At 39.3% G+C, this 288358-nt stretch overlaps 2 protein-coding genes and 1 long non-coding RNA gene across 4 annotated transcripts; 1 reads left to right on the top strand and 2 right to left on the bottom strand.

Annotated features, from left to right (window-relative positions):
* Nucleotides 1-16241: 16241 nt before the first annotated feature.
* Nucleotides 16242-17491, bottom strand: LOC109414962 (uncharacterized). 2 transcript variants are annotated; one of them, XR_003892234.2, is made up of 4 exons: nucleotides 17115-17491; nucleotides 16951-17045; nucleotides 16812-16891; nucleotides 16242-16734 (listed from the first exon to the last, which is right to left on the bottom strand). It is a non-coding gene; the product is annotated as an uncharacterized LOC109414962 (long non-coding RNA). The 2 variants fall into 2 exon arrangements; XR_009998226.1 differs by having other exon boundaries at nucleotides 16242-16891.
* Nucleotides 17492-41278: 23787 nt separating this feature from the next.
* LOC109420653 (myotubularin-related protein 2) lies at nucleotides 41279-66672 on the top strand. The gene is made up of 5 exons (XM_019695021.3): nucleotides 41279-41720; nucleotides 41784-42809; nucleotides 42953-43123; nucleotides 43188-43395; nucleotides 66256-66672. Exons 1-5 carry the CDS (start codon nucleotides 41616-41618, stop codon nucleotides 66576-66578), a joined length of 1833 nt encoding a protein of 610 aa, XP_019550566.2. The 5' UTR covers nucleotides 41279-41615; the 3' UTR covers nucleotides 66579-66672.
* Nucleotides 66673-87259: 20587 nt separating this feature from the next.
* On the bottom strand, nucleotides 87260-211357 carry LOC115255108 (beta-1,3-glucosyltransferase). The gene is made up of 9 exons (XM_029852949.2): nucleotides 211339-211357; nucleotides 201359-201678; nucleotides 118857-118963; nucleotides 118421-118657; nucleotides 110172-110492; nucleotides 106133-106301; nucleotides 105746-105908; nucleotides 95601-95955; nucleotides 87260-88015 (listed from the first exon to the last, which is right to left on the bottom strand). The coding sequence occupies exons 2-9, from the start codon at nucleotides 201528-201530 to the stop codon at nucleotides 87440-87442; spliced, it is 2100 nt and encodes a 699-aa protein (XP_029708809.1). The 5' UTR covers nucleotides 201531-201678; nucleotides 211339-211357; the 3' UTR covers nucleotides 87260-87439.
* Nucleotides 211358-288358: the final 77001 nt, after the last annotated feature.

Below are 288358 nucleotides of genomic sequence, written 5' to 3'. Positions count from 1 at the left end.
AATAATAATCACAAGAACTGCGTTCCTTGGGGCTCTTTAGACCAGCCAGAAAGTCGAAACATTAGGACGCTGAGAGATACATCAAAACAACAACTGTTTGGAAGAAGAATTTTTAATACATTTTTGTTTTCCAAAAACGACCAGACGGGTCGAATGTTTTACCCAAAACGCAGCAAACGTAACATATATACAGCAAAACACAAAATCACAAATTTTATTCACACACACACAAACATACACTACTGCAGCAGTCGAAAGATGAACAATGTTTTCACCACTAAACTACAATCCTTGGTTTTCATACATTTACACAAGTAAAGAAGTAACATAATCGAGACATTTTTTAGTTAACGGCATTTGCAATGACACCATATATCTGTGGGATGTTGAAAAGTTTTAATTCGCTCATCGATATTTGTACTGCGGTATCACACTTTGTTAGTAGCGGTATTTGTAGTACATTCGCACTTAGAATTGCTGTTATATCTGCAATCAACCAAGTAACGATTGTGTGGACTCAGATTCTGGCAGCACAGTGATTTTTTCAAGTTGACAAACGTATGTTCTTTATTTAAAAAATAATATGACAGTTTGATTCTGATTGATTGATTCTTACAATAAGAGATTGATTTCTACTTAGCATATCGAACTATTGAACCTTATATATTTTTCTGATTTAATTTACCCGTTTTCAACTGTGTGTTTTGTTCGAGTTGCAATCTATGAGAATGCAGCTCATAAATGTAATGTGAAACTGCCCTAAAATTTAGACAATAATCAACCAAAACACTCCAAGGACCTAGAGGCTAGGTCACATAAGACTTCTAATTTTGACCAATCGGAATTTTCCAAAAAGACGTAACTAGCGTCTCTAAATGCACGTTTGACATGTAATGTCTAAAAGTAGGGATTGGGTGATAAATTTTTATTTTGAAAAATCTTTCTTTTCCAGTTAATTTTTGATATATGTATCATATTCAACAATGCTGCCAGACGAGTACATCAGCTACAATTTATGTATGTTCTATTACAGCAAATAAGTTTTAAAATCAGTTTATTAGTGTTTTACAGTACTGTAATGTTCTTAAAATAAGTGATTCCAACTTTTCATCATCCTACGACTTGAAGTGATTCGCAGACGTCTTTGGTTTAAAATTAATATAATAACTATACTTAGGCATTGGAAGCGTACGTATGTGGCAAACTGTGAAGCGACAAAAACACACTCGAAAAAGAACTCAATCAAAAGACAAAACAATTCAGAGCATGTGCGGCAAAGTCAAGAATATGCGATCCAAAAGGTTACAACTACTATTCATCGTCAGAGCAACGTTTCACCATCATCATCGTCTCATCATCAAAACACATTACCCGCATTAGCACTATCTCTTAAGGTTCAAAATTTACACATTCACTCATAAAAAAGAGGGAAAATAGGAGAAAAAACTAGGAGAACATTTGAAAAAACTCTTCAGGAACACTACAACATATAAAACATACAACTATTTAATGGCAGTAGTTTAATTGACGAGAAAAATTCGTGAGAGCAACACAGCAACACTATTGATTTTTATGTGAATTGTTTTCCTTGTTTTCCGTTTTCTATTATTCTGTGTAAATCAAAAGCAACAAATGAGACAACCAGAAACTACAGAGCACTTTATTGATTATTGAATATGAACGCTGATAAAAAAAACAAGCAAATGCATACACACATACACTCACACACACGTCTTTAAACAGTTCATAGGAAACACATCTAAAGCAGTTTTTTATTTTAGAAGAAAGGATGAAACACTATTTTGTTGTAAAAGATGTTATAGTAAATGTATATAAGGTGAAAACAGTTTACAAAAGCAGAAGTAGGTAACAAATCACACAAGATACGAAAAAAGAGAAAATGGTGTGAAGTAAAAGTGTGTATGGAAAACGCTAATAAAATAACTGCTGTAGGAACCACATTAGCATTTAGAATACATTAGAGGTGACAAAAAAGAACGTTTAGGTATGTGTCTGAGATATAGCATTGTAAAACGAAACAAAAAAGAACGCAAAAAAAACGACGTGAACAAATCTGGACTTAAAATTTCCACAAAAAAAAACAACATTCATTCACAAACATCTACACCTATCCTTACACGCATGGAAAACATGAATTACGCGTGAGAGAGCGAAATGTTTACGAATGGTGCAGTTTCGGACGGCAAAGGTAAACATGGCATGAGTTTTAAAAGCAAAATTACAATGGAGTTTGGTTCTTGATTTTTAGAAGCGCGCGCCGATTGCGGAAGACAAATTTTGAAATACCACACACACCACACAGTTAGGAGAAGAAATCTGATAAAAAAAAACATAAAACAAACGAAGTGATAACAAAAACATAAGAGCAAGAAACAGGAGAGAAGGTGAATGCTGTATATACAAAAATAAAAGAAAAAGAAGAAATTTTATTTACAATTTTTTCAGCAACGTGAGAAAACACTCAATTGTGAAGCAAATCGTAATAAGAGGAGAAAATCTTTATGACGAAAGAAAACAAATCATGTGCAGCTAAGCTGCATTTTATACGAATTTTCTATTGAAGGTTATTTTTAATTTACATTAAATTGAGAGAGAGGATCAGAAGAAAGAGCGCGAGGGCCCGTCGGCGGCGCACGGACTAAACCAGAAAAGGAATATTTTAGCGGAACCAGTAAATTGGAAATTTGTAGACTCTACCAGATTTTTCGGTATAAAACAGAACGGCGCGAGGCAAGCAGAAGATTGAAAAATAACATTTCGTGGCAAATAAAGCAGATAAGTGAATAAAAATCGATTTGATACTGTAACGGTATTAGGAACAGGAAATTCGGAATTCGGAGTTCGAAGGAAAACAAAATCAAGTGTTAGGTCGAATAAGAAAACAGACAAAAACAAGAAAATATTGTAGCGGTATATATCGATAAGCGAGCAAGTTTAGGCAGAACATATAAAATTACGCAGAAGGTAACAAGTAAGGGCAAAAATAACGGAAAATTCGAAACTAAATACAAACATTATTACGTTCGACGGACTGTAATAATTTATGATAACATTTATTTATTACATTTGTAAGAAGAAAGCAACCTATAAAGATTTTCCTTATTTTTTAATATTTTGTTTTATTTTTATATTTTAGTCTAACGATAACACCCGCATTATTTTAGGTTTAGCTGACAAAAAGTTAATATAATTTATTAAGGATGGAAAAGAACTACAAATTACGAACCACAATGTCCTCCACAAAGCAAAACAATAGTGAAAGCGAGTGCGTTAACAAGATGCAGAAAATAGTCGATTCCTATTTCCTTTATTTTTTCCCGTAAATGAAAAAAATCGCACCAACATCCGTACTTACGAGGAGAAACAAAACAAAACCGATCCCAGTTAGTTCCAGTGCACTGGTGCAAATCGGCACTAGTTGTAAGTCATGCCATTTTTGTAAAAAGAAAATCTTACCAAGTATAAGTGAAAGAAAAAGGAAAATCGCGCAACCCTTCACACCGTACAAATTAAAATTTAAATGAACGAAAGCGAAAACAGACAAGCTGTGAAGGTTTTTGAACAAAATCTCGAAAACAAATGTTGGCCGATTTCGCCGGTCCACATGGAATCGCTTTGAAAACAGAGAAGCACGAAGCGCTGTTTGATCTAGGGACCATTACTTTCTGCATCCGCGAAGCAAAGTCTCTCCCCATCCGTGGGGAAAGGATATTAAAACACAAATTACGAAAAATACTAAGACATCAAGCGATAATAAGCGTGTATTGTGAGAGAAAGATGCGTGTGCGAAAAACAATAAGAGAAAATCCCATCATGCTGCGCAAAGAGAAAACTTATCACACTCAATCCATACTCATGCACACACACAACAATAAAAACAAATCCATAAAATAGATGAAACCCACAAGGTTTAATATGATTTCCGTATATACATTTTTACATTAACAGAAGAGAACTAATACAAACAAGCATAATAGTTTACGCTTCCTTTATCCCTTTTTTACACACACACAACCACACACTCAGTCAATGAATGTGGGTGCAAACAAAAAGTAAAAGAAAAATGTGCAGAAATGTAACAGTAAAAACAAAAACAAAATGAAACTAATCGAAAAATCGCAGCATCCTCGGTCATGTAAGAGAGTTTATTTTCGCCATTTGGAGTGAATGTTTTCGTTTTGCTGACAATTTTTTTTAGGTTAACTCACATACAAACGAACACAAATCACACACACTTACATACGCTGGATATGGGGCAACGCAACACAACACACACACACAGTTTAGTAGTATACAGTTCCCCCATCAGCGAGTGAAAACAAAATCATACTAAGAAAATGAGAAAACCGACATTTCGACGACAAAGGACCCCTTTCTCTTAGTTTTTAGCTTTTGTTTATTGTAAAACAAAAATACAGCCAGTATAATGTATCCTTAATGTTTCAAACTATAAATTATATTATCAAAATTAATAAATGTTTTGAATATAAAGTAGTTTCAAAAAAAAAGTGTTACTGAGTCATTTTTGAAAGAAACCTCATTGATCAAAATGACGCCGAGTTGTTGAGCTGAAATATTGACCATTTTTTCATATCTCCAACGTCATTGAAAGAGTGAGGCCGCGCGCCTCCCGGCTACTAGTGAAGTACTAGATTTGTACTAATGAGCTGAATTTTTGTATGATGAGACGGTAAGTTCTTCGTTTCTGCAATGATATAATGCAAAAAGCGTGGGTATTATGATTCCATGCCTAATAGGACAGATCGGTGAAGTACTAGATATTTCTCCATTTCTTGCAACATAAACAACATAGTTATCCAAAGTTTTGCTCAAACATCATCAAATTAGGCAAGGAATCATAATACCCAAGCTTTTTGCACCATTCCATTGCAGAAACGGAGAATGACCTTGTCACCATACTAAAATTCAGATTTACTACAAATCTAGTACTACACCGAACGTGCCCCATTGACCTTCTCACCGAACCAGCCAAGGGCTGAAAGTCTCTCAAATAAAGATAAATCAATCAATCAATGACCTTCTCACCGTACACAAATTCAGCTCATTACTACAAATCTAGTACTACACCGAACTTGCCCCATTGACTTGATTTTTTATACACGGATAGTACCAACCGTGTTAAACTGTGTACAAATTTTCATGCGAATAGGACGCAATCAGGAAGTACTTGATTTGTAGTAATGTAGCTGAATGTTTGTATGTTGAGAAGGTGTGCAATATAATGGTACACTCTTCAACTATGTTTGCAGTACAAAACAAAAGACGATTGTTTTGACCATCGCTCAATGCAAGGAGGCAATCAATACTAGACGAACATTTGAAAAGGGCCTATCTGCTTTGCGTAAACAAACATGTTTTTGTCTCTGTAGGGTCTATCAGCATCCACCCACGCACATCAACACCCTTATCAGAAAGAGTGATCTTCAAGCTGTCTCTTAAGGGTGTTGATGTGCGTGGGTGGATGCAGATGGGCTCTGGAGAAACAGAAACATGTTTAGCATTAGCATTAGCATTAAGGCCGGACGGGGGACGGTGGTTGAATCTCCCGGAATCTTCGGAAGCCGATATGGGTCGAGGAGTACGACAGCGATGATGATCTGTTCGACAACCAAAAGATCTTTGGTGTTCAAATCTTCACCAATCCGTTGGAAATCCAGAAACATTTCGAACATCAAATCCAGGAGATGATGAAGAGCTTGGAGGAACTGGATGAAACTGCAAAACCGTTTGATCGTGACCTCAAGCAGGATTTCCTCAAGCCCGGCTTCGAGAACGAGATCAAAAAGGAGCTCCAAAAGGAGAAACGTCTCGATACGGATTTGGATGGAGAAATCTATCTGGATCAGTTGCACACCCTGTTGCAACGCATTTCGCCGGAACTGAAGGAGCTCTTGCCTAAGAAGAAGCAACCTGAGGCCCACTCCATGCAGCAACCCAAACTCACGGGACCGACGGCTCGATTGCCGCCGCTCTGCTTGGAGTGGATCAGGCCTGCCGCAAGCACCTGTTCTCCAAGAATGGTTACGTTTTGCCGAAGAACCTCTGGTGACTTCAAGCGCAGACAAACCGTAATGAGCTAACTACAATACTGGTAGATCATCGGTTCAGTTTCCATTTCTCTTACAATACTTACTTCCCTACCTTGGACGAAGAAGCAAGGGCTTCAACCGGCCTTCTTCGATCGTTGTCGTTTAGTGAGCCAAATATGTGTGCAGTAGAAGTAGACGAATTACACTCGACTAGCGAGTGGAATCATCCTCGTAGATCTAATCATCATAGCAACCATTGCTACTACTCTATCCAAGCCTACTATATTGATGATGATAATGATGTATCAGAGCAACAGGCGGAAACAGTCTGGCGCAGCAATACCGAATGTCCGAATGTCGTCGCTTTAGTTTTGAAATTGTATAATTTACTTTTAACAGTAGTAGTTATGATTAGTTTAAGTAGCGTTCAATTTTTGATTTTATGGTACAACAGCAACCAGCAGCTCGCTGAGAGAACGGTGGTCGCACGGCAGCAGCAGCAGCAGCAGGTTGAACAAACCAGTATTATGAACCATGGGTGGCAACTGGGACTGGGACGGTTATGAAAACTAGTTCATCGTCGTCTGTTCAACCGTTGTTACGCTGCTGCACTATGCGCCACGTCAGCCGAAAAGGGGAGACGTTTGTGTTTGTGATATTCTTTTACGTTAGATAGTTATCGATACTACGACTTATCGAATAAGTTTGCAATAGGAGGCAATCAGTGAAGTACTAGATTGAAAGTAGTGAGCTGGATTTTTGTATAGTGAGATGTTCAATTCTCCATTTTTGCAATGAATAGGAGGCAATCAGTGAAGTACTAGATTGAAAGTAGTGAGCTGGATTTTTGTATGGTGAGATGATCAATTCTCCATTTCTGCAATGAAATGGTGCAAACAGCGTGGGTTATATGATTTCTTGTCTAATTTGATGCTGTTTGAGCAAAACCTTGGGTAACTGTATTGTTGAAGTTGCAAGAAATAAATAATACAACAACACAGTTATCCAAACTTTTGCTCAATCAGCATCAAATTAGGCAAGAAATCATATAACCCACGCTGTTTGCACCATTTCATTGCAGAAATGGAGAATCGATCATCTCACCATACAAAAATCCAGCTCACTACTTTCAATCTAGTACTTCACTGATTGCCTCCTATTGATGCAAACAGCGTGGGTTATATGATTTCTTGGCTAATTTGATGCTGTTTGAGCAAAAGTTTGGATAACTTTGTTGTTGTATTATTTATTTCATGCAACTTCAACAACACAGTTACCAAACTTTTGCTCAAACAGCATTAAATTAGTCAAGAAATCATAATACCCACGCTGTTTGAACCATTTCATTGCAGAAATGGAGAATTGAACATCTCACCATACAAAAATCCAGCTCACTACTTTCAATCTAGTACTTCACTGATTGCCTCCTATTGTTAGTCTTAGTTACTTCAACAGCTGATTGTTGTGGTTGGACCCTCTCTCATAAGACGGGGGTCGGTCGTCTACATGAAGCATAAGACTAAATTTTCGGAAGCAACCGCGATAACACATACGACGCACTTACACATACAATTACACAGGAAAAAAGTAAACAAAAAACACCTACTCAAGAGGTGAGTGCGTTTCTGTGCGCGTTTTAGGTAGATATTTTTCCGGGACTGAAACAAGAAAGAGTAAATTATATATTTTTTATCATGTAAGAATTTTTATTAAAGCGGTAAAAACGGATTTTTTCGAATGCAGCAGGAAGAAGAGAGGCATTAAAAAGGGAAAACACAAGATATTCGGAAAACAGTAGTGTGGAGAGCTCTATACGCGCATCCATCAAAAGTATATTGTCAAACTTAGAGTAAGGTGGGGCAAAAGTTCGACCTTAGTTGGAAATTCAACTTTTTTCAAGAAATCGAAGCAGATAAAAATAAATGAATACCGTGTGGTGATTCTACCATCCATGAGCTTAAAATTTGCTGAACAAAGTTACGCCAAATGTCTTTTCCATTCTAAGTTACAACACTTTTTGTATGTGTGTGTCTAATTCGAACTCTTGCCCCACCACTGGGGCAAAAGTTCGAATCTAGTGTTTGTGGAATTTCGCTAACCGTAGCACACTATTTCGACACTTTGGTAATCTGAATACCTAAAACCAATTAATATTTGATGTTGGAACTGAAATACACTATAAAGTTCGATCTGGATTTTACCCAAATCAGGGTTAAATTTACTACACCAAAAATTAGTAATTTTCCGTCAAATTCAGATGAAACAACATTTTTTTTCAACTTTGATCGAATTTTCTCACTAATTCCATCATTTTTAGAGATAATATGTACATTTTGCAGAATTTTAGGTTTTTACCTAAAGTTGCTACATGACTCGAACTCTTGCCCCACAATTCGAACTTTTGCCCCACTATGTGTAAAATATGATTTCCAAATCTTTTTTGCAAAAAATTATACATGCTAAAGCATCTTCAAAATATACCTAGTTACGCCCCAAAATAAAATATCGAATTCGATTTCATTACAATTCTGTAGGATTCGACCAATCAGTCCGAACCCATTCGCTTATGAGTGAATACGATGAACTCGATATGTTCAAATGAGTGTCATACTGCGACTATAAAAGAGAGACAATAAACCAGCTGGGTTGTGTTTATACTCGGTACATGACAAGTGAAAACAAAGTTGTTATTATTTATTTACCGCTAGAAGAATATTCCCTATAACTAAAAGTGGCGTACGAGGGTGAATCAGTGTAAAAGTTGAAAGTGCCTATTCGAAGTGAAGTGGAAAGCGTGCAGCCAAATTTTTGCCAGTTTTTGTGCGGTGTTGTGGATTACACATTTTACCGTGCAGTGGCAGGCAAATAGTATAACAGCGAGCTGCGTTCTGTGCTTGCGGCGATAGGCTTTTTGTTATCAGCTCGGCTGCTGTTGTGGTACGTCGGTAATCGACCATCTCGTTCCTTTCGGTTGGCAGTGTTTTGTCAACACGACGGAATTATTTTTTTCAATCAAAGGTGTTTTTCGGTTTTGCTTGGCAGTTGCAGGGGCGTTTTCTTGCATTTTTGCGCAGGCAGAGAAAATTGAATTTTAAGAAGAAAAGAAACGTCTTGTTTTAACGAACTGAAATAGTAATTAATTATCGGGAGGGGCTAGTTTTTGCCTCCTTTGGAGATTTTAGAGAAGCTGGTGTCCATTGTGTTGTTGTTGGTGCTGCTGCTGTTATTGGTGCTGCTGCTGCTGTTATTGGTGCTGCTGCTGCTGTTATTGGTGCTGCGAGCTACCTTATCGTGGATTGAGAAGGAATTTTGGAGTTTATGCACCCGGTCCGAGACAGGTTTTGGTAAAACTATTCAACACTTTTGTGAGGTACGTTCCCTTTTTATTTTATTTTTTTAAGTAGTTTTGACCACGGTTTTATTATTTACATTGGACAAACAATGTTGTTGTTGAATCAGACAGACGGGAAAAATTTCAATGAGTCTGAGGCACAGTGCTTGAAAATCTCATCGATTAAACGAATAAACGAGCCTTGCTTTGTAAAACCAATAGTGGAGCAGGTGCAAATTCGTATGGAGGTTGATTGTGGCTCTGCAGTCAGCGTGATCGATGAGCGTGATTTTCAAGATTATTTTAGAAATTTTCCTCTGCACAGGTATGATAACAAATTGGTAGTGGTAGATGGAGCGAATTTGGAGGTCTTTGGATTTATCAAGGTCTCAGTTGAACTGAACGGTATTTTTGGACAGCAATTAGAACTGGTTGTTCTGAGAAACGCCAAGCGCTCGCGTAGAATAGTCCCGCTTTTTGGGCGAAAATGGTTGGACATGTTCTTTCCAGCATGGCGAGATTCTTTTTCATGCGCACGGGTTAATCAAATTTCCGAAAATAAATTAGAAAATACTTTGGACGTTTTGAAAAACAAGTTTGGTCACATTTTTAAGAAAACCTTTTTGGATCCGATCATTGGGTTTGAAGGAGATTTGATCTTAAAGGAAGACAGACCGATTTTTAAAAAAGCATATCAAGTTCCTTTGAGACTAAGACAAAAAGTTATTGATCACCTTGATGCTCTTGAGAAAGACGGAGTAATTACACCCGTTGAGGCGAGTGAGTGGGCCTCGCCAGTAGTCGTTGTGGTAAAAAAGAATCAGGATATTCGTCTTGTAATTGATTGTAAGGTCTCTATTAATAAACTTATCATTGCAAACACTTACCCTTTGCCAAATGCTCAAGACCTTTTTGCATCTTTGGCAGGCGCTAAGATTTTTTGTTCTTTAGATCTTGCGGGAGCTTACACTCAGCTGCAATTATCCAAACGATCAAAGAAATTCATGGTGATCAATACACTTAAAGGTCTTTATCAGTACAATCGGTTACCTCAAGGAGCGTCGTCCAGCGCATCCATCTTTCAAAAGGTAATGGACCAAATTTTGGATGGTTTGCCTTTGGTAGTATGTTTTCAAGATGATGTGCTCATAGCCGGAGTAGACTTCGAAGATTGCAAAAAGAATCTCTATTTAGTTTTAGAACGGCTTTCTAAGGCTAATATAAAGGTTAATCTAAGCAAGTGTAATTTTTTTGTAAATTCTCTGCCATACCTTGGACACGTCATTTCTGACAAAGGTTTAATGCCTTGCCCGGAAAAAGTGGAAACTATTCGAGCAGCGAATCCGCCGCGAAATGTTACCGAATTGAAGGCGTTTTTGGGACTTTTGAATTTTTACGGAAAATTCATTCCAAATCTGTCGTCCCGCCTCGTTTGTCTTCACAATCTGCTAAAGAAAGACGTCAAATTTCTGTGGTCCCGTGAATGCCAGAAAACCTTTGACGATTGTAAAGGATACCTATTGAACTCTAATCTGTTGGAACTTTTTGACCCAAAAAAGCCAGTGGTGGTAGTTTCTGACGCTTCCAGTTACGGGCTCGGTGGAGTAATTGCTCATGAAATTAATGGCGCTGAAAAACCAATTTCTTTTACGTCATTTTCACTAAACGATGCTCAAAGAAAATATCCAATATTGCATTTGGAAGCTTTGGCGGTTGTTAGTACTATAAAAAAATTCCATAAGTTTCTTTATGGACAAAAATTCACAGTTTACACCGACCATAAGCCACTTATTGGTATTTTTGGGAAAGAAGGACGAAATTCTATGTTTGTAACTCGGCTTCAGCGTTATGTAATGGAACTCTCAATATACGACTTCGACATCATTTATAGACCTTCCTGTAGGATGGGTAATGCTGACTTTTGTTCTCGTTTTCCTTTACCCATCGAGGTTCCACAGCCGTTACAACGGGAATACATAAAAAATTTAAATTTTTCTGCGGATTTTCCCGCTGATTTCCAACAGATAGCCCTTGAAACTGAGAAGGACAGTCTTCTTCAACGGATCCAAAGATTTGTCATACATGGTTGGCCTGATAAAACTGACCCAAAACTCAAAGACGTTCATACCCACTATCAAGACCTAGAAATAGTTGACGGGTGCATTCTGTTTCAAGATAGGGTAGTTATTCCATTTGCAATGCAAAATATGATACTCAAAATGTTACATAAAAACCACACAGGAATAACGAAAATGAAGCAGCTGGCGCGTAGGAGTGTGTACTGGTTTGGTTTAAACAAAGACATTGAGAATTTCGTCAAATCTTGTCAGATTTGCAATGAGATGAAAATTATACAAAAACCAAAACAATCGGACTCATGGATTCCAACATCCCGGCCTTTTAGTCGTTTACATGCTGATTTCTTTTACTTCCAACAGAAAGTGTTCCTAATCATAGTTGACAGTCATACCAAATGGTTGGAGTTAGACTTCATGCCAAATGGAACTGACAGTAAAAAAGTGATAAGGAAATTCACAGCTTTGTTTGCTAGATTTGGTTTGCCGGATGTTGTTGTCACAGATGGAGGTCCTCCTTTCAACTCATTTCCTTTCATTAACTTCCTTGAAAATCAAGGTATTAAGGTGCTCAAAAGTCCTCCTTACAATCCACAGAGCAACGGCCAGGCGGAAAGAATGGTACGACTTGTCAAAGATGTATTCAAGAAATATTTACTTGACCAAGAAATAAAATCTTTGGATACAGAGGATAAAGTCTATAACTTCCTGTTTAACTATAGAAACATTTGCCTGAACAATGACCAATTTCCTTCGGAACGAGTTTTGAGTTTCAAACCAAAAACCGATTTAGACCTTATTAATCCTAAATCTCATTACAAAAGGCAATTGGCTAAAGAAGAGATGGATAAATGCCTTCCACACTCTTTGAAGGTTACAGAGCATGATCCTTTTACCAAACTAGTTGCAGGGGATCCTATTTACTACAAAAACCACAATCCCACGGATGTCCGTCGTTGGTTAAAAGTAAAGTACATAAAGAGGCTGTCTACGAATATTTTCCAGGTCTCTTTAGGTGGTCGTTTGTTTTCAGCTCACCGTCAACAACTGCGTTTAGCTGAAAGAGCTTCAACTCGAAAAGCGGCTACGATTTTATTTGACAAGAAACCTGAAGAGCATATTGGTGACTCCGAAAAGGAACGCGCAATAACTACACAGCAAGCACAATCCGACGAAGAAGATTTTTACGGTTTTGCATCGGAGTGTAACATCTTCAATGCGCCCGTCCAATCTTCCGACACCGCAGCACCGACTCCAACAGCTCCGAGTTCATCAAATACCAACACATTCGTTATTTTGGATTCAAAGAATTCTAGGAAGCGAAAGAATTTGGATGCACCAGTGTGGCGTTCGAAAAGATGTAGACAAAGTAAAAAGCATACGGATTTTATTTACTATTAATTAAAAATAATTAAAGGGGGGAGAATTGTAGGATTCGACCAATCAGTCCGAACCCATTCGCTTATGAGTGAATACGATGAACTCGATATGTTCAAATGAGTGTCATACTGCGACTATAAAAGAGAGACAATAAACCAGCTGGGTTGTGTTTATACTCGGTACATGACAAGTGAAAACAAAGTTGTTATTATTTATTTACCGCTAGAAGAATATTCCCTATAACTAAAAAATTCCATTCCATGCGTTGGAAGGACCATCGCATATTACAATTTTTTGATCAAAAACCAACATTTTGTCATAACTTTTCGACATATTCATCAATTTTCATAATTTTTGGAGTGAAAGACTCTTTTTCAAAAAGGCTTCGAACAACCTTGACACCCGAAAGAAATAATTTAAATTGAGCTCAAAAACTTCAAAAGAAACTCTTGCCCCACTCGAACTTTTGCCCCACTTTACTCTATGGCTTTCCCTACAAAAACTTGAAGAACCGTCTTACAAAACAAATATATAAACCATTAGAATGCTAAATATCAGCATTTCTCTCTTTGTGAAAAATCGTCCGCCATTACTCTGTTGCTAGTAAGATGCAAATCTCAAATTCTACTTCATATTATTGACCAGAAATTTGATCGTTCATTTGTTCACTTGTGGTGCACAATCGACTAAAGTTTCAGCTACGTCAGTGCAGTGGAAGTTGATATTTGCTTCTTCAAAATCGCGAGGCAAATTGTTAGAAAGAGAGGGAAGATAGGAAAAATTACACGTCGTCCCGTGCGGCCTTAAGCGAGTCGCACAAATTCGTAGGTGGTACAGTCCTAGACCGCTGTTATGAGGGTTGCCTCCTTCCCGTCCGAACCAAAGCACAAAGATTTGGGACTAATCTCTGACTCTTAGACAAGACTGACGCAATCCTCCAATGGTCGAGCACTGTCCTGGCCACGTCCTTGCGACTGCTGAGGAATGGGAAAGGATGGTTAGTTTTGGACACCTATGAAAAATGTAGACAACTCTACGATCTCTCAGGCCCAGGTGTCACGGGAATTTGGGTGTTGTTAGTGGAAGGGTAAACTCCAAAGGATACGCTTGGTTAACGTTCAGGCACACCATTGTTAGACTGCTTTGAATCAGTTGCCTGCCCAATTCATCCTGGTTTCCTCGTCATCTTGTTGGTAATAGGAAGCAATCAGTGAAGTACTAGATTGAAAGTAGTGAGCTGGATTTTTGTATGGTGAGATGAGCAGTTCTCCGTTTCTGCAATGAAATGGTGCAAACAGCGTGGGTTATATGATTTCTTGCCTAATTTGATGCTGGTTGAGCAAAAGTTTGGGTAACTGTGTTGTTGAAGTTGTAAGAAATAAATAATACAAGAACACAGTTAACCAAACTTTTGCTCAAACAGCATCAAATTAGACAAGAAATCATATAACCCACGCTGTTTGCACCATTTCATTGCAGAAACGGAGAATTGATCATCTCACCATACAAAAATCCAGCTCACTACTTTCAATCTAGTACTTCACTGATTGCCTCCTATTGGTTGAATTACTAGATTCTTCGGTTGATAATCTGAAATATAAAACAATATTAACATCGTACGTCAAATAAGCTACATATTAGTGATACGCTCGCCACAGTTACATATTTTTAAAATATTATTTATATCGTACGATACATTTACCCGAATCCTGCTGAAATAAAATGTTAATTAGCAGTACATTGAAACACAAATATTACAAAACACAAGGAAAAGAGCATCAAACTTTGATCTTTGAATATTTAAAAATACGGTAAATATCAAGATCAAAATTTGATTTGGTAGATTTTACACTGCAACGCACCATTCTAAGGTGATCTACACACCAAATTTTTCGAAACGCTTCCAGCACAAAAAAAATCAGCAAAATAAATTACTGAATTTCAGCAAATTTTTTGCTGAACTTCAGCACAACGTTGCTGATCAACTGTCAAAATTGCTGGATGGTTCAGCAAGTTGAAAAATAATTGCTGATATTCAGTAAATTCATATTGCTGAATGAAATCAGCACAAAAAAAATCAGCAAAATTTGCTGAATACCAGCAAACAAAATTTGGAGTGTACCCACGTTACGGGGTAGGAGAAACAGAAACATGTTTGTTTACAAAAAGCAGATAGGCCCTTTTCAAATGTTCGTCTAGAATATACAAATAAACAGCTGTGATATTAACAAAAGAGAGGGAAACCAAAGAGAGCCTCTCTTCTGTTTGGTCTGAATGTGTTGGTAAAGTTGCAAGAAATGGAAAAAACAACAACACAATTACCCAAACTTTTGCTCAAATAGCATCAAATTAGTCAAGAAATCATAATACCAACGCTATTTGCACCATTTCATTGAACACGAAACTGGGCTTATGGGTGGAAAAAATGGGGCACGTTCGGTGTAGTACTAGATTTGTAGTAATGAGATGAATTTTAGTATGGTGAGAAGGTCAATGGGGCACGTTCGGTGCAGTACTAGATTTGTAGTAATGAGCTGAATTTTAGTGTGGTGAGAAGGTCAATTCTCCGTTTCTGCAATGAAATAGTGGTTTCTGCTTTTAGTAGTGTTGCGTGTACGTACACGCTGCATTACACGAACACCACTTGAGTTACTGGTTGAAAATAGTAAACAAAGATCAGCTGTTCCCAGCAAAATCAAATGGGCATATTTTCAACCAGTAGATTTGCATTAGTGTTCGTGAATCCGCGCTGCGAAACCACTATGGTGCAAAAAGCGTGGGTATTATGATTCCTTGTCTAATTTGATGCTGTTTGAGCAAAACTTTGGATAACTATGTTGTTTATGTTGGGGGGCATCCATTTAGTACGTCACGCTAAAAATGGGAATTTTAATCCCCCCCTCCCCCCTTCGTACGGGTTTTTCCTATATTTAATACATTGCTTGTCACACTTTTCAAACCCCCCCTCCCCCCTCTAAGCGTGACGTACTTTATGGATGCCCCCTTGCAAGAAATGGAGAAAACAACAACACTGTTGCCCAAAGTTTTGCTCAAACAGCATCAAATTAGGCAAGGTGTAACTCGGTGGCTCAGGGATAGGGATCTTAGGGTCGTTTATCGTGACTTGGCTCTCACATCTCTCATAGAGGACGAACATACCAGCAGGACCAGTACTACAGACTACACTTACTCACCAGTGTTTCACAAATAGAAAATTACATACAGAAAGTACGAAAAGCATACAACATGAATACAAAGTTGGTGAATTCCCGAAAGACGAGGCTTGATGGCTCCTTTCGAGCCCGACAAAGCAGAAAAATAGCAAAGAGTGGTGGAAACATATTAACCCAGGGCTATGCTCTCAAAATAAGCTACCACTGTGGCTCCTATCTACAATCTTACATTTTATTCAAACGACGTCACTTTTAGGGGGTTTATACTTGCGGTTTTGTTATCGTTCGGGAACGTCTGGCGGTCTTTCACTGTCGTTGGTAGACCACGGAGGTGGCAAAGAGGACGGCCACAGATGTTGATGAGGTAGCCGGGAGATGCTCTTCAGCAGCAAACGCTGAACAATCTCGCCGAAACCGGCCATTGGGGACTAAGATGGCGGCTTCTGTTGTTGAACCCACAGCAGAATACGGTGGTTGACGATGGTGGCCAGCGGCGTGACGAACACTTCGTATCCTCGACCCGCAGAAGAGGGGGGGGGGGGGGGGGGGGGTTTCTGGCGGAGCCCACTGGTGTTTCGCGCTTCTAGCGATATGAAGGCGATTCTGGCTGGTTTTGCCGGTGTTTGTCGCCGCTATTGCCATCGGGGCGGTATTGTCTGCTGGGAAAAAGCTCGAAAGCAAAGAAAAAGGCCCATTCCTTGGACCTAACCACAAATTAGACCCCTGTGACGTCACATTTCTTACAACCTGACACTTTTCACTAAATTACAATATTTGTTACCTTTTTCTTGTTGTTTTTACGTTTTTGTTGTTGTCTACTAGCTGATCTTCAACTGTTTTGCGTGTAATCTAACAATGGATCTAACAGTTTAACATTTAGTTTTAGGATAAGTTTCTAACACATACTACAATTTACATACTTTTTGCATGATTTTAACCGTTACTAACACATTTTTAACCATACTAACAATAACACAGATAGTAGGTCGAACTAACAAACGTTTATAACTTTATCCTATTATAAAGAGAAAAAAAAAACACTAAATTAAAACATTTACACCACATGAGGTTTCTGCAATATAACCTCTACATTTAGGGAAATACACTACACACGCGCGCACTACTATTTCTTTCAGAAATCACCAGAAAAGAGAGCTGCATTGTGGATTGCCAGCGTATTTATAGGAAATCAAAGATTGACATACTAATGCAAATCTATGATTTCCGTGTCTTAAAAATCGGAATCTTCCTGTACTCTGCTACTTATGCGCCACCTGTGAGTTGGAGCCTTACAAACGAACCGGTTCAAACTGCTTGAATATGAGCTGTCACTCGAGCATGACAGATGGCCGTGAGAGTGGAGAGGCACTTTCTCATGCATCAAGTCCCTACATGAGTGCCGCTCACTCCATTTGTTTTAGTGGCAAATTTGGGATAAGGGCGTGTTAGGTTCGGGAAAAGGATATTATCGTCGCACCACCAAATCGAAGTCGTCGCTAGAAGCACATGCGAAGTTGCAGCTGCGAAGTAAATTTGAATCTATTTTTTCTGTTGCGCATCATTAAGCTAATTAAGAGCAACAATATGCACTAATCCAAATTGAGTTGCGACATTTCTAAGTAGGTTAAAAATCAATTTTCGCACCTTCGGTCACTTCGTATTTCGACCAAAAGCATAATATTTTGGTCTTGCGGTGGAGCCGACAAGTTAAATTTGTTACAAAGGAATCATAATACCGACGCTTTTTGCACCATTTCATTGTAGAAACGGAGAATTGACCTTCTCACCATACTAAAATTCAGCTCATCACTTCAAATCTAGTACTTCACCGATCTGTCCTATTCTCCGTTTCTGCAATGAAATGATGCAAAAAGCGTGGGTATTATGATTCCTTGCCTAATTTGATGTTGTTTGAGCAAAACTTTGAGCAACAGTTTTGTTGTTTTCTCCATTTCTTGCAACATAAGCAACATAGTTATCCAAACTTTTGCTCAAACAGCATCAAATTAGGCAAGGAATCATAATACCGACGCTTTTTGCACCATTTCATTGCAGAAACGGAGAATTGACCTTCTCACCATACTAAAATTCAGCTCATTACTACAAATCTAGTACTACACCGAACGTGCCCCATTAGAAGAACAAGAAATGGAGAAAACAACAATACTGTTGCCCAAAGTTTTGCTCAAACAGCATCAAATTAGGCAAGGAATCATAATGGGGCACGTTCGGCGTAGTACTAGATTTGTAGTAATGAGCTAAATTTTTGTATGGTGAGAAGGTCAATTCTCCGTTTCTGCAATGAAATGGTGCAAATAGCGTGGGTATTATGATTCCTTGGCTAATTTGATGCTGTTTGAGCAAAACTTTGGATAACAGTGTTGTTGTTTTCTCCATATCTTGCAACATAAACAACATAGTTATCCAAAGTTTTGCTCAAACAGCATCAAATAGGACAGATCGGTGAAGTACTAGATTTGTAATAATGAGGTGAATTTTAGTATGGTGAGAAGGTCAATCCTCCGTTTCTGCAATGAAATGGTGCAAAAAGCGTGGGTATTATGATTCCTTACTTAATTTGATGCTGTTTGAGCAAAACTTAGGGCAGCAGTGTTGTTGTTTTCTCCATTTCTTACAACATAAACAACATAGTTATCCAAAGTTTTGATCAAACAGCATCAAATTAGGCAAGGAATCATAATACCCACGCTTTTTGCACCATTTCAATGCAGAAACGGAGAAGTGACCTTCTCACCATACTAAAATTCAGCTCACTACTACAAATCTAGTACTTCACCGATCTGTCCTATTTGATGCTGTTTGAGCAAAACTTTGGGTAACAGTGTTGTTGTTTTCTCCATTTCTTGCAACATAAACAACATAGTTATCCAAAGTTTTGCTCAAACAGCATCAAATTAGGCAAGGAATCATAATACCCACGCTTTTTGCACCATGTCATTGCAGAAACGGAGGATTGACCTTCTCACCATACTAAAATTCAGCTCATTACTACAAATCTAGTACTACACCGAACGTGCCCCATTAGGCAACGAATCATAATACCCACGCTTTTTGCATCGTTTCATTGCAGAAACGGAGAATAGGACAGATCGGTGAAGTACTAGATTTGTAGTAATGAGCTGAATTTTGTATGGTGAGAAGGTCAATTCTCCGTTTCTGCAATGAAATGGTGCAAACAGCGTGGGTATTATGATTCGTTGCCTAATTTGATGATGTTTGAGCAAAACTTTAGGCAACAGTGCTGTTGTTTTCTGCATTTCTTGCAACATAAATGTTACAACCTGGAGTTCTGGGTGGCCGAGACACATGATAGTGTAATGATAACTCCAGGTGTAAACATAAAACATTAAAAAACGTAACTTTATTGAACATTAAAATTGCATGCCAGTTGATAGCCGCTTCTCACAGCGTTCGGACGTGCTTTGATTTCCTCTAGTGCTACGTATCGGTGAATATGAGTGGTTTTCGTAAAAACACTCTGGTGGTAGATTTCAGTGTTCTGCCTTCACGTCCAGAAGTTGGGAAGGTCCACCAGTTTCTGGAACACGAGATTAAACTATCTCTATCTGATGTAAAGAGTGTCCAGTTCCACAACACCCGAAAATGTGTGTTTGTCGAAATGGTGGACTGTGTCACAGCGCAGCACTATGCAAAAGCGCATAACATCAAGAGGTTTTTTTCATGCAAAGGCAAGCTATTCAAAATCCCTGTGTTCGTGGATAGCGAGGCGGTAAGTGTCCGAGTACACGATCTTCCGCCGTCCGTGCCACACACAACTGTAGCCAATTTTATGATGCAGTTCGGAGATGTGCTTTCAGTGCAAAGCGAACGTTGGAGGCATTACTTCCCTGGGTTACCGAACGGAGTTCGGGTGTTGCAGATGAAGGTCAAACACCCCATCCCGTCATTTATCTCGATCGCCAACGAGGTCTGCTTCGTGGAGCATCCCAATCAAATCCGCACCTGCAGACGATGCGGCCGAGCGACACATCCAAAGCAGAATTGTGTGGAGGCAATCAATCCCGAAACTATCACCACAACACCATCTGTAGCAACAATACTACCAAGCGAACAAATGTTCAGTGATGCTGATTTCCCCCCGATAAGCATCGATTTAACTCAATCGGACGAGGTCATCGAAACATCGGCAAATAGCAAGCGCACACTGCCCGAACAAGAAGCACCGAAAACTGTACCTACGGTCGCTGTGGATCAAGCAGAGCGGCACAATACGACTGGAGAGGACGACAACAACGACGACGACGACAATGACGACGACGATGAGGAGAATGATGGTTCATCATCTCCATGCGAGGCCAGCGATGGTACCTATAAACGACGGCTGTCAACGAACCGCGGCAAAGATAAAAAGAAGATTTGTTGTACCCTGGCATCACAGAGTGTCTGTGATACCGTTTCGTTTAATATTTCAAGTTTGAAAGACAGTAATTGGCCCCGTAAAGCCTAAGCGCGCATGGGCCTACCAAATAAATAAACTAATTAAAAAAATTAAATTAAAAAAATTACATGACTAAGACGCGACACGTATACGAGATGACGACTACAATACTTCTAATCCTAATTAACTACTTTGTGCATCAACCGAAAGGCAGACTCATCGCCTTCGGTGAGCGAGCAGTATAGAGAGAGAATGCTGAGCTGATCAGTGGTTCCCAACATCTCCCCCTTTTAATTGGTTGATGGAGTTAACCATAGCGACGGTCTTCTGGTGTATGAAGAACGATGATGGTTGGATGATCGTGATGATTGCGTGGTCGATGATCAAGGCAACGGGAACGATGGCACGGAATAACATCAAACGTCTACCGATCCGGCTCTGGTTGACCATCCATTCGAAAACATCGCTGTGCAGAATTGACCGTCTACTTGGCGAATCCATTCGGTGTCCATTTCGATCTAACAGGTGCTGCATATACTTCTGCCGATTCAATTTATGAGCACCGATCCTTCCAGTGTCAGTCTGTCGCAAATTATTGATTTTAATCAACGGCTTGCATGAAACGACACCGGGTGATTTGGAGACCCCTGTCGAATGCCTGTGCTGTTGACTGTTTTCGGTTTTAATTTCACTTATGCCGACGGGTGGTGTAGGTACGGCGATCGAGTGAACAATGGTTCTTTGTGCTTCGTTTTGCTGCTGCTGTTGGAAGCTCGTATGGACGGGAACGTTCGGTTGGTTGATTGAGTGTTGTGGTTGGCGCACGGTACTTAAGTACAGCGAAAATATATGGAACTGCAGGTTGATTGCTTCCATATTACTTTCATACTGTAGCTGCAGCAGCTTTTGCATACTCTCAAAGTAGGGGAACAGAGCCCAAAATGCCAAGATGGGGTAAAATGGCCCAACTCATAAAATCATTCCTGAATGGGACTTGATCATTAGTATTGGTGAATGGTGTCAAGATACGTTTGCATCGAACATTCTTCTAGAAGCTAGGCCACGAAACCCACGAAAAATCTTGATTTCCCAATGAAAACTGGCAACTTCCGGTTTTTCGTGCTTGCAATTAAGGTTTTCTGGTGATTTTATTACCAGCCAAGTGTTTCCAACGAGATTGAGGCACGTATGGAGACGCATGGTTGTTGATGTCCACGCTTTTCATGTTAGGGGTCATTCAAATATTACGATCATCGTTTTGTGGGGAGGGGTGTAACACTCCATTTATTGAGTATACGAAAAAGCGGGACAGAGGGGGGGAAAAGGAGTCGGAAATGCCCGAAAACTGATGGACGTAATTTTTGAATGTTTTTATGAAGTGGCATTTTACCCCATGGCAGATGGTCTTTTTGCACCACTTCCGTTTTACGAACCATTTTTTAAAATCGCTAAAAATTGATGAAAATGCAATAGTTTAGTGAATGTTTTTGCTGAAGTATCGAGCAAATATTGTCTAGTTGCTGTTACCACTTTGAAAGCCTAACAAATGAGACTAATTATCATTGAAAACGATGAAAGTTTGAAAAATGGCATTTTACCCCACTTGACCCTACCTGTCGCTGGCTTCTCGCATCTGCTGGATGTACTGCTCCGACTGCTTCTGACCGAGTGGGAACTGAACGGTCGAAGGTGGCAGTGGTGTTTGTTGTACCACTGGCTGCGCATAACCAAATATACTATATTAACAATATAGGTCACTTCGTGTTTTCACATACAACGACATGGAGACGCCGTTTACGAATGATTACAGCACCACCTGTTGTCAGAAAAAGTCAATAATTGTATTTTGATCAATTTTTGTTTACCGTGCAAGGTGACATTTCTCGAAAAAAAGATGTTAGGGGTGTCAAAGTTTTTTGTTCCCAAATAATCGATTATTAAATAATCAATTTACAATATACACAAACAAAATAATATTTCATTAGATGACATCTACGAATACATCTATAGAAGAATTTGACGCCATCATTTTAACGCCACCGAAATCGGTTCACTTCAAAATTCAAAACTTTCACCCTCAAATTTAACTTATATTTTGCCCTGATGATTGCTATTTTCTCTTGACAAAGGCTTTTAATATCATCTTTCTTAATGTCCACGCTGACAAACATACATCGGATTGGATAGCTTACAAAAAATCCGGAAGATCACCAACCAAGTGCACGTCAAATTTCGTCAAGGGTGCACAAGCTAATGGACCGATGCACGAACTTAATAATTTCAACGTGTGAGCGTTCCGTGCTTACAAAAAATGAGCTCTGGGACCGGACATGAGAATAGAACTCGCCAAATTTATTTTCGATTAATTTCGTTGTTCTTCTTAAGTGAACTGTGAGTTTATTCGAATGCTGATTGTTTTATTCCGGACTAATCGGACTTTGTTGTTGGATGTGTGAACATTGTGCTGGCAAAGATAGAACATTTACACGATCGTCGCGAAATCCTTGCAAAGCTCATTATTTTTAAATATACAGGCATGGGCTACTGGGTGAACTTCAGTTAAGGTCCCATTAGACGTGACAAATATTTGGCCAAACAAGGCCAACAAATGACCAACACAACTTGAATCATAGCAACCTTGGATAAATGTCGGACTTCAATTTAGTAAAAATATTCTGGCAAATTCGCCTGCTGCAGAGTGTTAATCCTCCATAAATTTAGTCAGGCATTCCTTTAGATGTTCCTTCTGAATTCCTTCTGATTTTCTAACGGAACTTCCTTCTAAGTTTTCTCTTTTCCTTTGCTAATCGGAAAAATCCGCATTTCAGGCCAAACATGTCTAAAGGTCCAATCTGCTGAAGAGAGGCTCTCTTTGGTTTCCCTCTCTTTCGGTAATATCTCAGCTGTTTATTTGTATTTTGATTATCTCCTTGCATTGAACGATGGCCAAAACAATCGTCTTTTGATTTGTACTGCAAAAATAGTTGAAAAATGTACCATTACATTGCAATAATTGAAAGAGAAAGTGAACAAAGAGAGCCTCTCAAATGCAGATAGGACCTATTGAAATGTTTGGCCTGATTTATCCGTTGCTAACCGTCGTTAACCCCGTCTAACTGCACCTGCGGCTCAGATAGCAGCGGTTAGCGACGGTTAGGAACGGATATATGCGGATTTTCCGATTAGAAAAGGATATGTCATTCCCCTTGGTTTCCTCCTAGAGTTTTTTTTTCTTCTAAGATTCATTCTGGAGCTTTTTGTGAAGTTCCTCCAGGAGTGCCTTCTGAGATTGATTTAAAGTTTTTTTCTTAAATTTCTCCAGAGGTTCCTTCGAAGGACCCCCAGGAGTACCTACTGAAATCACTCCAGCAATTTCTTCTGATGTTTCTTCAAGAATTAATTCTAAGAATCCTCAAGAATTTTCTTCTAGGATTCGTCAAAAAGTTCCTTATAGGATTTCCTTATAGGAGTTTCTTGGAGTCTTTCTTGGATTCCTGCAGAAGCTCCCTCAACGATTCCCTCAGGAGTTTTTTTACGAATACCTCCCGGAGTTCCTCCTGGAATTCCTCCAAAATTTTCCAAGAACGACCAGGAGTTGTTTCAAGGATTTATCCAAAAGTTCATTAAAAAATTCCTCCTTCTGGGAATTTCAACCGGGATTTCTACCAGTATTCTCCCAAACGTTCCTACCGGAATTCACTCCGTCCTTTAAGGATTTCCACAGTCTTCTGGGATTTTTCATGGAATTTCTTTTGAAATTCCGGAGAAATTTCGAAGTGACTTTTTATAACTCCAACGCGATTTTATATGAACAATTTAATTAACATTTTTCGAGGGATCTTTCCAGGATTCCTTTAGAAGTTCCCTCTTTGAAGTATCAGAAATCCCCCAGGAATTATTTTCGTGATTCCTTACGAAATTTCTATAATTTTGGAATGTCTTTAGAAGTACTTTTTTTTTCGGGATTCACAGAAGAAATAAGTGAATACTAGATTTGTAGTAATGAGTTGGTTTGTTGTATGGTGAGATGCTGAACTCTCCTTTTCTGCATTGAAACGGTGCAAACTCATAGGTATTATGATTCTTAGCTTAGTTTAATGCTGCTTGAGCAAAACTTTGGGGAACTATTTTATTGAAGTTGCAATAAATGAGAATACAACAACACAGTTACACAAAGTTTTGCTCAAACAGCATCAATTCACACAAGTAGTCATAAAACCCTTGCTTTTTGTTACCATTATTGCAGTTACCATTTTATTGCAGTAACGGAGAATCTACTTTCTCATTATAGCTGATTACTACAAATCTAGTATTTCACTGATTGCGTTTTATTCATGGAGATATGTAAGCCCCGATAAAAAAATGTTGGAGGATGGAGGAGGAACGCTTCCTAAAATAATTCCAGAATAATTTCTAGGAGAATTTCCCCCAAGAGCTTCTGGAAGAATTTTGGAGAAAAAAAATCCAGGGTGCAATTCTTAAAGGAAATTCTTGTGTGATTTCTGGATTCGGAAAGTTCGATTTGGGTCGTCTGTGTATTAGTCTGTTATGAACGTTTATCGGTTCAAATTTACTTCTCATCTGTATTTTCACATGTCGTGCGAGTCGCGATTTCGATTTGGTGCTGCGACGATAATATACGCCAGAAATTGTTCAAGAAGATAGAATTAAATTTGTTCTAGGTTGAGTAGTTGAAAAAAAAATCGATTAATGTTTAATCGATTATTTCAGAAGAAATGGGCATCCCCACCATGCAATGACAGTTCGACAGAATAAACGTCATTCGGATAGCGCATGCATTTAGTGTGTAGTAGTACCTCTTCTGACGCTTGGTGGCGCCACATTCACTAAAAAGGTGTCGCCAAAAAATCGTAAGAATGACCTATATTGTTAATATAGTATATTTGGCATAACACAATGGCGAACTGCCCGAATAAAAAATACAGTAGAAAAACCGAATGTTGTATTGTAACAGTACTATTTAGAACCATATTGTTACAATAAACAACACTGTAAAAATAAAAAATACAAAAACAATAAGATGTAATGTAGACACCCATACAGTGAATTGTAAATAAGATTTTTACAATATACTATACGGGTTGTTAAGTATCGTAACAATATAAAAAAAATGTTTTCTCCATATATATTTTTTTACAAAACCATACATTTTATTGTAAATGAATTGTTCGAAATACTGAAACGTGAGCTTTAATATACCATACAATGTATGGTACATGTATGGTTTCAAACAATAAAATGTACCGTAAATATATTGTTTTTAATTGTAATTTCACTACTGGTTATAAATTTAATCATGGTTTTGGAATGGTTGTCTTTTGTTATGTTGTATTGTTTTACATTAGATAAACCATATAATGTTATATTATCTCGTCATGTTCCTTTGATAATGGCAGTTCTAGCCAAACCAACCTAAACTCGTCTAAGTCTGAGTAGCCTCTGATTACATTAACAGTTGACGCTTAGGCTCCCATGTCCCACCAGCCAGATAACTGGGTTTTGCAAACTAAGCATTATTTGTGGCAACACTTTGAGCGGCATGATGGAACTATGCCTAGCGCGCTAAGTGTTATTAGACCACTAATGTTGTTGCATGAAGTGGGTGATGAGGTACATAAGTATCATTACAGCGTGCTTAACCGTTATTGCAATATTGAGGCTCCAGTTTGACTGAACTATGAAATATGTACATTTGTACATAATGCACGGAAAAAGATTGTTTCGGAATAGTGAATGGTTCAAACGTAAGAAAAACAGTATAATATATTGTTACATAAAGATCGGATGTAAATGTATAGTAGCTACCAATGTGCAAAGCTGTTAGCGAACCATTCCATTACAATACACTATATTGTAGCTGGTACACTGTATGGTACAGGAATGGTTTTCACCAAATACCCTATGGTTAGTTTTTATCCGGGTGATGATGAATGGCCCATTGAATCCAGCTGGCGGTTGATGCGAGTAATTGGGCTGATGGAAGTACTGGTGCTGCTGATGAGGATGATGTTCCACGGGTTGATATGATGTTGAAGATGGGAATGATGGATTGTCATTGTTCCGGTGTGTTGATTCCAGAACTGGCGAATGCAGCCGCTGATCCACTTGATGCTGGTGTAGATCGTATCCAGTTATTGACGCTGGATGTTGGCGCTGGACCTGATATTCCATTTTGTCGTCCATCTTCTCCTCCGCGGAAAAACGCGTCGCGATTCCGTATTTGCACGCACGGTCACGGATTTCTCGTCGCCACTGTTACAACCTGGAGTTCTGGGTGGCCGAGACACATGATAGTGTAATGATAACTCCAGGTGTAAACATAAAACATTAAAAAAACGTAACTTTATTGAACATTAAAATTACATGACTAAGACGCGACACGTATACGAGATGACGACTACAATACTTCTAATCCTGAGCGAGCAGTATAGAGAGAGAATGCTGAGCTGATCAGTGGTTCCCAACCTTGTTCCCAACAATAAACAACATAGTTATCCAAAGTTTTGCTCAAACAGCATCAAATTAGGCAAGGAATCATAATACCCACGCTGTTTGTACCATTTCATTGCAGAAACGGAGAATAGGACAGATCGGTGAAGTACTAGATTTGTAGTAATGAGCTGAATTTTAGTATGGTGAGAAGGTCAATTCTCCGTTTCTGTAATGAAATGGCGCAAAAAGCGTGGGTATTATGATTCTTTGCCAAATTTGATGCTGTTTGAGCAAAACTTTGAACAACAGTGTTGTTGTTTTCTCCATTTCTTGCAACATAAACAACATAGTTATCCAAAGTTTTGCTCAAACAGCATCAAATTAGGCAAGGAATCATAATGCCCACGCTTTTTGCACCATTTTATTGCAGAAACGGAGAATAGGAGGCAATCAGTGAAGTACTAGATTGAAAGTAGTGAGCTGGATTTTTGTATGGTGAGATGATCAATTATCCGTTTCTGCAATGAAATGGTGCAAACAGCGTGGGTTATATGATTTCTTGTCTAATTTGATGCTGTTTGAGCAAAAGTTTGGTTAACTGTGTTCTTGTATTATTTATTTCTTACAACTTCAACAACACAGTTACCCAAACTTTTGCTCAACCAGCATCAAATTAGGCAAGAAATCATATAACCCACGCTGTTTGCACCATTTCATTGCAGAAACGGAGAACTGCTCATCTCACCATACAAAAATCCAGCTCACTACTTTCAATCTAGTACTTCACTGATTGCTTCCCATTGACCTTCTCACCATACTAAAATTCAGCTCATTACTACAAATCTAGTACTACACCGAACGTGCCCCATTGACCATCTCACCATTCAAAAATTCAGTTCATTACTACAAATCTAGTACTACACCGAACGTGCCCCATTTTAGTATGGTGAGAAGGTTATTTCTCCGTTTCTGCAATGAAATGGTGCAAAAAGCTTTGTATTATGATTCCTTGTCTAATTTGATGCTGTTTGAGCAAACCATTTCATTGAACACGAAACTGAGGTTATGGGTGGAAAAAATGGCGATCTAGCATACCTTAGAAGAATAGAGTTAATAAACTATAGAGGACGAATGTCGCTGGCGTTGCCACCGCTACATCTCTTGCTGGAGAAGATAGGGAGGGATATATGTAAGTGTCAAAGCGAAAAAGTATGCAGTTTGACAGATAGATACCCGACATGTTTCGGAACGATAACAAAGGGAATAGCAACGACATTCGTCCTCTATAGTATATTAACTCAAGCATAATTTTTCAAATCGACGTATCTAACTTTTTCACTGATCTGAGTAAATTCATGGTCAATGTTGACGACCATTTCACTAAAATAGTTTTTTTTATAAAAAGACTTCATAAGTTTTTTCGTGCTCAACATCACCAGGGATATAGCACGCACTAGGTAAGAAACAAAACCTACTCATTCCATATCATTTTCACAATGAATTTTGACAAAAATACACATACACCAGGTTGGTTAGAGATACGTCATGCCAGATACGTCGCTTTTGTATGGTGTCAGTTTGGTGTATCTGTTACTTTTGATTTTGGCTAGATACGTCGTTTGGTTTTCTCATATATCAAAACGGTGTATCTATCAGTAAAATTGTAAACATCAAAAAAATAGATACGTCGTTTCGAAAAATATGCTTAGTTAAACAAATTAAGCAATAAATCATCAAACAGTGATGTGGATTCTTCAATTTGCTTTATGAATGCATGCAGCAGTAAACCCGGATTTGTTTACATTCTCGAGTTACGTCGGATTGAAAAGTTATGCTTGAACTCTATTCCTACACGCTAACCTGAAACTACCCATCGACTGGGTCGATTCGACCCGGATTTTCATGTTGTTAGCAGTTGTCATAATTCGGGTAACCCGAAAACCCAGATTCGTTGAATTTGGGTAAAGATCTGGGTAATCGGCACTTTGTCACTTTTCAGTTTGAAAATATGGCAGCGGTCAGGAGAACGCTGAAAACTATGAATGTTTTCGCGAAAAATATGCCGATAAATGACGGGAAAACAGTGGAATTATTCCGGGGAACTGTTTTCCAGCATCAGGTAAGTGAACAGCACATGGAAATTAAGAGCTTTTTATTTAAAATCTAAATTGAAAATAAATTAACAAAATCAAGGCCCCGGAGGAGCTGGGTATCGTTTACCCAGATTTTGCCACCAACATCGGTAACCCAGATTTGAGTAAAGGTGCCTTTACTCAGTTTAGAGTAACTGCAGTTTTGCCAGGCCTCTGACACGGCCTATATCAATGCATTGGAATCATGGTAGACAGGATGTCCTGGGCGCTAATAAATAGCGCCCACTGTCAAATGCGAAAACATCAACATTTTTTTGTTTAACGTTTATTTTGGGTTGTTGATCAGTTTTTGGAATCATTTTTTTCACCTGTTATGATCACAAAACACGTCAAACTCGCTTTAATATTATTATCGTCGCACCACCAAATCGAAGTCGTCGCTAGAAGCACATGCGAAGTTGCAGCTGCGAAGTAAATTTGAATCTATTTTTTCTGTTGCGCATCATTAAGCTAATTAAGAGCAACAATATGCACTAATCCAAATTGAGTTGCGACATTTCTAAGTAGGTTAAAAATCAATTTTCGCACCTTCGGTCACTTCGTATTTCGACCAAAAGCATAATAATGTATGGTAAGAGGAGCATGCGATTAGTTGAATAAAGCAACCCAACAAACACGCATTGTGAATGTGATTTCGTGTATGGCTCACAACATCAAACAAAAACTGCGTTTGTTGATTACACGCTCGTTTTAATTTGCACGAATATGAGTATAAGGCATTTAGATGTTGGCTACGATATATTTCATTCATGCCAGGGGCCTGAGTTTTGCTCAGTCTGGGTCGCTTTGACACCAATCTGGGTAACTGAGGATTAGCGTGTAGATGCTGTCATCTATACCGTGATTAGCGATGTTGTAACAGGTACGTCAAGCGTACGTTACTATGTAAATATAAATTACTTTAAATATTAGATAGTTGTAGATAAAGCATTCCAAGTTTCGTAGAATTAAAGATTGATGAACTAGAAATCCTTATTATTTTGAATTCCAACCGTTCATCCCAGTTTGCACGTCACTGTAAAGAAAGAAGGCTTGAGAAAGGAAACGATAAAACTGCGCCTGGGAGTTATGCAATTGAAAGGCAGCATTACGCGATTTAATTCGCGAGGTCAAGAAGGGAAATTTTCGGATTAACGGATCGAAAACCGAAGGTCATATTCACTTCGTGTCCTTGGATTTGATGGGAAAGTGGGAAGGCAAGATCTGATGAAGCCTGCATGAGCGAGATGCATTTCAATCAGGGGAGCATTAATAGATGATTTCATCTTATTCGTTCGGCTGAAGCATTTCCGGCTAAACCTAACTTTCGAGGTTTCTTATCTGAGGACATTAGAGTCACTCGTTCATTTGCCTGGAGACTCGAAAACGTTTCGGAAGTGTGGCTCTGCCAATAACCGCGGTGATCGAGGTAGTGAAGTTGAGAAGTCTGAAATCTTTCGAAGTGCTAATTTCCCGTGTCTTATTTCAGTGAGCTGTAGTCAGAATAATATAGGCAGTTTCGCTAATCAAGTTACGTTTCGTGTGAACAAAGCTAGATCAGAAAGGTAATGTGTTATAGTAGAAAACATGTGCGTGCCATGTGCGTTGTCTAACGATTCCTTTGTCGTGCAGCCGTGCGACGGCTTTCTGTGTCCAATTTAGGAACCACCGTAGCCACAACTCTCCGTCGAGTGCTTCCGTTGGCAAATTTCCTGGCCAACCGTCAACCCACGGTCAGAAGGGGCCGCGCCGTCACCATCGCGCCCGAGCGGAATATTCATCAAAAGAACCGCTGTTAGTCGAAGTACAGGATCCCACGAGACTCCGATCCGCCCTGCTAGGTGGCTAGGCCCTAGTAGCGAGCAGCGAAGAGACACCAACCGCCAATCGTCTCCCCAACAACCACGCCGTCCGTCTATCAACCGGCCGGGCATGCGGTAACTGATCCCGCCAAAGTCGATCGCAAACGAACAACAGATCTGTAAGTAGAGCTCTATTTTTCCCCCAGTCCGTGTGCACATGTGACGACGACGAGAAATTTCGTCAATGGACCCATAGCGTTTTTTATATGGTGTTCCCGAAATTTTAGCTTGCCGGCTATATTTTGCAAGCGCTATTGTTCTGCGAGCTAGGTGCAGACAATGGAATTTGGAATCGTGAGTAAGAAAGACACGCACATGTAGGATAGGTATAGCAAATTGAATTCGATGATGAACTGAAATTGTGAACTAGAATATATGTTTTTTTGAATTCTAAATTAAAATCGTTTTATATCCCTATCCGCTTATTTGATTCACGGTGAGAGTAGCATGGTGAAAGATTTCATGTCGCGCGCTTAAAATTCAAATTTTGTCGCCTGCAGAGGTGGGTTGTAGTGAGTAGGTTGAACCGGTTCCATGACGGTGTCGACATCTGGTGTATACTGGCGGTGACTTCCAGTGATGATAACCGAAAGTCTCCTCGGAAAGCTTCAGAACCGTTTCGTTTAGGGTGATTTTGGATATTATGCTCCTTTTGAATTGAAATGCGAATCCGTAAGTCTGGTGTGGGTGAATTTGGGGACTGCTGGACCGTTTCCTATCCTTTTCAAGGAACGACTTGAACTAACCGTAGGTTGGGTCTCATGCCGGGCAATCATACCTTGGCGATTGGTCCTCATTAGAGGTGGCGCTTAAGCCATTCGCTTAACAAAACGGAAACAGCTCAACAGTCCATTGGTTTATTAGGGAGATATTTAGGAGTAGACCGCCAGTCGTTCCCAAACGACATTTTGGCGTGCTACATTTTGGCGCCCAACTAAAAGTACGAATCCTGATATGTTATTGAATTTGAGTGATTGGTGAAGTAATTATGGTAATTTTATGGTTGTGAATTCGGAATGTGATTTAACTCATGCTTAAAGTTAGTTGGAATTTTGTTTATTCGGATATTCAGATCATTGAGCAATTTTGTGAGATTTTCAATAAGTGCGTTTTTTTTTCTCTTTCTTTTGAGTACATAATTACATTTTCTATAAATATATTTTTTTTTTCTAATTTTGTTCCATTATTTCATTGAATTTCTGTTTTTGCTTTTTTGTATATAAATATAGTTAGATAATTAGTTTAAATTACGATATACTGGAATTGAGAGAACTTAGTTAAACATGGGTGCGAAGTTTCCTCATGCTGATCATCTGTTGGATGACGAAATAGATTACGAACTAAAGCTGCGAAATTATGTGGAAGATTTGGGAAAAGATTTGAAGGTGAAACAAAGATTGCTTAGAAGGGTTTTCTTGAAAGATGCTAAGGAAAATCGAGAATATCGATCTCCGTATTCTATTGACCAAGAATTTGAGTTGATTGCTTCACGGGTGAACAGTATAAGGTGTAAACTGTCTAAAAATCCCGATATAAAACTCGTTTCGCGTTTAAAACACTACTATTGGCGTGTGCAGTGGTGCAACGCGGACAATCAAGAGGCCATGCAGATGAAGGAGTTGTTATTTGGAAACATCTCTAATCTACTTGCAGAGCAAAATGCCCTCGAACCGTTACAGAATGCAAGTCCTGACGATGAGTCATTAGAAGATACTGATACGGAATTTTCTGAAACAGAGAAATCTGGAGCAGTAGGTGGAAATATTGTGTTAGTGACACCCTTGGGTGAGCCTCAGCTGACTAATACAAGTAATTTCCGTCCTTTGATTGAACCAGAGATACCTCAGAATGCAAAAATAACAGGGACTACTAAAAAACGAAATCAAGAACACAGTTTAGCTTCGGGTGTTAGCGATGTTAACAGGGAAAATGAAACAGAACAAATGAAAGCGAGAATAGCCGAGTTAGAAGCTCAACTACAATCCTTTGCTGCACTGTTAACAGCGTCAAGAATCCAAAGTAACCCATTGGAACAGTTACAGAATCAGAGACAGGATTTTAGACAACCAAGTGATGTCTACCTTGGCAGGACAAGAATCAACGAGAGAGAGGATAGTGGTAGTGAAAGAGACAGTCAAGGAGGAAATAGACAGTCAATAAGGGATGATAGAGGCCAATATGATAGGAAAATGGAAAAATGGAACCTTCACTTCAGTGGGGATTCTAGGTCAACATCGTTAGAAGATTTTATCTACAAGGTTAGAGTCTTAGCGAGCATGAATAGGATTCCTGATAATCACTTACTTAGTAACATCCACTTGCTACTAAGAGGTGAAGCATCCAATTGGTTTTTCACGTATTATCAGCCAACGTGGACTTGGACTATCTTTGAAGCAAGAATTCGATTCAGATTTGGCAACCCTAATCAGGACCAAGGGAATCGACAGCGAATTTACGATCGGAAACAACAGAAAGGTGAAACTTTTATTGCCTTTGTAACAGAGATAGAACGCCTCAATAAGTTGTTGACCAAACCATTATCGAGCCATCGTAAATTTGAAATCGTGTGGGAGAATATGCGACCCCACTACAGGTCGAAATTGGCATGTTTTTCCATAAACAATTTGGATCAATTAATCCAGGTTAACTACCGGATTGATGCAAACGATCCTTCTTTACATCCGGTGGGACCGAAATACACGGTACACAACATTGAGGAACACGAGTGTAGCGATTCTGACGAGGAGGAAGTTAATGCGATAGGACGTAGACCAGTTAGAAATCAGCACCAAGAAATGAATCAGAACAGGGGTTCCCAAAGCTCTAGCGGAACAGGACAGTTAGGGTCATCTTCTAGAACGCCAATGTGCTGGAACTGTCGCCAGCAAGGTCATTTGTGGCGTGAATGCCGAGAAGTAAAGACAACGTTCTGTTATGTGTGTGGAAATCCCGGTAAAATTTCATCAACATGCGACAAACATCCGCGACGGGCAACAACAAATCAGGGTCCCGAAACGTCTCCGAGTTCGGGAAACTAAGGGAGGAATGCGGTAATGGGAACACTAGCATTCCAACCAAACAATCCGTTCCCTCTCCTAATTCGATTCCGTACATCGATCCATTAGAAAGTCTTCTAGAGATCAGAATTCAAACTAGTCGTTGTCCACACATCAAGGTCAAGATCTTCGATGAAGAGATTGAATCTTTGTTAGATTCTGGGGCTAGCATTAGCGTAACTAATTCAAAACAATTCATTGAAAATCATGGGTTAAAAATTTTAGCTTCACCGGTTAGAATTTGCACGGCTGACAAAACACCGTACTCATGCATTGGCTATGCAAATGTTCCAATTACTTTCAAGGGTGTAACTAGAATAGTTGCCGTAGTAATAGTACCCGAGATTACAAGGAAACTCATTTTAGGTGTAAATTTTTGGGAAGCCTTTAAAATTAAGCCCATGATGGACGGAAATAACGGTTTAGAAGAGGTAGCGGAGATTGACATAGAAGAAGACGCATTTCCATCCGATTCATATCATTTTTACGTGCACCCAATTGACACATTACCAGTAATGGGAAATGTTACACCGGATGAATCATTAGACATACCAAGATTAGACTTGCCAGAGGCGTCCATTACTACCCCAGAGACGATAGAAACAGAACATAACTTGACCTCGGAAGAACGCCAGGAATTAGAAAACATAGTTAGGGTATTTCCATGTACTACAGACAACTGTCTAGGACGTACAAAATTATTAGAGCATGAAATTGTCTTGCGAGAAGACGCGAAACCAAGACGTCAACCAGTCTACAAATGTTCGCCATCAATTCAAGCCGAGATGGACCGAGAAATAGAACGATACAAGAAATTAGATGCTATAGAGGAGTGCTCTAGCGAATGGGCCAACCCTCTGGTCCCAGTTCGTAAAGCGAACGGGAAACTCAGAGTGTGTTTAGATTCGCGGAGGATAAACGCTTTGACCAAGAAAGATTCTTACCCCATGCGGGACATGAGGGGAATTTTCCACAGGTTAGGTAGCGCAAAATATTTCTCGGTCATAGACCTTAAAGACGCGTATTTCCAGATTCCTCTTAAAGAGGAATCGCGTGACTTTACGGCGTTCAGAACCTCGAAAGGTCTGTATCGGTTCAAAGTGTGTCCGTTCGGTTTGACGAATGCTCCGTTCAGCATGTGTCGATTAATGGACAAAGTAATAGGATTTGATTTGGAGCCCTATGTTTTTGTCTATCTAGACGACATAGTCGTGGCAACTAAAACACTTTCGGAACATTTGAAACTGTTGAAACTGGTTGCGGAACGGTTGCGAGACGCGAACTTGACAATTTCGCTTGACAAATCCCGATTTTGTCGTAAGCAAGTGAGCTATCTTGGCTATCTTCTTAATGAAAAAGGAGTCGCCATTGACAGCACTAGAATTGAGCCGATTCTGAACTACAGTAGACCCAAGAGCGTAAAAGACATAAGACGCCTCTTAGGTTTAGCGGGGTTCTACCAAAAGTTCATTAGGAACTACAGTAAGATAGTAGCGCCAATATCCGACCTTCTCAAGAAAAACCCTAAAAAGTTCGTGTGGACTGAAGCTGCAGAGGCAGCATTTCAAGATTTAAAATCTGCGCTAGTATCAGCTCCAATACTAATGAACCCAGACTTCTCCCACTCATTCACGATAGAATCTGATGCTTCAGACAATGCCGTTGGGGCAGCATTGGTTCAAACAATTGAAGGGAATACTAGAGTTGTTGCGTACTTTAGTAAAAAACTAAGCAGCACCCAGAAAAGGTACGCAAGCGTCGAGAAAGAGTGCTTAGGCGTGTTATTGGCCATAGAACATTTCCGCCATTTTGTTGAGGGGACGAGGTTTAAAGTTGTAACTGATGCTAGAAGCTTGCTTTGGCTTTTTACAATTGGGATAGAATCAGGCAATTCGAAGCTACTGAGATGGGCATTGAAACTCCAATCCTACGATATCGAGTTGGAGTATAGAAAAGGAAAGCTAAATGTTACCGCAGATTGCTTATCGCGATCGCTGGAAGCAATTACTACAACCTCGCTCGATCCGGACTACGACGATCTCATAAAACAAATTGTAAAAGACCCACAGGGCTATCCAGATTTTCGAGTGATCGACAATCGCATTTACAAATTTGTTAAGAACCAAGGGAAGGTAGAGGACTCACGTTTCCTGTGGAAACAATATCTACCGTTATCCGAACGCGAATCAATCCTAAAAGCGATCCACAACAAAGCGCACCTAGGTTTTGAGAAAACATTATCTGCTGTCAGGGAGAGATATTTTTGGCCTCGAATGAGCTCACAAATTAAAAAGTTTTGCCGAGATTGCATGACTTGTCAGACTAGTAAAGCTACGAACGTAAATACAACAACTCCTTTGAATTCCCAGAAGAAAATTGCAGAATATCCTTGGCAGTTTATAACCATGGATTATGTTGGACCGCTGCCAGTATCAGGAAAGGGTAGAAGTACTTGTCTTCTAGTTGTGACTGATATTTTTAGCAAATTTGTAATAGTTCAACCCTTTAGACAAGCGACAGCTGAGTCTTTGGTTCCATTCGTTGACAACATGCTATTTCAGTTGTTTGGGGTACCAGAGGTCATACTGACCGATAATGGAACCCAATTTACATCCAAATCCTTCCAGGATTTGCTCGAAGAATACCACGTTACGCACTGGCGAACACCAAACTACCACCCTCAAGTAAACGATGCAGAGAGGGTAAACCGCGTACTGACAACAGCCATTCGAGCTTCCATAAAGAAAGACCACAAGGATTGGGCCAATAACATCCAAATGATTGCCAATGCCATAAGAAATTCAGTGCATGAGGCAACACGTTACTCGCCTTATTTTGTCATGTTCGGTAGAAACATGGTGTCAGACGGCAGGGAATATCGGCACTTGAGGGATAACACAGAAGGAAATGTGAGCCTATCCAACACGGAACGGGACAAACTATATGCAGAAATTAGGGAAAACTTGAAAAAGGCATTCGAAAAGCATTCCCGTTATTACAACCTCAGGGCAAATGCAAATTGCCCTACCTTTAAACTAGGTGAGAAATTGCTCAAGAAGAATACGGAGTTGTCGGATAAGGGGAAGGGCTATTGTGCAAAACTGGCCCCTAAATACATTCCCGCAATAGTTAAGAGAAAGGTTGGAGAACACTGCTACGAATTAGAGGACGAAGTAGGCAAGCGTCTGGGCATTTATAACTGCCGCTACTTGAAGAAGCTCGCCTCATCGTCGACATAACTTTACTGGTGTTTGAGCTATGCAACCTCTTAGAGGCAACCATGCATCTTAGAATGCTCCAAAATACATTTTTGGCATCAATTCTCACTCCTTGATAGGGCTGAGATGGTGGGATCAAGCTATGGTACCTTTTCTTAAAAGGACACGATACACTACCATTAGTGCACTAAAATCCACACTGTGGCATAGTAAACCATCTTCTCGTATATCGAGTCGAGTTTCTTGGATGTAAAGCTATGTATACTCACAGAGTGGACCAAGCAGTTAAAACCTGCACGAAAACACAACCGGCCATTCTTGAAGTGCTCCTCTATGAGTTGAGCCGTCCCACAAAAACTTTTTAACTACTGGTGACGAACTTCAAGAATGTGCATGGACAAGTAGAAGACTACTCTGAAGAATAAGAGTAAGAGTAGTTGAAGAAAGCAGTAGATTCTCCAACATAAAGCTATGAACCATTTGCGACAACGACAAGATCACGAAAACCCTGACGAGGAAACGAATTTACCGGATTGGACAATACTTGACGAAGGTGAAGGTGGCCCTGCCTAACCTGATACGGTCCTAATGTTAGTGATTAGTTACCCTACACTTATATTAGGTTAGTTCTTATGACTAGTATTAGTAATTTAACTGAATTTCATACCCGCTTTTGTAAATACGTTAACTTTGAGTTGAATTCCTTGGAAAATGTTGTAAATATATCCGTAATCCTTTCGTCTGTCCTTCTTCCGTTGTAAATACGTTTTTCTGTATATAGTAGTTGGTAGTCTTCTTCATCTTGAATTCTTCACCGTCAGGTCGTTTTCATTCATGGTGCGTAGAACGAATTCATTCTGGCATCGTAATTACTCATGTTGTTTATAATCAGCGCAAACTTCCTTCAAATCAGATCCATTCAGTTCATAGCATTTGTTTTCTTTTCCTTTGCACAATAGCCCGGTCCTTGTTAATATTCCTTCCGCATCAAAAATCTAACGTAGAAAGCAGCAGTCACATCAACAGGTTTCTCCTTTTTCATCCCACGTCGCAGCTCCTAAAATAACAAACACAAAGCAATTAATTCACTAAAATAAGGAAGTATTTCAAATACTCCCCCCGTAAAATACAAATCACTGAAGTTTTCGTGAATATTTTCACGATTTCTGATTATTTTCCCGGCAGTTCGCTGCATTCACGCACGTTCTTTTTTTCACTTTGTTTTGGTTTGCTCAGTTTGACAGCTCGACCCGAACCGGTTCTCGCGCGGTGCGTTTAGTACTTGTACCGGTGTGAAGGTAATGTGAAGCTACTGTGAAGCTTATTCGTATGGGGTATGTGGTGGGTTTAGTAGTTCTTTTCAAATTTCACTTTATCAGATTTGAATCTGGTGTAGAAGTTTGATTAAGATTTGTTTCTTACGTTTTACAAAGAAGTGGACGATTTGCCTGGAGGAAAGCTTCGGGGTGGGCCAGTTTTTTGTAAAATAGTCTTTTGCGGTAAATTCAGTGAATGGATCGGTGCTCAACGCAATGATTGGGGTAGATCCGGAATCTGAATGAGCCTGTTTTTGGTTTAGTGGGGAAATAATTAGTTTTCATTCAGTTTTCAAGAAACTGAGTTGAAGACATATTCAGGTGTGTTGTAAGGAATATTTTTGGTAGGGGTACATGGTACAAAGCGAACCGTTCGGTACCTTTGGGTACAGCTGTATTTTTTTTTCATTTATTTCTGTTCATGGTTGTAAATATCCGATGTTTTAGTTTATAAATGTGGTATGTTTCGTGATTGATGTAAGTAGTAGTAGCATTTGCTGGAGACCGGAGTCGAAAGACGCTGATGGTCGGTAGTAGGCACGTTCATTGTCGTTCGTGTGCTATAGATAGAGGAGGAGTCAGCTCTAGTAGTTGATGATGATAACGTATGACCCCAAATGCAAACATACTTTCAAAAATTAAGATACCTACCTAGCCCTTGTAGCTAGTTAATTAAATTTTCCCTACGAAAATTTAGTTAAATCAATTTAACTAAATTTTCGTACTTAAGCATGGAGTGATGTAACAGGTACGTCAAGCGTACGTTACTATGTAAATATAAATTACTTTAAATATTAGATAGTTGTAGATAAAGCATTCCAAGTTTCGTAGAATTAAAGATTGATGAACTAGAAATCCTTATTATTTTGAATTCCAACCGTTCATCCCAGTTTGCACGTCACTGTAAAGAAAGAAGGCTTGAGAAAGGAAACGATAAAACTGCGCCTGGGAGTTATGCAATTGAAAGGCAGCATTACGCGATTTAATTCGCGAGGTCAAGAAGGGAAATTTTCGGATTAACGGATCGAAAACCGAAGGTCATATTCACTTCGTGTCCTTGGATTTGATGGGAAAGTGGGAAGGCAAGATCTGATGAAGCCTGCATGAGCGAGATGCATTTCAATCAGGGGAGCATTAATAGATGATTTCATCTTATTCGTTCGGCTGAAGCATTTCCGGCTAAACCTAACTTTCGAGGTTTCTTATCTGAGGACATTAGAGTCACTCGTTCATTTGCCTGGAGACTCGAAAACGTTTCGGAAGTGTGGCTCTGCCAATAACCGCGGTGATCGAGGTAGTGAAGTTGAGAAGTCTGAAATCTTTCGAAGTGCTAATTTCCCGTGTCTTATTTCAGTGAGCTGTAGTCAGAATAATATAGGCAGTTTCGCTAATCAAGTTACGTTTCGTGTGAACAAAGCTAGATCAGAAAGGTAATGTGTTATAGTAGAAAACATGTGCGTGCCATGTGCGTTGTCTAACGATTCCTTTGTCGTGCAGCCGTGCGACGGCTTTCTGTGTCCAATTTAGGAACCACCGTAGCCACAACTCTCCGTCGAGTGCTTCCGTTGGCAAATTTCCTGGCCAACCGTCAACCCACGGTCAGAAGGGGCCGCGCCGTCACCATCGCGCCCGAGCGGAATATTCATCAAAAGAACCGCTGTTAGTCGAAGTACAGGATCCCACGAGACTCCGATCCGCCCTGCTAGGTGGCTAGGCCCTAGTAGCGAGCAGCGAAGAGACACCAACCGCCAATCGTCTCCCCAACAACCACGCCGTCCGTCTATCAACCGGCCGGGCATGCGGTAACTGATCCCGCCAAAGTCGATCGCAAACGAACAACAGATCTGTAAGTAGAGCTCTATTTTTCCCCCAGTCCGTGTGCACATGTGACGACGACGAGAAATTTCGTCAATGGACCCATAGCGTTTTTTATATGGTGTTCCCGAAATTTTAGCTTGCCGGCTATATTTTGCAAGCGCTATTGTTCTGCGAGCTAGGTGCAGACAATGGAATTTGGAATCGTGAGTAAGAAAGACACGCACATGTAGGATAGGTATAGCAAATTGAATTCGATGATGAACTGAAATTGTGAACTAGAATATATGTTTTTTTGAATTCTAAATTAAAATCGTTTTATATCCCTATCCGCTTATTTGATTCACGGTGAGAGTAGCATGGTGAAAGATTTCATGTCGCGCGCTTAAAATTCAAATTTTGTCGCCTGCAGAGGTGGGTTGTAGTGAGTAGGTTGAACCGGTTCCATGACGGTGTCGACATCTGGTGTATACTGGCGGTGACTTCCAGTGATGATAACCGAAAGTCTCCTCGGAAAGCTTCAGAACCGTTTCGTTTAGGGTGATTTTGGATATTATGCTCCTTTTGAATTGAAATGCGAATCCGTAAGTCTGGTGTGGGTGAATTTGGGGACTGCTGGACCGTTTCCTATCCTTTTCAAGGAACGACTTGAACTAACCGTAGGTTGGGTCTCATGCCGGGCAATCATACCTTGGCGATTGGTCCTCATTAGAGGTGGCGCTTAAGCCATTCGCTTAACAAAACGGAAACAGCTCAACAGTCCATTGGTTTATTAGGGAGATATTTAGGAGTAGACCGCCAGTCGTTCCCAAACGACATTTTGGCGTGCTACAATGTGCATGAGACGTCTGTTTGTCTGTGCTCGCTATTTACATTGTTCTAGTACTTCCTACTGCTACACGTCCTGTCACGCAACATAATTCACTTGTTGCAATGTTGTATCGCTTCTGTTTTGATTCATTTTTGATGATGACTGTCAAAAACCATCATCGAAAAAATTTCTCCGATGTCTGCCGTGTCTGTGTTGAAAGCAAGAGCAGAACTTTTGTTTATCGGTAAAATACCATTGAAATAATTGTAATAAATTAGGTTTTCTTGTTCTGCTGTGACTGTAAATGTGACGATAAAGTTTGTGCGTTAGAATTTACGTGCGGCAGTTCTTCAACTTGGACCAAAGCAGTTTCCGAACGAGGGTCGAGTTACGTCAATACACGTAAACATCCAAACAGTAGTGCCTTGCGTGGGGGCGTAGTCTTTCTCGGGCCAGCATCTAGGGCATTGTGTATCACGGGATCGAGCAGCAGCAAATTGTTATGGACCATCATCACCACAATTCGGAATTTCACCGGAGCTCTAATTCATTGGATTCCGACTCGAAATCAAGCTCGTTGAACTCGAAGCACGGGATGGATACGATTGTGAGTACTCACCGAGTGGTAAATTTATTGACATCTATTTGAACGCTTTCGGTTTGCTTTCAGGTTGCGAACGAGTCCTCGTTCACGTATCTCTCCGGAGAGAACACGCAGGACATCAAGAACGATGTGTCGTACATTTGTCCATACAGTGGTCCGGTGGTGGGAACATTGAATATAACCAACTACAGGCTGCATTTCCGGTCGCAGCCTTCGAGTGATAAGGATCCGGTGGTGATTGTGGACTGTCCGTTGGGTGCCGTGAGCCGAATTGAAAAAGTGGGCGGAGCTAGTTCCCGAGGGGAAAATTCCTATGGGATAGACATTTTCTGCAAGGACATGCGAAATTTGCGCTTCGCCCACAAGCAGGAAAACCATTCGAGGCGGACCGTTTTCGAGAAGCTTCAGTTGTATGCTTTTCCTTTGGCAAACAACCAACTGCTGTTTGCCTTCAATTACAAAGAACGGTTTCCTGAAGACGGATGGAACGTGTACGAGCCGGTAGCCGAACTGCGGCGGATGGGTGTGAATAGTGCCAACAATGACACCTGGAGAATCACAAGAATCAACGACAAGTACGAAATCTGTGACAGTTATCCCTCGGTTTGGGCGGTTCCGAAAACGGCCAAAGATGATCTGGTCCGCCAGGTGGCAAACTTTCGGTCTCGTAATCGGCTTCCCGTTCTTTGTTGGATCCATCCGAAGTCGCTGGCAACGATAACCCGTTGCTCTCAACCACTGGTCGGAGTCAGTGGCAAGCGAAACGACGCCGATGAAACCTACATCAATTACATTATGGAAGCAAATGCCCAGTCGGACAAGCTTTCGATCTTCGATGCCCGACCGAACGCAAATGCCATTGCGAACAAAGCCAAGGGCGGTGGCTACGAGTCGGAGGATGCCTACAAAAATGTCGAGCTTACCTTCCTTGACATCCACAATATCCACGTAATGCGAGAAAGTTTACGGAAGCTGAAGGAAATCTGTTTCCCGGCCAGCGACGATCAAAAGTGGCTCTCGGCGGTGGAGAGCACACTTTGGTTGAAGCACATCAAGTGCATTTTAGCCGGGGCCGTTCGGATCGTTGATAGGGTAAGTATAGGGTGAAATATGTTATTGAGTTTCATTCTACCGAAACAAAAACAAAGCTTTAGTTAGCTTTAAGCAAAGTGTAGCATTACAGATCACTGTGTGTTTATTTTATTAACAAATCTCATTCTCTGTTCGAATTCCAGATTGAGAATATGCGCATGTCGGTCGTAGTTCACTGCTCGGACGGATGGGACCGTACATCTCAGCTCACAGCCCTTGCAATGCTGTTGCTGGATCCCTATTATCGTACCTTGAAAGGTTTCGAGGTGCTGATCGAAAAGGAATGGCTTAGCTTCGGTCACAAATTCGAACAGGTAGGCACCTAATTTAGATCAAAAAGGAACCTTAGTTTCAAAAGCGATTGAATTTCTCTTCCAGCGCATTGGTCACGGTGATAATCATCATTCGGATGCGGATCGATCTCCGGTGTTCCTGCAATTCATCGACTGCGTATGGCAAATTACGAAACAGTTCCCGCATGCTTTGGAGTTCAATGAGTACTTCCTGATCACAGTACTGGACCATCTGTATTCCTGTCGCTTCGGAACGTTCCTCTACAATACAGAGCGGGAACGTGTTCAAAATGGTAAGTAACGTACCTTGATGAGTGTTTATATATACGGTTACACTGGGAAATGTGTCAAACTTTTGAATAATTTATTGTTTCTTTAATTTACACGAGAAAGCAAGCTTTTTCTGAGCCATTATGATTTTATTTTAAATTTTTAGAACTTTATTTTTATACTTATTCATTTCAAAGCGATTTTTTTAAATCACTTTTTGACAGCTGGGCAACTGCTTGGCTGTTCCACTCAGTACAAATTCCGACGCGGGGTATTTTCATAAATCGCCCCCATAAAAAATTCAAATCAAGGTTGCGACCATTCATTTGCAAAGATTTACATTCATTTGCTATTATCTCAGTTCAGAAGCATGCTATCGAAAAACTATGTATGGATGAATTTAACCTTGTAGTTTTATCTGAAAGTTTGCCGAATAACATTGGGGTCGCAAACGTATACCAAAGTCGTGAGCGAGCTGTGAAGGCAACTCTCCACGCGGTGAATGTAAATTTCATTCACGCTGTGGAAAGTTACCTTCACAGCTCGCTCACGACTTTGGTATACGTTTGCGACCCCAATGTTATTCGGCAAACTTTCAGATAAAACTACAAGGTTAAATTCATCCATACATTGTTTTTCGATAGCATGCTTCTGAACTGAGATAATAGCAAATGAATGTAAATTTTCGCAAATGAATGGTTGCAACCTTGATTCAAATTGATTTTTAAACAGGTTTCAGTCAATCATAGGTTCAAAATAGTTTTAATCATAAACATTTGAATTTGGATTTCGGGCCAGTTTGGCGTGCCGATTCAGAATATGAAATTATAAGTGATGTACTATGCGGCCTTCAACCGAATACCGAATATTTCAAGTTTTATTATTCGGCAAAACGAATATTCGGCCGATTTTCTTGTTAAAAATCTCATGAAATCATTATACCTAGAAGACAGCTTCGTTGTAAACAAAATACAATTTAAAAGCCAGCATCTTCAGAAATGTTCCTACATCAAAAAAAAAATGTAACTTTTCACAAATAAAATGCTCCGAAAATCCACTTAACAATTTGTTGAATTCTTGATTTAGCGTGTTGTTGTTATGTTTATTCATTATTTCAAGCATTTTTTTTTCAAATCGACTCATCTAACTTTTTCACTGATCTGAGTAAATTCATGGTCAATGTTGACGACCATTTCACTAAAATAGTTTTTATATAAAAAGACTTTTCATAAGTTTTTTCGTGCTTTACATCATCAGGGATATAGCATGCACTAGGTAAGAAACAAAACCTACTCATTCCATATCATTTTCACAATGAATTTTGACAAAAATACACATACACCGGGTTGGTTAGAGATACGTCATGCCGGATACGTCGCTTTTGTATGGTGCCAGTTGTTGGAAGTAGCCTCGCTATGGCCTGCGACGGAGCTAGCCTCGCTATGGCCTACGTGGCCATGGTGGACTAGCTCCAACACCAGTTTGGTGTATCTGTTACTTTGGATTTTGGCTAGATACGTCGTTTGGTTTTCTCATATATCAAAACGGTGTATCTATCAGCAAAGTTGTAAACATCAAAATAGTTAGATACGTCGTTTCGAAGAATATGCTTAGTTAAACAAATTAAGCAATAAATCATCAAACATTGATGTGGATTCTTTAATTTGTTTTATGGATCATACATGCAGCTGAAAACCCGGATTTGTTTACATTTGCGAGTTACGTTGGATTGAAAAGTTATGCTTGATTTGACCTATTCGGTATGTTCGGCCAAATAAATTTAATATTCGGCTGAACGAGTATTCGGTAAAATCGAAAAAAAAACTGATATATGGCCCGAATATTCGGTACATCACTAGGAATTATCTCAACATCGTTAAAAAAGCGAATAGGACACAATCGATGAAGTACCTACTAGATTGGTAGTAATGACTCTAGCGTGCGCAGCTTTTTCTTTTTTCTCGCTCACTCTGGTAAACAAACACGCGAAAGAAACAGATAATAGAGGGGGCATTTTGCCCCCTCTTTTATCTCGCTGTTTCGTGCGTTCAACAAAATGAACGAGCGAGAAAAAAGAAAGGGCTGCGCACGCTAGAGAGTAATGAGCTGAATTTTTGTATGGTGAGAAGCTCAATTCTTCGTTCTCCGTAAATATGGCTACAATGCAGATTGTGTACATAACTCAAAGATAGTGTGCAAGGACTAACGCATTTATCTCGAAATTATGTTTTTCCAAAAAGTTCGATGCGGTGACAGACTATGATTGCGGTAACAGTTCTCAACCGATTTCAATATTTTTTTTTTAAATGTTCGCTATTCATGTGTCGTATTCTTAAACGATCAATATTTAAAAAATAATAATAGAGCTTTTTTGGAAAAAATCGTCCGCGTTTGAAAACTAATGAAATTTTTCATATTCTAATCGTTCAAGGACACCACAAGGTCCTATCGTAACGTTTTTTTGGGTTTGTGCTTTCAATTGAGCTGTTGGACTGTATTCACAGACACAGCAAACCTCTTGAAAGAAAACACGTTTTACAGAAAATATTTTAACTTTGGTAATTAGTACATTTTTTTCATGTTCACAAGCTGATTTTTTCACATTGAATATTGTACTATGTATTACATTAAACGAGAATTTGAAAAAAAAATGGTTACATCAGGTATCAGGTATCAGTAGGTCGGCTCAAGAGGCGCGTTCTCCTCCATTTGGGAAATTTGTGCCATCGCCATGAATAGGAGCCTATTTCATCATTTACCTGAGGGAGAGCGAAGGGAGGAATAAGGGATGGGATAGGGAAAGGGAAGGTAACCCGAGCAGGGAATGAGAACTAATTGAAAACAAATTGAGTTATTTAGATATCACGAATTTTGATAACAAAGTCAGTTTTCATTTTGTGTGACTTAAGTGTTAACATAACAAAAATGATAACAAAATAATATACTGGAATATCTAGTTGAAAACAGAATGAGTTCTCATTGATAACAAATTAATATCTCATTTTGTTATCCACATTTTACGACTTGATATCATACGCAATTTTCAGGGAGTTATCAAATCTATAGGGTAATAACTAAAAATTAATAACAAATTTAGTATTCATTTTGATATTTTATAAGGCATTAATTTACATGAAGTAAGTAAAAATTTAAATGGGATTTTGTTTTAAATTCAGAAGGATCTCGTGATTGAAAACTTGTTTTGTTTGATACGATATCATTAGAATATGACCCCTATTAATGGCGTAGTATTATCGATTATAACATTAACATATCAGTAACATAACAGTAATTTCTAGCTTGCAGCCTACACAAAGAAAAATTGTATGGAAATCATGTATAATATCCTCATAGATGCAGCATAACTATATAGGTAACATGATTCAACTAAAAGATTATGGATGATGTACATTGAAGTGACAAAGAAAAGTAAATTGGAAGTCAAAGGACAACTGCACGTAATATTTTTGTATAATTATATTTCAACTTTTCCTTCTGATTATATGCACTGCAGTAAAACAAATGTGGGAGATGTTCACGACATCCCAGAGCCACAGGCATCGGGACTCAAATTGAATGACATCGAGCAACGAATTGAGTCGTATTTGGCTTTCCCTCGTTACCCGGGGAAAAATGACGACATTGAAAAAAATAAGGCATCCGATTGGAAAAATATTTTACTACATTAATTCTATCGGGTTTGGCATAATGTCATTGGGCATAGCCTTTTGGCATAATGGCAAAATCTGGCATAATAGTCGTTTGGCATAACAATAAGTGAAATGGCATTCATCATGTTCAAGTATGATAAATATCTGTGGTATTTTCAAAACTGTATCAAACATCACGGCACAGACAAACAGACGTCTCACTCTACTCACTTCCAAATCATTTCCCTTTTTAACGGATTATTCAAATATTCCGTAGTTCGCAAATCGCTCACTCAGGGCGCTCGCATCGCTTTTGATCCTGTTTGATGTTTGCTCACTACCGCCATCTACTCAGTGGGTTTGTGCACCTACCACAGCATAATTATTAGCATTGTTTGCGTGACGATGATTTTTATCGCAGTTTGTTCCAAGTGATACGTCTGTTTGTCTGTGATCACGGGATTCATCATTTTGATGCGGAGCTACAATGAATCCTTTTTATGCGAGAAAACTTTATAAAGGTAAAATATGTGACCTTCAACAGTAGAATGACCGTGAATTACTTCGGTTGGTCATATCCAACTTCATTTGTCTTTGATTCAGAATTATGCCAAATGAGCATTATGCCAATTGGTTATAAAGCCAAACGACTGTTATGCCAAACGACCTAAAGTGTGAGAAAATTTTGAGTACTCGTTAATTCCTTACGAAAGTGCGAATGGTGCAGTTTTAAAATATAGAACTGAATAAATAATCACCCTGTAGTTCAAATTTCAAAATATTTGGCAATGTTTTGATTGAAATAACTGATATAGGGGAACTTTTGTATTCTGGGCAGTTTTGTTCTCTTCGTTATGGAAGGCTTTTTGAAACCTGTTGAATTCAACGTTGGTCTCAAATCTTTCTCAACCAAGCTGAGCTATACGACCAAGTTTCAGACAATTTGGCCAATGAAAAATTCCTCATAACGAAGAGAACAACCCCGCCGATAATAACCAGTCACCCTAAAAAGAATTATTAAAGTTCAAGCCAATTTAAATCAATAGCATGACCATGGCCATTACCCAATCACCAAATTATAATTTTTTTGTCAATATGTAGGTACAATACTTGTGTCAATGTGTAAGTACAATAGGTAAATTTAACAAATATTTTGTGAATATAATTAATGTTAATAAAACATATTAAACCTATTTTGGATTTTTGAAATCAAATCTTGTTATCATTGAGTTTTTGAAATGATAACAAAATGATATCTCAATTTGATATTAAATAAAAACAATTCGGAACGAAAACTTGTTTTGATTTCATTTTGTTATCAAGAACAAAATGAGTTATCAATTTGTTATGGGTTTGTTCTCATTCCCTGCTCGGGAAGGGAATAGGGTCGACATAATTTATTTATTTATTTATTTATTTATTATATTTCATCAACAGGCCATATCAGGACCCAATGATGCTTAACTTAAAATATAATGATGAAAATAGCAATCAAAATATAACAGACATTTGAAACAACATAACAATTACTGAACATTATGAATAATCACACATTTCGCTTAAAATCTAACAATCCAATTAACATAAACATTACATTTAAGGTCCAACACTTCATTGTTATCATTCAAATACAAATACAATTAGCTTCAACAATTTTCTAATAACAAATTTATACCATTGAATACATCTTAACGGTTGGGATTCCATGCATGTGATCTGCGACAGTATTCTCTAAACTTTACACCGACGGGCCATGTTGATGCATGCAAAGCTAATTCTTTCCATTTCTCTTTCAACACGATTTTATAAGAAATGTAATCAAAATTTCTCACAATTTCTCATTTTGACACTAATCTCACAATGTTATTGCATTCGTCTATCGGGGCTCCAAGGCATCGAGATACCATTCGTTTCACAACGTTTTCTGGAACAGTCGGGTCGATGTTTGACAAATATAGCGAAAATTCCAATGGCACATTACTGTTTTTATCTTGTTGAGGTTGTGAGCAGGAGTTCAATGAACAGCATTCAGCATCCTGATTCGTTCCATCCAAAACACTACTTGTACTAGTGGATGTAGAGAATGGTTCCATTGATGATTCCGAAGGTGACGTTAGAGATGAAAGTGAGTCGAAAATTGCTACAACTTTGGACTTCAGTTCAGATAACGTCTGGTTCATCTCGGTTGGTTGTGGCGTTCGTATCGGCGAAGATTTTGTTTTCCACTCATGGACCGCAGGTAGGCATTCCTCGCATAGCCAAAATACGCAGTTGGATAAGGACAGCAACTGATTACCGTTCAAACCGGCACAAATCGAATGAAAAGAATTGCCACACGGTCCTCTACATTTCGCATGTATTGTTTCTATCTCGAGTGAACACTTTTTACACAACATGGTTTAAGCGACGGTAGTACAGAGTTTTTGCCTTAATTGAGATAGTAAATATCGCGCTACACTATTTTGCTGTATGTGCAACTGAATAGAGGCCTTAGTATCCTGTGCTTCAACGTATAACAACGTTTTTATTGGCAATTAGCAATTATTTAGAGGCAAAATATCAGGAGCCTTATCGTGTTCTCGAGCAAGGCCACGTAGCCATGAGCAATTAATAGGAGATCTACAACTCGCATAAGCGTACCACAACGTGTTCAAACAGCGCCCTGAAAATGACACTGTAAAAAACGCATAAAGCGTAAAGTAAGCCTATAGCTACACGGTGTCAAAATTTTGATTATTATCAAACTTTCATGTACCTCGGATTTTTCTTCATAGAATGTTAGAATTTCGGCTATAATGTTTAAATGCAAAATTTGGAAATATTCTATCGGGGAAAATTTGTGTTAGCTGAGTTTTTGGCTGTTTCCCATACTAAAAATCGGTGTCAGGCCATTCGGCCGAAGGTCATTAGGCCGAAGGCCATTCGGCCGAAGGTCATTAGGCCGAATGGTCATCAGGCCGAATGGTCATTGGGTCTTCTTCTTGCCGTTACGTCCCCACTGAGACAAAGCCTGCTTCTCAGCTTATTAACTGAGAGCTTCCTCTGCAAATGACCATTTTGCATGTGTGTATCGTGTGACAGGCACGAAGATACTTTATTGATGCTGAATCTACTGATATTTTACCCATGAATTTTTCCTTCTTTTAAATATAGGCTGTTCTTTCTAGTATCATTGCTGAAATAGTTTTTGGCGCTGAAACTGCTGATGTTCAATTCATAAATTTTTCCTTCTTTAAAACATAGGCTATTCTTTCTAGTTCCATTGTTAAACTAGTTTTTGTCAAAAATTGTTGGAAAAGGTAAAAACAACGGCTAACTTTCAATTCGTCCTGATGACCATTCGGCCTAATGACCATTCGGCCTAATGACCATTCGGCCTAATGACCATTCGGCTTAATGGCCTTCGGCCTAATGACCTTCGGCCTAATGACCCAGCATCCTAAAAATCAATAATTACTATTTTAGCCCAAAAAACGTCCTATACAAAATGTATGGAAAAACTTTCGCCGATGAAATATTTTCTAGTTTTCCAATTATGAATATATAGCCCAAACACGGAGACAAATTTCGTTCGTTTGAAACAAAAATATTCATGTTAATTCGGTAAGCTGATAAAATATTTAAAACTAAAATATTATTTTTAAAACTAACTCAATTACCTATTGATTTCTGAAATACCCATTGAAGAGCACCCCCCCCCCCGTTCCGCCGTCGAGAACATAAACAAAATTTTCAAGTTCTAGCTGCAGCACTAAACAAGATTTTCTCCTGCAAAAAAGTCAAGTTTCACCAAAAGTTTCCACGAAATCCCATTGATTTCGGGAGCGTATGTTATCTACATGATGTTGGCATTGAAAGTGCCAAGCGGCTGATGGGTTTTCCTAGAGAAGGAAATGACTGTAAATTTAATTGGAAAACAAATATTTCCGTAGGGCCGACCTGCCGCAAAAAAAAACAAATAATTTAACATTTGTTTCTAACATAACCTGTCAGAAGATGCATTTTTGTTTCAAAAATGGATTGAATTTGCTTCAAATGTGACGTTCGATTTGCTTCAAACAGTTTTATTTTTGTTGCCAGAACAAATTGACAATTTATTTGAGTTTACCTGAAATATTTTTGATTGCACCATGTTTTTTTCTGCGTGAATACTAATCATTTTCGAAGAAAAATCCGAGGTACATGAATGTTCGATAATAATCGAAATTTTGACACCGTGAGCTACTTGCCACAACGGGCTCAGGCCGTTAGGTCAGTTTCACTTAATCAAGTGTTTACCGAGTACTCGGAAACGCAGTTACGTGAAAACTGGGTAGTTACATATCAAATGATTCAAAGTTCCACAGTCGGATTCTCAGCTAAGATATACAAATGAAGCAGCCAAAATCATAAGTAGGAAAACCACATTGAGTTATCTCAATTGCGTTTCTGCTACGAGATTCCTCAAAAGTGATGGCAAGACTCCCGCATGGGGGCATCCACAAACACTCAATTTCCTAATCGCTGCTTGACGTAATGCCGAGAAGAGATGTTGGTTTTTGAGCATTTGGTAAATCCAATTGGAAATCATTAAAAGATAAATAGGACAATCCATGCGACTTCCAATATGGAATCGTAAGATACGTGTTCAAAAGTATCTTGGAAATCCGAGAAAACACCCAAACAAAATTGTTTTTGAATGAATGCTTTTCCGATATAGTAAACAACATTGTGGAAACAAATCACAGTGGACTTTCCATTTTGGTAACCATGTTGGTTCCCATGGAGAGGCATGTTTGCTAGAAAAACATCACGGGTGTGATGCTCGACAAAGCGTTCTAATCATTTCAGAAGAAAGAGGTCAAATTGATAGGTTTGATCTTCATACGAAGACATTATCCACTTACGGAATAAACTTGACATTATAATCCCACCAAGATTTGGGAATAGCAAGGCTGCAGTTTTATCAAAACATTGTGGGATTCGATGCATGACACGCAAGATTGTCATTTCAATTTTACTGAAAGTAGCAAACATCGGGTCAAACGCAAAATGCGGAACCATATAGGTGTTAATTAAAACATTTACATCTACATAGAAAACCCTACGAAATTAGGGTTCTTGGACCAAAGCTGTTCTTTTATGCTGACGATTGATCTGAGCTGTCATAACCGTAGCCACTACCCAAACTAGGCACGATCAAACTCTTACAATCACAACACAAGAAAAAAGAGCAGCGATAAAAACCAATTCGGTATCGATTGAAGAACGCCAGAGACGAACATACACAGAGGACACTGTGAGGAACGCATAATGCGAAGAGCCATATAGGTTATAATTAAAGCTAATAAACAACATACTAAATAATCCCACCCTTATTGAGCCTCGCAGTTGAGGCTTAAGAAGGATAGCAGATTATCTCGGAGAAACACAAGGTCAACTGCACCATTGCTCCGGTTAGCGCAGTAAGGGCAAAATACTGTGGAGGGCACCCTATTACTCCACAGGCTCCGTTTGTAGTTAGGTTTTTATTAGACCCCCTAACCATAAGCATAAAGCATAAAGCCGCATAACACCATGAATTAGGGGTCACCTGTTTAGTGGACTCTTACCACTGGATCAGGCGATCCGTAGTGTTATTCTTAGCCAATAGGAAGCAATCAGTGAAGTACTAGATTGAAAGTAGTGAGCTGGATTTTTGTATGGTGAGATAATCAATACTCCGTTTCTGCAATGAAATGGTGCAAACAGCGTGGGTTATATGATTTCTTGCCTAATTTGATGCTGTTTGAGCAAAACTTTGGGTAACTGTGTTGTTGAAGTTGTAAGAAATAAATAATACAACAACACAGTTAACCAAACTTTTGCTCAAACAGCATCAAATTAGGCAAGGAATCATATAACCCACGCTGTTTGTACCATTTCATTGCAGAAACGGAGAATTGATCATCTCACCATACAAAAATCCAGCTCACTACTTTCAATCTAGTACTTCACTGATTGCTTCCTATTGAGACAACCAACCGCTACTGACACTACACAGCTATCTAGGCTGATCGGGAAAAGAAGTTAACATTGATGGTCAACTTCCAAACGAGCCCGAACAGCCTTTTTTAAATGTTCGCTATTCATGTGTCGTATTCTTGACGATCAATATTAAAAAAAAAATCATATTAGAGCTTTTTTGGAAAAAATCGTCCGCGTTTGAAAACTAATGAAATTTTCTATATTATAATCGTTCAAGGACACCACAAGGTCCTATCGTAACGTTTTTTTTTTGGTTTGCGCTTTCAATTGAGCTGTTGGACTGTATTCACAGTCACAGCAAACCTCTTAAAAAAAAAACAAGTTTTACTGAAAATATTTTAACTTTGGTAATTAGTACATTTTTTCCATGTTCACAAGCTGATTTTTTCACATTGACTATTGTACTATGTATTACGTAAAACGAGAATTTGAAAAAAAATATGGTTACATACTTTTACACAAGTTTTAATATTTCCTTATTTTCACGCACCTCAATATATATAACCCCTTGAGTGACGTTACAAGTGAGAAGTTTACTGTGAATATTCACATTCCTAACGAAGCCATTTTCTTCACGACGAAACGAGAAAATGTGCAAAACTACGTGGTAAAATATCTCAGCTTACTGCTCAATATCAACGACTCAAACAGCAAGTGATCAAAAGGGTAGCATTCTTTCTCAACTCATTAACTTATTAATTCACTAGCTGTCCCGGCAAACTTTGTCTTGCCAATCTTGTGGTGGTTTGACAGCTTTTGAGCTAATTTAAGCACCGCCCTCTAGATTGGTTTGATTTCGATCATGTTGATTTCCTTTCCAGCTCATAAAAAACAGTAATTTATCATTTTTGTAACTTTTTATACATATAAACACAGCCACCATGAATACGAATCGAACCGTGTAAGAATCATGCTGATCGGTTCACCCGTTCGTGAGTTTTGTTGCCTCAAAGGTACATCAAACTCATTTATATATATATATATATAGATAGACTACATTACGCACACTTGCGTTCACTCCCGAACAGAGTCTTACAACAAAATGATAGCAAATCGAAAACTCGATTTGTATTCAGCAGCAAATTGATATCACATTTTAATATCTGTTTGTCTTGCCTGAATTTGATTTCAAATTTAGATTTCGTTTTGCTGGCACTTATTATAAAAAAAGTTTATAAGTTATTTCAAAACTTCTAGGCAACCTTGTATAACAACTCTACGAATATACCATTAGTGTAATCATCTAATAGCATTCAGGCTTTCATATCAATCGAAAAAAACACTATATTTAACGTTTTTTGCATTTTTTCTTACTGATTGAAAAAAAACAGTTATCAATTTGCTATCACTGATAGCAGGAATTGTTTCCAATTTGCTGTTCCGGGAACATTTTTCTGCTCTCATTTTTGATGTTGTAACCGTTAAAACGACCAAAACGAACAACTCACTCACTTATTATCAACTCACTACATTACTCACTTATGTACCCACAGTGTGGGTCCCACACATTTACTCACTCAAGTCACTTCAAGTCACTCGCTAACTCACTATACCCTTCTCTTACTCACTAACACTCGTTTACTTACTAACAGGTTCATGCACTCACTAACTCACTCATATATTCACCCATACACTCTCATAACGGACTCACTAGCTCTCTACCTCACTCACACATTCGCTCTTTAACAGGCCTACTACTCACTTATTTACTAACATACTAGCTTCCTGGCTCACTCACTCATTACCCCTCTAGTACCCAACCCCGCCTTTAGACGGGGTATAGTTTGAGCATTTTTGTATTTTTTTCTTTCCTGGGAAATTAAAACTTTTGTATTTTTGACTGATATTTAGGACTGGCCACCGTGGGTGCCCAATACTGAAAATAAGTAAGTAAGATATATTGTGGTAGATCAAAATAAAAAAAAATGGGTATGAGAGGATCAAGTTCGATTTGCAAAACGATTTTCAGAAACTGTTCAACAATCAACCAATGCGATTAGCACACGATATTCAGCATGGCCATGTTGAGCTCACTGACAGAGGAAGCTCTCAGTTAATAACTGTAGAAGTGCTCATAGGACACTAAGCTGAGAAGCAGACTTTGTTCCAGTTGGAACGTTACGTCTCCAAAAAGAAAAAGTGTACTCATCGTAGTCGTCTATTTCACACTACATACATGATACAAGGAGAACAAATGCACGATGATAGTCAGGAGGCCAGCTCTGTTCACTTTCTGCTCTATCCTATTGCTGGCACTGAACAAGAACCGTAAGGTTTTGTTTACACAGGAAACTCCGTACCTGGAATTTGTTTAATGAGTCAGTTCAATTTTTGTCCAGTGCACAATTATTTATTCCAGCGAGGCACGGTGGGTCATATTTCAAAGTAAAGTGGTCATTCGATTGTTTTACGTGTTACCACCGTCGTTTCACTGTTTCACTGCTTGGTGTCTAAGGGGCCGTCCATATACCACGTGGACAGCTTGGAGGGGGGAGGGGGTTAGCGAAAAGTCCACGCTTGTCCACGGAGAGGGGGGTGGGGGGTCCTCAAATGTCCACGTGGACAACATTGACATATAAATTAGGAAACAAGAATCAACAAACGAAACAAATTATGTCACATTATTGATGAGATTCTCTTCAACAGTTCTTTCATACATTTTATTTTATTATACAAAAAAAAATATGGTACTGATTCACAGACTAATTTATTTTAAATTATCAGACTTTCTAGTTACTTCGTTTTCTTCTTCTGCGAGGAATATACTGGAGATTTAAAATGGAGTGTAGGCCATGCAAATGTTGGTGTTTCAGTCAGAAAATTTTCTTTGAAGTTCTGCATGAATTTTTCTAAGTTTCATATCAATTTTTTAAGCTACTTCAAAGTTTCAAAATACATGTAGGGATTTGCTGGCTTATCTCAAAAACTTTTTTTTGTAGGTTCCTTTAAAATTTAAGATGTTTCTTATGGATATTGAAGTCTAAGCCTCATCAATACAATTTAGTTGATGTAAATTTTGGTTTTTGTAAGAATCTAAGATATATAATCTTATCTCAACAAAAATCTAAGATTTAAAATTACCTTATCTCAACAAAACAATCAGACAATCATAGATTGAATAAATATTCTAAAAAATACCGTCTTCAACCAGAGGCTGTACAGACTAAACATTGAACAATCACTAATATTAGGCGATAGACAATACACGAAAAACACCCACTGAAGAATTTCCGTTTGATGAAAATTTTTCACCAACTGGAGCAAGAATCGAATCCACACTCTCACAAATATTAAGCTGAATTAAAAACAATGTTGAAAACTTGTAGGCACTTATTTTGTGCTACTTGTTTGTAGTCTATGTAAAGCTATAGAATATTTGTATTTTATGAAGTTTTCAATCATATTTAAGACATGATATACGAAAAAAAAAATTTAAAAAAAAACTTTTCAAAATCACTTATCTATTTTTTTAGAAATGTGAAAAAAAAACTTTTTTTCTTATGTCCACGTGGACAATGGGGGAGGGGGGTAGGGGTCAATGAAAAATCCACGCTTGTCCACGGGGAGGGGGGAGGGGGTCAAAAACCATGAATTTTTTGTCCACGTGGTATATGGACGGCCCCTAATCTGATGCCTCTGTTCGCTCTATCAGTAGTGTTTTCGATTTCTCTGCAAAGCACTAATCAGATACAATCATCGTTCAAATCGGTTGCAGTCTTTCGTCCAATCCTGTTCAGCGGAAAGGACATAAGAGTTGATATACAGTCAATAAGAGGAAGGTGGTTAAAATGCCCCACGGTCCTTTTGTTTTGTAGAACCTACTGACTGTACCACGTAAACGGGGAATAACAGTTTCGAAAGTTGTTGAACTCTACTTAACATATGAAAGACTACAAGCACTGGTCTGAAGGGTTGCTGAACCATTACGTAAGACGATTTTTACGACACCTCTTCCCCGCCCCTTGCATTGGCGTATCTAGGATTTTTTCCTAGGGGGTGCCTAGAGGGTGCCAGATTCAGTGGCTCCAGGTTGTTTTGTTTTTTTTTGTAAAGGAAAAATACCGATCCACCCTCAATTTCTTAGTAATTAGTAATATAATGATTTAACACTTTCTCCGTCACGTGAGGTTTGAAAACTTGATAACTTGATTGCGTATAATACATGGAGTTTGCATTTTGAGTTTGAACTTAACAATCATCGCGACAACCACTTTGTTTTGTGAATTGAAAACAATCAGGTTCGTAAGAATACATTTTCAGAGCAATTATTAGAAGTGTAAATCTCGGAAACTGTAAAATATCCACAAATTTGCGTGTAACTTGTATTCATCGTACCATACTCTTTGTTTTAGCATAATAACAACCCTTAGTAAAATAGTTTTCAAGAACATCTGTGAGAGTTATAAATACATAAAATTGCAAAATCATAATTCATATTTGCATTTTTGGTTTGACCACAACATTTATGGCGACAGCGTTGTTGTTTCATTAGTTGCAACACTACCACGTGGACATGAACATACTCTAACAGAGAAATTGTGAGTATGATTCTTAAAACTACAAAATTTGGATTCGATTATTCTGACTCTGAGTACCGTTCTGAAGCTTCACGAACATATCATCAATCCAGTTCAAACCTGGAATTTGGTGCGATCGAACTTCGATTCTTCTCTTCGGGATTCTGATGCTCGCACCAAATTACGATTTCGACTGGATTGATAATAAAACTGGTGAACAGAATGGTGCATAAAGCTGAAATTTTGACTTACGTAAAACCAACATTGTATTAAACAGTCAGCTCCGTACATTCAGATAATCGGGTTTATGATTTGTGTTCTCGGCAAAACATCCTTTTGGTAATTCCTCAGGGGAACATTTCCGGCAATTTATTTGGTAATTGTTTTGCAATTTATTTCAATTGAGACTTCTTTTGGAAATCTCTCTGTAATTTCTTTGAATTTGGCAAATTTCTTCGTATCCCCTTCAGCAATTTCTTTAATAATTTATTTGGTAATGTGTTTGGAATTTGGTACTAAGCACATTTCACGCATCCTTTGGAAATTACTTTGGCAATACCGTTAGGAGTTTATTTGTTTTTTTTTTATTTATTGAAAATGTTTTCTCGGGAGTTTCTCGCCAATTTTTAGTAGTGTTTCAAGCATTGTTTTGTTAATGTCAGCAATTCTATTGATATTTGCTTTTTAAAATTCTCCAATTACTCTTCAGGCAATTTCTTAGGGAATTCTTTTTGTAAAGCTTTTGGTAATTAATTCAACAGTGACTATGGAAACTTCCTCACATTTTTTTAAATGTCTTCGGTAAGCCATTCTACTTTTTTTGAGATTTTCGTCGATCGAAAACTCCTTCAGAAATTCTTTCATAAATTGCTTCTATAATTTTTCTTTAGCCAACTTCTTCAGTAAGTATGTAAGGAATTTCTGCAGCAGATGATTTCGGAATATCTTCGGCTATTCCAGTGTTACTTGGATTGAAAAATTTATTTGAGATTTTCATCAGCAATTCCTTTGGAAATTTTGGAAACTTCGATTATAACTTTGAGAACTTCTTCGGTAATTCCTTTGGAATTCGATATGCCGAATTTTCTTCAGAAATTCTTTTAATGCTGTCGGAAAATTCTTTAAGAATTTCTTAGAATTTTTTTTTGTGAATGTGGAAATTTTTATAGAATATATTTCGGCAATTTATTTTGAGATTGGGTTTAGCCAATTTCTTTAAAAAGCCTTAATATTTTCTTCCGGAATTCCTCTGGTAATTTTTCCGGCAATCGTTTTGGGAATTTGTCAGGATGGTTTTCGTGAATTTCGGGGTTTCTTTGAGCAAGTCCAGTTGAGAATTTCGGAACTTCCAGTTCAGCAATTTTCAGAAGCAATATATATAATCACAATTAAATCATACAGTAATCACGGTAAAATTGCCTGAAAAAATTGCAAAACAACTGAAAAAGAAATTGCTGAAATTTTCAGAGGAATACCCATTGAAGTTATAGAGAAACAATCCAAAGAAATTGCTGATTAAAAACTACCACAGAAATTAAAAAAAAAAAAACAACCTTGCCGAAGGAATCCTCTAAGAAATTGCCATACTGTGGTCTAGCGAATACGAAGTCGTGTGTTCGAATCCCATCAGAAAGCGTTTTTTTTTTTACAAATTCATCTCTCAATTTGTCAATTAGCAACATTCGGTGCCTTCTAATCAATTAGTTTTTACCGTTTATTCCTAAGAGATTTGTCTAGTAATACCGCCTAGGATTTCTCTGAAAATTCCAACTATTCTCAAAATTCGTTAAGGAATTCCTACAGAGATTTCTATTGGGATTCCATCAGCTGTAATTCTTTGAAGAATGCCAAGATGAGTTCCAGAAGTAATACCATGATTAGTTTCTAGAGTAATCCATGATTTAAAACTCAAGAGGAATGCTTGGATGAGTATTTAGAAAAATCCCTAAAAAAATCAATATCATTTCTGGAAATATCCTAAAGTCAAGAGGAGTTCCTAGAGGAATGAGAAATATTTGGAGAAATCCCAGGAAAAAAAAACCCTTTAGGATTTCCAGGAGGAAACACCGAAGATACTTCTGCAAGGCTCCTAGGAAGATTTCCTTGAATATTCCCAGCAAGTTTTTGAAGGAATCCCTGGTGAAATTCATAGAAGAATCCCGAGAAAAATTCCGGGATGTTTTATAGTAAGTATTTCTGGAGGAGTCCTAGGAGGAATTGCTGGAAGAATTACAGCAGAAATAGCTTGAGAAATCCATCCACTCCTGGAGAAAGGTCTGGAAAAATCCATGAGAAAATTATGAGAGAATCTTCGGATAAAATATCTTGGATAAACATTCCTGGAGGAGAGCTTCTGAAGAAATCATAGAAAAATCTCAGGAGATATTCTCAGAATGTATCATTGTAGAAATCTCCACAGAAATCCTATGAGGAACTGCTGAAGTAAATTAAACAGGAATTTCTAGAGAAACCCCATTAGGAATGCCTGGGGGAATCTTAAGGAAAAAGCCTTCGAAAACCCTCCTTTAAGAACCGGTAGAGGTATTCTGGAAGAATAGATAAGAAAGGCCCTGAAGGAATTGCAGGAGGAATTTCTGAAGGATTCGCAGGAAGATATTCCGGACGAATTCCAGCCATTATGGTAGGATAAATTCATATATGAATCACTACAAGAATTTCTGGATATATCATAGTAAGAACTTCTGGAGGAATTGCGGGAAGAACCGTAGGAGGAGTTGTTTGAGGTATTCTTGGAGGAAGGCCCAAAAGGAGTTTCTGAGAGAATTTCATGAGGAATTTCTGGAGAAATCTTTGGATAAAATCTCTAGAGGAATTCCTGGATGAGTCCTTGGAGGAAACTCTGGTAGAACAACCAGAATAATCTCTGCAAGAATTCCAGAAAGATTACCTAGTAAGATTCCAGCACAAAAGCCAGGAGAAAGCTCTAGAAGAATTTCTGAAGTACCACAGTTGAAATTCATGGAAGAAGGTCAATAGAAGTTTTTGGAGAAATCCGCTGTGGAATTTCTAGAGGATAAATCCTTGAAAAAATCTCTGGAAGAATCATCGAAGGGATTTTTAGATAAATCCGGAAGAATTTCCAGAAGAACATCCCTAGTAGAATTCCTGAAGGTACCAGAGTGAGATTTTTTGAAGGAGTTCTAAGAGAAATTGCTGGAAGAATCTCAGCAGGAGTTGCTTGAGGAATCCTAGCCACAATTCCCGGAGGAAGGCCAATATAACCTCCAGGAGGAATTCCATTAAAAAAAATCTTTAAGAACCACTGAATAAAATCTCCAAAGGAATTCCTATAAGAATCACCGAAGCAATTGCTCAATCTCTGCAGAAATTTCTTGTATGTACATTGTACAACCCCATTAGATGCAGAATCCTAAGGGAAGTCTATTGAAGAATCCATTAAGGAGGCATAGAGAAATCACTGTATAAATTGATAGAGGTATTTCTGGAGGAATCCATAGAGAAGTCTGTTCATTGTTCTTACCAATATCCATAACGCCAAAACCTACAACAAGTGTATCAGTAATTTTAGGTTTGCTTATGTTTTGTTTAAATGTGCCATTAACCTTCATCCAGCCAACGTTTATTTTCCACCTGCGGAAAAGCACAAACATGGTCATAACTTTTTTGTTTTTCGATGGATTTTGATGAAATTTTCACAACTTCCCGAAAAACACCGGGGACATGGGTGCCTGGTCCACATGGATCCGGAGTTATTCCGGATTGTCTTGGGGTACCAAAATTGGTCACATACTTTGCGCAAAGTATATCTCAAGATCCCGATGAGGTAGATGTATAGTGTCTTCGGCGAATTTGTTCAACAGGTTAAGAACTAACTGGCTAACTTGGTTCGCGATTCGACCGCTAGGCGGCGCCAGTGTCAAAAATGTTCAAATCCTCATATCTCAGAAACCTGATATGATAGAATGATGCTGTCTTCGGCAAAATTCTGCAGCAAGCTAAGAACTATCTGATAGTAAAGTCTTTGGTTTGGGATTTATCCAGATGGCGCATTGTGTCTGAAAAATTCAAACATGTATATCTCGATACCCTAATGAGGTACAAGCATGCCGTTTTCAGCAAAGTTGTTCAGCAGGCTAAGAACTATCTGGCAATGGCGACTTTGGTTCGAGAATCGTCCGCTAGGTGGCACCAGGGTCAAAAATCTTCAAACTTCTATATCTCAGAATCCTGATAAGATAGAATGATGCCGTATTCAACAAAGTTCTTCAGCAAGCTAAAAACTGTCTGATAGTTGAGTATTAGATTCGTGATTTATTCGCTAGGTGGGCCTTGTGTATAAAATTTAAACACGTGTATCTCGTTACTGTTATAAGCTAAAAGCATAGCGTTTTCTATAAAATTGTTCGGCAGGTTGAGATCTATCCGGCAATGGCGACGCTAGATGCCACCAGCAATCAAAACATTCAAACAATTTTATCTTAAAAAACGGAAACGTGCACCAAATTGTTCCGAAAGTTAATAGGAAGTAAGACGTATCTGGTTGTTCAGCAAGCTAAGAGCCATTTGGCAGGATAGTAGACGGTCGAGTACGGTGGTACAAGAGGCAATAGTTTAACACCGTCTTTGACCCCTGCAGACAAGTTTTGTCGCACTACAATATTGCTTCTTTTGCTTCGTTTTTTTCTTCCGGGAATTTCTACAGGAACTCTTCCAGGAATTCCTCCGGATATTTCCCCAGGATTTTATCTGGGACTCCTATCAGGAACTCCTTCAGGAGTTCCTTCGGCAATTTCTGCAGGAATTCTTCTGGGAATTTTTCCAGGAATTCCTCAGGACTTTTTTCCAAAATTTTCTCCGGAAATTTCACTGCGAATTTCTCCAGGAATTCGTCGATGAGAGCCTCCGGGATTTTTTCCAGGAATTCCTCCGGGATGTTCTATAGGAATTCTTCCTAGAATTTCTCTAGGAATTTCTCTGGTAATTTTTCCAGGAGTTTCTCCAGGGATATATCCGGGAGTTTTCTAAGGAAAACTGTCGTTTTTTTTTTTTCAAGAAAAACCTCTGGGAATTTCTCCAGGAATCTCTTCAGAAAGTATTCCGTGATTTTTTTTTTCACAAAACCCTCGAGAATTTTTCCCGAAATTCCTCTAGGACTTCCTTTACGAATACCTCCGGGAATTCATCCTGTAATTCCTCCGGGAATTGCTCCAGGTATTCCTCCGAGAATGTCTCCGGAAATTTCTCCAGGAAATCCTCCAGGAATGGTGTTGGGAATTTTTTCGTGAAATCTTCCAGAAAATCCTCCGGGAATTCTTTCAGGAATTCCTCCGGGGACTCTTCTGAAATACCACCGGGAATTTTTAAAGGAAATCTTCGGGATTTTCTCAGGAAATCCTCTGAGAATTTCATCAAGTATTCCTCTGAGAATCCCTCTAGGATTTCCTCCAGGAATTCCTCAGGAAATTTCTCTAGGTATTCCTCCGGTAATTTCTCCAGCAATTCCTCTGGAAAATTCTTCAGGGAATCCTCCTTCCTGGGGGATTCCCCGAAGGAAACTTTTGGAAGAATCTCTGAAGGATTCCCCTGAGGGAGTTCATGGAGGAATCCCCGGGATAATTCCTGGAGAAATACCCGAAAGAATTCCTGGAAATAATCCCGGAAAAAATCCTGGAGAAATTGTTGAAGGAATCAGTGGTGGAATTGCTGATGGGAGTCTTAGAAGAATTCCCGAAGAAATTTCCTTGGAGGAGTCGTAAAATAATCCTAGTGGAATTCCAGGAAAAAAATTGAAAGGATTTCCTGAAGAAATTCCTAGTGGAATTTCTGTTGAAATCCCAGGGAGAATTTGCTGGAGATATTTTCAGAGGGTTTTCTGAAAAAAAAGAATCACGGAAGACTTCCTGAAGGAAAACTTCCTAGAAAAAATCTGAGTGGATTTAAAAAAAAACCGGAAGTTTTCCTGAAGCAATTCCCGGAGGAATTTCTGGGTGAATTCCCGGAGAAATTCCTGGAAGAATTTCTGGAGGATTTCCCGGACAATTTCTTGAAGAAATTTCCGAAGCAATTCCTAGCGGATTTCGTGAAGAAATTCCCGAAGGAATTCCCGGAGATATTTCTGGAGGAACTCCTAGAAAAATTCTCGGAGAAATCCATCCTGGAGAAATTCTTGAAAGAATTCCTGAGGAAAATCCTGGAGCAATTCATGAAGTAATTCCCGGGGGAACTCATGGAGGTATTCCTGAGAAAATTCTCTGAGGAATCCGGAGGAATTCTAGGAGAACTCCTGGAGAAATTCCCAGAAGAATTCCTGGGGATATTACCGAAGGAATTCCTGAAGAAATCTCCGCAGGAGTTCCTGATGTTGGTCCTAGAGGAAATCCTGGAAAAAATCCGTAAGAATTCCCGGAGACATTTCCAAAGGGATTCATAGAGAAATTCCCGGATAAATTCCTGGAAAAATTCCCGGAAGAGTTCCAGGAGAAATTCTCGGAGACATTACCGGAAGAAAAAAACGGAGTTATATTGTGGTGTGACAAAATTTGTCTGCAGGGGGGTCAAAGACGGTGTAGCGAATAACCTAGCGCATAAATCACGAATCAAAGACTCAGACAGTTTTTAGCTTACTGAAGAACTTTGTTGAAGACGGCATCATTCTATCTTATCGGGATTCTGAGATATAGATGTTTGAAGATTTTTTACCCTGGCACCACCTAGCGGATGATTCTCAAACCAAAGACTTTACTATCAGATAGGTCTGAGTTTGCTGAAGAATTTTGCCGAAGACAGCATCATTCTATCTTATTAGGTTTCTGAGATATGAGGATTTGAACATTTTTGACACTGGCGCCGCCTAGCGGTCGAATCGCGAACCAAAGTCGCCGTTGCCAGATAGTTCTTAGTCTGCTGAACAACTTTGCTGAAAACGGCATGCTTGTACCTCATTAGGGTGTCGAGATATACATGTTTGAATTTTTCAGACACAATGCGCCACCTAGCGAATAAATCCCGAACCAAAGAATTTACTATCAGATAGTTCTTAGCTTGCTGCAGAGTTTTGCCGAAGACAGCATCATTCTATCTTATCAGGTTTCTGAGATATGATGATTTGAACATATTTGACACTGGCGCCGCCTAGCGGCCGAATCGCGAACCAAAGTCGACGTTGCCAGTTAGTTCTTAACCTGCTGAACAAATTCGCCGAAGACACTACACTTCTACCTCATCGGGATCTTGAGATATACGTTGCCAATTTTGGTACCCCAAGACAATCCGGAATAACTCCGGAACCATGTGGACCAGGCACCCATGACCCCGGCATCATAAACTAGAAGAGTTTTTCGGGAAGTTGTGAAAATTTCATCAAAATCCATCTAAAAACAAAAAAGTTATGACCATTTTTGTGCTTTTCCGAAGGTGGAAAATGTACGTTGGCTGGATGAAGGTTAATAAATACTGGAATTATTGGGTAAAGTTTAAAATTTTAGGTGCCTGTCAAGGACAAATTCTAGGGGGTGCCAAATTTGTTGTTGGGGGTGCCAGGCACCCCTGGAACCCCCCCTAGCTACGCCAATGGCCCCTTGTAAGCTTTTTCGTATGAAAATTAAAAAAAACCGGAGTAACGAGTTGCAAAAAGTTATTTTTGTTGGATAAATACGAAGAGTGTTAAAAAAAATCGAGTTTTACAATGAGTTACATACACAATTTTATGTAATGTTCTTTTAGAACTCAAATGAGCTGCATTATGAACATTATGAAACGTTTTTCCATACTTATTTCAATTGCATAATGAACCAGTTCAGAAAAAAATGATACCGTAATTAGTCTTATAAAAATGAAATTATGATACTGAATTGCAAAAATGTTTTTTTTTGCAACTCAACACTATAGTTTTTAGTTATTAGTATAAATTCTATGTTTATACTAGCCGTTTCAGTAATAAAACGGCCTACTTTTCCGTGCTTTACTAAACAATTGCATTATGGTTCATAATGCAACTCATTTCAGTTGCATTATGAATCATAATGCGATTGTTTGCTCAACAACCAAAGTTCACACGGTAAGAACTGGCAAAATTGTGACGGTTATAGCACGGCTTGCTTGATCCAAATTTCGTGTTTCGTATGATGGAACACGTGGTCGTCCCCATTGAATCAACGCGAGCACGATAGTACTTATGGGAATAAACATATTCTAGTGATTTTTTTTTCATTGCAAAAAATGTTGTATGCAACTCGTTGCAAAACTCGATTTTCACAGCACTCGTCATATTTATCCAACTCGGCAAGCCTCGTTGGATAAATATACGACTCGTGCTGTAAAAATCATCATTTTGTAACTCGTTGCATAAATAACTATTTCTTAACGCAAAGTTGTTGACAAATGCATAATAGGTATTTGGCATTCAGAGTTGAAAATATTTTTGTTACGTAGCGTCACATTTGATTGCCTATAGCATACATTATTTATTTTTTCGGATTTGTATGCAGGGCCATAGCTTCTAATTAAACGGGTCTGTGTCATTTGGCATAATGGACACTTCACATAAAAATAACGGTGTATTTTGATTGTTCCAAATTACCTTTATGCCAAATGGCTTCAGATCAAATGTCCGTCTACCTTATAGAACCCATAATATTGTACACATGTCGCATTTCGCCCCAAACTCTTCTATTTCGTCCATTCTAAATCACCAATTTCTCCCTATTTGTCATCTACCCCCTCTCCGCAGATCTGAAAAATCGCACCGTCTCGCTGTGGTCGTTTATAAATTCATCCCACGAACAGTATCGTAATCCGCTGTACGGTGGGCGCAATATGGCCATCCAGACGGTGCTGAAGCCGGTCGTCAGCATGCGACACATTCGCCTCTGGAAGGGACTGTACTGCCGGTGGAACCCGAGCATGCGGCAACAGGATCCCATCTATCAGCGGACGCGGGAACTGCTCGCCCTGCAGGACCAGCTGCTCAAGCAGGTGGAGGAATGCCGACTGGAAAAGACCCAGCAGCAGCGGACACACCAATCGGTACGATTGACTTCACCATTGCATTAGACGACGATGGGATGCTATTCGACTGAATGGTGAGTGAACAAAAAGAAAAACGATAATAATAAGAACATGTAGGTTCGAGTGAATCATCAAATCATTTCCAAAACTGGTAGTTTCCGAGAAATATATTTATCTCAATCTAGTACAGAATAGAATTCATCTTAAAATCGGGAGCCCTTCCGTTATCCATGTGATTCGAATCGAAGCAAGGAGTTTTCTCCACAGAGAACAGACGTCCAAGTTCATTTTTAAAACTGTTTAAAGAATTTAACAATCATTTGAAATGGTATATAAGCAGGGATGGGAACACTCACTTGCAAAGAGTTACACTCACTTGCTGTTTTCTCAGCTCAGAAGCATGCAATCAAGAAACAATGTATGGACGACTTTTGTCTTGTGGTTTTGTCTAAGAGTTTGCCGAATAGAGTAGGGGTCGCACACGCATCCCAAAGTCGTGACAGAGCTATGAAAGCGACTCTTCACGAGGTGAGTGTAAATTACACTCACCTCGTGGAGAGTTGCCTTCACAGCTCCCTCATGACTTTGGGAAGCGTGTGCGACCCCTACTCTATTCGGCAAACTTTTAGCCAAAACCACAAGGCCAAAGTCGTCCATACATCGTTTCTTGATTGCACGCTTCTGAGCTTAGAAAATAGCAAGTGAGTGTAACTCTTTGCAAGTGAGTGTTCCCATCCTTGTATATAAGTAGCGGCGCTGCTATAGCAAAGTTCCCACACTGTGTTGTCAATGGTCAATATGAATCTTATCTTGATGTTTGTGTTTAACCATTGAATGATGCAATATGCTGTAAGGCAGCGCTAGTTTTTTTAATACCAAAAAGAATAATCCTTACCACAGCTTTCAAGAGAAAATTTGCTCTAGCTTGGATGTCTGTTCTCTGTGTTAGAACAAATTTCTTTATGGCTCGCATTGCATCGTGCATTATTATAATTATCTCCGGGTCTGTGCAGCTCTAGTTTGTGCACATGACCTAATAAAGTTGCGAATGAGTTTGATCATCATAAGATTTGAATTAGCGATAGGTACGGAAGTCGTTCCACCCACGTATGGGGCTGTCCATTAATTACGTAAGGGAATTTTAGCGATTTTTCGATACCCCCTCCCCCCCTTGTAAGATTTTTTGTATGAAAACCCAAACATTTTTGTATGGCGCGTAAGATTTATCAAACCCCCCCTCCCTCCATAAACCCTTACGTAATTAATGGACAGCCCCTATGTATGTCTGCTGTATACATAGGTTATAGTACCAGTGCAAGGAGAAGAAAATCCCTTATTAAAATTAGTTACCTCAGACGTTCGCATTTTGGGGTTCCATGTGCATGCGCCAAAAACGCGAGCAGTCTGTGGAAGCAGTTATCAGCAACAATGTTATTAGTACTATTATGTCTATCATAACCCATTCTATAACCCTGCGAAGATGTAGCCTCCCTATAGCAGTAGAATGTACCTATCATCATCAAAGGTAATGATGATACCGCGTAAAAGGATGCAAGAGGAAGCTTTGGCTAGTAAGAAAATGAGCACGCTATGCTCCGTTCCATGTATCCATTGAGGTTAGTTTTTTTGCGCTGAAACGTTTTTGCAAGTAATAAAGAATATGAGATATTTTGAAACGAAATATTCGGAGTTTGTTGTTTGATCCGAAAACTTGTGCCATGAAGAGTGACGGGCTTTGTGGTCTAATGGCTATATATCAATCAATTACAGATGGCAATCTGCGCACCAACATCAATCTTTGTCAAACAGCCATTTTCGAATCACTCTTAATGGTAATATATGTACATGAGACCTTCTAAACCGCCCTGAGACATCCTGGAACCCCCTGAGGCACTCTGGAACCCCCTGAAACTCCCCTGAGATCTTCTTGTACTCCCTGAAGCCCGTGTCGTGAACGTGACTCGTGGGCCGACCTACTGATAACCCCTGAAACCCCTTCTTGAAATTCCCCTGAAATCTCCAGGTACAACCCCCCCCCCCCTCACCCTATAAACCTCCAGGTGCTTCTCTGAAACCTCCTGGGACTCACTGTAACGCTCCCGATACCCCTGGAGCACGTCAGATCTCCTAAAACAGCTCTGAGACTCCCTGAAACTTCCGTGAGACCATCTGAAGCTCTGTAAAATCTCCATGGGCCCCCTAAAACGCCGCTGATACCTCCTGGGACTTCCTGAAACATCCCCTGAGACCCTCTGGAACCCCATGAGACCTTTTGAAGTGCCTCATCCTAGGGCTAATTTTGAAAAATCTCTGAACTCAATTGGGCCACATTTTAAATCGAAATTGCGATATCTCTGCTGGTTTAAAAAAAAATGCCCCATTTTAGTATTTTTTGGGGTTGGATACTAAAATACTTCGTTTTTTTTTTAATTAGCTCGAAAACTAGTAGAGATATCGCAATTTCGATTCTAGAATTATCAATTAAGTCTAGAAAAATTATGTTTGAAAATTAAATTTGATATTCCTCTTAAACCCTTTACGCCACCCCTAAATATCAACCGAAATCGCGTATTTTTACGCAGCCTTTTTATTTCGACCAGTAGATCACTTTCCACTTGGGAAATCATATTCCTTGAGACTCCCTGATACTCATCTGAGACCTAGTCTGAGACCTCCTGGTCCCCATTGAATACCGCTGGGATCCCCCTGAAACATGCCTAAGATCTCCTGAAACGCCCCAGAGCAGTGCATGAAAAGTGAAACGTTTTTTTCCCAAACGAAGTAAAATTTGTTCCTCTCTGACCGGCGCTAAGCTCTAAGCGGTAGCTATAAGCCTTTATTGGGCCATCTTTCAAATGTAGTACTGAGAGTAGGAAACGATGGTTCAGCAGCGTGATGGTTCTCTGAATCTTACTCTTCGCCAATGTATACGGCAATGAATATTCTTCGTTTTTAACCCGTTATTAAAGTGCAAATGACATTAAACCGATCATAATAGTCACATACATCATTCTCTTACCAATAACATGATTGTTTTTACAAGTTTTGAGCATCATATAAATCCACCGAATCATTTCCACATCTCCACACTCGCCGCAGCAAGTGAGAATGAATGATCACCAGTCAGTTTGCTTCACAAGCCAACCGACCGATGAAGAACAGCGGTCGCTTCCTTTGCGTGTTCCTTCCTGGCGGTGATACCTGGTCGTATTTTTCATATTCACTCCGTTTCAAGCACTGTTCCTGAGACCTTCTAAGATCCCCTGAAGCCCTCCGAAACGCCCCTGAGATCATCTGGAACTCCCCTAAAACGCCTGTGAAGCCCTTTAAGAGCCCTTCAGACCCCTAAAACGACCCTGTTAGCCCCTGAAGCGCCCCTGAGACATCCTGGAGCCCCATGGGACACCCTGAAACTTCCCTGAGACCACTTGATGCGCCCCAGAAACTCCCTGGAGCCCCCTGAAACCTCATGGAACCCCTTGAAACGCCCCTGCAACCTCCCTTTACTCTACCCTGTAAACGTCCTTTGGCCGCCGTTGCCTTGGCTACTGTCTTTATTTCATTTGCATATGCACAATATTGGTTCTGAATACATATATACCCTAGGGCCTAGGGTATACCTCGATTTAGCGTATCCTCGATTATATTGCCGTGAATCGCAAGTCAGTCCCATCTGTAAAAAGTAGGCATTGAGAAAATGGACTCTGAAGTTTTTAATTTCGATTTCTATGTGGAATTTCAAAAAATCGCCATAAATTGAACACTTCTGCGATCACCATGAAATTTTCACAAATTGTTTCAAACATGAAAACGTAACTGCGAAAAATATAAAACTAGCTAAAACAGCGTTCGGTTTTGTACTGCTGGGTACACATGTTCGTAATGGGACTGACTTGCGATTACTTTTCATTATGGGACAATCTGACTTCGTGTTGTTTTTTGATTTTACTGAACAAAATATATATTTTTATTAAGGCAGATGAAAGATCATCCGAAGAAAGATCGAAAACGGCCATTAACTCAATTTGGCCCAAAATGCAGATGGGACTGACTTGCGATTCACGGCAGTATATAAGCCCTCGATTTTATGTACATTTTTAATGGTAAAATTTATAATATCCAATAATCATAACAAACTTGCAGTTTGTATTATGATGAATTAGGGTCTTGTACCATTTGGGCAGGTGTACCTATTTTGGGCACTTGCCGCTATAACTAAGTCAATTTCAAACCGATTGATTTGAAATTTTGTCCAGAGTTAGGCACGTACAGTATCTAACTCTGTACAAAAATTCAAATCAATCGGTTTGAAATTGACTTAGTTATAGCGACAAGTGCCCAAAATAGGTACACCTGCCCAAATGGTACAATACCCTATAATGCAGGGCTTTTTAGTCTTTTGACACGCTGTAGCTGTCAAGAAATCGAGCATATACTGTGTCTGCCTCAAAACACCGTCTAAATTAAATAAACTTTAGCACATAAGCTCGCGATCGGCTCGGGCAACCGAGTTCACTGTGTCTGCCTCAAAACACCGTCGAAATTAATTTTCAAATGAATTTTTAGCACAAAAGCTTGCGATCGGCTCGGGTAACCGAGTGTACTCGAGTGAATTGATGAAATCTTAAATATTTGTATAAGACGGTGGTAAGCGTGAAAACTTTTTTATTAAACTACTACTTCCATTTGTTAAACTTAGCTAGGCGCTATTGTATTGGAGATCGCGATGATACCGTGGATAATGAAATGACATTCTAAAACGAGACAGGTAGTCAGTGTAGTGATATAGGTTGATTAAAGAAAATGTTTCGATTTAAATTCAAATAGTTTACACAATCTAATTTTTCTGAGTGTACCTACGAATTCTACCCGTTGCACCTGAGATTTAGGTTTTGAAGTACACGATGACGAGGCGTAATCGGAAAGCTCTTTCGCGCTGCGTTGACGCCGTTGACGGACAACTGGATACGAAGAAAAAAGAGGCGAGAATGAATGACAAGCGAATGGGTGAACGAGAAGGCGTGAACGGGCATGCACACCACGGCGGTCGAATGAAGTCAGTTTATGAACGATGTTTGCGACGAACGGACGGAGGAGAAGTGATGGTGGCTAATCGTGAAAAGTAATTTGTGGTTTTTCTGAATAAATATTCTTTAATGAAGAAAGTGAAAGTAGGTTTTGATTTTCTGATGGCTTGAGAGTGAAGGAATGCAGAATGTGTGACCGGAAGCAGGGTAAGTTTATTGAATTTTCCTGATTTGTTGGTGTCGCTGAAAATGATAGTATTTTTTGGGGTGAAAAGTTAGATCCCCGTGCTTTTATACACGACCAAACTTGCATCGATTTTTCTTGACTGCTCCGAAAAGCGTATGAACACTACATGGCGCAGTTGGTATGAGTTTATTTAATTTAGAATTTCCATTTGGTGGTGGCCCATACTGCTTGGGATTACAAATTGTAAGTTGAATGTCGAACAAGAAAATGCGGAATTACTTGTTTAATTATGCTGAGAATTTAGAATAAAATTGATGTTGAAAAGTAAGGGACACCGGGGCACCGCGATAACTCTGAGGGTAAAATTGATGGATTAACAATGCAGAGATCCTTTGTTTGATGTGAGATTATGAATTATGAGTGGAATGTCAATCAAGAAAATGCGAAATGGTTAATTTTATGGGTTTGACAGGAGGTGGTGGTACAAGTAAATCAACGTTGCTGTCGTTTCGTGGCTCATGGCTAGTCATTTTGTGAATAAAGTTGAAAATTAAAGAAATTTTATGGGAAGTTCTGCGCGAATTGAAACGACATAGTGTACAGTTGCATTGTTCTTCATTCACTAACAAATTATAGTTATCTGAATTATTACAGGGACTTAGTAGAATTATTGTGACATGGTACAAACGAATGTATGAATCAATCATTAGAATGAAACAGGACTGTACGTCACTGGAAGTTTGTGTTGGTTTGTTCACATTTGAAAAGAGATTTTACTTGAAGATTATTGTAATTTTGTGTCTTATTGAGACTTTCCATCGGGCGATGTTTTTTTGGGTTGATTTTGAAAAAATAGTTAAAAGGAAGCACGAGAAAGAATGGACTAGCGTGTATTACATTATGTCGGATTTTAGTTTGAACTACAGGAAAATGCATGTGCTATAGTTGCTCAAAGGACCGGCGTGAACTCGAACAATATTGGGTTTGTGGTTAAGAACAAATTTCAATTCTATTTAAGAATTTTAAAGATATTTGATTTGTTTAATTTGATGAGTTTCGAGTATAATTCGATTTCTAGTTGAGAATTGTTTGCAATGGTCGGATTGGATTTACATAAAAAAAATGTATGGTACTAGTGCAAGTTTTTATTTTGGTTTTTAACAGTTCTATTAGGAATGGAATAGTATCGTATTTCCAAATAAATGTGGTGCTGATTTGACAGTTCAACCAATTGTTCTAAGCAGTGCGAACCATTAATTCTGTGTAGCGTCTCAGTAAGAGTTAGGTCTCACAGAAGTTCAACAATATAATAATTGGAGTTTTGAAGTAAGTGGAATTCTTGAAGATTCTGTGTAGCGTCTCCATATGAGTTAGGTCTCACAGAAGTTTGAAAAAAAAACAAAAAACCTATCGACGATTCTGTGTAGCGTCTCTTTAAGAGTTAGGTCTCACAGATGGTAGACATGGCAAAAAAATAGAGGAGATGGTTGATACACATAATGTTTTTGTGTGCGTCTCTGGATGGGCCAAGTCTCAAAGAAGTACAGGAAGATAAACAGCAAGAAAAAAAGTAAAGTGATTGTTTATAGATCATTCTGTGTAGCGTCTCCTTAAGAGTTAGGTCTCACAGAAAAACAATGAGCGAAAAAAAAACAGCAGAGGTAGTTATTGATATTCTGTTTCTGGTTAGGTCTCACAGAAGTTTGAAAAAAAAAACAAAAAAATCTATCGACGATTCTGTGTAGCGTCTCTTTAAGAGTTAGGTCTCACAGATGGTAGACATGGCAAAAAAAATAGAGGAGATGGTTGATACACATAATGTTTTTGTGTGCGTCTCTGGATGGGTCAAGTCTCAAAGAAGTACAGGAAGATAAACAGCAAGAAAAAAGTAAAGTGATTCTTTATAGATCATTCTGTGTAGCGTCTCCTTAAGAGTTAGGTCTCACAGAAAAACAATGAGCAAAAAAAAAAAAAACAGCAGAGGTAGTTATTGATATTCTGTTTCTGGTGCGTCTCGGTATGAGTTAGGTCTCACAGAAGTTACAACAGTACAGCAAAAGCCAGAGTAGAACAAGTGAGACTACAAATGAGTATGTGTAAAGTCTCTGAATATACTAGGTGGTAAAGAAGTTAAAAAAAAAGGAAAAGAGAAATGAATGGGTATATTACAGATAATTCTGTAGATCATCTTATTGGGAGTAAGCAGAACTGTAGTGATAAGTTAAATGGTATATGTAGAATTCCTAATGATAAGATATAGCTCCTCCTCATAATGCTCAACACAGATGGTATGGGAAATAAATTGAAAAAAAATATCAGAAAACCTGGTATAACAAAATACATTAACTCAAAACTACATAAATCTTGATTCTAGGTTTTGAAGCCTAATGGTGATTAATGGAGTCTGGACAACTCTACACACTCTGAAATATGGAATTACTCTATGTGTATGTTGTGAAAGGTAAATAAGTTTGGAGAATATGACACGTGACCGATTTTTTTAAGTTTAAAACTCATGTTAGCGGTATGAGTAGTTTCTTGAGGGTAAACCACGAAATCTGTGAGATACGAAGGAGTTGATTGGTGATTACCTGATTCTTATGCTTGATGGATATCTTGGAGCCTGGCAAGCTTCACCCATCTAAGCGGTTTTAGAATAAGATGTACTGATTACTTTATGATAAAACATAAAAAGAATACTAAGTGTTGGTAATATTTTGATTTTAAAGTCTGACGGTAATTAGAAGGAGTCGAAAAAGTTGTTTCAAAAGTTTTTTGAGGGTTGAACCAGGATTTTCTGGATATGGAGAAGTTGCTTAACAATTTCCTAATTGTTATGCCTGTGGGATACTTTGGGAGCCTGGAAAGCATCACCTATTTGACCAGTTTCAAAAAAAGAGTTTTTGGTTACTAATAATGAAATATGCAAACAAAAAATTATAACTAGAAAATTTCTGATAATTAGATGTAATGCAATGGATTCTAGAAAACTACACAATGTAGTAATATCAAATTTAGTTTTTCAGCATTTTTAGTAGAAAGAGAACATGGAAGTTGAGACAGACATAAGTATACGATGTTTTTTTTATATTTTGTCACTTGACAATTTCGCAACCTTACAAGTAGTATCAGAGTTATTATTAATATCTTTATTTAAGAGACTGTCAGCCTTTGGCTGGTTCGTCTTTAATAGTATCAGAGGTCTCTTGAAGGAAGAAACGAGATACGAAACAGTGATTTGACGATTTTCTGATTTTTTTTTGGTTAATGGATACTCACCCGTTTAAGCGTTTTAATAATCAGATGTATTGTATTTTGAACGATGAAACATGTCAACAAAAACATAGACTAATTACAAGAGTAATTCTAATGTTTTGATTTGTGTAAGTCTAGAGGATACTAATGGAGCCTGGAAAACCTAACACATTATAGCAATATTATGTTCAGTTGTTACAGTTTCCTTAGGATTGTAGGTGTAAGTTGAGGATAGCAAAGTGGTTTGATTTTTTTTTCTTGTATTTTATTTTATCGCAAGTCCAACCCATGAAAGCAATCTCAGTAATGTCTTAACCCTAGTCGTGTATTTGGGTCATTATGAACCAGATAGGCACGCTGAGCGTACATTTCGTAAACAGGGTGAACGTCAGTTAATGCTCGAAGAAGGTTAAGGGTAGGTAGAATATGAAATTTGTAAGGTACGAAGGAGTTGATGAATGTTTTCCCAATTTATGTGCTAGATCGAACTTTCGGAACCTGGTAAGCTCCGCCCATTACAGCCCACTATAAGCCTGTTGTTGTAGCATGCTAGGGATAGAACATGTAAGTTAAATTAGACATGGAGATACATAGAGATTCAATGGTGACTTTTTTAACTTAATACTTGGTGATTACTTTTGGACTAACAAATTCTATACCCGTTTCCATTTCTTAAGACATCTAGGTAATTTAATAATCTATTCATTGAAGTATGTAAACTGAGAGATGCTGACGAATAAGTTGGTATAACTATAAATTGTCAATGCCTGGTTGATACTTTAAGGGTATGTATGTAAATACGCAAATCCAAGTAATTTGAAGGCCAGCGGTTGTTCATTTTGAGAAAGAGGCATGTGAAGTGAAAAGAACAGGAAGAGTTGTTGACGGTTTTCTGATTATAATGCTCGATGAATACGGCAGTGTAGTGCATTTTGAACTAATTAAATATAGAATAGATGAAATAAGTTTAAAGTTGATTTGAGGCATTGAAACTCATTAACAGTTGAACCGATCAACATAAATTGTGCACTCTTCGGTCAGTCTTCAGGGTACCTGTTTGTATGGTAGGGTAGGTTCAGATAGGGTGTTTGTATGAGCTGGGTAGAAATTCAATACAATGAAAACCAAATTAATCGAGAGTGTGGTGTATTGTTTTTGTTTTGTTTGTTTTTTTACGAAAAGTTGTATTGCTTTTACGAAACCAGCCAGTATAGGATATATTTAAAAAAAAAAACTTGGTGAATTTTGTCCATGGTAGCAGCTTCGAAATCTACTTCAATATTTGCTGGTGGACGTATAGGACTTTAAAATTGAATATACAAAGATTTATTTTTCCTTGGCGCTTATTGAAAGGATTGGAGTCTGGTGAGCATAGCAACTTGTAATATATCTTATATATTTGATAGAATAGTATAGAAGTAGGGTATAAATAAAGAACATAGAACAGAATTCGTGAATTGTATGATGGTTTTCTGATACATATTAACAATTGATGTATGTTATTGCAATGAGCATGGATCATTCTGGAGCCTGGCGTTGGAGTTTATCATGGAAACAGCCTTAAGATTTTAAGGTATTCCTGTATGTACTTAGTGAAAACAGTCTCAAGATTATAACGTATTTTCTTCTATATACCTAGTGGGAGGCATAGATATCTGTTGATGATTTTCTTATTTTGATGTTTCATTAATGTATTTGTAGCGTGCAAGTCGCACAAAATGGTAGAAATCCGAAGTTTAGCGGTTGTGAAATCAGCGGAAAATGTGAATTGCTCAATATAAACACATTTGAGGATGATTTTGTGTTCCACCTCAAAAATCAAATTTTGGAGCATATTTGGCGAAAACAGTCTTGGCATTATCTATCGTAGTTATCGGAAGGTAGATTGAAATAGAGCCAATTGTTGGTAATTGTGTTTTTAAACTTAGAAAAAATCAAGGTATTTTTTTTTTATTTTTAAACGGAAGAGAACCTTTTTCTGAGCCACTATGATTTTTTTCAGATTTTTAGAACTTTACTTCAATACCTAAAGCAATTTCAAAGAGATTTTTTAAAATCCCCTTTTGATAGCTGGGCAACTGCTTGACTGCTTAGGCAACTGCAATTCCGCCCGTACAAAATCCGACGAGGGGTGATTTATCAAATCGCTCCCATACAAACTTCAAATTGATTTTTAAATAGGTTCCCAAACCTAAATTCATGAAAATTTGGATTTCGCCTCAGGTCGGCATGCAGATTTAGAATGTAAAATTATCTCAATACCATTAAACAAACCAATTGAGTTTTGAAACTTGACGGATGATTTTGAAACCTCGTAGGTGCCGCCATTTTCAATGACTTGTGAGTGGGGAAACTTGTGCATTTAGAAAGTAGGCACCAACACAGTAAATGGAATGTAATATATGCCTAGTAGTAGAAACATAGTGTGTAATTCTCTGTAACGTATGAAGATGTAGTTTGATCAAATAATACTTCAATAATATATGCAAAATAATTACCACAACAAAGTTTATTAAATGTCAACGATAATATAATTTTATGTTCAAGGGAGATTTCTGGAGCCTGGGAAGTTCCACCAGTGAAAGTTCATATTAGCTATTATTGTAATATGGGGACGATTGTGGAACGATTACTCATGGAGATGTTGTTGATGAGTTTCTGATTTTAAATTCTTCTGCACCTTGCAAGCTTAAGACATGTAAATGTCATTTAGTTGTTTGTTTATTTTTCTTATGTTACTGTTCCTAGTGATAAATGTTTATCGGTGACATGAGTAACCTTCCATAACTAATTAGCACTTTAGATTAGTAATACACCTGATGGAAAGTTGTATCCGTATCCGTATTGAGGAAATAATAAAAATTTCATATTTCCCATCCTTGGTTAGTGGACATCGTTTCTGGTTAGATTGGAACCACAGTTAGTTCTGTCGTGTATAAAAAAAATGGGATTAAAAAAAAAGTTTGTAAATACTCAAGACATTATTAAGCAATGTATTAAGGTTAAAATGAAACACATTCTTCATAATTAGTTGCTTATGTTTGGTAGTTCAATTTTGTGTTATTTTTATTTCGAATGTAATACGAAATACCTAACAGTATGTAGTAACTTAGATTCTTAGTGGTGTTACGATTAATAAATTGACCAAGTTCAGTTAATCAGTTTATTAAAATTTCAGTTTGAATTCCAAGGCGTGTTGGGAAGAATGTTGATAATTTAAATAATAATACAAAATTTTACTGGGAGTTAGAATAAAGTGATATTTGTAGTTTTGCTAGATGAAGAAATTGTTTTTCTATAAAGTAGATGCGAGAGTAAGACAAATAAAAAATGTGTATTCATCCAAGCATCACCCTAAAAAAAATGTATCTTACAGAGACGATAATATTAAGGTTCAACTCACAATTTATAAGTATTGGTGAAAGCGCCTACTGACTTTACAGAGAGTAAACAAACACCCCTGCACGCGGATGTGCAGATGAGGCAGGTTCGTTAGTGCATTTCATTTGTCTCTTTCCCATCTTCAACTTGTTTATCACCGCTGTGCATATGACGCAAGAAATATGCACGCATAGGCAATGGGAGAATAAAAGAAACAGCAAATCAAGGAAAGCCACACCATGTATGTGCACTACATGGAAGTAAATACCGCGCCGGTTGGAAAGTGAAAAACGATTTTGTGCAGTTTTCGCGATTGTGTGGCTATCGCCGCGGACTTTTTCGTGATGTAGTGAATATTATTCCATTTCTGAAGCCGGTGAAACATTTTATGCTTCGATTATGGAAACAATAACGTTTCGAGAGGCAATTAAAAAGTGAGACTGTTCCCGGTAAGATAGTGCTAGTGAAATGGTGCGAGCTGGTGTGCGTTGGGGGGAATTTGGAAAAGATAGCGCACAATTTATAAAATAGCAGTTTTGCAGTGAAATATTGTGAAAATGTTGTGTTTCTTGGTCTCAATGAAAAGGTAAGTATCCTGAGCAAGCGTTGAAGCAAATTTTAAAATAACTCGATATCAGATAGTGGTGAAAATTCGAGTATTTCTACATATTCAATTGAAAACTCACACATGTGAGAAAATTTTGCAAGCATGTGTTAGAAAATCCAAACTCAATTCCCCCTTAATGATAGTATCATTCCGTGTATCATCAAGATGATAACCTGAGTTGGTTATTAAACACATTGTATCATATTTTTAAAAATAGGGATAGTTTCATAGTATTTATTTAGAATTTATGTATGTAAAATTGTAATTGAGTAAAAAATATATATATTTATTTTGCTGTTCCAGAATGCTTCAAGTTGATCAGTTAAATCAGTTAAAACTAACATATGAAGAGATACGATGTTTATTTTAAAAGACAAGAACAAACAACAAAAAAAAACTTCAAATCGTAATGGCATTAGTAGATATTCCTTGAATTTGTTTGACAACGTAAATATAGTTATTTCGTGTTATTAGAGTCCATGAAAGTTAAAACGTGTTGACGTTAGACAGGATTACATTTATGGGTGTGAATTATGAAACATATTGTTTAGTATGAAATATAAAAAAAAACAACAATACGAAATGATCTGCCAAGGAAAGGATGTATTTATTGTATTATGTAAATTTTGCACTTGAGATTACACTGTTCAATTAAAAAAAAAAACAAAGAGATTTTGTTAATATATAATATAGTAATTAAGCAGTTAACATTATTGAATTATGTTACGATTAAAATTTTGCTGATTTTTTTTACCTCAACCAAAACGCATTGTTAAAAGTACAATTAAATTTTATTGCGTTTCGAAATCTTTGTGCTAACATTCAAATAAGCAACAACAAAAAAAAAGTTTAGGTTCCGTGGATAGAATGACAGTTCAATCGATAGAATGACAGCTGATCCGGAACTTTTTTCTCAAAAAAAAAAGAAGAACTAAAAATAGCTCACATTCTAGGTGCTTGGAAATGATAGTTTTCAAATGGAGATTCCGATATGGAAATTATGTGGATGCCCCTAAGGAACTCAATCAGCTACACTACATTTGATGCAATATGTTCATTATTTTTTTCTGGTTCTTTATTTAGCCAATATTGTTACATAAAATGAGGGCTTGCGTTGTAATTGTACATATTTATTGTATAATATATGTTTATTTCGATTATAGAAGTAGAATAGAGAAGAAGGCGATTGTAGTGATATAGGTTGATTAAAGAAAATGTTTCGATTTAAATTCAAATAGTTTACACAATCTAATTTTTCTGAGTGTACCTACGAATTCTACCCGTTGCACCTGAGATTTAGGTTTTGAAGTACACGATGACGAGGCGTAATCGGAAAGCTCTTTCGCGCTGCGTTGACGCCGTTGACGGACAACTGGATACGAAGAAAAAAGAGGCGAGAATGAATGACAAGCGAATGGGTGAACGAGAAGGCGTGAACGGGCATGCACACCACGGCGGTCGAATGAAGTCAGTTTATGAACGATGTTTGCGACGAACGGACGGAGGAGAAGTGATGGTGGCTAATCGTGAAAAGTAATTTGTGGTTTTTCTGAATAAATATTCTTTAATGAAGAAAGTGAAAGTAGGTTTTGATTTTCTGATGGCTTGAGAGTGAAGGAATGCAGAATGTGTGACCGGAAGCAGGGTAAGTTTATTGAATTTTCCTGATTTGTTGGTGTCGCTGAAAATGATAGTATTTTTTGGGGTGAAAAGTTAGATCCCCGTGCTTTTATACACGACCAAACTTGCATCGATTTTTCTTGACTGCTCCGAAAAGCGTATGAACACTACAGTCAGGTGTAGGTTTGAAAGTTTATTGGAGGAAAAAAGACAAAACTTGACAGCTTAATCCAAAACGACTAACTTCCGCCAAAGATCGCGTAAGTGTTTGTAAATCTTTAGGTCAAATGAGCCTAGTCAATCTTCTTACACGAATATCTCGTTCATTTCTAAATTTCGCTTGGAGCTCTAAAGACGTGCCTTAGCAAGTTGTGGAAAAGTGAGCCAATATCCAAAAACTTCATATCAGAAATCGTTCACAGTTAAGTGAAGAAGTATATAAAAGTATCGAATAACAACCTTGTTCGAAAATTATTAAAAGTTTTCCACACAAAAGTGAAGTTACGAAGGCTAAAAAGGTGGAAATCACGTGTAGGCGAGTTTTCACCTTATAGGTAATTATAGTGATTTTCTAAAGCCAAATACCATTGAATCTAAAGAAAATTTCATAAACAGATATTGTACCTTTGTGAAACCTAAAACTGAAGACGCAGAAGGCGCGAATTAAGACAGAAGAAAGGGAGTATTTTAGTGTGATGTTTTAGAAAAGGGTGTGTATTTAATACGGTGTGTGGCTTAGCCACCACGTGGCTTTTCTGGTTTGGTCTATTCCCAATCGACAGATAATGAGGCCCCCAATCCGGGTGGAACGGTGCGACCTGGAGCAATCGTGCTGAATTAACCACGTAACGGTGATTGTCGCCAGTTCCCCTAGCGAGCGTGAAGCTTGAGGGTCAGTGAATCGACACCGTGACTGATCAGCGGTGGGTCTGAGCCCAAGCCTGAGGAACCGTCAAGACCCTCAACCTCAAAACGTGCGGGACTATACACACGCGCAGAGGGCTCCCCACGAGTCTCACGACGCAAAACACACGTGTCTAGCACGTGGGCGGGAGGTCCCATCACGCAGGGTGGAAGCTACAGACCACAGCAATATTAGGAGCGCAGCATCGACGAGAACAGCTACTGCCGTAATTATGCAAAGTGACGTAAGCGCTATTCAGAATGTCGATATTTGTTGGTATATTATATATAATATCTGGTGTAAAAATAACACTGTGGTATGCTTGCTGTATTAAAATGCAAGATCTAGTCGTAATCTATCATCTATGGAAATAAACTTAGAGAATGAGCAAAAGTTTTATGCATAATAACCAAAAAATGGGCCAAAACTATCAATGTCGCTTACGTCACTTTGCAGAATTACGGCAGAGCAGCATCGGCCGCAACGATATCGCAGGTCACGGTGTGTCTGGTAGAACAAATTTATTACAAAAAAATGGGCATAGCTAATTTTTACGCTACGTGAAAGTTGACGCTACCAGCTTTCATTCAAGCCCAACATCGAAATATTCCATCGGAGGAACTTTTTCATACAAAAATTGGGTATGTTTGTTAAGTAGAAATAGGGATTAATTTGGAACCGTTCATTTTGTATGGGGAAAAATCCCTCGGTGGATTTTTTTGAGGGACCCTGCAAATGAAAGCTGAAAGCCTCTATTTTTGAATAGCGAAAAATTTGACGATGCCTATTTTTTTTTTATAAACTTTTCCCATACACACGCCGTGAGGTACCTGTAAGTAAGCCACAAACAACACACCCGTAGTGATAGGGATTGCTAGGCCTAGGTAGTTTTGTACGAAGATCGCACAAGCAATAAAGCAAAACACACATGATCCCTATCGACATGAGAAAAGTGAAATTTTAGTGTGGATGAGTTTATTTGAGTACGGAGAGAATTTGCTTTTAATTTTCGTTCGTTTTGAGATTTGGACTATTTCGGTTACAGTTTCGTTGGCGAGAGTTAGAAGTGAGTAAGATTGGGTGATCGGGTAATCGATTTTGGAATCTAGTAGATTCGAGAACCTGCCCTGAGTGTCTCTCTCGGGTTAGTCGGGCTCAGACATACGATACTTTCATCCTGGTTGCCTGCAGGGTTGGCGGTTAAGTCAGTATTGGAGATGATGATCTATTAGAAACCCCCTCACTTTACAACGCGAAGCACTTCTTAAATATCAATAAATTGTTTTGTGGCGCACCCAATGATGCTAAAGCATACCTCATGACATACTCAGTTTTCTTAGATCCATAGATGGATTTTCTGAAGAAACCCCTGGTGGACCTAACAAAGTCTCTTGAAATAATTTTGAAAAAAGTATCCTGGAGAAATTCTTAGAGATACGCTTGGAGGAATTTCTGAAAAAAATGCATTAGAGGAATGCCCGGTGGAATTTCTGGTGAAATCTCTGTGTAAATTTCTGCAGGAATCTGCTAGAATGTCTTCCAGCCTTTCCGTAAGAATCTTTATAAGAATCTCTGAAAGAATCTGTAGAAAAGTATCTGAAAGAATTCCTGGAGCTATTTCTGGAAGAGAAATCAAATGTTTTGAAGGAATATCTAAAGGAATATGAAGAAATATTGGGAATTTCCCTAATAATCTCTTGTAGAAGCTCTAAAGCAATCCTTGGAGAAAATTCTTTAGAAATCTTCTGAGAATACTTTGAATGAGTTCTGAATGTATGATTCTTAATGTATCCGGGAATCATTTTCTAGAAAATCAACCAATGGAATATATTTGAGAAAGTTCATTGAAGGTTTTCTAGATGAATTCTTTGAAATAATTCTAAAAAAATCTCTATGAAAAAAAAATCAGTAGAAATTCTTGGATGGGTTTCCGGAACAATGCAAAACAAAGCAAGATTTTTTTTTAAATGAATCCTTGAAGATTTTTCTAAAGGAATCCATGCAACATTTTTGGAAGCTATCTATGTAAGACTTTCTTATGGAGTCCTTGTAGAATTTTCTGGAGGACATTCCAAAGTCTAAAGGAATCCCTAGAAGATTTTGTGAAATAATCTGACAAGATTCTGACTGAATTTCTTTAGGATTTCCTTGATATTTTTTTTTGAAAGTGAATCAACGCGGAGTTTCCAAAGGAATCCCTGGAAGAATATCTTTAAGAATTTCTGGGAGATTTTTTCAGCAACTTGGGATTTTTTTTAATGATTCCTAGGATGGATTTTAGCAAGGTCATGAAGCCTTGCTAAAATCCATCCTAGGAATCATTAAAAAAAATCATAAACGAACAATCCAAAAATCTGTAGAATTTTTTTTAACGCAATCCTTGGAGAAATTTGTAAAAAAATCTTTGGAAATATTTCTGATGAAATTATTTGGTATTTTCGAAAAGCATCCCTCGAAAAAAAAATGTGAAGGAACCCCTTGGGCAGTTTCTATAGCAATATCTGCATAAAATTCCCGATTGGATCTCACATATTTTTTAAAGAATCCCTGGAGCAATTTCTAAAGCAAATCCCGGAGAAAGTTTTGGAATAATTTTTGGAAAATCGTTCGAGAGAATGCTTAAAGGAACTTCCAACGGATTTTTCTGAAAAAAAAATTTAGAAAAATTCCGAAAAAAATTGGGTAAATCTCAGGAGGATTTTTTAGAGAAATCCCTGGCGGAACTCCTGCAAAACCTCTGATGCATACACTCATTGCACAATTATGGGTTACTCAAGGAGCAATCATTTCATAACATGAATCGTTTTTCATACAAATATAACACTTTCATTATTTTATATAAAAATCTGCTTGTAAAACTCACTTTAAGAGGTGCAAATTTCTAAAATGTTGGTAATTAATGAAAACCACAATAATGCGTCAAAATTGGTTGTGTAACAATTATGGGTCAATTTGTTACCTATTATGTGTCACTCAAGGGGAACTTATAGCATACTATTTTCGAAGCTGTGTACTATATATTTGTGCCCTGAAATGACGGCTACATATATTTCGACTATGAACATTCATTGGCTACCATCCACAAATATCGAAACATTACAAAAAAATGTTTTTCCAGCAAACAATAAGAAATTGTCGATGTTGTAGTCGTTTATCAACGCCTTCAAACAATTGGCTCAACAACAATGTTTTTCTTATTGTTTTTCAATGAATGATCACTTATTTTCGGTGGATCGGCCATATTAAAATCTAAATCTGGTATCAAACCTCTTAACGAATCCCGTTTTCACGGTTTGGAATCATTTTTTTGAAAATTGGGGCAAAATCTCCATACATTGACAAACGCCTAAAAGTATGCAATGCCCTTGTAACAATCAATTCTGTGCTGCACAAAAAGGGACCCAATATTGTGTGATTTTCTATGTTCCTTGGCACAATAATACACTATTTTCTTTCACAACTTCCTAGTGGAATTTATGGAGAAATTGTAAGTTGCTGTGGGAATTTCTGGTGAAACCCTCGGAAGAATTTCTAAAGTGACCCCTTAACAAATTTTTGAAGGAACTTTTGAAACATTTTCTGAAAAACTCTGGAATAGTTTCTGAAGGCATCGCTGAAAGTTAAATGAAAGGAATCTCTAGAGAAATTTATGAATAAATGTCTAAAGAAATTTCTGATGGAATTTCTCTACGATTTTTGAATGAATCCCTGCTCCAATGGGGCACGTTCGGTGTAGTACTAGATTTGTAGTAATGAGCTGAATTTTAGTATGGTGAGAAGGTCAATTCTCTGTTTCTGCAATGAAATGGTGCAAAAAGCGTGGGTATTATGATTCCTTGCCTAAATTGATGCTGTTTGAGCTTAACTTTGGATAACTATGTTGTTTATGTTCCAAGAAATGGAGAAAACAACAACACTGCTATCCAAAGTTTTGCTCAAACAGCATAAAATTAGGTAAGGAATCATAATACCCACGCTTTTTGCACCATTTCATTGCAGAAACGGAGAATTGACCTTCTCACCATACTAAAATTCAGCTCATTACTACAAATCTAGTACTTCACCGATCTGTCCTATATATTTTTTTTGAAAAAATGTGAAAGAATTTCAGAAGCAGTAATTTATGCAAGATGATTTGAAATAATTCTTTGTGAAAATAGTAGAATAGGAGGAATTTCTAAACAAATTCCTGGAAAAAAATTCCGAATGAATCCATGGAAGATATTTTTTGAAAGAATTTGTGAGAGAATTTTTGGCCGAATACTCGAACAAATTTCCGACAGATTTTTTGTTTTGAAAGTTGTTTCAAGAACTTCTGTATGATTTTTTTTAAATAATCTTCAATAGATTCTCCATAGGAATGCCTAGAGAAAGTTCTAAATAAATATCCAGAGGAATTTTTGAAGCAATCCCTGGGCGAATTTCTCAAACAATCTCTGAAACGGTGACAGAGCTGTACACTCGCCCGAAAAGCGAAGCAGCAAAGATCGGACTGCTGTGGTGAATGCGTTAATACCGAAGTACCTACATGCTGATAGGTAGAACTGAGCGAACACGAGGATAAGGAAATGACCAATGCAGCTGAGCATTAGAGTGGGTTAACGTTGTATGGAGAAACTTTAAATTTGATCACATCCACCCGGAACAAAGCTTTTTCAATCTTTATTAGCATCCAAAACAACTGTGCAAAATTTGGAAGCGATTGGTTGCGTCTCCGTATTCCGCATTGCGATTGAAATTTGTATGGAAGTTAGTATGGGAAAATGTACTTTTTCGCATTTTACTCATAAGTTGAATTCTTTTGTCTAATAACATATAACTAATGACGTTAGAGTATAGCCTAGGATATACCGAAAAACTTTACCGAAGACCGCAAAGTGATCCGACGCTTGTGAAAAAAGTTATTCGCCTGGTAACTTAGGCCAAAAATTGAGATATTATTATTGATGTTATTCCTTTACATGTTAAATGCTAAGCACCACCGGGCAATCTGTACGTTATAACTTTTTTCACAAGTGTCGGTCGTCGGATCACTTTGCGGTCTTCCGCAAAGTTTTTCGACACATCCTATGCTATACTTCAACGTGATTAGTTAGATTGTTTTAGACGAAAATTTTCAATTTATGAGAAAAATGCAAAAAAACACGTTTTCCCATAATAAATTCCATTCCATACAAATTTCAATCGCAATGCGGAATACGGGGAAGCAACCAATCGCTCCCAAATTTTGCACAGTTGTTTTGGACGCTGAAAGGAATCGAAAAAGCTTTGTTCCAAAAAATCGACTTTGTTGACCCAGTCTACTGAGCATAGTAATGTTTCTATACCGAACATGATATTTTATACTTAGCTCTTAGCATATTTATGCTGATTTTACCTCCCGCCTCTGTCTGATGTAGAATAATAAACATTCGCATTTCGGGTTTGATTGACGATGTCTTTTCAAATACTTACCGTCGGCTTTCAAAGTTTATTCCTTTGTCATCACAATATAATTAGAAAGGAATTTTAACTCGAGAGATTCGATTATCTTGTCTAGGATGAGGGTTCGATTTAATTTAATTTTTGGAGCCAATTAGATGACAGACCTAAATATGATCTAATTATGTTATTATGTATAGAAATTGTTGCTGCTTTTTAAGTTGTCGGTGAACACGTCTCAACAAAAGAAAATGGTGGTACTTCATATTTTTTCGACCCTTTCACTTACAGGACAGTGAGAAAAAGTAAAATGCTGAGCAACTGTTGCGATTACAAAATGATATTGTTTATTTAAAAACAAGTAAAGGTACAAACAGTTCGCGTTTATCCAGACAAATTGCTGCCATTCTTCCTTGCTTGTCAAACAGTTGCGAGACAGGTCATTGTTGCTCGCCCTATCGCTGTTATTCTGAACGGTAGCCCTCCCCAACCCACTGACTGGTCTCACAGTTCGGTATGCTTGATTATGTTCGGTTCCTGGAAGCTGTGTCTGCTGCCGTCGTCGGTCGTTCTGCCCACAAAAGACTGCTGCTGCTGCTGCGGCTGTTGATGATGATGGGGTTGCCGCTGATTCAGCAGCAAGTTGCCGTTTGATTGGAGCTCATTATCCTCGCAGAAATGTTTGCTGATATGTGCGTTTTGATAACGATGATGATAATCATTTGCTATCATCCGGGCGGTGGGGGCGGCACTACTGGGGGAGGTGGTGATGGTGGCTCCTCCCGTCAGGTCCTCCTCCTCATCCACGGGTGGCGGTTGATTGTGCTTTCCACGCTGCTGCTGGTGGGAACGGACCACATTCACAACGCCATGAGGCAGATGATTGTGCTGCTCCTGTCGTGCGCTGTCGTTATCGTTACTGATATGTTTCGGCTGGAGCAGTGGCTCACTTCTGCCACCGGAAATGGCTTCCGTCTGAGCCGGTTGGTGGTCATGGAGCGAAGTGAACTTTCGCCGTTGCTGTCGTTCTTGCTGGTGCCACCACGCTTCGTCGTTCTTTCTGAACCACCTGTTGTACACCTGGTGTGGGAGGCAAAGAAAGATGCATCGTAATCGATCAGTGATTCTTAACCCGTATCGGCCTGAGTCAGCGCATATGAACTAAAAATGTCGCCGTTCGGCGAATACACAATGGATTTGAATAATTTTTTTACAGCACACTCGTACATATGTCTAGTTTGTAAAAGTGGACAGAGAACGTCGGAATGGTCCCTATGGCCGGAGTTATTCCGGTGGGTCACTGGGTCAGATTCGTATAAAAACGGCTGTTTTTCGGTACACAGAGTGTTTTCCATTATGATTCGCTATTAAACTCACTCTATTTTCACTAAAACTTGAAACTCTGCAATCAAACATTGTTTCCACACAGTTTTTGACCGTTTAGGAACTACCGGATGTGGCCACCGGACATAATCTCCGGAGGAACCTGCCACATACTGTATACTGGGGTACACAACCAATACCCATTTTTTGCAGCTCTATGTATTGACTTTAGCGGTATAGTGTCTTAGAAGATTTTGTTCTATATACTGAACTCTTTATTTTGGGATTTTCACTTTTGTGATTAATCCACTTAAAAGTGCGACAGAAATTTACTTTTTTCAAAAACGAAGATAGAGTGTTGGAGTCTTCTGCAAAGTTGTAGAAAAATGTATTGTTGGAAATTTTGCCGAACAAACTATTACCTTATTTGCCTAACTATAAGAGATATGTGTCGTTTTTTGTGAACGACCCCTCAAATAGCTTTTTCGTTATATCTTTTTCTGGGGATTTTTGGTGATTTTCGTGTGTTCTACAAAGTTGTTCTTTGTTATGAAATACACCTCCTTCTGCTTTTTTATCATTGGAATAACGCTCCAGGTGAAACAGAGCCTGCATCTCAACTAGAAAACATAAATATGTAGATTTTTAAAATGAGTCATTAGAGAAATCCCTGGTGGAATCATGGAACGAATATTATAGAAGTACCTGGAATGATAAGAGGTCTCCTCCAGAATTTATTGAAGGAATTCTCCTTGCAATAACAACCACTAGCGTAGGCAGCCTTTTCTTTTTTGATTAATTCTTTTTGATAAATACTATGAAAAGTGGGATGAAGTAGAGGGCTAATCCCCCTCCTCCATCTTTCTCTGTCTTGTGCTTATTTAGGAGAGTGAGAAACATGCCAACGCTAGTATTTACAGCTAAGATTCCTTCAAGAATTTCTACAAGGATTATTACAAAAATGTTCTTAGAGTGTTTCCAGTAATTCCTATTGGAAATCACCTTGACATTCTTTTAGAAGTTCTTACTGGTATTACTTCAGGAATATTGCTGGGATTTATTTATATATTTCTGGTAGAAACCATCAGGAACTTTTGCTGGGATTACGCAGGTATCTCTCGCTACAGATCATCCTGGAGTTTTTTTTTTTGTTTTTATTTATGTGTATTTTAACTTAAAGCTAATTCTACACTAGCATCCTGGAGTTCTTTCCATTGAAAATACTTGAGAAACCCCAGCAGTAATTTCTGGAGAAGTCCTAGTAGTAATATCTGTTGCTATTCTAAGACATAGTCCTGAAGGAATTCTTGAAGAACTCTCTTGAGACATAGCAAGAGGATTTTCTATAGGACCCCTTAGATAAATCTCTGGAAGAATCCTTGTAAGGATCTGTAAAGGAACTATTGCAAACACCTTTGAAGCAATCCCAACAAGAATATTTAAATAATCCCATTAGGCATTTGTTGAAGAATTCCAAGATAATGTTTTCATAAATTTCTCTTGGATTGTCTCCGGAATACCTGTTGGGTTCCTCTAGGAATTGCTACTGGGATTGCTGATACCATGCAGGATTCTTTCAGGGAGTCCACTTGAAATTCCTCCAGGAATTCTTCCTGTGATTTGTCATGTGTTTTCTCCAAGTATTTTTTCATGAATTCCTCCACGGATTTTTCTAAAAAAATCCTGCAATAGTTCTTCCAGTGATTTCTCTATATATACTTTCAGAAATTGCTCTCGAAATTCCTTCATAAATTCCGCCTGTTCCAATGATTCCTTTATAATTTATTTTCCAGATTGCTCCTGCAATTTTGGCAAGGATACTTCCAAAAACTCTTCTGGCATTTTCACTAAAATTTTTTGCTGGGATTCCTCCAGCGACACCAGTATGGATTTATTTAGAAACTAAGTACTCCTACCAGGAATCCTCTTCAGATTATTTTGGGAACTACTGCTGGGGTTCTTCTTTAAATTTCAGACTGGAATCCTCCAGGATTTTTTCTGAGTTTCCTACCTGCAGGAAATCATCCAAGAATTCCTGGAAGATTCTCAACAGTAATAATTGGAGATACTGAAAATGCATGAAATTTCTCAAGAATTCGAAAAAAATCAGTAGGAGTTCCTGAAGGAATCTCAGCAGTAATGACTGGAATATAATAAGAAATTCCTAGAGTTATCTTTCACGAATTCTCTGAAGGATTCATAGAAATTTCTGGAAGAATTGCAAGAGATTCCCTTGAGGAATTCCAGGAAAAGTTTTCAGGGACACCCCAGCAGGCTTCCCAAATCTTTTGAGAAATCCTCTTGGAATTCCTCTAGAAATGTCTGATGGGTTCTCCTGAAAATTTCTCCATGGATCTCTCCTAGGATTCCTCCGCAAATTTCTCCGGTCATCCTTTTAGGGATTTTGCCAAGAAGTCCTCCAATAATTTCTCTCGGATTAACCTTAGAAATTCATGCACGGATTCATTCATGAACTTCTACCAGGATTTCTCCAAGTATTCATGCTGAGAATTCTCAAGCACTTCTAGATGATATTTCTGCAGTTTTCGCTCTTGGGAATCCTCCTGAAGTATTTCTAGCAGGAATTGCTTGAAGAATTCCAGCAACACTTCTTGTAGAATTCCCACCACGAAAACCTGGATAAACCACAGTACCATTTCAGGACCACTTTCAACAGGAATTCTCAAAGAAATTTGAAGAGGATTTCCAAAATACGAAGAGAAATTCAGAGAAAAATCACTAGAGGAATTCGGCAAAAAAGCACTGGGTGAGTTTGTGAAGAAATTATTTGATAATTTCGAATGAAATTCCTGTAGGAATCATATGAAGTATTCTTGGCGGAAACTCAGCACGCATTCTTGAGTAATCTCCATGGTGAATTTTTGGAGGTACCTTTTAAACATCCCTGTAGTAATCACAGAAGGAACTTCTGCAGGAATCACTAACTCACTCATGTATCCTGAGCACCTCTGAGGGTACATAGGGCCAACGTAAAAGATCTCCATCCTGGGCTGCTGCTGGCTTCAGCCTTGACCTGGACCCAGGTCAGGTTCGCCTTCTTTGATTTCCTTGTTGAGGCTTCGTCGCCACGGGCCCCTGGGTCTGTCTCTGCTGCAATGTCCTGCCAGATTCCAATCCAGCACTGTGCAGCGCTTGCTTGCAGATTTCGTCTCCGTTCTTTCGTGGTGTGTGGTCGACTTCCTCCATTTACGTTCTCGAATTTCTCTTGATATCGGTTCCCAATGATATCGTCGATGGAACTCAGTACTCGAAATCCAGTTATGAGGCCACCAGGCCCGAATTATATTTAAACAGCAGACATCGGTTGATGAAAATCTGTAGCTTTTGTATGGTCTTTGCTGACACGCGCCACGTTTCGCTGGCGTACAACAACATAGATTTCACGTTGGAATTTAAAATTCGAGTTTTGATGCGTTAACTGATCTGATTGGATCTCCATATATTTCGTAGATTCGGAAAAGTAGTCCTAGCCAAGGTGTTTTTAAGGAAGGTGTTGGCGTATATACAGTCAGTGGATGCGGGGAGTGCGGTACACTGCGGGGGAATGGAGATGACAGCAGGCCAGTTTGTGTATGCTGCAGAACGGTACAGAAGCGTAGCTGCGCCGCATCGGCTACAACATTTTCAAACACGGATAACCAATGTTGACATATTTCCATGACACTCATAAAATGAGTAACATTCCCCCACGTTTGAAAATTGCTCGTGCCCTCAAATTTTTGTGATATATGAATACAATGGTGATTTCCAAACCAAAAGAGATTACTATGCCGAAAATATTGCAAAATATTTCCTTTAGTGGGTGTACGAGCTAACTTGCAATCTGTGTAAATAGTAAACACTCGATGAGTGTCATGGAGTTTGTCCGATTTTGGTGCTGAGAAAGTTAAGCGTGAATGGTTGCTGTGAGGTTTCTACGTTGCACAATGGAAAAAAATAGGTATAAAACGCGAATAAATTCAATATCTCTGCTAGGAGTGCATGGATTTGAATGAATTTTTGAAACAAACTACAAAAATCTCTATGATTTCAGATAAGTAAGGTTTCATTCGCCGCACGATGCTGGAAATCAGAGTATCGGGCCCGTTTTACCCCATTCTCTCTCTTTTTCACCTTTTTAGGAAAACCCTGGAATGCAAAATAAACGATTTATTTAAGGAGAAACTTCAGAGAACACAAACATGGCTGCCACAATGGCCGACTCACGTTTTCAAGAGCACGAATCTTGAAAATTTGTAAACAAATACTCTTGATTTGGAAAAGCTGCGTCTTTTTGCAAGTGAACAAAGCCAGGATAAACAAGTGTGGCTTGGTTGGATGCTTCTTTCGTCAGATTTGTGCCTCTAAAGTTTGTATGCAAAATTGCAATGGGAATTCTTGACGCTTCACCTTAATTCGTGTTTGTGTAAAAACTTCCATAGTATCGAATGGAGCTGGTTTGCCTCACCGCACAGCCCTAAAAAATGGAATATCTTCGAGTTACCCCGATATCCCCTTTTTCTTTGAAATTTCACATACATCTTCGTTCGGAGTGGAACGCAATCGATAAGAGCAGGACAAACCCTATATTAAATTGCCGATACTATGGAAGTTTTTACATACGAGTTAAATAAGTCATTTATTTTGCACGCCAAACGGAAATAAATGATGGTTTACTTAAAAAAGTGTGTGAGAGAGAGAGAGTGGGGTAAAACGAGCTCAATACACTGATTTCCAGCATCGTGCGGCGAATGACACCCTGCTTATCTGAAACTATAGGGATTATTACAGTTCATGTCAAAAATTCATTCAAATCGGTCCACTCCGAGCAGAGATATTGAATTTATTCGCGTTTTATACCTATTTTTTCCCACTGTGCGTTGCTAGGGCTGAATGTTTTTGTTTGCCATCTCACTAGTGAAAAAAAATTATACACAAACTTGCCAGCTGTCGTTAGTTTTTCCAATATGGCGGGTGGTGCAATCTGACATATTGGATTACCTTCCTTTTACTTACCTTGGTCCTAGCCGTCTTGATTCGTGTTGATAGCCAGCGATTTCTTGCTGACGTTGATGGTAGACCCACCGTAGATGAGCGTTCGGTCTGGTCGTCGAGCTTAGTCTGCATGTTAGAGCGTCGTTAGTCTAGTATGCTCCATTGCAATGGACTGCCAAACTAGCCTACGATTTGGTACACGGTCAATCGCCCCCACCATGATCTTGTCGATTACGATGAGAAACAGTAGCGGTGATAGTACCAAACTACCCGGATGGGGTCAGACAAAGCTCCGTTATGCAGGACTCTGCATGTAAAAGGCTCGTACTGCGCTTCCATGAGGTTGACGATTTTATTCGAAACTCCTTTGCGTCTCAGGGCGCCCACAGATTTTCGTGGCTCAGACGATCGAAACAATGAACACCAAAAAGAGGGACCCTTGGAATTCGTTAGCTTACTCCAGTATAATACGGAGCGTGACAATAAAATTAACACAAGATCTTCTGGCACGGATCTCCTGTATCCGATTCAGGATAACTTTGGCCAGAACTTTGAGAACAACACACAATGGATCAATGCAGAAATCACGGTAGGTATCCTAGCAGATTTCATAGAGGAATTCCTGAAGGAACTCTTGGGAGAATCCGTTGAAAATGTCAAGAATTCTTTGGATAACGTCTCAAAAAATTCCTGCTGAAATGCTGAAATTCTTGCTAAGATTGCTTCAGCAGTATGTCCACGTTACCATATACAAATCCATCCTGTAAATTCTCCAAGGATTTCTATAGATATTTCTAATGATTTTTCAAGATTTCTCTCTTTGGGAATTTTGCTTGAAATACTACTGGAAATCCCTGAAGGAATCACAGCAAGAAATTTTTAAGAAAAAACTGGAGGATTCACAGCAGCACTAGGAATCTCAGTTGTAAATACACAAGACAAGGGACTTGCCCTCTCCTTCATCCCGCTTTTCTTAGTATTTATCAAAAAAGAATTAATGAAAAAAAGAAAAGGCTGCCTACCCTAGTGGTTGTTATTGCAAGGGGAATTCCTTCAATAAATTCTGGAGGAGACCTCTTATCATTCCAGGTATTTCTATAATATTCGTTCCATGATTCCACCAGGGATTTCTCCAATGACTCATTTTAAAAATCTACATATTTATGTTTTCACAAGTTGAGATGCAGGCTCTGTTTCACCTGGACCGTTATTCCAATGATAAAAAAGCAGAAGGAGGTGTATTTCATTTTCATAACAAAGAACAACTTTGTAGAACACATGAAAATCACCAAAAATCCCCAGAAAAAGGTATAACGAAAAAAAACTATTTTGAGGGGTCGTTCACAAAAAACGACACATATCTCTTATAGTTAGGCAAATAAGGTAATAGTTTGTTCGGCAAAATTTCCAACAATACATTTTTCTACAACTTTGCAGAAGACTCCAACACTCTATCTTCGTTTTTGAAAAAAGTGCATTTCTGTCGCACTTTTAGGTGGATTAATCACAAAAGTGAAAATCCCAAAATAAAGAGTTCAGTATATAGAACAAAATCTTCTAAGACACTATACCGCTAAAGTCAATACATAGAGCTGCAAAAAATGGGTTATGGTTGTGTACCCCAGTAGACAGTATGTGGCAGGTTCCTCCGGAGATTATGTCCGGTGGCCACATCCGGTAGTTCCTAAACGGTCAAAAACTGTGTGGAAACAATGTTTGATTGCAGAGTTGCAAGTTTTAGTGAAAATAGAGTGAGTTTAATAGCGAATCATAATGGAAAACACTCTGTGTACCGAAAAACAGCCGTTTTTATACGAATCTGACCCAGTGACCCACCGGAATAACTCCGGCCATAGGGACCATTCCGACGTTCTCTGTCCACTTTTACAAACTAGACATATGTACGAGTGTGCTGTCAAAAAATTATTCAAATCCGTTGTGTATTCGCCGAACGGCGACATTTTTAGTTCATATGCGCTGACTCAGGCCGATACGGGTTAAACAGCTAAGCTTTATGTTCATGATTTTTAACTTCAAAATGTTTCAAAAAGATCAAATTGCCCATGACGTTTTATTCGTAAGTTGGATTATGGAGACGCATGGTTACCCACAATTTTCTATTAATTATTTTATCCAGTAGTCTGACATCCAATAGGCCTGCAGCATTTCTGAGTATATACACTAAAACCTCTTTTTATGCATGTTATTTTTATGCACTTTTAATTTCTTTTGTTCCAACGAAATAATAAAAATTCAACGTGTTTCGCCACACAAAATTCGACACCCACTGATGATTGAAAACCAACTCCATGCAGGAGCAATTTTAGGGTTCCCGCAGACAACTCACCTGATAGGGATCGATTTGCCAGTGCTTGTGGAAGGATATGCTGGCCGGGTCCAGCGCTTCCGGCGGGTAGTCCGAGGGGCGGGCCTGATGGAAGAGCGGCGAGTGAATCGGTCGTATGCCCAGCCGGTACAGGCAAGCTGCAATGATCATGTCGTCCGGCGAGGAAGCCGAAGGGCACTCGCAAGACCGTAGCAGTGCGCCAAGGATCCGCACACTAATCACTATTCCGCCCCCGCCGGTAACGTAGTTGTAGCCCTGGCCGTCTTGGGCGAGCAAATGGTAACCGTACCGTTCGCCGATGTACACGTCTTGGGACGGATCGAAGGCGCTCAGGAAGCGGACCAGTGCCGAGGGGCTGCAAGAGGAGGAGGAGGAAATAAAATTGAGCATTTTATTGGGCAGACCGTGTGCGATGCTATATGGACGTAGACGGTGAGGAATGATGGTAAGGATTAGGTACCGCAAGCATGATTTACGGCGTATGCATGCTTCTCAATGAAAAGGGTGATATTATGGATGAGGACGACTTTCCTTCGGTGTGTATAATGAAGCCACCAGAGAGAAAATTAGTGTAGGATAATGAATGATTTATCGGAATGCTGCTTATTCAGCTGATGATTTGAAGGATTCTTATCGAGTAGTTGAATCTTGATTTGATGATTACTTCGGTCGACAAAAAAGAGAAAGAGTGTAGCTAATCATTTTTCAGGTTGAGCATTGTGCGATAGAGTTTTAATGCGTCATTATTGTTTTTTTTTTAATATTTATTAATAAGTTTTGAATGGGAGGCAAGTTCATCTCGGGACCCACGGGTTAACTTCCCTTCCGAAGAATGAACCCACCTTTTGTGAGTTTATCGGGGAAGGGATTCAATCACAGGTCCTCGCCGTGATAGGCTTGTGCTCGGCAAAAAAAAATAAATCTAGGTTTCCATATTTGGAGGAAATGATTAGAAATCTGATTCTTGATTACTGATTGACCATAGTAATAAGTAAAGAAATCCTTTGAAACAATGAGACATAAATTCTACCCTGCCGGGGTCCGTAGCGTAGTGGCTACACGTTCACTTCATAAGTGAATGGTCATGGGTTCGATGCCAGCCCCGGCACTTCGTCAGTTGCTCTTCCCCCCGATAGCGACTGGCACTTGACCCTCTTCTGAGCTCCATAGCTCAAATGGACCCGGATAATTGGATATCGGCAAAACGGCAACTCATAATGGACCCCCAATCGGACAGGAACAGGAACAAGAGCCATACATCAACATGCTCGTGCTCGTCATTCTATACACTCAGGCAAATAAACCTAAGATTATCATAAGGTCTAAATTATGAAATGGTCTTATATTCATAACGGCTACACACCAAAAATCGGTTTGAGATTTCAGCAAAAAGATTTGCTGAGTAAAAATCAGCAAACGCATTTTTTACCGAAAAATCAGTACTTTGGATTTGTTTGCTGAAAACCAGCAAACTAATCAGGTTTGCTGAAATTTCAGTAATTTTTTCCATCGTCAACCACGTCGGCCACCTGTCAAAATAAAAAAAAATGAAAAAAAAAACGCAGGCTTTGTTCATACCACAGAGTGCTTCATTTTTAATATTTTTGTGGCGCATTTCTCGGTACTTGGTATAAATTGCACCAGATTTTGATTTTACATTCATTGGAACATATATAAGAACAAGGTGAGAACTATAATTATAAATATTTTGGTCTTTCTGAGCCACTTTGACGTTCAATCCATTCAAGGGGCTGTCCATAAACCACGTGGTCATTTTTTGGGACTTTTCAAACCCCCCCCCCCACCCCCCCCCGCGTGGTCATTTGTCCATACAATTTTTTTTATTTGTCCATACAAAATGGTCTTTGGCCGGAACCCCCCCCCCCCCACCTCATGACCACGTAGTTTATGGACAGCCCCCAACAATATAGATACGATCGCACGAAGAAAAGCCGCATTTAAAGACTTCGGGGTGATAACCGCGCATCCAAAGCCCCTCCGATGATTCTCATCTGCGTTTCCTACTTTGTACATCAAAGAAATATCGTTTTCAAGAAAGATTCCTATTATGTGTATTCCCCCATAATGTGTTCAAAATGTATGGATTGTTATTTATTAGTGTGCGTGGTACAACATGATGTATAAATTGAATAAAATTAACTGAATATATGCCCTTCCGTCTAATAATTTGCTTTAACAAGAACTTTTAATCTATATTTTCAATATTTTGATACACATTGCTGAAACCCTTCAGCAAAGTGCAGGCGAATCTCACATCGGTCGAATTTACTGAAATTTCGGCAATCCTCAAGAATTTGCTGATCTTTCAGTAAACCCGTGTCATCCATCGATGACAGTCTAAATTGCTGAAAATTTCAGCAAAAAAAAATTACTAAATTGATTGCTGAAATTTCAGCTCGGCAAAATTCAGCAAAAGTTTGCTGATTTTCAGCGAAAAAAATTTGGTGTGTAGAATTAACATAAGGTCGGTTTATGACGCAGAATCGACTCACAGTTTGGCTTTTATACACATTTAGCACCACGATATCCTCAAGCGTCGATAGCCGCGTGGGTTGGGCACGAGCTCAGTGATCTCGACGTTCATAGATCGATTCCAGTCTGCATAATTTTACGATTGTTCTGCTCTTTTCGTAAGTTTATCTTATGTAATTAGGTCATATTGAGCATGTTCAATTTTCATAAGGTATTCTTAAGGCATCCATACTTTACAGTTATGGCTAAATTTCATAAGGTATTTTGATGAATTTCGGTAGTTTACTTCGCTGAGTGTACCTATTGGACAGGGTAGAAAGTGACAGCAGCGCAAAGGCTGCCAGTTCGATACAGTAGAACAAGAATAGAATACATTTAGGCGCTGTACAAAGTTTAAGTGCAGCTGCCGATTGGAATCGCTTACGCAGTGCCCTAGTGGACAAAAGAACTGTAAATTAACCACTGTTAAGTGGTTGAAGAATAAATAAATTCTACCCAAAAAAAATGCAGTCAGATGTCATCATGGTTTACTATAGACATATCTAGACGCTAAGTGTAGAATTAGCTCTAGATTAAAATAAAAAAAAATCTAGATGCTCAAATACATATTTTTTTAAATATTCTATAACTTTTCCACTCTTATCAGCTCTTAGTGACACTCTTTAATACGCTGAAGCTCCCATTTAGGCAAAACCTAAATGGGGTGTCGCTTAAATAGGTCCAAGGTAAACCCCTGAAGCTCTTCTTAAAGTATGTGTAACCACCAAATCGTCAGGAGCCCCTCTGAATACCTTTATACGCATCCGAAAACCCCTGACATCCACCTGAAGCTCAAACGAGAGTCTGTAAAGTTCCTCAAGCCTCTCGAAACGCTCTGAAACACCATGAAATTTACTTCTTAAGTGCTGTGTAATACTTTTTCTTCCTTTATTCAACTCGCTAGAATGAAGGTTACTGCCCAACTAACAATCACTCATTTTACAAGCACTTTTACGACGAATTGATTCAGCATGATGCTGAATAACATTTGGGTAATTTTCAGGCACAACCTTTGTTCGGTTTTTGTTCACACAAATTTGGAGAAACTGTAAAGCATAGTGTTGTGTACCAACTGAACTGTTTGTTGTGAAATCGTTTTACAACTATATAGTACAGCTGTTATTCAGCTTTAGCAAAAATGATTGAAAATAAATAAAATGCAAAATTTTTCACGAGAGTTTATTATTGGAACTAAATGCTGTGAACAAATATTGTGAAATAATAACTACACATAAATTTACCTAAATCCAGATTCGAACTCGAGACACGTCGATTGCCAGCCGCATGTCTTCCTATCTGCGCCATCCTAGAGATGATGAATTGAAGCGCTCAAATCAAAACATAAACTTCCGTGGTTTAATAATGATCAGACTTCGACTCCTATTCAGCAGTGGTGAATTATCACAGACATTATGGTTAACGACTGAACAACAGATTAATTCAGCTGTTATTCAGTAAAAAACACGTGTTTTTCATCATGTACTCTGAGTCGAAGTATGATGAAACAAAAGCGCTTGTTTGACTTGTGAAAAACACATTTAACAGATACATGTGCTAATTTTTACATGAACTTAACAAGAAGCAGAAAAAAGTGTTGTTAAACTATGTTGTAGAGGAATTACTGCGAGTCGAATAAAAATCTTATCAAACGCTTGAAAAGTGTTTTAAATTATCATTGCTAATACCAATACGAAATGTTGAACATTGGCTACCTTTTCAATTGAAATAGCATTTGTACAGTAATGTGTACAGCATAATTTTAGTTCAGCTATAATTTCTATTATAAAGCAACAATTCAGCATGCATGCTTGTTTGCGGCTGGCGATTGTTAGTTGGGTGGAACCTGCTATATGTTTGGAAGTTGACAGACAAGGGTTTGTAACGGGGTTCAAATGGACAGTTTGAAATAGAAACAAAAAGATTAACGAAAACTTCGTTCCATTAACACCTGGATCAATACCACCTCTGTTTGACGATGTGCAAGTTGTACTCACAGAAGTCGCTATCTGCATTATACTTTACATCTTAAGAAAGCTGCGTTGGGGACTCCAATGAAATCTTGTGATGAATCTTTGAAGATAGGGAATCGCGCCACTTGGGCGGTGGCTTCTATTTTCGTCTGTTTTCCGCTATAACTCAGTCAAATTTGAACCAATTGACACAATTTTTGGAATGCGGTGAGATAGGTATGGTATCTACCCGTGTACAACATTTCAAGTCAATTGGTTCAAAATTGACTGAGTTGTAGTGGAAAACAGACGAATATAGAAGCCACCGCCCAAGTGGCGCGATACCCTATCTTTAAAAGAATTCCGGGAGTAATGACAAATTGAATCCCTGAAGGAATCCTGGAGCTCCTGATGAACACTCGATTCTCCGGTGAAACATGTGAAGGAATCCCGAGAGAATTTCCGATAAAGTCCATGAAGGAATCTCAAAAGTAATCCCGAGAGAAATCCTAGTGGGATAAGGACCCTTGGGGATAAATCTCTGGGAAAAAATCCTGGGAGGAATCTCTAAATACACACCAGGAGAAATCTTTGTAAGAATTCCGGTAAAAATCCACGGGGAATCCCGGGAGGAATCTTTGAAGGAATTTCGGGGAAAATAACATAAAATTTCGATTTATGTCACAAGGTAGTGCTATTCTATTAAGGGATCTCGAGAAATCCGTGGAGAAATACATGAAAAAATCGTAGGAAGAATAACTGGAGAATTGTCGGAAGGAACCCCTGAACGAATCCCTGGATGAATCCCGGCAGGAATCCCTGAAGAAATAGCGAGAAGATTATTGGAAGAAATCATTGAGGAATCCTACCCAACTAACAATCGCCAGCCGCAAACAAGCATGCATGCTGAATTGTTGCTTTATAATAGTAATTATAGCTGAACTAAAATTATGCTGTACACATTACTGTACAAATGCTATTTCAAATGAAAAAGTAGCCAATGTTCAACTTTTCGTATTGGTATTAACAATGATAATTCAAAACACTTTTCAAGCGTCTAATAAGATTTTTATTCGACTCGCAGTATTTTCTTTACAACATAGTTTAACAAGACTTTTTCCTGCTTCTTGTTAAGTTCATGTACAAATTAGGACATGTATCTGTATAATGGGTTTTGCACAAGTCACATAAGCGCTTTCGTTTCATCATACTTCGACTCAGAAAAACACGTGTTTTTTTACTGAACAACAGCTGAAGTAATCTGTTGTTCTGTCGTTAACCATAATGTTGGACTAATTCACCATTGCTGAATAGGAGTCGAAGTCTGATCGTTATTAAACCACGGGAAGTTTATGTTTTGATTTGAGCGCTGCAATTCATCATATCTAGGATGGCGCAGATAGAAAGGCATGCGGCTGGCAATCGACGGGTCTCGAGTTCGAATCTGGATTTAGGTTAATTTATGTGTAGATATTATTTCACAATATTTGTTCACAGCATTAAGTTCCAATCATAAAATCTCGTGGAAATTTAAAAATTTTGCATTTTATTTATTTTTAATCATTTTTGCTATGCTGAATAACAGCTTAACTATATAGTTGTAAAATCATTTAACAACAAACAGTTCAGTTGGTACACAACACTATGCTTTATAGTTTCTCCAAATTTGTGTGAACAAAACCCGAACAAAGGTTGTCTCTGAAAATTATCCAAATGTTATTCAGCATCATGCTGAATCAATTCGTCGTAAAAGTGCTTGTAAAATGAGTGATTGTTAGTTGGGTAGAGAAATCCCAAAAGAAATCTGTATATGCAGCGGACCTGGTGTGATGGTTAGAACACATGGCTATCATGGCGAGGACCTGGGATCAAATCCCCTTCTCGATACACTCACAAAATGTGAGTTCTTCCTAGCTTCGTGTTTAAAATCTCTTGAATATTTCTATATCAATATCTATATAGGGTGACTATGGGTTGACGGTCAAATTGCTTGAAACTTGGTCGTATAATTCAGCTTTGAGTTCAACAGGTTTAAAACTCCCCCCCCCCCATGACGAAGACAACAAAACTGCCGAGAATACGTAAGTGAGTTCCTCTATATAAAAATGAATTTCTGTCTGTCTGTCTGTCTGACTGACTCTTATGGATTTGGAAACTATTGAACCGATCGATGTGAAAATTTGTATGAGGGTTTTTTTTTTGGCCGAGGAAGGTTATTGGCATGGTCATGGTCCCTCCTACGTCCGATACAAATGTAGAACTCGCTGAAGGAATCCAAGGTGAAATTGCATAAGGAATACAAGTGCAAAATTATAAATATTTTCCCTTAACCCTTATGTGGCCGACAGGGTACCCGGGTACCCAGCGCCCATTTAAAAAGCACGGTGTAGAAAAAAGCAAAAAGTTTGTCGGACACATAACGGTTAAACAAATTGATTGACATTTTTATACCGCTGACGATGCGGAAACTGCTGTTATTAAACAAGATTTGCTGACAAACCGATTATAAAAATCAAAGTCTCACAAGAACACAAGAAGTGGGAGGATGTCCTTTACACTTTTGCTTTCTCAATATTATTTTTTCATCTTTATTTTAATACATAGATACATTACTTTTCTTTATCACTCTTTCATCATGCACTAATGATCCAATTGTTGAACACTGACATAGCCTATTAAGCTGTTGACATGTTTGCCATATTTTGTTTTTGATTTCAATCATACAAGTGCGCATCCGAGTGATTCCAATAGGTTTCACGGGGGACCTTCCAGTATTCCAGGGAGATTCGAGGGGGCCCCACGGAGAAGAGGGATTTTTCATAGGTGTTCCTACCCAACTAACAATCACATGTTTAACAAGTACCTTTATAACGATTTATTTTTGCATGATGCTGAATTCTATTTGGATAGTTTTCAGGTATAACCTTTGTTCGGGTTTTGTTCACACACATTTGGGAAATTATAAAGCATAGTGGTGTGTACCAACTGAACTGTTTGTTGTTAAAAGCATTTTACAAATATGTAGTAAAGCTATTATTGAGCTTTAGCAAAAATGATTCAAAATAAATAAACATGCTAAAATTTTTAATTTTTACGAAAGTTTATTATGCTTATGCTATGAATACACATAAATTTACCTAAATCACGATTCGAACTCGAGACCCTTCGATTGTCAGTCGCATGCCTTCCTATCTATGTCATCCTAGAGATGATGTATTGAAGCTCTCAAACCAAAATATTGACCTCCATTGGCCTAATAATGATCACTTATCGACTTCTATTCAGCAGTGGTGAATTAGCACAGTACATTATGGATAACAACTGAACAACACTGCTCAGTAAAATAACGTACTTTTCATCCTGTGATCTGAGTTGAAGTGTGATGAAACGAAAGCGCTTATTCGACTTGTGAAAAAAAAAACATTATGCATGTACTTGTACTAATTTGTAAGTTGTAAACTTAACAAGAAGCGGAAAACGATCTTGTTAAACTATTTTGTGAAGGAATCACTGCAAGTCGAATATAAATATTATTAAACTCTTGAAAAGTGTTTTAAATTATCATTGTTAACATGACAGGTTGAACATTACCTTCTTTTTTCAATTAAAAAGCATTTGAACAGTAATGTATGCAAGTACAGCATAATTTTAGTTCAACTATCATTACAATTATAAAGCAACAATTCAGCATGCATGCTTGTTTGTGGCTTTCCACTGTTAGTTGGATAGAGATCTCATAAATGTTACATACGATTTCAGGGGTGTTTAGAAATTTATTCGGTTGCAGGGGTGTTCCAGAGGTGCTTCAGGAGGTTCCAGAAGTGTTCCAGGAGGGTTCAGCAATGCCCCAGGGTTTCCCAGTTTTTTGTTATTTTTTTTTTATTCGTGATCTTCAACTAATTCTTCGTGAAACATCTAATTCTTCACACACATCCCAGAATCACCCTAATTTTCGAGGGTTTCATGAGTGTTCCAGGAGATTTGAGGAGTTCCTATGTGCGTCCCAGAAGCTTTAAAAGGGTTTCAGTAGCGTTCCATGGAGTTTCGTTGGCGTTCGATGAGGTAACCACGAAGTTTTAGAGGTGTTTCAGGTGTGAAGACCCATATTCAGGGGAGTTTTAGAGGTGTGCCAGGAGGATTCAGCTAGTTTCAGAGGGTTTCAGCGGTATAAAGAGTTAGCGTTAAAATTCACGAAAAAAAAAACGATTTTAACAGCGTTTCGGGATTTGTAAAGTATGTTAGGAGCGTTCTGGGTAGTTTTAGGGATTTTCCAGGGTGTCCAGGGGCGTTCTCCAGGGCGTTTCAGGGGCCTTACATGGGGATTCAAGGACGTTCCAGTGCAGTGTGTTAATGGATGTTGCAGAGTGTTCCAGCGGGACTCAGAGGGTTTCTAGAGCGTTGTAGGGACTTTAAAGGGGCGTTCCTGGGGCGTTCAAGGCTATTCCAGAGGCTTTTAGGAACGTTTCAGGGGTATTCCAGGGAACTTCAGGGATGTTCCACAGGGTTTCATGGTCGTTTCTGGGTGTTCCAGCGGGTTTCATGGGATGTTCCAGGGGTTTCAGGGGTATTCCAGTGACTTTCTAGGTTCGAATTCCTGGGAGTTCCAAGTGGTTTTAGGGGGTCCCAAGTGCGTTCCAGGGGCATTTAAGGAGGTTTCACGTGGTTTCAGGCGTTCCAGGAATGTTTCAGCAGGTTTCAGGGTGTTTCATGAGCGTTCCATGGTTTTCAAAGAGTTTCAGGGGCGCTCCAGGAAGTTTCAGTGGTGTTCCATGGGGTTTCTAGGGGCCTTAGGTGTGTTCTAGCGCGTTTTAGGAGCATTGCAAGGGATTTCAGGCAAGTTTCAAGGACGTTCGAGGTTGATCCAGCGGGTTCAAGGGAATTTCAGGAGCAGTCTAAGGGTTTACAAGGAGTTTCAGGGGCGTTCCAGGGTGTTCCACCGGGTTTCAGGGTGTTTCAGAAGCTTTTCAGTGAGTTTCAGGAGTTTTCCGAGTTGCTAAGGTACACCGGGGCAAGTTGAAACGGGTGGGGCAAGATGAAACAGCGGATTAACATGATGTTTTCAGATAATGACAAACAATTGGATTGCCGTGAAACATAGTTTTTGATTCAAACAATCTTTTAGCGAAGGATAAATTTTCAAATTGTATTGAAATCTGTTGCAAAACTTCGCGTTTCATCTTGCCCCGGTGTACCTTATAGGCTTTTCAAGGTTCCTGGGGCGTTCCAGGAGTGTTTCAGGGACGTTCCATAAGGATTCAAGTGTGTTCCAGTGGATTCCAGGGACATTTCAGGATGTTCCAACGGTTTTCAAAAGCGTCCCAGGGATGTTCCAGGGACTTCAGAGAGGTTTCATGTGGTTCTAGACTAGAACTTCTAGTGGATTTCCTGGGGTATTCTAAGGATTCTATGGATTCGGGGGTGTACCAGGGGGTTTCAGGGGGTTCCAGGAAGCAGGGATGACATGCTTCTCAGTGTGAGAGCAAGTGTGCGTGGTTTTAATATGAATGCCATTCCTGTCAAGATGTTTCAGAGCTGTTGCAGGGGGTTTTAGGGGTCCCAGGGGTATTTCCAGGAGAAATCCTCTTTAAAAAAAAATGCTTTGAGTGGAATTCAAATTCGTTCAAACTGCACTAACAGCCTCCCAATTGTTGCACCTAGTCTTACCTTAAAATTGTGTCGTCATCCACCAGCATAATCCATCGGACGTCCACTAGTGTCCGGTTGCGAAACATTTCCTCCTGCACCAGTTGCAGAATTTCCAACGTTTTCGCACAATGACCGATGCTGGTGTTGGGAATGCTCGTCGCAATCGTCGGTATGCTGGCATCTGATGTGGCACGGATGAAATTCCCACCGCCGCAAAGGAGTTCGGCATCGCATGCGAAGACGACACGTGGATGGCCGGGTTTTCGACGTGGATGACGTCGCCGATGCGGAACGAAAAATGTGAAAGTTATGCAATCAAACTTTGATATCGATATATTTTTCAATATTTAATAAAGCGTTTGACGAAGGTACGGCGGCATGGCGGGGGCGTCGGCAAAAACTTACCACCAATGTCGCTGTATAGCCGCAAGTGTTGTACGTAACGTGCCCAGGTGTGCAACAGCACCGGGACACGTTCGGCGTGGAACTTTTCGCACGTTTTCACGGCGAATAGGATGGAGCTTGATGTCACCTCAGCAGCGTACTCGGCTCGGCTAGCAACAGGTGGATGGTTCTGGGAAATGGAAAAAAAGCGTAATGGGTTGTAGATTATTGAATCGAGCCTGACGTTGCTGGTCGGGTAGATACCTGAGTAGGTTTTCTTGCGCGATAAGAATTTGAGGAAATTGGGTCGATGTGAAATGTGATATCGCAATGTTACCTTTTGCTCTGTCTGTGGCTCATATTTAGTAGTGGCGGGAAAAGTTTTCAACCTCCGAAAGTTAAAATCGATAGCACTTTACTTATTCAAACGGGTGGTGGTGCATGTTTACCGTTGAGTCAATCAATCATAAATTTAGGCCTGGGTGTTCTGGAAAATATAAAATTTCTACCTTTCACTTAGAACGGACCGAGTCATGCTGATGCTTTTGTGTATCTTCAATGTATTGATGCGTCAGACAACAATGATCGCCAAGTATACAGTGAGTCTGAGTGGTAGAAAGTTTGCCGTTGCTCGTATTTCACGACGCGCTTCCTTTCTGACTTTCATTTTACACAGAATCAGTGGTTCCCAAAACGAGTTCTTTGTTCAGGATAAATTAAGTTAGCAAATAGTCCACAAAAGTTCGCCGTAGTGTTATTAAGTCATGTACTAAACAATTATAGTCAAGACAGTTAAAGTAAGCCGAAACACTAGATACAAAACTAGAGTAGTAGAGCATTATTTTCCCCTTGATGAAGGCACCCTCCCTAAGTACCGAAACGTTGGTTTAAAAAAGAAACCCGTTTTAAGAATAAAGACTGCGTAGCCACTACAAGTTCACAGTTAAGAATTTCAGTCGATCCACACAAGCAGTTGAAAACTAATCTTACAGTTACCGCCTCAGCATATGCGCAGAATCTCGAAGCAGCGTTGCCAGACGAGGACGGGCTCGATGTGGCCCCTCTAGAGGACTGCTGGAGAACAGTAAAAGCAGCCATCAATGACGCAGTCGAGAGCACCATCGGGTACGTGGAAAGGAGTCGACGAAACGAATGGTTCGACGAGGAGTGTAGAGCGATTTTGAAGGAAAAGAATGCAGCACGGGCGGTAATGCTGCAGCAAGGAACTCGGCAGAACGTGGAACGTTACCAACAGAAGCGGAAACAGTAGATCCGCCTCTTTCGGGGGAAAAAGCACCGCCTGGAAGAAGCGGAGTGTGAAGAAATGGAACTGCTGTGCCGTTTCCAAGAAACACGGAAGTTCTATCACAAGCTCAACGCATCCCGCAACGGCTTCGTGCCGCGAGCCGAAATATGCAGGCATAAAGACGGAGGCCTCTTGACGGACGGACGTGAGGTGATCGAAAGGTGGAAGCAGCACTTCGATCAGCACCTGAACGGCGTGGAGAACGTAGGCACGGGAGCCCACGGCAACGGAAGGAACGACGACGCCAGTGCAGCGGAGGACGGAAATGAACCAACTCCCACGCTGAGGGAAGTTAAGGATGCCATTCACCAGCTCAAAACCAACAAAGCAGCTGGTAAGGATGGTATCGCAGCTGAACTCATCAAGATGGGCCCAGAAAAGTTGGCCACCTGTCTGCATCGGCTGATAGTCAGGATCTGGGAAACCGAACAACTACCGGAGTAGTGGAAGGAAGGGATAATCTGCCCCATTCACAAGAAAGGCGACCATTTGGAATGTGAGAACTTCAGGGCGATCACTATTTTGAATGCTGCCTACAAAGTGCTATCCCAGATTATCTTCCGTCGTCTGTCACCTAAAACAAATGGGTTCGTGGGAAGTTATCAAGCCGGCTTCATCGACGGCCGGTCGACAATGGACCAGATCTTCACCGTACGGCAAATCCTCCAGAAATGCCGTGAATACCAGGTCCCAACGCATCACCTGTTGATCGACTTCAAAGCGGCATACGATAGTATCGACCGCGCAGAGCTATGGAGAATCATGGACGAAACCGGCTTTCCTGGGAAGCTGACTAGACTGATTAAAGCAACGATGGACGGTGTGCAAAACTGCGTAAGGGTTTCGGGTGAACTATCCAGTTCATTCGTATCTCGCCGGGGACTGCGACAAGGTGACGGACTCTCATGTCTACTCTTCAACATCGCGCTGGAAGGTGTGATGCGACGAGCCGGGCTCAACAGCCGGGGAACGATTTTCACAAAATCCGGTCAATTTGTGTGCTTTGCGGACGACATGGACATTATCGCTAGAACATTTGGAATGGTGGCAGAACACCCGCCTGAAACGCGAAGCAGCAAAGGTCGGACTGGTGGTGAATGCCTCAAAAACAAAGTACATGCTGGTAGGCGGAACCGAAAACGACCAGATCCGTCTGGGTAGTAATGTTACGATAGACGGGGATACTTTCGAGGTGGTGGAGGAATTCGTCTACCTCGGATCCTTACTGACGGCTGTCAACAACGTGAGCCGTGAAATACGCGTCATCACTGGAAGTCGTGCCTACTACGGGCTCCTGAAGAAACTGCGTTCAAAAAAGATTCACCTCCGCACCAAATGTACCATGCACAAGACGCTTATAAGACCGGTGGTCCTCTACGGACACGAGACATGGACGATACTCCAGGAGGACCTGCATGCTCTCGGAGCTTTCGAGCGACGCGTGCTAAGGACGATGTTGGGCGGCGTGCAGGAGCCTGAAGAATACGGCAATGCCGGACAACAACTCTGCAAAGTTGGTGTTTGCTATTGATCCGGTTGGCACAAGAAGGCGTGGAGAGCAGAGAGCTTGCTGATTGGACCAGGTAGAGAGTGATTTAGCGAGCATTGGGTGTCACCGAGGATGGAGAGCGGCAGCCGCGGATCTAGGGGGCCGTCCATATACCACGTGGACAGAAAAATCGTGATTTTTGACCCCCTCCCCCCTCCCCGTGGACAAGCGTGGAATTTTTACTGACCCCTACCCCTCTTCCCTAATGTCCACGTGGACTTCAGAAAAAAAAATTCGCTTTTCTTATTTGAAAAAAAAACAGTGATTTTCAAATTTTTAAAGTTTTTTTTTCTGAAAATGATGCAATGAATAAAATATTTTTCCTTATTTTATATATTACGAATATTTTTGTATTTCAAATTATCTACATATGCTACTATGGCTCTCTGAATGTTCAACCCATGATTTCTCATACTTTTAGATGACTTTTATGCTTTTATATACTATCTATCAAAGATTATATTTTTTTAGATCATTGCCGAAAAACATTTATTACAGCAACATTTTGAAAGTGCATAGTATAGTTTCAAAACTCAGTGATATGATTTTGAACTTAATGTTCTATAAAATATTTTATATAGAATTTTAACGAAAATTTTAGACACCAGACAGTTTGAAATCCTGATAATTTTTGAAGAATGTTGCCATTTTATTTTCAAAATTGGTTTTAGAAATTATGATTTTATCTTTTGAGTTGCCATCGCGAACTAAAACAAGTTATTTAATAAAAATAATATAATAGATAATTGTCATGAAGTAGAATCACATCAATAATACAACATAATTTATTACACTGATGATTTTTTTTTTTCTTAAATCAATATTGTCCACGTGGACATTTGACAAACCCCCACCTCCCTCTCCATGGACAAGCGTGGACTTTTCTCAGACCCCCTCCCCCCTCTAAGTTGTCCACGTGGTATATGGACGGCCCCTAGTGTTGTAGCGTACTATTGTTGATTATGTCTTATATTATATGTGATGTTTAGCAAAAAAAAAAAATGTATGTACATATGTAATTTCTCAATATCTAGGTATTTTTAGAATTACATTTGAATTGAGAAACACTAAGTAGAACCCAGAAGTGCGATTATTTTCCCAAAACCCCATCTCTAGATAGTGACTGGGAAAACTTACACATGTTTCCTACGGGCAGGCAAGCAGTCAGCGATGATGTTGGTGTGGCGTGGCGTAGCAGTACCTACCTGTTTGGCGTAAATGGCGCACCCTTCGGCGGCGGCGGCAGCGGCCGGGTGTGCACAGAAGTAGGTGACCGGCGTGAGTCGATTTCCGGTGCCTCGGTTCCACGCCAGTAGGGCAAACTCGTGCGCCGCATCGATGAAGAACTCCGTCAAGGTCTGGCCGGCACTCGATAGCACCTGCACGAGACGATCCACGAGCGGCACGGTAAGAGCGATGCCGGCTCGCAGGTACGGATAAAGGAAGCTTGATGGATTTTTGAAAAACGCAAAATGATGAATAATGGTTGCCTCGCGGTCGTGCAGTGGGTAACCCAGGAACAGCTCCTGCTCGACGTTATTGGAGGTGGCCGTTTGCGCGTGGACGGTGTTCATTGGTGTGGTGTGGTCGTCGTGGTAGATGAGTGGTTTAGAAAGAGAAAAATGACCGTTCCATTAGTGCAAAATTGCTTCGGATAAAAGGGCTGCCGCTAAGGACACGCTGAGGACTAATCTGGTGGATTTTTCTGGTGTACAGTTTTGCGGTGGAGGATTGAGTAAAATTGGTATCCTGTGGCTTATTTTGCATTCATAATTTATCTCAACTGATAGCAACATGCCTGCTTAATCCAAAAAAGAAATATTTTTGTCATTAAGGCTTTTTACGGCATCATCAGCATCGACAGCCATGTTGGATATGTGGCTCGAAATTTCAAAGTGATAATTCTCAGCCACGAAAGCGAATATTCGTATGAAAAAGTATCATCCCATATGCTCACTCGCAGTAATTGCGATGATACTTTTTCAGCTGCGTTACTGCATAATTATCAGTTTTTTATCACTTCAAAAACGCGAGGCAAACAATCATTGAAAAGTAAAAAGTCAATGATTCGTTTGAAAGCCCAGTGATGCATCAAGACACCTTAATGCATGACAGAGACAGTTTTTCAATGTGAACAATTGGTGTTTGGTACAATTTTCTTAAGAATTTATAATTCACTAATTCATTCATTTATTTTTAAATAAATTTGCATGTTTCTGAAAGAATAAATACCATCTTCCTCTTGAAGAGGTATTGAACAAATTTTGCATTTCTCCCATTTCTCAGTAGAATGTGAATCTATATATTATCTTATAATCCAGAACATTCTGTAGTGTACAGACTGCTTCATATAAAATAGTGATGACTAGGTTTTGTCACTGAACGATTACCGAGCAAACTCCAAGAACAAAATCCTTAAGTAATTCTTAGAGGAATACTTGCATGAATCTGTAGTGGAAAAAAGGCCTGGAGGATTTCGCGGAGCAATCTAGCCAGTATAATCCCTAAAAAATATCAGCATGAATCAGTGGAGAAATCACGATAATAGTCCTTTTAGGAATAAAACTGCAGATGGAATATGCGGAGGAATTCCTAGCAGAATAACATGAGGAATAATCCAGGAATAACATGAGGAGAATCCCAGGAGTCCCAACAATAATTGGTAGGGTCTCGTTCGGATTTTCTAAAGGAATCACAGAAGGAATTCTTAAAAAATCAGGAGGAATTCCACACAGAATTGTTGGAGAAATCAGTGGAAAAATTACAGAAGGAATCCCAGAAAGGGAATCCGAGCATGAATTTCTGGAGCAATACTAACAGGAATTCTTAGAAACATACAAGTAGAAATTCCTGGTGGAATCACAAGGGGGAAAAAGTACTCTTGACAAGAGTAACAAAAATAATACCAACAGAAATTTTTATTTTTTTTTCACAGAAGGAATTCCTCCCGAAGATTTGTTGGTTTCTTTCGGGATTTTCTTCGGATATTTATTTAGAAATATTTTCGAAACTTCCTTTGAATCTCCTTCATAATTTTTTTTTTTTGGGTTGGCATACTTGTAGTAATTCCTTGCATATTGGTTTAAGGATTTGTGCGGTATTTGTTTTAGAATTTAAACGACAATTCACCTGAAATTCCTACGACCATTTTATTGTAATTCCTTCTGTAACTCCATATGATTTCTTCGCATCTCAGGAAATTTTTCAGAAAATTAGGGTAACCAATATAATTTGGATCCCCATATATTTTGGACCCCCTGAGTCGTATTATCATAACTTTCACAGATTTAATGAAGAGATGGCGAAAATGTTTAGAATCATTCGCTAAATCAGATTGTTCTGCACGAGCAGCAATCATTTCCTCACTCAAAATATCATTATTTGCCTTGAAATTATTTTTTGTTAATCTCGTCTTCGTCACGTTGTGCGGCATGTTTACGAAAAGAGAATGTGGTGCTGGGGAAACTTGCAGATGCCAACAAAAACGTTTATCATTCTAACGCATTAAATTCGCAAAGTTCGTGTAATCAGCCTTTGTCAATCAAGTAATTAGGATGTGATCCAGCATATCCAAGTGGCATATTCTTCGAAAAAAGTTTCAAGCGGGTTTAAACACCGGGTGTCCAAAATATATACTTAAGAGGGTTCAAAATACATTGGGGTGCCCAACCAGGTAAACCTGATGCTTCAAAAATCAGTTATTTTCATTAAATTTTCAGCCAGAAATGACCTTGTGTGTATTTTGACGGACAGTGGAGGCTTTTTCAGTCATATCAACATCATCATTATGTGTAACATCCTATGTATCTGTTTGATATTAGCTTAAATTCAAACTAATGTCCTCTAGGGGTCCAAAATTCGACTGTTACCATATTATAGAAATTCAATCCGCAACTACTTCGCCATACTCTAAGGGAATTCTTTTGTCACTTTCTTTGTGAGTTTCTTCGGCCATTTCTCGGACAATTCCTTTGGAAATTCAGAAATTCCTAATACGACTTGCTGAAGGCATTTTCAAAAGAATTGCGGTTTCCAAAAGAATAACCCTAGAAGTTTTGAAATGGGTTTGCCGATAAAGTTTGCAAAGTAGCTATTGAAGTAGCCTCGTAGCCGTGCGGTTACCGTCCCCAAGCATCTAATCTCATCATGCTATGGGTTGACGGTTTAATACTCGCTCCAAGCGACGAAACTTTTTGCGTGGATAATTTCTTCTTCTTATCCACTGGTGCGTGATCCGTGGGTTTGTTGTCTAGTGTTAAGTTTCGTGCAGTCTGTACAGCCGTTGGCTGAAGATGTCGTCCGTGTCTTCTTAAAAACCCTTCTTAAAAACTTTGCGAGAAAATCCCAAAGAACTATGGGATAGATTCTCATAAAAAAATCCCAAAAAAGTGTCCAAATGAGTCGTCAAAAGAATTCCCATAAGAATTTCCAAAACAATTACAAGATTATAAATTATGAAAAAAAATTCAAAGCAATTGGACAAATCCAATCCCAAACTAAATTGCCGAAAAATATTCCAGAGGAGTTGTCGAAAACAAAAAGTCACAGAAATTCTCAAAAAAAATATCCCAAAGGACTTTTGGAAGGAATTCCCATTCAGAATCCAGAAGAAACATTTTACATATAACTGGAACAGAATGCCGTATAAAGCTGAAAGTTTTACATTTTATCAAGCCAACTTTGATTAGTAATCAGTAAAAATTTCAGCTTTTTGTACAGTATTCCGTTCCCCTCTGATATATGTTTTAGAAACTTCTGATCCATACTCCGGATAATCGAGTCCGACTTGTATTGGAGAAAAGATCAAATGAATTTCTGAAGGAATGACCAAAAGAATTCTGAAAAAAAAGTCAATGATAAGTGAAAACGTCAATGAATAAAAAAAAATCACGAAGAAAATCTCTAAGAAATCTGCTGAAAGAATTTCCAAAGGAATTTCCGATGAAGTTTCCAAAATAATAAAAGTAGAAGTCTCCAAAAGATTTGCTGGCAAATTTTTAAAGAAAATGCTTATGAAATCACCAATGAAATTGTCGAAGATAGTAACATGGGATTTGCCGAAAACATTGCGAAGAAAACTGCTGCTGGAATTATTTAAGTCATTACTGAAGCTATCTCGAAGAAATTATCCAAAGAATTCTCAAAAAAAAATATATAGATGGGATTCATAAAAGAATTATCAAAGGAGTTTAAAAAAAAAGGATAACCAGCATAAGGAGCATTCACAGTGACTCGCAGGACTAAAATTATTTTATTTTGCATAACGAAAAGCATATTTGCTCAAATTTCTCGAAATGAAAAACTTTTCACGAAAAAAAATATTTGATGGGAGCCAAAACAGTCATCATTGTACAAAACTGCTTCCAAATATTTTTTTAATAATGCGTTCCACTTCGAGCACTTTGATTTAACGTTGCTGATCAACTGTCAAAATTGCTGGATTGTTCAGCAAGTTGAATAATGATTGCTATTGCTGATACTCAGTAATTCGTATTGTTGAATGCAACCAGCACAAAAAAATCAGCAAAGTTTGCTGAATAGCAATAACAAAAATTTTAGTGAAAGATAGTTCAATAAGATGCAAATGATATCTTGGTATCATTATTTGCTTTTTTGCTTTGGGATGTATAGGACAGCCGGCAAGGGGATTCAAAATATTCTTTCAGAGAGTGAAAAATGGCTTTTAAGATTATGCTTTCGAGCCAAGAAATTAGACGCGAAGTATCAAGTAACCATTCCAGGAAGAAGATCTTCAATGGAATGACATTAACTTTCTTTGCAACGTCACTCCCAATGTTTTTGCTTAACATCTATAACATATATAGAGCGGTTGACGAGATGGCACCATAGAATAATTTCAAGACCTCCATGTATCAAAGAAAACGATCAAATTTTGTGTGTCCAGCCCGGTACCCAATAATATTCATAACCGTGTATTTTTTTCCGTGTAAATTGCCTTTTGTGTGAATTATATTTAGTGTGTTACACTGATCTGACAGCTCTGACAGTAAGGGACTAAATATAAATTACGTAAAGTGGGTACCGAGGATTGTTCACTATCTGCGAACTTGACTGCGGAAACAATCGCGACCATGACGCTGCAATACTTGTAATGCATCTCTGATGCCTTGCAAGTATTGATAATGACACAAAACATGATACAAGTAGTCGGTTTTCCAAGAGAAGGCAGTGTATGTGTAGACTAAACCAGGGGTTCTCAAACAGCTTTCGACCCACTTTTGATTTTTAAGAATTTGGCGACCCACCAGCACAAAAATTTATAAAATAATTCAACTTTTTTTTTGCAAATTGGAATGCCTCTTTAAATAAATGTATTTTACCACTTTTATAGGTTGTGATAAACTTACGTTACGTAGCCCTCAAACTTAAAAAAAAGTTTTTTAGTTAATTTATTGTGCTCTTTTAGTTTTTTGAAAAGTCTAAGAAGGATAAGGGAGCCCAAGTTTGCAGCATCAGTCAACTCTTAGTCTTAAAAATTTTAAATAGGATTCCAAATTTCTAATATATTTAACCTGTCTGTCTCCAGATATAGTGGTAATTTTATGCAACTGTACAACTTGCAAATCTACTTTTAAATTAAATATCGGTTGAAAGTGCTATAGATAATCACAGCAAGTGCATGAAAATCAAGTAATTTTTAGAATTATAGTACTGCTAGATGGTCATATGAGTCTTCTTCATTATTTAATGATATCCTTTATGCACTCTTTTTTTATATCTATTTTTATTGAAATCACTTTTTAGATTCGACACTCATCTGAATTCCACAGAAGTTTAGCTTTACTGAAGTTCAGTAAAGGTAAGGTTTCTTGTTGAAGCTTGTTAATTTTTTGCTCATTTTTGGTATTTCTAAATTTTTTGATATTTGTGTTTTAACTGCTGAAATTGGCGTGTAAGCCTTACCAGAAAATGCTAACTGTAAGCAACAACTTGAACTCATTTTTTTCCAGAACACAAGTAAAATCTAAAATGTTTCACTAATCTTAAAACTTCCGATCGAAAACTCATAGTTTTAGAATCAATTGAATGAAGTCAACTACAGTAGTTTCAGACTTATAATACAAAATTTTGAATAGAATTAAGATCAAGGTATTTGGAGTACAAAGCTCAAATTTTCTGGAGCACTGTTCTAGAACGGATTTGTATCAAAATGCAGCACGCTGTTGACAATCACTGAACAATCAGCATGATGCGTATTCAGCCATATTCGTTGAATGGTTATAAAAAACGGTGCTCTAGAAAATTTGAGCTTTGTACTTCAAATACCTTGTCCTTAAGGAGAAAAAGAAATTCTAGGAATAGCTTTTCTAGAAATGTATTCTCTAAGGAAGTATTTGATAATTAGAAAATAGCTAGCAATAACATTCGACATTAAATAATAAAGACTTCGCGACCCACCAAAAATCAGCCCGCGACCCACCAGTGGGTCGCGACCCATAGTTTGAGAAACGCTGGACTAGACTATTGTGATAGACATTCGTTTAGCCGAGACCCAAATATTTTCAAAACAAGTGTCAGGAAACTCATACAAAAGATTTTATGATAAAACTTTTTCTTTGCAGTGATAGTATATCTAGCAGGGTGGGGCGGGGCAAGATGGGTCGCGGGCAAGATGGGTCAGTGCCATTTTCGGGCGCATTACTCATGTTTTGATTATGTTAATAATTTTGTTAGATGACCAGCATGCATATACAAAAGTTTGGGGCATTGATTGAAAAATTATTCATTCTAATTGAAAATAAAAAATAAAATGGTTTTTAGCCATTTTTCTTATGCGATGCATTCCATATAATCTCCATATAAACGGACGTGGGGCAAGATGGGTCACCTTCAATTTTGAACGTATTTTTGGAGCATTCAGAAGTTATTTATTTTTTATTACAAGACTATCTCATTAATGACTTCAATCAAGTGGAATGAACGCTCAATATTATAACATAAAATTATGATATTTTTTTTAGTAAAAACATCGATTTTCAAGTCGCCTTAGGACCACTCAAATCGTAAAGTTTTTTATATATCAAATAAATTTATAAAATGTTTACTAATAGCTCTTGTTTACTCAGTATGGATATGGAGCACATATGAATGCGGAACAAATCTTATATTTTGACGTTTTTCGTTGAGAAAATGAGAATTATTTAAAGGTGACCCATCTTGCCCCGCACTTTTTTCACGGCGCAAAATCGATCACTTTTTAAAATTGCTTGTTTAATATCATATTTTGTATTTAATGAACTTTTATCGACTCTTAGCATAGCTAACTAGTGTTTTAGAGAGTAGCGGACGAATACAAACCAATACGATTTGTATTTACAAAGTTATGGTGATCCATCCTTAGGTGACCCATCTTGCCCCGCCCCACCCTACTGTTGAATGAAAGGGTATACATCACACTTACTTATACACTGAAACAAAATCGAGGGTAAAACCCTCAAATGGTCATTTTTTGCCTAGACATTCGTTTAGCCAAGATAATCGAAAAATTGGTTTTGAATAGATTTTTTTACAATTTCGTGAGTATATTTCGAGCACATACCGCGAGGCATTTTGTTTATGACGTGTTAGAAAGATAATTGACCATAAAAGTTTACTAAATTAGTGAAATTCAGAGAAATTTGATAAAATGTTGTACCGACAAGGAGAAACGATGATAAATATTTTTTTATTCAAGAAAAATGCTTCCTGAAGACACTCAAATGTAAGCAAGATTAGTTGTTTTGAAAACTGGCACGGAATTATTGTTGAAAATGTTTGAATTATTGGATAGAATGTCGTGAAAAAAATTAAGTATGTATGTTTTCGGTTTGTTCAACATAAAAATGGGATTGATAAGAGATAAAATAAATAGTTTTGTGTAGGAACAAAGACGTATCCTTATGCCTCTGAAGTGTAGCTGTATAATAGGTACACATACAAATTGGTCATTGGCAGTGGAAGCTCATTGTTGATAACTGCGCTCATAGATTTGAGAAGCTGGCTTTGTCCCAGTGGGGTTGGCACGCCAAGAAGAAAAAAGATCTACTCACGCTTGTGTCTAACGTATCTATTATCAGTCAAGGGATTAGTACCAAGTGGCCATAAAAATGCCTTGAGCTCGCACCATCATCTGTAACTACATCTTCTTTCTCGTGTAGTTGTTCACCAGGGAAAGCAAATGGGTATAACAATATGTACCCTACAGCTACAGTGCAGTGGTTTGCCGTACGATGCGATATTGCGATGAGTTAGAGATGATAGTAGCTTTTTTCATGCTATAGTGCCCCCAATCCTGCTCCCCATCTCCTTGGGCGAACGTAGTGGAAACGGTACACAGAAACCCAAAACCACCCGGATTGGCCTCTCACTTCCCAGTCCCAGTCAGTCTCCTCTAGCGAGCAGCCTTTCTCTGTGTTCTACCAGAACCGAGTGTCGTCGTATCGCTTATACTCACCTGTCGATAATCCTCTTTCCCCAAATGGTGTGCTAATAGACTCACGTTCACGTGGCTGTCCTCCTCGCAGATGATCAGCCAGCGGGTGCCGGCGTGCGACGCTTTCAGAATGCTGGCCCGGATGTGCTTCAGGACCGGTGTGATAGCCCAGGAGCCCTCGTGGTCGGCGAAAATCTCGTGTGATAAATGCACATTCTCGCCGCCGCCGATGGTGGTAGGTGAGTTTGGTAGGTGGTTCTGATTTCATTTCGTGGCGTTTTCCATCGGTGGGAACGGGATTTGAAAAGCGATTGCATAATTCCAGGGGAGCGGATTTTGCATACAAAAACAGTCGATGTAAATGGAGAGGCGTGAATAAATTTAAGAGTGGTTTCAATTGGCTGTTGCTTTGAGGAGGTTTTTACAACGGTTGTTGGTACTGATGCGATTTACTTACGTTTATTTTCAATTGCTGTTCGAGGATGCTCTTTCGCAGGGCATTTGCACGCTCGTAGTGCAGTAGGGATTGTTGACTTAATATTAGATAGGAGATTTCATGTGGAGCTGAAATGAGAAAGAATGTATAACATTTCTGTTAGGTTTGGTTTTTTTTTTGCAGATTCAGATAAAGTTAAAGTTTAGGGTACTGCTATGAGAATGTAATACTTGTTCTTTAATTATTTTCATTTCTTTGAAACTGTACCACTACTCAAATTCAATGTCAAATTTCTGTCGACTTCCCTTATTTCTTTGTTGAGGCTGCGCCGCCATTAGCCTCTGGGCCTGCGTCTGCTGCGATGTCCTGCTGTTTCTTTGACTTGGCTTTTTTGACATCGACGTTGAACTGTTGGAGATTCAATTGTAAGGCGACCATGCATGAATTACATTTCGCAGGCATCTACTGACGAGGACCTGCAGCCTGCAGCCGTTGAATGTTCTCCATTGATACACACCAGGTTTCACTGGCATGTAGCGGTACAGATTTCACGTATGATTTGAAAATTCGAATTTTGGTGCGTTGACCAAACTGATTGTTTTTTCATACATTTATCAAACTCGCAAAAGTAGCCCTCGCTATGTTGATCCGTGAACCTACGTCGGTCTTGGTGCCACCATCGACCGCCATTTGGTCACCAAGATAATGGGAAGTTTGCAACATTCTCTACTGTTTGTCCAGCTAGAAGCTGGAAGGGTTGACCGTGTTTACATCCAACGATTTGGTCTTGTTGACGTTGATGGTAATACCTGCCGCTGAGAAGCGATTGGCAAGATCATCGAGCTTGCTCTGCATATCAGAGCTGTGAAAGAATATCAATCTTGGACAATATGTGATGCTGGAATTGGAGAAAACTCCCTAGATTGAGTCAGAATTCCCAGTGAGAAAATTTTGATCGGAATCCTTGTTGCCATCTATAGAGATTCCTCCAAGGATTCGTGCATGAATTCCTTCAGGAATCCTACAAGCATTTTTCAAGGAGTTCCTCCAGAAATTCCTTCAAGATGCTTCCAAGGATTTCTTACAGGAATTCCTCTACGGATTCCTCTAGAAAATCCTAAAGGAATTCCTCCCGGAACTCTTCCTGGAATTCCTCCAGAAATTCGTCGAGGAATTTCACGAGAAATTCCTTCAGGAAATTCTCCACGGATTCCTCCAGGGATTCATGTTTTTTTTTCAGAAACTCCTCATAAAATTCCTCAAAAAGTTCCTGCAGAAATTCTTTAGAAATTCCTCGGGGAGTTCCTTCATACATTCCTTCAGACATTTCTCCAGGAAGCCTCACATATTTCTCCAGAAATTCCTCAAATAATTCCTCCAGTAAATAATCCAGGAATTCCCTCAGAATCATCTCCAGGAAATTTCTTTTTGGAAAACTCCTCTAGGAATGTCTGCCTAAATTCCCTCAATATTTCCTCTAGGATTTTTTTATACTGATTCCTTCAGAAATTATTAATGCAATTTCTCACGATTGTCTCCTGAAAAATATCCAGAAAATTTACAAGGAATTTCTTCAGGAATTCGTCTAGGAATTCATCCATCAATTTCATCAGAAAATTCCTCTAAAATCCCTCTAAAATTCCTCTAAAATTCCTCTACAAAATCCTTCTGAAAGAATTTTTCAGAAATTTCTCGAGGAAGAACCCAAGAAATTGCTCCAGGAATTCTTCCAGGGATTCTTGCAGAAAATCCTAAATGAATTTCTATAGGATGTCTCCAAAACATTACCCAGGATATTCAAAAGTAATTTCTTCAGGAATTCCTCCAGGGATTCATCCATGAATTTCTTCAGAAAATCTTTCTAAACTTCCTCCACAAATTCTTTCAGAAATTTGTCGAGGAAGAACTCCAGAAATTCCTTCAGGAACTCCTCCAGCAATACCTCCAGGAGTTCCTCAGGGACTCCTCCAGAAAATCCTCTAGGAATTTCTGCCAGAATTTTCCGGGAATGTCTCCCGGAACTCATCCAAGAATTCCTCCAGGAATACCGCAAGGAATTTGCCCAGAAAATCCTCCACGGATTCCTCCAGGAATTTTCTCAGGATTTTTTCCAGGAATTTCTCCAGAAATTTGTTACGTTTGTAAATAGTTGTGAACATTTTGTCAATTATTTTCTAATTTATACTGTGGTTTGTACATCTGTCCCGGAAATTTAATGTGCATTTGTAGTGCTCCAATCATTTCGGGCAGCAAACCAGTACAAAACACACAAGCCGTCCCCTAACACGGACATCACACGGCAGACGGTCTTGTGCTGTTGCCCGAATCTAGATGCCCCCAAGCTATGCCGCAACAGATGCTGCGAACTAAAAGGCGAACTGCCAAACAAAATACAATTCTAGGATGACTGATGGACCAAGAATAATTATGGAACCTCGTCATCCTGGCATTGGACTTCGTTATCTGTTTAGATAACTGGGCACAATTTATGTTATGTGTTGCATGGATGTGTTTTGTGCATTTGTAATGTTTCATTTTATTTTTCATATCTAAGTTCTGGCTGCAAAACGGTGAGTCGATAAGGAGAGCGTCCAATATAGCTCTGGTCCTCACAAGTTCCTACCTCATGCTTCCACGGGTCAAGCGATGACAAAGACCGCCAGCTAAGAGTTGTGTGCTTAGCTGGTAGTGCAGCCTGGGCACTGTTGTCCTTCAGACTTCAGCTAGATTGAGGAGGTACGATCCGAGTGTCTGTTCACCAAGGAGGTGCGGCTCAAACAGCGTCTGTTCTGGCATCCAGCGGCTGAGTAAGAAACGCTGCACCACGCCCAGCTAGATCCAAGGTGGTAGCCCCATCAGCGTGGTCGTCCCAGTGTTGGTTGGGACGTTAAACAGAACTGGCACGAGGGCCCTCCGGCGAGACAGGAGTGTTGGCGTAGGCCCAATAAGCCACCCGTAAAAATCCCCATTGCGAATAACATAGGAGAAAATACAACTCGATACAATCGGCAAAGACCCACGCGACGAAATAAGGACTACGATTGGAAACTTGGAACATGGAATTGCAAGTCACTAGGTTTCGCAGGATGTGACAGGATAATCTACGACGAACTACATCCCCGCAACTTCGACATCGTGGCGTTGCAGGAACTTTGTTGGACTGGACAGAAAATGTGGAAAAGCGGGCATCGAGCGGCTACCTTCTACCAAAGCTGTGGCACCACCAATGAACTGGGAACAGGATTTATAGTGTTGGGCAAGATGCGACAACGTGTGATCGGGTGGCAGCCGATCAACGCAAGGATGTGCATGTTGAGAGTTAAGGGCCGTTTCTTCAACTACAGCATCATCAACGTCCACTGCCCACACGAAGGGAGACCCGATGACGAGAAAGAAGCGTTCTACGCGCAGTTAGAGCAAACATACGATGGTTGCTCGCCGCGTGACGTGAAAATCGTTGTCGGCGACATGAACGCGCAGGTAGGAAGGGAGGAAATGTACAGACCGGTAATCGGGCGAAACAGCCTGCACGCCGTATCGAATGATAACGGCCAGCGATGCGTAAACTTTGCAGCCTCCCGTGGTATGGTAGTCCGAAGCACCTTCTTCCCCCGCAAAGATATCCACAAAGCCACCTGGAGATCACCCGACCATCAAACAGAAAACCAAATCGACCACGTTCTAATCGACGGTAAATTCTTCTCAGATATAACCAACGTCCGCACATACCGCAGTGCGAATATAGATTCGGATCACTACTTAGTCGCTGTATGCATGCGCTCAAAACTTTCGACAGTTATCACCACGCGTCGAAGTCGAACGCCGCGGCTCAACATCGAGCAACTTCGTAACGTAGAAGTGGCTCAAGACTACGCGCAGCAGTTAGCAGTGGCCCTACCAACGGAAGAGCAGCTTGGCGCAGCTACACTTGAAGATGGCTGGAGGGACATCCGATCCGCCATAGGTAGTACCTCGGCTACAGCACTAGGCTTCGCGACTCCGAATCACAGAAACGACTGGTACGACGGCGAATGTGAACAGTTGAAAAACGAGAAGAATGCAGCATGGGCGAGAATGCTGCAACACCGTACGAGAGCGAATGAGGCACGTTACAAACAGGCGCGGAACAGGCAGAACTCAGTCTTCCGGATGAAGAAGCGCCAGCAGGAAGAACGAGATCGCGAAGCGATGGAAGAGCTGTACCGCGCTAAGGACACACGAAAGTTCTACGAGAAGCTGAACCGCTCGCGCAGAGGCTTTGTGCCACAAGTCGACATGTGCCGAGATAATCACGGGAATATTCTCACGAGCGAGCGTGAGGTGGTCGAGAGGTGGCGGCAGCATTACGATGAGCACCTCAATGGCGACGTTGCAAGTACCGAAGGTGGCGTGGTAACAGATCTAGGAGTATGTGCACAGGACGAAAGACTTCCGGCCCCTGACCTTCAAGAGATTGAGGAGGAGGTTGGCCGGTTGAAAAACAACAAAGCCGCTGGAGCAGATCAACTACCAAGCGAGCTTCTGAAATACGGCGGAGAAGCACTGGTGAGAGCACTACACTGGGTCATTACCAAGATTTGGGAGGAGGAAGTATTACCAGAGGAATGGATGGAAGGTATCGTGTGTCCCATCTACAAAAAGGGCGACAAGTTGGATTGCGGGAACTACCGCGCGATCACACTACTGAGCGCTGCCTACAAGATACTCTCTCAAATTTTATGCCGCCGTCTATCACCGATTGCAAGAGAGTTCGTGGGGCAATATCAGGCTGGATTTATGGGTGAACGTGCTACAACGGACCAGATGTTCGCCATCCGCCAGGTGTTGCAGAAATGCCGCGAATACAACGTGCCCAACTGCCCACACATCACTTGTTCATCGATTTCAAATCGGCGTATGATACAATCGATCGAGAACAGCTATGGCAGATTATGCACGAATACGGATTCCCGGAAAAACTGATATGGTTGATCAAGGCAACGATGGATCGAGTGATGTGCGTAGTTCGAGTATCAGGGACACTCTCGAGTCCCTTCGAATCTCGCAGAGGGTTACGGCAAGGTGGTGGTCTTTCGTGCTTGCTGTTCAACATTGCTTTAGAGGATGTAATAAGGAGAGCGAGGATAAACACGAGTGGGACGATTTCCACGAAGTCCGTTCAGCTGCTTGGTTTCGCCGATGATATTGATATTATTGCTCGTAAATTTGAGACGATGGCGGAAACGTACATCCGACTAAAGAGTGAAGCCAGGCGAATCGGATTAGTCATTAATGTGTCGAAGACAAAGTACATGATGGCAAAGGGCTCCAGGGAAGAATCACCGCGCCCGCCACCCCGAATTCATATCGACGGTGATGAAATCGAGGCGGTTGAAGAATTCGTGTACTTGGGCTCACTGGTGACCGACGACAACGACACCAGCAGAGAAATTCAGAGGCGCATTGTGGCAGGAAATCGTGCCTACTTTGGACTCCGCAGAACTCTACGATCGAATAAAGTTCGCCGTAACACGAAGTTAACCATCTACAAAACGTTGATTAGACCGGTCGTCCTCTATGGGCACGAAACATGGACCCTACGTGCAGAGGACCAACGCGCCCTTGGAGTTTTCGAACGGAAGGTGTTGCGTTCCATCTACGGCGGAGTGCAGATGGAAGACGGGACTTGGAGAAGGCGAATGAACCACGAGCTGCATCAGCTGCTGGGAGAACCAACCATCGTCCATACCGCGAAAATCGGGAGGCTACGGTGGGCGGGTCACGTCATCAGGATGTCGGATAGCAACCCGACTAAAATGGTTCTCGAGAGTCATCCGACCGGTACAAGAAGACGTGGAGCGCAGCGAGCTAGGTGGGTCGACCAAGTGGAGGACGATCTGCGGACCCTACGCAGAGTGCGGAACTGGAGGCAAACAGCCATGGACCGAGTGGAATGGAGGCGGCTACTATGTACAGCAGAGGCCACTCCGGCCTTAGCCTGACCGGTAAGGTAAGGTATCTAAGTTCCCAAACGAGGGGCCCGATACGGAAAATAAAATGTGCATTCATAAGGTTCCAATGTTTTTGTTATAAATTCCTCCAGGGATTCAATTATAAATTTCTTCAGAAATTCCTCAAAAAATTCCTCCAGGTATTCCTGCAGAACTTCCACGAGGAGTTCCTTCAGACATTCCTCCACAAATTTCTCCAAAATACCAGGAATTTTTCCACGGACTTCTCCAGAAAATCCTTAAGAAATATCTCCCGGAACTCTTCCGGGAATTTCTCGAAGCATTTCGTGAGAAATTCCTCAGGGGAATCCTCCACGGATTCCTCCAGGAATTTCTCCAGGTTTTTTTTTCAGAAACTTCTTCGTGAATTCCTCCAGGGATTTTATAATAAATTTCTACAGAAATTCCTCAAAGAATTCCTCCACAAATTCCTCCAGGAATTCTTTCAGAAATTCCTCGAGGAGTTCCTTCAGACATTCCTCCAGAAAATTTTCCAGGAAGCCTCATATATTTCTCCAGAAGTTCCACGAATATTTCCTCAATAAATATTTCTAGAATTCCTCCAGAGATTCCTCCTGAAATTTCTTCTAGGAAAAATCTTTTAGGAATGTCGGCCAGATCTCCTCCAAAATTTCCTCCAGGGATTCTTCCAGGAATTGCTCTACGGATTCCTCAATATAATCCTAAAAGAATTTGTCACGGAACTTTGCCAGGAATTCCTCCTAGAATTCCTCGAGAAATTCCTCCAAGGATTCCTCCAGGAATTCCTCTCAAGAATTTTTTTCAGATATTCCTAAAGGGATTCATCCATGAATTTCTTCAGAAATTCCTTAAAAATTTCCCCAGATGTTCCTCCAGGAATTCTTTCAGAAATTTGTCGAGGAAAAACTCCAGAAATTTCTCCAGGAATTCCTCGTGGGATTCTTCTAGTAATTTCTTCCAGAAAATCTTCTGGGAATTTCTGCCAGAATTCCTCGAAGTGCGAATCTTCTAGGGATTTCTCCTGAAATTCTTCCATGAATTCCTTCATAGACTTATTCTGAGGGTATTCCAGAGATTGCTCCATGGATTAATTCTGGGCCGCAAAACGGTTAGCCGATAAGGAGAGCGTTCCTCCAGGGTTTTCTCCATGGATTCTTCCAGAAATTTCTCTAGGAATTCTTCAGGAATTTCTCCAGGGATTCATGCTGGAAATCCTTCACGGTTTCCTTCAGGAATTCCTCTTAGAATTACAGCAGGGATTTCTCCGGGAATTTTCCAAAGCTATCTCCAGGATTTCCAAGGATTCCTTTACGAATGCCTCCAGGAATTCCTTCTGGAATACCTCCACGGGGTTTTCCAGATATTCTTCCAAGAAGTAGTTCAGAAATTTATCCAGAAATTCGTCCAGGAATTTCTCCAGAAACTGATTCTTTCAAGAATGCCTCCAGGGATTCCTCCACAAATTCATCCAGGAATTTTTCCACGGATTCTTCCAAAGATTCCTTCAGGAATGTCTCCAGTGATTCCTCCGGAAATTCTTTCAGGGATTCCTCCAGAGATTTCCCCTAGAATTCCTGCAAGGAATCGTCAATGAATTCCTCGAATAATTCTTCCAGAAACTCATGCAGGCATTCTTCCAAAAACTACTTCAAGAATTCCTCTAGCAATTCATCCAGGAATTCCTCCTGAAATTATTTTTTGGATTCTTCCACGGATTCCTTCTGTTATTCCTCCAGGGATTCATCTTGTTATTTCTTCACGGATTACTCATCAGGAATTTTTCAGAGCTTTCTCCAGCATTTCTTCTAAGGATTTCTTTATGAATACCTCCAGGGATTCCTCCATGAATTCCTTCTGGAATTTCTCCACGAATTCTACCAGGAATTCCCATACGGAATTTCTGCAAGATTTTTTCTTAAAATTCCTCCAAGTATTCCTCCAAAGATTTCTCCAGGAACTCTTAGAGGGATTCGTCAATGAACTCCTCCAGGAATTTTTCTAGAAACTTCTCCAAATGTGCATCCAGAAATATCCGCAGGGATTCTTGCAGAAATTCCTCCAGGCATTCTTCCAGAAGTTCCTTCAGGAATTTCTACACGGAAACCTTCAGGAATGCTTCCCAGGATTCCTACAGGATCTCCGCCAGAGATTCTTTCAGGAATTTCTCCAGGGTTTATTCCAGGAATACCTCCAGAGTTTACTCTAGAAATTCCTCCAGGAGTTCGTCAAACAATTTCTGCTAGAGTTTTTCCAAAATTTCGCCGACGTATATTTCCAGAAATTCCTCCCTTGAATTCTTCCAGGAATTCCTGTATGGATTCCTCCAGGAATTCTTCTACGGATTCCTCCAAGAATCCCTCTACGGATGCCTCCAGGAACTTCTTCAAAGATTCCTTTAGGATTGCCTCCAGGCCCAACAAACATTTTTGCTGTACAAGAGTGGAACAAAAGTACTCTTAAGCAAACTTTAGCTTAAGATACTGTTATTCAGCTAGTTCTGTTACTTGGGGGGATTCCTTCTGAAATTCCTTCAGAAAATTCCTTCAATTATTTCTCCAGCAATTCCTTTAGTAGTGCCTCCAGGAAATTCTACAGGATTTTCTCTAGACTTCTCCAGCAGTTTTTGAGAGCTTCCTTCAAGAATTCTTTCAAGCACTCCTTCAGTAATGCCTCCAGGGTTTCATCCAGAAGGTCCTTCAGGGATTCCTCCTGAAAACCGTTAAGGGTTTTCTCCTGGAATGCTTTCAAGGATTCCTTAAGGAATTTCTCGAGGTGGAAGAGTGATTCTTAAATGATCCTCGGAATGCTACTTTGATGCACGAAATACAAAAATGGTATATACAATTCAATTGTGTATAAGGTGCCTGGATGATACAATGAACACCAAGAAGGTGCATAGAACTTTGAAAAGGTGTATGGTGTGAGAATGGTATATTATATACCTTAATGATCAAGAGAACGTCATAATATTTGGAGATGGTGTAAACATTAGTTGCTGCATAAAAATCAAATTGCGAGCGGCGATAAAGGTGCATGATGTCACCGTGGTGCATAGGATCCCTAGAAAACACTGAGATCATTGGGATGGTGCATGGAATGCTGATATGGAGCATGGTATTCAAAGATATTCAGTATGATGCATTAGAGTTGACATGGTACATGAAATGCTATTTTGATGTACGAAACTTTATATAATAATAATGGTGCAATAGATGCCTAAATGATATAGTATACGCCACCACGATTATGCTTGAAAAGCTCTAGTAGTGCCTGAAATTTAACGGTGGTGCATGATTTCGCAATTAGACACATATTTGATTCAAAGATGGTGTGTGAGATGGTGTCTAGATGATTTTGTGAACATCATGGTGGTGCATGGCATTCAAAGAAGCTGCATGATGTCAGTATGGTGCATTGGCTTCACCATGATTCTGTTATACTCAACATGTTTCATATTAAGGTGCACTCGCTTTCGTGCAATGATGCAATGTGGCACAGAAATCAACATGGTCTAGGTACGTGGAATGCTATTTTGTTTGCGAAATTGGTGCATCAAATTCAAATGTAAACCACATCATAATGGTGCATGAGATACCTACATGATATAGTGAATGCCAAAATGGTGCATGGAAAGCTTTGAAGAAGGCGCATGGTGCCAGTGTGCTGCATTAGTTGCATGGTTAGGTGCACGAATTGCAAAAATGGTGCATTATATACAACATAAAAGTGTCTTAGGTGATGCTCACCAAATAATGGTGCATCAGATGCCTACAGTGTATCAAACAATTGTCCGTACAGCAATATTTTGGTCAACATAATTTATCATTCAAATGTTCATAACTTTTTTATACACGAATCAAAAACGCTGAAATTTTGACCAATCATGAACCATATATTAAAGCTCCAGTGGTAAAATTTTGAGCGAGATTGAATAAGTTTTCTAAAAGTTATAGAACTTTTAGAAAAACTTATAAGATTTTTGAACACATTTTTAAAACATTATATCTCAATATGTACTCGATGAAACTTTTTCTTTTTTTTTGTGTTACAGCTGATACCTAAGGCTTTCATATGCAGCTACTTTAGAGATTTTATATTCACTACAACAAATATGAAAAATGTGCTTATGTAGTTGACGATGTTTAAAAATCTATCATATTTTGAACATATAATTTGCCAAACGTTTTCCACCAATAAAAGTGCATTAACTGAATGAAAAATACATAGGACCTACTATTCATATGTAGTTTAGTAGGTCCTGTATAAAAATATTACATTAAGAGAGTTGAAAAGCGTTGAAAACACTTGGCACTTTTGTTGATCAAAATATGATAAATTTCCAAATGACACTCTGAACATATACAGATTTTTCATATTTTTTGTAGTGAATATAAAACCTCAAACGAAGCTGCATATGAAAGCCTTAGGTTTAAGCTAAATCACAAAAAAAATTGAAAAAGTTTCATCGAGTACATATTGAGATATGATGTTTTAAAAATTTGTTCAAAAATCTTATAAGTTTTACTAAAAGTTCTATAACTTTTAGAAAACTTATTCGATCTCGCTCAAAATATTACCAATGGAGCTTTGATATATGATTCATGATTGGTCAAAATTTCAGCGTATTTGATTGATTTATAAAAAAGTTATGATCATTTGAATGAAAAATTAGTTTGACTAAAAAAAAATCTGTACGGACAATTGTTTGATACACTGTATATTAGCGTGGGACACCAAAAGACATTTTACTCCTGTGCACTTTTTGAGTTCCATTTTGGTCCCATATCCACTGTGCAAAATTTCAGCTCGATCGGAGAAACTATATTTTAGCGCCAGCCGTTTTAAATTTTCATACGATTTACTATGGGGAAATTCACTTTTTCAAAGAAAAATCGCCACAGGTTGCCCCTTAACCCCTAAAAATATATCGATGAATGATTTCTGTTGTAATTTTTACGAGGAATAAACCCTCCGAAGACCGCAAAGCGATCTAAGGTATGTGGAAAAAGTTATTGACTGAAAACCGAATGGCATGCCAACGCTATTTAACATGTAAGGAATAATAATAAATAATAAAATCTCGACATTTTATCTATCGGGTAAGGCTTAATAACTTTTTTAACGAATGTCGCATCGCTTTGCGGTCTTCGGAGGTCTGATTCCTCGTGAAGTTATCTACAGAAATCATTCAACGACTTATTTTTAGGGATCAATGGGTGACCTCAAGCGATTTTTCCTTGAAGAAGTAAATTTTCCCCATAGTAAATCGTATGAAAAATTAAGAATGGCGGGCGCTTAAATATAGTTTCTTCGATCGATCTGAAATTTTGCACAGTTGATATGGGGCCAAAATGGAACTCAAAAAGTATACAGGAGTTGGAGTTTTTCCATTTTTTATATTTTCCCATATAAACCGTGTACCAGGCTCTCTCTTTCTCTTCTTGGCGTAACGTCCTCATTAGGACAAAGCCTGCTTCTATGAGCACTTCCACAGTTATTAACTGAGAGCTTCCTCTGCCAATGACCATTTTGCATGTGTATATCGTGTGGCAGGCACGAAGATACTCTATGCCCAAGGAAGTCAAGGAAATTTCCTTTTACGAAAAGATCCTGGACCGACCGGGAATCGAACCCGTCACCCTCAGCATGGTCATGCTGAATACCCGTGCGTTTACCGCCTCGGCTATATGGGCCCAGGCTACTGTATATAATAAACGCATGAGCTGAGATTTCATAATGCGTGGATACCTAGATGATTCTGTGGACGCTTTGAAGATGGTGCATGTTGTTAGTGTGCTGCATAAGTTGTCACCGTCACTATTTTGTATGACTAGTTGCACGAATTGCAAAAATGGTGCTTGGAATGCAATGTGATGCCGAAGTCATCATGGTTCACGTACATGGAATACAATTTTGGAATACGAAATACCAAAATGGTGCATGTTATTCAAATATGGTGCTGACATCACTCATTAGTTAGAAGATGGTGCGTGAGATCAGCATGGATTCCTAGATGATTCTGAGAACATCATGTTTGTGCATGGAATACTAAGAAGTTGTATGTTTCAATGGTGCATTAGTTGCCAACATGATTCAGTAATTCTCAACATTACGTGATTAGATCCAAGGTGAAAAAATTTCTAAAATGGTGCATAGAATTTAATGTGGTGCGGAAGTCAACATGGATCAGGTACATGGAAAACAATTTGGTGTCCGATATGACAAAATGGAGCTTATGAAATTCAAATGTGAATTAAATGCTTAGAAGATTCACGGTGCTGAGATGTTCCTGTGAACATCATGGTGGTGCATGGAATGCAAAGGAGCTGCATGATGTCTGTATGGTGCATTCGTTATTACCATGATTCTGTTATACTCAACATATTCAATATGTAAGTGCACGAATTGCAAAAAATGGTGCAGGAAACTCGGTTCCGGGTCATTTGGCCGAACGCCATTTGGCCGAAAGGGTCATTTGGCCGAATGCCATTTGGCCGAATGCCGTTTGGCCGAAAAATGAATAATGAAATCAAGTGACCATACCACTGTTCCCCGTCCCAGTATACCTCGAAAGAACAGCCTATGATTCAAAGAAGGAAAAATCTTCGATGATATATTGACAGTTTCAACGCCAACTAATCCCTGAATATTAAAACTAGAAAGAATAGCCTATGATAAAAAGAAGGAAATACTTCTGTTAATCATATTGGCAGTTAGAATGTCAAAAACTTCCTCTGAAATCTTTTGATCATGATTCGGCCAAACGGCATTCGGCCAAACGACCCTTTCGGCCAGATGGCATTCGGCCAAATGGCGTTCGGCCAAACGGCATTCAGCCAAACGGCATTCGGCCAAATGGCCGGACACCAGGAAACTCAATGTGGCACAGAAATCAACATTGTCCAGGTACGTGGAAATAAATGCCTAAATGGTGCATGGGATTTGAATGTGCACCACATCATAATGGTACATAAGATGCCTAAATGATATAATCAATGCCAAAATGGTGTATGGAAAAGTTTAAAGAAGGTACATGATGCTAGGTGATGCATTAGTTGTCAACGTCATTCAAAAATTATCAACATGTTGCATGGTTAGGTGCACAAATTGCAAGAATGGTGCATAGAATACAAAAAAGTACTTTAAAGAAATGCTCACGCCATAGTGATGCATTAGATGGCTAGATGATATATTAAACGCTGAAATGGCGCTTAAAAAGCATTGATGGTGCATGATATTTCATGATGGTGCATATCATTCCATGCTGAGGAAAATTAAGGATGCCACCTACCCGTGCATCCACCTGCATGTCCCATAGACAATAAAGGTCTCAAGTTAATGTATGAGAAAATTCTGTAGCGATCACTGTTTTGAATTACGCCTAATGAAGTGTCATGCCAGATCATCGTCCGGTGACTATCACCCAACATAAACCAGTATGTGGGAAGTTATCAATCTGGTTTCATTGACGGTCGGTCGACAACGAAGCACATCTCATCGTACGGCAAATCCTCCAGAGATACCGTGAGCATCGGGACTCAACGCATCACCTGTTCATCGCTTCAAGGCGACATAAGAAAGTATTGACCACAGAGAACTATGGAAAAAATGTTATTAATCTTTTGCAAAATACAGTTCATCAAGGTGTTCCAGATCCAAATCCAAATGTCACACAATATAAGTTCTAAGTCTTCTATTAATTCTAAAACTATAAATTCTTCGGTCTCATCTGTGTTCGAACTGATGTGTTCTACACTTCATTTCGACTGCATCATCTGCCGGGAAACAAAGTTCACTTTTCCCAAGTTCCCCCCTCGCCGCCAGCCGTAAGCTTGCAAGAGGATTTTGAGGGCGTAAAATCTCCACCGGCAATGTTTAAACCCGCCACTGACGACGACGCCTGGCTCTAAAACTTAACATACCTTCTAGGCTTGGTGGTCATACATATATAGCAGACATTCTGGCTCAGTCAATGTTGATTTTGGGCGCAGGGGACTCGACTACTGACTGGTGGTGTGAAGTTGAAATGTGGAAACTTTTATTCGTTGGGAAAATTTTCGTTGCGCTCCACCAGAAGGGAAGCAACCGTGTAGGTACGCTGTAAATCTCGTTCGTTGCATCCTGCCCTGGTGGCGCTGTTGCGTCTGCTGCTTCTGCAGCTCCACATACTTACATAGATGCTGTGCAACGCAATGGTTGGCTGGTTAAACGGGTGGGCTTCGTTTGTCTTATTCGCAAGGTTGCAATCTGTGCGGTCGACCGGCGAGGATAATACGACTACTAGCAGGGGTAAGTCAATTCTCTGGCTCAGCTTGGCACAACTGCGGGCGAAATTGTTTTCCCAGATTAAACTATTTAGAATTCGTCGTCCCCTCTGTTTCACTGTGGGCCAATATTCAAAACAACGCTGAATATATTTGCAAATTTGCAAACTGTGTCCATTTTTGTGTCATAGTAGCTAGTCAGGTTTTTTAGTTTCCGTATGTTTCGTACGACTATCCACCAACGCAACCGCGAAACCAAACCAAATGCGGTGTCCAGGAGAAGAACTTTGTAAAAACATAAGACAGTTCAGCGCAAAGCTTTTAACAGCATACGATGGACGATGCAAGTTTATATACCCTAAAGAAGGCCGAGTCCAAATAGCCGAAACGTCGGAGTTAAACAAGGAGCACTTGTCTTGATTTTACGCTAGATTGAAAAGCCACCCGAAAACAGAGCAAATTTAGTTAATACCAAATCCCTTGAATATACAACTGGTGTATTTCCTGAATTCTCTGATGAACATCATATCTGTCCCGATCACACGTCTTCGTGATTTGCCTACACGAAAAAGTATACGCAGGGCTGTAGGGACGCCAAAACACATCTTATTTCAATGGTAAACAGAACAAAAGTTACGTTTATTATAATTTTATCTCAGTACTAAAGTCACTATCACTGTAAGACTACCAATGTCACATCGAAAATGACAGGCAACTGTTTGATACTGGATCGCACTTCTATTCACAATAATAGCAACTGACTGAAATTCTGGCGATTCTAGTAAAATCTCCTTTTTTTTAATGACCAACATGCACTACTTGTTATTTTGTATTACATATTGAAACATCATCACGGCCATTCTTGTTTTCTCTCTATTGTCAAGTTGTTGTATTTTGCACAAGCACTCTTAAAATCTTCTTATCAGCCAAGAACTTTATAGGCGCACTTTTCATTAGCTGAACAGGATAAATCGTGTTATTCCTGATTTTCTCTTTAATTGAACCAAATTCGAACGATCTCCCTATGTTTCTTTAACAGTATCGGATCAGGATGTTCCAATCCTCTTCGTTTCTTACTGAAATGTAGACTGGAGTCTTTTATAACTCCCTTTACACATTTTACTCTGTATACTGACCAAGAACGGACTGGACGATACGCTTTATTCCTACGACTCTACCTTGAATCGGACTGAATTTCCACGATCTCCCTACGTTCCTTTTACAGAAATGGACCAGGATTTCCTTATCCTCTTCATTTCTTACGGAGATGTAGACCGGAGTTTTTCGTTGCTCCCTTTACTTTCTCTTCTTAATGACCGAGAACAGACTGGACGATTTGTTTTATTCCTACGACTCTATTTTGAATCGGACTGAATTTCAACGATCTCCCTATGTTCCTTTTACAGAAATGGGCCAGGATTTCTTTATTCTCTACATTTCTTATGGAGATGTAGACCGGAATCTGCGTTCCCTATACTCTTTGCTAATATACTAGGATCGGACTGGACGAATTGTGTTATTCCTTCATTTTCTTTTGGGAATGGGTCGAATCAACACAATCTCCTTACGATCCTTTTACAGAAACGGACTAGGATGCTCAAATCCTCTTCGTTTGTTATGTAGAAGTAGACGGGAATTACGTGAAATGTTCCCTTTTTCACTATGCAAAATGTTCTTTTGAGATATAAGACCATTTATACCCGAGCAGGAATGAATCACTGGCACATAACTGAAGCATACCAAATTCATGTATAATACCAAGACAAGGTATTGGTCGTTTACCCAGGGATTGAAAATAGCTTATTTTGATATTTTGTAGGTATTGATAAAATACCTCAACGAGTTATTGATTTGGTGTTGAGGACTGCTTGAGGTATTATTCAATTATGGAAAAATCGCTATTTGTATGGAAAAATCGCCTATTATTATTTAGGTATTGTCATACCTGATGTCATTATTCACGTGTTATGCGCAGAATATGCGCTAGTTATTATTTTAGGTATTTTACCTCTTATGCAGGGCTTCTTAATACCTCATTCAGGTTGTAGGTATTCGGGTTTCCATACCTGAGTTTGGTATTCTACAGTTATTTTCTCCTGCTCGGGTAAATTATCGCAATTCCCGACGCTTAATTCATGAATAATAAATCTTCAAATCATATATCTCTTTCGTGACGGAGCTCAAAAAAGTGAAATTTCCATACAAATTGCTTGAATTTGGCTCTCCAGAACTCTCAGACTTTTTAAAATATCAACATTTTTTCTTTGGCATTCGCTAGAACTACTCCTTGTCTTTCGATTCCTAGCTTTGTCCACCTAGATAAATCGAAAATTAAAAATTTGCGACAGATAAAACTTTTTCATGTTTTACAATTTTTCCTCACTTTTTGTTTAACTTGTTGTGGTCAATTTCACACACAACATAAACAAAAGTTTGTTTGCACACATGCAAGTATAAGTAATGGCTCAATTATCAAAACAATTAACATCGGGTAAACCAAAGACTAAACAGTTGAAAAAATTACAGAAAACTGTTATTGCTCAACAGCACAATTGTGCTGGTTCGTCACGAAAGGGATATTCATATTTTTAATACTAATTTGTTCTTTTCAATCTAGTCTTCTGATCAAATTTCAGTAATACCAATATATTCAATCCATTCCAAAATGAAAAATGAAATTTTTTCTCACTTAAATATTCTCAATCAAAATAATAAATTTGAAAAGTTGAGATTAACAATATCATCCTTCACGACATCCAAGTTTTTTTTAATCGAATTTATATCAGCGAATTTGGAAAAATCACATTCTGCCAAAGCTTCAAAGATGCAAACAATAGTCCATTTTTCGAATCGATTTTATGAATTAAATGTTTACAGGAGCAGGCGTCCTAACCATGGTCCTAACACGTGTATATCAATAACATCATCAACATTGTTTTCGTTTCGTAAAATGGCTCAAACTTTGTGAATCTTATGTTTCGAAATTTATTCCATTCTATCAGCGTACATCAGACGTTCGATAACTGCAACATATTTACAATAGACTGGCAGACGTCTCAAAGTTGTCAGTAACTTAACGGACTGTCACTTAACTACATATTGTCGAATCTGAACACATTTGCTCACTAGCTTGCCTATTTATTATATGTATGATGAAAAATGTTTGACGCCTATGCCTTGCCCTAATTAGCAATATCCGTAGTCCAATCCTTGTAGTCGCACCTCACGAAGCTTTTTTTTTTTTCTCTTTCGTCGCCAATGTAGAGACGCCAAAACACATCTTATTTCAATGGTTAACAAAACAAAAGTGACGTTTATTATAATTCCATCTCAGTAGCTTATTTCTTAGCCTTAGTGACAGCTGAAGTTTTAATGCAACCTAACTTAGTATTGGTATATTTAAAAAAATATCTCTATACTAATTGCATCATGAAATCGAGATTTCTGAATCACAGTGCATTTTCTGGATGAGCTGCCATATGTAACCCGGTCTCCGAGCAAACAACCTAGAAACTACTGTTGAAAAAGCAGTGCCATTAAAGTTTGGCTCGTTGCTCCCGGACCGAATTGGATACAACATTAAATTAGTTGGCGAAACAATAGTCGTTGTCGAAAAAAGTTTAACCAATTAAAGTCTATATACACTTTGCGCGCTACAACAACAACAACAACAGCAACGTCGGGGATACCTAACCTATACGATAACACATTTTGTGCATTTCGGCAACGATGTGGCGAGGCAAGGGTCCCTCAAATGTATAAACACCAGAGCGAGAGGCACAGGAAGTGCACGCCAGGGAGCTCTCTGGGACTCTTCAAACTCTGTGCCTGCACCACCGCACCGATGCGATAGTTTTATACCGTTGAGGTAGCATGAGGGAGTTGTTTTGCAACAGTTTTCCTGTCCATATTACAACAACAGCGTCGAATGGAACACGGGGTTTGTTGAAGAGATTTAGTTTTGCAAATATTTACAGCACCGGTTTCCACTCGAAGGGTAAACTTTCATTTCCCGGTGATCCGGATCGTACGAATTGGCAACGGTAATGACGGGTCTGCTGGCTGGTGTGAGCCTGCTCCAATGGGGAAATCTCATTATTGAATTGGGTTGTTGCTTGCTAGCGTAATGCTTCGTGTTTGTCGAGTTTTCCTAATTAATGAAAATTCTATGTTTGGAACATCGTATGTATTCGATGCCAGGATATGGAACGGAAATTATAGGCCTTGGTTCAGAACATAGGTTCCGTAGACTATTGATGTGCGCCCCACTGATTGTTATACAAAAAATGCAGATGTAATTTGCATTGTTTTGAACCTTAAACTCTGACAATCAGGTTAGGTGTATTAAAATTTATTATTATTGTTATCGAAGACAAAGCAATGGAGTTCAAAAATGTTTCGATTACAGTAGTCGGCTACATTTTTTTTAAGTTTCAAGTTGTTCATTCCTATTCCAATCATTAGCAAGTTCATTTTATTCATTTTATTCATTTTACTCCTAAGTTTAATTGGCTGTTCGTTGGGTTACCAGACTGCAGTTGTAAATTATTTGAATAAGTCATTGTGCCTCCAAAGCATTAATGATATTTCGCGTTAAAATTTTAGTAAACCCGTTTTAAGTCCGATTTTGGCCTGAAATTCTCAATTTGGAAACCTATGGTTTAACCCCGAAAGAATTTACTTTTAAACGCAGTGTTCGATAATCCAAACAACTGGAGCACGAATTGATCGATGCGGAGTTCAAAACATGTTTTTGAAGCGCCTATATACCGTGCCCTCATCCAGGTAGGGGAAAGGTGGTAAGATGCAATTTTTTAAACTTTCATCGTTTTCAATGATAAATAGCCCAAGTAACAATGATAGCTGAATAACGGCTCATTCAGCTAAAATGATTTAATTCAAGCTTTAGAGTTGTTTATTCATCTATTGTACAGTAATAATGTTTGTTGGGAGCTAGGTTGGGAGCCTCATTTGTTAGGCTTTGAAAGTAGTAACAGCACTAGAAAATATTTGCTTGATACTTCAGCAAAAATAACCAATAATGCATTTTCATCAATTTTTAGCGATTTCTAAAACAGGCTCGTAAAACGGAGGTGGTGCAAAAGGGCCATTGATTGGTAAGATGCCACTTCATGAAAACATTCAAACATTACGTCCATCATTTTTTGGGCATTTCCGGCTCCCTTTCCCCCTTCTGTCCCGCTTTTTTCGTATACTCAATACATAGAGTGTTGTCCCCTTCCCCGCTAAACGATGATCGTCATATTTGAATGACTACTAACATGGATAGCGCAGACATCAACAACCATGCGCCTCCACATGTGTTTCAATTTCCTTGGAAACACTTGGTTGGTAATAACATCTCCAGAAAACCTCAATTGCAAGCACGGAAAATCGGAAGTTGCCAATTTTTATTGGGAAATCAAAAGATTATCAGTGGGTTTGGGCGCCTAGCTTCTAGAAGAATGTTTTATGCAAACATATCATGACTATTCGCCTATAGTATTTAATGATCAAATCATTATAGGATGTTTCGGGAGGTTTCAGAGGAATTTTATGGGGCTTCGGAGGATCTCAGGTGACTTACACATAGATTTCATGCGTTTCAGGACGTTTCAGAGAGCTTGCAAGTGTTTCATAGGTTCTCAGATAAGTTTCACGGACGTTTCATGGGGGATTCCAGAGGCGTTTCAAGACGTTTCGATGCGCTCGAAGGCGTTTCTGAGGCGTTTTGAGGGTCTTCTGACCCTCTCGAGTGAGTTTCACGGAGGTTTCTGCGGTTTTTCAGTGCCGTTCCATATCGCTACGAGACGTTTCAATACGTTTCAGGGCGTTTGAGGAGGTTTCGAAGCGGTTTTAGGGGGCTTCACAGGCTCTCAGGTGAATTCTACGGAGGGGTCCACAGTCGTTCCAAATTATTTCAAGGCGTTTCGATGAGTTTCTGGAGATTTCAGGGGGCTTAAGAGGCTTCAGAGGCTCTCAGGTGAGTTTCACGGAGGTTTCATGGGTGTTTTAGGACGTTTCAAAACATTCCATGGCATTTCCAGGTTTTTCGATGCATTTCAGGGCATTCCTTGAAGTTTCTGGGGATTAAGGAGGGGCTTCAGAAGCTTCATATGAATTTCACGGGGGTTTCAGAGGCTCGCAGGTGAATTTCATGTAGGTTTTTTTGTTTTTATTTTTGTTTATTTTAACAATTTGCTAATTCTATACTACTTTTATTTCATGGAGGTTTCATGGGGATTCCAGAGGTGTTTTAAAGCGTTTCGAAACGTTCCAATGCGTTTCAGGAGGTTTCAGAGGGGTTTAGGGGCTTCAGAGGCTCAGGTGTATATCATGAAGATTTCATGGGGTTTGAGGCATTTCCATGCGTTTCGAAGCGTTTCAAGGCATTTCTAGGTGATTCTACATGTTTGAGTAGTGTTTTAGGAGGATTCGAAGGTTCTCAGGCCTGTTTCACGGAGGTTTCATGGGGGTTTTAAGGCGTTTCAAAGCGTTTCCAGGAGTTTTAGGGCGTTTCATTAGGTTTAGTCTTCAGAAGCTCTCAGATGAGATCCACATAGATTTCAGGTGTTTCAGAGCGTTTCAGGAGGTATCACAGAGTTTTTAAAAAACTCCATGGGAGCTTCAAAACCGTTTCAAAGCGTTTCAAGACGATTCAAGGCGCCTAAAGCTTCCCAAACAGATAATGAACCCTCCACTTGCAAGCACATGGTTGGATGAGGCTGTGCAAGCTTTTATTTCAATCATAGTACTCCAATAGATCACTGATTACGCATGTAGATCAGATGGCCCAAACTCCACTGTGGGAGTATGAACATCATCCATAATGCTCTTAGATACAACTTGTAGCACTCATAGATCCGATGACCAATACTCAATGGAGTTCTTGGAGATGCTCAAACAGATGATGAACTCACCAATAAATTTCATGCGTTATGATCTAATAGATCACTGATTACGCTTGTAGATCAGATGATAAAGCAGTACCCCAACTGCTCTGAACATAATCAAATTGCAAGTTAGAGTGTACATATTATCTTCATTTAGGTAATGAGTCGGGACTGCCGGGATTCAGATTATTACGTTAAAGGATATGAACGTTGCAAAGAACTTGTACCGATTTTTCGAACCCTCTAGGCAGAATACCCTCTTCGAATGAGTGTAGTCAGTTTTGTACCTTTTTATTCCGCCCTATTTTGCTTATCCTTTGACAGATACGCGTATTTCTACTACTAGTGGATAACTGACACTGAGGAAGATTACAAGTGGTAGTCGAAATACGCGAATCAGTCAAAGGATAAGCAAAATAGGGCAGAATCAAAAAGTACACAACTGACTACACTCATTCGAAGTTGCAGAGAAGTTTAAGAAGGGCGAGTGGCCTGGAGATTTCAAGGGGGTCATGTGAGGTTTCAGAGGGCTTTCAAGGGAGTTTTTGGAGGGGGGGGGGGGTCTGGGTCTGAGGCGTTGTATGGGGACTTCAGGGGGTTTCGTAGGGTCTCAGGTGTGTTACATCGGCTCCAAGGGGAGGTTTTAGGGGGATTCCGAAGGCATTTCAAAAAGCTTCAGAGGATTTTAGACGCGTTTAAGAGGCGTTACGCAGGCGTTTTTGAGGGTTTTCTGATGACTTCAGGTGCGTTATATCGAGTCCCAGAAGTGTTTTAGGGGGATTTTGGGCAATTTCGCAGTTACGCAGGCATTACGTAGATGTTTTCGAGGGTTTCTGAGGGTCTCGGGTGCGTTACATGGCGTCTGAGGGGCTTTTAGGGGGTTGTGAAACTTAAGAGGATTTTGGGCGAGTTTCATAGTGTTACACAAGCGTTTTCTGGGGTTTCTGAGGGTCTCAGTTGCGTTACATGGGGTCTGATGGGCATTTAGGGAGATTGTGAAGGCATTTCAGGAAGCTTCAGAGGATTTTTACGGGTTTCAAAGGTTTTCCACAGGCGTGACAAAGGGGCTGTTCATAAACCACGTAGACTTTTTGGGGGGGATAGGGGGGGCGGTTCTGGCCAAAGTCTACCCTTCGTATAAATTTCAATTTTTTGAATGGGCAAAAGTCTACGAGGGGGAGGGGGTGCCTGAGATGGCCAGATTCTGGTGTACGTGGTTTATGAACAGCCCTGAAGGCGTTTTTAGGGATTTTGAAGGGTCCCAGATGCATTACAGAGGGATTTGAGGGGGGTTAAGGGAGCCTTTAATTTCTGAAGATACATTTTGGATCACTGCTGTTAAGTGAGCGTGAGAGATTTCAGCGTTCCATAAACGTTTAAGGCGGTTTCAGAAAAGATACGTTCCACACTGATAACGCTTGTAGATCAGATGATCTTTTTTCAAGGGAGCTCTTAAAAATTCTTCAATAAACATAGAACTTACAAATTGCCAGCACACGGTTGCATGAGGTTGTGTAAGCATGACTTTTATTCAATTATTCAAGCACACAATTTATGCATGTTAGATAAATACTCAAAACTCAAACAGTAGCACCTCCCCCCCCCCCCCCCCCCTTCTCAACCCATTACCCTACCGCTGTTCGGCCATTTGGCCGAATTATGATCAGAAGAATTAAGAATTGGAAATATTCCCATTCAGAGATAAGTTGACGTTGAAACTGCCAACATTTTATCAAAGATTTTTCCTTCTTTAAATCATAGGCTGTTCTCTCGAGTTTTACTGATGCAGAGAACAGTGGCAAAACCACTTAAGATTAACCACTTAATCTTTAATTTTTCGGCCTAATAACCCGGAACCCTCACTACCTCATTCCCGTAAAGCAACCTTATCCCTAATCTTTAATACTTCAACTGATCTTTTTTTCAACTGCTTTGAACACAATCAGATTCCATTTCGGTAACGTTACTTAGGAGGCACCTAAATAGATTTAAACCTCTTAATGGATTCTATCTAAATGAAGGTTTGGGTGTACCAAGCTTTTATCAACCAAAAGGAATATCACAGTCCTCAATCGCCGCATCTCGTTTACGTTGAATCAGAAGAACCAATTGTAATCGATGACCAGCTGTAAAACCGTTTTAGCCAAACATTAGGCGATCTTAATCGTTTGTGATACGTAAAATCCACAAATTTGACCACCTGCAATTTAACCAAACATCAATTCCTGTAAATACCGGAAGTGCCGTGTGCTTTTCCCGGTATTGATGCTGCACCACCCACCATTATCCTTTTCAAACTTTTCGAGCAGCAAGCGCACAACAGGCTACACACGCCAACGAAGCCCATAGGTAGGCTTAATATGAAAATGCGACAAGCATTGCTCGGGAAAAAGGCACGCGGGTACCATACAGAGCACCAACCTATGTGTGAACGAAATGCATGCAATCATGTTAAATGCAAAATAGACCCCACCATCATCATCATAAGCTTGCCGGGCCGGGCAAGCTCGTTGTCGTTGTTGTTGTCGTTCGTCGTCATCGCCGTCGTCGTCGCCGCCGTCACCGTTGTCCTGTTGTCATCCCGGAGCGATGCACTGCGGTTGGTTGTAGCTTTTGTGTTTCACCGACAACGACAACGACGACGACGACGACAAGTGAATGCAACAACGATTGTTGTTGTTGGTGGGCACCGAGACGAGGTAGTAAAGTTGCGACAAAGCTGGGGCCGAAGAGAGCCTTTTTCGACTAAAGCCGGGTGAAATATGACCCCGGTTCTGATTTAAAGCCTTACGCGGATATAAACACTTTGCGCCTAGGTAGGCGTCTGTGGGGAAACATCCGGGCGATTCAAAACGGATGGTAGAGGAATGTGGTCAGATGTGGGACATCAAATGTGAATTTTGTTCAGTGATTTTCAAATGTTTGTATAGAATAGAGCAATTGTGTAATAATATTGTGAATAACTGACACTGAGGAAGATTACAAGTGGTAGTCGAAATACGTGTATCTGCCAAAGGATAAGCAATTAGGGCGGAATTAAAAGGTACGAAACTGATTACACTCATTCGAAGAGGGTATTCTGCTTAGAGGGTTCGAAAAGTCGGTACAAGAATAATATTTAGTTTAATTATTTGAATATTTTGAATTATTGCAAAAAAAGTTTGATTGTTTTGCTATTACATCCTACTGTTTCTACTATTGACCACCATTCCCTACAGCTCTGAGGGAGGCAATATCCGCATGATCATGTGTCCAGGACTAGGCAGGCATGCATTCCCCGTATATGATGACAGGAATCGGCGCTCGTTAAATTCTGTAAGCCGTGACGGAAACATGGTTTTATCGCTCGAGATCTAATTGAAGGGTGCAAACATCTAGCCTGCATGGAAATTGGACCTACAACCTGTGATGCGATAAGCTGAATTGAGTTGTAGCAAATTTACGACTGCAGGTAATGATTTTACAATTTTCCAGTTCAATCTGAGCAAATTGGGAGTTTCTGGAAGTTCAGAGTGAGCTTTCAAAATGTAATCATATCTATTCTCCCCAATTTCCAAATCCGTCATGACATTGCAGTCATGCAAATGAACAAACGTTGTGCACGCCATCCTGCATACTTTGCTGCAGACATTTATGATGTTAATTATGGTCGGTAATAAAATATGTAATTAAAACTAAAAAGTATAATTAGCTCTGCCATTTCGCATGGTTCGAGCGACGAGCGAGCACACTTGTGGTTGACTCTGGAATGCGTTTTCCCAACCCAGCATCAGCAGCCAATGCGCACGGGAGGGGGTCCATGTTGTAGCAATTGTAACAATTCCGGTAGCTTTTGCGTGAAAATTTATGTTGGCATGGAAATTGGCTTCGCTTCGCACAGGTAACCGGATAGCATCAGGAATGGGATGTAGGTAATACAATGATTCGTGCTGACGAGTGCGATGCCATCCAAATGGCGAAAGGATCATCTAGAAACAGCACGAGCTTTATCATCGATCGGAGAGTCTGCCTTTATAATGGTTGATGAGGTCCCTTCATGAGGGACATGAAGAGGCTGACGCCTGAGGAGGAGCATCCAAGGGGGAGAAAGTAAATGTGATTTGCATTTGTATTTGGAAATGGTTCATGTGTTTCGTTGATGCGTTCAGTTTGCCAATTTTATTACACTAGGTACTGGATGTGTGAATTTCCAGTAATGAAATTAGGTTTATACCTACTAAGCAATTTTGCGAATTTATAGAAACATGGAAATTGCCTTTTGGAATAAAGACCTCAGGAAAAAAATGTGACGATGTATTTTGAGTTATGTGTATAATTACAATGACCGCTCTAAAACCAGAATTTCGCTATTCAAAAGATAACACAGTGGAAATTATTTTCCCAGCAAACTTCAAAAATTATGATAACTAAAATCTAAAGAACAAACTTAAAACATAATAGTTTTAATAAGTTGGATTCTTTGTCTCTGTCTCTGTCTCAGTACACGAAAGACATAACATAACAACATAACATTGCATAAACACTTACACAATGGAGTTGTAAAGTGTACACTAATGCCGTTTTTCTTTTTGAACCTGGGTTGGAACTGGATTGGCGGAAAATGTGTAAACAAACAACGTCAAACAAACTTTAGTACAAGCGAAACCGAAATCGGGTTGGGGTTGAAACTGTGATCTGATCCAGTTCCAACCCAGGTTGGAACTGGATAATAAAGAAAAACGGCATGAGGTTTTACATCGGAGATACATACCGTGTGAAAAACCGTTTAAAAAACCGTGTTAATTTGCAAAACCGTTCTAAATCGGGAATCTGAAAATATTGAAAATGTCATTATCTTCAGATATCCATAGATTGTTTTAGAGAGTTCAAGCGGAAAGGGTGGGGGTAGTGTAGCAAGGGTGGGTTCTAGAGGTTAGTGAGGGAGGGGGCAATGGATGGTTGATCGGTTTTGGGGAGAAGAGTCTATACTGGTTCTAAGTAAGGTTTCAGAGGATATTTAGGGTGTTAAGGACGGTTTAGACGAACGAATTGACGACTGTCACGAAATATTCAAGCGGATATATGCCTTTGTTTGGGTGGGACATCAGGCTCAGGCGTGTCCCAGGAAAGATTTGGTAGATCTACATACAGTCAGGTCTCCAATTAGACACTGCCACCCACTTTACGCCCACCCCGTTTTCCAGGCTGTCTTCTAACCAATTTAGTTCATTTTTTGAATGTGATGTGTCTATAGTAAGCATAAACTGCGTTAAAAAAAATCAACTGGATTGGATGCAAAACAGCTGAGAAATTGCGGTGGGCGTAAAGTGGGTGGCAGCGTTCAATAGGAGACTTGACTGTACGTTAGAAATGGATTTTTTATCCTTCTACAGATACCTACGCAATACTTAATAGGGTATTGGTTCCCTTTTTAAGCATGTGGCTCCCATTTTTATCCTGTTAAAAATAAAGGATTGAAGCAATGTTTCTTTTGTTTCTTTTTTTGAATTTTTTGAATCAATCAGGGTCGAAGCCTAGTGATTACACCGACCTAACTTCTTCTATCCACGGAAAGATTTAAGGAAAGGAGGGGTGAGAAATTTCACGATTAGAGAAATCTCCATCGAATTAGAACGAAATCTACTGGAATGTGTGAACTTGATTCCTGTTTTAATAGAGAAAGCGGTATTTATTAGTAGCAAAACTTTAGGCATTTGATTTTATTATCCCCTTTGGGGATCCTATGGTGTCCTAGGTTGTTGCCGAATTATTGCGAGAGGCCCTTTGAGCAGTCGCCGCACACGGTACGAGTTCAGCGTTTGCACATAGCTTTATACCATCTATTGAATAGGCAGATAAGATGTCAACAATGAATCAGCATATAGCGTATAACTGCACTTGAACACGTTTAGTATTACCGCTTTTTTATTTTATTAGTTACTGCTTTATACATTGAATTTATATTATGTGCTAGAAAAAATCACATGAAGTGACTCTTGAATTATGTTAAATTAAGGTTGGTACGTTACAATCAGATAAATGCAGCTCTCTAATGATGTTATGAGTTAAGAGAGTAATGGATTAAAATGCATCTTTTCAGTTTATTTCTAAGCTAAAATTCACCGCACAGTTTAAGAACTACGTACACTTCGTTATTCGGTACTACTGAATTGCATATTACCATAAACGTGAGTACCTAATGTTTATGTTAAAACATGATATTGAACAGTTCATTTGTTTAGGTAACCTAGCTTCGTGACGAGGTCCATTAGGAACAGAACTGTGTAAGACGACTAAGAAGAAACTAATTTGTGAGTACATATAACTTGAGTTCTAACATTGCTCTAAAATAAACTATTTTTAGTCGAGTTTACGGACTACAGCCGAACTGCGAAACAGTTTTTTTTCTTAACAATCCCCTTTGGGGATCCTATGGTGTCCTAGGTCGTGATCACGATTACTTGTTCAAGCTAATAGTTTCACAATGGCAGACAATTAAACGTTCCATAATAAATACAAAATTTCCCATAAATAATTCGAAAAGTCCCAGTGATGAAACAGGGGTGTAAGCAGTAATAAATAACAAAAGTTCCATAAACAAGTAGAAAAATGCATAAATAAATCAAAAGTTTCCATAAATAATTGATTTTTGAGCAATTAAAAACGTCAAAAATGCAATGAATAAATCAACTGTTGCAATAAAAAAAGCCAATTTTCCCACCAAATAACTTCGAATTTTCCATAAATAAATCCGATTTTTCCATAATAAATTAGAAAATTCACAATAAAAAAATATCGACAAAGCAATAAAAAATTCAAAAAATGCAATAAAAAATGACGAAATTACCCATGAAAAACAAATGCAGAAAAGTATGAGACAGTGAAATGCTGAATCGCACTTATATGACTGAATCGACTGAAAAGCTTGCGCAACTATGATTGCAATTTACCGAGCAATTGCTTGCTGTCCGAACTCGCTATCGCTCGTCGGACCTAAAAAAGGGATAACATCTATGTTTGCATTATACCGGGCAAATTCTTGAATCTGTGGTTTGCCTAGAACCGAATCGATGCAGTTGCGGTGCATCGGATATCGAAAACCTCGGCGGCCTTCTGCTGCCTCAGTTCCTCTATCCTCTATGCGGCTTCGCCGCATTGTACCTATATGTAATTTTTGGCTCAAAATGCATTTACGTTTATTGCTCGTTTTTCGACATTTATTGATAATTTATTTTTTTGTTATTGCACTTTTTGAATTATTTATTGCTTTTGAGATATTTTTTTATTGTGAATTTTCTAATTTATTATGGAAAAATCGGATTTATTTATGGAAAATTCGAAGTTTTTTGGTGGGAAAATTGGCTTTTTTTATTGCAACAGTTGAATTATTCATTGCATATTTGACGTTTTTAATTGCTCAAAAATCAATTATTTATGGAAACTTTTGATTTTTTTATGCACTTTTCTATTTGTTTATGGAACTTTTGTTATTTATTACTGCTTACACCCCTGTTTCTTCACTGGGACTTTTGGAATTATTTATGACGAATGATCACTTTCTTATGAGTCGTTTATATTTTAGCCGTTTCACAATGATTCTTAAAGGGTTTCTTCGCATGCATGCTTTATAGAATATACGCGACTTACGGTTTTTCTCGGATGCTGTGGGTGAACGGACACAAACCTACTGTGGGCCCTTTCGGTGACTCTCGGTAGCGGATGCTGGGGAGGTCTTTCACAATGAGACAACGTGCTGGCTTTGGAATCCCTCTTCTACGTTAGTCTCCAATGGAGTACTCGTAGGGTTGATTTCTGGCTCAGGGATCTTAACGGGATGGAAATCACCAACATCAAGCGTCTCTGGGGCACTTGTCCTTGCCAGCAGACGATCCAGAGACTAAATCCCTGAATTTGCTTTAACAAACGGAAAAGGCCAAGCTTGACCTGTTCAGGTTGGAATTAGCGGAGTGTCGAAGAAAAGTTACATTTTTAGCAAACAGTTAGCATACTCTTGCCCATTCACCTTTTTCCGAACCACACAATACGCCTAAATTGGGCTGGTTCCTATTATCTGCACAGCACCATATTCATCATGCAACCGAAACTGCACTGCGCTCGCGCTGTATACGATGAGTGGGTTTTTTTTGGTGGTGTTGTAATTTTTACAACAGCGCGCGCGCTGAAGGATTAAAGTCCTCCGCGAGTGAAGGCCTTATGATCTACATGCGTTATCAATTAATTGTTGTTACATTATTTATACGATGCAACCGTGTCAATGGTGGTGTAGAAAACTAATTTTCAAAAACGTTCAAGGTCACCCAAGAAACTCCGCGAGTAAAGACTTGAATATCTACTAGCGTAATAGATGGATTGCTATTAGATTGCTGATACTACGTTGTTCTGCAAAACACTAATTTCAACAAATGTTTCAGGTCATCCAAGAACTACCGTGAGTAAATGCCTGAAGATCTATAAGCGTTATCAATGAATTGTTGATACATTACTGATACGGTGCAACATCCTACAGTTCCATATGGCTTTGTTCTGTGAAGAACTAGTTTCCAAAGATGTTCTCGGTAATTCAAGAATATTTGCGAGCAAAGGCCTTAAGATCTACAAGCGTAATCGATGAATTGTAGTTACATTACCGATGTGGTGCAACATCTTACAGGTGCATGGAACATTATTTTGTAAATAAATAATCTTCAATGATGTTCTAGGTCTTCCAAGAATTCCACGAGTGTAGACGTTAATACATACAAGCGCTATTAATGTAATGCTGTTACACTATTGATACGTCGTAATATCCTAAAGGTCCACGGAGCGTTTTTCTGTAACAAACTTATTTCCAAAGACATTCTAGGTCCTCCAAGAACTTTCGTGAGTTAAGGTCTTCAGGTCTACAGGCGTAATCGATGGAATGTTGTTATATTACTGATACGGTGCAATATTCCACTGGTCCATGGAACATTGTTCTGTATAGAACTTGTTTGCAAAGATGTTCTAGGTCCTCCAAGAGCTTCCGCGAGTAAAAGCCTTAAGATCTACAAGCGTCACAAGGTTCTTACATTACTGATACGGTGCGACGTCCATGGTACATGATTTTTTTATTCTTCAATTACTTCACCTAATTTACAGCTCTATTGTCCATAGGGCACTGCGTGAGCGATTCCAATCGGAAGCTGTACATACACTTTGTACAGCGCCTAAATGCATTCTATTCTAATTGTACTATATCGAACTGGTTGCCGTAGCGCTGCTTTCACTTTCTACCCTATCATGGTAGAATGATGAGCACGAGTATGTTGATGTGTGGCTGTTGGTTGTTCCTGTTTCCAGTCCGATTGGGGGTCCATTATGGGTTGCCGTACGCCAATGTCCAAGTATCCTGGTTCATTTGAGCCATGGGCTCAGAAGAGAGTCAGTGTCAGCTGCTCTCAGGGGGAAAGAGCAACTGACGAAAGTGCCAGGGCTGGGATCGAACCCATGACCATCTGCTTATGAAGAAAACGTGTAGCCACTACGCCATGGGCCCCGGCCATCATGGTACTGCATCATGATGCTGACGAGCAGGCCCGGATTTAAGAAGGGGCAAAGGGGGCAAGTGCCCCGGGCCCACAGATGAAGGGGGCCCCCCAAGAATCCGAAATACAATTTATATTTTTCAACGAAACCATATAAAATTCACGTGAATTAGCGTTCATATTTTAAACAAAGCCCCTATAGCCACAGCTGTTAACGTGTGGATATTCAGCATGACCATACTAAGGGTGACGCGTTCAATTCCCGGTCGTTCCAAGAACTTTTCGTAAAGGAAAATCCTTGACTTCCCTAGGAAAAGAGTGTCTTCGTGTCTGCCACACGGTATGCACATACGAAATGGTCATTGACAAAGGAAACTCTTTGTTAATAACAGTTCCACAGTTACTGTGGAAGTGCTCATGAAACACTAAGGTAAGAAGCAGTGTCCCAGAGAGGACGTGACACTAAAAAAAAGAGCTTATAATAGGGTTCCTAAAGGTATCTAAACTATTTTTGGCCATTTATCTGGATTTTCTCTTAAGAATAATTTGAAATCAAAAGTTTCATAATTTTTGGTGCAGTATTGGAAAATATGCGATTTCTTCTAAAAAGTCTTGAAAGTTCTTATCGAGTGAAAACACTTTTCCGTGACTTCAAGTTGCTACAAAAAGTGTCTCTAAGCAGAGTGCAAGAAAGATAAAGCTTTTGAGTAATTGTACATCAATATAAATTTCAATAGTTTCACAAATTTATCTATTATTTCACAATTATTATACAATTATACATACGTTTGTTGATTATGATTATATTTTGAAAACAAACGCCTGTGGAGCGGACCTGGTGTGATGATTAGAACACAAGACTATCACGCCGAGGACCTGGGATCTAATCCCACTCCCGACATACTCACAAAATGTGGGTTCTTCCTTCGGAAGGGAAGTAAAGCGTGGGTCCCGAGATGAGCTTGCCTAGGGTTAAAAATCTCGTTAATACTGACAAATAAAAAACAAATGCCTTATACTTATTTTCATCAGTTCGCTGCTATCATGAAAAAGAGAAGATGATGAATTCTGGAGATGTTTGGGAGTTAAGGCTAGTTTTGAAAACCGAGTGTCCTGGAAACTGTAACTTTCCATATCTTTATGTTTGGTTTTACTAAAGATATTAAGATTTATTGCTACAGTTGCTCCCAAGATACAAATCTTTGTATAATCTGAATTTTGAAATACTCGTCGATCTCGTGCAATCTCAAATAAAGTTGCTTCATGTTTTAGTTGATTTTTAACTGAACGCTAAGCTCTTAAACTTGTATAAATGTTTCCAATTCGGATGAAAGTTTAAAATATATGTACTATCTGAACGAGATGTCATTTACGCTAGCATTTTGACATTTGAGTCAAATATCAAATTAAATGTTCGAATAATTTTCTATTTGTTGGAATTTTTTTTCCTAGATCCTGACTATCAGCCGATGCAGACAGGTGGCAACTTTTCTGGGCCCATCTTGATAAGTTCAGCTGCGATACCATCCTTACCAGCTGCTTTATTGGTTTGAGCTGGTGAATGGCATCCTTTACTTCCCTCAGCGTGGGAGTTGGTTCATTTCCCTCCTCCGTTGCACTGGCGTCGTCGTTTCTTCCGTTGCCGTGGGCTCCCGTGCCTACGTTCTCCACGCCGTTCAGGTGCTTATCGAAGTGCTGCTAATTCTTCCATATGAGGAACAACAATTGTTGAGAAATATAAGAGTTATAGAGAGCCAAAGTTGAGCCATTTATATGAAAATTTCAATGTTTTGCGCTCCGTCCCGAAAAGCATGTACATTTAATTCACACATTAGCTTTCATATCATGTAAACAAATAATGTAAAACAACTTTCATTTTCTTTAAATAATAAGATTGAATCCCTCGAATTATATTTCCATCTTATCAACGTCTATTTCAGACACATCATGAATTTAATTTCTGTCACATCTTCTACGTGACGCTATGCTACATAGGATGGTAAAAAATTATGATTTGACCGTAGTTGTGTATTTGAAAAGTCGGTAAATTTCCAAATCAAATCATGTGTTCAAAGTACTATTTAGCAGAAAACTTTTACATTGAGATGGATGTATGTAGCTTTAGAATATAGACCAAAATATTTAGGGTAATATTTTTGCCCACCAGATCATAAAACGCCATCACAGCACAACGAAGGAATCTTTCTCTGTGGTTGTGAAATACGACGTTTTGCATGCAGAGCATCCACGCACACATTTTCCTGTATCTTCCCTGGGACGCAGACAACTGTTTGTTTAAAATTTACCGACGAAAAAAAAACATTTCTTTCAATAACTGAGCTGCTATTGCTGCAGGAGTGAAATTCATCTTTAAAGTGCCACAGAGCATTTGAAGAGTGAATTGAAAGTCAGTTCAATAAGCGAACCTGGCGAAGCGAAAATTGATCGGCGATGAAGAACAATAGTTCGACATTCCAAACTAAAAATATAACAGATGGCACTTTTTTGTGTCGCAGTAAAATCGTTTTTTTTTCGGTGAAGTTGTTCCGGATCATGAAGTAAACATAAAAAATTGCCTTTTCAAAGCATTCTTGATATCTATTCATTAACTTTTCACAAAACTATCCCGTATTCTAACAAATAACGTTTTTTTGCGGTTTTTCCATACGATTTGTCAGTCCTTGACTACCATGCTTCCGTGAGCTTGAGGTGAGTATTTGAGAAAGTTGACAACGGAGAGTAGCACGGACGATGGATTGTATACAAGTGTTGGTGTCGCCGCCGGGCTGTCAGCACAGAGAACAGACATCCAAGTCCAGTTCTGAAACTGTGTAAGGAATTTAACGGCCATTTGAAATCGGCAATAGTGGCAATAGCGTGGCGCTGCAATCGGTTAATTTCCCATACTAATTGAATTCACCACTTGAAATGTTTCAATTCACCACTGACTGTGGCAATATGGTGTTTGGTGGCGTTAGTGTTGAAATCGTGTATTGGTTTGCAACCTTACTCAAGTAAAGATTCAAATCCTTACACAACTTTCCGAATGAAATTTGTTCTAGCCTGGATGTCTGTTCTCTGTGCTGTCAGTGCTGGAAACTAGATGCTATAAAGATTCTTGTCTACACTTTTCGCTGCTGGCGCTAAGCATTCAATAGAAAAATAAACAGCAATCATTCTATTCGGCTAGCTGCTGCCTTAGTGCGGTTGCATTCGGCATACACAAAACGAGTGAAATCTGAGTGGAGTGAAATTGAAACGAAAAATGTTGCGCCATTATTCGATTTCCAGTGCTGTAGATGTGGGTTTTTGATAGTCTACATCTTTTTGCTTCCAGATAATGAGTCGTTGGCAAAGGTAAGTAGAAATATCTTTAATTATTGGCTATTTTCCATATAAGGACTGTTCATTTTATAAAGAGGACACCTTATTTGTGTGATATCTATTTTATTTTTCAATAAAATCATTATTAGTTTTTTGCATAAATTTCCATAGGTATTCTACAGTGTAGGAAAAATATAACATTATACAAATTGTCCTTAGTTATGGAACTGAAGCGGTGTTTGTTAAAGCTCAATAAAACCCAATTTCTCAAAATTCTACACCACTTTCCACATACATAACTTTAAAATTTTCATGAACTTTTCAATGTGTTGGGATCTAATACCATTCTCCTAAAGGTAGAGCGTAATAGTTGGTCAGTAATAATGCACCAAGCATTACACAACTTGATATTGTGAGTTGCCTTGTTATCAATGAAAATGATAAAAAATACTTATTCAAGTCCAGTGATGCAATAACACTATGGATTCAGTTAAAAATTTGTCCAGTACAGAAGAGAATCGCATTCTAAATGATACTGAAGAAAAATATGCTTTAAAGTACGTTCTTCATCATAAATTTAATCCTTCATGATGGCCAAAGTGAAAAATTTCATACTTTTTGCTCCATAAATGCAAGTTTTCGATTCTAGAGAAGCTTATTATTGTTTATTTTCAGCAAGGCTTGACCCTATGTGATTATATACCTTATTTGAACATAACTACATGTTAAGTTTTATTTCCGCCATCATTGTTAAGTTGTATTTGCAAAAGGTTACATCGTTATTAAGAAGAACCTTCAAAGGATGAAGCTGTTTTACCTCCGGTAACTTCCATGAAGCACAGTAACCAAGCCAACAATGCTATCAAGAAGCGGTTTTCTGCATTTGAAATTGCATTATTAGTGCTTTCGACTAGATCCATTGAAAACATTCAAAATTTTATATTTTCATACATTTTTGTTTAACAAATAAATTTTGTTCTGAAAATCGAGTCCAACTTGTAACTTTAATATCTCAACAACTAATATTCCGATTAGGTTTATATTTTGCCAGAATATGTATCACTCATGCTGCTGCAGTATGGCAAACACTTTTATGAAATTTAAAACGATACACCGATGTTTTACAGTAATTTTGTTTTTATCTTTAGTTTTTGGGAATCGAAAAATTGACCTCTCCTAACACTTTTCCGCATTTCTATGAAGTTCAATAATTTTAACCCAATTTAATTATGGTTATTATCTGCTAATATAATGTACTGAACAACTAACCAAGGGTGCTCAAATTTGGACAACGCGTTTTCTTTTTACAGCCTTGCAAAGTTGTCCTCTTTATAAAATGAACAGTCCTTAATATGACGAGAATGGGGTCTCCAATAAGCCTAGTGGATAAGGCTATGGCTCGCCAATCCGGAGACGGTGGATTCGATTCTCGTTGTGGTCAGAAACATTTCTCGACTTTCCTGGGCATAGTGCATCATTGTCCTTGCCTCACAAAATACAAATTCATGCAATGGCAAGCAAAGAAAGCCCCTCAATTAATAACTGTGGAAGTGCTCAAAGAACACTAAGTTGAAGCGAGACAAGCCAAGTCCCAGTGGTGACGTAGAAGAAACAGAAGAAGAATTTAGATAGATAATACATAATAATTCAGATACCTATTATCGTTTAAAATTGATTCAACAACGCAGCTATGATAAGAGATGAAACAGTGGCTGATTCTTCCCTTTAAACGTAAAACAATTCAGGATGTTGCCACTAAACACATAAGTATGTTCACTGATTTTTATCAGTAATTTGTCAAGAAATTGTTTTTTTTTTATTTCTTGCGTCAAAATTCATTTAGATACTTTTCTGCATTCTGGAACTTACTATTTGGAGCCCAGACGGATCATTGAAATCAGTTCTCTTGAAAACATGAGTCGATGTTCAATCTTGTGGTTATGTATTTATGAATTTTTCGATGGGTTGCCTCAAAAACAAGTGGGATTGATAAAAAATTCTCCCCATTTCGTGGAATTCGTTTAATTTTGCGGCGAATGCTTGAAGTAGTGGCTTAAAAATGAGTCATTCTTATTCATCGGTTCACTTATTTGTCCTATCACATTTTGGAGTTGATTTGAATTATCGTTTCAGCACATTCCAGCTTTCTGCACAACAAAACAGATGATTTAGCTAAATCATCTGCCAGCTCACTGAACAAATCATGCATTGTATACTATTCTAATCGTTAAAATAAGTTGCAATTAATTTTCTCGAAATTAAAATAAATGCATTCTCCACCATGCATACGATATCCCTGAGCTGACCGTAGAAATGTCAAAATCCCATACAAAATCAAAACAGTGCAGTGCCCTATAACTAGCTGTCCCGGCAAACGTCGTTCTGCCTGCCTACCAAGCTGCCTACTGTGTTTTTTGACATGCAGCTCTACAGAAAAAATGGCCCGCTAAATGGAATTTCAAACTTTCTCGTTTTCGATGCGTTCCCGGTAGATTTTTCCAATATTTTTTTCGTACGAACACGTCGGAGCCCTGTACAAATGAAACAGTGAAAGAATGGTGTAGATCCGTTGGCCCGTTCCCGTGACTATTCGTGACATACAAACACCATTCCATTTTTATTTATATAGATATACCAAAAAATATCGATTTTTCGAATGGCGCTTACGCCACTTTGCAGAATTACGGCAGTATATGCCTCAAGATCTTAAAGCGCAATCAATAGGCTGTTGTTACATACATGATACTGTACAGCAGCCTACAGGTACATAAGGCATAGTTAGTTCTGTAGAGAACTAACTTTTAAAGATGTTCTAGGTCCTCCGCGAGTGAAGGCTGTATGATCTACATGCGTAATCAATTAATTGTTGTTACATAATTTATACGATGCAACCGTGTCAATGGAGGTGCAGAAAATTAATTTTGAAAGATGTTTAAGATCTCCCAAAAAATCTACGAGTAAAGACTTGAAACTACGAGCGTATGTTCTTGATAATCCAAGAACATTTGCGAGTAAAGGCCTTAAGATCTACAAGCGTAATCGATGAATTGCAGTAACATTATCAATATGGTGCAACATCTTACAGGTGCATGGAGCATTATTTTGTAAATAACTAATCTCAAAAGATGTTCTAGGTCCTCCAAGAACTTCCACGAGTGTTGGCGTTAATATCTACAAGCGCTATTAATGGACTGTTGTTACACTACTGATACGTCGTAATATCCTAAAGGTCCATGGAGCATTTTTCTGTAACGAACTTATTTCCAAAGACGTTCTATAGGTCCCAAGAACTTTCGAGAGTAAAGGTCTTCAGAACTACAACCGTAATCGATGGAATGTTGATGATTACAACGTCCATGGTACATGATGCTGACGAGAATTTATTTCTAGAGATATTCTAGAGTGATGGAGGGTATTATCGGCTGGTTTGTTTGCTGGAAATTTGGGCACATAACTCAGCTTGGTTGGGAACGATTTGAGGGCAACTCTGAGTTCAACGGATTTAAAAAAAAAACCATGACGAAGAGAAAAAACTTACCAAAGTACATAAGTTCCCCTATGTCTTCAAAGCACTTTCGCGAGTAAAGGCCTTAAGACCTACAAGGGCAATCAATGGATTTTGGTTACATTGCTGATGCGGTGCAACATCCTACAGGTCCCTGGAGCATTGTTCTGTAATGAACTAATTTCCAAAAATGTTCTAGATACCCCAAGAACTTCAGTGAATAAAAGCCTAAAGATCTACATAGTAATCAATGGATTACACAGCGCAACATTTTTTTGTCTCAAGAGCAAACTTATGTGTCTCCGAAGGATTTTGGGCCGCTGAATCCGAATCCGGGCTCAGATTTGCTCCAACACGTTAGGTACGATATTTCACATACAAGTCACCCTCCAAAAGTTGCATGCAAGTTTTCATACTAACATAAAATGCTTAAATCTATCAAATTCGATTTGGTAAAACGAAATATTTTGCATGAGTCGTTAATTTAGAAGTTAATTGACCATTAAACCTTTTGGTTGCTTAAAAAAATATTTCCATGCTTAATAACTTGCAGTCAAAAAAGCCCAAAATCGTATATTTTGCCCTATAAATTGAGGTTTAGCTCAAAATTGTGACGTGTTGGAGCAAATCTGAGCCCGGATTCGGATTCAGCGGCCCAAAATCTGTCAGAGATACATAAGTTTGCTCTTGAGACAGACCAAAAGCTAATTTTTGTTACGCTGTGTTATTGTTACATTACTGATACGGCGCAACATCGTTCAGGTTTTCCGTTTGTCAACTGCGACTGTGATAGGCTATGTAAATATTTTGGGCAACTTTGGACTCGCTATTACAATGACCCGCATGAAAAAGATCCATCATGTAATGGTTACAGTTTCCAATTAAAACTACATGCAAAATTCACATTGTTTAATCAATTTCACATTATTTTAGTAATCTGTGTTGAGAAATGAATGGTTTTCAAGGAATACTTTGAATGGGAGAATTCGAGATTGGGAAAGTCGCATTCAAATTGGGTATGACAGAAAAAAATACACTAAACCAAAAGTTCCTTGGTATATGCTATTGTGATGTTTTATTTTGACTTGAATTTCAAAAATTGTAGGGTGATATGGTCCGAATTTATTTGACATGGTGGGTTACCATTAGTATGGGACCCGTTTGTATGGAAAAAATAAATCCTCGCTCCAGTCGACTTTTTAGATCCCATTTAGGTCCCGTATGAACTGTACAAAATTTCAGCGCAATCGGTGAAACTATAATTTAGCGCAAGCGGTTCAAAGTTTTCAAAGGATTTACTATGGAAAAAGTTACACTTTCAAACCAAAAATCCCAGAGGTTGCCCTTTGTCTCCTTAATTCGAATCGATCAATGCTTCTTGTAGGAAAATCATGTATGAAACTTTCCTTCGAAGACCGCAAAACAATTGGATGCTTGTGGAAAAAGTTATTGATTTATTACCGATTAGTGATCCTACGAACTTGTTTTTTGTTTTGTTTTATCAGCAGCACTGCTGCTGCCGTTGTTGCATGGGGTGGCGGGAGGCATCACCACCCCCAGAAACAGCAGCAGTCAAGGCAGCTGATACAGTGCTGCTAATAAAACAAAGCAAAAAGCCGTTCGTTGGATCACTATTCGATAATAAATCAATAACTTTTTCCCCAAGCATCCAATCGTTTTGCGGTCTTCGAAGGAAAGTTTCATAAATGATTTTCCTACAAGAAGCGTTGATCGATTTGAATTAAGGAGATAAGAGGCGACCTCTGGGAATTTTCATCTGAAAGTGTAACTTTTCCCATAGTAAATCCTATGAAAACTTTGAAGCGCTTGCGCTAAATTATAGTTTCACCGATTGCGCTGAAATTTTGCACAGATCATATGGGACCTAAATGGAATCAAAAAAGTCGACTGGAGCGAGAATTTGATGTTTGTCCCATACTAGTCACCATGTCACCAGCACAATTGTGCTGTTGAGTAATAACAGTTTTACATATTTTCTACACTTTTCGCTGCTGACGCTAAGCATTCAATTGAAGAATAAACAGTAATCATTCTATTCGGCTAGCTGCTGCCTTAGTGTGGTTGCATTCGGCATACACAAAACGAGTGAAATCTGAGTGGAGTGAAATTGAAACGAAAAATGTTGCGCCATCATTCGATTTCCAGTGCTGTAGATGTGGGTTTTTGATAGTCTACATCTTTTTGCTTCCAGATAATGAGTCGTTGGCAAAGGTAAGTAGAAATATCTTTAATTATTGGCTATTTTCCATATAATATGACGAGAATGGGGTCTCCAATAAGCCTAGTGGATAAGGCTATGGCTCGCCAATCCGGAGACGGTGGATTCGATTCTCGTTGTGGTCAGAAACATTTCTCGACTTTCCTGGGCATAGTGCATCATTGTCCTTGCCTCACAAAATACAAATTCATGCAATGGCAAGCAAAGAAAGCCCCTCAATTAATAACTGTGGAAGTGCTCAAAGAACACTAAGTTGAAGCGAGACAAGCCAAGTCCCAGTGGTGACGTAGAAGAAACAGAAGAAGAATTTAGATAGATAATACATAATAATTCAGATACCTATTATCGTTTAAAATTGATTCAACAACGCAGCTATGATAAGAGATGAAACAGTGGCTGATTCTTCCCTTTAAACGTAAAACAATTCAGGATGTTGCCACTAAACACATAAGTATGTTCACTGATTTTTATCAGTAATTTGTCAAGAAATTGTTTTTTTTTTATTTCTTGCGTCAAAATTCATTTAGATACTTTTCTGCATTCTGGAACTTACTATTTGGAGCCCAGACGGATCATTGAAATTAGTTCTCTTGAAAACATAAGTCGAAGTTCAATCTTGTGGTTATGTATTTATGATTTTTTTATGGGTTTCCTCAAAAATACGTAGGTTAGAAAAAAAATCACCTCATTTCGTGGAATTCATTTAATTTTGCGGCGAAGTAGTGGCTTAAAAATGGGTCGTTCCAATTCACCGGATCACTTATTTGTCCTATCTGGGAGTTGATTTGAATTATCGTTTCAGCACATTCCAGCTTTCTGCACAGCAAAACAGGTGATTCAGCTAAATCATCTGCCAGCTCACTGAACAAAGCATGCATTGTGTATTATTCCCGTCGTTAGAATAAGTTGCAATTAATTTGCCCGAAATTAAAATAAATGCATTCTCCACCATGCATATGATATCCCTGAGCTGACCGTAAATAATCCGCAAGCATAAAACTAAACACCATTCAAGTTTCGTTCTCATAAATCAAAATCAACGGATCCTGCACCACACCACATACATGGGCAGATTCACGCCGATGTTATCTCTACCCCCATCGTCACCACTTATAGTACTTCCTTGCTTTACGTTATTGCAATTAATTTAATTTTATTTATACTGCGAATTATGGTTATTATTCATGGCAATGCCCACACGTAACATCGATGTTGTCGTCGTCGTCGACGTCGTCACCACCCGGTCAAAAGGATAAATAACGTACTACATCATCACACCTTCTGGACCCATCCGCCACCTTCATCAATTTACGTACACCTTTTCCGCTTTCCTTTGATTGCAATTATCCTTCTTTCACCTCCATTCCATGCATGAATCACCGTTCTACCCCGACGGCGGCGGCACTCGGGTTCATGTGTAAATGGAAAATCGATTTGATAGGTGTACCACCCCAACCAACAGGACATGATTTTTTACAGCACTTCGGGATAAGTTCAACCCTTACGTGACCAGAACCCAAGTAAGGACGTAATAGACGAAGAATCCTTAGGCTGAAAATCCAGACAAACACTGTATAAGTTGTTATACTGTCTTGGTTCCATTAGTCTCGTTAATTGATGTGTTTACTATAGTGCTACTTCCACATTTCATTTCGTCTTGTTGATATATGAGGACAACTTCTTTTTTATTTGAAACACCTGGCTGAGCATCTTGTAGAATTCAAGCTGCACTTTATCTTGAAGTTACAACGTTAATATGCAGTGACATAGTCAAAGAATACATTTTGTTTTATATAAGGCAGTCTTACATATTTCAAACGTAAATTATCATGTTTGTTCTTAAAAAATGTAACATTCGAACCATTATTGTTAAAGGGTTAATATATGTTATTACCATCGTCATGAATATTTACACCATCCGTGAACACCGTTTGAAAGCTTCGCGTGGAAAATGGAGGAAATCCCACATGACAGGACCCGTCATCACCTTTCGTCCGGACGGTCAGCGGCTCGTGATGAAAAACATGATAATAAATTTATTCAAATTAACATTTACCGGTTAAAATACGTGTTTTGTTTGTGTGCCACACCAATTCCACCATTGTTTGGCCGCTTGGTTGCACGCGTGAAGCGATGTTGTTACACTACTCTGACTGTGAGCTGGAAAGTGCCGGGTACTTACGATTATCCGCCGCAAACAACCATTTGGGGGGTAATCCACGGTGAATGGAGTTTGCTGTTGTTCGGACTATTCGGAGGATAATGCATGCTTGTCGTGTCTGTGCAAAAAAGTAATTCGATGCATTGCACTTTGCAAAATAGTGATTACACTATTGGGATTAATCAACTTTTGAATGATGGTGACATAAAAATATAGATGAAATATTATTAAAAATTACATGGGTAGCATCGCGTTATAGCGCTGTACCCCACAAAACGACATGGATCCATTGTTCGAACCGAAGTACACACCATATACATTGTCCATTACCAGTTTCCTTGATTAACGATAGGAAACAACTCATGCTTTGAAATATATTGAAAGCAGGAATTCGTATACCATTCTATATACAAATGAAATAAAGAGAGATGATTTTGGATCAAAAGTGTTTAGATTCAGATGTCGCACAAGCACTTTGTAATTACATTTTAGTGCTATACAATTTTCCACCAAATATCAATAAAATTAATTTATGCAATTCAGTATCATAATTTATATTTTATATAACTCATTTTGGTATTATAATGGCCAATTTTTCCGAATAGGTTCATAATACAACTGAAATGAGTTGCATAATGAAAAATAGTTGTACAGTGGTTTTTCGATTTTGTCACGGTTCTATTTAATCACGCTCGATTATATCACGCTCGATTCAAGCACGGTATTTTTTTTCGATTTTATCACGCTATGATATTTGATAGAAGTATTTTCGAGTACATATTTCAAACTAAGTAGGACATATAAATTGTCATAAGTATGCTACTTTTGCACATTAGTAGCGTTCGTTCACCAGTTTTGGTCAGTCTAAGGGAAACTACTCCTAAAAAATACAAATTACCCGTTTAAAACTACCAATATGGCAATATGAAAGGTTTCAATCTATATTATGGCCAAAACTAATGCTTCTACCCTAAATGGTTTCAGTGACAAAGGTGATAAGGGGTTTCAGAACGGGTACTGAACTTGATTATCTAGAATCGCCTTCTAAAACATCTGAAATATTTACCTAACAAACGGAAAGCTACATGAAACCAAAATTTAAACTCATTTCAATCAAAGTTGGTTTGATAAAATGTCAAAATTCAAGCTTTAGAATGCCGTTCGCAACTTTTTTTTAGTTTTTATTAATGTGTATTTTAACTTAAATGCTAATTCTACACTTGTTCGCAACTTCATATAAGCTTAGAAAGATTCCTAGCATAAGAGAATCTAAAGATGTTCGTCAGAATAGACCATTAAAATCATTTAAACGGCTGTTATGAAATGATCAATTGCTACCATGCATGGATGTCATAACTTAAATAATACTCAAAACTGAAAATGCTACTTATTGCTTGCTCACTCGAGGAAACTATTGAGTGCCATTTTAGACTTAATGCATTCCATTTCATGTGGCTCCATTTCGTCTTCACTAGTTAGTTGAGGCGTTAAAGGGATATCTTCACATTGCTCTACAATGCAGCATAAATACAGTCTAGGATGACTCCTTGATATTTATTGACGGTTGGCTAATTTTTTTTTTCAAAATGCTGCTTGAAATTTTCAATTTCTATTGCGTGGTTTGATGTTTCGTTCGGTTTTTATTTGCTTTTTTTGTATTAAGGTGTATTTAGAGTAATAAAAACACTCGCAAAATATATGTTTCAATTTTATCACGCTCCAGTATATCACGCGATTATTTTTTTTATTCGTGATATAATCGAAAAAGTACTGTATAATGTTCATAATGCAACTCATTTGAGTTGCATTATGAACATTATGCAACTCAAATGGGTTGCATTATGAAAAAATCATTGTGTGGTAACCGCGTCTTGCAAGCGCGAGTGTGTATAGAAGACTGATTGTTCTGCTGTTCTGCTGCGCAGAGTGGGACGGCTACAAAGACTTCACGCAGGTGCGCGTATGCGCGCGAATGCCTTTGTATGAAGGTGAATGATTAAGACGCTCGTCACCACATCCCCCTTTCAATAATCTGAATTTGTACATAGGCTTAGAGAGTTCTAAAGTTTTACTAATACTTTAAACCGTTGTATATCAAAACCGTCTAAACGTCCTATGGGATAATCATCAATTCAATGTAGTGATTCGATGCCGCACTCAATGAATAAACTACACCTACTGGTACTTCTTAACTTCTACTTTATCGGCACGCATCATCCTTCAGACAATCGTGAACACTTCCGAAGCAAAGCTGCTCCGTCTCCCCCCTTACAGTAACATATGTCACCTTACCAAAACAATCGACCGGCCCTATATGACTTATCAAAAGCGTGACACTCTCCTCTCTAAGCACCAAACACCATCTGCCAAATGGTAACGGCAGACAACCACGACCAGACACAGTTAGTTCAAATACTCTGACAATATTTTTTTTTTCTTGAGCAGTTGTTCCACTTACTCCTTCTTATAGGTTCACTAGTCATTAACACACGCATATTATATTCAAGTTCCGCAAATACGACTTTCTAAATATCTTCCAACAAATTATCACTTCTTATTAGTTATCGTGGAATTGTGGTTCCGTTCTTTATTTGGTCAAGTGAAATGCTTTCAGTCACTCTGAATATTTACTTATGCAAAAACCATCAAAACGTTTAATTTTTTTTCTGTATGGCTTTCATTTTATCTTAGAAGGGAGCACGACACCAGACAACAGACCAGATAACGCACAGTCAAATACACCACATGACGACTGCGTCGTGAATCGAACCAGCATTCCACATCATAAAACGGCCACATGGATCATGACATTAACCATACGACCCCGATGCCACGAATATCCTTTGCAACAGCAAAAATCCTTCATGTGAGCGGCGTGGCATGAAGGCAACAGCATATTATGCTTTCCCATTGAATACCTCTTCCAAAAGACGCTCTTCTTGTGTCCGTCCTATGTGACCGCTGCAGTGTCTTCCAAAGTGTACTGGTGAATCCTTTTCTAAGACCATCCGCACTTCAGCACTATTCCGCAGTACCAGAGATGCTCTCTGTAATATGACTTTCCAGAACACACTTTGTCGCAGCAGAACCTATCCAATTACTGACCTCTCGCTTTGCTGGATTCGTTCCTCGACATATTCTCAAGTTGAATTTAATTCATTTATCATCCTCCACAATGGATTCTTTTTACCTATTGAATCCATTGATACTTGTACACCCTCAGTGAATTGAATCACAGCAATACGCATCTAGTGAATTTAATCACAAGTTCTCAAAATGTTGCACCGACCTATACTTAAAGAGCAGATATCTCTCCTCCTCCCGGTGCAATGCACCAACAAGACAATGCCTGCTTCTTAATCCAATGCTCGAGTTAAGGATAGCCTTGGTAAGAAACCCAAAATGACCGCAACAATGGCCGACTTCTGCATCTACTATCGATTTTCAGTCGCACAAATCTCATTAAAAACAAAACCAGCACTCTTGATCTCCTCATTTTAAGCTTTTCACAAGCAAGCAAGAACAAAATAAAAGTGACACTGTTATTCGAAGCTTGCTTCTTGAGATTTGTGCATTTGAAGTTCTAGTGCGCTGTTGAACCAGGATTGCAAGGCGTTTGTCCTTTACTGAGACCACCCTCTGCCAATGACAATCTTGCAACTGAATTCAAAGACTCTCCACGCTCAAGGAATCCAAGGAAATCACTATTATGTCTTGCCGAACGCTCGCTCATCCACCGCTTCGACCACAGGACAGATACAACTAATCACATTCATAACAGGGTCCTGTCTACACACTGTTTGTACAACCACTCCAAACAACGCGGATTCAAACATAAAAATCTGCTCCGCTCAATCAAACCACTCTTTGCATTCAAACTTGCAACACTTGTAACAAACCTTGCATTACTACGTAACAAACCAAAAAGATCCATTACATGAATAAGGCTGCAAACGCACAGCATCCAGGATCAGAACTCACTTTGTGTGAACATATACCTGATCAGACCGCTGTCAATTCACTTTAGAACCACAGACCCATTTCTAATGCCAAAAACATTTACACAACAAGCCCCAAGTTTTACCCAATAAATGTTACTGTTTTATTCTGATGGAAGAACTGACTGAAAATCTGATCCAAAGAAAAAGTAGAGTATTCATGATGACCCAGACTCGTATCTCACTCAGTGTTGTAGCCTTAGATTCCAGTCAACCCACTGCACTCCACCAAATCGCACTCTGGCTATGCATTTGTCAAGCAGAAGCCCTTTCTCCAACAACAAAGACGTGAACCTGGATCATTATAATAACAACATTCATTTGGTTTACACAAAAAATGCGGACTTGAAATACAAAATTTCAACTGTGTTTGCTATATTTGAAGCAATCCTTTCCTCACTCAACCGCTCCAACGATGCAGCTGAATAAAAACAATGCATAACAGAAATAATTGATACACGAAACTAGCATGATTATTGAAGAAAACCACTCTTTCCAGTTTAAAGGTCGTTCATTATCTCCTAGCACAAAAACACAATCACAAATCCAATCCAAAACATGATATGAAAAACAATACTGTCTTTCCTGATGTCATCCAGTTCAATCACAATCTTCCATGTTTCTTCATTCCTCTGACGCTAGACCACCCTTTGGCACAAAGCCAGATCGATTTGCCAAGTGTTTAATGAGCTCTTCCGGCATCTATCGAAGTTTGGCCATCTGTGCCGGATGATCCGCTTTTTCTTTTGGACTCGTAGGGTATGTGTGCCATCAGTAATCTCACGCTCCTTTATTCATCCTATTCGAAAACAAGCGATTACGGTCCCGATTGATCCCGTTCTTTTTGTTTTCATGGGTGCTCACTTTTAACAAAACATACAAAAAATAAGAAACAAAACAAACAGTGCTTCAATCCCTTGTTTTTCGTAAGATGAAAATTAAAGCCAAATGCTTAATAAGGGAACCAATACCGTATATCAGCAGAGCGAAACAAATACAATTTGAAAAGATCTTCCACAGGACGAGGATTCGAACCAAGGCTCTCTCGACAGAATCTCGTTGAGCAGCCTCTCGCCAGCCTTATCGACTATGATCCCTCCATGCATTCTCAGTGAATTCACCTCTGCTCTGCTCCAATACATTTATTTTTCCTTCCGCATGCAAGCGAGCGAATTCAATCCCAACTCCTTGCTACTCCTACTCAGACAGTCAGTCAGTGAATTTAATCACAGTTGGTCCCATGAGGTCTCAGTACCCCGATTAGTCAATTTCACCACAATGTTAGTGAATTGAATCACATGACTTATTCCTATCCGTGGTTTCCGAGTGAATCCAATCACAACATCCTCCTGCTCTTAGTGAATTCAATCACAGTCTCTTCAATGCATGTTACCATTTTCATACTCACGTCCTCTCATCATCTTTTTAGTGAATTTAATCACGTATCTTACCGTGGTTTCCAAGTGAATCTAATCACAAATACCTTCCATATGTCTTCAGTGAATCAAATCACAACATCCTTCATGCACTTTCTGTGAATTTAGTCCCAAACCAACTAAGGGGCGATTTCTTCACCCTGGCTTAAGCGTTAAGCCTGGTTTAACTGTATGGGTAAGCCTGGCTTACCAGTTAAGCCGAGGTGAAGAAATCGGCCCTAAATCCAAAATAGACTAGATCCAAAACATGAGGAAAATCCAAACTGCATGAACAACCGTTGGGTGCTTGAACTAGATATGGACTTTCTGATGTGTCTGTTGAATGTAGATCAAAATTAAGATAGTGCCATGCAACGCTGAAGTTTTTTTTTAGACTGGGAACGATTGTCTTAAAGACTAGACATTTTTTTTGATAAAATGGTAATTGTCAACCGAATGTGTGGATCAAAGGCTAGAATGCACCATCCGATACAAACCGAAGACAACTCATCCTATACATCAAATGTTCGACACAAAACCTGTTTTTCAATTTCTATTTTTTCATAAACATGCAACTAGTTACCTGTGAAAACATGTACAGAAAAACGTTGCGTAAATTTCGTTGCATCTGAAAAACACGAATAAATAGGTGCTGGAAACTTGAAGAAGTCATGGCATTTTTTTAATAACACAGCAGCACTCTCAGTGATTGCACTGTCCCAACAATACCCGCAGTGAATTTAATCACAATATTTCAAAGTATTTCTCTTTCATCATTAGTGAATTTAATCACGATGTCTTCAAAGTTTCTGGTAAAATTATGGGCATTAACAAAATTAGACGTCGTCTGATTCAATCTTTCTTTTGCTTTAAACCTCAACCATTTCGAAATGTAGATTTATCAATAAATATCTCACGGAACTCCGTATATATTTAAAATAATCGTATTCTCCTCTCATTGATTGCTGCAAATTCAATTACAAAAAATGCCAACATACCTCGCAGTACAAAACAGCACACATCCTTCGCCGCGCCAGTGCATCTGGAACAACCCCGACGCTACAATCATTATACTTACTATGTATGCTTTTCTGCTGAACATCACCGCATCTTGCAGTAAGTTCCAGCAAAAACAGACACACAGTTGCACAATCTGTGTTACCTTTGCTCACCTGCGGTTGATCACTAGCACACTCACTGTAAAACAATACTCTCGCATGCCGCGCGCATGGAACAATGGCTCAAGGTCATATTTTTTTTCCTGCGCGCAGCATCCACGCTACAAGCGGCGCGGCGTCATCTCGTTGCTTTCTTTTCTTTCGTCACTCATTTGATAACCCTGCTGGGAAATCGAAACTATTCACATTATAATCCTTCTTCCTTCACTTTTCACGATTGAATTTCTATTATTTTTTTCTTCCAGGATCTATTTGCATTTTTCACTAACGAATAATATATTTTTTCTCTCATGAACGATAATCACGTGATTTTTCTTTTTTATCACTTCACTGCAATTTAAATTTCTCAGAAACGTGGCAATATATCAACACATAATATGAGCGTAATTCAATTCAATTAAAAACGAATCAAAATCGATTCATACGCGACCGAACACGATTTTTTTTTCATCCTCGTCGCCACTTGTGGTAACCGCGTCTTGCAAGCGCGAGTGTGTATAGAAGACTGATTGTTCTGCTGTTCTGCTGCGCAGAGTGGGACGGCTACAAAGACTTCACGCAGGTGCGCGTATGCGCGCGAATGCCTTTGTATTGCGGAGATTCCACCTGTTTAGACTCCTGCGCGAAAATTAGTTGCGTGGATTTTTATTGCGTGGGCCCTCAGATATAAAAACAGACCGCGTCCTGGTGAATATTTTACGCTGCGTTGTTAAGTACACATTTGGTGAAAGTTTTGTATTGTAAACAAACATTTATAATGCACCTACGCTGTAAATTAGCCTTATCATTTATTTGCGTCGGAATCTATAAATCTTCGCAACGGGCAATATGAAGGTGAATGATTAAGACGCTCGTCACCACACATTGCATAAAATTTTGTATGGAACTCGTTGCAAAACTCGATTTTTTCAGCACTCTTCGTATTTATCCAACTCGGCAAGCCTCGTTGGATAAATGTACGGTTCGTGCTAAAAAAATTAACTTTTTGCAACTTGTTACATAAATAACTATTTCGGAACAGTTTGAGAAAAATAATATTTTTTTTAAAAACATAGAAAAATTATTTTGTTTTTTTTTTTGTATTTTCAACTCGAAGTTTTGAGATCAGGAAGCTATAACTTTTGATATGTTCTCTCATTTTTAACCTATTTACTGGTCTAAAAATAATATTATTTTTAAAATTATGAATACTGTCAATGTTAAAGGACACTGAGGATACTTGATCCCTGGATAGTATTGTTCTCCCAGTGTTTTCTCAGAATCTAAAATAGTTTTCTTCTAGCATTTTCAACTACTTTAAAACAAAAGAATTAATTTTAGTGGCAAGTACTTTAGATTTTGCAATGCATTATTTTTATAGGCCAATGGTTAATTTTCTACCTTTCATAAATCTTTTGAGTCATTCCGGTGGCGGCTTTTCAAGTCCGTATGAAGTTGCTCATCAATATTAATTTCTTTTCTCGATCAGCCTAGATAGCTGTGTAGTGTCGGTAGCGATTGTCTCAATTGGCTGTTCCGGTGGTGAGAATCCACCAACAGGTGACCCCTAATTCATGGTGTTATGCGGTTTTATGCTTACCGTGCCTAGGAATGAATGGTTAGGGGGGTCTAATAAAAACCTAACCGCTAACGGAGCCTGTGGAGTACCAGGGCGCCCTCCACAGTATGTAGCCCTTACTGCGCTAACCGGAGCAATGGTGCAGTGGACCTTGTGTTTCTCCGAGACAATCAGCTGCCCTTCTTTAGTCTCACTTGAGGCTGAATAAGGGCGGGATTATGAAGATGTTGATAATTAGTTTAAATTTTCACCTATATGGTTTCGCATTATGCGATTTACACAGTGTATTCTGCGTATCCTCGCCTTTGGCGTTTTTCAATCGATACCGATTTGGTTTTATTGTTGCTGTCCTTCGTTGTGCTGTTGTTGCGAAGAGTTTAATCTTACCTTGTTTGGGTAGTGGCTACGGTTAGGATAGCTCAGAATCTTCAGCATAAAAGAACAACAACGATCAATCTTTGCAGACTTATGCAAAATGGTACAGCCTAAGTGGCCTTGGTACAAGAACCTTACTTTCGTAAGGGAAATTTCTATCTAGGAAACCTTGTGAACCCGGTTTTTGCTACTTTCAGTAAACATGAAATGGCAAACTCGCGTGTCATGCCTCGAGCCTGTGTGCTTGTTAACAACGCAATTGTTGCTACACTCATCTCTGAACTAACCACCAGAGATGTATGTGCTATCACAATTGATGTATCTGTTGAAAACTTCAACAGGAAATACGTATATTGCTCGGTTTATTTATCGCATGATGAACCATCCCCTACGGATGCTTTCAAACAAGTCATCGCATACTGTACTTCAAAAGGCCTTTCGCTAATTGTTGGTAGTGATGCTAATGCTCACCATATCATCTGGGGCAGCTCAGACATGAGAGGCTCCAGTTTGGTGGAGTACTTAAGTAGTACAGATCTTGCATTACTTAACATAGGCAACCACCCAACCTTCGTGGTATCTGCTAGAGAGGAAGTGTTAGATATAACGCTTTGCTCTAGCAAAATTAGTCACGAGCTGACCAATTGGCATGTGTCAGATGAAGAATCTTTATCTGACCATCGCTATATCTTTTTTGAACATTTAAATGTTACTTCTCAAACATTGCGTTTCAGGAATCCTCGGTCAACAAACTGGGATCATTTTACTGATTTGGTTGCGGCCAAATTTCATGGATACACACCATCCATTGACACTCCAAGTGATTTAGATGATGCCGTTGATACTACAACGACCTTCATCATGGAAGCTTATGAAGAAGCATGCCCTCTACGGTTTGTGAAGATCACAAGGGGAACCCCTTGGTGGAACTCTGATCTGGCGAAACTCAGGAAACAATGTAGAAAGAGTTGGAACAGACGACGTTCGGCTGGTTCGGAGGCTTTCAGGTCGGCTCGCAAGGCCTATAGCAAAGCTCTCCGGTCTGCTGAACGATCCGGCTGGAAAAACCTTTGTACAAATGTTTCCAGCTTGAGTGAAGTCAGTCGGTTAAACAAAATCCTTGCGAAATCTAAGGATTTCCGGGTGAACGAACTTCGTTTGCCAAATGGCGATCTGACTTTCTTTGATGAGGAAGTTCTGGAATGCTTATTCAGCACACACTTCCCTGGATGTGTAAATATTACATCTTCGGATGAACCTGCTGTCTTTTCTTGTAGTTATGATTCTTTAGATTTGGCTCGGAGTATTGTTACTGTAGAGTCGATTGAGTGGGCTCTTAATAGCTTTGCACCTTCCAAATCTCCTGGGGCAGATGGGATTTATCCTATTTTGCTTCAGAAGGGATTTGATTATTTCAAACATGTTTTGAAAAAACTACTTGTTTGCAGTTTTGCTACAGGGTTTTGGGAATATATGGCGGGATACTACTGTAAAGTTTATAAGTGGGTCGCGCGTCGTATTAAGAAGCAAAGAGTTTCAGACCTATCAGTTTGACCTCTTTTCTTCTGAAATGCTTAGAACGCATTGTGGATCATCACATCCGTGATGTTCATCTGGCCAACGTGCCTCTTCATGTGAACCAATATGCCTACCAATCTGGTAAATCCACTGTGACTCTTTTACACAAGGTTGTTTACGATATCGAGAAAGCATTCGCTCAAAAGCAGTCTTGTCTGGGTGTTTTCTTAGATATCGAGGGTGCCTTTGACAACGTGCTCTTCGATGCCATATTGGAAGCCGCACGGAGTCATGGTGTATCTCCAATGATTTCCAATTGGATTCACCAAATGCTCAAAAACCGACATCTTTTCTCGACATTGCGTCAAGCGGCGATTAGGAAATTGAGTGTTTGTGGATGCCCCCAAGGGGGAGTCTTATCACCGCTTTTGTGGAATCTCGTAGCAGATACGCTATTGAGGCAACTCAATAATAGCGGTTTTCCTACTTATGGTTTTGCCGACGACTACCTAACATTGTTAGTTGATATGTGCATCAGCACTCTTTTCTACTTGATCCAAAGCGCCCTTCAGGTGGTTGAGGGTTGGTGTCACCAATATGGCCTTTCGATTAATCCGAGTGAAACATCTATTGTTCTTTTCACGGAAAGGCGAAACCGTAATGGCGTTCGACCTTTGCGTCTCTTTTATTCTGAAATCGATGTGACTGAACAGGTAAAGTACGTTGGAGTCATTCTTGATTCCAAGCTTTCCTGGACACCTCACATTGAGTTCAGAATCAAGAAAGCTTGTATGGACTTCGGGCAATGCCGGCGTACTTTTGGTACAACTTGGGGTCTAAAACCCAAGTGTATCAAATGGATTTACACAACTGTGGTTCGTCCAATATTGGCTTATGGATGTCTTGTGTGGTGGCAAATGGGCGAAGGGAGAACGGTCCAATCAAAATTAGGCCATCTCCAAAGGATTTGCTTAATGGCGATGTCTGGAGCGTTCTCTTCAACTTCCACGGCAGCACTCGAAGTTCTCTTTGACGTTGCCCCACTACACATTCACCTCAAACAAGAAGCACTTTCTTGCACTTACCGGTTACGGGTACTCGGTCTACTAAAGGAAACTCATGTGAACCGCACATCAACACACACCTCGTTGTTTTCACTTTTGGTGAATTGGGACAAAATTGTTCTTGCTCCAAGTGATCTTACAATTGCTTGTAATTTTCCATATAGGACATTTTCCACGAAATTCCCTTCCTGGGAAGAGTGGACATCTGGTTATCTGGAAAGAAGTATTTCAGACGGCATCGTATGTTACACTGATGGCTCCCTGCTCGAAGGTCGAGCAGGTGCTGGTGTTTATTCTCGTGAGCTAAGGCTGTATCAGTCTTACTCACTTGGTAGACACTGCGCCGTTTTTCAGGCCAAAATCTTTGCTCTTATGTGCGGAGTGCAATCAGCACTTCAGCAGCACGTAATGGGCAAAGTAATATACGTCTGTTCAGATAGCCAGGCTGCTATTAAAGCACTTGCTTCAGCCAACTCTAGGTCGAAGGTAGTTAGCGCTTGTCGAACTCAAATCGAGGAGCTGAATTCAGCAAACGCTGTTCACCTTGTATGGGTGCCTGGCCATTCTTTCATCGCTGGAAATGAATTGGCTGATGAGTTAGCTCACACTGGAACATCACATGACTTCATTGGCCCTGAGCCAGTTATTCCGATATCGAAGTGTTGGGTAAAGCTTCAGATTCACACCTGGGCTGCTACTCAACACAAACAATACTGGAATAGTTTGGAGTCATGTCGTCAAACCAAATTGTATTGTACTGAGCCATCTCCAAGAGTGGCGAAGTATCTTACAAATCTGTCAAAGCAGTATTGCAGCATTCTGGTCAAAGCATTGACTGGCCACTGCCGACTCAGCTATCACATGGCGAATATTCAGCAAGCTGATTCATTTTCATGTGATAGCTGTGAATCCGATTATGGAACTTCGTATCATTTAATATGTAACTGTCCAGTTTTTGCGCAACTGCGTTTCCGAGTATTCAGTAAACACTTATTAAGTGAAACTGACTTCAGAAACCTGAATCTTCAGGATATTCTGTTGTTCTTAACCCGCTGTGGTAAAGAGCTATAGGCTCTCTTTCGCTTTATGCGTTATTACAGTGCCCTTTTCAGGGCGCTGCTGTTTGAAGCCATTGTGGTACGCTTGTGCGTTAGTACCCTCTTCCAGGGTATTTTTCCTATTTCCCTACCTGTCCCTATCCCCATCCAAATCCTTTTTCCTTCCTTTTCCCTCAGGTAGATGATGAAATAGGCTGTTATTTTGGTGATGGCACAAATGTCCCAAATGGAGGATAACGTGCCTCTGGAGCCGGCCGTCTGATAAATGCTTTAGATTTTGCAATGCATTTTTTTTACAGGCTAATGGTTAATTTTCCACCTTTCAGAAATCTTTTGAGTCATTCCGAAAAAGATTTCCAGTCCCTAACCTCCATGATATGGAAGAGGAGGTTAGCCGGTTGAAAAACAACAAAGCCGCTGGAGCAGATCAACTACCAATCGAGCTTCTAAAATACGGCGGAGAAGCACTGGTGAGAGCACTACACTCGGTCATTACCAAGATTTGGGAGGAGGAAGTATTACCGGATGAGTGGATGGAAGGTATCGTGTATTCCATCTACAAAAACGGCGACAAGTCGGATTGCGGGAACTATCGCTACTACTGAGCGCAACCTACAAGATACTCTCTCAAATTTTATGCCGCCGACTATCACCGATTGCAAGAAAGTTCGTGGGGCAATATCAGGCTGGATTCATGGGTGAACGCGCTACAACGGACCAGATGTTCGCCATGCGCCAGGTGTTGCAGAAATGCCGCGAATACAACGTGCCCACACACAACTTGTTCATCGATTTCAAATCGGCGTATGATACAATCGATCAAGAACAGCTATGGCAGATTATGCACGAATATGGATTCCCGGATAAACTGATACGATTAATCAAGGCGACGATGGATCGAGTGATGTGTGCAGCTCGAGTATCAGAGACACTCTCGAGTCCCTTCGAATCTCGCAGAGGATTATGGAAAGGTCTTTCGTGCTTGCTGTTCAACATTGCGTTGGAAGGTGTAATAAGGAGAGTGGGGATAAACACGAGTGGGACGATTTTCACGAAGTCCGTTCAGCTGCGTGGTTTTGCTGATGATATTGATATTATTGCTCGTAAATTTGAGACGATGGCGGAAACGTACATCCGACTAAAGAGTGAAACTAGGCGAATCGGATTAGTCATTGATGTGTTGAAGACAAAGTACTTGGGCTCACTGGTTACCGCCGAGATCGACACCAGCAGAGAAATTCAGAGGCGCATTATGGCAGGAAATCGTGCTTACTTTGGACTCCGCAGAACTCTACGATCGAATATTTAAAGTTCACCGTAACACGACGGTAACTGTCTACAAAACGCGTATTAGACCGGAAGTCACCTACGGTCACGAAACATGGATCCTACGAGCAGAGCATTAACGTGCCCTTGAAGTTTTCGAACGGAAGGTGTTGCGTACCATCTACGGTGAAATGCAGATGGAAGACGGGACTTGAAGAAGGCGAAATGAACCACGAGCTGCATCAGCTGCTGAGAGAACCAACCATCGTCCACACCGCGGAAATCGGGAGACTACGGTGGGCGGGTCACGTCATCGAGATGTCGGATAGCAACCCGAGTAAAATGGTTCTCGAAAGTCATCCGACCGGTACAAGAAGACGTGATGCGCGGTGAGCTAGATGGGTCGATCAGGTGGAGGACGATCTGCGAACCCTTCACAGAGTGCGGAACTGGAGACACAAAGCCATGGACCGAGTAGAATGGAGACGGCTACTATGTACAACAGAGGTCACTCAGACCTTAGCCTGACCGGAATATATTCAATATATGTGGAGAAGAAATTTTACAATTTTCTCATGAAAAAATATATCCTTCGTGTTATTAAGCTTGGAACATGATTCTAGACTAAAAGTGAAAATAAACTTATCAAGTTCAGAAATGCTGTGAACTTTAAGAAATTAATCCTGTTCATGAATTCCTTAACCTCAGATGACTTATTTTGCACCTGTACACAAATTTAGTTTAAAAGACAAATATCTATCTCTGAATCATTACCTTATTTCTGCCCATCCTCTTCCCGGAAACCAGATCCCCAACAATTGCGTCAACAATTTCGTCACAAAATGTCATTTTCCATGATACATTACAACCGTGTCGCTCCGGGGCAGTTTACCAACGCCAAACGATGACTTCTCATTATGAATAGCAGCACACCAGGAAAGTTTCCTTGCCTTTCTCATTTTACCCGTTCAGTCTCGTGTCTGCTGTCTACCGCATCCTGATGGCTTGTTTGGCCAACGACCGAGAATAGCAATATAAAATATTCAATTCTCAGACATTCCAACCCATCAAATCATTAATGAGGACAATGATGAAATTGATACGTTTCATAATAGGCCACCCCACGTGGGTATGATACAATTGATAACACAGAATCGTCGGTGAAGATGATTGTGTGTGGTTGACTCCTGATGCTTCTATACGCGAAGCTCTCATTGCCGCGAGGGATATCTTCTGACGTATACCAGTCATTCCTGGAATGCTTATATACGTCTACGGTTTCTAACCAGACTACCGGCACACTCATGATGCTGATAATAATTTTCCGAACAGAATTAATTTGTCATTTCACCCACCTCTCGTGATGATGTACACTTTCGGTGCTGTAAGCACTTCTTAAGTCCGAGGAATTACCGGTGAGCTTATGTTAAGGATTCGCATTCTAACGAATCGCTGATTCGCCACGCGTTCGGGACGACTGACTGCTGGCTGGAGTGCTTTGATGAATCAATAAAGATTATGAACATTTGCTCACTCTCTATCTCATCACGATGCTGCTGATGCGCTTGCTGCTACTGGTTTCGCAGAGGTAATCCGCATGAAAGCCGTTTCGCGTGGGAATCCTCATCGCATTCCTTCCCCCCAATCCGCCGGTTTTCACCGATTACACCGCACCGGTTTGAGAGAGATTGCAAGCCAAAAAGTAATCCATTACGGCAAATTGTTGAATTTTGCAACCTGCAAACGAAAATTGATAACATAATCCAATCCTGCTGACTACCATTCGTGGGATGAATCCGAATGAATATCATCGTGTCGAGCTGATTACGGTGGACGTTTGGTGTAGAGGAAGAAAGCTCTATGACCGTTGGGTATAAAACCTGTGGACCTATTTTGAGTTGAGCTTTAGGTAGTTCGTGTAAGGAACCGAATTGCATCACGTCATTAGGTAAAATGGCGTTGGTGCTGATCGGGATATCTTCTTACATTCTTCTGCAGGATTAAATACTTAAAAAAGTGAGTACATATGTACAATCTGATCAAGATAAGGTGCAAAATGGTGAGTCGACAACCAGGAAAGAGGGTCCAAAATAGCTCTTGTCCTCGCACGCAAGTTCATACCTCATCTTTCCATTGGTCAGTCGTAGATAAAGACTGCCAGCTAAGCTATGTAGCTTAGCGCAATTTAGATAGCGTGGCCCTGGTAAGCTAGCATGCTGAACTTTTCAATTACAATATTCTCAGCAACCGACCCAGCAACGAAATAAGGACTATGATTGGACAACTCGGGACAAGAATTTTCCGTACTTTATATGAAACATGGACGAGTGCGTAAAATACTCGTGACCTGCAGATGGTTTCAGTGAGCGTAGCTGCGATACAAGAAATCTGGTGAACGTGAATGTTGTAACCGTTCGTCGAATTAGCTCGAGAAGTTCTAAAACGCGGTGGCTTTTGCGCCACTCTCGCGAACGAGAGACCACCGGTTCATTTAAAAGTTTGCCCGACTAATTAGACGACTATACTCTCAAGGGCTCCTTCGAACGGCCACTATCTTGTACAAAAACCCAAAACGCACTGAATCTGATACACAAAAATGGACGAACTGAACCAATAACGGGAATTTACTTAAAAAGGAGCTGAAAACTGAACAAATTACAACACGCGAACAATTCAAAGTGTTTGAAATGAGTTTATTAAAAGTAACTAACTAAAAGAACCAAAACAATGAAAACAAGAACAACAAGCAAAAGAATTCGTTTCCAATGTATATTATTTTTCACAATGCTCGTCAAGTGTGTGTGTGTTATCATGGCCATGAACTTAAAAACGACGAACCTGCGCAGGTTTTGTTCGTCGACGGTGCTTTCTCCTGGCCAATCGTCGACGTTAGCTCGCTGTCCTGAATGTTCGCCGGACTATAGGTGCGGAGGGGCGTCGGCGGTCCGGTACTCTGCCCGATCGTGCGTCACCGCACGCAGGTAGGCCGGAAGTAATTCCCCTGTACTCCGTTTAACTGCCAGTAATTGGCGGGCAAGGACGAGCGTTGTGGCTTAAAGCCCAAAATGAAAAGCGCCTCTTGGACGCTTTGAAAACAACAAATACGTGCACAGGGAGCAGAGTGTCTGCCCCTGGCGACAAAATCCACAAAATAAAACTTTTCAAACTAAAAACTGGGAGAAGATCGCCGGAGCTCACTTCTGCTCACCAGCCGACTCAACTATCAAAGTGATCGAGTCAAGTCCAATTCTCTAGTCAAGTAAATTTCCTGCTATTGAAGCAGTCGTCTATTGAATGTACAAGCAATTATTTACAAGTGCGCCAAATTCAACTCGCACATGGCTGTAAATCTTTTTTGTGCCATCGAAAAACCCTATAAGATACGTAACATGAATCGTCATTAGTTTAGCCTAGACACAAACCTTACATGAAACGGATAATCTCTACTAGATGAAACGCTTTAAACTCAAAGACAAATTCAACGAATCCAATTCAAATAAGATTTTACTTGAAAAGATAAAAACGTCAAAAGCTACAAATTAACTAAAATAATCATGAAAACTAATAATGAATTAAAAAAAAAACAAATTCTAAAATCAAAATCAAAATATTCAAAATATATAACAATTTAATTTGATTGAATTCATACTTTATTTTACTTAAACAGAATAAAAATGTCAAAACGTTACAATGTAGGGAAGTGAATCTCATTGCCAACACTTCCTTCCTAAAGCAGAACATGGAGTTATTATGATAATGGGGAAGCTGAAGCAGATGAAGCAAGAAGAAACCGGATAGCGAACGAATGTGTGTGTTGGGGAAATGGGACAAATTCTTCAACTACAGTTTGATCAACATCTATAAACCGAAAAACGGTAAACCCGACGATTTGAATAACGTGTAAGAATGTATCGATAAAACTCACGGAGAGTGCCTAAGGCATAAGTGGTAAATAATCACGTGAAAATTCAACGCATAGGTCGATAAAGAGAACTTTTTTCAATCTGATAATTGACCACAGACAACGGTCTGAGACTGATACCTGAAATATATTCGTAAGCAGTTCTGGATACGCCAAAATGGATGACCAGAAGTTGGATGAGCGTAGACGATTATCTCAACAATCTGCAGTAATCTATTTACGGAGCATTGATCACAGCAGCACGAGAAGTTATAGGTTATACTAAAAAACGACCCACAAACGGCTGCACAGTGGGATCATTCTGAAAAAAGACGATCAAAACCTCTAAGAGCCGTTAGATGACATTTTGGCATATAGGTGTCTTTGGAAGATGTGTTCAGAAATATCGTCTCTATTTTTATGCATATTCACTGTATGGTAAAACTGTAGGGTGAACCCGAGCAAAAAAATATTTTTTCAAAATAATTTTTTAGAGGGTAGATGTCTCCAGCAAAGTTGTAGAACAAGTAATTTCAAGTAACTTTGCTGAAGACACCATATAGTTTGGACTTCATTTTTTGGGAGAAAATATGAAAGTTTAAAAAACAACCTCAAAATCAGTTTTTTGAAGTTTTTTATGATTATATCGTAAAATTTCAAAGTGATATGTTCTACAAGTTTGTAGATACTACTGAAATACACTATCTTGCCGAAGACACCATCTCTGTAAAATTTAAAGTTGCTCCAGTAAACCGATTTTTTTTGAAAATTTTTCACTATTTTTACTATTGAATATTTTTTGAATAGGCACTTTTTGGCAGTCGTGCTATCAAAATTTCAATGCTTTTTCATGTCCAGAATAGACCAAAAGTAACTTAACAATCGGGTCTGATAAGGCACTTTGATTTCTGATGCTATTTCAATAGGCATTTTTCAATGAAAATATTCACAAATTTCATACAAATCAATTAACACAAACTGAAAACTCACGAAAACTTTTCGACATTAATATTTGTTAATCCAAATAGTATTCTTGTTGAAATAGTCTACATTTCTAACACTGTGGTTGACTTTACATTGAATAAGTTTTTAACACCAATTAAAAACTGTGTTTTTATCTAATTTTTTATTGTAATTCCCAATGCATTTGTTTACGTTACATACATTAATCAATCAACTAAAATGAAACATTGTTACATCACATTGAAATAGCCAGTATCTGTTAGAGATATTCTAGGTTGTAAATCTTACGTTATGATGAAAATTCTTCACAGATATTTTATTGAAATTGGTTATGCTGTTTGATACTCTTTAAAATTTATTTTTTCCAGTTTTCAAGAACTGCGTCCGTTAGGTCGATTCCTGTCCATGATTATCAAAATTCCTTCGTCGTAGACATATTACCTTGGTTCATCCCTTGACAAATCCGCATCAAGATCACGGCTCGATTATGGATACTTTTCCGGAGGAGCCTTTAGTTTTAAGTTTATATTATAACGATTTTTTGAAAAGATAAAAAGGTTTTGTGCCTTTTTGAGAAAGATTTCGTAGATGAGGAAATCACTCAAAGAAAGAGACTTTTGCCTTTTTCAAAATTTGTAGTTCAAAATAAATGACACTAACAGTTGAAATAGTCTACATTTATTTAACTTGTTTCTTTTTATTCAGAAGTACTACTTGGATGAGCTAAAAATAATATCGAAAGGTTGTATGAGATTTGTGAATATTTGCTTTGAAAATTACTACTAAAATAGCTTCAGATATTAAAGTGCCTTATCAGACCCGATTGTTAAACCAATTTTGGTCTATTCTGGACATAATAAACCATAGAAATTTTGACAGCACAGCTGCCAAAAAGTGGCTACTCAAAAAATATTCAATAGTGAGTTTTTAACTCATCTAAAAATTTAAAAAACGATACTTTTTGTCGGGTATGTAATGTAAACTCAACCACAGTGTTAGAAATGTTGACTATTTCAACAAGAATACTATTTTGATTAACAAATATTATTATCGAAAAGTTTTCGTGAGTTTTCAGTTTGTATTAATTGATTTGTATGAAATTTGTGAATATTTTCTTTGAAAAATGACTATTAAAATAGCATCAGAAATCAAAGTGCCTTATCAGACCCGATTGTTAAGTCACTTTTGGTCTATTCTGGACATAATACAGCACTGGAATTTTGATAGCACGGCTGCCAAAAAGTGCCTATTCAAAAAATATTCAATAGTGAAAATAGTGAAAAATTTTCAAAAAAAAAAATGGTTTACTGGAGCAATTTTCAATTTTACAGAGTTGGTGTCTTCGGCAAGATAGTGTATTCCAGTAGTACCTACAAACTTGTAGGACATATCACGTTCAAATTTTACGCTATAAACATGGAAAAGTTCAAAAAACTGATTTTGAGGTTGTTTTTTAAACTATCATATTTTCTCCCAAAAAATGAAGTCCAAACTATATGGTGTCTTCAGCAAAGTTACTTGAAATTACTTGTTCTACAACTTTGCTGAAGACATCTGCCCTCTAAAAAATTATTTTGCTCGGGTTCACCCTACAGTTTTACCATACAGTGAACATGCATAAAAGTAGAGAAGATTTTTCTGAACATATCTTCCAAAGACATCTATATGCTAAAATGACATCTAACGGCTCTTAGAGGTTTTGATCGTCTTTTTTCAGAATGATCCCACTGTGGGCTGATTCGATGAGGAGTGCTTGCAGGTGAGGTGATTAGCATTGGGCAAGTTTGGCTCAGATATCGATTTTTGTGAATCGATTCAAATCGAACCAGCAGAATCGATTCACCGATTTAGTTGAATGCATCGGTTCGATATTATAAAATGTTGCAAAACAATTAAATGATCCGTTTGCAGTTTGGAGTACAAGTTGGGATGATTTATTTGTCTAAATAAATTTAATATCAAAAATTGAGATTGTTCATCGAACCGTCTCTGGAGGAATTCCTGGATAAACATGTGGAGGAATTCCTGAAGAAATTCCTTGGGGAATACCTGAAGGAAACCCTTAAAGAATTCCTGGACAAAATTCTTGGATGAATGCCGGGAACATATTCTGGAAGAAATCTTGAAGGAATCCGTGTATGAACTCCTGGAGGATTCCCTAGAGAAAATCTGGGAAGAATTCCTGGAGAAGAAACATCTTCAGGAAATCCTGGAGAAATTCTTAGAGAAATTTTGGGAAAAATTCATGGAAGAACTCCTGGTCGACTTTTCTGAAAAATCGCTGGGGGAATCCCTGAAGCAATTTCTAGAGGCTCCTCAGGAGGAATTCCTTGGAGGATTTTCTGGACAAATTCCTGGCGGAATCCCAGGTGGAACTCCTTGAGAAATCTCTAGAGGAATTCTTGAAGAAATCCCTGAATGTATCCCAGAAGGAATCTCCAGAGGAATTCCTGGAGAAATTTCTGAAAATATTCCTAGAGGAATTCCCCGAGAACTATTTCTGGAAGATTTTTTGGAGGAATCGTCCGATAAATTTCTGGAGGAATCTCTGGGAGAATCCTGGAGGAATCTCTGGGAGAAATCCTTGAGGAATCCTTGGAAAAATTTCCTGGAGGAACTACTGAATGAATCTCTGAAAGAATTTCTGAAAGAATCCATGCAGGATTTCCTGGAGTAATTCCTGAAAGAATTCCTGAAGAAATACCTGGGGAAATCCCTGGAGAAATTCTTGGTGAAATTCCCGGAGGAGTCCCTGGAGCAATGCCTGGATTAAATCCTAGAGGAATTCCTGGAGGATAACCAGGAATAATTCCTGGACGAATTCCGGGAGGTATTCCTGGGGGCATTTCTGAAGAGAACCTTGAAGAAATGCATAGAAGAATCTCAGAAGGAATTGATCGCTGGAGAAATTCTTGGAATAGTTCGTGGATAACTTCCGGGAGGAATTCCTGAGGGAATTTCCTACGGAATTCCTAGAGAATTTTTGGAGAAATTTCTGGAGAAAGTGCCGTAGATATCGTGGAGGTATTCCTAAAGGAATTCCTGGAGGCTTAGGGTAATCTCATGAGGAATTCGTGAAGGAATGCCTCGATAAACCCCTGGAGAAATTCCTGGAGACATGCCTGTAGGGATTCCAGGAGGAATCTCTAGAGAAATTCCTTGAGAAATCTCTTGAGGAATTCCTGGAGGAATCTCTGAAGGAATCCCTGGAGGAATCCTTAGAGAAGTCCTTGGAGGAATTCCTGGAGGATTTTCTTGAGATATCTCGAGATGACTACCTACCTATAAGAATCTCTGGAGAAATTCCTGGAGGAATCTCTAGAGAAATTGCTAGAGGAATTCCCGGACAAACCCCTGTAAGATTTTTGAAAGGAATCTATGTAGGAATTCCCAGAGGAATCCTGGGGGAATTTCTGGAGGAATCCCAGGAAGAATTCCTGAAAAAAATCCAGGGATCAATTTCTTAGGGAATTAGGAATTAGGAGTTACTGAAGAAATTGCTGAAATTCCAGAGAAAATTCTTAAGGAATTCTAAAAAAAGTACGCAGAGGAACTTTTGGAGTAATCCCTGAAGCAGTTCTTGAAGAAATCCCAGGAGGAAGCTTGAAATCCCAGGAGGAAGTCTTAGATTAATTCTTTGAGAAGTTTCTGGAATAATTCCCGGAAGAATTCCTGAAGGAATACCACGAAGAGTTCTCGGAAGCATTTTCAAAATAATCCTGGAAGTTGTTCCCGAAAGAATCACAGAAGGAATTCCCAGGGTAATCCCTGGAGGAATCTTGGAGAAATTTGTTAAAGAATCCCATGATGATTCCCGGAAGCAATCCTATGCGGAATTCCTTAGGGAATCTCACGAAAGCTTTCTTAGCGAATTCCTGGAAGAATTTATGTAGGAATCCCGGGGTAAAAATTTGAAGAAATTCATATTTGCAGTAATTTTTGGACGTACTATTGAAGGCATACTTGGATGGACTCCTTATGGTTTTTTTTTAAGAAATTCCTGGATTAATTTTTTAATAACTTCTAGTAAAAATTTCTGAAAGAATTTATTGGAGCAATTTCCTGCGGAATTCTGGAAGAAATATATGTAGAAATCCTTGAAGAAATCTCTGAAGGAATATTTGCAGAAATACCTTAAATGATCTCTGAAGAAATTCCTGAAGAAAACCTCAAAAAGAGCACTGCACAGTGTTTTATTTTGCCGATTTCGTGCGCTTTTTTAATAACTTTTTAACCGCTGATTTTTGCGATATAGTTTCTTCGGAGAAGTTTCTACATAAGACAAAGCGCATCTTTTGACATGAAGAGCTGGATGATCAATCCACCTATAAGTTAGATAAAAAAATATTTTGTCAAAAAAAATGCAGATAGACGTTTGATGTCTTCAGCAAAGTTGTGCAAAATGCATTTTTGAACAGCTTTGTCGAAGACGTCATAATGCTAAATCTTATACTTTACGAGATATATTGCGTTGTATGTGCATGACCCCTAGAAATCATATATTTCATCATAACTTTTTAACGGGATTTTTCACATTTTTTCGTCTTCTACAAAGTTGTTTAGAATGTAAAAATACATGTTTTTGCTGAACATCGAAAAACGCTAGCTTTTGAAATAAAAAGTTATTTAGAAATTACTAATTTTTATAGGGAAACTTTGAACACGTCTAACTGCTTTCGACGCAAAATGGCGCAGGGGACCGTTTCAAATAATGAAGCAACTATGTTTCTACTTTATGAAAATGGCTTAAACTTTTGCATGCAAGTGTATTCTTTATGTGTTATGGTAAATAAACAATCAATTATCAAACATTGGAATTATTTAATAACTTCTCAATTTAACGAGATAGAATGTCGCAAAGTTCAGCAAAATTGTGTATTTTTGTATGTTAAACAACTTTCTATAATATAAAAAAAATGTAGAAAATCTTGGTAAAACGCTATGATTATTTTAACGAGTTATAAAAATAAACATATTAAAAAATCACTCAGAAATATATTTTTATTATAACTTTCAATCCAGAATGTTTACATTATTTACATGTTTTGCAAAGTTGTTAAGCATAAATACACAATTTTGCTGAACATTACGACACTCTATCTCGTTAAATGATGAAGTTATTAAATAATTTCTATATTTAATAATTGTTTGTTTTTTACCATAACACATAAAGAATACACTTGCATACACAAGTTTTAGCCATTTTATTAAAGTAGAAACATAGTTGTTTTATTATTTGACACGGTTCTCTGCGTCATTTTGCGCCGTTAGACGTGTTCAAAGTTACCCTATAAAAATCAGATTTTTTTTTATCTCACTTATAGGTGGATTGATCATCTAGCTCTTCATGTCAAAAGATGCGCTTTGTCTTACGTAGAAACTTCTCCGAAGAAACTATATCGCAAAAATCAACGGTTAAATAGTTATAAAAAAGCGCACGAAATCGGCAAAATAAAACACTGTGCACTGGAACAATTACTGGAGGAATCTTTAAAGATATCCCAGGACAAATTCCAATTCAGGGTGCCTAATCCTTGAAGTGCTCCAATATGGAAATTACAAATCATACACTGGAATGCTAAAATTTTTCACTCACTAGGATAATTCTAGGTAATAATTTGAACGTTTGTAGTTTACATTTTGAGGGATGGTTTCAGAATTAATAACTGTCTATGCTAAAGAACACCACATATGCCTTCGTCATCTAGTCTATTGTTCCTCATTACCCGTCACTTGTGGATGACAGCCCGGTCTGTCGAATGCATTGTCAGTAGGGTCCTCCTCTCTCCTCTTCTTGGCGTAACGTCCTCACTGGGACAAAGCCTGCTTCTCAGCTTAGTGTTCTATGAGCACTTCCACAGTTATTAACTGAGAGCTTCCTCTGCCAATGACCATTTTGCATGTGTATATCGTGTGGCAGGCACGAAGATACTCTATGCCCAAGGAAGTCAAGGAAAGGGGGAATCGAACCCGTCACCCTCAGCATGGTCATGCTGAATACCCGTGCGTTTACCGCCTCGGCTATATGGGCCCTATGTCAGTAGGGTGGCCCACACTTATATGAGAAACAAAAATTTCGAACAATGTCAAGTCCTACCTTCTCATTCAGTCGCTTTAGGCTTCCAGAAGCTACATTCAAAATTTGAGCTAAATCGTTTAAGCCTCAGGAGGCGCTCAATAATCTTGAAGTTTGTATGGAAAAACTTGGCCAAATGTATGCAAATATTTCAAGTTTTCGATTTTTCCCGATAGGTGACACTGTAAGTGTTCAATAATCAAACCCTTTGGTATTATTGTAGGTGAATATATTCAAAACAGCTTTGTCAAAGACCGCAAAGTGATCCGACGCCTGTTAAAAAAGTTATACCCTAGGTTTTTCACAGTCGTCGGATCACTATGCGGTCTTCGACAAAGCTATTTAGTACATAGTCATCTACAGAATCTTTTTTTTTTATTCCTGTTTGGGTTTGTCACTGCGACCAGTTTTTAAATCTATTGTGACATTACCCGTATCCTTAGTGTAGTGCATGTCACGTGGCATTACGCAATTGCTATTGAGGCGTAATAAAGTAACGATTTTGATACAGTTTTTGTATTGTTTCCTTAGAAAACAAAGCAAGAGTACTGATGTTGGCCATGCATCGGATACCTAGCATTACCCTTGTTTTACTGCTAAATTATTCCCAATAGGAAGTTTAGAACCCGGGCTTTATCAGCAGCAATGCCATTCCAATAATTGAACATGTGATCAGTAATAAGAATTCTTTTATGTTCCTTGCATACCAGCACTTACCAGTACAAACATTGATTCCTAACCCAATTTAATTTCCTTTGCATTGAGTTTAGTCTCGGATGGAGAGGTTTTTAACTACTTGCAAAGTAAACTTGGTTAACTTAGTTTAATTCAAAAAACCAGATACCAGTAACAAAAACTTACTATGATTCCTTGAATTATCAGAACACATATTCTAAAATTGAAAAATAGGACGACACTAGATTTCGGTTTAGTAGATCTTTGACAGCAACGCAACCCAAAAAGAAGATCTACCCACGCTACGGGCTCCGTTAAAGATCGAGCATATTTTAAACTTCCTCAACCATTCATCCCTCAGCACGGGTCGCCTGACACCTCGGATTGGGGTTACCTGTTTGGTGGACTTTTACCCCCGGAACAGGTGGTCCGTAGCGCTATTCTAAACCGGTAGCTACACGGGCTATCTACAAAAATCGGCTATCTATGGCCTAGCGGCAAAAATCGAATACTTAATATTTCTACATACATTTGGTCAAGTTTTTCCATACAAACTTTAACCCTCCACCGCCCAAAAAGGAACCAATGGAGATAACAGATTTTTTTGAATGGGAGGTGAATTGTACAATAGAAATGTTCATTTCACCGAACCGGTTCATTTTACCGGTTCACTTTTGAAACGGTAAAAATGATTTTATTGGCCCGATTAAGAATCGTTCAGTTTTCATAATTTATTCTCATGAGAGATTAAACACTTGAATAAAATATGTGTTTGTGTGAACCGGTTCGCTCAACCGGTTAACATTTGAACCGGTAAAATCAATAATTTCGTGTAACTGGTATTATGCTGATGTTCTACTTTTAGTGAAGATAAAAGGATGAAGAATACATTATTTGTTGAACCGGTTCATTTTTGAACCGGTAAAAATAATTAAATTATCTCGCTCCAGGATTGATCGAGTTTTATTATTACTTTTTATGGATGTCCTTCCAGAAAAATAATAAGTGATTTGAAAAACCGGTTCGCTAAAATGGTTCATGTTTGAACCGGTAAAATCAAGAATTTTATCACACTAGTATTATGGTGATAATTTGCGTATTACGATAATAAATGGATGCCCATTCGACAAGAAAACATGATTTTGGGAACCGATTCATTACAATAATAATTTATGAACCGGTAAAATAATTTTGCTGTCCCGCTTTTTAACCGTGGAGTTTCAAAATTTATTTTAAATCACGATTAAACCTAGAACCAAAATAGGCTCAGTGTAACAGTTATGGCTATAGTACCTCAAATTCGCCATAGTTGATTTTCAACCTTTAACGATGTAAATCATCAAGAAAAAATATCATTGGCGTATCTAGGATTTTTTTTCTAGGGGGTGCCTTGGGGGTGCCAGTTTCAGTTTTGCTTCTTTTTCGTAAATGGAAATACTGAACCATCCTCAATTTCTTTCATGAAATAATGACATACTGCGTAGCGGAAAAAAATAGCCTGCAAATTTGAACGCGCTATATTTCAAAGAACACTTTTTTTTAATCCGAACCGTTGTACAAATTTAACACTTTCCCCGCCATGTGAGGGGTTTGAAAACTTGATAACTTGATTGCGTACAATACATGGAATTTGTATTTATTTTCAGTTTGACATTAACAATCATCGAGACAATCCCTTTGTTTAGTGGATTGAAAATAATCAGGTCCGTAAGAATACATTTCCAGAGTAAGTGTAAATCTCTGAGGGGCCGTGCACAAATTACGTCATGCTTTTAGGGGTGAGGGGGGTTTTGCAGAACGTGACGATCCATACAAAAAATATTATGGTCCCATACAAAAACTGTGACATAGGGGGGAGGGGTGGTTGAAAATGGTCGATTTTTGCGTGACATAATTTGTGTATCACCCCTGAAACCATAAAATATCCACAAATTTGCGTGTAACTTGTATTCATTGTGACATCCTCTTTGTTAAAATATGTTTCAAGAACTATGCGCCTTTCAGAGCTCGTCTTTGATGGAACACACTCAGCGAGGTGACGAAACTGAGGCCATGAAGGTATTTCTTTTAGGGTTAAAATTGCATATTCAGTACCGAATCCTGGTGCGAGCGAATTTCGATTTTTCTCTTCGGGATTCTGGTGCTCGCACCAAATTACGATTTCGAATGAATTGATAATATATCTGTTGAAAAGAATCTTCTATATCTATATATATATATAAAAATGTATGCCACTACGTGGGACCGCGCATAACTTGCGAACGGATGGTCCGATTTCGATCGTCTAAGTTTTGTTCTGTTAGTTTTCACCCATAGAAGGTTTAAGGTTTTCGAAAATTGATTTTCCATACCTATTTGACCGGGGACTTGGTCTTGGCCAATGAGGTACAGATACAGGTGGCGCAGATAAACATTGCCAACCACTGGTTGTCTCTTTTGTTCTACCGCTGATCAAATGCAACTCAATTAGTGACGTCACTAATTGAGTTGCATTTGATCAACGGGAGAACAAAAGAGACAACCAGTGGTTTGCAATGTTTATCTGCGCCACCTGTATCTGTACCTCATTGGGTCTTGGCTAGAAACTTGAAACGTCAAAAAACGCAGTAGTCAAGACAAAGTTTGCCGGGTACAGCTAGTTGTGTATAAAGCTCAAAATTTGACTTACGTAAAACCAACATTGTAGCACGCTATGTCTGAACCAGCAGATTATAAAAATCGAATGTACATCGGGTTTCTTTCCACCAAACATCAGTATTGAAGCTATATTTTCATGTGCAGAAGGTTTCAAAGTATTCTTTCGGTGAAATTTTTTCCATATAAGGTACACCGGGACAAGTTGAAACGGGTGGGGCAAGATGAAACAGCGGGTTAACATGACGTTATCCAATGATGGTAAACAGCTTGAATGCCATAACACATCGATTTTGATTCAAACAATCTTTTAGCGGAAGAAAACAGAAACTATTTAGAAATTGTATTGAAATCTATTTCAAAACTCCGTGTTTCATCTTGTCCCATCCGTGTATGGAAGAGAAATTGGCCGATAATGAAAATTTCATGCAAATTTGTATGAAAAACAGCTCAAAACATGAAAAACTCCAAATTTCCCCGATGAAATATTTTAAAAGTTTCTGAATTCTGATATCCTGTGGAAAGAAACATGATGTACATTCGATTTTTATCATCTACTGGTTCAGACATAGCGTGATGTAGTAATCAGTCAAAATTTCAGCTTCGAATAATCGTGTCTGGTTTGTACGTATAATACAAGACATTTGTGTATTCGGCAAAACATCCTTTCAGTAATACCTCAGGGAATATTCCCGGTAATATATTTGGAAATTGTTTTGTAATTTATTTCAATTAAGTCTTCTTTTGCAAATCTCCCAGCAATTGCTTTGGATTTTGAAAATATCTTCGGTAATATCTTTGGATCTGCTTCGGCAATTTCTATATGATTTTTTTTTGGTAAAACGTTTGGAATATGATACTAAACACCTTTCACGCATCCTTTGAAAGCTTTCATCGAAAATTACTTTGGAAATTTCTTCGGCAATTCCATTAGGAGTTTATTTGGCTTTTTTACTTCATTGGCAAATCCTTTGAAATGTTTTCTCGGGAGTTGCTTCGCCATTTTTTTAGTAGTCTTTCAAGCGTCTATACTATTCGGTATTCCTTCGCCAATTCCTTCTGAAATTCGTTAATAAATCAATTCTATAAATTAAAAAAAAAATCTTTAGACAATTTCTACGAGGTTTCTTCAATAATTATGTAAAGAATTCCTGCAGCAATTCCGATTGGAATAACCTTCGGCAATTAAGATGTAACTTGCGTTGAAAATCTATATGGGAATCTCATCAACAATTCCTTTGGAAATTTTGAAAACTTCGTTTATTAATTTGGGAACTTCTTCGGTAATTCCTTTGGAAACTGATTCGGCAAATTTCTCAAAGATTTTCTTCGAGAATTTATTTGAAATGAAGAAAAAAACACTTTGACGGTTCTTTAAAAAATCTGTCATGGTGTTACTACGGCAATTCCTTTTGGGATTGTTTCTAAATTTTATTCAGAAAATCCTTTTATGATTTCGGGAAATTCTTTAAGAATTACTTTGAAAATTATTTTGTGAATGTTTGTGGAAATTTTTATAGAATATATTTCAGCAATTTATTTTGAGATTGGATTTGACCAATTTCTTTAAAAAGCCATAAAATTTTATTAAGGAATTCCACTAGTAATTATTATATGAATTCTTTTGGCAATTACTTTGAAAGTTCTAGGGCAAATGTAATGGAATATTATCCGGCAATTTCTTTGGGAATTTGTCAGGAAGTTTTTCGTGAATAATTGAAAAAGAAATTGCTGAAATAACTTCAGAATAGCATTTGAAATTCTAGAAAAAAATTGCCTGAGAAATTTTCAGAATAACTGAAAAAGAAATTGCTGAAATAATTTCAGAGGAATAGCCATTGAAATTCTTGAAAAAAATCCAAGAAATTGCTGATTAAATTCCAATGAAACAACCGCTGAAATTAAAAAAAAAAATACAACCATGCCCTCAAAGAAATGGCCATACTGCGGTCTAGCGAATACGGAGTCGTGAGTTCAAATCCCACTAGAACGCGATTTTTTTTTATTTATCTCACAATTTGTTAATTAGCAACATTCTGTGCTTTCTAAATAATTACAAGTTTTTCTCGTACATTCCTATAGGATTTCATTGGGGATTTCTCTAGTAATACCCCCTAGCATCCCTACTATTCCCAAAAGTCGTTTAGGGATTCCTCTAGAGATTTATATTGGGATTCCTTCAGCTGGAATTCCTTGAAAAAGGCGAAGAGAAGTTCTGTGAGTAATACCATGATTTATTTCTAGAGTTATCCATGAGTAAAAACTCTAGAGAAATTCCTGGATGAGTATTTAGAAATATCCCTGGAAGAATCAACGACATTTCTGGAAGTATCCTAGGAAAACTGCCTAGAAGAATTCCAGCAAGAATGGCAGGAGAAATCCCTAGAGGAATTCCTGCAGGTATCGTAGTAAAAATTTCAGGAGGAGACATTGCTGAAACAATGATAAATATTTGGAGATATCTCACGAATGGAATCCTTTAGGATTTCCAGAAGGAAACATCGAAGGCAAGGCTCATAGGAAGATTTCCTTGAATAATCCCAGCAAGTTTTTTCAATAAATCCCTGGAGAAATTCTTAGAAGAATCCCTAGAAGAATTCCGGGAGGTATTACAGTAAGAGTTTCTGGAGGAGTCCTAGGAGGAATTGCTGGAAGAATTACAGCAGGAATAGTTTGAGAAATCCAACTGAAATTCTTGCAGGAAGACCAAGAGCAGTTGCTGGAGGAATCCCATGAGAAATTTATGAAAGAATCCTTGGAAAAAATATCTTGGATAACAATTCCTAGTGGAATCACAGAAAAAATATCAGGAGGTATTATTGGAAGGATTCTGGGTTGTATCATTGTAGAAATCTCAGCAGAAATCCTAGGAGGAATTGCTGAAGGACACTATACAGGAATTTCTAGAGAATCCCCATTAGGAATGCCTGGTGGAATCGAAAGATAAAATCCTTGGAATACCCAGAGAAGTTCCTGCAAGAACGGGTAGATCTATTCTGGAAGAATCTATTGCGAAGGCCCTGAAGGAATCGCAGGAGGAATTTCTGAAGGAATCTCAGGAAGATTTTCCGGAAGACTTCCAGCCACAATGCTAGGATCAATTTGTATGGGAATCACTAGAAGAATTTCTGGGCATATCATAGTAAGAATTTTTGGAGAAATTGCTGGAAGAACCGCAGGAGAAGGTGTTTGAAGTATTCATAGAGGAAGGCCAAAAGGAGTTTCTGCAGAAATTCCATGAGGAATTTCTGGAGGAATCTTTGGATAAAATCTTTGAAGGAATTCCTGGATGAGTCCTTGGAGGAATCCGTTGTAGATTAATTAAAGGAATATCTGCAAGAATTCCAGGAAGTTTGCCTGGAAAGATCCCAGAAAAAGCCAGGAGAAAGCTCTAGAAGAATCAGTTGCATAATTTCTGAAGTACCACAGTTTGAATTTTTGAAGGAAGAATAACTGGAATAACCGCAGGAATTGCTTGAGTAATCCCAGCTGTAATATCTGGAGGAATTCCTAGAACTCCAGGAGGTATCATAGAAATAATTTCTACAGATATCCTAGAATCAGGAATGCCCGGGGATCCTAAGAGAAGTTCCTCTAACAAATTCCTGGAGGAATACCTACAGTTCTCCTGGAAAGAATTAGTAGAAGTATACTGGAGGAATCCCTAATGGAATTGCAGGAGAGATTTCTGGAATCTATGGGAATCTCAGAAAGATTTTACGAAAGTATTGCAGCAAAAAAGTATGCCAGGAGAAATCCCTTGAACTATTTTTGAAGGAGTCCTAATGAGAATTGCTTGAAGAATCCCAGCTGGAATTCATGGAGGAAGGTCAATAGAAGTTTTTAGAGAAATCCCCTGTGGAAATTGTGGAAGAACCTGGAAGTCCTTCTGAAATCTGGAAGTCCTGGATAAATCATTCAAGAAATCGCTGGAAGAATCATTGAAGGGATTTTTAGAAAAAAATCCCAGGTAGATTTTCCGGAAGAATTTCCGGAACAACTTCCCTAGTAGAATACCTGAAGGTACCATAGCGAGAATTTTTGGAGGAGTTCTAAGAGAAATTGCTGGAAGAATCACAGCAGGAGTTGCTTGAGGAATCCTAGCCACAATTCCCAGAGGAAGACCAATATAAGCTCCTTGAGGAATTCCATGAGAAATTTCTGGAAGAATCTCTGAATATAATCTCTGAAGGAATGCCTGGAAGAATCACCGGAGGAACTTCTGAATGAATCCCAGGAAGATTGTCTAGAATTCCTGAAGGAATCTCAATAGACATTTTTAGAGGAATTCCTAAAAGAATTCCGAGAAGTATCAAAATAAGAATTTCCAAAGAAATCCTAGGAGAAATTGCTGGACCAATCTTTGCAGAAATTTCTAGTATGTACATCCTCATCTGGACTGCCTGGAGAATTCTAAGGGAAGTTTAATGAAGAAATATCGGGAGGAATCCATAAAGGAAGCCTAGAGAAATCACTGTATGAATAGATAGAAGTATTACTTCAGGAAGTCTGTTGATTGTTCAGGTATTTCCGGATGTGATTTGTGAAGTTTTGTTCAAATGTACCATTTAAAAATATTAGAATTATTGTGATAAGTTTTATATTTTAGGTGACTGTCAAGGAAAAATTCTAGGGGGTGCCAAATTTGTTCTAGGGGGTGCCAGGCACCCCTGGAACCCCCCTAGCTACGCCAATGAAAAATATGTGAACAATCGATCACGTTCATAAAAGACGATTGCACTCATACAAATTTCACATTTTGCTCAAATTATGATAGAAATAAATCATTTTCCTTAAAATTTCGGCTTCCTTGCACCCTATTTCGCCATAGTGTACCAGTTATGGCTAATCCCATAAGGAATGCATATGGAAGTGCGAAGTGGAACCGAAATTAAAAAGTATGTCCATAACTGGTACAGGGTTACTATCATTGGCACACGCCGTAATAAATAGTAAAAGTGGGTTTGGCTCAGATTTTATATTTTTCCTCTAAAGTATGAAAACAAATCTATCATTTGACATATCGCCGACATTCGTCGGTCTTCTTCCTATTTTTGTAGAAGTAGTTTTCCTTAGGTAGTGCGATAACTGGTACAGGCACCCTAGGCGATAAGGAAAACCGTTTCGCTTATCCGATAAACTTTTGAAAAGAAAAAAAGTGTTAATGTTAAAGAAATTATTATTTTTGAAAAATGATAGATCAGCGAGATTAAATGAATTTGCAAACTGGCTGGTAACACCAATCTAGTTATGAACCGGTTAAAATATGCTATTGTATAGTATGAGAAACGTTAAAGTTCTCTGATATGTATATTTTTATGGGGATTGTTCATACGACAAAACTGATTGATCGAAAGAACCGGTTCGTTTGGCCGATACCGACTAAAGTAATTTTATTTATTTATTGATTTTGTCAAACATAACGTGGACTACATTTCCACTTATAACTACAGTATCGGTCAATAAAAATACATAAAAGCCGGTTTCCCTTACAAACTTTGTAATCAACTTACTTCAGATTACCATATCATAGTTATTTCTTAACCGGTTGTTTTCATTTTTCTGTGACAAACTACAAAAAAAAAATCAAAAACTATTGGAAAAGTTCAGTATTAACTATTGATACGAATAAGTTGAATCTTGACAATTAAAATGCACCAATCCAAAAAAACTAACACAAAAAATTGTTAGGTCTTATCATTATGCTATTCTCGGCAAATTTGTTTCTTGTGTGATGACGAATAAATTTGCTAAAAAAATAAAATCTAAAAAAATCCCATCAATAAGAGATTTTGCTTATGCGATTCGTTATAAAGAATACTACCAAATAATAATCAATACTGTCAAAATCTTTGTCACGTGAAAGATGTTCCTTCTTTGATGAAATGCACAAAAAGCTACTGATAATTTCCATAGATTTGCAAGTAATTCAACAATACGACTATCTGATCAATAAGTGCCATTGATTTTATCGTGCACGTATTGTAGTTCCAATTTCCAATACAGCATTTTTATCAGGAAAATACGTACAGAATATAATTTGTTGATGAGCAGTCAACTTTATCATTATTCAATGGTAGTTTATGGTGACTTTATTGGAATTTTTTATTAGGGAAGATTGATATGCTTAGATTATCAAAACAAATAAGTTTCTAAAAAATAGCGGCACTATAACATAATTTCAATAATTTTATTACTTTTGTGGATGCTCTGGATCCCATACAGTGGCTACACATAACTATTGATGAGTAGCGAAAATAATTGATTCGTGATTCTCGCAAGTTGTACCAAACTTATTCGTTTTTACAATTTATGGATTTAACGATTTTTACGACCCATCAATAGGTATAAGTTGCCACTTTATGGGATCCAGAGGATCCGCAATGATCAAATTATTGAAATTGTGTTATTTTTTTTTATTTGAGCAGTCTCACGGATAGATGAGTAGCATTGATTGCATCCTTGAAATGTTAAAACAAATTTGAAAAGAATCGGAACATTCTAGTTATTTTTTTTATTGAATTACTCATGTTTACGGATATTCCGAATCTTCTGAGGACCAACAAGTACAGTGGTCACTGATTTATGAGTCGAAACACCCACCAAGTACGAAGTGATTTTTAAAATGTTTATGATTGAAAAGAATCGGAACATTCTAGTTATTTTTTTTATTGAATTACTCATGTTTACGGATATTTCGAATCTTCTGAGGACCAAACAAGTACAGTGGTCACTGATTTATGAGTCGAAACACCCACCAAGTACGAAGTGATTTTTAAAATGTTTATGATTGTTCCACCTGCTGATATATACGCCACAGTGATCACTAATAAATCAGTTCAGTTCCTTTTCCATCCAACCAGTGGTCACAAAATTCTCACAATAGTGATTCTATTCTTGGATTATGGAAACAAATATGTTTGGAAAAAGTCGCGACGCTCTAGCACACTTTTCATGAATTGACCACTTCTACGGATGTTTCAGATACCCCAAGGATCCAACGGTTACTATGACTCACAAAGCAATCACTATAATAATAATAGGACTTTCGTACAAAAAAAGCGTTACGGAGGGAGGGGGGGTTGGTGGGTCGAAAAAAGTTTTCAAAACCCGCAAAAACCGTGACACTCTAACACACTTATTTTATGAATTGACTCCGGATAAACCGAAGGTTTATTCAGTGGTCACTCCGATTTATACATCAGTCGCAACATGTCTTTCAACCTTAAATTGCTGAAACAAATGAGTTCGATAAAAACAATCGCGACGATCTAGCACAGTGGTCTTCAGCCTTAGTGTCTATGCGGGCCAAAATAAAATTTTACATGGGGACTGCGGGCCGCAAGTATTCAAAATTCATTTTGAATCAGTTTCATTAAATCTTCGATAGAATGCCGATCTACAAATACCCCATTTCTCCGAAAGTCTGTTTCCAAATTTCACCATTTTTTTAAAAAGAGCTGTCGCTTACCACAAAATTCAGTCAAAGATCAATATTGTAAGTTGCTTTCATAAAAAACGCGCTGCTAACTTCCATTTCGCATTTCTGAATCATCGCGACGAATCAAGAACCACCTTTGTTTGTGTTAGTGAGATCGGAGAAACGTCAGACTCCCGCCTGCTGATTGGCTGGCGACGACTCTGGCGATGGTTTCACCCGCGACGGATTCAAATCGTCGCGTTCGATATTTCCCCCTTATCGAACGCGACGAATAATATTTCATAACAAAAAAAGTGCTCTAAGTCAATTTCAGAAATAATAATACTAATGCAGTTGAGCATTGTAGAAAATATATTTTGTAACAAATCATAAAAAAATAGAAAAATGTTCTATTTAGTTATTCAATTTTTCAGCGAGCTATATTCTGACATACTTGAAAATCAGTTCGCGGGCCGCAATAAATCGCCTCGAGGGCCGCAAGCGGCCCGCGGGCCGCAGTTTGGTGATCACTGATCTGGCACAATTTTTGTGAATCGTCCACTTTTACGGATGTTCCGGATACCCCAAAGGCCCATCCAGTGGCCACTCTGAGTTACAAACTAATCGCAATAGTGGTTTCATTCTTAGATTGCAAGAACAAATCACTTTGGAAACAAAACTGCAACGATCTAGAACAATTTTTATGAGTTGACCACTTTTTCGGATTTTCCAGATAATCCGAAGGTTCACCCAGTGGTTACTCCGTATTTTGAAACAGTCATAATATTGATTTCATCCTTTGATTGCTAAAACAAACAAGTTTGTAAAAAACTGCGACACTGTAGCACAACGAGTTGGCCATTTTTACGGATGTTCCGGATATTGCGAATGCCAATTCAGTGGCCAAACTGGCTTACACAACAGTGACAAAAATGATGTCATCCTTAGGTTAATGAAATAAATCAGTTTAGAAAAAATCGCGACGCTCTAGCACATTTTTTATGAATTGACCACTTTTACGGATGTTCCGGATCTTCCGATGGGTATCATATTGGCCATGTTACTGACCATGCTGATCCATGGTGGATTCTTGCACTGCGCTAGCTAATTAGCAAAGAAATAAAATTGTTTTGGCTTTTTTGCACTTAACAATTGAGAATAATCACTGCTGTTGGACTGAAAACACGTTAGGTGCTATTTGGGGGCTCCTGGAATCGGTTCCAGGTACCAGAACCATAGTGACAGTGGACATTTCTGATTTTTCCATATTTCCTACATTCAATATGCATCGCTTTCTGCATTTAATATGTTGACTCAGTTTCAATATTTTGCTCAGTCAATTGACCAAACGAAAATTTTCCAAAACTGATAAAATCGGATTATTGAGAACATACTGTATAAAACTTTTAATTACACCAGATAAAACTGAAGCACATGTGAAGCCAATATAAATGACGTTTAGTTTGAATCATAATGTAATTTCGTCTTTGTGTTATGACAGATTATAGAAAATTGCCTGATTCTGCTTGTAGTCGATTCCCGGTGGCCACTCCGGATTGACCTGGACCACTTTCCCTAAAAATCAAAATAGACTAGTATAGTTTTCATTTAAAACCAGTTGCAAAAGATTTGATCAAGAATTCGATTTTTAACAATCAAAACAAAACAGGTGTCACCTAGAGGTGACACTGGGCGTTGGAGAGTTAAGCTTGTTGAGTGCATTCTTAGACTTCATCGAGCTTCCTATAATTTTGAACCTAGCTTGTCAGTCGTTGGCATCTCAGACGTTCAACGAAGGGTATTGCTGGACGCATGAGCTGCATGCCTCTCAATAGGACAGGCAGCACTTGTAAAGAAATCCTCGGAAGATTTTTATATATGATTTATTGCTGATGTCCTTACAATTCACATAAGAAACTCCTTAATAAATTAATGTATAAGAAGGTTGGCTCCAGAGGAACGTTATCGTCCTTTTTTCAATGATATTATATTCTTATTATAATACTTTTCAACGTTTTTCATCAGAAGTTTTCCTCTTAAGTTCCGACCGCCACACTTATTCTCAGAATGTGATTTGCTGTATGTTTAGGTGGTTCTACAGAGATTCAAGCATGGACTTCTCCAGGAAATATTCCAGGAATCCTCTTGGATATTTTCACGAAGTAGATCTTCAAGAAAATCTCTACCAGTTAACTACGAACATATTAAACAGAAATTCTAGTTTAGACTTAAAAAAAAATCCCACCTAAAAAGGCGGAAGCTTCTTTTTAAATTCGACAATTATAGCACAGAGAAACAGACGTCACACTCTCGTTGTCCCCCATCGATCACCTTTTTAACGGTTGATTCAAATATTCAGTAGTAGGTCGATTGACCACTCGCGGCGCTGGTATCGTTTTTGCTCCTGTTTGACGTTTGCTCACTACCGCCATCTAGTGGCGGTCCGGCCAAACACAGTACGTTTAGCATTGGGCGATTACGTTTTCGTGACGATGTTTTTTAATGAAACTTGTTCTAAGTGTTACGTCTGTTTCTCTTTGATTATAGTATAGCATATCATAGCCGACCATATACATCCTGTCGATAGAGACGTTTAATGCACCAGAATAGTTGTCAGGGACTTGAAAAACCTTTCATTTAACGAACTCTTTGATCGACACCTTTCCAGGATGAGGAGAAAATGTTGATTAGATACCCAGAACGTCCAAGAACTTGGGCCACTTCATAGATTTCTGGAGTTGGAAATTGGATGGGGTTTAATGGGATGCTTCCTTGGCAAAAAAGCGTATGAGAAATTGTCATAAATTTAGTTTAATCATTTATCTGGTTATCACAGAAAGCGTAAACATAAGCATTAAGAAAGTCGCACAAATGTCAAGGGTAGTACAGCCTTAGCCCCGAGAGCTGTCCTGGCCTCGTCTTTGCGAACTTGCGACTGCTGAGGAATGGGAAGCGATGGGTAATTTGACACCTATGAAAGATGTAGAAAGTTCTACGACCTATCAGGCCTAAGTGTCAAGTCAATATGAGTGTTGTTAGAGGAAGGGTACTCCAAAGCATACGGTTGGTCAATGTTCAGGCAGTTCATGGAGTACTTCTAAACTACTGCCTAGTTACTTTAGGCAGAAAAATATCAAGATCATTTTATTTGGTAGATCTTACACCGCAACGCACCATTCTCAGGGGGCATCCATTTAGTACGTCACGCAAAATTTAAGAATTTTAGACCCCCCCCCCCCCTCCCCCCTTTGTACGGGTTTTTCGTATACCTAATACATTGCTTGTCACACTTTACGAAACCCCCCCTCCCCCATATGAGCGTGACGTACTTTATGGATGCCCCCTCAGGAGATCTAGCCACGTTACCCGAGCAGTGGAGAATAGCAGATTTGTTTTGTTTTGTTGGACAATCTTATTTTGTTATGTTCAAGTTATTGGGATGTATCCACAAGATAACATTCCAATAATATATTTTGTTGTAGAACAATTTCAGTTATTATTCTTCTATATGGATTGTACAAATATGTGATGAACAATAACACACCAATAACAAGTTCACAAATTTCCTGTTATTAATTTGTAATTGATCTAACAAAACATGTTATTGAATTAGTCTTCCAGGAACATTTTTTTTTTGTTATGATATTTGGTATTTTGCCACTTATGACAGACAAGCTTATAACGTAATATGTTATGCTAATAACATAAAACTTACTGATTTCATTATTCAGTATTAAGCCAAAATAAAATATTTTTTATGATGTTGATATATATTTTCTTCTGCTCGGGTACGGGGTCTTCTTCATAAATTTTTCAATTAATTTATTAAGTTAGAAAATCTTCTCACAAATCAGGAAGTCTTTTAAGAGTTCGTATGCTATGTAATGAAAACGACAAATTTAACTGAATCAATCATTTTCCTGGTATACGGTGTTTATATCAGAGAGGCGATCACCTGTGGTAGCACCTCCAAAATTTTCCTGCAACTTTCGTTGTCAGCCAGTTTTCCAGACGGATGATATGAGTACTGTGCTCCATGCACGGGATTGGATTCGTCATTTCGATGATACCATTTCAAAAAGTTTCTGTCCATCTGTTTCTACTGGATGGTCATTCCAGACAAGCATTCTCAACCATTCAACCATTGTCGGGCGCTAATGCCTTAAATTCGTGATTTTCTGCGAAATGGCACCCTTCTTATCGTTGTCGGAGGATGTATACCAAAAAAAACAAATGGCACCATTTTTAATCCACTGAGCGAAGTTTCAGATTCGAAAAAAAAAATCATTCATGTGGTTTTCCTTCGGACTCATCAATAATTCAAACCGCGTGCATCTCATCTACAGCGAGAGCTTATCGTTCGCTGTGACTTTTAAGCTTATTTAATGTACACTTCGTGGAGGGAGAATCCAATCATCCCCTGTTGCCGCAAGCTTTCGTAAACCACTTCAGGACCCACCACACCATGACCATGGCAAACATTATTGGTGGTTGGGGGGAGAGAAACAAAACCAGTGTCTTCCATTTGCCATTGGATGACACCGTTTAGTCACCACCAATAGAGAGCAACCAAACTTGCAATGATATGATAATTTTATCTTCTTCACCATCGGCGTCGTTAAAAGGCAGTGCAAACGAACAACGGTGGAGAAAGGACGTGTACTCTGGCTGGCATCCTTCTATCTGACCCAAAGCGATCCTTTTCGTTCGTTCGTTCGTTCAACCTCTGCTGGTATGCAAGACTAAGCACAATGCTGTGTAGCATCTATATCGTTCCAGCATCGTTGCGCTCCGTTCAAAGCAACAAAATGTGGCACGCGAGGAATAATAATTATGCTCTATCGATAATATTAATTTGCTATTGCGAGCATTATGTGGTTGAACGGACACGATACAATATGATTCCGCTGCACTCGATGGAAGTTGTGCATGATTGTTCCTCAGTTCTATCGAACTGAATCAAGCAGTCAGCCTGTCAGACTTCTCTTAAATGACATTGCCATTTATGTTTGATTACCACCAAAAATTATGCCTAAAATTATACTTTATTTTACTTAAAATTTTTGAAACACTTTCTCCGAAATAAGCAACTGATTATTATGCATCAAAAATTTTGGTTCTTAATGGAAGTTCACAATTTTCATTTTATTTTGTAAATTGATGTTACATGGCATTATCCTATGAACTACCATGCGCCTCCTATATCTACCATTGCTATATTGAATACAGTTTGACGGAGCTTTTCGGTATTTTATTACAAGTCAAAATAGGAAATGCTCGTAGGTGTTTTGCCTCTAACAGTTTTCAGCTCCTAGAATGTAATATTTTTTTTTGAATTATTTATTTTATCAGGAAAATTCGGTAGTACGTGGGCCTTCCCCTAGTACATAATGTGCAATGTATGGAACGCTTCAGAAATAATTTGAACATTTTACATGCCATTTGATGTTCGTTTTAACTTGATTGATCAACTGATTCTTAGTTTACTGACAACCTCTGGATTAAAAAAGGATTGCCCCAATTATACATCTCATTAGTAACATCCTTAAGTGTATCAACTTACCCAGTAATGGTTTCCTCGAATCGGTCACTTCGTCCGGAACTGATCCAGCTTGTGGGAGCAAAACACATACCACTGTCACCACCAGGACAATCGTCGTTGTTCTCATGACTGTTGAATTCGACGGTAACCAGGAACCGGACCTCGCTACCAACGGATGCATAATTAATGTCATTAAACAGCAGCAGATTCATTTTCGGCTAGCAATTCACCACTACTGGAGTACATTTCTTCGGTTTGGTTTCCACAGATTAATAGCCGCCTCGCTCTTCATTATCTGCTGCTCTCGGTACACTCGGATGGACGCTATACCTAGGTACTATCTGTGGGCTTGAATTATTAAAAACCACTTGACGATTGCTTTTTCTCTACGGGCGGAAGTATTTGACTTGTTGCCGTCGGGAAATTGTTTGCACTTGCTGATGGGAAACAATTCTAGAAGTGGAGTATCTTCGAACGAATTCAATTTTGGGTTTGTGTTTTTGGGCGGTTTGTGGTGTATTTGTTCACTGTTATCTATTCGCCGACGGGCACATGGCTTTACTTTGTATTTCACTTGTAGCACTCTTATCTGTAACGCGATTTCCGAATGAAATGGTGTTTGTATTTGATTTTTTTTCTTTCTAAAGTTGTCTTGGATCATCGGTATTGAACTATAAGTTGCTACATATACACAATTAACCAAATGTACGCAGTACAGCTGTAAATTGTTTGAAATTAGTTATCATAGTATTTTTTTATTTTTCTGGAATTCACCTTTTTGACTTCTTAAAATAATGGAATTAGGAGCTTTCTAAAACTAAAAACCTTTCAAATAATGACAAAGAAAGAACGGAATTAGGAGATAGACTATGGTGCATAATTGATTGAAAAAAACGCCGATTTTCATAAAAAAATGATCAATTCTGACATGCTGTATCTATGGTTTGTTTTGATGGATTGAGCTCAATTTCTGACACGGAACTTTGTACCAATATCCTGAACTTTACGTATACAAATTATCGCCGACACTTTACGAACCTTTTGTTTGGACCTGATGTTGACAGCAATAATCGTGGTAATTTTTTTAACAGTTTGCAATACTCTTTCTTGTTAATTTTATTGTATTTTTCTTGCGATCTTTTATCACATAAAAAATGTTATGATTTTATTATTTTTTCTTTTTAAATTTCTCATGAGATTCTTCGATTATACTTTACAGATGTTTAACTATTTCTCTAGAGATTCTTGCGGGATTTCCTTAAAAAACTTTTCTTTTTCCCTCTACTACTAATTCTTTTGGAGAATCCATGAATATTGATAAGACTTTTATTTCTCCAGGCATTCTTCTTAATATATCTCAATGAATTATTATAGGAATTCCATCAAGGGTTTGCCAAGCAGTTTTTCCAGGTATTATTCATGAAATTTCTTAAGCAACATCTTCTAGGATTTCTTCGGGACTTTCATTATGACTTTTCAGATACCCATTCGGAGATTTTTGAAATAATATCTGCGAAGATTTCTGCAAAAATTAGACAGAAGATTTATTCAAAAACCCTCAAGGATTCTTTCAGAAGCTTCTCCACGGATTCTTTTTGAATCTTCTCCAGGAATATTTCCAGAGACATCATCAGTAGTTTGAAGATTATATATACTATAGTATATATAGAATATACCCGAGCAAAGGCGGATAACAAAAAGATATCTCTTTGATAATAAACTGTGTTATCGGTGTTATCATATTTTTTTCTTTTTGTTATCATCTTTTTCAATTGATGATAACCAGATGATAACCAATTTAGTTATCGATCATTTTGGTATATCACGATTACATAGAAATACTAAATGATAACAAAATATGTTATCTGTTTCCAAACGCATATTTCAAAGCTTTCTCAAAACTGAGAGTCTGATGAACCTCGAATCTAAAAATAGATTCCGCTTTCCACCTTCAATACGACTGCAGTACGAAAGCGTAGCCTTTTATTACTCTCACTCGCAATGAGTCCCGTTGGTATAGATAGGGGCAATCGGCTGCGACCGACAATCACTCGATCAGGGTTCGAGACCCGCCTGGGCGCAATAGCTGAAAACATTATTGGTTGTAAATCACAAGAAACTTTTTTCAATAGATGACAATGTCATTAAAGTAGATTTTTTCTATTTTGGTCGATAAAATAGCACTGAATGATAACTAATTGATAACAAAAGAAGTTATCAATCAGCTGTATTTTTTCATGTTGATAACTAAATATAATGTTGAACAAGATATTGTATAACACAATTAGTTATCAACTAGAACTCAATGATAACTTAATTTCTTATAATTTTGGTATTCGAGAAGTAAATATGAGCTATAATTTTTGTTATGTTGGCTCTTAATTCAACCTAAATGATAACAAACTCAATTATCAAACGAATGATAACCAGGTAACAGAACTTGTTATCATTTTGTTATCCGCCTTTGCTCGGGCATACTCTATAGAGTGGGTCAGCGTTGTATGGGGAAAATTAAAATTTGATCGCATAAATCCGGATCAAAGCTTTTGGAAACGAATGGTTGCGTTCCCATGTTCCGCATTACGATTGAAATCTATATATATAAAAATGCAGTGGCATACGTGGGACCGCGCATAACTTGCAAACGGAAGGCCCGATTTTGGTCGTCTTAGTTTTGTTCTGTTAGTTTTCACCCAAGGAAGGTTTATGAGGCATAAAACATGGAAAAATTGAGAGTTTTTGAAAATCGATCTTCCCTACATTTTGTCCGGGGATATGGTCTTGGCTAGAAACATGAAACGTCAAAAAACGCAGTAGGCAAGACAAAGTTTGCCGGGTACAGCTAGTTTGTATATAATTTAGTTTGGGAAAACGTACTTTTTTGCATTTTCCTAATAAGTTGCATTTTTTTGTATAAAACTATGTAATCGATAACGTTAAAGTAAAGTCTAGGATATGCTGAAAAACTTTGCCGAAGACTGCAAAGGGATCAGACACTTGCGAAAAAAGTTATACGCTTTATAAGTTAGGTCATAAATTGAGATTTTATTATTGATGTTATTCCTTTACCATCACACGATCTGCAGGTAATAACTTTCGTCACAAGTGTCGGATCACTTTACGGTCTTCGGCAGAGTTGTTTGGAATATCATAGGCTATACTTCAACGTCATTGGTTAGATCATTTTAGACAAAAATCTTCAATTTATGAGAAAAATGATAAAAAGCACGTTTTCCCATACTAAATGCGGAATACGGGGACGCAACCAATTGCTCAAAAAAAAAAATCTGGAAGGTTTCTTTTTGCTACTGGGCATTATTTTTTATTACCGTACGGGATTGGGCCGAAGGGTCCCAGATTTTCATGTAACTTTTTCCACAGGCAGGGCTCATGGATATATGAACAAAAAAAAAATTCAGAAAAATTCAGGGTCGCCTATTTTCCGGAAAACTCAGGTGGAAATTCTTTGTTTTACTTGACACTACTTATCCGGAAAAACTATGCCCGAGCTTGCGGGAAATTTTCAAATAAATATTTTTGAGAAGGTAGTTTCATAAGCTTTGATGGAATGCACTTGTGAAAATGATTATATAATATATGCGTACATGGTTATTTTTCACAAAATTGATCATAACTCAAGAAAGAAAAGAAGTCCATTCCAAAAATTTCAACGATCAAAGCTTGTAAAATTACCTTCTGAAAAATATTTTTTTGAAAATTTTCCGCGAGTTCGGGAATAGTTTTTTTTCCGGTTTTCCTTTTTAAATTTTCTCATCGGTGGAAAATTTTGTGGAAAACTTTTTCCACTTCATATTTTTTTTATTCCTGAGAAAATTTGTTTTCATTTTTATTAATAAAATTTGTTTCTACGATGCTTTGTTCTTGAGTTATTATTTTTCAAAGAAAAAGCGTATACATATGATACATTTGGGCATTTTTCAACAAAATTCGTCATAACTCAAAAACGAAAAAAAGTGCAATCCAAAAATTTCAGCGATTAAAGCTTATAAAATAACCTTCTTAAAAATATTTTTTTGAAAATTTTTCACGAGCTCGGGCATTGTTTTTCCGGCTTTGCTTTACAATTTTTTTCAACTGTGGAAAATTTTGAGGGGAAACTTTTTCCAGTTCTAGTTTTTTTTGGATTTCTGAGAAAATTTGCTTTCATTTCTTAAAAAAACTTTGTTTCTATGATGCTTCGTTCTTGAGTTATGATTTTTCTAAATAAGTAGTGTCAGGGGAAAACAAAGAATTTCCACCTGAGTTTTCCGAGAAAATAGGCGACCCTGAATTTTTCTCATTTTTTTGATCATATATTCATGAGCCCTGCCTGTGGAAAAAAAATCATGAAAATCTGAGACCCTTCGGCCCAATTTGTATGACAATAAAAAATGCCCTTCTGCTTCTGCGGTTCCTTCAGAAATATCTTCTGTGTTTACTTCAGAGATTGCTCCAGGAATTCTTTCAGATATTTATTCACGGATTTTACAGAAGTACTCAATGATATTACCGTCAAGTCGCCAGTCATCGTGGGGGCTCGATTCGCCTTGACGGTACACAAAAAAAATACTAGAGAAATTTTAAAAGGATCCTCTGAAGGAATTTCTAAAGGAATTTTGGATATTCCAAGATTTTTTTTTTTAATTTCCAGAAGAAAATTCTCTAAAGCAATTTCTGAAGTAATCTTTGGAGGAGTTTTTGCAAGAACCTCTGGGGAATACCTGCCCTGTAACCAATAAGCATTTGAATAAGACATATTTCTGTTTTATATCTGCATTCGACCTGCTTACTGCCGTATCATAGCAATTCGTAAAATGGGCAGTTATTAGTTTTGACAATCTGGGGAATATGAAATTTAAGCATTTAAGCAGCCGTATATTGGGCCAAGACCTGCACTAAATTAGCACTAATGGTGCATATACGGCAGATTGGTATTTAATGATTTGCTGTGAAGGCGCATATAGTGCCAAGTTAATGCCTTTTTAACTGCTTACTGATTATCTGGGTGGAGTTACCCGTTGAGATGGCTCCGGAGGAATTCCTAGAAGGTATTGGAGGAGTTCTTGAATAAATTCATATATACATTTCTGAAGGGATTCTTAGTTGATGTTCTGAAGCAGGAAGAACTGCCTAAGATACTTCTATAGGAGTTCAATTTCTTGCAAAATATTTGAAGGCATAATTGCAAAAAAAATCCTGCAGAATATTCTTACATAATCACAAGAGGTTAATTCAATAATTAAAGGAAACCCTGCAGAAATTTCAAACAAATCTGGAAGAGTTCTTGAAGGATTCGCCAAATTCTTTATTACACCAACGAACCTAACCTCAAAATGACTGGCAATTCGCAGGTCATTTTGGCAGATGTAACACGAGCATGAAAAGGACGGCAACAAGATCGATAAAGTAGAATATATGATCCGTCTTTTTCGTGTATGTGTGTGGTCTGTCAAAATGACCTCAGAAGTGTCAAACATTGTTGGTGTAATGAAGAATTATATTTTTTTTAAAACTATTTTTTTTCGAAGATATCTCCAAAAGAATGCCTGCAGTTATTCCATGAAAATTTTCTTGAGAAATTCGTATAGAAACGACAGGAAATAAATCCGGAAGTGATTTCTGCAAGAATTCCTCAAAGAATATCTAAAGGGTCTCCGGAAAAAAATCTGATAAAATCTCTTAGGAAGGTCTCCATGAATCCAAAGAGAAGTTTGCGATTCAATCCCTGGATGAATGTTTGAGTAGCTTCTGTAAGAACTTTCTAGAGTAATTTATGAAGTAATATTTGAGAGAATCTCAAAATTTTAGAAAGGGATGTCTCGAAGCTCCATCAAAAATTTCATAAAGCATTCCTGCAAAGAAAAAGTCAAAATTTCTGTAGGAATCTCCCTGGAGAATTTTCAGGATGACTGCATGGAGAAACCTCTTGAGAATTTCCTTCAAGAACCTATTGAGGAATTACTGAAAAAATAACTGGAGTAATCTATGATGCAACTTCTTAAGGAACGAACTTCTACAATATAATAAGGAATTTATGCAGGAAATGATTTTTTTTTTGAAGAAGAAGGCTGGGTGAAAACTTGAAAACCGTTGGGAGGAATATCTTGAAGATTGTTTTGGAGACATTTCTAGAGGAATTCCTGGAATAATGTAAAAAAAAATCCTGAAGGAAATTTCATAGCAATCCCAGGATGTATCTTTGAAGGAACTCTGGGTTCCTGCATTAATTCCAGTAATTTTTGAAAAACTATTGGAGAAATTTCCGTAGGAATCTTCAAACAACTCTTAGAAGTAAACTACTCTATTTTACAATCATGAATTTTGAGCTGCCGAACTATAGCAGCATATGGTGTTCTAGAAATTTTCCGGTACCGGAAAATCGGATTATTGGTACATACACTCGCTTTTACTTAAAACTAATTTATTGATTGATTTTTCTTTATTTAAGAGACTTAAAACTAAAGAATATTCTCCCGATTAGGAAAAATCATCCAGTTAATGTGCATAACATGCCGGGGCCCGTGGCGCAGTGGCTACACGTTCGCTTCATAAGTGGATGGTCATGGGTTCGATCCCAGCCCCGGCACATCGTCATTTGCGCTTACCCTCAAGAGCGGCTGGCACTTGACCCACTTCTGAGCTCTTATAGCTCAAACGGACCCGGATAATTGGATATCGGCGAACGGCAACCCATAATGGACGACCCCCAATCGGACTGGAAAAGGAACAATAACCACATATCATTTCATCATCGTGCTTATCATTCTACCAAGGACAGGGTAGAAAAGTGAAAGCAGCACAAAGGCAAAACCAGTTCCGATATAGTAGAATAAGAATATAATAGAATACATTTAGGCGCAGTACAAGTGTTAGTGCAGCTGCCAATTGGAATCGCTTACGTAGTGCCCTAGTGGACAAAGAGCTGTAAAAATAGGTTAAGTGGTTAAGAATAAAAAAAAAATGTGCATAAGATTCAATATTAAAAAAAAATCTTTGGGGCATACCTGTACATATGACGCGCTAGCCTTGGGCTATGATGTTACCATGACAGCACTTGTCTATAATTCGTATTAGAAATATCCATCAAACATGTATGCGATTTTGTGAATTTCTACCTTGAGGAATCTTCTATAAATTACCTGCAGAATGTCTTCAAGGAACCTCTCAAAAATTTATACCAAAATTCTTGCGAGGAAAGTTTTTTTTATTGAAACCCTTGATTTCCTTACGCACAAAAAATGCATTTTTCTAGAAAACAAATTATTCTGTGTTGCAAGCCCGTGCACAAGGGGGGGGTTTTGGGTGTTAAACCCTCCCCATTACCGACGCTTAATACACTAGGCGCCCCTCCGCCTTTTGCCAAAATCGGGGAAAACCCCTCCCTTGGCGCCACTTCTGTGCACGGGCCTGCTGTGTTGACGTGTTAAAGGGACTAGTAGTAGCAATTCACGAACATAAAAAAAAATCACGCTGATTACACCGCTGCCTTCGCCGAGTATGATGTACGGCGTCGCCGCCACCGTTGCCTTAAACTATTACATATGCCGCCGTCGGTGACATGTGCTTCGGCGCGTACGTCTACTCCGAACATAATTTAAATAACTTTCCAAAATTATTGGTACATACCAGAAAAAAAATATTTCAATTTATAATGTATGGTATGTGATGAACTAAATCTAAGTAAAAATTCACGAAACTATAAAAATTATTTTCTGGAAAACATTCAAACGTCGTTTTGACGTTGTTAGTCTTGTATTTATTTCCAACATTTTCAACAATAAAGTTGAATGTAAGTACACATTTTCCTTATTTTACGAATGCTTTTTTACAACACTTACAGCATATGAGGTCAAATAAATTCGTAAAAAGATTATGCAAAATGTTTCATAAAAAGTCGCCAAATACTTCTCCAGAGTTTCCAGTAGACAATATTTGCAAAATTCCAAAGGAAATCTTTTAGAACTAATAATAAACTCCAATCAACACTTCAGATTTTTTCCCATGTTTTTCTTCTGTGGTTTTTCAGAGCTTTGACATAATTTTAAAGTTTTACCAAAAATGTACATTCTACCAAAAATTGATCTTCTGAGCATGAGCATAGATGACCGCACACTTCATAGTTGCTACTCCGTGATTGACCGGAGCAATCGAATTTGCACAGATATCAAATGAATAGGGATTCCCAAGCAACACACATGTTATATAACAGTTACGATAGCGCAAGTTTTGGTTGTATAGAAGTTTATTTGACGCAATTCTAACACAATGCTAGAATAACGTCGAATTAACTTAGCTAAAATATGCGCTGCCGTAACTGTTATATAACATGTGTGCTGCTTGGGTTGGGATCAGCTTTCACAAAAGCTTCGTTATGTCATGAAATAGGGGTTTCCTGGCTAAATAGTCGATTCAAACCTTCTTTAGTTCATCTATTCTCTTCTACTTTTTCTACTTCTTCTTCTTTATTATTTATAGAAGTCTAAACTGAAATTTAAACTTCGAATGAGTTAGTTTTGTACCTTTTCATTCCGCCCTTTTTTGCTTATCGTTTGATAGATACGTGCGCGTATTTTAACTACTACTTGTAATCTTCCTCTTCGTCAGTTATCCCTTGTGGCTAAAACTGAGGAAGATTCCAATTATAGTGCTAGTCGAAGTACGCGTATCTGTGAAAAGATAAGCAAAACAGGATGGAATTGAAAGGTACAAAACTGAGTACACTGAATCGAAGAGGGTATTCTGCTTAGAGGGTTCGAAATGTCGGCGCAAGATGAAATTTAATGTTCATGTTCAGGCTAGTCATGGAGTCAAAGAATAAAAGTTACTCAAAAATAAATATCATTCAAAAATGCCGGAAAACAACTGAAACGCCGTGCTGCTATACAGTATGAAACATCAGTAATTCGTATGACCCAGAACGGAATCGCAAATTCAGAATCAACCGTTTGAAAAACTCCACCGTTTTCCATTAGGAAGCACTTTCAAATTAACTCGTTCACACTCCACTAGAGCAGTAGCAACGCATCACTTTTGCAACACTACCTAGTGCGATGCTGGATGGATCGGACGGACGTGTGGTAGGTACGACGGACTCCTAGTGTATCCCATCAGTTAGCAGGACTCACGTACGCCAGCCACCGCAAAATATGTGTAAATAATAAATATGTCAATATTCGTGTTCATGTATTGACTTTCCTGCTTCAAACGTTTCGCTTTCCACCACGTGCTTTCCACCAGAGCTGTGCGAATATGATTCCCACCCCCCACTCCAAGGGACGAGGCGGCACAAAACTCGAATCGTACGGCGGCACCGCAGTTTGGCGCCAATCGGGATTGCTTCCGCCGCAGTCTCCCAAGCGTTGGTTGCCGCTCTGCTGCACCACAAACAATCATGTTTAATTAATATACATTTTAATTTCAGCGTCAACAATAACGGCGAGGCATGATTCAGGCCGTAAACCTTATTCTCTCACACAATACATAAACAGTGCAGGTCTCAGGTGCATCTAGGTGTAGCGGGGGAAAAGCTACGAGTGTGCTTGAATGCAAGCCTACGAAGAGGAATAGACCACTCCTGTTAGGTCTTGTCTTCACATTTTTCACATTTTCTTCGAATGCCAACTTTTTCTATCTATTGTAACTGTTGGATTTTTCAATCTCTTTAAATTTTCTCACAATTTGAATATTTTATAGATACGAAAAAGAAACCTAAATCCAGCCTAAGGAAGAAAAACATCTAAAGACAATCAGAAGTCATTATTTTTTATTGAAGATTACGAGAAAATCAAATATTGGGACATAGCATTGAAGTATAAGACTTGTGCAGAATGTTCTAAAAGGTTGATGACTCTACTGATATGCTTTTGCTCCAATCAGGTTATTTTCAGTTTGCCCACATTACAGTGCAAAACAAACAATTTCATCTAGGCAACACCAACGCGACCCATCCATAGAGACTAAGCGTTCCACGATTCCACGTAAAGTCACGTTTAATTACACACGGATTATTCAATGCCTATAAATTTACACTACTCCGAGTACGGTTTTCCACTGACCGGGAAAAGCACGGAAAACACATCCGAACCGGTTCGATTCAACTCCACGACTGTTCCGACTGAGGAAAATCAGCTGCTTTGTGGTGAAGTTCGGGAAAATGTGACTCGTTGGTAAACAAACATTGTTCACTCAAGAACGGCCGTGCACGTTGTTGGTTCTGATGGAGAGTGAAAAGCGCACGCGTTGGAATGGCACGAACTTGGATGGCGGGAATGCATCGGAATGCCGGCCGAACGAGTGAACCAAAACATTGCAACGTGCGCTGGAAGGAATAGTTATTAGCACCCGTGTAGGTGACCCATGCTGAGGGATGAATGGTTGAGGGGGTTTGAAAGTTCCTACCTCATGCTTCCACGGGTCAATTAATGACAAAGACCGCCAGCTAAGAGTTGTGTGCTCAGCTAGTAGTGCAGCCTGGGCACTGTTGTCCTTCAGCTAGATTGAGGAGGTACGTCTCAAGCGTTGGCCGAGATGGATCTTAAAACAAGGAAACATGGGTTAGTATTCCTTTATATGTAATATAATATAATATAATATAATATAATATAATATAATATAATATAATATAATATAATATAATATAATATAATATAATATAATATAATATAATATAATATAATATAATATAATATAATCTTTCATTCGGTGTACACTGGTTTGAAACAGAAAGGACTAGTGTTCCGATGCATGGTCAATATCGGTATCATTTCTTGACGTTCTTGTTAAGGGATCCGATTTTGACTGAAAAAGGAGCGTGTTAAAAGCGGAACCTATCAATCAGAATCCTTCCTTGCGATTATGCTGAAAATGACTACTGTAACAAAACCGAATACTTTAAACTTCTCAATGGTGATAAAGTAATACGACATGCACTATACAAAGGCCACCACGGTGGAAAGTGAACTTAGGCTAACAACCTATTGTTTCCGAAACCAGAAAACCATTACAGAAACCGAAAATGAGAGATTGTGGACTGATTTAACCCTTTGGAGCCGGAGGGGTCATATATGACCCCAACATAGAAACGGCTGTATAGATTCACCCATTCGATAAAACAGAATACTGTCTTCGGAAAAGTTGTTGCAAATTGAGTCCTCTATTAAGGAAAAATAAGAATATTTGTATTTGGGACTTCATTGATAACCTAGAACATCCTGAACACCATGAAATTTGGAAAAACAAAATAATTGACATACCAGTTGTTTTAAAAGCTGAACTTGGATGTGGGTGACGTTTTTATGCATTCATATAGCCTTCGTCAAGAATATCAAAAGGTGTTTTATATTCTGGGATTTTCTAGGTGTTCCAAACTCTCCTATAGGGAAGTCCTTCAAATCTACATGAGTAATTATATGTATTTTCGCCACAAATAATAGCATTGCATAACCTACTGGGATCCGTGAAGCTCCTGACATCTACAATGTCAGTTATAGATACTATAGGGATATTCCAGGTCAGCCAAACTACCTTGGAGTTGAGAACTTCAGGTCTACATTCGTAACAGTAGCCATATATGTTATACTGAGTAACGTTGCATAATCAAAAGCAGTTACTGGAGCAATCTGAAGTTTACTAACTTATTATAAACCTTTGGGACAATCAGGGTCGTCTAAACTGTTCTATAATGAAGACCTTAAAATCTACAAGAATAACTTCATGTATTTTTGCCATAAATAAAAGTATTGTATAATCTGCGGGGATCCGCTAAGCTCTTGAAATCTCAAATGTCATTTAGAGACACTACAAGGATATTCCAGGTCAACCAAACTACCTTGGAGCTCAGGACTTCAGGTCTACACTCGTAGCAGTATCCATATCTGTTATACTGAGTACCGCTGCATAACCAACCGCAGTAACTGGAGCAATCTAAAGTCTACTAGCTTATTATAAACCTTTAGGACATTCAGGGTCGTTCAAATTGTTCTATAATAAAGTCCTTCAAGTCTACAAGAAAAACTTTATGTGTTTTCGCCATAAATAATAGTATTTCATAATCTTCTAGGATCCGCGAAGCTCTTGAAATATCAAATGTCATTCAGAGACACTACAGGTATATTCCAGGTCAGCCAAACTACTTTGGAGTTCATAACTTCAGGTCTACACTCGTAACAGTATCCATATCTGTTATACTGAGTACCGCTGCATAATCAACCGTAGTAACTGGAGCAATCTGAAGTCTACTTTGTTATTATAAACCTTTAGGACATTCAGGGTCGTCCAAACTGTTCTATAATGAAGTCCTTCAAATCTGCAAGAATAACTTTATGTGTTTCGCCATAAATAATTGCATAGCATAATCTGCTGAGATCCATGAAGCTCTTGAAACCTCAAATGTCATGTAGAGACACTATGGAAATGTTCCAGGTCATTCAAACTATTTTTGAGTTCAGAAATCTCGTAATATCAGCTATATCTGACATACTGAGTACATTTCATAACACTAGTTTACAGCATTTTTGAACTCGGTAAGCTGATGATCATTTTTGGTGTAGAATCATGTCCTGAGTTCGAAAACGTGAAAGAAAAAAATTACAGTAGAGCGGAAATTTTTTCGACTTTCCATACAAGGTTGATGATTTGAAATCGATTTTTGTTCTATTTTTAAGTAAAGTCGCTCACTTCAAACATCTCATTCTCCGTAATCAATGCTCCGATTGAGCTGAAATTTTTACTGTAACTCGCCTACATATGATATGTCAAATAAACGTCGAGAAAGAATTTTTAAATTGGTTTTACCTTATTGAAGAAAATACATTTCTTCAAAAAATTTTGGGAATTTTGCTAAAATTTAAGAAGATCGTCCCTAAAACACGCCAATATCTTGAATTTCATCAATCTGACGCAAAACCTGTATTCAGATGATCGAATGGTATTGTATTCAGCTTTTAATTTATGGAAAAAGATTTAAAATTTGTTGTACAAAACGCAAGATATTTGAATTTTAGTAAATTACATATTTTGAAAAGTTGCAAAACTCGATATTGAGTTAAAACTCAAAAACTGTTCTACTTAAAATTTTTTGAAGGTTGGTTTCGAAATCAGCACTAAATTGTGCTTCAAAAATTTTGGTCGTTGACAGAAGTTCACGACTTTCGTTTTATTTTGTAAACTTGTGTAATCAATCGCGGTGACTGGACCAATCTGAAGTTCACTATCTATTATTATGAGCCTTTGCGACATTGAGGGTCGTCCAAACTATCCTGAAGTTTAGCTGTTCATAGTAACAGTAGTTATTCTCACAATGAACTTTAAACTGTAATCTGTAATCCCCCTTGCATATCATGAGTAGAACACGGTGAAAAGTGTCATTAATAAATCAATAATAATAATATCATGAGTCATTTAAAGATAGTGTTGAGATATTGCAGATCAACAACACTTCTCCAAAGACCAAAGCTTTAGGTCTACTTTTGTGATAATGGTTTTTGCCACTAAGTTAAGTAGTATTACATAGCCCAGATATTGCAGATCAACAACACTTCTCCAAAGACCAAAGCTTTAGGTCTACTTTTGTGATAATGGTTTTTGCCACTAAGTTAAGTAGTATTACATAGCCCACTGTACTTGCCGAAGCAGTTAGAGGAACAATAAGCGTTGTTATACTTTTTTTGGGATATTATGGGCTTCCTTACTGTTATGAAGCTTAGTTGATGAAAACAACCACTGTAACTTTCAGAATACTTACTGGACATGATAGATTACAAATCGTAGCTTTGTTATCTGCAAAAAAAAAACCGTTAAATTTTTAGAATTTAGGATCTAAACTCAAGAACAGTTTGGATGACCTGGGATATCCCGACTGATCTGATATTGTCTATTAACCTTTCACAAGACATACTGGTCATGATAGATTACAAATCGTAGCTTTGTATAATGAAAGAAGTTACCGTTACACCCGCAGACCTTAGGATCTAAACCCAAGAACAGTTTGGATGACCTAGGATATCTCGACTGATCTGATATTGTCTATTAACCTTTTAGAAGACTTACTGTTCATGATAGATTACAAATCGTAGCTTTGTATAATGAAAGAAGTTACCGTAACACCCGCAGACTTTAGGATCTAAACTCAAGAACAGTTTGGATGATCTAGGATATCCCAACTGATCTGATATTGTCAATTAACCTTTCAGAAAACTTACTGGACATGATAGATTATAAATCGTAGCTTTGTATAATGAAAGAAGTTATCGTTACACCCGTAGTTTTCAGGATGTAAACTCAAAAACAGTTTGGATGACCTAGGGTATCCCAACTCATCTGATAATGTCTGTTGAACTTTCAGAAGACTGACTGGACATGATAGATTACAAATCGTAGCTTTGTACAATGAAAGAAGTTATCGTTACACCCGTAGACTTCAGGATGTAAACTCAAGAACAGTTTGGATGACCTAGGATATCCCGACTGATCTGATATTGTCTATTAACCTTTCAGAAGACTTACAGGACATGATAGATTACAAACCGTAGCTTTGTATGATGAATGAAGTTACCATTACACTTGTAGATTTTAGGATCTAAAGTCGAAAACAATTTGGTTGACCTAGGGTATCCCAACTCATCTGATAATGTCCATTAACCTTTCAGAAGACTTACTGGACATGATAGATTACAAATCGTAGCTTTGTACAATGAAAGAAGTTATCGTTACATCCGTAGACTTCAGGACAGTTTGGATGACCAAGGATATCCCGACTGATCTGATATTGTCTATTAACCTTTCAGAAGACTTACTGGACATGATAGATTACAAATCGTAGCTTTGTATGATGAAAGAAGTTACTATTACACTTGTAGATTTTAGGATCTAAACTCAAAAACAGTTTGGATGACCTAGGATATCCCAACTCATCTGATAATGTCCATTAACCTTTCAGAATACTTACTGGACATGATAGATTACAAATCGTAACTTTGTACAATGAAAGAAGTTATCGTTACACCCGTAGACTTCAGGATGTAAACTCAAGAACAGTCTGGATGAACTAGGATATCCCGACTGATCTGATATTGTCTATTAACCTTTCAGAAGACTTACTGGACATGATAGAATACAAATCGTAGCTTTTTATAATGAAAGAAGTTACCGTTACACCCATAGACTTGAGGATCTGAACTCAAGAATAGTTTGGATGACCTAGGATATCCAGAAAAAATATTCTTCATAATATTCTACCGTTTTGATGCTATTGACCACCAAAACTGCACAAAAACGTATAAAAAACTCCATAATAACGCCTGGAAAAATTCCGGCTTCAAAGGGTTAATGGCAACAACTTTTAGCGCGAAACAACGGACAAGAATTGGAACTTGGAATGTATATTAACCCTAGCCCAGCAGGGTAAACTAGCTCAACTAGCCAATGAGGCACGCCGTATGAAGCTTGAGACCCTAGGACTGAGCGAAGTTCGTTGGTCGAACTTTGGAGAACATAGATTGGCGTCGGGTCAAATTCTGCTATACTCTGGCCTACGAGGTGAACACGCTCCTCGCCATCATGGAGTTGATTTCCTGCTCAGCGCTCACGCCCACGCAGCCTTCATGAAGTGGGATTTTATAAATGAGAGGATAATTGTAGCCAGATTCAGAACACGGGTTAGAAACCTTACCGTGATCCAATGTTACGCGCCAACCGATGCTTCTGAATTGCAAGACAAAGAGAACTTTTACAGTCAACTGAATGCTGTCGTGGACAAGATTCCGAAAGGTGATATCAAGACAAGACCCTCATGGGCGACTTCAACGCGAAGGTTGGTTCCGACAACTCGGACTATGAGCAAGTCATGGGACGCCATGGTGTCGGAGAAATGAGCGAAAACGGAGAGCTGTTTGCACGGTTTTGTGGCAACAATGACATGGTGATTGGGGGATCGCTCTTTCCTCATCGACATTCACAAAGTGACATGGCACATTGGGCAAAATCAAGCCGAAAGGTGGAAAAAATTAATAACTTTCTTAATACAAGACACTATGTGACCATCAATGGCTTATTCGAAAGCAAATTTTCTCAAGAATTGGTTGGTGGATGATTCATGTACGGGCAACTTCTCTGAAGCGAGCTATAGAGCCCGTTTTACCCCAGTTCCCCCTAAAATTTGTGAATTTCTGTTATTTTACGGCACTTGTTATTATTTTAATGATTATTTCGCTGGGATGCCATTGCCCCGCTCCCATTGAGTAACGTTACATACAAAAAGTTATTAAAATGTTAGAATTTTAGGGTGTTGTGGGGTCAATTAGGCAATGGTATATTTTCAAGGTAAAAATTATTTTTTTATTTTTATTTATGATTTTTTACGTGGCAATAACTAAATAAATGATCGAATACACGTGGTTTATTCCTAAAGAAACCATTTTTGGCGAGTTTGATCTCAAATTATTGGTTATATTTAAGTTTTCCCGCATACAAATATGTGTAGTTCCCATCCTTATACCACCGATTCCAAACATTTCCAAACGATGAGCCATTGCTTATATACTCCAAAAATATCCTAAACGTTGTTTGCGCATAGCCCCATAGACGGGAGGTGACGGCAGCATATAGTTTTAGAGCTTAGTTTACCCAAACTCCCCTATAAACTTATTTTGTATTGTTTTTAAATTAAAACAACTTTAATTTGAAACTTCTTTGCATGATATGAGCTAATATTGATGAAGAGCTAACCAGTAATATCACTGCATCCTATGAAATTTGGAAATTTAGGGTACAATGAGGTTAAATGAGAAAAAAAACATTCAAAAAGCTTGAATGACTATATCAGTTGACAAATAGCTTGTTTGGCAGATAATTTCTGTACGAATGATACTTGTACTTACGACATTGCTTCAGCGGAGTGTAAAGCATGTTTCACCCCAATTTCCCCAAAAGTATAATCAAATTGTTCCATTGCAGTTAATATAATATATCATTCATATTATAACATTGTGATTCCAATGAGTATACATGAAAGATGTTATAAATATGACGTTTGGGAGATAATGGGGCAAAATAAGCTGCTGCTTATTTCTCGGAATTTTGGTATTGAAGATGAAGATATTTATAATCAATACGTGAAATAATATTTATAATCCATGTCGCACGCTTCCATTATTCACCATTCCAAGCATTTCATGATGAAGAGCTGTAGCGTGAATTTGAGAATAGTCAAACTGCTGCTTGCTGATAGACTTTATGGGGGCTGTAGTAACACATTGTAGTAACAAGTCTCCAAAATGCATTCGTTATATTTTTGTTAACGAAATAACAACTTAAACATCAAATAGGTATTTAACTTGTTTTGCAATACACTAATAATATGGCAGTCATATTCCACTTAGCCAAGTACACTACCCGTCATAAGTATATACTCAAAAAATGTATTGCAACAATATTGTATCGCATTTACTCACCTTGATATTTCCAATACCTTACAAAGATGCTGTCTCCATCAATATTATTCAGAAGCCCAAAAGCAACAACTTTTTTGAAAGTGGCATTTTTGTAGGTGTTCTGGTTTTAGAGATATCGAGGTGAGTTAGGGTGATTCAATATTATTGCAATACTTATGATGGATAGTGTATGTCTTTTAGTAATAGATACTAGATTTCCTAAGGACATATCTTTGCACATCTGATCATAATCGAAGTCACTTTCATCTGGCGTTGCGTTCATTGAAGCAGAATCTTCCCGTTTGTGACGGTAGTACAATTTCATCGTTTTTATAAAGACATACTGACATTATATTTGACGAATTTTGCTCTGGGGATGATTTTCTTGCCAGATGTTCTCGAACAAACTTATGTCGTATATGCAGTCTTTCGCCTGCTTTTTCGCTAACGAAGATCAGTGGTGGATATGGTCAATGCAAAAGAAAAGTTTAGTAATTAATCAAGCTCAATTGCGCAAAAAACAAAACTCTTCAGGTTAGATATAAATTCCTCAAGATGTTGGTATTGACTTGTTTTTTTTAACCGGCTAGATACTTTGCTGCACGTACTGTGCGAAATCGGACCCCTGTTCAAAAAGTCTTGCATCCTACATTACATACACTCAATTATTTCTTTGCACGGGTTGTTTTTCGACATAACTCAATCAATTTTTAATCAATCCACATTAAAATTGACGGTCAGTACTATCCGTATACGAAAAATCAAGTCAATATGTTGATACACACACACATCAATTCTGAGGAAATGCTGTCGTTCATTTGACATTATGTCAAGGAAATTTCAATAACGCAAATCCCCGGACCGACAAAAAATTGAACCCAACACTCTCAGCATGGTATTGCTGAATACTCGCGCGTTTAGCGCTTCGGCTATATGTGTTCTACCTGTGCATCAATCAGTCATTAATGAACTCGTATGGATATTATCTTTCAAACAAGTTATTTGTTAACTTATATGGTCATTCAAGCTTTTTGATTGTTTTTTTTTTTAAATGTACCCTAAATTTCCAAATTTCATAGGATGCAGTGATATTACTGGTTAGCTCTTCATCAATATTAACTCAAATCATGCAAAGAAGTTTCAAATTAAAGTTGTTTTAATTCAAAAACAATACAAAATAAGTTTATAGGGGAGTTTGGGTAAACTAAGCTCTAAAACTATATGCTGCCGTAACCTCCCGTCTATGGGGCTATGCACAAACAACATTTAGGATATTTTTGGAGTATAAAAGCAATGGCTCATCGTTTGGAAATGTTTGGAATCGGTGGTATAAGGATGGGAACTACACATATTTGTATGCGGGAAAACTTAAATATAAACAATAATTTGAGATCAAACTCGCCAAAAATGGTTTCTTTAGAAATAAACCATGTGTATTCGATCATTAATTTAGTTATTGTCACGTAAAAAATCATAAATAAAAATAAAAAAAGAATTTCTACATTGACAATATACCATTTCCTAATTGACCCCACAACACCCTAAAATTCTAACATTTTAATAACTTTTTGTATGTAACGTTACTCAATGGGAGTGGGGCGATGTTATACCAGCGAAAAAATCATTAAAATCATAACAAGTGCCGTAAAATAACAGAAATTCACAAATTTTAGGGGGAACTGGGGTAAAACGGGCTCTATAACTCGCTTCAGAGAAGTTGCCCGTACATGAATCATCCACCAACCAATTCTTGAGAAAATTTGCTTTCGAATAAGCCATTGATGATCACATAGTGTCTTGTATTAAGAAAGTTATTAATTTTTTCCACCTTTCGGCTTGATTTTGCCCAATGTGCATGGGTTTCCCGTGATGGCGTCACGGAAAATCAAATCTACCATATCTGCATCAGTCGAAAATGGAGACGGAGCCATCTTGATGTGCGGAACAAACGTAGCGCCGACATTGCCGACCATCATCTCCTAATCGGCGATATCCGACTGCGCATTGCTAGGATCCATCGACAGGATGAGAAAATCAGGCGTCGCCGGTTCAACACACGCCGACTGGAAGACGCTGCGGTGAAAAGGTCCTTCACCGAGGAGCTAGAGAACCGTGCTGCGGATATTCTAGCAGGGGGAAGCGCCATCAAGAACGCCTTCATCGCCCCCGTTCACAGATGATACCTGGAGGAAAATAGAGGAGCGAAGGAACTCCAAAGCCGCGATAGAGCGAGCGTAAACACGAGGAGCCAAAGCCGTAGCCCGTCAGCTCTATTCGGCTCTCGAGAAGGAAGTGAAACGCTCTGTAGACGAGACAAAAGAGCGTGAGCGAACTCCCTAGCCGACGAAGGCGAGAAAGCCTCAAACACCGTCTCCTCTACGATGTTTCACGTCGCCTTAGTGGGACCAAGATGAATGCTACGACGCCCGTGAAAGACACGTCTGGAAAGTTACTGACTGACCCGGCTGACCAGTTGAAACGCTGTTTCGAGAACTTTGGAAACCAAGTGTCGGTCACACCATCAACACCTCAGTATGATCCGCCAAGGGTTCGACCGGTGTCAAGGCCGAAGCTCCATAAGTGCAGGAGATCGAAACAGCCATCCGTAGCATGAAATCGAACAGGGCCCAGGAGTCGATCACATATCAGCTGAGATGCTCAAAGCTGACCCCGTAATAGCCGCACAACTACTGCATCATTTATTAATTTATGTATTTATTCATTTATTTATTATTATTAATTCAACGGACTTATTTTAGTCTAATTGAATGAACTTATTCTAACTGGTATTGAAGGCTCAGGATAGGCTACGTTATTTCAATAATCGTATTTTAACATTTTAACAAACATGTTAACAAACATTTCAACAATATTTACGCAAACTTTTTAAAACACTTTAACAAAACAGGGGAAAAACAGTTCAAAATAAATACAATTACAACAGCATAAACCTATCTATAGAATTTAAATAATGTACAGTAATGAAACACATCACAAATTATTGGGCTTCCAAGTGCATTCTCTTCTCCTAAATTCGCAAAATTTTATATATCTCGGCCATGTAGTAGACATCATTGCAGCCGGTGTCCATTTACAATGCAAGATTATTTTAAACGAAACGTAGTGAAGCGTATTACAATCAACCCATAGCGGAACAAGTTTCTTAATGTTTCTGCACTCGGCATCAGAGGCTCCTAAACTTCGGGCGACCATCAATTGGACATCCTCCTCGGAAACGTTCCCATCGATGTTTGTCAACAATAATGCGAAACTCTCATCTACAGCAGATTCCGTTAATCGTTCCGAAGCTGCAGATACACTTGGCGTTACATTGCATGCGTTTGTTCCACTCATTTCTCTACTGAATTGCCGTGATGAGTTGGGAGTTGAGTGCATCATCTCCGTGTTTGGGAGGCAGCTCGCAGTAGTAGTTAGCGTAGACAGTATTGATTCTACTTTCCCCTTCAGCTCTTCGACATCGCGCTTCGATCATTTCTCCAGCAAACAAATTCGTCGTTGCACTCGTCACACAACCAAAAGCTGTTTTTATTTGGAGGTGATGCAGCAGCAAGATTAGGTGTCTCCAACCCCATACAAGCAGCGTGGTGTATTGCAGCACACAACCCATTGCAGTGAATGAATGGTTGAATACTCGTTTCTACTGGTAGGGCGCACTTTTTGCAACCCATGGCGGTTGACTGTTAACAATTTTCGCTTAATTTCACCTCAAAACCGACAGGGAATCGGCAAGATAGACAATACAAAGACTGCACTTTGAACAGGACCGCGTTTCCAGGAAGTTTAGCGAATTTCCAGGAACGATTTCAATGGAAACTTAGTTAATTTCGTTAGCCGCTAAAAGAATGCACAGCACACAGATCGATCGACAACAACTCTGCAACATATGGGAAACCACGACATTTCCGGCCGACTGGATGCAAGGCGTTTTAGTTAAGGTACCTAAAAAGGTTACCTGACTGTTGTATGCGATAATTGGCAGGGCATCATGTTACTGTCTATCAAAGTCCTCTGCAAAGTGATCCTAAACCGGATACAGGAGAAGATTGACGCAACTCTCCGACGACAGCAAGCAGGATTCCGTACCAGACGGTTCTGCGTTGACCATATTGTCACGCTTCGTATCATCCTGGAGCAAATCAATGAATTCCAAGAGTTTCTCTACCTGGTGTTCATTGATTACGAAAAAGCTTTCGAGCATCTCAACCACGGAAACATGGGGGAAGCCCTCAGGCGCAAGGGTCTCCCTGAGAAAATCATCGCCCTCATTAAAGCACAGTACAGAGCATTTTCGAGCATTGTACTGCACAACGGTGTTTTGTCCGATTCCACCCGGGTCGTTGCTGGAGCGCGGCAAGGATGTATCCTATCACCACTACCGCTACTGTTCCTCGTTGGATTTCATGAGATCCTCGTAGGTGCAATTGACCGTGAACCAAATCGTGGATTGCTTTGGCTGCCCATTACCAGGGAGCACCTAAATGACTTCGAACTGGCTGATGACGTTGCTCTTCTAGGTAAACGGCACTCTGCGTTCGTCAAACCCCTGGACTCCATGATGCTTCTTAGCGTATTATGTGATTTTATTAAATTTTGAAAACCGTCGCTTTTCATCGTATATGAATCTGATAAAACACCTTCCTTGAGGTATGCACAAAATCGGTATCGTATACAACTATAAGAATGTTGTATATCAATCGGTTGCATCATATTTACGTCGTATACGAAGCGAACGAAATCATAGAAATCGTTTATTCATTTTTATAAACGTATATGATTGATATCGCACTTTTAATACATAGTATCTCCGAAATCGTAAATGATTTTGTTTACGTATTTGTATGATGCAGAAAAGAAAAAGCACAAATTTGGTGTTTTGCTGGGACATGCCAACTATTTTAACCAAATATGTAGGTTTGCACACTATTCAAATATACATACAAGATGACTTATAATTAGAGACGAATAGATTCCAATAAAGATGTGCATTCCGATCCTCTTGCACGGCGTCCTTTTTTGGTGCCTCTCAATGCGCATCATGCTAATTTTTATTCGTTTCATCCACTTTGAACTCTCTTCTTTCAACTTGGCATTGTAGCCAATAGAGATAACGCACAGTTCTCAATCAGAGAACCTAGGTTTGATTCCCACCGAACACCAATTGATTTTATTTTTCAAATTCTTGAGTTGTATATCGCTACACATAATCGTTATAAAATTATGCATTATTGTATATTTAGACAGAGAAAATTGGCAAAATCGTAGAAATTTCTCGAGAAATCACGGATTATGTTGAATGAAATCGGTTATATGTTGCTATATGGTCTCTACTTTAGTATGTACATATGTTAGAGTGGGTCATCGTTTATATGGAAAAATGAAAAATTCAATGGTATCCCATCAGATCAAAGCTTTTTTGATTCCTTTTCAGGACCCTGACAAGTGTGCAAAATTTGGGCACGATCGGTTGTGTCTACGTTTTGCGCATCGCGATTGAAGTTTGTATGGGGTTTTACATGGGAAACACACTTTTTTCAATTCTTTCATAACAAGCTCGAATTTGTCTAAAATCATGTAACCGATAAAGTGAAAACATAGCCTAGGGTGTCCTGAAAAACTTTGTCGAAGACCACGAAGTGATCTGATGCTTACGAAAAAAGTTATAGCGTTGGCAATGCTTGGCGAAACAGCATGATTTTGTTGCTATTGTTATTCCTTTACATGTCAAAACATAAACACATGCATGCGGTTATAACTATTTTCACAAGCATCGGATCGCTTTGCGGTCTTCAACAATGTTTTTCAGAACATCCTAGGCCCGAAACGGAACCAAAAAAGCTTTGATCTGAGAAAACGATGACCCACACTAATATATGTACTGGTTTTGTGCATTTAACACGATTTCTCCGGTGCTATATATGCATGACTAATTCATGTGTAATTTCGATATAGCAATCAAATTGCTGGCTGATTAGAAATAACTTACATTAGGCAACGGACACACATACATCACACCCAGTGGTCCAATGAAGAATTTTTCGGTTGACGAAAAGTTTTCTTCCAATGGAGTGGGTTCCAAACCCACGTCCTGTGGCAATGTTAACCGCAAAGCCACGAAGCCCGTGAATGATTTTCACCACCCAGCGTCCTATAAATACGACAGTCTTTTCGATGTGAATATCTCCAGAAGTATGCAAAATTTTAAAATACTTTCTTCAGAGAGGATGTTCTAATTCCATACCTTGCTCATAGTGGACAATATAGTTTGCGGCTGGTTCATTAGGTGGCGTGAACGGTGCTGCAAAGATTACATATTGTCACGATCTATGAGTATCATTCCCAATGCGGAAAAAAAAATATTTCCTCAGTATCTTGACAATGGTTAATACATAATTTATAGTTAACTAGCTGTACCCGGCAAACTTTATCTTGCCTACTGCGTTTTTTGACGTTTCAAGTTTCTATCTAAGACCAAGTCCCCGGTCACAAAATGTATGGAAGATCGATTTTCAAAAACTTTCATTTTTCCATGTTTTTTGTCTCATAAACCTTCCTTGGGTGAAAAATAAAAGAACAAAAATAAGACGACCAAAATCGGGCCTTCCGTTCGCAAGTTATGCGCGGTCCCACGTATGCCACTGCATTTTTATATATATAGATTTCTTCGGCAGACTTGTTATTCAATACATACAAAAGTCTATGTATGTGTGCGGAGCGGACCTGGAGTGATGGTTAGAACACTTGACTATCACGCCGAGGACCTGGGATCGAATCCCACTCCCGACAAACTCGCAAAAATGTGAGTTCTTCCTTCGGAAGGGAAGTAAAGCGTGGGTCCCGAGATGAACTAGCCTAGGGCTAAAAATCTCGTTAATACAGATAAAAAAAAAAAAAATATGTATGTGTGATTGTATGTTTATATGCTTGTGTGTTTATAAGGACTGTTCATTAAAGAAAGTGGACACCTGTTTTTCAATAGAAAATATGTATTTTTGAACAAATTCAAAGGTTTATGTTTTATAAATGACAATCAACATACATGTGGCTGAATTCACGTGAGTTTAAACATTTGCTTCGCTTTTTGGAAAAACGCTCGGACTTTCCTCTTGATACCTCCCATTAGATTCTGCACAACTTTCTCTGTAATTTTTCGTTGTGCCGCAGACCAATTTTTTTTGAAGCAATCAACAGAACTTGCTTCTCTTCCATCTTTCTTGAGATGCCGCTTAATTATTGTCCAGTATCTTTCCACAGGACGCTGTTCAGAGTAGTTTTGTGGATTTTGCCATTTTTCGACAAAATCGACTTTTTCCGTCCTGAGCATCTCTAGTGTAGAAGAAGCGTAATGAGCGGATGACAGATCCGCCTAAAACAAAAGAGGATCCGTATGTTTTCGGTAGATGGGTAGAAGTCGTTTTTGATGCATTCCTTTCTGTTATTTTTACCGTTGATTGTTCCCGTTGTGAAATACGAAGAACTCTTTAAGCCACATGAACAATTGGCTTGCCACACCAAAAACTTTTTCCCAATTTTTTCAGTTCTGATGTACCCTACATCATCTGGCACATCTGTCCCCTGTTTAGCGTTAAAAAATTGCGGTCCTGGAAGTGTATTAGTAAGCTAATTCTCGAAACGACAACTTTTTGGAACACCATTTGTGCAGAATTATTCTGCTAGTCGCAAAGCTAATACGACCTATCGCTCGAAATTTCTTACTTTTTCCGTTTTCTTTGAGTGTGTTGCCAAAGTTAACAATGTTTTTACACACTGAGAAAGAATTCACAATTTTTTGTTTAGTTTTTTTTTTTTTTTTTATCTAGTTCATTTATTTGGGGCTCAATCGCGTATAACGCTTTACGGAGCCGAGGATCTTTCTTTGTACTTAATAGTATACATTATACAGAGTAATAACTTTTTAATGATATCTGTTAGTAATGGGTGGAAGCCAGGGTACTCGTGGCAGCTCGAGGTTAGAAGGTCACATTTTGAGGGATGGACAGGGTAAGGATTGGGTCAAAGGTTTCACTGCTGCTCATCCGGTGGTGAATCGCATCTTGCTAGCGTATTCGGTGCCTTGTGGTGTTGGTACCAACTTGTTCTGGGACTTGGTCTTCCGGATGGCCAGGAGCAGCTTGGTAACACAAAGAGGACAAAACAGAGAAAAAAAAAACTGGAGAAGAAAACACAAGCGAATTAAACTTTTATACCAGCAGAGCGAAGAAAGTCGAAAATACATCCCATGTATGTGACATCGCGGGTCCCCAACACATCTCTCACAAGAACAAAGGGTTGTCTACCTCGGGCCTCAAGGGTATCCAATAGTAGCGCTCTGGAGGCGTCATTATCCGGGCATTGCCAAACTACGTGGTCGATGTCATCATAACCGGAACCGCACTTAGTACAAACATTGCTCAACGCGAGGTTAATCCTGTGTAAATGCGCGTCTAGCGAGTAATGGTTGGACATAAGTCTTGACATCACGCGAATAAAATTGCGACTTACATCCAAACCATACCACCACACTCGCAAAGAAACATTAGGAATAATGGAATGTAACCACCGTCCCAGCTGGCCATCTCGCCAATCATTTTGCCAACTTTGAAGAGAACTCTGGCGAACAAAATGGAAAAATTCATCATGTGAAATTCTTCTATCATAGATCTCACCTTCCTGTGCGCCCACCTTTGCGAGAGAGTCCGCCTTCTCATTGCCATAAATTGAGCAATGTGAGGGGACCCATACAAAGGTAATCTTGTATGATCTTTCGACCAGTGCACCCATCTGCTCCCTTATTTTTGTAAGAAAGTAAGATGAATGTTTTACAGGTTTCATCGACCGGAGTGCCTCAATCGAACTAAGGCTATCCGAGAAGATGAAGAAATGGTCTACGGGCATGTTGGAAATCATCCCCAAAGCGAAGTTGATTGCTGCCAGCTCAGCAACATAAACCGAACAAGGTTCCTGAAGTTTGCGGAAGGCAGTGAAATTTTCATTGAAGACACCGAAACCAGTGGATCCATTTATGCGTGACCCATCAGTGAAGAATCTCTTACAGGAATTGACATTTTGGTACTTTTCGTTAAAAATGCGAGGAATAGATATACATCGAAGTTGATCTGGTATTCCATGAATAGCTTGTTTCATGGACAGATCGTATTTAACAGAGGAACTGTCATTAGTGAAGTGTACACGAGGAGGATTATAACCTGGGAGGCTTATATCAGATGACATGTAGAAAAGATAGATTCTCATGAATTTTGACTGAGTGTTCAGATTGAGCATTTCTTCGAAGTTTTCAATAACAAGTGTGTTGCTCACTCCACACTTGATAAGTAACCTTAACGAGAGCTCCCAGAATCGGTTCTGGAGAGGTTTCACCCCTGCCAGGACCTCTAGGCTCGCATTATGCGTTGAGTGCATGCAACCGAGGGCAATACGCAAACAACGATATTGAATTCGTTCCAGCTTCATTAGGTGGCAGTTTGCTGCTGAGTGGAAGCAGAAAGAGCCATACTCAATAACAGAGAGAATAGTCGTTTTGTAAAGTTTTATGAGGTCTTCCGGGTGAGCACCCCACCATGTTCCGGTAATTGTGCGTAGAAAATTGATCCTTTGTTGACATTTTTGCACCAAATACTTGATTTGGGTACCCCAAGTGCCTTTTGAATCAAACCAGACCCCAAGGTATTTCGAAGTCAAAGATTGGTCGATTTCTATTCCCAAAAGATTGAGTTTCAGTTGGGCTGGGTTCCGCTTTCTAGAAAACACAACCAATTGAGTTTTTTGCGGAGCAAACTCGATCCCTAAATCTCTTGCCCAGATTGACAGATTATTTAGAGAATTTTGCAATGGTCTTTGCAACATTTCTGCATGTGGGCCTTTTAGAGAAACCACAGCATCATCTGCAAGTTGTCTTAGCGTGCATTGTCCTTCCAAGCAACTATCAATGTCTTTCACGTAAAAATTATAAAGCAAGGGACTTAAACATGAGCCTTGGGGTAGGCCCATGTAACTAATTCTGGAAGTTGTCAGTTGTCCGAGATTGAAACTCATATGTTTTTCTGACAACAAATTATACAAGAAATTATTTAAAATTCCTGGAAGTCCACTATTGTGCAGTTTTTCTGACAATATTCCTATGGAAACTGAATCAAAGGCGCCCTTAATATCCAAGAAAACTGAAGCCAGTTGCTCCTTTTCCGCAAAGGCCAGTTGAATATCTGTTGAAAGCAACGCTAGACAATCGTTTGTTCCTTTGCCCTTGCGAAACCCGAACTGTGTATTTGAAAGCAAGTTATTCGATTCGACCCAATGGTCGAGTCGTGATAGGATCATTTTTTCCAACAATTTCCTTAAACATGATAACATAGCAATTGGACGGTATGAATTATGATCAGACGCTGGTTTACCAGGCTTTTGAATAGCTATTACTTTGACCTGTCTCCATTCATGCGGAACGATGTTGTTCTCCATGAATGAGTTGAACAGGTCCAGTAATCGTCTTTTCGCGATATCTGGGAGATTCTTTAGAAGATTGAACTTGATCATATCGCTTCCCGGAGCGGAATTGTTTGATGAAAGAAGAGCCATAGAAAGTTCCAGCATAGTGAAGGGTCTGTCCAGAGAACCGTCTCTTGGGGATGTTTCCCAAGAAATCGGTTGTGCTGGGACTGAGTCTGGGCAGACCTTTTTCGCGAAGCTGAATATCCAACGGTTGGAGTATTCGTCACTCTCATTAGAAGAAGAGCGGTTTCGCATGTTGCGAGCCACTCTCCAAAGCGTTGTCATTGAAGTTTCTCTTGAGAGACCCTCAATAAAGTGTCGCCAATAACTACGCTTCTTCGCTTTCAGCAGGTTTCTCAGCTGTCTTTCGAGCTTTGCGTACTCTTGATAAAGATCTGAGGTACCGTGCCTACGAAAAGTTTTGAAAGCATCAGATTTTTTAAGATACAACTGGGTGCAATCATCATCCCAGCCTAGTGTGGCTGGTCTTCTTTTGAAGGTTGCACTTGGAACGCGTCGTTTTTGTGATTCTAATGCACTCTTATATATCAGTTCAGACAGGAATCGATACTCATCCAAAGGTGGGAGGGGATTGAATGATTCGATGCCAAAAGATACCGCTTCTGCATACTTTTGCCAATCGATATTCCTTGTGAGGTCAAAAGGAACCTGAATTGGATGGTCTGACCTTTCACTATTATGCTTTATGGTGGTTATAATGGGTAAGTGATCACTACCATGAGGATCCTCGATTACCTTCCACAAGCAATCGAATGATAGTGAACTTGACCCCAGTGATAGGTCGAGACGACTTTCTTTGCCGTCAGATGCAATACGTGTCACTTCACCTGTATTTAAAATGTTCAAATTGAAATCGTCGCACAAATCATAGAAAACGGCCGCTCTATTATCGTCATATGGTTCGCCCCACCCTGTACCATGCGCGTTCATATCACCCAGAATTAAAACTGGATGTGATAGTGCAGAAACCGCATTCCAAAGATGACGGCGGTTAATTGAAATTCTTGGAGGAATGTAAACGGAAGCTACGCAAAGTTCTTTACCCTTTACGTTTATTTGGCAAGCGACGATTTCTACGCCAGGATGAGTCGCGATTGGAATTCTATAAAATGAGTAAGTCTTTTTGATCCCCAAAAGAACTCCCCCATAATGGTCATCTCTATCCTGGCGTATAATGTTAAAATCGTGGAAGTTGAGTTCATCTTCAGAAGAAAGCCATGTTTCACAAAGGGCAAATATATCACAATCAGAGTTGTGAATCAAAAACTTAAACTGGTCTAATTTAGGTTTTAGACTATGACAGTTCCACTGTAGCACAGTGATCATATCTTGTACCTCACTTGATGAATTATCCATCGAAAGATATGATCGCAGCAAGGAGGGGCCATGATTGTGTCAGATTCCGAAGATATTCTTCTACTGTAGGTATAAACATATCAATAATGCCTCTAAATGTTTCTGGAAGGCTGAGGGCATCATATAAGCGATCCACGAGAACCCTAAAAGTAAACAGTCCTCGCTTGGGTCTAGGAGGCTTGCTTGAATTGCGAGGAACTTTGGTAGCTTTTTTCTTGCTACCTTGTCGATTATTTCTCTTTGAAGTGTATTTAACAGGCGGAGACGGGGGTGACAGGTTCTTGCTACAACATGGATCTGAAGCTAGAGGAACCTGATTCTTCGGAGTTTTTAAGTTTACCCCGTCCCCTTTGACATTAGGCAAACTTTTGAGGGAAGACTTCAAAAAGACCTTTCGGCGCAATCCCGGGGAAGATGATGACTTCCTTTTTCCAGGTGCGTGTACCTCCGAAAGAGATCCACCCTCATCAGTTTCGCCATCGTCCTGATCATCGGAAGACAACTCCTGATAGGGATTTTCAACTGGGACAGCTGATTCAGACACGGAATCTGGTGTTTTAAAAGATTTCACCATCTCCGCATAGGTCTGCTTGGAGCGCCTTATAATAGAGCGACTCTCATTTCGAATGCGTCTTTTGTAAGCCGGGCAAACTTGCAAGTCGTGTGGATCTCCGCCACAGTAGCTACATTTTTCCGCTTCCTGTGTGCAAGAGTCCTCCAAATGAGCTTGGTTGCATTTGCCACAACGGGGCTTGTTGTCGCAAAAGCTATCACTGTGACCAAACTGCTTGCATTTGGTACAATTAAAAACCTTCGGCCTAAAAAGATGCACTGGGTAAAAACCACCATCAATTACAACAAATTCCGGGAGGACGGAACCTGGAAAAGTCACTCGAAAAAACGCTGAAGGCGAGTACACCTTTTTATTTCCTTCCATGGAAACCTTAGATAAGCGTTTACAGTCTAGGATAGCCACATCAGGAATTGACCTATTTTTGAATCGACCAAAGCCGGTCTTGATGTCCTCACATGTCAGCATTTCGTCGAGGATCTTCCCCTCCACCTCCACTTCTCGTGCTGGCACATAGACGGCGTATTCAACAGTAAACGCTTCGTGTTGAGCAATTTCATTTGCTGCTTTGTAGCTAGGTGCGGTAACACGCAGCTTGGATGCTTTCACTTGGTGAATAACGGTCCCAGGATACTTACGCGTCAGCTCTCGAGAAATCGAAAGCATATTCAATGGTTTGCATTTGCGCCGGAAATAGACAACCCAAGGTCCAGGCGAAGATGGCTGATAAAACCGCGTACGAGCAATGATATCATTAGGAGGCGTTTCGCCTCCAATCGAATCGTCCATGTGGAAACAAATTTATGGAAAATAACTCAAAAGTGCAAAAGAGGAAGAGAAAAACCCTAAAGTATTTATAGTGCACTTTCTTCCTTAGGACGACAACTGTTTGGTTTGTAAACCAAACAATGTTAATAATATATAGAAAAAAAATAAAGCAAAAAAAAAAAAAAAAAACTTGTACTAATAATATACGAATTCAATTCTTATGTTTATTTTAGCGCACCCTGTAGGATGCAAAAAAACGGTATTGAAAAAAAAAAGAAAAAATAGCTAATAAAAAAAAAAACAAAAAAAATGGTCCGTTATTTACAGTTTGTACACCCTTACCCGTATACAGTAGTTTGGGAACCACTGTTATGGATGTCAAAAAAAAAAACACGTGGTCGAATGTGGACTGGGGATACAATAGACAAAAGCGATCAAAACAAATTGGGCGGACAAAAGAGTGTATCGAAAGAGTGATACTTATCTGACCGAAGCAGGTAGATATTTATCACAGGCAGGTCGATGGTAAAGCTGTCCGTCGCGTCTGCCTTCGCACCCGTCGCCGCCGTCCTCTTCGATGACGGAGGGGCTGATGATGGCGATAAAGATGACTTTCTTGGATGCGATGCTTCTTCTTTGATGTACGATGATGCAAGCACCTCGCTTCCCGGGTTGCGCTGGATACCACCTTGCGACACTACACTTCGCACAAGCAGGAAAACGTACGATATAAAAAACCTTCCGCACTTGCGGGGGAAAAAACTCCACTTATACGAGGTCTATCGCGTGGTGAGATACGGAGCACACGTCCGACTCGTCCAAATGCACAACTGGGAATGGTTTGTTTAGTTTTATCTCTAAGCTATTGGTAAACAGATGTCCACTTTCTTTAATGAACAGTCCTTATGATTTTATTTCAAGAAATTTCAATCAAATCAAATCTTAGGTCAAAACTGGCGGTCAAAACTCCAGAATGTATGCTATTTAACGGTAATGCTGCTTCAGATACTATGCAATATGGGTATCTATCGATCGGGCTTCATAAGTAGAACTCAAAAATCCGACGCCATTTTGAAATTCAAGATGGCGGACCATATCCAAGATAGCGGCCATAGAATGGTACTTTGAGTTATATTTAGTATCATGGAATATGGGTATCCATCGATCGGGCTTGATGAGTAGAAACCAATTATTGAATTTGACGCCATATTGAAATCCAAGATGGCGAAGCAGGTCGGACTGGTGGTGAATGCCTCAAAAACAAAGTACATGCTGGTAGGCGGAACCGAACATGACCGGATCCGTCTGGGTAGTAATGTTACGATAGACGGGGATACTTTCGAGGTGGAGGAGGAATTCGTCTACCTCGGATCCTTACTGACGGCTGACAACAACGTGAGCCGTGAAATTCGGAGGCGCATCATCAGCGGAAGTCGGGCCTACTACGGGCTCCAGAAGAAACTGCGGTCGAAAACGATTCACCCACGCACCAAATACACCATGTACAAAACGCTAATAAGACCGGTGGTCCTCTACGGGCACGAGATATGGACCATGCTCGAGGAGGACCTGCAAGCACTCGGAATTTTTGAGCGACGCGTGCTGAGGACGATCTTCGGCGGTGTAAAGGTGAGAAGGATGAAACACGACCTCGCTGCACTTTACGGCGAACCCAGCATCCAGAAGGTGGCCAAAGCCGGAAGGATACGGTGGGCAGGACATGTTGCAAGAATGCTGGACAACAATCCTGCAAAGCTGGTGTTTGCAACTGATCTGGTTGGCACAAGAAGGCGTGGGGCGCAGAGAGCACGATGGGCGGACCAGGTGGAAAGTGACCTGGCGAGCATTGGGCGCGACCGAGGATGGAGAGCGGCATCCACAAACCGAGTATTGTGACGTACTATTGTTGATTATGTCTTGTCTTAAATGTGATGTTGAACAAATAAATGTATGTATGTATGGTGGGCCATATCCAAGATGGGTATTTATTGATCAAGCTTGATGAGTAAAAGAGTAGAAGGTGAGGTATAGGGTCAGGATAGATGGTAGGGTAGCGGGTAGGGTAGACGATAGGAAAGATGGTGAGTAGGGTTGAGGGTAGGGGAAGAATTAGGGTAGAGAGTAGGGTAAACCGTGCGATTAAAAAGACAGTAAGGTAGAGGCTAGATAGTAGGGTGAAGAATTGAGATGAGATTAGAAGAAATGATTTTTTTTTTCGAGATACCTTCAGGAATTCTTTCCAGGACTTCTTCAGGCATTCCTTTCGATAATCTTCCCAGGTTTCCTCTCGGGATTCCTTCAGATATTGCTTCCGGAATAGCTGTATGGATTGCTCCGGGGTTCTCTTCAGGGATTTTTGCAGGGCTTGCTTTGGAAAATCCTGAAAGGATTCTTTTAGTTATTCTTTTCTGCATTCCTTCAAGGATTCGTGCTGGAATTCCTCCACAGATTCCTTCCGGGATTGCTGCTGTGATTCCTGAAGGGATTCCTCCCGAAAAAAAAAAAACAACGAAGAATATAGATTTCTGCCGTTTTTCAGGCAATCCTAGATCATAGAGACATCTTCTATGGTTCTTGCTAGAATTCCTGCTCAGCTTCCAGCTGGCATTTCAGTCATGATCGCTCTAAGGATTCCATCAGGTATTTTTTACGGGATTCCTTCAGGAAAAGCTTCAGGAATTTCTGCCAGAATTGCTTTAGAAAATCTTGAAAGGATTGTTTCAGGAATTAGAGCCAGCATTCTTTCATGGATGTCTGCTGAAATTACTTCACAGATTCATCCCAGTATACTTCCAAAGTGTTTTGTCGAAATATGTTCAGAGAATTCTAGTGGATCCCGGGATTTCTTCTGTGACTATTTCAGGAATTCCTACCAAGGTATCAGCTGAGATTCCTCTCAGGATTCTACCAGATATGCCTCCGGGAATCCCTTCAGTAAATCTTTCCGGGATTCCTTCAGGAATTTATATCGGGATTGTTTTGGAAGATCTTGAAAGGTTTCTTTCAAGTGTTCTAGGCAGCATTCCTTTGAAGTTCCTTCAAAGATCCTTTCTGGGATTTCGTAAAGTATTCCTTTAGAAGTTCCTGCTAGGATTGCTCCAGGGATTCCAACTTGTATTCTTTCAAAGATTGCTGTGAATCTTGAGAATCTTGCAGGATCCTCTTAAGTTTTCGTGCCAGGATTCCTGCCAAAGATTCTTTCCGTTTTTTTTTACATTCCTCCCGGGATTTCTTCAACTATTCTTTCAGGGAGTCCTGCCGAGCTTCCAGTCGGGATTCCTTCCGTGAATTCTTTAAAGATCCTATCAGGGATTCTGAACCGGATTTCTTTTGTGACTTTCAGGGATTCCTTCCGAGCGTGAATTACAGCTTGGGGAGTGGGAGAGTGAGAGTCATTTTTCTACCTCCAGCCAAGGGCTGAAAGTCTCTTTAATAAAGACAAATCAATCAATCCTTTTTCTATTCTTTTTGAGTGGTTATCATCTCTCTCACTTGTTTAGAGCTGTATTGTATCTATACGGATCAGAATATAACGATAGCGTAGAAGTTGTGCTGAAATAGAACTTGAGAAAATTATCAGATATTGAGGACCTACAATGAAGATTTTTTTTTGGAACTACACCATAGACTTCCATTTTTTTTCGTCAAATCATGCTTATTTTATTGGAGCTTGACATTTGATAACAAATGTCTTTAAAGATATAAATTTTTAGGGCGTTAACAGGTTAAAGAAATCGAGTTAAACACAGTTTTATGTAATTCCAACTATGTGATTGCGTATTTTTCAATCTCAACTGTGAGATAGTCTCCAGTGGCTCGTACTTGACCTGACTGTAAGAAATTATCTTTAAAAAAAATGATAATGGCAGACAGACAAATGCCTTAAGTTAAATTCAAATTAATTCTTAACAGGATTTCGGTTATAACAGGTGTTCTAGTAAGTTTCTGAAAATTCTGTTTTTTTATATCCTGACATATATACATATATATAAACCTTAAAATAGATAAAACTATATAAATGCATTTGATTGAAAAAATAACAAAATATTTTATTGATTATTATTTTTTAAAAATTTTCATACATAATAGTTTTCTTTTCTAGATTTGTTTTTTCAAATTTTTAGGCAAAGTTAGGCAAACATTGTTGATTTCATTAGGAAGCCACTTATTCAATCATTCTTTGTAGGTGAAGCACTATTAGGGTTTCAATCACTTGACATTTAAATTCGGATAAAGCCAATTAAATTTCCTCGAACTGGCCCATTTCCCTCAACAAAGAAAGACATTTTCCACATTAATCATCAATTCATGAATTTTGTGTCCCGCTTGCATAGAAACGCTGAAAGCATAACTGACCACACAGGTAACATCGTACTTACGTACATCAGAAGCTATGTTTATGCACATCTTCACCGGTATTATTTTCTCCCGTGTCCACGAAATCAGAACCGTACATTTTACACTCTTTAACGGAACGACATCGCACAAAGTAGCTAGGTACTCTTTGGCAATGCCTTGTAGTATAGTACCACCACCGGTGGAGGTGGTGGTGGTCTCGAGGCAAATATGAGTAAGCAAAGATAAATGTTTATTTTATGCTTCATATTTTTCCATATTTACCTTGTCTATTCAGTAGCTTCGGCCGGTGGCGGAAGCAGCAATTCCATTGAATAGCTGGTTGGGTGATTGCGGGAACGTTTTTCATCATAACAGCCGGATGGTATCCTTGAACTGAAATTCAATGGTCCGGTTATCATTGACGTTGTAAACTAGTATAAAATTGGGATAAACTTATAAAGTTTTAGAGATTTTTTAGATTGCGAAAATTTTCTTATGTACGATAACGCAACAATAGTTGTTTAAACGAAATTTGCGGACTCGTCGTTTAGAGCACGGTTTGTATGAAATCCGGTGGATTTGTCTGCTTTGTGGATGATGTAGGTATTATCGCTAGTTTTTTTTTTTTTCAAACGCGGTCGTTTGAATCACCAGCAAGGTTTTTATCACAAGGTAGAAAGATGTGGTGGAACATAATCTAGAGATTTCCGGCGTACAACCCCCATACTATGTTGTTTACATACGTGAATCCAAATAATAATCTTCTCATATCAGCATATGTATGATATATCACAGACAAACAGACGTAACACTCCGATAATTCCCATCGTACACCGATTTAACGGTCAATTTGAAAAATTGATAGTTGGCCAACTATTCACCCGTGGCGCTCGCATAGTTTTTGTTCGAGTTTGACGTTTGCTCACTACCGCCACCTAGTTGATGGTCGGCCAAGCTCAGTCCTTTTAGTATTGGGCAAACATGATTGCGTGACTATGATTTAAATCGAAAAATGTTCGAAGTGTTACGTCTGTTTGTCTGTGGCTATATGATCATTCAATTTCATCATGTTCAGCATTATTTTCCTAATGGCAGAATATTTTACCATTGCTTCCACACTGCATCTATCGCCCGTTGACTAGTGATACCATGATCAGTTAACATTTCAGCTCCCGTTCAAATCAGATTGGTCTACATTCTACTACCAAACCTTCAACTCAATAAAAGTAACTAAAAGCGCTACCCTGAACACTTCAAATACAAACCACTTTCCATCAGAATGGCCCAATTTCCGGATGGTGCGATGTGCCAATGACCAGTCAACAAAACATTAAAGTACAATAAAACTCGAGAAGCGTGATTTATTGCGGGAGAAAAGTTTCCAACTTCGATGGAGCCGAGCAAACTGCTAAAAGTCATCGGAAACGAGAGTAAGTACCTACTTGCAGTGATTTTCGGAATGTTGTCACGATCTTCCCTCACAGCAGTAGCAGCAGCAGCTGCCGCAGCCAGTAGTTCAGCAAGCAAGTGGAGGGATATAAATAATTGAGAAAGTCGATAAAGTTCCGGATCCACTTGGTGGAGCACAAGAGTGCACCCAGCACCCTCACCACCATTCAGCTAACCCCGAGTGCCGCCGGGCCGTAAAGTGTGAATAAGTAATTGGTGGAAACTGTGAAGGAAATGACCGATAATTGATGCTTAGGATTGGCCGGAGTTGATTGGACTTGTGTCGTACTTTGTTGCAGGCCGGGGTGTTGCGACACTTTTGGGTTTTCTTCCGAGGGAAGTTATGGATGGAAGTAGAGCAATATGTAAGCATATGTTGTCACGTTTTAACTGCTGTTAAAGTTATTACTAGTTTACTGCTGTTTAAATACGTGGAGCAGATTTGATGATACGATTATTTGGTTGGTAGACACCTGTTAGGGGGCATCCATTTAGTACGTCACGCTAAAAATGGGAATTTTCAACCCCCCCTCCCCCCTTCGTACGGGTTTTTCCTATACTTAATGCATTGCTTGTCACACTTTGGGGAAACCCCCCCCCCCTCCCCCCTCTAAGCGTGACGTACTTTATGGATGCCCCCTTATGGTGCAGCAAGGGACCTCGCAACACCAAGCGAAAACGGAAGCTGTACTCACCAGAAGATTCAGAGTGTGAGGAAATGGATTTGCTGTTACGTTCCCAAGAGACTTGGTCTACCAGAAGTTCAACTCATACCACAAAGTTTTCGTGAAGCGTGCCAAAATTTGCAGTGATAAGTACGACAACCTTTTGATGGACAAAACATGAGGTGAATAAAAGGTGGAATCAGTATTTTGACGAACACCCGTATGAAGTTGATCACCAATATTAACTTCTATTCCCGATCAGCCTAAACAGTTGAACCGACCGCTACGTTCAACTGGCTAAGAATAGCCCTACGGACCGCCTGTACCAGTGGTAGGAGTCCACTAATCAGGTGACTCCTAATTCAAGGTGTTATTCGGCTTTATGCTTACCGTGCCTAGGAATGAATGGTTAAGGGGGTCTTATAAAAACCTAATCGCAAACGGAGCCTCCACAGTATTTGCCCTTACTGCGCTAACCGGAGCAATAGCGCGGTGGACCTTGTGTTTCTCCGAGACAATCAGCTGCCCTTCTTCAATTTCATACTTGACCCTTATTCAGTGGTGGGATTATGAAGATGTTATTAATCAGTTTAAATTTTCACCTGGTTTCGCATTATGTGTTTTACACAGTGTATTCTGTGTATCCTCGCCTTTGGTGCATTCAATTCGATACCGATCTGGCTTTATTGTTGCTGTTATTTTTTGTGCTGTGATTGATAAGACTTTAATCTGGCCTAGTTTGGGTAGTGGCTACGGTTAGGATAGCTCAGATCAATCTTCAGCACAAAAGAACAGCAACGATCAATCTTTGCAGACTTATTCAAAATGGTACAGCCCAAGTGGCGTTAGTCCAAGAATCTTACTTTCGTAAGGGGAATTTCTCTCTAGGAAACCTTGTGAATCCAGTGTTTGCTACTTTCAGTAAAAATAAAACGGCAAACTCACGTGTCATGCCTCGAGCATGTGTGCGTGTCAACAACGCAATCGTTGCTACAAAGTTGTCCTTGCCCCAAATGGTCTTACAAATGCTTGTAATTTTAAAAGGTGGAATCAGTATTTTAACGAACACCTGAATGATACATGGAACGCACGCACGGATGACCAAGATAGCAACTCTTCCACTTAGTTAAGTTAAGGATGCCATACAACAGTTGGTAAGGACGGGATTACAGATTGAATTCATACAAGTTGCGCCCGGTAATATTGGTTCAAAAATTCATTTTGTACTTGCACTTTCATTACAGTATTCTAACCCCAAAATAAGATGCTGCAAATCGGCTAGCTATGAGCTCATCTCTGACATTCTAACCAACTATAATATTCATCATTTCAACAGCACCTCCACAATACATACCAAAACAGGCAGCAATCAGATACCAGCCATTCCATCATCGCCATCAACCGACGACGACGACGACGACTATGACGACGTCGGGATATTCCCTCCTGAACCGAGGAGCAGGACGCAATGGAATCCCGCCGCCGCTCGATATAAATCATTCCTCATTCGAGGTTCGGTCGGAAAGCTTTTCGCTTCTGCGGCTGAAAGCTATTTTAGCTTCACGAGAATTGCATTTTCATCTCTGATCTACCGCACCCACCCACCTTCCGAAGGTTCCCATCGGGGACTCTCAGTCACCTTGAGTTTCACCGAATGGAAAGGAAAAAAAACGGAAAAACTTGCAGAACCACTTCGCGTCTTCTCGAAATCGGGCGAAGATAAAGTACGAAGCGATTTATCCTAGCTTCCAGCGATCCCATGCCAGCCAGGTTCCATAGAGGGGAAAACGAGAAGGAATGTGCTTTGTGATACGTTCGACTTTTCCGTCCTCCTTTTCCACGCGGAGGTTGTGATTCGGAAAGTCGTCGACCTGGGGGAAGTTCAACTTTTCCGCTTTCGCCCTAAAACGACACCTTGTAGGGGATATTGGAGAGGCTTGAACTCGATGTTCACTTTTCCATCTTGCATAACAAAATGCAAATCAAGAACTTTGATCAAATATTTAAAAAAATCCTCGCATTCTCACATTTATGTTTGGTGTGCGTAAGGGCATATAGCAGTCAGCAATTTTGTGACTAGACAGTAGCTGTTGTCCATCTATCGTGCTATCTTCACAGGGCTAAAAAATTTTAAAAGTGTCTAAAATTTCGGTTGGTCCAAAGTTGTATTTTTAGGAATCCAGAAACTCAGTGCAAAAATTTGGAAACAGGCAGTTTTTTTGAAATTAAGCGCAATGCAAAGTAGTTTCCTTGCATATTTTGATGTTGAATTGCTATAGGAATTCTGGTAGGAATGTCTGGAAGAATCCTGGGAGGGATCCCGAGTGGAAGCTTGGCAGAATCCTCTGAAAGAATTACAGAAGAAACTCCGAATGGAGTTTATGGAGAAATCTCGGGATGAATCCTGAGAGGAATCCTTCAAGGATTACCAGCAGGAATCCCGGCTCTTATAACTAAAAGAATACCCATTGGAGTTTTTAAATATATCTTGGCAAATATCTTTGAAAGAATACCAGAAGGAATCCGTGGCGTAATCCCAGCAAGAATTCCTGAACGAGTGCAGGCTAGAATTCCTGAATGAATCGTTTCAAGTTTTTCTAAAGTACTTCTAGCAGATATCCCTGAAGTTATTCCTGATGGAATCCTCAGAGGAATCGTGACAGGAATACCGACTGGAAGCTGAACAGGAACCCCTGGAAGAATCATAGAAGAAATCCCAGAAGGAATTATTAAAGAAACCCTTAGAAAAACGCAGGAAGGATTTTTAAAAGAATCCCATCAGAAATTCCAGCATGAATACCTAAAATATCCAGGACTGCCTTATGCAGTATCCTCAACAGAAATTTATATTGTTTTGGGATAAATCCCTTAAGAAATCATAGTAGGAATGCCAAACCCAACTAACAATCACTCATTTAACACCATTATGACGAAATAATTCAGCATAATGTTTAATAACATTTGAAATATTTTCACGTAGGTACAACCTATGTTCGGGTTTTGTTCACACAAATTTGGAGAAGTTGTAAAGCATCATGTTGTGCACCAACTTATTTTTTTTTGTTAAAAGCGTTTTATAAATATACAGGAAAGTTTTTATTAAGCCTTGGCAAAAATGACTGAAAATAAATATAATTTAAAAATGTTGAACTCTCACAAGTGTAATTATTCGCACTCATGTTAAGAACACCTATTATGAAATAAGAATTACATATAAAATTACCTTAGTCCGGATTAGAACTCGAGACCTGTCGATTGCCAGCCGCATGCCCTCCTATCTGCGCCATCCTAGAGATGTTCCACGACTCTATAACGATCACTCCTGAACTTGTGTTCAGCAGTGGTGAATTAGCACAGCACGTGGTAATCAACTGAACAGCGCCTTATACTTCAACTGATGGGTTCAGCCCAAAACAGGTGTTTTCCATTCTGATTTCACTGTCTGTTTTTTTTATCGCACAGTGAGAAAACTTGTATCGAATGTGGCCAAAAAGTGTTGGTCTTTATTGAAGATATTGTTTCCAGACGTACTAATTGCGAAATGAATGTTTTTATTTATATTATTGAATATCGATCTTTATGAATGTATGGCAAAATGTGGTGCGGTATGGTCTTGAACATGGTGCATTCACAACATCTGTTCAGGTAATCTGCTCATACTCAGTCGAAGATCCGTTAAGCAATTTTTTTTATTTATGTTTTTGTCATTAAATCTTGATATTATGTCCAACAAATAGTGTATAAGGATGTTTAGGGATACCGTAATCTGGGGTCAAATTGATCACTTTAAAACAACTTTTGCGCATAACATCAGTGGTAATTCAAATATTGCCAAAAGAATTTCTGTAAAACCAGTAGCCAGTGGATCTCCATGGGACCATGTGATAGTATTTTGTTCAACAAATTTAAACTTTGAGTTAAATAACTCCAAAAATCAAGAAAATAGAACTTTGGGGCAATCAGGCGATCAGTATACAGTTAAGCATCGGTTGAAAAGGAATATTTCCTTCTCCGCTTAATTTTGCTATTCTAAAACTGAATAAAGCATTTAAAATCTTATAACTAGTGAATTTAATAATTAAAATGCAAAATTAAATTTAAAACATTTCCCCTTAAACGCCTAAAGGAAGGCAATTTTGTTTGAAATAAGTGATTTCTATTACAATAAATGACTATTTCATCGTAAAATTAACTTTTTTAAAACTATTTCATGTCCAGATTAGCTACATAACTTCCCCACCAAGGCTCCACAATAATGTTAAAACAGAGAATTTGCGGGAAGTCCTATTAGCAATCGATTGTTTAGTAGCAATGATTTCAGCCTAATGAGAAATACATTGCAAATTCCTGAAAAAATAAGGCAAAACTAACTTTTTTCTAAAAATATAAAAGTCTACACTCATCTCTAGACATCTACAAACCAGATGACGTAAAAATTTCAAGATCATTACGACGCTTAAGATTTCCTAGAATGGAATTACAATGTAGTACCCGAATGATCAATTTCACCCCGCTGATCAATTCGACCCCGGTTTACGGTACTTGAAATGCGTTGACTTCTGAATGCTGTTTGGTTATCTAGGTGACTGTGGGAAAAATATTCAGTAAACACTACAGTACTGAAATGTCAAATGTATCTATCCAAGCGTCTCATACAATCGAACTGCTGCGGAATATAAAAAATATAACATAAACAAGCTACAAGACAAATTGTTACATACTAATAATAATAAATAAATGCTTCATTTTTACGTTGATTACGTCTCTTGGCAATCTATTATAAGCTACATAAAACTATAATAACTTGGTTGTCTAAACAGTTTTAGCCATGATTTATCCCATTACCCGAATAAAGTTCCGAGTCAAACTATGACGGGTTGAAGGCGTTTATTTGACAAGTGAAAGGCACCTTCTTCAGGAACATATGCTTATCGATACATCAGCTTAGTAAGATGCAGGCAAATGTTTTGTCAAACTCTTTTGTAAAGGAATCAATGCTTGTCGTATAAATTTCTTGTTAAATTTTTGAAAAGTGTTTTAATTTATCATTGTTAATACCGATGAGGAAAGTCGAACATTGGCTACTTTCTCAATTGAAAAATCATTTAACCCTCGAGCGATCGCGCTGTTGTATTTTGTACAACACGTGGAAAAAATCTCGCTTTTTGTACTCAGCATTAGCGTGGTGCTGACGCCGGTAGTCAACCGCGCGAGTTACGGAAGGTTAAACAGTAATGTGTAGAGCATAATTTTAGCTCAGCTATCATAACCATTATCAAGCAACAATTCAGCAAGCTTGCTTGTTTGTGACTTGCAATTGTTAGTTGGGAATAGAATTCCTAAACGATTCTTGTTTTAAGATTTTCCAAAAAAAAACATGCAAAAATCCCTGAATGCTCTACTGATGTCTAAATATGAAAAAAAAATCAAAAACACTTTTCTTAGAAGAATGGTTTTTTTAAATCAATTAAAATACTACATGGCTTTCATAAAGTCCACGAGGGGAGATTAGGATGGACCAAATATTTAGTGGGATTGCCAAATATTTAGTGTTCGTGGATTCAGCACTATCCCTCAAGGTTCTGTTGATTGGCTGATGTTTCAGCAAGAAATGGTTAAACAATGTTTTTGTGCGTTTGATTACTGCATACGCATTAAATGTTTTCAGCCCAGAACACGAAAAAAATGCCATTTTTGACTCGATATTTTTCAATTCGAATGATATTTTGTTCATGCGTTGGATTTCGTGAACCATTTGCTTTTGCATCAACACGTAACCATTTTTATTTAACATTTTATTTGAGCATTTCCATAGTTATAAATTGAAGGGCTTCCTTTGCTTGCCATTCTTCATTACACCAACAAAGCTAGCCATGAAAATATTTGACAATTCTCAGGTCATTTTGACAGACTACACACATGCTCGAAAAAGAAGAATCATATATTCTACTTTATCGATCTTGTTGCCATCCTTTTCATGCTCATGTTATATCTGTCAAAATGACCTGTGAATTGTCAGTCATTTTGAGGTTAGGTTCGTTGGTGTAATAAAGAATTGCATGAATTTGTATATTGTAAGGCAAGTACAATGATACACTATGCCCAGGGAGTCGAGAAAATTTTCCCGACCAGAACGGGAATCGAACCTGCCGTCTCCGGATTGGCGATCCATAGCCTGAACCACTAGGCTAACTGGAGACCCCTAGTCTTTCCCAACTAAGCTGAATAGTTTAACCATTTTCAGGCTATTAGGCCTTCAAAAACCCACATGACGAAGTAAACAGACCTTATATGTTAGGTTGAAATGATGTCTTCGAAGATGTTTGAGGATAGCAGTAAAAACATCGTGGGTATTTTAGATGTCATATAATTCCAATTATCCAAAAACCTTACGCTTCGATGTATAAATCTAACTTCTATCTAAAATCCTTGATATTTGCAAAGTAGTTCAGGATGGTCAAATGCTTCTAACTATTTTTTTTTCGATTTTTTTTATTTTCCAGCGATTTTCAAATAAATTGGAAACCAATAAATTTTAGACTTTTTGTATCGAAAATAGGGTTGTGTTACTTTTTGCCGAATGTCGTTTCTCCGAACGCCGATTCTCCGAATGCCGCTCCCCGAATGTCACTCACTCCCCGAATGACATTTTTCCTCGAACCACACCCTTCTTTATTGTATGGGCGGTTCTTTCTCAGATCTGCTGAAACATTGGCAAATGAAGAACGGTCATTCTTTCCATTGCTGCTCGTTCTTTCTAGAACCAAATTGACCCTGACGACTTATCAAGTTATGGTCGGTTAACTTTTTGAACAAGCTAGTCCCCAGGATCATGAACAGGTTGTGGCAAGTGATAGTTTCGAACAAGAATGTAATGTATATTCATTTCGAGGAAATGACATCCGGAGGACCGACATTTGGGGAAAAATAGCAAAATCCGAAAATAGATTCTACGTACAGGCTCCAAGGAAAAAACTATGCATATTTCTTACTACATCTAACCATACTTATGTTACAGCGAATTTTAGAAATCAATAATATTAGGAATTTTATTTTTAAGGCAAACATTCTTCATAGAAAACATAGGTATCAAACCAACGGATACTTTGAATTCAAAAATTGTTATTGTTCTCACCATAAAGAGACCATAAATGTTATTGTTGTTCATATGTAATTTTCAATTCACTAAGTGAGATTAACGTACTCTACTACATTCGTCGTTTAAAAATAGAATAACAAATAAAGTAAAACTTTTTCAATTTCAGGATAATATTTGGAGTGCTTGCAAATTATTTTTAACGAAAAAGCTGTAATTTATTTTCATTTATTACCTTTTGTTAACTGCTCTCACTTGCCCCACTGCATTTCAGCATCTGGGGCAAGTGAGACCTATGAGAGTAAACAAACACAATTTCATAGTTTGATCTCGTTTTCTTCAGCCTAAATCGAAATTCACACAAAAGTGAAGTGAATCAGCACCTTAAGTAATCAATCGTTGAATTATACTTAATTACTTCTATTTGTTTATCAGCTTAAAATGGTGAAGTCTTTGATAGAACATATTTGTTTTCGAAGTTATCTATTTTTTCATATTTAAGTTCAAGCAAATTCTATTATTTTTTCGTTTTTCGCTGCATAATGAGTTTTTCTGAATGTTAAGGAACCAGCCATAAAGCATCAAAAAATTGGAAAACGACTTATTCGGAGTTTACGATATAAAATTCTTTATTTAATGATCGTAATATTATGTAAGAGAAAACATAACATCTGTAAATGTTAAAAAAACCTTTTGGCGAGACTCATCAACTACGTAATATGAAAAGTAAGTTTGGAAATCTTTCGGCATTTAACCTTAGGACGCTTTTTGTATAAATAAAATCAATTTGTTTTGCACGAGCTGCTACAGTTAAATCATTTTTTTTTCTCAGTGATTCGTTATTATATGTGTTACGTAATTTATGCACGATACCACAAAACTTTTCCAACATAAATCGCTTAACATAGTTATTCGCATAACACATTTATAATTTATGCTACCTTACATATATGCAGCATTTATATTAAGTCATTATTACAAAAAATCCGAATAGGTCCCACTTGCCCCGTGATACGGTGTAAATGAAGATCTGTTCCACGTTTCATAATATGCATAATATACAGAATTTAAAAAATTTGAAACAGTTTTAATGCCCATTACTAAGAAGAAATATACCAACAATGTCTTTTAGAACCATTGGAATTAAAAAAATATTTATGTTTTGAATTTTTTGGCTTGACAAAACCAAACCAGCATTTTTTTTAGGTCCCACTTGCCCCGGGGTACAATGATTTAATAATCATGTGGCAGAATAGCTACCAAAGAAAATAATGAACCCCTGCTCGCTGATTATTGTTTATAAATTAAGTATCATGTTAGTGTTGTTCAAAGGTTAGTGACGAAAAACCATGGATTAACACGAGTTAATGGCTTTTGAGAATAATCTTTGAATTTTGATAAATATGCTGGATTGATGTGATGGATTTGCCTTAACGAAAGAGTGGTGGTGCTATTATTCAGTTGTTACGGATTTATGTCGTAGGTCTTCAACACTAGGACGGATAAAACTGGATAAGTTTGAGAAAGATTCGATCATCTTGTTCTTGGTTAGATCTATCCAACATTTGTATATTGGTATCATTACTTACTATATACGGGAAAGCATCTACTCTCGTTTCAGAGAGCGAGTGATTTCGCTTGAGCTTTGGCTTTTTAGCCAGGACACAAGGAAAATACCTGTGTCCCCATCCCAGGAGAGAGACGACAACTTCAATGGAGTGTGCATCAACTTTCTTAGCTGCGCAACGACCAAAGATTTCATACTCAAACCCCATTCCCCTCAAACGAAGAAATTGGTACGGTTGTCCCCGTTTCTTCCTTCACTAAATTCAATAAGGTATTTATAGGATTTTTGGCACTCTGTCAGTCTTCAGGTTTATTTAAAAACAACCGGTTAGTTTGAAAGCCGACGACGTTCCGAATGTTTATTCATTCATTCTCATGGCAAAATCAAACAGTTATTTCGATGTCAAGTGGTTTTAGAACATGGATTTGAGGCTGACAAAATTACAACAGTATTCACCCGCGCACATCCAACGGTTCTCAAATCCATGTTCCAAAACCTCTTGACATAGGAATAACTGTTTAGTTTGAGCCTTGAGTAGTCTTGTAAACATCAAGCCTTGAGCCTTGAGTAGTCTTGTAAACATTCGACACTTTTCACTATCTTCATTTCGGTACCGCAGTCAGGTGTCAGCTTGTTTTGTTACATTCATGTGCCATCGTTACTTCTTACACACAACAACGGTAGGACGAAGATCAATAAACATAAAAAAGGGTCAAATCAATGTCGTCTGACACGTTGACATTTGTCTAACTCTAGCTTTTCGCATGGATTTCCACCAATTCCGATTATGAGAGTTAATATTGAATTATTCTTGCTTGTTGAAATGAATATGACACATTCATTCATTTATTTAGTTAACATCAAATTCATGATAATACTGAATCAACAATTTGCCGCCATAATACTCGATTTGCAGCTGCAGCTCTCCAACGTCGGTCACGCCCAACACTCGCCAGATCACGCTCCACCTGGTCCGCCCATCGTGCTCTCTGCGCTCCACGCCTTCTTGTACCAACCGGATGGTTAGCAAACACCAACTTTGCAGGGTTATTGTCCGGCATTCTTGCAACATGCCCTGCCCACCGTATCCTTCCGGCTTTGGCTACCTTCTGGATGCTGGGTTCGCCATAAAGTGCAGCGAGCTCGTGGTTCATCCTTCTCCGCCACACACCGTTCTCCTGCACGCCGCCGAAGATCGTCCTTAGCACCCGTCGCTCGAAAACTCCGAGTGCTTGCATGTCCTCCTCGAGCATCGTCCACGTCTCGTGCCCGTAGAGAACCACCGGTCTTATTAACGTCTTGTACATGGTACATTTGGTGCGGGGGTGAATCTTTTTTGACCGCAGTTTCTTCTGGAGCCCATAATAGGCACGACTTCCACTGATAATGCGCCTTCGTATTTCACGGCTCACGTTATTGTCAGCCGTTAGCAAGGAACCGAGGTAGACGAATTCTTCTACCACCTCGTACCCTGGCTGTTGAGCCCGGCTCTTCGCATAACACCTTCCAGGGCGATGTTGAATAGTAGGCAGGAAAGTCCATCACCTTGTCGTAGTCCCCGTCGAGATTCAAATGAACTGGATAGTTCACCCGAAATCCTTACGCTGTTCTGCACACCGTCCATCGTTGCTCTTATCAGTCTAGTCAGCTTCCCGGGAAAGCTGTTCTCGTCCATAATTTTCCATAGCTCTGTACGGTCGATACTGTCGTATGCCGCTTTGAAGTCGATGAACAGGTGATGCGTTGGGACCTGGTATTCACGGAATTTCTGGAGGATTTGCCGTACGGTGAAGATCTGGTCCGTTGTCGACCGGCCGTCGATGAAACCGGCTTGGTAACTTCCCACGAACTCATTTACTTTAGGTGAAAGACGGCGGAAGATGATCTGGGATAGCACTTTGTAGGCGGCATTCAAAATGGTGATCGCTCGAAAGTTCTCACACATTAACTTGTCGCCTTTCTTGTGGATGGGACAGATTATCCCGTCCTTCCACTCCTCCGGTAGCTGTTCGGTTTCCCAGATCTTGACAACTAACTGGTGCAGACAGGTGGCCAACTTTTCCGGGCCCATCTTGATGAGTTCCGCTGCGATACCGTCCTTACCAGCCGCTTTGTTGTTTTTGAGCTGGTGGATGGCATCCTTAACTTCCCTCAGCGTGGGAGTTGGTTCGTTCCCGTCCTCTGCTGCACCAACATAGTCATTTCCTCCGCTGCCTTGGTCCTCCGTGCCTACATTCTCTTCGCCATTCAGGTGCTCGTCGAAGTGCTGCTTCCACCTTTCGATCACCTCACGTTTGTCCGTCAGGAGGCTCCCGTCCTTATCCCTACAGATTTCGGCTTGCGGCACGTAGCCTTTGCGGGATGCGTTGAGCTTATGGTAGAACTTGCGTGTTTCTTGTGAACGGCACAGCAGTTCCATTTCCTCGCACTCCGCTTCTTCCAGGCGGCGCTTTTTCTCCCGGAAGAGACGGGTCTGCTGCTTCCGCTTCTGTCTGTATCGCTCCACATTCTGTCGGGTTCCATGCTGCAGCATTACCGCCCGCGCTGCATCCTTCTCCAGAACCGCTCTGCACTCCTCGTCGAACCAATCGTTTCGTCGACTCCGTTCTACGTACCCGATAGTGCTCTCAGCTGCCCAAGTAACACAGCTAGTTATATATCAGTTCAAAATTCACGATTCATACATAATCGACTGTTTTTTCCTTGTATTATTGACTTAATATCGAACACTTATATAATCAAAACAGCGCAAAAAATGGCGGCTTATAGAACATCCTACAGGTTATATAAGATGTATTTTCAAACAGTAATAGTGCTTTCAAGGTACGTTCCCACTTACTTTCATGTATTTGTTAATTGCAATTAAGTCATTTCTCAACTATAAATGCTTGCAGAATATGCATATAATACTATCAAATTCATAAGTTGTAATTAAGCTATCTTCACGTTATATAACTAACAGAAAATATTTATTTAGCATACAACTTAATCTTTTATAATTAAGCTTTTTGATAGTTATATAACTTGTAGAATCCTTGTATAAAACAACTATCAAGGGATCTGACTATAAACATGCAGAATGACACAAAGAAAGCTCAGCGCAAAAAAAACTACAAAATGTTTTTTTTTTTCCTATGGGAAGATAGTTACCACCATTAACATGTAAAATGCTTGCCAAATGATAAAGTAGATTATAATTGGCAAAAAAATAAATGATGAAATTGACTTTACTCAGAAACGTGTAGTGTAGTGTTGGTTTACCTGCGCTTGAAGATTTTTGGTGAAACTTGTCATTCCACTCGTCCATAATTAATGCGCCATTCTATCACATTAAAAAATGTGGCAATAACTAGCAACAAGATGCTGTTTTGCAAGTTTTTTTACCAATCCACGCGAAAAATCAATATGGCAGATTACTCGAGAAGCTTACAGTGCTGTTCGAAAATGTTGAGAACAGCTAAAAATATAACTATAAATGAAAGTATGAATTAAAAAAATAATTTCCTTTATAAATTATTGCATTTAGGGGATTAACTAAACCAATTAATCAACTGCGTAAGCCATGATAATCTGATTATTGAAATGTTTGAGTATTTAAAATGTATTTAATTAGGATAATAGCGGTTTACGCTGTTAAGGGAATTCCACTATTATTACATATTGTTTACATATTGATATGAAAGTTTTTTTTTACTTCCTTGGGCATAGAGTATTTTTATGCCTGGTACACTATATATACATGCAAAATGGTCATTGACAGAGGAAACTCTCAGTTAATATCTGTAGAATTGCTCATAGAAAGAAGGTATTGTCCCAGTGGAGACGTTACACTGAAAAGATGAAGAAGAAGAAACAGAAAAAGAAGACACATAGTGTTGATAAAAATCGAGATAAACGAGAATGTATTGTTTTTACGTACCCATAATCATAACCGCTACTGTATGCTTCTACTAACTTTTGGTTCGATTGAAAACAAATTGTGAATGAGCTTGCTATAACGGTTAAAAAACGTCTGGGTAGCAACTTTTCAACAAACTCAAATATCAGTTTCAATTTTGTTCATATATGATAGTTAATACGCCATAATAACTAAATTACAACATGTTGCTTGTCGGCTACATCTGTCAAAATGCCAAAATATTTTCAAGAGTATAAACCGCAAATTACTCTAACGGTCCAGAAGCTCCTTGTCATTGTGTAGTTCTTATGAGATTTGTTTACCCTGAGAAATCATTTTCGGAACATGGTTTTGAATAATTCCATAATATATGTGGTTCCCGAGTTGTAGAAATTGGCCAGCAGCATGTTGATGCGATCAATGAAAACAACACACCGCAAACCGGAATAGTGTCCCGGGCCGTCAAATCTGTGAAAATGGAATAGAACACTAAGCACACCGCGGTGCACCGTTTGGATGCTTTCCATGTTTGTACCTAAATGTGTAGGTGGCAAAGTGGATCATTAGAAGAAGAGATTATATTATAAACGAAATGTGAAAACGAGAAATTGATGGAAAAGTCACCCGAAATCGACCGCTGTAATGCCACTTGCAGAAGAACTCAGCTTCGCAGATGCATGTATTGTTTCTGGGCTATCGGACTGTTTTTGAAATTCAGCGGGAACTCGATCCTGCTCAGGGCCAGCTTTCTAGGCCCATGTGTGTTATTTGAGGCAATTTATTGACCGCAACATAGTCTCGGAATATATTTAAGAAAAAACGTAAACATTGAATACTCTCATGATGCAATGGTAAATAATGTGGGAAGCTCTAGTAATGTTCTGCATATGCATTTTTTACGTATTTCAAACATAATGAAGCCAACTAATTGTTTTTCGTTGTTTGTTACCACCCAACATAAATAATGCTTTATTATAACACAAGATGTTTTCAAATCTGCTTATAACACATTTATATAACAACTTTGGAAATTTTGATTTTCAAAGATGTTTTCTGTGTTACTTGGGTGCGTTGTTGATGACTGCTTTGATTGTACTCCAGCAGTCCTCTAGAGGGGCCACATCGAGCACACCCTCGTCCGGCAACGCTGCCTCGAGATTCTGCGCGTATGCGATGGCGACATTCGGTTGCTTCAGTCGCTCTAGATCGTACCGGGGCGGCCGCCGGTAATGTACGTTGTTAATAACGGAGAGTTTTGGGCGCAGTTTAACCATCACCAGGTAGTGATCGGAGTCGATATTAGCGCCACGATAGGTCCTGACGTCGATAATGTCGGAGAAGTGCCGTCCATCAATCAGAACGTGGTCGATTTGCGATTCCGTTTGTTGTGGTGATCTCCAGGTGTAACGATAAGGGAGGCTGTGCTGGAAGAACGTGCTACGAATGGCCATGTTCTTGGAGGCGGCGAAATCGATGAGGCGTAGGCCATTTTCGTTCGTCAGCTGGTGGGCGCTGAACTTTCCAATCGTCGGTCTGAATTCCTCCTCCTGGCCTACCTGAGCGTTTAGATCCCCTATGATGATCTTGACGTCGTGGTTTAGGCAGCGGTCGTACTCGCGTTCGAGCTGCGCGTAAAATGCGTCTTTGTCATCATCAGTGCTTCCGGAGTGAGGGCTGTGCACGTTTATTATGCTAATGTTGAAGAATCGGCCCTTGATCCTCAACCTGCACATTCTTTCGTCGATCGGCCACCAACCGATCACGCGCCTCCGCATGTCGCCTATCACTATAAAAGCTGTTCCCAGCTCACGTGTGTTGCCGCAACTCTGGTAGATGGTATGATTACTTCTAAACGTTCGCACCATAGATCCTGTCCAACACACCTCTTCTTCTCGTTTGTCGGGTGAAGATCACTGCGTCCAGATTTTAGAACTATTGTGATATACCCTTTTGCTGTGAGGTACGCAAGTTATCTCAGTAACATATTTGTCACTGAGATACCTTGGTATCGACTGAACTCAAGACCATCTATTATTGATGAATAGAGATCCTGAGTTACAGTATGTGACTCCCCCATTCTGGCGAGACTAGCTTTATGAAGCCAACCACGTCCTTGGGAGATAAGATCCATATGTCAGCAGGCCCTAAAAAGGGCTTGCTGAGAACTTTGAACCTACGTTGAGTGAGTGCACTGCAATAGCAGAGGATGTGTTCTGATGTTTCCCTCCCCTCGTCACAGAAGCGGCAATTTGAGGTTTGGATTGCTCCGATCTTTTGTAGATGGTATCTGCAGGGGAAGTGTCCAGTTATTAGACCGGTGTAGATATTGAGATCCCTTTTGTTGAGACCTAATAGTTGTTGGGTTTTCTTGGAGTTTATCGTTACGAGCCTTTTAGATTGGCTCGTATGGGGAAGTGCATTCCAGTTTGATGTGATTTGACTGACCATATATTTGTTCAGTTCCATTTTTACAGAGCAGTCTGAGATCCCGCAGAAGGGCTCAGGGCCAATGAACCTTTCATTAGATCCATTTCTGGCTAGCTCATCAGCAATCTCGTTTCCCTCTAGACCCGTATGTCCTGGGATCCAATATAGGTAGACTCGATTGCGTATGGATAAGTTTTTCAAAGCCAGAATGCATTCCCACACTAGCTTTGAGTTACAAGTGTAGTTATTAAGCGACTTAAGTGCCGCTTGGCTGTCAGAGATAATACATATTTTTGCAAACCTATACTTTCTCCTCAGGCATAATAACACGCATTCTAATATTGCATATATTTCCGCCTGAAATACTTTGGGCCACTGTCCTAAGTGGACAGAGATTTTTGTTCTGGGGCCATAGATTCCGGAGCCTGTCAGATTATTCATTTTCGAACCATCTGTGAAGAAATTTATAGAGCCTGTTGGAACGCTGGGTCCACCTCTTTCCCACTCCTGGCGGGAAAACACACCTCCTGCAGCGCTACGATTCCGAACCCGCGGTCCTTCAGTATATCGGCGAGTATGCGGGTGCTCCCGATGAAGTTGAGAGATCTGCAGTTCCACGTACCGAGCTTCCAATCGCAAGTCCCTTTTCGTCGCTGTGGTCGTCGCCATTGGTATCGGTTCGCATTCTTCTCTTGTTGATTTTCCGGTGCTAGTCTTTTTTACGGCTGGCTCGCAGGGCCTGACACCAACCCACTAACCCAGGGAGCTGGGCTTACCTTCCCGGAAGCTACGGGCTCTGCATTGGCATTTCCTCCAACTACAGTGCTAAATAGCTAGGCTCGAGCGCCAGTCTTCGCCGGGGGTGGTGTTTTTAATGGGCGTCCAGGAGATAATATTTTACCTGAGCTTCCACCCCCACAATGAATATGACACATATATGGCAAATCACAGCTCTCATTGTGGAAGAAGGAATAACAATAGCCGAACCGTCTCCTGAAGGGGCAATCGTGGTCTAGTGCATTCGTTTGACATTTTTGTTTCGTACGGTAGTTTGATTGCTTGTGTTGCGGATGTAAGATGCAAAGGCAGTCGAATACAGTAGACGTTCGGTCGGTGCAAACGGTTTAACTGCAATGCTTCTTAACTGCAAGTACGGTAAGTGCAACAAATTTGCAGTTATCGCACCGCTATCCGTCGAAACGGTGCGCCAAGTTAGCCCAAATGAACAATCGAATGAATTTTTCGTTCATTTAATGTCAATTGATGTGTTGTTGACGCCTATCTGACGTTGCAGTTATCGAATTTTGTTTGACATGTTGCAGTTATCGAACGGCTACTGCATCGACAAAAAGGTGTCAATGACTGTGATCCCTAACAAGAATAGCCCTGAGGATGAATGAATAAACATCAGAAACGTCGGTTTTTAAACTAACCATTTGTTTTTAAAGAAACCTGATGACCTATACAGTGCCAAAAATCCTATAAATTATCAAGACGGTCGAAAATCAACCAATATCAATGAGGTATGTTAATCATGTTATTCATAAGTGGATTCCCGCTCCAGCCGGAGAAAACTTTTCGTCAAACGAAAAATCCTTTATTGGTCCACTGGGTGTTCCGTGTTGTCCGTTGCCTAATGTGAGTGATTGTTCAGTCTGTGCAACCTCTGGTTGAAGACGGTGTAGTGTCTCAAAGAAATACCTTATTGCCTTGATTTTTGAATTTTCTTCCAACCCATTTGATATGCCGCAAATATTGATGCTGACAAGAAAATCGACACTGATTTTTCATTTGGGCCTAACTGACATTTTCGAGTTCTCTTCATCGATCCTCTCTTTGTGTTATCACAGAATGTGTATTGAGTTTTCCCAAGATTTTTTGGTTGAAATGCGAATAAGACGACTACATGTTGCTATAGAAACAAAAAGAATAATGATTGTTTTTGTTTTGATCAAATTATTAGCGAAAAAGAGAGTCAACGAAGAGAAATCGATCAAGTCAGTTAGGCCCTTATGAAAAATCATTGTCGAAATATCAGAAGAAATTTTGATAATCTTGGGCTAATTGGCAATTGTTGAGGCTTTTGGAAGTCAGTTATCTACAGAAAAATAACAAAATACCGAAGTGAAATTATATGGCATCTAACACAGGTATTATTTTTTTTCCTAAAGTCCTTCAAATATGCTCAAACAGCTTCGAAGACATTATTTCAATCCAACAAAATTTGCCATTTCAGATCCCCTCCCTTCCCCTTGTAACGCTTTTTGTAAAAAAAAAACAAAAAAAGTTGTATGGAGTAGCGTAGCGTTACAGCCAGACTAAAACCGCCCCACGCTACCTCTATGGCGTTACGTAATTTGTGTACGATGCCAAACTGGTTTCGAGTTATATTTGTAGGAAGAAGGCTAGAATAGAAGCTCATATACGAGCGAAATTTAAGTGCATGTCTACGCGATTTGTGCTTTGAGCTGGAAATGCTCCATTCTTAAAAACGGCCATTCTTCCCATACTCCCCTACTACTATCAAGAGCTTCCCAAGAAACCATATTACAGAGACAAAACCATAAACCACCTGTCTGGCAAAGAGGGGCGAAAATCTAAAAAAAATCAAAATTGAAACACTTTACTTCATTTAATATGAATGTTTGAGTTCTGAGAATCTTCGCTGGCTTCCAATCTTCTGAACTGAATCGGAGGTGGAAATTTATTTCATGTCGTGACAATTCAATTCTGAATGGAGGAAAACACGTTGATCAGCGCTAAAATGCCATGCAAATTTGAATACTGATTGATTTTTCTCGTTCAGTCGCTTTTTGTTTTCTCTGGCGATGATGGGGGGAAACATCCTTGGGAGTTTCTGCATGAGAAAATCCTGTGCGGTTTCATTGGAACGGTAATCCGTTTTCTTAGTGGAATTTGCCGTTGCGGTTCATATCGCAGCAGAGTACTTACCTGCCGTCGTCTTTGGCAGACGTTTATCGCCAACAACGGTTTCAGGTGAAAGGTAAGGCTATGAAAACGCAATTCAGGGCAGTTGAGCAGTGAATGGAAATAAATTGAAAATCAAGATGCCGGAATGGTACTTGATTGATGCTCCATGCAGTGGTGAATGATTGCTCTGCCCAGCTGCATTTCTGTATTGGCCAATTTCACTTCCAACCTAGAAAACTTCTTTAGAGCCCATCTTTGAATACAAGAAACGCAATTGAATGCTGAAAATCTAGTAAGATAATGTATGCTTGGTTATTGTGTATTTGTTCCGCAAAATAGTTGACCTCTCAAATGAATATGCATGATAGACAATACAACTAGGTTAATAACTGGCTCATTAGATTCCCTAATCAATTATCCGTCACGACACTCTATTCTTACAAAAAGGAGTAAACTTATTCATCTCATTGTCTAAAAAAATCATGCAATAATAATGGCACATTCCTAAACGAAACGCAACCTTCGACATCGGCACCGATTTGGAATTGAATTGGAAACATTCCACCTGACAAATGGTGTGCGCCGAGTTTGACTTCATTGCTATTAAAATAATTTAACTTAATACACATAGAAACGCACCAAGCACATCATTACCGGAATCGACACAAAAACGCGCACAATTCCATAAGCACGAATTTGCTCGCCTCCCCGTTGGTCTTTCCCCATCCATCAATTTGTCCCGTAAATAACAGCTCGCGCTTTAATTTATTCATATTTTTTTCCTAGCATAAATGAAAAATCAAAATAACAATATTTATGGACAAAATGGTAAATAACTGTTCGTCTAATATGGTATTAAAAACAATTGAATTGGAATACAATGAAACAATTAAAATTCATATATGAAAACTATATGGCGGATGGACGGGGCCGTGCGTAGTCTAATCGGGCGAATGAGTTTGCCGGTTGTGCCGTTTCACCACACCGTTGCGCGTCTCCTCGATATTATGGGTTGAAATGGAAGTGGCCAAATGTTACGGCCAGGATAAATTGACACAACACTTCCCTACAATCAAAACCATCATGACGAGAATGTTTTATTAATATATGTTAATTTATTTCATACTTTAATTTTTATAGTTCTTTTTATTTCATTCAAATAATTTATTTTTTAATTTGTTATATTTTTTAATTATTATTCTTTTATTTATTTTACTTTATTGTTCACTATATTACACTAGTTTACAGCATTTTTGAACTCGGTAAGCTGATGATCATTTTCGGTGTAGAATCATGCCCTGAGTTCGAAAACGCGAAGGAAAAAAAATACAGTAGAGTGGAAATTTTTTCGACTTTCCATACAAGGTTGATGATTTGAAATCGATTTTTGTTCTATTTTTAAGCAAAGTCGCTCACTTCACTCATCTCATTCTCGGTAATCAATGCTCCGATTGAGCTGAATTTTTTACTGTAACTCGTCTACATATGACATGTCAAATAAACGTTGAGAAAGAAATTTTAAATTGTTTTTTTCTTGTTAAAAAAAAAAATACATTTCTTCATATATTTTTGGAAATTTTGCTAAAATTTAAGGAGATCGTCCCCAAAACTCGCCAATATCTTGAGTTTCATCAATCTGACGCAAAACCTACATTTAGATGATCGAATAGTATTCTATTCAGGAAAAATATTTGAAATTGGTTGAACAAAATGCAAGATATTTTAATTTTATTAAATTACATATTTTAAAAAGTTATAAAACATCATATTGAGCTAAAACTCAAAAACTGTTCTACTTAAAAATTTTTGGAGCACCGTTTCGAAATCAGCGCTGAATTATGCTTCAAAAATTTTGGTCGTTGACAGAAGTTCACGACTTTCGTTTTATTTTGTAAACTAGTGTTATTAGTGTTTTTAAACATTATTTTATTTTTCATGTTAATTCTTTTCTGTTTTTTTTCCACAGCAAAAATTCTACCATTTATATTATATTATTTAAATCCACCGTTCGATAAGACAACCAGAAAAGTGTGACGGCTGTTTGTCTGTGGCGATCACTTCAAATCGGTCCGTCCGTCGTCGTCATCGTCGTACCGACTTGTGTTCACAGCAAGTGCACAACTCAACACAATCCAATTCAATCCATATCTAGGTACGACTCGCTGGCTGTCGGGTGAAGGAAGGCACCTTCATCTAGCGTCGTCGTTTTTGTACAGAGAGGTACCTAGGTACTTCACACACGTCATATCGTTCGCCCTCGGTTGGATTGGCCCTCATTCGTCTTCTTATCCAAGTCGTACGAACATCTATTGCCCGCTTTGGAATCGATTAATCACGTGGATGAATAGGCTAATGACGGGGCGACGACGACGATGGAGAAACGCAAAAATATGAAAATATGCGAACAAGGTGAAGCAACGGATGGCATGTTTTATTTTGATGCGGTGTTCTATCCTGATTTAGATGGTGAAGTGGCAATCTCTATGATTGCCAAAACTTAGAGCAATTGATCAGTTTTAGAAGTTAAAACATGAACTGTTCCCCAGTATCTTGTACCGACTGTTGAAGCAGAATACCCTCTGATATTAAAAGAAGGCTGCCCAAGGGGTAGTTGAATCACGCGTGTCTGTCAAAGGATAATCATTAGAGGCGGGATTAGAAGGTTCAGAAACTTATAAATATCCTCACAGTACTTTCCCAGAAAATACAATTGGCTTCTTTAGCGGTGTTGAGATAATTCCATATTCAGAATCTGCATGCAAAACTGAGCCGAAATCCAAATTTTCATGAGTTTTGGTGCCCGGGAACCTATTTAAAAATCAGTTTGAAGTTTGTATGGGAGCGATTTGTCGAATCACCCCTTGTCGCATTTTGTACTGGGCGGAGCTGTCAAGCAGTTGGCCAGCTGTCAAAAGGTGATTTCGAAAAATCTCTTCGAAAGCAATTTTAGGTATCAAAATAAAGTTCAAAAAATCTGAAAAAAATCATGGTGGTTCAGAAAAAGGTGCTCTTTTGTATAAAATCAAAAAATCAATACATTTTTCTTAATTTAAAAACCCAATTGATGTATTTCAGTGAAAGTTTAGACAGATTGTTGGCCAAATATAAGGTAGGATTACAGTGAACCTAGTTGATCTGCATACTGAGTGAGGTTCACTGTATCCAAACTATCAAGAAAATAGGCAATCCATTTTTTGCTAAATGAGCTCTGTGTTCTACATACATTTATTTGTTCAACATCATTAAGACAAGACATAACACAGCGCAACATTTTTTTGTCTCAAGAGCAAACTTATGTGTCTCCGAAGGATTTTGGGCCGCTGAATCCGAATCCGGCCTCAGATTTGCTCCAACACGTCACAATTTTGAGTTATACCTCAGTTTATAGGGCAAAATATGCGATTTTGGGCTTTTTTGACTGCAAGCCATTAAGCAAGGAAATATTTTTTTAAGCAATCAAAAGGTTAATTTGTCAATTAACATCTAAATTAACGACTCATGCAAAATATTTCGTTTTACCAAATCAAATTTGAGAGATTTAAGCATTTTATGTTAGTATGTAAACTTGCACGCAACTTTTGGAGGGTGACTTGTATGGGAAATATCGTACCTAACATAATTCGCTTAAAACTATCAAATTCGATTTGGTAAAACGAAATATTTTGCATGAGTCGTTAATTTACCCAGTAAACATTTTGGGCTGTATTATTTATGCTATACATCACCATATAACAACCAACTCTATCGTATATAGTGCACAAAACTTCTATATACGTACCAAAGTGGAGGCCATATGCATACTTCAGAAGACTTTTTTCGACTTCTTCTGATTAGTATTATGATTTGCAAATTGACGATACAAAACGACATCATATGATTAACATACGATGTCCGTTTTACGTAAGAAAATAAAAAAAAACAAATATCGGCATCTAGATTCGAACACGGAACTCCGTGATTCATAGTCGAATACCATACCACTGACCTAACTAGTCATTCGTGAAGGCAATTCAAATTTAGACAAACATAAACTTATGCATCCTATCCGATAGCACTTGCCTTGTAATTTGCTAACGATTACTGGATTGCAAATTTTTCTAAGTTATTGCGATCCCATTTGATGCTTTTCATACTCGAAATATACAAACAGTTTTGATCTGTCAATTATACAACTTACAACGATTTTGAATTGCGGTATTTACGGCAAATCATATTGTAAACACAACATTTACATCGCGTACAAAAAGTCGTCATCAATCGTCGTCATCGCCGTCGTCGTCGTCGTCGCCGCCGCCGCCGCCGCGAAAAAAGTTGATTATTCGTTGTTGTTCGATGGGAACCTGTTCCCAGAATCGTTGACCGACCAGTGCAGTGAAGTGGTCATTAGTTGAGAAGAAACCCACAAGGTGTATCCTGAAGCAACGTCTTCCGAGAGCCGACGTCGCACTGTTGACTAAGAGGACAGGCATCGGATCCCCGCATATTAGTGCGCCCGCAGGCTAGGTAATTTAATTGGATAAAAGTGCAGCTTACTTTTACCTGGATCATGTGCTTGAGCCCGACTGCCGTGTATCCTGCATCCCACATCTTAGACAAAGGTAAATATTTTCGAAACAAGGCCGAATTTTGTCTAGTGCATGTCCAAGCTCTCTTCTTCAGAAGGGGACAAAATTTTCATATGTGCTGATCGGCGCCGTACGTGGGTTATATTTTTCTCAAAGTGACTGCGATTTCGATTGTTACCCTTATGACCCGATATGTAGGCTATCAGTTCTTACGATTTGTAACGATTTTGTATCAAGGTCTTTATGGTGTGTTTTATTTCCAAAGTGAAATGTCGTTATCGAATCGCAATGATGATGTTTATACAATTCTGGAGCTCGATTTAAATAGGTCGTATGTGCTTTTGTCGATCAAAAATTCGATCAGTTGGATTCGCTTATTATAGCGAAAACCGTTGAAATTGAGCAAAGTTTATACATACAGCAGAATCCTCACAAAACAGGCTTTCTGTTCCATCATTAAAAGTTTGCAAAATATCTGCCAAATTGCTACAATGGCTAAAATAAACTGATCGAATTTTATATCGACAAAAGCACATACGACCTATTCAAATCGAGCTCCAGAATTAGCCGTATCATTCTTACTACAAAATTAACCAATTTATGCGATTCTGATTTTGAATGAAATAAAATGCGATTTTGTTATTACATTCAAATACGATAGGTGGTTTACTGGGTAGATGTTAATTGACCAATTAACCTTTTGATTGCTTAAAAAAAATATTTCCTTGCTTAATGGCTTGCAGTCAAAAAAGCCCAAAATCGCATATTTTGCCCTATAAATTGAGGTATAGCTCAAAATTGTGACGTGTTGGAGCAAATCTGAGCCCGGATTCGGATTCAGCGGCCCAAAATCCTTCGGAGACACATTAGTTTGCTCTTGAGACAGACCAAAAGTTAATTTTTGTTACGCTGTGTAATCAACAATAGTACGCCACAATACTCGGTTTGAGGCTGCCGCTCTCCATCCTCGGTCGCGCCCAATGCTCGCCAAGTCACGCTCCACCTGGTCCGCCCATCGTGCTCTCTGCGCTCCACGCCTTCTTGTGCCAACCGGATCCGTTGCAAACACCAGCTTTGCAGGGTTGTTGTCCGGCATTCTTGCAACATGCCCTGCCCACCGTATCCTTCCGGCTTTGGCCACCTTCTGGATGCTGGGTTCGCCGTAAAGTGCAGCGAGCTCGTGGTTCATCCTTCTCCGCCACACACCGTTCTCCTGCACACCGCTGAAGATCGTTCTTAGCACGCGTCGCTCGAAAACTCCGAGTGCTTGTAGGTCCTCCTCGAGCATGGTCCATGTCTCGTGCCCGTAGAGGATCACCGGTCTTATTAGCGTTTTGTACATGGTGCATTTGGTGCGTGGGTGAATCTTTTTCGACCGCAGTTTCTTCTGGAGCCCGTAGTAGGCCCGACTTCCGCTGATGATGCGCCTCCGAATTTCTCGGCTCACGTTGTTGTCAGCCGTCAGTACCTAAGCATCCGAGGTAGACGAATTCTTCTACCACCTCGAAAGTATCCCCGTTTATCGTAACATTACTACCCAGACGGATCCGGTCGTGTTCGGTTCCGCCTACCAGTATGTACTTTGTTTTTGAGGCATTCACCACCAGTCCGACCTTTGCTGCTTCGCGTTCAGGCGGGTGTACAGTTCTGCCACCGTTCCAAATGTTCTGGCGATAATGTCCATGTCGTCCGCAAAGCACACAAATTGACCGGATTTTGTGAAAATCGTTCCTCGGCTGTTGAGCCCGGCTCGTCGCATCACACCTTCCAGCGCGATGTTGAAGAGTAGACATGAGAGTCCGTCACCTTGTCGCAGTCCCCGGCGAGATACGAATGAACTGGATAGTTCACCCGAAACTCTTACGCAGTTTTGCACACCGTCCATCGTTGCTTTAATCAGTCTAGTCAGCTTCCCAGGAAAGCCGTTTTCGTCCATGATTCTCCATAGCTCTGCGCGGTCGATATTATCGTATGCCGCTTTGAAGTCGATGAACAGGTGGTGCGTTGGGACCTGGCATTCACGGCATTTCTGGAGGATTTGCCTACGGTAAAGATCTGGTCCGTTGTCGACCGGCCGTCGATGAAGCCGGCTTGATAACTTCCCACGAACTCATTTGTTTTAGGTGACAGACGACGGAAGATGATCTGGGATAGCACTTTGTAGGCAGCATTTAAAATAGTGATCGCCCTGAAGTTCTCACATTCCAAATGGTCGATTTTCTTGTGAATGGGGCAGATTACCCCTTCCTTCCACTCCTCCGGTAGCTGTTCGGTTTCCCAGATCCTGACTATTAGCCGATGCAGACAGGTGTCCAACTTTTCTGGGCCCATCTTGATGAGTTCAGCTGCGATACCATCCTTACCAGCTGCTTTGTTGGTTTTGAGCTGGTGAATGGCATCCTTAACTTCCCTCAGCGTGGGAGTTGGTTCATTTCCGTCCTCTGCTGCACTGGTGTCGTCGTTCCTTCCGTTGCCGTGGGCTCCCGTGCCTACGTTCTCCACGCCGTTCAGGTGCTGATCGAAGTGATGCTTCCACCTTTCGATCACCTCACGTCCGTTCGTCAAGAGGCCTCCGTCTTTATCCCTGCATATTTCGGCTCGCGGCACGAAGCCGTTGCGGGATGCGTTGAGCTTCTGATAGAACTTCCGTGTTTCTTGGGAACGGCACAGCAGTTCCATTTCTTCACACTCCGCTTCTTCCAGGCGGCGCTTAAAATGCGCGTAAAATGCGTCCTTGTCATCATCAGTACTTCCGAGGTGTGGGCTGTGCACGTTTATTATGCTGAAGTTGAAGAATCGGTCCTTGATCCTCAACCTGCACATTCTTTCGTCGATCGGCCACCAACCGATCACGCGCCTCTGCATATCACCCATCACGATGAAAGCTGTTCCCAGCTCGCGTGTGTTGCCGCAGCTCTGGTAGATGGTATGATTACGTCTAAACGTTCGCACCATGGATCCTGTCCAACACACCTCCTGCAGCGCTACGATGCCGAACCCGCGGTCCTTCAGTAGATCGGCGAGTATGCGGGTGCTCCCAATGAAGTTGAGAGATCGGCAGTTCTACGTACCGAGTTTCCAATCGCAAGTCCTTTTTGTTCGCTGGGGTCGTTGCCGTTGGTCTCGGTTCGTATTATTCTGTTGCTGATTTTCCGTTACAATGGTTTTTTACGGCTGGCTCGTAGGGCCTGACACCAACCCCCTACTTTCCGGAGGACCATAGTGCACAGTTGAGCTTAGAGTCCTTTCCTGGCACTCGGACGTAGATCAGCCGCCCCTAACATGGGGATCAGACGCTGTTGTGAGCCGCTCCTCCTGGAGAACAGACGCTCAGGTTTGCCGAAGCAAACCCCCCTTCCCTGTCAGCCTACGACCAAAGTTCCCACCGGGGTTGGTTACCCGATCTTCCCTAAGGTTGCTCATAGTTACCGGCCGGTACCGCGTGGAGGTAGGGATAGGAGTTGCTGGGCAGAGGCTAGTGGATCACAATGGGATCTGAATTGCGCAGCATACCCAGCCTTTACCGTGTGTGTTCTAATTTCTTCCAAAAATGGGCATATAGAAAAAAGTATGAAGTAAGATTCAGTTCCCGCCATCAGACAGACGTCTACGACAATTGCACCACCTACCTCCAAGAACATTCTCAATAATCAAGCTGCTCACGCCGTAATACATGCATAAATACGGTGCATATATGGCAAGCATTACTGTGTATTCATTTAAAGTTGAACTAAAGTGAAGTAAGGAGCCCAATAAAGTCAAATTGAAGTTAGCTACAATGCGACTATATTGGGGCTCCTTCTTACTTAAGTTAATTTTTGATTGGGGCCTGTCTATAAACTACGTAGACTCGTTGGAGGACGGGGAGGGGTCTGGCCAAAGTCTGCGGTCCATACAAATTTGAAAATTTTTGTATGGAAGAAAGTCTAGGGTGTAAGAGGGGGGGGGTTTGAGATGACCAAAATTGAGTCTACGTAGTTTATGGACAGCGCCTTGTGCATATACAGTAATGTGACCACTACGCAGCCGTCAAGCTGCATCCAAAACTCTCTGCCATTATTAATATACGGTACCGACGGCCACCTCGGTACGGCTCCATATGAACTATCATCCAGAGTTGATGGGATAAATGGTTCGACGAGGAATGCAGAGCGATTTTAAACGAGACGAACGTAGCGTGGCCGATGATGCTGCAGCGAAGGCAACAGATCTGTCACTTTCCAGAGAAAGAAGTCTGGAAGAAGCGGAGGGCGAGGAGAAGGAACTTCTGTTTTGTTCTGAGCACACCCTTAAATAAAACAACACAGCGCACGAGTAACTTTCACGCAGCGAGCAATAAGACAAAGGATTTTTCACTCATATTTGTGTACGACTGGATCAACACACAAAATGTGCTGATCCCGTGTTACACAAATCTGCGTGAAAATTCTTTTGTCTTCTCGGTCGCTACGTGAAAGTTACTCGTTGCGCTGTGTACATCGAGTTCTGCGTGCATGGGAAAAAGCAACAACATGAGCATAGATGACCGCACAATTCGTTGCTGCTGCTTCGTGATGAACCGAAGCAATTGCACAGAGAACTTCTAACCTTTGTAAACTCAATGAAGGTGCTGGCCACGTCCTTTCGGTTATTGAGAAAAGATGAAAAGTTGGTAAGAAAACAGAGGTTACATACATTATATATTATTTATATTTATTTATTTGCTAAACATACCTTACCCTACCGGTCAAACTAAGACCTGAGTGACATCTGCTGTACATAGGAGTCGTCTCCATTCTGCGAAGGGTCCGCAGATCGTCCTCCACTTGGTCGACCCACCTAGCTCGCTGCACTCCACGTCTTCTTGTACCGGTCGGATGACTCTCGAGAATCATTTCAGTCGGGTTGCCATCCGACATCCTGATGACGTGACCCGCCCACCGTAGCCTTCCGATTTTCGTGGTATGGTTCTCTCAGCAGCTGATGCAGCTCGTGGTTCATTCGCCTTCTCCATGTCCCGTATTCCATCTGCACTCCGCCGTAGCTCTGCCTGTTCCGCGCCTGTTTGTAACGTGCCTCATTCGCTCTCGTACGGTAATGCAGCATTCTCGCCCATGTTGCATTCTTCTCGTTTTTCAACTGTTCACATTCGCCGTCGTACCAGTCGTTTCTGTGATTCGGAGTCGCGAAGCCTAGTGCTGTAGCCGAGGTACTACCTATGGCGGATCGGATGTCCCTCCAGCCATCTTCAAGTGCAGCTGCGCCAAGCTGCTCTTCCGTTGGTAGGGCCACTGCTAACTGCTGCGCGTAGTCTTGAGCCACTTCTACGATACGCAGCTGCTCGATGTTGAGCCGCGGCGTTCGACTTCGACGCGTGGTGATAACTGTCGAAAGTTTTGAGCGCATGCATACAGCGACTAAGTAGTGGTCCGAATCTATATTCGCACTGCGGTATGTGCGGACATTGGTTACATCAGAGAAGAAATGACCGTCGATTAGAACGTGGTCGATTTGATTTTCTGTTTGATGACCGGGTGATCTCCAGGTGGCTTTGAGGATATCTTTTCGGGGAAAGAAGGTGCTTCGGACTACCATACCACGGGAGGCTGCAAAGTTTACGCATCGCTGGTCGTTATCATTCGATACGGCGTGCAGGCTGTTTCGCCTGATTACCGGTCTGTACATTTCCTCCCTTCCTACCTACGCGTTCATGTCGCCGACAACGATTTTCACGTCACGCAGCGAGCAACCATCGTATGTTTGCTCTAACTGCGCGTAGAACGCTTCTTTCTCGTCATCGGGTCTCCCTTCGTTTGGGCAGTGGACGTTGATGATGCTGTAGTTGAAGAAACGGCCCTTAACTCTCAACATGCACATCCTTGCGTTGATCGGCTGCCACCCGATCACACGTTGTCGCATCTTGCCCAACACTATAAATCCTGTTCCCAATTCATTGGTGGTGCCACAGCTTTGGTAGAAGGTAGCCGCTCGATGCCCGCTTTTCCACACTTTCTGTCCAGTCCAACAAAGTTCCTGCAACGCCACGATGTCGAAGTTCCGGGGATGTAGTTCGTCGTAGATTATCCTGTCACATCTTGCGAAACCTAGTGACTTGCAATTCCATGTTCCAAATTTCCAATCGTAGTCCTTATTTCGTCGCGTGGGTCTTTGCCGATTGTATCGAGTCGTATTTTCTCCTATGTTATTCGCAATGGGGATTTTTACGAGTGGCTTATTAGGCCTACGCCAATACTCCTGTCTCGCCGGAATCAGTTCTGCCAGTTCTGTTTAACGTCCCAACCAACACTGGGATGACCACGCTGATGGGGCTACCACCTTGGATCTAGCTGGGCGTGGTGCAGCGTTTCTTACTCAGCCGCTGGATGCCAGAACAGACGCTGTTTGAGCCGCACCTCCTTGGTGAACAGACGCTCGGATCGTACCTCCTCAATCTAGCTGAAGTCAGAAGGACAACAGTGCCCAGGCTGCACTACCAGCTAAGCACACAACTCTTAGCTGGTGGTCTTTGTCATCGTTTGACCCGTGGAAGCATGAGGTAGGAACTTGTGAGGACCAGAGCTATGTTGGACGCTCTCCTTATCGACTCACCGCTTTGCAGCCCAATTCAATATGCAACATTTTATTTCAAAGACAGCAAAATCGTTTTACTACATTGTACAAAGTTATTCATGAATTTCTTGTAAAATGGCTTATTATTTGACAATTAATATCTCAAAATGGCGCACGTGGATTTTCTACTACTAACTCTTAAAAAAAATGTTTATATCGTTTTTGTCGAAGATGACAAATTCGTATTTGTTTTAAATTTTTATTTTTTTTATAAAAGGTCCTTTTCAAAAAAGTTTAAAACCTACGAAGAAATTCTTTCCAAAACTAATAGTTAAGGTGTTAAACCTTTTTTTCCAGATAAATACGGCTTACCATTCTGCAGAATTACGATAGATGGTGATACGTTTGAGGTGATGCAGGAATTCGTCTACTTGGGTTCCTTGCTAACGGATGTTGTTCTTGACCAAAAAAATTCAATCTCGCTCCAAATATCCGAAGACCAAATAGCTAATTAGGCCGGTGTTCTTCCACGGACATGGAACATATATCATGCTCGGCAAACTCGGAGTGTCTGAGCGACTATTGCTGAGGACGTTACTTGGCGGTGTGCGAGAGTACGATGTGTTTTGGCGAAGAATGAATCACGAGCAAACTGCTACACAGATCGAAAAGATAGTGTAAATTTCTGTGACATATAATGCACATAATTGGAGCGTGGGATATCACAGAAATTTACATGACATGTCATGTAAAAGTCATAAAATATCATGTAAACTTCCATTATATGTCATGTAATTCAGCATGAGTCTGAGTTTTTACATGACATATAACACAAATTTACATGATATATCATGTAATCCATCATAATACTAAGTTTACATGACTAAACTGAAGTTTACATGACGTGTAAATCTGATTATTTTTATCTGTGTATCTACGCCAAACTCAGATGGTGGCCTAAGACCAAGCCCACCCGTGGGCTTCATACTACACACGCAACAGCACGTCGTTAACGATTTTTTATTTCGTTATCCACCCATTTTCGCACCGGTCGTTCGTTTCCATGTGAGTAAAATAATGATCGGTCGCCTTTGCGCACCGGTGGTCTCTATTCTATCCGTACCATCGGTTTTTTGCACTTCTGTAAATCATCGCAATATTTTGTGTATTTCTATGGTGTTATTGCAAATCTTATTCAGTATAATAATCTGTGCTCATATTTTGAAAGAAGGGGTTTTGAATGAGACTGAAAACTGTTAGTAAAAAATGAACTCAAATAAAAAATTCCCTTGGAGATTTGTACCAGTTTTGGTGCGTTTAAAGATATCATTTTCTCAATAATGTATGATTATATTTAATCCCGGAATTCAAGCAATCTTTTTTTTTTAATTATATGTTCGTTGCTTATTGTATGACTTGTAGGTTGAATTTTTATCCAAAATAATATCCATCTCTTCAATATCCATGTTGTTTTTGTCGCAAGAAATTTATCTGAATTTGAGATTATGGGCATCTTTTTTAATAATTAGGTTTATTGAATAATTACATCCCTTGCATTTCCAACACATTTATAACGTAGTTGTCTCCTTCACAACCTCGCGTAGGTCAAGATTCTTGAATCCTGGTCATAGTAGAAGCTGTCTTCTAACAATCTGCGATAAGTTTGCGCAACTTTTTTTTTTCATTAACGTGTATTTTAACAGTCACAACCTTTTAGTTACAAAGCATCAATCGGAAATCTTAATATATATTGCGATCTTTTGGATGCTGGTATATGAATATTTTGTTGGAAGCAGATTCTATGAGCTTGAGGTAGACTGCGTATTTGTCAAAGTACATAATGAGCCCACTCTCCTTTTTGGCACTTCATACAATAATTGTTGTATTTTAACATCCAACACTTTGCTTTTTCTATAACGAGGAACCTACAATATGGCAGTCTTACACACCGCCTATTTTAATTGATGAAACTTGGCAGCTCGATTACTTTTTTTAAGATTTTTATCGGTATGATTTAAGTTTGTTTTTACAAAAAAAAAAATAACTAGTGTTTCTAGGATATCTGAGTTGAGTTAGGTACAGACAAGGCATCTTTGAAAAATCGTAACTACTCTTATCTAATCTCATACATACGCGGAATCACCCTGGAAAGCAATCGTGTTACTTTTCTTGTCAATACTTATGCTTGCAGCATATCAGAGATATGACACATGCATCAAAGCGGCCTGGTCTACTGCGTTGTATTTACGCGAAAAGATGATTCTTCGAAATACTTGGAGTACAGAATATTTTATTTCGGCAAGGTACTTCTCGAATTTACAGGGGAGGAAGGATGCGTGGACATATTCTACCAAACGAACCAGATTACATGAATATGTTTTGAATATATGAAAATGTGTATGATAGAGCTATGAATAAATGTGTAATATTGGTAAGATCTCCCCAATTGTTGGGTTGTTTTTTTTTTATGGATCTAATGTCGAATCTCCTGCTCTGAATGATCGGTGTTATTGACATGGGGTCTTATCAGATTTTTTCTGCTTGGCCCTATTGTTTCTACAAGGGTGAAGTTACTTATTTCGTACACTTTTTTTCCTAATGTCTCGTTTATTTAATTTATATTTAATATTTTAAAATTTATATTTAATAAACCACCCACTGACGACCACCATGTTCAAAAACAGCAATCAAACCAAATCTCCTTTGCCTTTTTGAAATATACACGACAAAACGAAAGGCGAGGCACAGCTCTTCCAAAGCGGGGGGTCTCAGCCCGGAAGTGTAGAAAGAAAACCTTGTGGTCAGTTATTACCGTCAAATGGTATCTTTTCGGGTTAGAAAATACGCACATCTTCTTACCGGAATCTGCGACGGATGACGATAATTTTGGAACTTGTCGGAACGAGCTTCGCGAGTTATTTATTTGGACATTTTACTAAATGTGCGAAACTAAACTGTACTTGCTGCGTAGAAATCCCGGCTCAAACATGTACGTGTTAAAATAGCAAAACACACTGAATCACTATACATTTCTTCAAATATTAGTTTCGAAACGATCGGCCGAATCAAAAACTACAGGTGCGATTATGAGCAACCGTAACTTTTTTTAAGAGAAAATCAATACATTTTCGATATGCATGATCCTAAAATTGGCGAAGAAGGGAAAACTTTATTTATAACATACTTAAGCAAAGCTTGTCAATTTAAACCTATTATTTTTCTGCGTTTGTATTGTCACTCACAATTGTATGTCAGACAATTTGTTGTGTTATTCGTAGAACGATTTATGATATTAATTGGTTGAAAATTTCTAATATTTGTTGCAAACTAAAATAAATTCCTACCTATACAAAATAAGAAAATCATTCTCCAGAAACTATATACCTGGCAACAAATCCATACTCATGTTCTTTCGTCTCCTCTTTACGCTACCCAGAGAGCTAAACGCGCGAGAGCGCACGAGCCTACGGATAGAGACCGTACTTTGCATGTCTCTATATTCTAAGCCCTGCTACGAACCGTACGTAAACTTTTCGCTTTCGAGCCCTACGTAGCAGCGACCGGTGCGGTTCGCTTCTTTGTTCGGGGCTCCACTTAACGTTAAAACGCTTGATGGAGCACATGAGTGGGCTTGGTCTGACTTATTTTATCATGACAATAATAAACTAACTGTCTGCAGCTTTAATAAACCAGTTTAGTGAAGGCAATCAGTGTCGAGTTAAACTTTTTTTCTTAAGCCAAACAACATTGGTCTTCATTACATGACTACAAAAAGTTTTGAAAATAGCTAGGGTAAGTGTGCCCATCGTTGTGGTATTAAGGTAAATTCATTTTAAAAACAATGATCGTACCATCTAATGAAGGGGTTGCAAAACGTTAGTTGGTAGTTTTCTATCCAAATTTGCTTGAAAAAATATAAAAACTATCGCTTCTCTCTGTTTTCGATCATAAATCGCTTACCACAACATTAGGCACACTGTTCCTATTATGGAGGTAAAATTTAATTTTGATTCCTATTGTTGCGGTATCCCATTGAAATCATATGGGATACCGCAACATTAGGAACACTACCGCAACAATAGGAACACAGCAGCAAAAAATTTAAGGAAAATATTTTTTTTAAATAGGTTTTTATAGATATACGTGATTTTGTCATTCCGGATTCTAAATGAACATAGCTTTATGGATGCACATTGCAAACTCTATCCTATATTGGGAAAATGATTGACAGTCCAATTAGCTATTTAAAGGAACATGATACATATATTTGGTACGAGAGTGAATCTTCTTTGGACAAGACACAACGGAGTTCAAAGTAGATAAAACTTCCTCCGACGACACGTCTTCATCTTTTTTAATTTCTAATTTTTGAAGTTTTGATACTTGTGGTCTGTGCTTTGCTATGTGACGGCTGTACAGCTTATGAATTGCAAATATTAACCCTCGAGCGATCACGCTGTTGTATTTTGTACAACACGTTAAAAAATCTCGCTTTTGGTACTCATTATTAGCGTGGTGCTGGCGGTTACTGAAGGTTAAACAAGAAAATCACATAATTTTAGCTCCCTGTAACTCGTAAATCGAGAAGAAGAAGAATTAGAAGAAGAAAAAGAAGAAGAAAAGTTGGCATTGATGGCATGTACATCTAATAGTATGGAAATACCTAAAACAACGGAAGACAAACGGAAAGATTCATTCGGCATACTATACCTGCGTGAGCCGATATATAAAAGAAGAGTAAAAGTAGCCTTCCACAAATAGAAAAAGCAATTTCTCAATAGGGCATGCGAAGCTGTGCTCCCTTTCGCAGTTCCTCCCATTGTTCAACAGATTCTTTCTGCTTTGGTGATTAATGCGCTGCTCAAATATTAATTGTCTTTCGTGCGCAAGGATTACCTACCTAAGCATTTGCATCCTTTCTTCCCGCTGATTTTAGGATTCTACCTAGCGCACCATAATTCAATCGAACCGTTACGAGTAACGACCGATTGGAACTGATTTTTGCTCTTTTTCAATCGGAATCAATGGAACCATCAGTCAGTCAGTCCTAGAAAGCGACCCGCATGATTCGATTCTTTCCGATCCCGAACGGGTGGAAAAATATGCAAATTAGCTGGGTTTTGCATATTTTTTCCGCGTAATTCCAGCAGGAGTAAAATCCATATGTTCGGAATTGGGTTTGGAGGTCTATGGAGGACGACGGTGCTGAAGGGTGCAATCGCCCGTCTCGTTGGTGAAGCTGTCCTCATCCTCGGGCTGATGAGGATGTTTTACAACTATTGCGTCACTGGGTGGTTGCGGGAAATGCTAGCGGGATGATTCCGAATTTGCAGTTGTAAGTAACGACGACTGTCAGGGAAAATTATTTCGATTTCGCTTGCAGTTCTGATGGAAATTGGCGGATTTTTACGGACTGGTGTTGGGAAGGGTTCGGGATGGGAACGCATTGGCAGGGATATTAACATATTAAAAATTTGCATATCTGATCCAGTGTTGCACTTTCAATTTCAAACATATGGGAAACGGTTGATATTTGGCGTGCATTTGCATTTCGAACGATTTGAGAGATGTGATTCCAGGAGGTATCTTTATCATTTTATCTTTGTATTGAGGTAATTAATCAAATTCGTTACGTTTTTACCGTCTGCAAATATTTATTTATGAAAAAAAAACCTTGATGATTACTTGACTCTCCAAACTCTCTGCTTCGTTTCAGCCATTAACTTATTGAGAAATCCCTCTGACCGCAATAAATGGACGGAACCATCGCAGTCGCGCCAATATGGGTGCTTCCGCTTTGGCCGTGCGCTTCATTCCCCAGGCCCAAATACATCGTTCCAATAGCAATAATTTATTTTAGAAAACAATATCATATTGAAAACGCAATTATCTATTACTTTTAATGGCAATAGAACGATTTTGTCGCACATGCCGTCATCGCTCATCGCGAACGGAAATAACGTTCGGTACCTTAATATACTGTATGGTGCTTCGGTCGGCGGGCGGTGATTGGGACGTGCCTTGAACGTTCGAAAAAAAAAATGCCTCATCCAAAGCACAACAAATTAAATAAAGTCGCACAGTCAGTGCCTTCCTATCGCAACCACCATATTGCCGATATAGTACGGCACGCCGAATGTGATTCAGCCATGGGCGAAGGTGGCTCCAGCTGGGGAACAGGGCGGAGAGGAGCATTCCAATTGAGTCACACAATTTTCATTATTTCCCATTTATTCAAATTCGATGTTCGATGTGAAATATGAATGGGCGAAGCGTGGCGTGAAGAGCCAATAAAAGAAAGGATGGAGAAAAGAAATGAACTCCAAGAGATGGTTCGAGCCATGCACCACAGTACCTGTAAGTAGTGCCTCTCGTTCGATACTGGTTGGAGTATGAAATATTGTTTATCCATCCGTTTTCCTCTGCTTGTTATCGATCAAAAATGGATGGGGTGTTTTACTTTATTGCATTGAAGGAATAACAGATTGAAATTTATTTCCACAAATTGGTTTGATTCACTCTTCCTTTCTTTGCTCGTTCAAACTTTAATGCAGATGCAAACTATGTTTTCAGTTATTTAAAAAATCTTCTATCTTCTATCTTCTATCTTTTATCTTCTATCTTCTATCTTCTATCTTCTATCTTCTATCTTCTATCTTCTATCTTCTATCTTCTATCTTCTATCTTCTATCTTCTATCTTCTATCTTCTATCTTCTATCTTCTATCTTCTATCTTCTATCTTCTATCTTCTATCTTCTATCTTCTATCTTCTATCTTCTATCTTCTATCTTCTATCTTCTATCTTCTATCTTCTATCTTCTATCTTCTATCTTCTATCTTCTATCTTCTATCTTCTATCTTCTATCTTCTATCTTCTATCTTCTATCTTCTATCTTCTATCTTCTATCTTCTATCTTCTATCTTCTATCTTCTATCTTCTATCTTCTATCTTCTATCTTCTATCTTCTATCTTCTATCTTCTATCTTCTATCTTCTATCTTCTATCTTCTATCTTCTATCTTCTATCTTCTATCTTCTATCTTCTATCTTCTATCTTCTATCTTCTATCTTCTATCTTCTATCTTCTATCTTCTATCTTCTATCTTCTATCTTCTATCTTCTATCTTCTATCTTCTATCTTCTATCTTCTATCTTCTATCTTCTATCTTCTATCTTCTATCTTCTATCTTCTATCTTCTATCTTCTATCTTCTATCTTCTATCTTCTATCTTCTATCTTCTATCTTCTATCTTCTATCTTCTATCTTCTATCTTCTATCTTCTATCTTCTATCTTCTATCTTCTATCTTCTATCTTCTATCTTCTATCTTCTATCTTCTATCTTCTATCTTCTATCTTCTATCTTCTATCTTCTATCTTCTATCTTCTATCTTCTATCTTCTATCTTCTATCTTCTATCTTCTATCTTCTATCTTCTATCTTCTATCTTCTATCTTCTATCTTCTATCTTCTATCTTCTATCTTCTATCTTCTATCTTCTATCTTCTATCTTCTATCTTCTATCTTCTATCTTCTATCTATCTTCTATCTTCTATCTTCTATCTTCTATCTTCTATCTTCTATCTTCTATCTTCTATCTTCTATCTTCTATCTTCTATCTTCTATCTTCTATCTTCTATCTTCTATCTTCTATCTTCTATCTTCTATCTTCTATCTTCTATCTTCTATCTTCTATCTTCTATCTTCTATCTTCTATCTTCTATCTTCTATCTTCTATCTTCTATCTTCTATCTTCAATCTTCTATCTTCTATCTTCTATCTTCTATCTTCTATCTTCTATCTTCTATCTTCTATCTTCTATCTTCTATCTTCTATCTTCTATCTTCTATCTTCTATCTTCTATCTTCTATCTTCTATCTTCTATCTTCTATCTTCTATCTTCTATCTTCTATCTTCTATCTTCTATCTTCTATCTTCTATCTTCTATCTTCTATCTTCTATCTTCTATCTTCTATCTTCTATCTTCTATCTTCTATCTTCTATCTTCTATCTTCTATCTTCTATCTTCTATCTTCTATCTTCTATCTTCTATCTTCTATCTTCTATCTTCTATCTTCTATCTTCTATCTTCTATCTTCTATCTTCTATCTTCTATCTTCTATCTTCTATCTTCTATCTTCTATCTTCTATCTTCTATCTTCTATCTTCTATCTTCTATCTTCTATCTTCTATCTTCTATCTTCTATCTTCTATCTTCTATCTTCTATCTTCTATCTTCTATCTTCTATCTTCTATCTTCTATCTTCTATCTTCTATCTTCTATCTTCTATCTTCTATCTTCTATCTTCTATCTTCTATCTTCTATCTTCTATCTTCTATCTTCTATCTTCTATCTTCTATCTTCTATCTTCTATCTTCTATCTTCTATCTTCTATCTTCTATCTTCTATCTTCTATCTTCTATCTTCTATCTTCTATCTTCTATCTTCTATCTTCTATCTTCTATCTTCTATCTTCTATCTTCTATCTTCTATCTTCTATCTTCTATCTTCTATCTTCTATCTTCTATCTTCTATCTTCTATCTTCTATCTTCTATCTTCTATCTTCTATCTTCTATCTTCTATCTTCTATCTTCTATCTTCTATCTTCTATCTTCTATCTTCTATCTTCTATCTTCTTCATCTACATTCATTCTTCTATTTTCTGTATTTTAAGACCCTTTTTATTACTCATAAGTAATTCAATTTTGCCCTAAAATTTAAAGTTTCATAAAAGCCAATCCCAATCAATGGAATGCATCGCTCTGATACCGACATTCTACAACGTGCGTTACCCCAACCGCACCAACACTCCAACTCCAGTTCGAAAGCAGGAAGAAAAGAGTTAAATTCAATTTAAAAGAGGCTCGATCCACTTCTCACAACAATGCGACCCTCGCGCTCTCTTTCTCTCGGCACCACCACGTTACTGCTTTCCCAAGCACACAGCAGTTAATCTTGAGACATTCTTACTTCTATACCTACTCCTTGCGCACACACATCGATCGCCCCGTTCGTCATCATTGCTTGTCGCGTCGCTGCGCTGGCTGGGTGTGGGCCTAATAAACCAGTGGAACGAAATCAGCGCACGCAGCAGCATAAAGCATAAAAACATTACAACGAATTATTTTTATGCTGTCTCTTCTTCGCCGATACCTTCCTCGCCCTCCCTAACCATCTCGCCGAAATCCAGCGCATCGTCGATCGAATCAAATTTGTGCTGTGCGCGCGCGGTTTCGTCTTAGGATGAAAACTCTCACTCGCTCCTTCTCTCTCTGGATGTAGGTATATAGTTTTATTAAGATTGTTTCGAATTGTGCACAATCAGCATCAGTTCATTTCTTCGAATTTTACGACGACGATTCTCTGCCTGGTTCTTGAGAGTTGCGTGCGGCTCAATTTTTCTGGCGTATGGAGTGAATATTAATTTTTCCTCCGCTTTCTCTGTTTCTATCGGGCGATTCTCGGACTCCGGGCTGATTGTTCATATTTTTTCATTGTAACCGATTTCCTATGGATAGTGGGTGGAATATTTGAAAAGTGGCCAAACATGGTTTAACTTCCACTGAGCTCTGAGATTACTGTGAATCAGCTTGAAGGGTAAATCTCTCACCACTGCCATTATGATTAGAAGTCTTGTGAATTTTATTTATTTGAATTACTGTTACAACGTTTAGAGCTGTTACGGTAGTACTACTGTGTCATTGAGTGCGCAAAATATTCCAGAAAATAAGCTGGATTTTACTGTCCGTCTTAAGCCATTCACTTCCTGCGCGGGTGACGAATGGTGTCAGAGTATACATTTCCAATGCAAACATCGAGCCTACAAACGTAACTAGTGATCGTTCGCTGTTTTGTTATTAATTAATTCGGAAACCCGTTGAAACTCCTCGATATACATTGAAGCACCTTGATACCCCTCATAAAACTATATGAGGTCCCGTAGACTACCCTTGAACTCTACTGAAGTCCCCTGAAACCTTTCGAAACGCCTTGAAAATCCATGAAGCCGCCGTTCACTTTTCTTTTCTGGTAAGCGTTCCACCTGCTACCGCCGCTCTTCCCCGGAGACTCGGGCCCTGGCTAGTGCATAGACTACCCGTTGGGCTTAAGCTCCTGGGTGGGGAGGGGGAGCCAACTCAACTAGCTGTTGTTCGGCTCGCCATTTTCTCTGTAGCTCAAGGACGATTCGAGATACCGAGGAAGAAACGGCATTCCACTTGTCCTCCCCCGTACACATCCTTTCAACAATGTTGTCGGGAGTGATGTCTCTACCGCATATTTCCTGCATACTCGACCTTTGCTCCACGAAGCGTGGGCAATCAAAGATCACATGCTCCGCGGTCTCGTCGCAATCTGCACACTCCGGACATGAAGGAGAACCAGCGTGTCCGAATCTGTGCAGATACCACCTAAAGCACCCATGGCCTGACAGAAATTGTGTCAAGTGAAAATTCACCTCGCCATGGGGCCTGCTCGTCCACTTGGACACGCTCGGTATGAGCCTGTGTGTCCATCTGCCCTTGCTGGAGTTTGTCCAATCTCTCTGCCATTTCAACATCGACGATGTTCTGGCAATCCGTTTCGCGCCTCTTGTGCCTCGTCTCGCGAAACACTCCTCGTCCTCTGACACCACAAGTGCTATGGGCATCATACCCGCCAGCACGCATACCTCGTCCTTTGACACCGTACGGTTTGCGCTGATGACCCTAAGGGCCATCAACCTGTGTGTACTTTCGAGTCTCTCTACGTTTCGCTTGACCTCTAGCGCGCTCGACCATGCAGCGGCACCATACCGTAGTATGGAGACCGCTACTGTCGCGAGAAGTCTACGCTTACTCGAGACAATTGCCGAGCTATTTGACATTATCTTCGATAATGCCGCAATCGCCATGCTCGCCCTCTTGCAAGCATATTCCACGTGACTACTAAAGTTCAGCTTATTATCGATCATGACTCCGAGTTGCCTCAATGAGCGCTTGGAGTTGATCTCACACCCGCCTGTGGTGACCACCGCATGTTGTTCCGACTGACGGTTGTTCACCAACACCACTTCCGTCTTGTGGTGTGCGAGTGCCAGCTGACGTGACCTCATCCAGTCCTCTATTATGCCAATTGCATGCTCCGCTGTCAGTTCCACTTCCTCTATCGACTCGCCGCATACCGTGAGGGTAATGTCATCAGCGAAGCCGACCAGCTGTACGCCCGGTGGAAGTGTGAGCCTCAATACGCCGCGTTCCATAGTACCGGGCCCAGGATTGACCCTTGTGGTACTCCCGCGGTGATGTTGTACCTCTTTTCGCCCTCATCCGTGTCATAGAGTAGCACCCTATTCTGGAAATAGCTCTCCAGTATCCGGCGTAAACTATTCGGGACACCTAGGTGTTGAATGGCACATTCAATAGCCGCCCAACTGACGCTATTGAACGCATTCTTCACATCCAACGTGACTACCGCGCAGTAACGAATTCCTCTACGGTTATTCTGGAACGCTATCTCGGCCGCTTTAGTTACGGCCTTAATAGCGTCCACCGTCGATCGACCCTTACGGAAGCCAAACTGGTTATCCGAGAGCCCAGAGTCATCTGGTTTCTCGGTGTAGACCAGTAGCCTCGACAGGATGATTCATTCACAGTTTCCCGGAGGTGTCTAGTAGGCAGATAGGTCTGTATGCCGACGGGTCGCCGGGTGGCTTCCCGTGCTTTGGCAACAGAACCAATCTTTGCCTTTTCCACCTCTCCGGAAATTCGCCTCTATCCAGGCACATCTGCATAGCCATTCTGAACATATCAGGGCATGCCTCGATGGCCGACTTGATGGCTACCGTTGGGGTACCGTCCGGACCCGGAGCCTTGTTCAACTTGAGCGACTTCGCAATTACGATGAGCTCATCGTTCGTCACTGGGGCTACCTCCCCCTGGTCTATTCGGCCAGGGGGGATGGCAGCCCATGGTCTTGTGTCGTGGCGTGGAAACAGCGTTTCCACGATCCTCTGTAGCATCACGGGTGAACGTTCCGGGGGCGCGGACGCTCCTTTCGTTTTGGCCATGACTACCCTGTAGGCATCGCCCCAGGGTGTCGTGTTGGCTGCCTGGCAGAGATTTTCGAAACACGCTCGTTTACGTGCCTTAATCTCTTTGCTCAGTGCCAGTTTAGCCGCCCTATAGGCCTCACCTCTTTCCGCTCTACCCTCATCGGTACGAGCTCTTTGCATCCTCCTCCTCGCTCTTAGTTAGGACGCTCTGAGCTCTGCGATTTCAGGACACCACCAGTATACCGGTTTTCGTCCATTCCTGGGTAGCGCGCGCCTAGGCATCGCGGCATCGCATGCACGGCTTAAAGATCCGACTAGATCATCACTGGACAGATCGTCGATGTTAGGCTCCATACGCAACCTTTCGACGAATGACGCCTTATCGAAGCGCGAAGTCAGCCATCCTCGATGGTTGTCTATGACCTTCGGCTGCGTCCTCCTTCCACCATGTTCCACTCTATATCGTACCGTCAGGTGGTCACTGTGCGTGTACCCATCATCGACCCTCCAATCTGAGCTAGGGTTTAAACCCGGGCTCCAGAAGGTCACGTCAATGATGGACTCTCGACCGTTCCTACTGTAGGTCATTTTTTCACCTACGTTCGCGACCTCTACATTCAGTCTAGCCATGGCTTCGAGTAGTGTCCTGCCTCTCACGTTAGTCGATCGGCTACCCCACTCAATCGCCCAGGAGTTGAAGTCTCCGCCGATGACCAAGGGACTCAACCCTACTAGCGCGTTTGTTAACGCATCCAGCATTGCTGAGAACTGGTCTATCGGCCACCTGGGTGGGGCATAACAACTACAGTAATACACCCCATTTATCTTCGCTATTGCGAAGCCCTCGTGCGACCTAGAAATTATTTCCTGGATCGGGAAACGACCGGTTGTACAGATCGCTGCTAGCTTAGCCTTATCCGCTACCCAGTTCCCGTTGTCGGGTGGGATGCAGTAGGGGTCAGCTAGCAGGGCGATGTCTGTACTAGACTCCGAGACTAACTGCCACATCAGCTGCTGCGCAGCTTCACAGTGATTCAGGTTTAACTGTGTAACCTGCATTATCGCCTAACACTTCGACCTCCTCGCGTGCCTGGGCATTTAGGCCCGCCCGTCATGTGGCCCTTGTTCGCCGTGCAAATCAGGCATTTTGGTGCCGAGTTGCACTCCCTGGCGAAGTGGCCTTCTACTCCGCACCTTCTGCAGAGTTTGCTCCGGTCCGGGCCTTTGCAAGCCCAGGACTTATGTCCTTGCTCAAAGCACTTGAAGCACGCCAGCGGCGGCTCGGGTATGCTGAGCGGACACACTGACCAAGCTAACTTGACGCTGCCGACTGTTATCGCCTTGTTCGCCTCCCCTACGGGGAGTTAGAACGTGGCAATCTGCGTACCAGCCGGACCCTTTCGCAGGTGGATCGATGCACTTGGTACATCTACATCGCACTGCTGCTTAAGTACGGCTGCGAGCTCCTCTGCGCAGGCGATTTCGTCCAGGTTTTTACACTGGAGAGTTGCCTCCGCAGTTAGAGCTCTTACCTGTACTTTTTCTCCGAGTACCTCTTGGGCTAGTGCCTTGTAGGATGCGCCTTTCTCGGCCGCATCCTTCTTCAGCACTACCATCATCTCTCCAATCCTGGTGCGTCGGATGCTTTTAACATCCGCGCCCAGCGGTGAGAGACGGTTTTCGCCCCGCATGGCCTTCAGCACCTCGGCGTATGTGTCCGCCTCGGCTTTGATGACCAGCGCGTCACTCCTTCCGCGCTTGCGGGCTGTTTTCCCATTTCTCGGCTTTTTTCTATTTCCAACCGTGATCCAAGGGTTCTCTTTCTCTTGGTCTGGTTGGCTACCACCTCTCTTGGGATTGGCCTTACCACGTGCGCGTTTCGCAACCGGTTTGGCTGCCTGGTTGCTCACGCTGGCCGCACCCTTTACCTCCCTCTTCGGTTCCACTCCTGCCTCTGCCTGTCTTTGCTTGGGCCGTGGCTTAACGACAGGCTTCGTCCGTGCAGCTTGGGTCGTAGGGCGGCTTGACCGCTCCGCTACTGCCCCGGCGAGCTGCATGGTCTCGTGCTGCATCGTCGCGTTATCCGCAAAGAGGAAGCTGTCCGTCTGCGTGGACCGTTCCTTCTTGCTCGCGTCGGCCGCACATCGCTCCTCTGCCAGGAGATCGAACTCCTTCTTGGCCAGAGCTAGCGATTTTCGCAACTTCAGAAGGCCCTGCTTCAGGTCCTTACTGATGTTGTGGCGACCACTCGTGTAGCCGATCAGCTCATCCAGCTGTTCGGCCACTACCACCATCTTTGGCAAACCGCTTCGGTTGCGGTTCAGCGCCCGCGTGAGGTCTGCACCCGTCATCTGGGTTTCCTCAGGCACTGTACCGCTTTTCCCTGAACTTCCCGCTTTTGGGTCGCTGGTGGATGCACCAGCCCCTCGTGGTGGCGATCTCGCCAAGCCACCACGCGCAAACGGGTTCAGTTCCCCTTCACCTTCAACGCTCTCGATCACTGGTTTGAATTGATTAGTATTCATTGCTGTTGGGCCCCCCTTAGAGCCGCTATCCCTCGCTGTAAATGATGTAGTCGCCAAGGATCCTGGTGGTTATCTATGCAAGCAGGGAGGCCACCCGAGGGTTGGCCCAGGCCCTTATGGGGACTGGGCTCAGAGCCGGATCAGCGCTTATCAGGATACTTCAACTGAACCTACTTCCACCCAGTTAGTTGCCTAAGCTGGGCACAGGTCGGGAACGTACTCTAAGGCCATGCCACGGTTTTATGGGGCGGAAGACAGCGTCGACATTAGCCTACCCGCCGTTTCAAGTCAGTGTCACCCGACCTTACTAAGAGGATAGAATGCCGTCACCATCAGCTCACTAGTGCGTAATTACCTAAGCGTGTACCATCTCAAACCAATTACTAAGCGTGACCAGTATGCCGTATTCAGGAACTTACTGGCATCGTTCCTGATGTGCCCGAGGCACTCCTAGCTGGGCTGTGACACTTTGGAAGCGGTGTCAAGTCGCTTGTACAGAGCTTGCTTCCGGATGTGTGGGATTTCTGAAGAGGACCAGCAGAGCTGGAGACCCCTGTTAAGTGTTAAGTGTAACTGTTTTGTGCTTTATTGTTCCTGAAAAGCTAATCTGTCGGCCGCGTAAATTCTTTTTTCACAAAATTGAAAAGATTCAGAGCTGCTTCGCGAATCAATCACGAGTGCGACCAGCTTCGATAGCTCACGAGTGAAGGAAGTGCGAATATATTCTGGCTTCTGTTGTACACGAGTAGGATAGCTTTGGGTTTGTGTCTACTCAGCTGCATTCCTCACTGTTTTCCATCACTGCCCTCCACATTATGTTAAGGAATTTTTGCATGGATTTACTTTTTTTTTGAAGGAATAACTGGGTGAAAACTGAAAAAACACCGGGAGGAATCTTGAAGAATTTTCAAGAGGAACTCCTGGAAAAATAAAACAATAAAAAACCTTGAAAGACATTCCTAACGATTATTGGAGGAATTCTTGCTGAAATCATGAAAAAATAGATCGCGCACTAATTCCAGAATTCTTTGGAAAAATATCAAAAATTTCAGTAGGAATCTCAAAGGAACTCATAGAGGTAGACTCTACTTTTTATAAACAATCATAAATTTTCAGATGCCGGACAATAGCAGCATGTGCTTTTGAAGTTTTCCGATACCGATTAATCGGATTATTGGTCCGTACACTTGCAGGTCCTAGTATTGATGTTTTACTTATTAACTAAAGAATATCAACCAGATTATGAAAGATCATCCTATTTATGTGCATAAGGTGTAACTACGGTTCTCACGCAGTTTCTAAAACGCTGAATTGTTGTTTCGCTAAATACAATACAAAATACGCAAAAAATACACAGTTGCCTTTTTACTATTTTTCGGACTACGAGGTTTTAGAATAAGTCTATGCTAATGACCGTTGAATTAGCGAGCCGCAATGTTTTACAATTATGCGATTTTATCCAAACACCAATGCGAGTTATTAACATACAAAAATAATGTATCAAGTAAAGTCACATAACACAAGTTTACAAAATAAAACGAAAGTTGTGAACTTCTGTCAACGACCAAAATTTTTGAAGCACAATTTAGTGCTGATTTCGAAACCGACCTTCAAAAAATTTTAAGTAGAACAGTTTTTGAGTTTTTGCTCAATATCGAGTTTTGCAACTTTTCAAAATATGTAATTTACTAAAACTCAAATATATTACGTTTTGTTCATTCAATTTTAAATCTTTTTTCATAAATTAAAAGCTGAATACAATACCTTTCGATCATGCGAATACAGGTTTTGCGTCAGATTGATGAAATTCAAGATATTGGCGAGTTTTAGGGACAATCTTCTTAAATTTTAGCAAAATTTTCAAATTTTTTTGAAGAAATGTATTTTTTTCAATTAGAAAAAACCAACTTAAAAATTCTTTCTCGACGTTTATTTGACATATCATATGTAGGCGAGTTACAGTAAAAAATTCAGCTCAATCGGAGCATTGCTTACGGAGAACGAGATGTTTGAAGTGAGCGACTTTGCTTAGAAATAGAACAAAAATCGATTTCAAATCATCAGCCTTGTATGGAGAGTCGAAAAAATTTCCGCTCTACTGTAATTTTTTTCTTTTGCGTTTTCGAACTCAGGGTATGATTCTACACCAAAAATGATCATCAGCTTACCGAGTTCAAAAATGCTGTAAACTAGTGTAATCATCGCAGTACGTAGTTTGATTTGACACTTTGTGTTTGTTTGCACACTTATGCGATTAAGTTATGTTTATCGCAACAAAACGTTAGAATGTCGTTTATTACGATGTAGTCATTAGCGTGGTTCAAAAAATCGTTTTTGCTCCACACCGCTTATTCGATTCCTAACCAGATTACATGCCTTCTCACAAAATTTGAGCTCATTTGGTTGAAAATTGAGACTGCACAGGCCCATCAAAGTTTGTATGGGAATTACTATGGGAAAACGATGTTTTTCATTCAATCGACCGTAGCATTTCCACAAGTGCCCTATTGGGTTAGTCGACGCTTGGTAATAAATACTAGGCTACTCTATCAGCTACAACTTTGCCGAAGACCGCATTCAAATCGGACGCCTCATTAATTAGTTATCGATTTGTATCCAACTGGGCAAACTTTAGCTATGATCCTCCAGCTTCCCAGCAGGCAACATTGCTGCATATGGCGCCAAAGATAGCACACTGAAATCATGGCTACTATGTTCCACTGCAGAATGCAGTGATGCCCACCGAATAGTTTAACCATCATGAGAAAAGATTTCGATTCTGGATAAAAATCGGTAACTAATTAATGAGGCGTCCGATTTGAATGCGGTCTTCGGCAAAGTTGTAGCTGATAGAGTAGCCTAGGATTATCAAGGGTCGACTAACCCACTAGGGCACTTGGGGAAATGCTACGGTTGATTGAATGAAAAACATCGTTTTCCCATAGTAATTCCCATACAAACTTTGACGGGCTTGTGCAGTCTCAATTTTCAACCAAATGAGCTCAAATTTTGTGAGAAGGCATGTAATCTGGTTAGGAATCGAATAAGCGGTGTAGAGCAAAAACGATTTTTTGAACCACGCTAGTAGTCATGCCTTATATAAGTGGATTTGTATTCTTATTCGATTTTCTCAGATATATTATAACGAGTTCAAAAGCTACGCATACACATGTGCGATAATAAGTAAACAATACACATATAAAATTTATTATTTCAAAATAATAAACGTTATCAGAAAAATAATTTACTATCAACCTAACCCATCTAAATGGTAAACGATTACCACTCATTTTGGCTTTATATGACTTTGTTTTTACAAAATGTATCCATATCCTAATGATTTTCGGAGCAAACAATATTCGTTCACTTTTAGAGAACCATAGTGAAAATTCTGTTGATTATATTGTTTTGGGGAATTGGCGATTGCAGAAGAAAAGTTCAGTAGTTCAGTAGCTTTCGTGTAACAATTCCAAGCATTCTCCCACTGTGCGCACAGCTGCAGAAGCAGTAGCCAGTCAGCAACCCGCAGAAACGACGACGAAAGAAAAAGGATCAAATAAATTAATTGTCGTCATCGTCGTAAAGATGCTGCACACTGGTAGGTACTGGGAGACGAGGGGCAACGACAACCATAAGCGCATAAATTCACAGTGCAGTCAGCGCAGCGCAGCGGTTAGATGCCGATTGCTGCTGCTGCTGGATGGACTTGGAGCGGGGCCGAGGAGGCCCTTCTTTCGGTTGCTCGCGTAAATGTACGCAAACGTACGAAATCGAGAGTGGGAAAAAGGGTGGAAAAATTTAAATACAAATGTACTGAGAAATGCCAGTTTTTTTTTGCTAGGAACGAAATTCTATTATTTTCAGCTAAAAAATATCTTTTTAATTTGCATATATTCGTTAATCGTAACGACGACGAGGTTGTTACCGTCGGCGTTGGTTTGGGTTATGGGATCGTTAATATCCGGAGGAAAAAGGGGTTGAAAAGGTTTGGTTTCGAATTCGGTTGTTTTTACATAACGGAGAGGCTGTGGTTGCGACAATTTGTGCGATGCGCGATGGGATCAGTACGAGTTGAGCTTTCGGCATTCAAATGGTTCAATGTTGAGCTGCCAAGTTAATGGTGTATTTCATGTGTACAGTGTAAATGTGATTATTTGCAAGTGAACTGATGTGTGGGCGGTTGTCCTGAAAATAAATGTTTTTTCGAATACGGATTAAATAAGTTTAGTAAATAATCACTATCGTGGCCATATGGAATAATTGAACAACGCAGCTACTTAACAGGTGAGATAACATCAAAGAAAACATAATTGTCTAGAAGAAAAATATTGATTTAGGTGTATTAAAATTGGGTTCGATTTCTGATCCAATTTGAAACTATTCGTAAAGGAAATTTCCTTGCCCAAGTAGCACATGTATCACAGAAGAGTAAGGGCAGCGCTAATATTCATTGCACAGAAGTCACTGTGCCTTACTTATTGCACAATAATGCTAGAAGTAAGCCATAGTGACTTCTATGCAGCCAAAACTAGCTCTACCTTGACCTACTGTGACGTGACATATGTGATGCTTGTGTGACTTCTTTGGGCATTACTTAAATATCTTCGTGTCTGCCATATCAACTCTGTTAATAACTGTGAAAGTGCACATACAAAACTAAGCTGAGAAGCGAGCTACATCACCATGTAAGATGATTAAGAATTTTCTATTAAATTAGAATTTCGGTTTTCCCTAAATGCAAGTTTCAATATATACAGGGGATGGCCAAAATGTTTGGGATAGGCAACTTTGTTTTCCCTCACAAAAAAGTTCAGCATGCTATAACTTTTCATAGAGCGCATCAAAAAATCTCAAATTTTGACTGTTTGTCAACCTATTATATGTGCATCATTGGTAAAAATTTGGGCTTGATTGATTAATATTTCGCAAAGTTAGAACCGTTCGGGTAAAACACCTTTTTTTTAGACAACACATTTTTGAGCTGTCATATCTCGGAAACCAGTAAACCGAATTGAATGAAATTTTGAACGTACACTAACAATATGTAAATGCTTCACAAACTATTAAAACATAGATACTTTTTAAACGTTGACAAAAGTTATCATGGATTGACACTTTTTGGACTTTTCTCGAAAAAATGTATTTTTTTTACATTAATGTGAATAAATTTTAGTGTTGATATCCAAAGATTTTCCACTTCTGTTCTCAAATTATCTCTAATCAGATATATTAGAGCCTATTTAGATTGAAGGAGAAATACATTTAATAATTTTTGTGTGGTATTGTGAATTTTACTTATTTTTCTCTATATGGGTAAAAATTTCAACCCGATATAACTTAATTCGCCGTAAGAAAATATTACATTTTATAACGTCGTATTGAGTATCAATATATTGATGATAAACGTTAAAAAATTCATTCAATTTGGTTCACTGGTTTCCGAGTTATGACAGCTCAAAAATGAGTTGTCTAAAAAATAGTGTTTTACGCGAACGGTTCTAACTTCGCGAAAAATTAATCAATCGAGCCCAAATTTGTACCAATGATGCACACATAATAGATTGACAAACAGTCAAAATTTGAGATTTTTTGATGCACTCTAAGAAAAGTTACAGCATGTTGAATTTTTTTGTGGGAGAAAAAAAGTTGCCTATCCCAAACATTTTGGCCATCCCCTGTAAATCCACGTGGTCAATTATGAATTCTAATCAACGCAACGTACACATGTCTTCTTCTTGGCGCAACGCTCCTACTGCCCACTGCATGCTTCTAAACCTCAGTTATTAACTGAGAGCTTCCTCTGCCAAAGACTAATTTTTCATGAGTATATCGTGTGACAGGCACGGGAATCGAACCCGTCACCCTCAGCATGGTCATGCTGAATACTCACGCCTTTACAGCTGTAGCTATAGGAGCCTAACGTACATTTGTACAGATGGGTAAATTAAGTGTGAAATTAAAAAAAAAAATCCACAACACAGATGAGATTTGAACTCACGCTCCTCGTACGCTAGATGGATTGCTTTATTCACTAAGCTGATGGATGTACATATGTACCTTGAGACAATTAGATATTTGGATGATAAAAAACAATCGAGATTTGTTGGCATGGAAACATCAAACTTTGAAATCTATTTTCTTTGATAATGGAATTTGTCACATGTATACATTGTTTTGCATTGTTGGGCTAGAACTTATCTGTTATTAAAAGTGAAAATCAAGTGTCCTATAATTTATGACTATTTATCATTATCTGACACTGATTTTAGTGCCAGATCTTTTGAGTTATATTGCATGTTAATGTTAATACAATAT

Source organism: Aedes albopictus, chromosome 2 (assembly GCF_035046485.1).
Source record: "Aedes albopictus strain Foshan chromosome 2, AalbF5, whole genome shotgun sequence".
Classification (NCBI taxonomy): domain Eukaryota; kingdom Metazoa; phylum Arthropoda; class Insecta; order Diptera; family Culicidae; genus Aedes; species Aedes albopictus.
This window is presented reverse-complemented; position numbering and strand designations above follow the sequence as displayed.

Coding starts and splice junctions, on each gene's coding strand:
- LOC109420653 (XM_019695021.3), top strand. CDS start 41,616: ATGGACCATCATCACCACAATTCGGAATTTCACCGGAGCTCTAATTCA. Junction 42,810..42,952: donor CCGTTCGGATCGTTGATAGG/GTAAGTATAGGG, acceptor TTCGAATTCCAG/ATTGAGAATATGCGCATGTC. Junction 43,124..43,187: donor TCGGTCACAAATTCGAACAG/GTAGGCACCTAA, acceptor TTTCTCTTCCAG/CGCATTGGTCACGGTGATAA.
- LOC115255108 (XM_029852949.2), bottom strand. CDS start 201,530: ATGACATTAATTATGCATCCGTTGGTAGCGAGGTCCGGTTCCTGGTTA. Junction 110,493..118,420: donor GGAAAGAGGATTATCGACAG/GTGAGTATAAGC, acceptor AACGTCGAGCAG/GAGCTGTTCCTGGGTTACCC. Junction 105,909..106,132: donor GCTATACAGCGACATTGGTG/GTAAGTTTTTGC, acceptor GTGCCACATCAG/ATGCCAGCATACCGACGATT.